The following is a 226456-nucleotide window of genomic DNA, read 5'->3' on the forward strand; positions in this document are numbered from 1 at the left end:
CTTTCCCTCATATTTTACCCACCTATACATGTACATGAACATGTAGATCAGAATAGCTTATTTACTAATTTCTTTAAGAAAAACGTCTCCAAAGGCTGAATGCATGCATATATTGAAAGTGACAGCTTTCAAAGTGTAACATTATGGGCTACATGTACGTGTGTTTTAAGGCAAAGCAATTCAAACGCCAGTTGATCTGTTCATTTTCTTTCATGATCCCTTATTAATACAACAAAAGGCATAACAATCAATAAACAATGAAACAACGTGTCTGTGTACATGTATGTAGCCGTAAGAAGTTGTGAGCACTTCTCACTCCCTATCACCCATAAGTATGTTAACTAATAGCCATGGATAAAATCACTATCTGAAAGACTTGTCCATTTGTTAAAATCTCTGTCAGTTCTCCTAAACGTTGATATTTTCTAATAGCATCGCGTCATTACTCTTTTAATATGATCGAAAAGTCGCAGACGGCAGGTAACTTAAAAAGTGACTGCACGTGCAATACATGTACTTAGTGATCAGTACTTTCGAAATTCACAACTGGTAGATCAAATAAAATCAAACTTGACCGATCAAAACTTTCGTCCATGTTATGCCAATATGGTTAGAACTACATCTGTTCGACTGTCCAACATTTTGGCCACCATTGTAGCCGTATATGACGAAGGATAAACCAGAAAATCGCTAATGTGCTATTAAATAGAATAGATTAATGAATGGTATACAACGGCGAAAGAGAACCGAAAACACGCGGCTCGCGCATTTTCCTGCATTTACTTTCTGTTAGATTACCTTGCATACATGTATATGCACGGAAAGGAAATGTCAGATAATGCAGTTTTGGTATACATGTAAGAACTCTGTTCATTTCGTAAATAAAAATAAATACCTATGGTCCAGACTTCATAGTAATTACATGTAAAGGAGAAAAGAGAAAGAATTTTTTTTTATCAAAACGTACGTGCGCCCTCATCATTGCTCAAAATTAATTGTACCGGGAATTGACTAATCATAGTCATAGAAATTGTGTATTCACATTAGTAATGTCCCCCTTTTTTTTCTATTCACTTAACGACATTCTTCATCAAACTAAATTGACCAATGACAGCGAACTTTATTTAAACGATAGCATCTTTCTATCACAGCCGCACTGTGACTACATATACAGTTATCGTCTGACTGCTTCAATATAGAACAACCAACGCGATTGGCTAATACTTAATTTGTTAGTTCAATCCGTCCTTCAATATATAAAAGGAAAGCTAGGTCCTAATATGTGTTTTTATTTGTTTGAATCCGATTTTCAAGACTGAAATGCCAAATGTTTTTCTCATTACATGAACCCGTCTTAAATCCATTTAGTGGATTGAGATTTCATTTGTCTTTCCTTGTCGTATGAATGAGCATGACAGACTACGAGTCAAGGCGAATCGTATCATTTTTCTAAGTTTCAAGTTGGCCGAGAACTCATGGTAGCGGGAGCGAGTCATACAGAGAAATCGCCCGGGACTAAAGTCAAGCCTAACACACGATGCCAGAGTGTTACTGTCACAGTTTATCATGAAAACAACGTTTATACCATCCGCTCAAAAATCTTTGAGAGTCACCAACGTACCATAAGATACCCGGCCGTGACGCAGACTACATGTACTATCTCTGGACAATGTACATATAGTTGTGCCTCAGATGTCAGTTTCAACACATTTAAACGGTCCTTTTAAGGGCCATCTAGGTATTTCAAAAAGATTCTTAGTTTGATATTTGAAATAGAATTTTAATGAAACAAACAAAACGAAAAAAAGAAAATATTAAAAAAAAACAAAAACAAAAGAAAAAACACACACACATGTGATATAATCCCTTTCCCTCATATTTTACCCACCTATACATGTACATGAACATGTAGATCAGAATAGCTTATTTACTAATTTCTTTAAGAAAAACGTCTCCAAAGGCTGAATGCATGCATATATTGAAAGTGACAGCTTTCAAAGTGTAACATTATGGGCTACATGTACGTGTGTTTTAAGGCAAAGCAATTCAAACGCCAGTTGATCTGTTCATTTTCTTTCATGATCCCTTATTAATACAACAAAAGGCATAACAATCAATAAACAATGAAACAACGTGTCTGTGTACATGTATGTAGCCGTAAGAAGTTGTGAGCACTTCTCACTCCCTATCACCCATAAGTATGTTAACTAATAGCCATGGATAAAATCACTATCTGAAAGACTTGTCCATTTGTTAAAATCTCTGTCAGTTCTCCTAAACGTTGATATTTTCTAATAGCATCGCGTCATTACTCTTTTAATATGATCGAAAAGTCGCAGACGGCAGGTAACTTAAAAAGTGACTGCACGTGCAATACATGTACTTAGTGATCAGTACTTTCGAAATTCACAACTGGTAGATCAAATAAAATCAAACTTGACCGATCAAAACTTTCGTCCATGTTATGCCAATATGGTTAGAACTACATCTGTTCGACTGTCCAACATTTTGGCCACCATTGTAGCCGTATATGACGAAGGATAAACCAGAAAATCGCTAATGTGCTATTAAATAGAATAGATTAATGAATGGTATACAACGGCGAAAGAGAACCGAAAACACGCGGCTCGCGCATTTTCCTGCATTTACTTTCTGTTAGATTACCTTGCATACATGTATATGCACGGAAAGGAAATGTCAGATAATGCAGTTTTGGTATACATGTAAGAACTCTGTTCATTTCGTAAATAAAAATAAATACCTATGGTCCAGACTTCATAGTAATTACATGTAAAGGAGAAAAGAGAAAGAATTTTTTTTTATCAAAACGTACGTGCGCCCTCATCATTGCTCAAAATTAATTGTACCGGGAATTGACTAATCATAGTCATAGAAATTGTGTATTCACATTAGTAATGTCCCCCTTTTTTTTCTATTCACTTAACGACATTCTTCATCAAACTAAATTGACCAATGACAGCGAACTTTATTTAAACGATAGCATCTTTCTATCACAGCCGCACTGTGACTACATATACAGTTATCGTCTGACTGCTTCAATATAGAACAACCAACGCGATTGGCTAATACTTAATTTGTTAGTTCAATCCGTCCTTCAATATATAAAAGGAAAGCTAGGTCCTAATATGTGTTTTTATTTGTTTGAATCCGATTTTCAAGACTGAAATGCCAAATGTTTTTCTCATTACATGAACCCGTCTTAAATCCATTTAGTGGATTGAGATTTCATTTGTCTTTCCTTGTCGTATGAATGAGCATGACAGACTACGAGTCAAGGCGAATCGTATCATTTTTCTAAGTTTCAAGTTGGCCGAGAACTCATGGTAGCGGGAGCGAGTCATACAGAGAAATCGCCCGGGACTAAAGTCAAGCCTAACACACGATGCCAGAGTGTTACTGTCACAGTTTATCATGAAAACAACGTTTATACCATCCGCTCAAAAATCTTTGAGAGTCACCAACGTACCATAAGATACCCGGCCGTGACGCAGACTACATGTACTATCTCTGGACAATGTACATATAGTTGTGCCTCAGATGTCAGTTTCAACACATTTAAACGGTCCTTTTAAGGGCCATCTAGGTATTTCAAAAAGATTCTTAGTTTGATATTTGAAATAGAATTTTAATGAAACAAACAAAACGAAAAAAAGAAAATATTAAAAAAAAACAAAAACAAAAGAAAAAACAAAAAAACACACACACATCTGATATAATCCCTTTCCCTCATATTTTACCCACCTATACATGTACATGAACATGTAGATCAGAATAGCTTATTTACTAATTTCTTTAAGAAAAACGTCTCCAAAGGCTGAATGCATGCATATATTGAAAGTGACAGCTTTCAAAGTGTAACATTATGGGCTACATGTACGTGTGTTTTAAGGCAAAGCAATTCAAACGCCAGTTGATCTGTTCATTTTCTTTCATGATCCCTTATTAATACAACAAAAGGCATAACAATCAATAAACAATGAAACAACGTGTCTGTGTACATGTATGTAGCCGTAAGAAGTTGTGAGCACTTCTCACTCCCTATCACCCATAAGTATGTTAACTAATAGCCATGGATAAAATCACTATCTGAAAGACTTGTCCATTTGTTAAAATCTCTGTCAGTTCTCCTAAACGTTGATATTTTCTAATAGCATCGCGTCATTACTCTTTTAATATGATCGAAAAGTCGCAGACGGCAGGTAACTTAAAAAGTGACTGCACGTGCAATACATGTACTTAGTGATCAGTACTTTCGAAATTCACAACTGGTAGATCAAATAAAATCAAACTTGACCGATCAAAACTTTCGTCCATGTTATGCCAATATGGTTAGAACTACATCTGTTCGACTGTCCAACATTTTGGCCACCATTGTAGCCGTATATGACGAAGGATAAACCAGAAAATCGCTAATGTGCTATTAAATAGAATAGATTAATGAATGGTATACAACGGCGAAAGAGAACCGAAAACACGCGGCTCGCGCATTTTCCTGCATTTACTTTCTGTTAGATTACCTTGCATACATGTATATGCACGGAAAGGAAATGTCAGATAATGCAGTTTTGGTATACATGTAAGAACTCTGTTCATTTCGTAAATAAAAATAAATACCTATGGTCCAGACTTCATAGTAATTACATGTAAAGGAGAAAAGAGAAAGAATTTTTTTTTATCAAAACGTACGTGCGCCCTCATCATTGCTCAAAATTAATTGTACCGGGAATTGACTAATCATAGTCATAGAAATTGTGTATTCACATTAGTAATGTCCCCCTTTTTTTTCTATTCACTTAACGACATTCTTCATCAAACTAAATTGACCAATGACAGCGAACTTTATTTAAACGATAGCATCTTTCTATCACAGCCGCACTGTGACTACATATACAGTTATCGTCTGACTGCTTCAATATAGAACAACCAACGCGATTGGCTAATACTTAATTTGTTAGTTCAATCCGTCCTTCAATATATAAAAGGAAAGCTAGGTCCTAATATGTGTTTTTATTTGTTTGAATCCGATTTTCAAGACTGAAATGCCAAATGTTTTTCTCATTACATGAACCCGTCTTAAATCCATTTAGTGGATTGAGATTTCATTTGTCTTTCCTTGTCGTATGAATGAGCATGACAGACTACGAGTCAAGGCGAATCGTATCATTTTTCTAAGTTTCAAGTTGGCCGAGAACTCATGGTAGCGGGAGCGAGTCATACAGAGAAATCGCCCGGGACTAAAGTCAAGCCTAACACACGATGCCAGAGTGTTACTGTCACAGTTTATCATGAAAACAACGTTTATACCATCCGCTCAAAAATCTTTGAGAGTCACCAACGTACCATAAGATACCCGGCCGTGACGCAGACTACATGTACTATCTCTGGACAATGTACATATAGTTGTGCCTCAGATGTCAGTTTCAACACATTTAAACGGTCCTTTTAAGGGCCATCTAGGTATTTCAAAAAGATTCTTAGTTTGATATTTGAAATAGAATTTTAATGAAACAAACAAAACGAAAAAAAGAAAATATTAAAAAAAAACAAAAACAAAAGAAAAAACACACACACATGTGATATAATCCCTTTCCCTCATATTTTACCCACCTATACATGTACATGAACATGTAGATCAGAATAGCTTATTTACTAATTTCTTTAAGAAAAACGTCTCCAAAGGCTGAATGCATGCATATATTGAAAGTGACAGCTTTCAAAGTGTAACATTATGGGCTACATGTACGTGTGTTTTAAGGCAAAGCAATTCAAACGCCAGTTGATCTGTTCATTTTCTTTCATGATCCCTTATTAATACAACAAAAGGCATAACAATCAATAAACAATGAAACAACGTGTCTGTGTACATGTATGTAGCCGTAAGAAGTTGTGAGCACTTCTCACTCCCTATCACCCATAAGTATGTTAACTAATAGCCATGGATAAAATCACTATCTGAAAGACTTGTCCATTTGTTAAAATCTCTGTCAGTTCTCCTAAACGTTGATATTTTCTAATAGCATCGCGTCATTACTCTTTTAATATGATCGAAAAGTCGCAGACGGCAGGTAACTTAAAAAGTGACTGCACGTGCAATACATGTACTTAGTGATCAGTACTTTCGAAATTCACAACTGGTAGATCAAATAAAATCAAACTTGACCGATCAAAACTTTCGTCCATGTTATGCCAATATGGTTAGAACTACATCTGTTCGACTGTCCAACATTTTGGCCACCATTGTAGCCGTATATGACGAAGGATAAACCAGAAAATCGCTAATGTGCTATTAAATAGAATAGATTAATGAATGGTATACAACGGCGAAAGAGAACCGAAAACACGCGGCTCGCGCATTTTCCTGCATTTACTTTCTGTTAGATTACCTTGCATACATGTATATGCACGGAAAGGAAATGTCAGATAATGCAGTTTTGGTATACATGTAAGAACTCTGTTCATTTCGTAAATAAAAATAAATACCTATGGTCCAGACTTCATAGTAATTACATGTAAAGGAGAAAAGAGAAAGAATTTTTTTTTATCAAAACGTACGTGCGCCCTCATCATTGCTCAAAATTAATTGTACCGGGAATTGACTAATCATAGTCATAGAAATTGTGTATTCACATTAGTAATGTCCCCCTTTTTTTTCTATTCACTTAACGACATTCTTCATCAAACTAAATTGACCAATGACAGCGAACTTTATTTAAACGATAGCATCTTTCTATCACAGCCGCACTGTGACTACATATACAGTTATCGTCTGACTGCTTCAATATAGAACAACCAACGCGATTGGCTAATACTTAATTTGTTAGTTCAATCCGTCCTTCAATATATAAAAGGAAAGCTAGGTCCTAATATGTGTTTTTATTTGTTTGAATCCGATTTTCAAGACTGAAATGCCAAATGTTTTTCTCATTACATGAACCCGTCTTAAATCCATTTAGTGGATTGAGATTTCATTTGTCTTTCCTTGTCGTATGAATGAGCATGACAGACTACGAGTCAAGGCGAATCGTATCATTTTTCTAAGTTTCAAGTTGGCCGAGAACTCATGGTAGCGGGAGCGAGTCATACAGAGAAATCGCCCGGGACTAAAGTCAAGCCTAACACACGATGCCAGAGTGTTACTGTCACAGTTTATCATGAAAACAACGTTTATACCATCCGCTCAAAAATCTTTGAGAGTCACCAACGTACCATAAGATACCCGGCCGTGACGCAGACTACATGTACTATCTCTGGACAATGTACATATAGTTGTGCCTCAGATGTCAGTTTCAACACATTTAAACGGTCCTTTTAAGGGCCATCTAGGTATTTCAAAAAGATTCTTAGTTTGATATTTGAAATAGAATTTTAATGAAACAAACAAAACGAAAAAAAGAAAATATTAAAAAAAAACAAAAACAAAAGAAAAAGAAAAAACACACACACATGTGATATAATCCCTTTCCCTCATATTTTACCCACCTATACATGTACATGAACATGTAGATCAGAATAGCTTATTTACTAATTTCTTTAAGAAAAACGTCTCCAAAGGCTGAATGCATGCATATATTGAAAGTGACAGCTTTCAAAGTGTAACATTATGGGCTACATGTACGTGTGTTTTAAGGCAAAGCAATTCAAACGCCAGTTGATCTGTTCATTTTCTTTCATGATCCCTTATTAATACAACAAAAGGCATAACAATCAATAAACAATGAAACAACGTGTCTGTGTACATGTATGTAGCCGTAAGAAGTTGTGAGCACTTCTCACTCCCTATCACCCATAAGTATGTTAACTAATAGCCATGGATAAAATCACTATCTGAAAGACTTGTCCATTTGTTAAAATCTCTGTCAGTTCTCCTAAACGTTGATATTTTCTAATAGCATCGCGTCATTACTCTTTTAATATGATCGAAAAGTCGCAGACGGCAGGTAACTTAAAAAGTGACTGCACGTGCAATACATGTACTTAGTGATCAGTACTTTCGAAATTCACAACTAGTAGATCAAATAAAATCAAACTTGACCGATCAAAACTTTCGTCCATGTTATGCCAATATGGTTAGAACTACATCTGTTCGACTGTCCAACATTTTGGCCACCATTGTAGCCGTATATGACGAAGGATAAACCAGAAAATCGCTAATGTGCTATTAAATAGAATAGATTAATGAATGGTATACAACGGCGAAAGAGAACCGAAAACACGCGGCTCGCGCATTTTCCTGCATTTACTTTCTGTTAGATTACCTTGCATACATGTATATGCACGGAAAGGAAATGTCAGATAATGCAGTTTTGGTATACATGTAAGAACTCTGTTCATTTCGTAAATAAAAATAAATACCTATGGTCCAGACTTCATAGTAATTACATGTAAAGGAGAAAAGAGAAAGAATTTTTTTTTATCAAAACGTACGTGCGCCCTCATCATTGCTCAAAATTAATTGTACCGGGAATTGACTAATCATAGTCATAGAAATTGTGTATTCACATTAGTAATGTCCCCCTTTTTTTTCTATTCACTTAACGACATTCTTCATCAAACTAAATTGACCAATGACAGCGAACTTTATTTAAACGATAGCATCTTTCTATCACAGCCGCACTGTGACTACATATACAGTTATCGTCTGACTGCTTCAATATAGAACAACCAACGCGATTGGCTAATACTTAATTTGTTAGTTCAATCCGTCCTTCAATATATAAAAGGAAAGCTAGGTCCTAATATGTGTTTTTATTTGTTTGAATCCGATTTTCAAGACTGAAATGCCAAATGTTTTTCTCATTACATGAACCCGTCTTAAATCCATTTAGTGGATTGAGATTTCATTTGTCTTTCCTTGTCGTATGAATGAGCATGACAGACTACGAGTCAAGGCGAATCGTATCATTTTTCTAAGTTTCAAGTTGGCCGAGAACTCATGGTAGCGGGAGCGAGTCATACAGAGAAATCGCCCGGGACTAAAGTCAAGCCTAACACACGATGCCAGAGTGTTACTGTCACAGTTTATCATGAAAACAACGTTTATACCATCCGCTCAAAAATCTTTGAGAGTCACCAACGTACCATAAGATACCCGGCCGTGACGCAGACTACATGTACTATCTCTGGACAATGTACATATAGTTGTGCCTCAGATGTCAGTTTCAACACATTTAAACGGTCCTTTTAAGGGCCATCTAGGTATTTCAAAAAGATTCTTAGTTTGATATTTGAAATAGAATTTTAATGAAACAAACAAAACGAAAAAAAGAAAATATTAAAAAAAAACAAAAACAAAAGAAAAAACACACACACATGTGATATAATCCCTTTCCCTCATATTTTACCCACCTATACATGTACATGAACATGTAGATCAGAATAGCTTATTTACTAATTTCTTTAAGAAAAACGTCTCCAAAGGCTGAATGCATGCATATATTGAAAGTGACAGCTTTCAAAGTGTAACATTATGGGCTACATGTACGTGTGTTTTAAGGCAAAGCAATTCAAACGCCAGTTGATCTGTTCATTTTCTTTCATGATCCCTTATTAATACAACAAAAGGCATAACAATCAATAAACAATGAAACAACGTGTCTGTGTACATGTATGTAGCCGTAAGAAGTTGTGAGCACTTCTCACTCCCTATCACCCATAAGTATGTTAACTAATAGCCATGGATAAAATCACTATCTGAAAGACTTGTCCATTTGTTAAAATCTCTGTCAGTTCTCCTAAACGTTGATATTTTCTAATAGCATCGCGTCATTACTCTTTTAATATGATCGAAAAGTCGCAGACGGCAGGTAACTTAAAAAGTGACTGCACGTGCAATACATGTACTTAGTGATCAGTACTTTCGAAATTCACAACTGGTAGATCAAATAAAATCAAACTTGACCGATCAAAACTTTCGTCCATGTTATGCCAATATGGTTAGAACTACATCTGTTCGACTGTCCAACATTTTGGCCACCATTGTAGCCGTATATGACGAAGGATAAACCAGAAAATCGCTAATGTGCTATTAAATAGAATAGATTAATGAATGGTATACAACGGCGAAAGAGAACCGAAAACACGCGGCTCGCGCATTTTCCTGCATTTACTTTCTGTTAGATTACCTTGCATACATGTATATGCACGGAAAGGAAATGTCAGATAATGCAGTTTTGGTATACATGTAAGAACTCTGTTCATTTCGTAAATAAAAATAAATACCTATGGTCCAGACTTCATAGTAATTACATGTAAAGGAGAAAAGAGAAAGAATTTTTTTTTATCAAAACGTACGTGCGCCCTCATCATTGCTCAAAATTAATTGTACCGGGAATTGACTAATCATAGTCATAGAAATTGTGTATTCACATTAGTAATGTCCCCCTTTTTTTTCTATTCACTTAACGACATTCTTCATCAAACTAAATTGACCAATGACAGCGAACTTTATTTAAACGATAGCATCTTTCTATCACAGCCGCACTGTGACTACATATACAGTTATCGTCTGACTGCTTCAATATAGAACAACCAACGCGATTGGCTAATACTTAATTTGTTAGTTCAATCCGTCCTTCAATATATAAAAGGAAAGCTAGGTCCTAATATGTGTTTTTATTTGTTTGAATCCGATTTTCAAGACTGAAATGCCAAATGTTTTTCTCATTACATGAACCCGTCTTAAATCCATTTAGTGGATTGAGATTTCATTTGTCTTTCCTTGTCGTATGAATGAGCATGACAGACTACGAGTCAAGGCGAATCGTATCATTTTTCTAAGTTTCAAGTTGGCCGAGAACTCATGGTAGCGGGAGCGAGTCATACAGAGAAATCGCCCGGGACTAAAGTCAAGCCTAACACACGATGCCAGAGTGTTACTGTCACAGTTTATCATGAAAACAACGTTTATACCATCCGCTCAAAAATCTTTGAGAGTCACCAACGTACCATAAGATACCCGGCCGTGACGCAGACTACATGTACTATCTCTGGACAATGTACATATAGTTGTGCCTCAGATGTCAGTTTCAACACATTTAAACGGTCCTTTTAAGGGCCATCTAGGTATTTCAAAAAGATTCTTAGTTTGATATTTGAAATAGAATTTTAATGAAACAAACAAAACGAAAAAAAGAAAATATTAAAAAAAAACAAAAACAAAAGAAAAAACACACACACATGTGATATAATCCCTTTCCCTCATATTTTACCCACCTATACATGTACATGAACATGTAGATCAGAATAGCTTATTTACTAATTTCTTTAAGAAAAACGTCTCCAAAGGCTGAATGCATGCATATATTGAAAGTGACAGCTTTCAAAGTGTAACATTATGGGCTACATGTACGTGTGTTTTAAGGCAAAGCAATTCAAACGCCAGTTGATCTGTTCATTTTCTTTCATGATCCCTTATTAATACAACAAAAGGCATAACAATCAATAAACAATGAAACAACGTGTCTGTGTACATGTATGTAGCCGTAAGAAGTTGTGAGCACTTCTCACTCCCTATCACCCATAAGTATGTTAACTAATAGCCATGGATAAAATCACTATCTGAAAGACTTGTCCATTTGTTAAAATCTCTGTCAGTTCTCCTAAACGTTGATATTTTCTAATAGCATCGCGTCATTACTCTTTTAATATGATCGAAAAGTCGCAGACGGCAGGTAACTTAAAAAGTGACTGCACGTGCAATACATGTACTTAGTGATCAGTACTTTCGAAATTCACAACTGGTAGATCAAATAAAATCAAACTTGACCGATCAAAACTTTCGTCCATGTTATGCCAATATGGTTAGAACTACATCTGTTCGACTGTCCAACATTTTGGCCACCATTGTAGCCGTATATGACGAAGGATAAACCAGAAAATCGCTAATGTGCTATTAAATAGAATAGATTAATGAATGGTATACAACGGCGAAAGAGAACCGAAAACACGCGGCTCGCGCATTTTCCTGCATTTACTTTCTGTTAGATTACCTTGCATACATGTATATGCACGGAAAGGAAATGTCAGATAATGCAGTTTTGGTATACATGTAAGAACTCTGTTCATTTCGTAAATAAAAATAAATACCTATGGTCCAGACTTCATAGTAATTACATGTAAAGGAGAAAAGAGAAAGAATTTTTTTTTATCAAAACGTACGTGCGCCCTCATCATTGCTCAAAATTAATTGTACCGGGAATTGACTAATCATAGTCATAGAAATTGTGTATTCACATTAGTAATGTCCCCCTTTTTTTTCTATTCACTTAACGACATTCTTCATCAAACTAAATTGACCAATGACAGCGAACTTTATTTAAACGATAGCATCTTTCTATCACAGCCGCACTGTGACTACATATACAGTTATCGTCTGACTGCTTCAATATAGAACAACCAACGCGATTGGCTAATACTTAATTTGTTAGTTCAATCCGTCCTTCAATATATAAAAGGAAAGCTAGGTCCTAATATGTGTTTTTATTTGTTTGAATCCGATTTTCAAGACTGAAATGCCAAATGTTTTTCTCATTACATGAACCCGTCTTAAATCCATTTAGTGGATTGAGATTTCATTTGTCTTTCCTTGTCGTATGAATGAGCATGACAGACTACGAGTCAAGGCGAATCGTATCATTTTTCTAAGTTTCAAGTTGGCCGAGAACTCATGGTAGCGGGAGCGAGTCATACAGAGAAATCGCCCGGGACTAAAGTCAAGCCTAACACACGATGCCAGAGTGTTACTGTCACAGTTTATCATGAAAACAACGTTTATACCATCCGCTCAAAAATCTTTGAGAGTCACCAACGTACCATAAGATACCCGGCCGTGACGCAGACTACATGTACTATCTCTGGACAATGTACATATAGTTGTGCCTCAGATGTCAGTTTCAACACATTTAAACGGTCCTTTTAAGGGCCATCTAGGTATTTCAAAAAGATTCTTAGTTTGATATTTGAAATAGAATTTTAATGAAACAAACAAAACGAAAAAAAGAAAATATTAAAAAAAAACAAAAACAAAAGAAAAAACACACACACATGTGATATAATCCCTTTCCCTCATATTTTACCCACCTATACATGTACATGAACATGTAGATCAGAATAGCTTATTTACTAATTTCTTTAAGAAAAACGTCTCCAAAGGCTGAATGCATGCATATATTGAAAGTGACAGCTTTCAAAGTGTAACATTATGGGCTACATGTACGTGTGTTTTAAGGCAAAGCAATTCAAACGCCAGTTGATCTGTTCATTTTCTTTCATGATCCCTTATTAATACAACAAAAGGCATAACAATCAATAAACAATGAAACAACGTGTCTGTGTACATGTATGTAGCCGTAAGAAGTTGTGAGCACTTCTCACTCCCTATCACCCATAAGTATGTTAACTAATAGCCATGGATAAAATCACTATCTGAAAGACTTGTCCATTTGTTAAAATCTCTGTCAGTTCTCCTAAACGTTGATATTTTCTAATAGCATCGCGTCATTACTCTTTTAATATGATCGAAAAGTCGCAGACGGCAGGTAACTTAAAAAGTGACTGCACGTGCAATACATGTACTTAGTGATCAGTACTTTCGAAATTCACAACTGGTAGATCAAATAAAATCAAACTTGACCGATCAAAACTTTCGTCCATGTTATGCCAATATGGTTAGAACTACATCTGTTCGACTGTCCAACATTTTGGCCACCATTGTAGCCGTATATGACGAAGGATAAACCAGAAAATCGCTAATGTGCTATTAAATAGAATAGATTAATGAATGGTATACAACGGCGAAAGAGAACCGAAAACACGCGGCTCGCGCATTTTCCTGCATTTACTTTCTGTTAGATTACCTTGCATACATGTATATGCACGGAAAGGAAATGTCAGATAATGCAGTTTTGGTATACATGTAAGAACTCTGTTCATTTCGTAAATAAAAATAAATACCTATGGTCCAGACTTCATAGTAATTACATGTAAAGGAGAAAAGAGAAAGAATTTTTTTTTATCAAAACGTACGTGCGCCCTCATCATTGCTCAAAATTAATTGTACCGGGAATTGACTAATCATAGTCATAGAAATTGTGTATTCACATTAGTAATGTCCCCCTTTTTTTTCTATTCACTTAACGACATTCTTCATCAAACTAAATTGACCAATGACAGCGAACTTTATTTAAACGATAGCATCTTTCTATCACAGCCGCACTGTGACTACATATACAGTTATCGTCTGACTGCTTCAATATAGAACAACCAACGCGATTGGCTAATACTTAATTTGTTAGTTCAATCCGTCCTTCAATATATAAAAGGAAAGCTAGGTCCTAATATGTGTTTTTATTTGTTTGAATCCGATTTTCAAGACTGAAATGCCAAATGTTTTTCTCATTACATGAACCCGTCTTAAATCCATTTAGTGGATTGAGATTTCATTTGTCTTTCCTTGTCGTATGAATGAGCATGACAGACTACGAGTCAAGGCGAATCGTATCATTTTTCTAAGTTTCAAGTTGGCCGAGAACTCATGGTAGCGGGAGCGAGTCATACAGAGAAATCGCCCGGGACTAAAGTCAAGCCTAACACACGATGCCAGAGTGTTACTGTCACAGTTTATCATGAAAACAACGTTTATACCATCCGCTCAAAAATCTTTGAGAGTCACCAACGTACCATAAGATACCCGGCCGTGACGCAGACTACATGTACTATCTCTGGACAATGTACATATAGTTGTGCCTCAGATGTCAGTTTCAACACATTTAAACGGTCCTTTTAAGGGCCATCTAGGTATTTCAAAAAGATTCTTAGTTTGATATTTGAAATAGAATTTTAATGAAACAAACAAAACGAAAAAAAGAAAATATTAAAAAAAAACAAAAACAAAAGAAAAAACACACACACATGTGATATAATCCCTTTCCCTCATATTTTACCCACCTATACATGTACATGAACATGTAGATCAGAATAGCTTATTTACTAATTTCTTTAAGAAAAACGTCTCCAAAGGCTGAATGCATGCATATATTGAAAGTGACAGCTTTCAAAGTGTAACATTATGGGCTACATGTACGTGTGTTTTAAGGCAAAGCAATTCAAACGCCAGTTGATCTGTTCATTTTCTTTCATGATCCCTTATTAATACAACAAAAGGCATAACAATCAATAAACAATGAAACAACGTGTCTGTGTACATGTATGTAGCCGTAAGAAGTTGTGAGCACTTCTCACTCCCTATCACCCATAAGTATGTTAACTAATAGCCATGGATAAAATCACTATCTGAAAGACTTGTCCATTTGTTAAAATCTCTGTCAGTTCTCCTAAACGTTGATATTTTCTAATAGCATCGCGTCATTACTCTTTTAATATGATCGAAAAGTCGCAGACGGCAGGTAACTTAAAAAGTGACTGCACGTGCAATACATGTACTTAGTGATCAGTACTTTCGAAATTCACAACTGGTAGATCAAATAAAATCAAACTTGACCGATCAAAACTTTCGTCCATGTTATGCCAATATGGTTAGAACTACATCTGTTCGACTGTCCAACATTTTGGCCACCATTGTAGCCGTATATGACGAAGGATAAACCAGAAAATCGCTAATGTGCTATTAAATAGAATAGATTAATGAATGGTATACAACGGCGAAAGAGAACCGAAAACACGCGGCTCGCGCATTTTCCTGCATTTACTTTCTGTTAGATTACCTTGCATACATGTATATGCACGGAAAGGAAATGTCAGATAATGCAGTTTTGGTATACATGTAAGAACTCTGTTCATTTCGTAAATAAAAATAAATACCTATGGTCCAGACTTCATAGTAATTACATGTAAAGGAGAAAAGAGAAAGAATTTTTTTTTATCAAAACGTACGTGCGCCCTCATCATTGCTCAAAATTAATTGTACCGGGAATTGACTAATCATAGTCATAGAAATTGTGTATTCACATTAGTAATGTCCCCCTTTTTTTTCTATTCACTTAACGACATTCTTCATCAAACTAAATTGACCAATGACAGCGAACTTTATTTAAACGATAGCATCTTTCTATCACAGCCGCACTGTGACTACATATACAGTTATCGTCTGACTGCTTCAATATAGAACAACCAACGCGATTGGCTAATACTTAATTTGTTAGTTCAATCCGTCCTTCAATATATAAAAGGAAAGCTAGGTCCTAATATGTGTTTTTATTTGTTTGAATCCGATTTTCAAGACTGAAATGCCAAATGTTTTTCTCATTACATGAACCCGTCTTAAATCCATTTAGTGGATTGAGATTTCATTTGTCTTTCCTTGTCGTATGAATGAGCATGACAGACTACGAGTCAAGGCGAATCGTATCATTTTTCTAAGTTTCAAGTTGGCCGAGAACTCATGGTAGCGGGAGCGAGTCATACAGAGAAATCGCCCGGGACTAAAGTCAAGCCTAACACACGATGCCAGAGTGTTACTGTCACAGTTTATCATGAAAACAACGTTTATACCATCCGCTCAAAAATCTTTGAGAGTCACCAACGTACCATAAGATACCCGGCCGTGACGCAGACTACATGTACTATCTCTGGACAATGTACATATAGTTGTGCCTCAGATGTCAGTTTCAACACATTTAAACGGTCCTTTTAAGGGCCATCTAGATATTTCAAAAAGATTCTTAGTTTGATATTTGAAATAGAATTTTAATGTAACAAACAAAACGAAAAAAAGAAAATATTAAAAAAAAACAAAAACAAAAGAAAAAACAAAAAACACACACACATGTGATATAATCCCTTTCCCTCATATTTTACCCACCTATACATGTACATGAACATGTAGATCAGAATAGCTTATTTACTAATTTCTTTAAGAAAAACGTCTCCAAAGGCTGAATGCATGCATATATTGAAAGTGACAGCTTTCAAAGTGTAACATTATGGGCTACATGTACGTGTGTTTTAAGGCAAAGCAATTCAAACGCCAGTTGATCTGTTCATTTTCTTTCATGATCCCTTATTAATACAACAAAAGGCATAACAATCAATAAACAATGAAACAACGTGTCTGTGTACATGTATGTAGCCGTAAGAAGTTGTGAGCACTTCTCACTCCCTATCACCCATAAGTATGTTAACTAATAGCCATGGATAAAATCACTATCTGAAAGACTTGTCCATTTGTTAAAATCTCTGTCAGTTCTCCTAAACGTTGATATTTTCTAATAGCATCGCGTCATTACTCTTTTAATATGATCGAAAAGTCGCAGACGGCAGGTAACTTAAAAAGTGACTGCACGTGCAATACATGTACTTAGTGATCAGTACTTTCGAAATTCACAACTGGTAGATCAAATAAAATCAAACTTGACCGATCAAAACTTTCGTCCATGTTATGCCAATATGGTTAGAACTACATCTGTTCGACTGTCCAACATTTTGGCCACCATTGTAGCCGTATATGACGAAGGATAAACCAGAAAATCGCTAATGTGCTATTAAATAGAATAGATTAATGAATGGTATACAACGGCGAAAGAGAACCGAAAACACGCGGCTCGCGCATTTTCCTGCATTTACTTTCTGTTAGATTACCTTGCATACATGTATATGCACGGAAAGGAAATGTCAGATAATGCAGTTTTGGTATACATGTAAGAACTCTGTTCATTTCGTAAATAAAAATAAATACCTATGGTCCAGACTTCATAGTAATTACATGTAAAGGAGAAAAGAGAAAGAATTTTTTTTTATCAAAACGTACGTGCGCCCTCATCATTGCTCAAAATTAATTGTACCGGGAATTGACTAATCATAGTCATAGAAATTGTGTATTCACATTAGTAATGTCCCCCTTTTTTTTCTATTCACTTAACGACATTCTTCATCAAACTAAATTGACCAATGACAGCGAACTTTATTTAAACGATAGCATCTTTCTATCACAGCCGCACTGTGACTACATATACAGTTATCGTCTGACTGCTTCAATATAGAACAACCAACGCGATTGGCTAATACTTAATTTGTTAGTTCAAGGCGAATCGTATCATTTTTCTAAGTTTCAAGTTGGCCGAGAACTCATGGTAGCGGGAGCGAGTCATACAGAGAAATCGCCCGGGACTAAAGTCAAGCCTAACACACGATGCCAGAGTGTTACTGTCACAGTTTATCATGAAAACAACGTTTATACCATCCGCTCAAAAATCTTTGAGAGTCACCAACGTACCATAAGATACCCGGCCGTGACGCAGACTACATGTACTATCTCTGGACAATGTACATATAGTTGTGCCTCAGATGTCAGTTTCAACACATTTAAACGGTCCTTTTAAGGGCCATCTAGATATTTCAAAAAGATTCTTAGTTTGATATTTGAAATAGAATTTTAATGAAACAAACAAAACGAAAAAAAGAAAATATCAAAAAAAAAACAAAAACAAAAGAAAAAACAAAAAACACACACACATGTGATATAATCCCTTTCCCTCATATTTTACCCACCTATACATGTACATGAACATGTAGATCAGAATAGCTTATTTACTAATTTCTTTAAGAAAAACGTCTCCAAAGGCTGAATGCATGCATATATTGAAAGTGACAGCTTTCAAAGTGTAACATTATGGGCTACATGTACGTGTGTTTTAAGGCAAAGCAATTCAAACGCCAGTTGATCTGTTCATTTTCTTTCATGATCCCTTATTAATACAACAAAAGGCATAACAATCAATAAACAATGAAACAACGTGTCTGTGTACATGTATGTAGCCGTAAGAAGTTGTGAGCACTTCTCACTCCCTATCACCCATAAGTATGTTAACTAATAGCCATGGATAAAATCACTATCTGAAAGACTTGTCCATTTGTTAAAATCTCTGTCAGTTCTCCTAAACGTTGATATTTTCTAATAGCATTGCGTCATTACTCTTTTAATATGATCGAAAAGTCGCAGACGGCAGGTAACTTAAAAAGTGACTGCACGTGCAATACATGTACTTAGTGATCAGTACTTTCGAAATTCACAACTGGTAGATCAAATAAAATCAAACTTGACCGATCAAAACTTTCGTCCATGTTATGCCAATATGGTTAGAACTACATCTGTTCGACTGTCCAACATTTTGGCCACCATTGTAGCCGTATATGACGAAGGATAAACCAGAAAATCGCTAATGTGCTATTAAATAGAATAGATTAATGAATGGTATACAACGGCGAAAGAGAACCGAAAACACGCGGCTCGCGCATTTTCCTGCATTTACTTTCTGTTAGATTACCTTGCATACATGTATATGCACGGAAAGGAAATGTCAGATAATGCAGTTTTGGTATACATGTAAGAACTCTGTTCATTTCGTAAATAAAAATAAATACCTATGGTCCAGACTTCATAGTAATTACATGTAAAGGAGAAAAGAGAAAGAATTTTTTTTTATCAAAACGTACGTGCGCCCTCATCATTGCTCAAAATTAATTGTACCGGGAATTGACTAATCATAGTCATAGAAATTGTGTATTCACATTAGTAATGTCCCCCTTTTTTTTCTATTCACTTAACGACATTCTTCATCAAACTAAATTGACCAATGACAGCGAACTTTATTTAAACGATAGCATCTTTCTATCACAGCCGCACTGTGACTACATATACAGTTATCGTCTGACTGCTTCAATATAGAACAACCAACGCGATTGGCTAATACTTAATTTGTTAGTTCAATCCGTCCTTCAATATATAAAAGGAAAGCTAGGTCCTAATATGTGTTTTTATTTGTTTGAATCCGATTTTCAAGACTGAAATGCCAAATGTTTTTCTCATTACATGAACCCGTCTTAAATCCATTTAGTGGATTGAGATTTCATTTGTCTTTCCTTGTCGTATGAATGAGCATGACAGACTACGAGTCAAGGCGAATCGTATCATTTTTCTAAGTTTCAAGTTGGCCGAGAACTCATGGTAGCGGGAGCGAGTCATACAGAGAAATCGCCCGGGACTAAAGTCAAGCCTAACACACGATGCCAGAGTGTTACTGTCACAGTTTATCATGAAAACAACGTTTATACCATCCGCTCAAAAATCTTTGAGAGTCACCAACGTACCATAAGATACCCGGCCGTGACGCAGACTACATGTACTATCTCTGGACAATGTACATATAGTTGTGCCTCAGATGTCAGTTTCAACACATTTAAACGGTCCTTTTAAGGGCCATCTAGATATTTCAAAAAGATTCTTAGTTTGATATTTGAAATAGAATTTTAATGAAACAAACAAAACGAAAAAAAGAAAATATCAAAAAAAAAACAAAAACAAAAGAAAAAACAAAAAACACACACACATCTGATATAATCCCTTTCCCTCATATTTTACCCACCTATACATGTACATGAACATGTAGATCAGAATAGCTTATTTACTAATTTCTTTAAGAAAAACGTCTCCAAAGGCTGAATGCATGCATATATTGAAAGTGACAGCTTTCAAAGTGTAACATTATGGGCTACATGTACGTGTGTTTTAAGGCAAAGCAATTCAAACGCCAGTTGATCTGTTCATTTTCTTTCATGATCCCTTATTAATACAACAAAAGGCATAACAATCAATAAACAATGAAACAACGTGTCTGTGTACATGTATGTAGCCGTAAGAAGTTGTGAGCACTTCTCACTCCCTATCACCCATAAGTATGTTAACTAATAGCCATGGATAAAATCACTATCTGAAAGACTTGTCCATTTGTTAAAATCTCTGTCAGTTCTCCTAAACGTTGATATTTTCTAATAGCATTGCGTCATTACTCTTTTAATATGATCGAAAAGTCGCAGACGGCAGGTAACTTAAAAAGTGACTGCACGTGCAATACATGTACTTAGTGATCAGTACTTTCGAAATTCACAACTGGTAGATCAAATAAAATCAAACTTGACCGATCAAAACTTTCGTCCATGTTATGCCAATATGGTTAGAACTACATCTGTTCGACTGTCCAACATTTTGGCCACCATTGTAGCCGTATATGACGAAGGATAAACCAGAAAATCGCTAATGTGCTATTAAATAGAATAGATTAATGAATGGTATACAACGGCGAAAGAGAACCGAAAACACGCGGCTCGCGCATTTTCCTGCATTTACTTTCTGTTAGATTACCTTGCATACATGTATATGCACGGAAAGGAAATGTCAGATAATGCAGTTTTGGTATACATGTAAGAACTCTGTTCATTTCGTAAATAAAAATAAATACCTATGGTCCAGACTTCATAGTAATTACATGTAAAGGAGAAAAGAGAAAGAATTTTTTTTTTATCAAAACGTACGTGCGCCCTCATCATTGCTCAAAATTAATTGTACCGGGAATTGACTAATCATAGTCATAGAAATTGTGTATTCACATTAGTAATGTCCCCCTTTTTTTTCTATTCACTTAACGACATTCTTCATCAAACTAAATTGACCAATGACAGCGAACTTTATTTAAACGATAGCATCTTTCTATCACAGCCGCACTGTGACTACATATACAGTTATCGTCTGACTGCTTCAATATAGAACAACCAACGCGATTGGCTAATACTTAATTTGTTAGTTCAATCCGTCCTTCAATATATAAAAGGAAAGCTAGGTCCTAATATGTGTTTTTATTTGTTTGAATCCGATTTTCAAGACTGAAATGCCAAATGTTTTTCTCATTACATGAACCCGTCTTAAATCCATTTAGTGGATTGAGATTTCATTTGTCTTTCCTTGTCGTATGAATGAGCATGACAGACTACGAGTCAAGGCGAATCGTATCATTTTTCTAAGTTTCAAGTTGGCCGAGAACTCATGGTAGCGGGAGCGAGTCATACAGAGAAATCGCCCGGGACTAAAGTCAAGCCTAACACACGATGCCAGAGTGTTACTGTCACAGTTTATCATGAAAACAACGTTTATACCATCCGCTCAAAAATCTTTGAGAGTCACCAACGTACCATAAGATACCCGGCCGTGACGCAGACTACATGTACTATCTCTGGACAATGTACATATAGTTGTGCCTCAGATGTCAGTTTCAACACATTTAAACGGTCCTTTTAAGGGCCATCTAGATATTTCAAAAAGATTCTTAGTTTGATATTTGAAATAGAATTTTAATGAAACAAACAAAACGAAAAAAAGAAAATATCAAAAAAAAAACAAAAACAAAAGAAAAAACAAAAAACACACACACATCTGATATAATCCCTTTCCCTCATATTTTACCCACCTATACATGTACATGAACATGTAGATCAGAATAGCTTATTTACTAATTTCTTTAAGAAAAACGTCTCCAAAGGCTGAATGCATGCATATATTGAAAGTGACAGCTTTCAAAGTGTAACATTATGGGCTACATGTACGTGTGTTTTAAGGCAAAGCAATTCAAACGCCAGTTGATCTGTTCATTTTCTTTCATGATCCCTTATTAATACAACAAAAGGCATAACAATCAATAAACAATGAAACAACGTGTCTGTGTACATGTATGTAGCCGTAAGAAGTTGTGAGCACTTCTCACTCCCTATCACCCATAAGTATGTTAACTAATAGCCATGGATAAAATCACTATCTGAAAGACTTGTCCATTTGTTAAAATCTCTGTCAGTTCTCCTAAACGTTGATATTTTCTAATAGCATTGCGTCATTACTCTTTTAATATGATCGAAAAGTCGCAGACGGCAGGTAACTTAAAAAGTGACTGCACGTGCAATACATGTACTTAGTGATCAGTACTTTCGAAATTCACAACTGGTAGATCAAATAAAATCAAACTTGACCGATCAAAACTTTCGTCCATGTTATGCCAATATGGTTAGAACTACATCTGTTCGACTGTCCAACATTTTGGCCACCATTGTAGCCGTATATGACGAAGGATAAACCAGAAAATCGCTAATGTGCTATTAAATAGAATAGATTAATGAATGGTATACAACGGCGAAAGAGAACCGAAAACACGCGGCTCGCGCATTTTCCTGCATTTACTTTCTGTTAGATTACCTTGCATACATGTATATGCACGGAAAGGAAATGTCAGATAATGCAGTTTTGGTATACATGTAAGAACTCTGTTCATTTCGTAAATAAAAATAAATACCTATGGTCCAGACTTCATAGTAATTACATGTAAAGGAGAAAAGAGAAAGAATTTTTTTTTTATCAAAACGTACGTGCGCCCTCATCATTGCTCAAAATTAATTGTACCGGGAATTGACTAATCATAGTCATAGAAATTGTGTATTCACATTAGTAATGTCCCCCTTTTTTTTCTATTCACTTAACGACATTCTTCATCAAACTAAATTGACCAATGACAGCGAACTTTATTTAAACGATAGCATCTTTCTATCACAGCCGCACTGTGACTACATATACAGTTATCGTCTGACTGCTTCAATATAGAACAACCAACGCGATTGGCTAATACTTAATTTGTTAGTTCAATCCGTCCTTCAATATATAAAAGGAAAGCTAGGTCCTAATATGTGTTTTTATTTGTTTGAATCCGATTTTCAAGACTGAAATGCCAAATGTTTTTCTCATTACATGAACCCGTCTTAAATCCATTTAGTGGATTGAGATTTCATTTGTCTTTCCTTGTCGTATGAATGAGCATGACAGACTACGAGTCAAGGCGAATCGTATCATTTTTCTAAGTTTCAAGTTGGCCGAGAACTCATGGTAGCGGGAGCGAGTCATACAGAGAAATCGCCCGGGACTAAAGTCAAGCCTAACACACGATGCCAGAGTGTTACTGTCACAGTTTATCATGAAAACAACGTTTATACCATCCGCTCAAAAATCTTTGAGAGTCACCAACGTACCATAAGATACCCGGCCGTGACGCAGACTACATGTACTATCTCTGGACAATGTACATATAGTTGTGCCTCAGATGTCAGTTTCAACACATTTAAACGGTCCTTTTAAGGGCCATCTAGATATTTCAAAAAGATTCTTAGTTTGATATTTGAAATAGAATTTTAATGAAACAAACAAAACGAAAAAAAGAAAATATCAAAAAAAAAACAAAAACAAAAGAAAAAACAAAAAACACACACACATGTGATATAATCCCTTTCCCTCATATTTTACCCACCTATACATGTACATGAACATGTAGATCAGAATAGCTTATTTACTAATTTCTTTAAGAAAAACGTCTCCAAAGGCTGAATGCATGCATATATTGAAAGTGACAGCTTTCAAAGTGTAACATTATGGGCTACATGTACGTGTGTTTTAAGGCAAAGCAATTCAAACGCCAGTTGATCTGTTCATTTTCTTTCATGATCCCTTATTAATACAACAAAAGGCATAACAATCAATAAACAATGAAACAACGTGTCTGTGTACATGTATGTAGCCGTAAGAAGTTGTGAGCACTTCTCACTCCCTATCACCCATAAGTATGTTAACTAATAGCCATGGATAAAATCACTATCTGAAAGACTTGTCCATTTGTTAAAATCTCTGTCAGTTCTCCTAAACGTTGATATTTTCTAATAGCATTGCGTCATTACTCTTTTAATATGATCGAAAAGTCGCAGACGGCAGGTAACTTAAAAAGTGACTGCACGTGCAATACATGTACTTAGTGATCAGTACTTTCGAAATTCACAACTGGTAGATCAAATAAAATCAAACTTGACCGATCAAAACTTTCGTCCATGTTATGCCAATATGGTTAGAACTACATCTGTTCGACTGTCCAACATTTTGGCCACCATTGTAGCCGTATATGACGAAGGATAAACCAGAAAATCGCTAATGTGCTATTAAATAGAATAGATTAATGAATGGTATACAACGGCGAAAGAGAACCGAAAACACGCGGCTCGCGCATTTTCCTGCATTTACTTTCTGTTAAATTACCTTGCATACATGTATATGCACGGAAAGGAAATGTCAGATAATGCAGTTTTGGTATACATGTAAGAACTCTGTTCATTTCGTAAATAAAAATAAATACCTATGGTCCAGACTTCATAGTAATTACATGTAAAGGAGAAAAGAGAAAGAATTTTTTTTTTATCAAAACGTACGTGCGCCCTCATCATTGCTCAAAATTAATTGTACCGGGAATTGACTAATCATAGTCATAGAAATTGTGTATTCACATTAGTAATGTCCCCCTTTTTTTTCTATTCACTTAACGACATTCTTCATCAAACTAAATTGACCAATGACAGCGAACTTTATTTAAACGATAGCATCTTTCTATCACAGCCGCACTGTGACTACATATACAGTTATCGTCTGACTGCTTCAATATAGAACAACCAACGCGATTGGCTAATACTTAATTTGTTAGTTCAATCCGTCCTTCAATATATAAAAGGAAAGCTAGGTCCTAATATGTGTTTTTATTTGTTTGAATCCGATTTTCAAGACTGAAATGCCAAATGTTTTTCTCATTACATGAACCCGTCTTAAATCCATTTAGTGGATTGAGATTTCATTTGTCTTTCCTTGTCGTATGAATGAGCATGACAGACTACGAGTCAAGGCGAATCGTATCATTTTTCTAAGTTTCAAGTTGGCCGAGAACTCATGGTAGCGGGAGCGAGTCATACAGAGAAATCGCCCGGGACTAAAGTCAAGCCTAACACACGATGCCAGAGTGTTACTGTCACAGTTTATCATGAAAACAACGTTTATACCATCCGCTCAAAAATCTTTGAGAGTCACCAACGTACCATAAGATACCCGGCCGTGACGCAGACTACATGTACTATCTCTGGACAATGTACATATAGTTGTGCCTCAGATGTCAGTTTCAACACATTTAAACGGTCCTTTTAAGGGCCATCTAGGTATTTCAAAAAGATTCTTAGTTTGATATTTGAAATAGAATTTTAATGAAACAAACAAAACGAAAAAAAGAAAATATTAAAAAAAAACAAAAACAAAAGAAAAAACAAAAAAACACACACACATCTGATATAATCCCTTTCCCTCATATTTTACCCACCTATACATGTACATGAACATGTAGATCAGAATAGCTTATTTACTAATTTCTTTAAGAAAAACGTCTCCAAAGGCTGAATGCATGCATATATTGAAAGTGACAGCTTTCAAAGTGTAACATTATGGGCTACATGTACGTGTGTTTTAAGGCAAAGCAATTCAAACGCCAGTTGATCTGTTCATTTTCTTTCATGATCCCTTATTAATACAACAAAAGGCATAACAATCAATAAACAATGAAACAACGTGTCTGTGTACATGTATGTAGCCGTAAGAAGTTGTGAGCACTTCTCACTCCCTATCACCCATAAGTATGTTAACTAATAGCCATGGATAAAATCACTATCTGAAAGACTTGTCCATTTGTTAAAATCTCTGTCAGTTCTCCTAAACGTTGATATTTTCTAATAGCATCGCGTCATTACTCTTTTAATATGATCGAAAAGTCGCAGACGGCAGGTAACTTAAAAAGTGACTGCACGTGCAATACATGTACTTAGTGATCAGTACTTTCGAAATTCACAACTGGTAGATCAAATAAAATCAAACTTGACCGATCAAAACTTTCGTCCATGTTATGCCAATATGGTTAGAACTACATCTGTTCGACTGTCCAACATTTTGGCCACCATTGTAGCCGTATATGACGAAGGATAAACCAGAAAATCGCTAATGTGCTATTAAATAGAATAGATTAATGAATGGTATACAACGGCGAAAGAGAACCGAAAACACGCGGCTCGCGCATTTTCCTGCATTTACTTTCTGTTAGATTACCTTGCATACATGTATATGCACGGAAAGGAAATGTCAGATAATGCAGTTTTGGTATACATGTAAGAACTCTGTTCATTTCGTAAATAAAAATAAATACCTATGGTCCAGACTTCATAGTAATTACATGTAAAGGAGAAAAGAGAAAGAATTTTTTTTTTATCAAAACGTACGTGCGCCCTCATCATTGCTCAAAATTAATTGTACCGGGAATTGACTAATCATAGTCATAGAAATTGTGTATTCACATTAGTAATGTCCCCCTTTTTTTTCTATTCACTTAACGACATTCTTCATCAAACTAAATTGACCAATGACAGCGAACTTTATTTAAACGATAGCATCTTTCTATCACAGCCGCACTGTGACTACATATACAGTTATCGTCTGACTGCTTCAATATAGAACAACCAACGCGATTGGCTAATACTTAATTTGTTAGTTCAATCCGTCCTTCAATATATAAAAGGAAAGCTAGGTCCTAATATGTGTTTTTATTTGTTTGAATCCGATTTTCAAGACTGAAATGCCAAATGTTTTTCTCATTACATGAACCCGTCTTAAATCCATTTAGTGGATTGAGATTTCATTTGTCTTTCCTTGTCGTATGAATGAGCATGACAGACTACGAGTCAAGGCGAATCGTATCATTTTTCTAAGTTTCAAGTTGGCCGAGAACTCATGGTAGCGGGAGCGAGTCATACAGAGAAATCGCCCGGGACTAAAGTCAAGCCTAACACACGATGCCAGAGTGTTACTGTCACAGTTTATCATGAAAACAACGTTTATACCATCCGCTCAAAAATCTTTGAGAGTCACCAACGTACCATAAGATACCCGGCCGTGACGCAGACTACATGTACTATCTCTGGACAATGTACATATAGTTGTGCCTCAGATGTCAGTTTCAACACATTTAAACGGTCCTTTTAAGGGCCATCTAGATATTTCAAAAAGATTCTTAGTTTGATATTTGAAATAGAATTTTAATGAAACAAACAAAACGAAAAAAAGAAAATATCAAAAAAAAAACAAAAACAAAAGAAAAAACAAAAAACACACACACATGTGATATAATCCCTTTCCCTCATATTTTACCCACCTATACATGTACATGAACATGTAGATCAGAATAGCTTATTTACTAATTTCTTTAAGAAAAACGTCTCCAAAGGCTGAATGCATGCATATATTGAAAGTGACAGCTTTCAAAGTGTAACATTATGGGCTACATGTACGTGTGTTTTAAGGCAAAGCAATTCAAACGCCAGTTGATCTGTTCATTTTCTTTCATGATCCCTTATTAATACAACAAAAGGCATAACAATCAATAAACAATGAAACAACGTGTCTGTGTACATGTATGTAGCCGTAAGAAGTTGTGAGCACTTCTCACTCCCTATCACCCATAAGTATGTTAACTAATAGCCATGGATAAAATCACTATCTGAAAGACTTGTCCATTTGTTAAAATCTCTGTCAGTTCTCCTAAACGTTGATATTTTCTAATAGCATTGCGTCATTACTCTTTTAATATGATCGAAAAGTCGCAGACGGCAGGTAACTTAAAAAGTGACTGCACGTGCAATACATGTACTTAGTGATCAGTACTTTCGAAATTCACAACTGGTAGATCAAATAAAATCAAACTTGACCGATCAAAACTTTCGTCCATGTTATGCCAATATGGTTAGAACTACATCTGTTCGACTGTCCAACATTTTGGCCACCATTGTAGCCGTATATGACGAAGGATAAACCAGAAAATCGCTAATGTGCTATTAAATAGAATAGATTAATGAATGGTATACAACGGCGAAAGAGAACCGAAAACACGCGGCTCGCGCATTTTCCTGCATTTACTTTCTGTTAAATTACCTTGCATACATGTATATGCACGGAAAGGAAATGTCAGATAATGCAGTTTTGGTATACATGTAAGAACTCTGTTCATTTCGTAAATAAAAATAAATACCTATGGTCCAGACTTCATAGTAATTACATGTAAAGGAGAAAAGAGAAAGAATTTTTTTTTTATCAAAACGTACGTGCGCCCTCATCATTGCTCAAAATTAATTGTACCGGGAATTGACTAATCATAGTCATAGAAATTGTGTATTCACATTAGTAATGTCCCCCTTTTTTTTCTATTCACTTAACGACATTCTTCATCAAACTAAATTGACCAATGACAGCGAACTTTATTTAAACGATAGCATCTTTCTATCACAGCCGCACTGTGACTACATATACAGTTATCGTCTGACTGCTTCAATATAGAACAACCAACGCGATTGGCTAATACTTAATTTGTTAGTTCAATCCGTCCTTCAATATATAAAAGGAAAGCTAGGTCCTAATATGTGTTTTTATTTGTTTGAATCCGATTTTCAAGACTGAAATGCCAAATGTTTTTCTCATTACATGAACCCGTCTTAAATCCATTTAGTGGATTGAGATTTCATTTGTCTTTCCTTGTCGTATGAATGAGCATGACAGACTACGAGTCAAGGCGAATCGTATCATTTTTCTAAGTTTCAAGTTGGCCGAGAACTCATGGTAGCGGGAGCGAGTCATACAGAGAAATCGCCCGGGACTAAAGTCAAGCCTAACACACGATGCCAGAGTGTTACTGTCACAGTTTATCATGAAAACAACGTTTATACCATCCGCTCAAAAATCTTTGAGAGTCACCAACGTACCATAAGATACCCGGCCGTGACGCAGACTACATGTACTATCTCTGGACAATGTACATATAGTTGTGCCTCAGATGTCAGTTTCAACACATTTAAACGGTCCTTTTAAGGGCCATCTAGATATTTCAAAAAGATTCTTAGTTTGATATTTGAAATAGAATTTTAATGAAACAAACAAAACGAAAAAAAGAAAATATCAAAAAAAAACAAAAACAAAAGAAAAAACAAAAAACACACACACATGTGATATAATCCCTTTCCCTCATATTTTACCCACCTATACATGTACATGAACATGTAGATCAGAATAGCTTATTTACTAATTTCTTTAAGAAAAACGTCTCCAAAGGCTGAATGCATGCATATATTGAAAGTGACAGCTTTCAAAGTGTAACATTATGGGCTACATGTACGTGTGTTTTAAGGCAAAGCAATTCAAACGCCAGTTGATCTGTTCATTTTCTTTCATGATCCCTTATTAATACAACAAAAGGCATAACAATCAATAAACAATGAAACAACGTGTCTGTGTACATGTATGTAGCCGTAAGAAGTTGTGAGCACTTCTCACTCCCTATCACCCATAAGTATGTTAACTAATAGCCATGGATAAAATCACTATCTGAAAGACTTGTCCATTTGTTAAAATCTCTGTCAGTTCTCCTAAACGTTGATATTTTCTAATAGCATTGCGTCATTACTCTTTTAATATGATCGAAAAGTCGCAGACGGCAGGTAACTTAAAAAGTGACTGCACGTGCAATACATGTACTTAGTGATCAGTACTTTCGAAATTCACAACTGGTAGATCAAATAAAATCAAACTTGACCGATCAAAACTTTCGTCCATGTTATGCCAATATGGTTAGAACTACATCTGTTCGACTGTCCAACATTTTGGCCACCATTGTAGCCGTATATGACGAAGGATAAACCAGAAAATCGCTAATGTGCTATTAAATAGAATAGATTAATGAATGGTATACAACGGCGAAAGAGAACCGAAAACACGCGGCTCGCGCATTTTCCTGCATTTACTTTCTGTTAAATTACCTTGCATACATGTATATGCACGGAAAGGAAATGTCAGATAATGCAGTTTTGGTATACATGTAAGAACTCTGTTCATTTCGTAAATAAAAATAAATACCTATGGTCCAGACTTCATAGTAATTACATGTAAAGGAGAAAAGAGAAAGAATTTTTTTTTTATCAAAACGTACGTGCGCCCTCATCATTGCTCAAAATTAATTGTACCGGGAATTGACTAATCATAGTCATAGAAATTGTGTATTCACATTAGTAATGTCCCCCTTTTTTTTCTATTCACTTAACGACATTCTTCATCAAACTAAATTGACCAATGACAGCGAACTTTATTTAAACGATAGCATCTTTCTATCACAGCCGCACTGTGACTACATATACAGTTATCGTCTGACTGCTTCAATATAGAACAACCAACGCGATTGGCTAATACTTAATTTGTTAGTTCAATCCGTCCTTCAATATATAAAAGGAAAGCTAGGTCCTAATATGTGTTTTTATTTGTTTGAATCCGATTTTCAAGACTGAAATGCCAAATGTTTTTCTCATTACATGAACCCGTCTTAAATCCATTTAGTGGATTGAGATTTCATTTGTCTTTCCTTGTCGTATGAATGAGCATGACAGACTACGAGTCAAGGCGAATCGTATCATTTTTCTAAGTTTCAAGTTGGCCGAGAACTCATGGTAGCGGGAGCGAGTCATACAGAGAAATCGCCCGGGACTAAAGTCAAGCCTAACACACGATGCCAGAGTGTTACTGTCACAGTTTATCATGAAAACAACGTTTATACCATCCGCTCAAAAATCTTTGAGAGTCACCAACGTACCATAAGATACCCGGCCGTGACGCAGACTACATGTACTATCTCTGGACAATGTACATATAGTTGTGCCTCAGATGTCAGTTTCAACACATTTAAACGGTCCTTTTAAGGGCCATCTAGGTATTTCAAAAAGATTCTTAGTTTGATATTTGAAATAGAATTTTAATGAAACAAACAAAACGAAAAAAAGAAAATATTAAAAAAAAAACAAAAACAAAAGAAAAAACAAAAAAACACACACACATCTGATATAATCCCTTTCCCTCATATTTTACCCACCTATACATGTACATGAACATGTAGATCAGAATAGCTTATTTACTAATTTCTTTAAGAAAAACGTCTCCAAAGGCTGAATGCATGCATATATTGAAAGTGACAGCTTTCAAAGTGTAACATTATGGGCTACATGTACGTGTGTTTTAAGGCAAAGCAATTCAAACGCCAGTTGATCTGTTCATTTTCTTTCATGATCCCTTATTAATACAACAAAAGGCATAACAATCAATAAACAATGAAACAACGTGTCTGTGTACATGTATGTAGCCGTAAGAAGTTGTGAGCACTTCTCACTCCCTATCACCCATAAGTATGTTAACTAATAGCCATGGATAAAATCACTATCTGAAAGACTTGTCCATTTGTTAAAATCTCTGTCAGTTCTCCTAAACGTTGATATTTTCTAATAGCATCGCGTCATTACTCTTTTAATATGATCGAAAAATCGCAGACGGCAGGTAACTTAAAAAGTGACTGCACGTGCAATACATGTACTTAGTGATCAGTACTTTCGAAATTCACAACTGGTAGATCAAATAAAATCAAACTTGACCGATCAAAACTTTCGTCCATGTTATGCCAATATGGTTAGAACTACATCTGTTCGACTGTCCAACATTTTGGCCACCATTGTAGCCGTATATGACGAAGGATAAACCAGAAAATCGCTAATGTGCTATTAAATAGAATAGATTAATGAATGGTATACAACGGCGAAAGAGAACCGAAAACACGCGGCTCGCGCATTTTCCTGCATTTACTTTCTGTTAAATTACCTTGCATACATGTATATGCACGGAAAGGAAATGTCAGATAATGCAGTTTTGGTATACATGTAAGAACTCTGTTCATTTCGTAAATAAAAATAAATACCTATGGTCCAGACTTCATAGTAATTACATGTAAAGGAGAAAAGAGAAAGAATTTTTTTTTTATCAAAACGTACGTGCGCCCTCATCATTGCTCAAAATTAATTGTACCGGGAATTGACTAATCATAGTCATAGAAATTGTGTATTCACATTAGTAATGTCCCCCTTTTTTTTCTATTCACTTAACGACATTCTTCATCAAACTAAATTGACCAATGACAGCGAACTTTATTTAAACGATAGCATCTTTCTATCACAGCCGCACTGTGACTACATATACAGTTATCGTCTGACTGCTTCAATATAGAACAACCAACGCGATTGGCTAATACTTAATTTGTTAGTTCAATCCGTCCTTCAATATATAAAAGGAAAGCTAGGTCCTAATATGTGTTTTTATTTGTTTGAATCCGATTTTCAAGACTGAAATGCCAAATGTTTTTCTCATTACATGAACCCGTCTTAAATCCATTTAGTGGATTGAGATTTCATTTGTCTTTCCTTGTCGTATGAATGAGCATGACAGACTACGAGTCAAGGCGAATCGTATCATTTTTCTAAGTTTCAAGTTGGCCGAGAACTCATGGTAGCGGGAGCGAGTCATACAGAGAAATCGCCCGGGACTAAAGTCAAGCCTAACACACGATGCCAGAGTGTTACTGTCACAGTTTATCATGAAAACAACGTTTATACCATCCGCTCAAAAATCTTTGAGAGTCACCAACGTACCATAAGATACCCGGCCGTGACGCAGACTACATGTACTATCTCTGGACAATGTACATATAGTTGTGCCTCAGATGTCAGTTTCAACACATTTAAACGGTCCTTTTAAGGGCCATCTAGGTATTTCAAAAAGATTCTTAGTTTGATATTTGAAATAGAATTTTAATGAAACAAACAAAACGAAAAAAAGAAAATATTAAAAAAAAACAAAAACAAAAGAAAAAACAAAAAAACACACACACATCTGATATAATCCCTTTCCCTCATATTTTACCCACCTATACATGTACATGAACATGTAGATCAGAATAGCTTATTTACTAATTTCTTTAAGAAAAACGTCTCCAAAGGCTGAATGCATGCATATATTGAAAGTGACAGCTTTCAAAGTGTAACATTATGGGCTACATGTACGTGTGTTTTAAGGCAAAGCAATTCAAACGCCAGTTGATCTGTTCATTTTCTTTCATGATCCCTTATTAATACAACAAAAGGCATAACAATCAATAAACAATGAAACAACGTGTCTGTGTACATGTATGTAGCCGTAAGAAGTTGTGAGCACTTCTCACTCCCTATCACCCATAAGTATGTTAACTAATAGCCATGGATAAAATCACTATCTGAAAGACTTGTCCATTTGTTAAAATCTCTGTCAGTTCTCCTAAACGTTGATATTTTCTAATAGCATCGCGTCATTACTCTTTTAATATGATCGAAAAGTCGCAGACGGCAGGTAACTTAAAAAGTGACTGCACGTGCAATACATGTACTTAGTGATCAGTACTTTCGAAATTCACAACTGGTAGATCAAATAAAATCAAACTTGACCGATCAAAACTTTCGTCCATGTTATGCCAATATGGTTAGAACTACATCTGTTCGACTGTCCAACATTTTGGCCACCATTGTAGCCGTATATGACGAAGGATAAACCAGAAAATCGCTAATGTGCTATTAAATAGAATAGATTAATGAATGGTATACAACGGCGAAAGAGAACCGAAAACACGCGGCTCGCGCATTTTCCTGCATTTACTTTCTGTTAGATTACCTTGCATACATGTATATGCACGGAAAGGAAATGTCAGATAATGCAGTTTTGGTATACATGTAAGAACTCTGTTCATTTCGTAAATAAAAATAAATACCTATGGTCCAGACTTCATAGTAATTACATGTTAAGAAGAAAAGAGAAAGAATTTTTTTTATCAAAACGTACGTGCGCCCTCATCATTGCTCAAAATTAATTGTACCGGGAATTGACTAATCATAGTCATAGAAATTGTGTATTCACATTAGTAATGTCCCCCTTTTTTTTCTATTCACTTAACGACATTCTTCATCAAACTAAATTGACCAATGACAGCGAACTTTATTTAAACGATAGCATCTTTCTATCACAGCCGCACTGTGACTATATACACAGTTATCGTCTGACTGCTTCAATATAGAACAACCAACGCGATTGGCTAATACTTAATTTGTTAGTTCAATCCGTCCTTCAATATATAAAAGGAAAGCTAGGTCCTAATATGTGTTTTTATTTGTTTGAATCCGATTTTCAAGACTGAAATGCCAAATGTTTTTCTCATTACATGACCCCGTCTTAAATCCATTTAGTGGATTGAGATTTCATTTGTCTTTCCTTGTCGTATGAATGAGCATGACAGACTACGAGTCAAGGCGAATCGTATCATTTTTCTAAGTTTCAAGTTGGCCGAGAACTCATGGTAGCGGGAGCGAGTCATACAGAGAAATCGCCCGGGACTAAAGTCAAGCCTAACACACGATGCCAGAGTGTTACTGTCACAGTTTATCATGAAAACAACGTTTATACCATCCGCTCAAAAATCTTTGAGAGTCACCAACGTACCATAATTTTAATTTTAAAATTAGAGAATGAATTTGTTGTATTCAATTACGATTTTTTATGATTAGAAAATCATTTTGTAATATTCAAAATGTGACTGATTTTCTAATATTACAAATTCAATTTGTAATATTATAAAATGTGTGATATTTTATAATATTACTAAATCAGGAATTTGTAATATTAGAAAATGAATTTATAGTATTAGAAAAGGAATTTGTAATATTAGAAAAGGAATTTGTAATGTTAGAAGATAAGTGTTTTCTAATATTAAAAAAATATTTGTAATATTAAAATTACAAATTCATTTTCTAACAATTAGATTTCTAATATCACAAAACACTTTTTAATATTAAAAATTAAATTGAATTTCTAATATTAAAAAACGATTTTTTAATAAAAGGAATTGATTTTCTAATATTAGAAAATGGATTTTTCTATTCAGTTGCGATTTTTTAATATTAGAAAATCATTTTCTAATATTAAAAATTCAATATCTAATATTACAAAATGTGTGATATTTTATAATATTACTAAATCAGGAATTTGTAATATTAGAAAATAATTTTTTAATATCACAAAATGAATTTCTAATATTAAAAAATCTTTTCTAATATTAAAACAATTATTTTATAATATTAAAAATTCATTTTCTAATATTACAAAATATTGATTTTTGTCCACTTTGGCTTGCCATAGGAATATAAAATATTAGAAAGTGAATTTTTAATATTACAAAATGAATTTCTAATATTAAAAAATGATTTTGTGACATTAAAAATTCATTTTCTAATATTACAAAATATTGATTTTTGCCCACTTTGGCTTGCCATACATTACACAAGTCATGTACATTTTTTTTCAGGTCGACCAGATTTTGATAAGAACTATTTTACATGCCTGCAGTATACTCTAGTTTACCAATTGGAACTACTCGGCCATTTCCATTACAGGTGAAAAACCACTATTGAAAGTCCCACTATTTTCTGTGTGGAATTAAGCAATTTTCAAGGTCACAATCTTTCTTAAAGTTTGTTAAAATGAACGTTAACAGATTTAATCATAGAGGAGACCTTTCAAAGGAACCTCTCATAAAATTTGCAGCATACCTTTAGTGGCTTCTAAGAAAGAACGGTGACGTGAAAGTAGACTGGTACTAAAATACTTCTTTCCTTTTGGAAATTTGATAAATCAATGGGCTTAAGATCTAGACTCTAAAAAAATATTCTCTACATCAGAGTTCAAAACTGTTGTATTCAGTGTCTACCTGGCATGGTAAGCTTTCAGACGATACCCATTTTGCATGTACTGGCTAAATCACAAAAAATATACAATGCATACTAGGAACTACTTTGTTTTTGACAGAATAGTGGTACTATACCTACACTAAAAAAATTCTTCGGTGTAACTAAGGCTGAGGAGTTCCGATTGCTTTATCTAATTGGATTAAGAGTTACATGTATCGTTCTTTGAATATACCGATTTTGACAAAACGTAAGTCTAATGGTACTTAGCTGCCATTTTATTAACAAATATCAACAAATAATTTAACAAAGATCTTACACTGGTCAAACACTGCTAAAATACATGTTAACACGAATAATATGCTTGTGTTTTATGCAAGCAAGAGAACTGAGAGTTAAGCTTATCTATAAAATATAAATACATGTGTAACGTGTATGAACACGAGGCTTAGAATTATTGTTCATGTATATGTTAAACTAATGAACATATATTAACCTTGACATGATTAAGTTCAGACTCAACATATAGCACAAACGCTAAATTTTAAAAATACGATGCATAAAATGAAAACCACCAACTTTGCAAACAATTAAAATTCGGTACCAAAGTAAACTATGGTCGTTTTCAACCAATATTAAGACCTAAAATTTGCAACAATCACGCTCCATTTACTAAATATTTAATTAACATTTCATTAGAATATATAAAAGTCGCCGGGACAAGGAAAATATTTTTCCTGTGGGAAAAATTCTTGTTTTGAAATTTCTTAACTTTGAGGCTGTTATATATACAAATATACAGAAGTACATACATTTCAGATTAAAAAATCTTACCGACTAGTTGAACATCAGAACATGATATTTACAACAAAAGAGAATTGTGATAACAATAATTTAAAGTGGTTAGTAATACACCCTCCACTGTTGACTATTTAGTCTTTATTTACAATGAGATTATCTGTAAAAGAATCTTAAAAATACATAAATTGTAGCAAGAAATTACAACACAGTTCCAATTGGTAGCGTGATGAAATTTCTCTAAGTTATCTTGTTTGTTTCAATTGAACTTTTCATTCAGACTTTCCACACATTACAGGGCGCATCCAGAGATTTATATAAAAAAAAAAAGCCTGAATCGCTTACCTAGCTCGATAAGCAATATTATACTTTTGTAAAAGCGGCCATGTTTTGTCTTGGATAAAATTCTTAATGCTCATACCTAAGAAACAATCATATCAATTCTATTATAAGCAGTCCAGTACTTTCTAGGGATAAAATTTTCAGGATTTAGCTAAACCTGTCGGTTTTGGAGATATATGCGAAAATTTTCTGTCTAAACCTTCTGTTCTATTTTAGTAACGACCGCCATGTTTTTCCACTGATCAAAAATCCAACAAAAGTTCTGTGCAGAACACCCTAAGGAACACTCATACCAAGTTTGGTTCTAATTTGTCAAGTAGTGTCAGAGAAGAATAGTTTTGAAAAATTGTTGACGACAATGGACGCCAAGTCATGGCAACAGGGGCCGGGTGAGCTAAAAAAAGGCCTTCCAGGTTGTGTCTTGATTTAAAAAAAAATTTAAAAAGGGCTCAAACCCCGCACCCCTGGGTTCGCTTCAGCATTAGACATTTTGTCTGAGGACCAAAGTTAACAATAGTTCTGCTTCAAAACTTAAAAATTTGACCTTTAACACCAAAGCTGCTCTCTTAGATTCAGTTTTGCAAACAACTCATAAATGTGTACAAAAATTGTCATCGTTATCTTCATAACAGTTCGTGTCTGAGTAATCTACGATCTTTAGAATGTCGTTGCGTCCTATTTCCTGCATCATCAGTCGTAGATTGTAAAAATTAAAGCATGGCACTTGTCTTCCTTTGTCCTTTAACAACTTCCAATGGCATAACACAACTCTGGCTGGCCATTCTCTTTGTGTAAAGCAGAAATATTGTATTATTTCAATATCTCTAACAACCAAACCTAAAATATATAATGAAGATCATATTGAAGGGCTAGAACCAAGAAGTCTTTCTAAAAATCAGACAGAAGGGGGTTCATGCATGCTAAAATACACCAAAAGTCAGTTTTATTTCTAATTCAGAAAAGTTACTGAGCACATAACAAGTCTTAGTTTTTCATTTGGTTGTTGCGCATTTGAAATAAAAATCATATACTGTAGATTGTACATGAAATTTGCACTTTCGTTCTTGGTTTGGCTTCAATTGGTTGATTTCAGTGGGAGATGAATGTATGATTTTCTTATTAGTGCAGTTCTGATTGCAGAAAATATTGTTGTTATGTGAAAGTACAGTTGCGATCACTTCTAACATCTCTTCGATCCCGTCATGATTCGCTGTCATAGAACAGTTCTAAACTGTCAGAAACTGTTCTGACATGCGACACACACTGTCAGGGTCTGTCAGGACTTTGGACAAGCTCTGTCATAATCTGTCATGGGTCCTGACACCCTCCTGTCAGGAACTGTTCTAGGTAGAACAGATATGTAGATTAGAAGAGTTCCTGACAGATTCTGACAGTCATTAGCTCGAGAATACTTCTCCGACAGAATTACATACAGTACATGTACGTGATTCCAAAAAAAAGCCGTAGCACCCGAAACCCGATTCGTATGACGGGAAAGAAGTCTTGCTATGTATAAACTTGATTTTTTGTTATTTTTTAACCGACTTTTATGTATGGCATGCAGTACCAACACAAATTATTGCCTACCGTACATGCTACGCCCCTGACTTTAAAGATATTGGACTGAATTCTTTTGGTTGTAGATCTAGACACCGGTATGATACAGAGTACTTATACAATTTTAAACAGTTAATACAGAAATTTTCGGCCTTATGGAACTTTAAAGTGTTCACACTCATACACTTTGAAAGAATATGACATTTATGAAGCATTTTGACTTATGTACATGTATATATACCTTTTTGAAGAATTTTGACTGAAATATATAAGTCGCAATCACCCACTTGGTAGTTATATTACAAAAAAAAATAGCATTTTAGTTAATAATTTTAAAATCTCTTGGCAATTGAAAGTGCTCGTACTCATACATTTTGCAAGAATATGACATTTGCAAAGAATGTTGACTCAAACTAATGTGTCGCAGCCACCACATAATAGTTATATTGAAAATTTGAGCATTTCAGTCATTAATATTAGACCCTCATGGAAATTAAAAGTGCTCGCACTCATACATTTTGCAAGAATATGACATTGAAAAATGTAGCATTTTAGTCATTAATTTTAGACCATCATAGAAATTAAAAGTGTGGGCACTATCATAGAGTGATTTTTATCTATTTTTGTTGAAAAGTATTATTTACAAAAATATACAAAAATCACTCTATGATAATATGAAACGTCCTATATTATTGATCAAGATTTTTGATTGACAACTGACCATTTTCCAAAATTTGTAAAAAATTTGATTTTATTGGTTAATAAATTTTAATTGCTAATCCTGTATAAATAACGATGTTCGCTCGATGCCGCATCATCTGTATGTGTGCATCAGGAACAAATTAAATTATTAAAACTTTATCTTAGTTTTGATATTAATATATTTCAGGTATGTTAAATTACTTACTTTATGTACTTAAACAATTTTATTTTTTTTTTATCTATAGATGCTTCATTTTAAATTTTTAATTATTCTAACATTTATATTTTCAAGAAACATCCCTTTTATTATTTAAGCCGTAACAAAAAAAGCTTCGTATTTTAAAGATCCTGTAGAGTTAATTACGATTATTTTATTTCTTTTTGTTGGTATGTAAATAATTACGATTTGGTTTTGTTTATTGTTTTCAATTTATTCAATTTCATTTTTTTTAATCTTATATCGGAAATCGAAAGACTTATTTTACATAATTAAAGGGAGTTAATTCATGAAGCTTTTTCAGGCCCTGGGACAAAATTGTCAAATGTATTTATGGTAAAATTTACCCAAAACAAAGACAAGAGAATGTCAAATGCTGTAAGGCGTAACTTGAAAATATGTTTTAAGAATGATTAGCTTTCCCTTTCATATTTATACCATTTCTTTCGATTCATTTTCGATGCATTAGGATCCCTTGATAGTGTCCCCACGTAGGCCTTGTGCATGTAAATAGATGTTTTCTGATTTTTGGAGTAAAACATTTAAGTTAAACTTTTAATGACAAAATGTCTCTTCTGAATTAAGTTTTAATACGTTGCATCTGTCTCTTCCCAGATCACACGTTTTCTTATTGAAAGAATTGAATTTATATGTTTTTCTCTTTTTCGAATATTATGATACATTGTAGGTATGTGTTTTATTTTCTCTATTGATTATTCGCATGTGTTGAGAGTGTTCATCTTATTTTAATTCAATTAAGTTCCTATGCATATATTTCATTATGACAGTGTTCATTTTGTCCTTAAGAAAACAATAATTCAATAATTTTATGCTCGAACATAAAGTTCTATCAGTACATGAGACAATTTATAATTCAGTGACACTTTTCATTACATGTTATTTTATATTATATCGATTAGTTATTTACTGGTATGAATTGTTTTTATCTGTTTAATTTGATCATCTGTCATTTCTGTTGTGTGGTCTCATTCATAGAAAGACTCTACCGAGCATCCCCTACTGCTATCTACCCAACAAAGCAGTATAAAAGCACTCATACATATGCTTGAATATGGCAATTTTGAAGAATTTTGTCAGAAATATACGTGTCACAGACACCCACATGATAGTTATATTGAAAAAAAATAGGCATTTTAGTAAATAGTTTTAGACCATTATGAAAATTAAAACTGCTCACACTCATACATTTTGCAGAATTTTTAGAATTTTTACTTAAATAGAGGTGTCACAATCACTTATATGAAACTAACATAATGATTTCTACATTTTCCACATATAAAACCATATAGGTAAATTGGAAGTGTTCACACTCATATTCGTTGATATAAGTGGCATTTTGGAGAATTTTGACCGAAATATTTAGGTATCAGTCACCCATTAACTGCTAAAATTGTCAATTTTAACATTTTGTTAGAATGATTTGTGACCCTTATTTCGTTAAAAGTAGCTTTCACTCAAAAAGTACTCTGTCAGTCTTGAACTTCGTGAGAATTACCAAACATCTGAAAGTTATCGGTTACCATTTTTACACTTAAAACGGAACCAAAGACCTTTAATTTTATATTTAAATAATTTAATTTAATTGATATCACATGTGTATGACAGAATGTAAACAAATTATACATGTAAACAATGTTGATTTTTGAACGATGAGTGACTGGACCGTGATCGACGAAAATTTGAACATGAACGTACAACGATCGAGTGATAGTGGGATAATGATCATGACGAGCTCTCTATATATAATTGGAAATTCAATGTAAATTTGGAAATCAAGATATTTTTCCTAATCGGGTTAGGTTATTTACATTAGTCACACAGTTCATTTATTAATCGCGGACTCCCTGTTCTAAATTACGTCACACAGAATAAAAAAGATTTAGTGTCAGGAACTGTCCAGGGGTATGACAGTTTAGAACAGCTTTTCGTATTTCCTTTGTCACGACCCAGGACAGTTTCTGTCAGGATCTGTCAAGGAATAGAGCAAAATGTGTCCTGACCCAGGTAAGCCTCTGTCAGACCCTGTCAGGATCTGTCAGGATTTCTGTTCTATCTGCTGTCGTAGAACAGAAATCCTGGCAGATTCTAACAGAATTTAAAAGAGGTTAGAAGTGATCGCATCTGTATAGCATATGTTGACTGAAAAAGCATCGTTTGTTTGATGGATGTTTCTTCACCATGAATCACTTTACCATAGGCAGTGTGTGAATTTTATGTGGACCGGTACTTCATGTGTCTTATACATAATCCAATAAGAAATTCAATAATCATTCAAAAGTAACAATTTCTATTTTCACGGACCGTTTTTTGAAAATTCATGCACCCCTATATACACCGCTTTACAATACTACATTAAACAATCAATGATAGGGATTTAACTACTTTCTTCAGGAAATGAGAGTGCTAGTTTTTCTTTTTGTCCCCTATTATAATGTGCTTTGAAAATGTTTTTTTATTGAAAGCAAGAGCACACAATTAGTAAATCTGATAGACCGAATTAACGTCCAATCAGACTGAGTCCATCAATTTGCACAAAAATGTTGCAAACTTCCAGAAATTTACACTAACTTAACCAGCATAGATTTGGAGAACTTTTGACTCCATGAATTGGTGCATAGTATTTAATTACATGTATGCCAATATCCTTGAATGACAAGAGGAAGCTATGATAAATTATTAACAATTAATCTAGACGATTTTCAAAATGTCGGGACATTGTTGGGGTGCTTACAAGAGTTTGTATATGACGATTGGTTTTGAATTCTTGATCAAGGAACAGTCATATAGATGTAGAGATATGCAATCAGATAAACATACATTGTTTTTAAGAGGTGTTCACATATTTTGTAAGTATAAAACGTCTCTTCATACCTAAAATTTCGGCTAAATCTCTCCAGTCCTTCCTCATAAAGGCAGGATGAAGGTCGACACTTAAGTGTATGATAACAGCTAGAAGCTGGGACCAAGACAAATCCAAATCTGGAAGAATTCTCGGACTCTTCTTCTCCATCATAAGCTGGACAGTTATACACAACTGGAAAGAAAGAGGTGTATATCAAAAGTTTGGATGATTTCTATTGTGTCTTTGGTCAAGTTATGTAATAAAATTTAATGTTCTTCTTGTCTGTCTATCAGTAAGTATCGATGTCAGGGGCGGATTCAGGCGGGGGCATGGCAGGTGTGCGCCCCCCCCCTAAAATTTGCAAAGCATGGGTTGTCAGGGGTAGATTTAGGCGGTTTTAGGTTGAAACAGTAATTTCTCGCTAATTTTACCACAAAAGATATCTACATTGCACCCACTCTAGAAGAAAATTTAACCCCAAAAAACCTAAAAAAAATTTTCGGCGAAATTTTAACTGTGCGCAACTTAATCTGAAATCCTGGATCCGCCCCTGGACGTTGAGGGACAATGCCAAGAAATGTTGAAAAGAACAAGTGTTAAACCTTATTAGATAAAAACTCGTTTTAATTGAGTTATAGCTTACAATGAGAAATTGACCTAGGATTATTCAATTATAAACTCAAAAGTTGGTTTTAGTACATCTTTGCCCGTTGAATTGCGTGAGATGAAGTTACAATTAATGAGGTACAATTCTTTTTTTTTAAACTGTCAAGACAACACTTGGACTTATTAAACTTTTTACTCTCTTATTATAGCAGCGAATCTAGATATGGTGTACCAGTTAAATAGGGGTTTCAGGCTAATTGCTCAATAAAATTTACCCCCCAAAAAATGCCCGTAATTAACAAAATGTAAATATTCAAACAAACCCGGAATCCCCTAGGTCCACCACTTGGTTTTTACAACCATATTACGTGTAACAACTTACGTCACCATTCCAGTAGTCTGTCGTACTCAGGCATGGTTTGTTTAATATCTTCCTCGCATAGATCCTATAAAATGAAAAAAATACGCACTTTCACTATTTCTTCAATCTAATTAAATTTCGCTTTCTTTTAACTTTGGTCGTTTCATCGCTTACATGAGCAGACCCATTGTTTCGTATGAAGTTCCATCTTTACAACCAAGATTAAAATTTCACTATGCAAATAATTTGACGTTTTTAGATCTAGTCATTCTGTGAAATAATTACTAACCTTTGGAATGCTTCATCCTCGTCGCATTGCTTGTATTTGTTGTCCCACCAATTTTCATGTTTGCTTACCACCTCGAAGTCAACATCTGGCAGATGTGCCTTCATATGCCTCTGTCGCTGTATGCGTCGTTTCATATCGACCCTCTTTATATTATATTTGATCCATCCAAGGTTTTTGTAATAAATTGTCCTGTAGTCACTATCATCGTAACAGGCATTGTTGCCTTTCTGAGTATCTGAGTTATTGCACGAGTTACTTTGCCATTCGCACTTTGATATTTCCATGATACTTTCCGCTCTTAATAAATGATTCTTAGGTAGTTTTGAAGCACAGCACATAGGTTTTGCCGATACACAACTCTCGCCATCGGGCCATGACCATGTTCCTTCGGTAGCCTCCTTATGTTTAGATGCAATAGAAAGTGACGAGTATGTTGAAAATTTGATTGAATTTCTATGAGGGGCTGGAGGGGGGTTTTCCGTTTCCCACGAATCTTCAACCGGAAATCTATGAGGGGTCGGAGGACTTGAAGGCACAGAGTCGCCATTACTGGTAGATTCCACATCCTTTTCCGTCTCATTGGATCGTGGTGAAACATTGGATGATATGTCTAAGTGGTCGTGGAAGCATGGAGGTGTATCATTTTCGTAACGATGGAAATGAAAAGAATCGTCAGAATTTATTGATCTAAGGTGTAAAATCCAATCTACAACTCGTGGATCTGCTTCGTTGAAATTCATTTCATTTTGGTTCGCAAAGTGAATTTCGTGTAAATTATCACACAATTGTCTTCTAAAATCGTACGCGACATTGCCCGCTGATAATGAGTACCTTAGGTTTATCTGATCCATTTGCTGAGAACCTACAACAGACACACCAAATGTTTTTTTTCCAGCAAAGCTGGGTTCTTGACACCAAGATGAGTGGTGACTATTATACTAGGGCCATAAGAAGGGGATAACTAACTTTCATTCTCAGTGTTTTAGCTATTTTTTTTTTGTTGTTGTTGAAATTCTTATTGTACATTTCGGCGTAATCAAATGGACATGTTTGTTTGTATCCAATCGGTTACTTTTCTAGTGTTTGCATGATAATAATCGATTAGATTTCATGTTTGACATTCTATAAAGATTGGCATCTCAATATTTGATTATGTTAGATTTGTATTTTCAGAACATATCATTTCATTTTTTTCAGTATCAGTAGGAAAAATGTGTGCACATTTGATTCTGAAATTTCTGTAGTTGTTTATAATGCCCCATGGCTTTGACTCCGAAAATATTTATTTATTTATTCCTGTCTGTCCTCTGTACCGCTGTGGAGTTCATGGCTCTTTTGGCCATCTTCTTCCCTAGTTTTTGAGTACAGTTTTGACATTTTGTAGAATATTCATTACACACGTATGGTAGAAATAAGAGTTTCTTTTGTAATATTATTCTTTTTAAGATGTTGAACATATGCGGAACAAAAAAAAACATTCTTAAACAGTCATACTGATATTTGTTTTGTAAAGTGCATGCTTTCAAGCGGAATACATGGACAATACTTTCACTTTAATAACCTCACCCGCTGTTTCACTGGCTTCAGTTATGCTCATGTTGATTATTCCATTACATGGATTGATGAGGAATTCTTGGAATTCTAAGCTTTGAAGTGAATGATAATGTAATACAATGAGTTGGTGATCTAATATGGAAAAGTTTTGTTTTCGTAGTACAACACGAACTGGTTGTTCATTGTTATTGCCTCCTATACTGTACATGAACCACTGCTTAATTGCTGAACCTGAAGAAAAAAAAATGGAAACGTCGGAATAACAAAATACACTCCCAGCCGAAAACGAGAAATTGGTTACCACACCATTAACGTAGGTCCTTGAGACTAGAATTTTTTTTATCACCAAAATACCTTAAAATCATTTTGTTTCCAAATGTGTATTGTAATATGTGTTCTCTGACATGTTTGTCTGAAATTTAATGCTTTCAGTGCTGCATGTATGCCAAGATTGTCCTCTATTTAAAACTAAGATAAAAAAAAAAATCCTGGTCGCAATGGCCCATGAACACTAATTCAGCCAATTAGCTTTTAGAACGTACTAAGCAAAAAAAGTCCCACACAAATTTTAATGCACTTGTGTTACATGAACATGAATGTAACCATAGAAAAAAAAACGCACATCAAAATTGTAAAAGTGAATCTGCGTTAAGCTTAGAATTATACATCCTCTTCGAGTTAAACTTAAGGAAGAAATTCCATAACATTAACATTAAAGCCTATGGGAAGTGGCATTAGTGTTCTGTAACCAGAACGCAAGAGTGGACACACAGGAGCATCAGAATATCATAGTACAAGATATTAAGAACTTATCTTGTACTTCTCCCAAATGCATTTCATACATTTTTTAAAACAAGTTACTCACTTTGTCATATATTAGAAGTTTTGACACTACTTACCGAACTTGTTCTTCAAATTATTTCCAAGTTGTCGAAGAGCACATTTTGTCCCTGGTTTAACCTTTTCAAACAGTTTTATTCTATTTGATCCCTGATACATACAAGGAGTTTGGCCATCTTGGACTTTATAAATCACAATTGTTAGGCATAAAAAGTTCTGTAGATTTTCTTCAGAAATTTTTGGTGCTAAACAAATTAAGCCTTTCTTTGATTTCGGCTCAACGATCCTAAATTCAAGTTCTTCTAGATCAAAGAAACAGAACTCCTCATCTTTGAATGTTCTTGATTGATTACCAACTTTGAAAATATCTACAAAAATTAAATAAAAGATTTTATAGAATTTGCTAGCATTGCTTTTAAACACACTACTGACCACGATTCCTTGTAAACTTCAAAGGAATGTCATCACATTACTTAACATATATGGATGTAACTTGTTTGTTTATTTTTGTGCCAATGTGTTCGTGGGGTCATAATTGTAGTAGTTACGCGTAAGTCTTTGTCAGAATCGGGCAAAATGGAATAATCATGAACATGCATGTCAAAACCCCACCGATCTGAAAATAAAATTCCACTCGGGAATGATTTCTGTATTTGAGAAAACCACTATTTTATTTCCGCATTACTCACCTGGATTTATTCAGAAAATTATCCATACAATGTTAGAAAAATGAGTTTTTTGACAAGAGTTATCTGCCCTTGGAAAGTTTATTTCCATTGCATTTCAAATCAATTATAACTCAATTTACCAAAATGATATGGAAAATCTTTTTTTCCTTTATTCTGATGGTGCAAATAGTCAAATAGCATTTTCAAAATGGCGGTATTTTTTTCACCCACTGCCTGGTTCTTACAGAGACTGACACTTTATACATAAACAACACATGAACAACCTACATTCCATAAGCCAACTATAGTGAAGCCTATGTAAAACGATTTCTAAACAAACCGCGGGAAACCTGTCAAAACCAAACAGTTTTAAATCATTCGTTGTCAGTTTGATTGTATTTTTGAACCTGACTAAACCCTCGTCTAAAATTAACAAATTCTGCAGTTTAAAAGGAAATTAGTTGACATGTTTTACTGTATTTTAAAGTTATTTCTCCGTTATTTTTGTAATTTGCGACTGTACACTCAACATGAACAAGTACACGTATATAGAATGAATTTCTAACGTCAGACGCTGTTTCGGAGTTGGTATGGTTTGTATTGCCTTCCTGGAAGCTTAACACAGATTCATGTATCACTAAATTATAGTAACTGGATTTAATTTAGCTTAGTAAATATTTGTAACAAATACTTACACAATTTCTCCCTCTGATTATCATTGTAGCTCTGCAGTGATACCTTCTCCTTAAATACATAAATAAATGTCTAGCAATTGATGTCTGATAACATTTTTTTATCCTAATGGAATGTTTACATATTTCTTATTTTTGCTAGTTTCACGTAATATCTTTATATCTATAAATAGTGCATGAATAATATTAAGCAAATGTCCCCTTAGCAGTTGGATATTAAAAAAAAATAATTATAAAAAAAGTTTTCCTTTAGAAAAAAAAAGTTGTATGATTAAATACTTGGTATTATTTTCATTGGTCATAACTGTTTAATATCTAAATTAATTCTTTCGTAAATATCTATTAAACCAAAAGATCATCAATCAATCTATTATCAAAACCAATGTGTACGTCACCGCTGATTTCCTAGTTTAGCAATAGCCCGGGGCTCATGGATACAATGCTAGAAATGCAACATTTGAACAAGTAGATAAAATACCAAGCTACAGCCTACTCGCAAATGCTACTTTTTCGCCCTACCCATGAAGTATTTTATCTACTAGTATTTGTGTCTGATTTTTATGTAGAAAAATATCCAGAAAATATCAATCAAATAAAAAAATGAGCTCAACTAGTAAAAAATCGCTTTAAAATGTCATTTCGATTCAGGAAGTGTTTGGTTACATAACTACAGGGTATAATTACTTTCTATTTTCGTAAATTTAAAGTAAGAGTTTTAATAAAAATAATATACGAAAATGGGCTCGAGAAGTAGCTTTCATTCATAATGAACTTTTGAGTAGTATTGGAGGTACATGTATTAATTCTGTTATTAGTATGTTTTATTAAATATTTACTTTTAAAACCCTTACTGGGTATGGATTATAAAATATTGTTACGGCAAAATAAAATATTTTGATAAAACAAGGTTATCCTTTTATCCTTTCCGTGCCTACTTTCACAACAAACGGGAAGACTTATATATCTTATTTCCTATTATACAATCATCACCAAGATGTAATTCTAGTACATAACTTACAAATGTATTGTTATATTTTGTCCACACTTTTTTCCCCCAGAAAATTGCGATGTGTACTAACTGTAGATGAAGTCATTCAAAGAAAACTTTTATACGAAAAACAATTACTATTTTTAAGATAGACGATGCAGTAAAAGTTTGTTTTATTATTATTTTTATCATTTTCTGCATTTCATCATAAAATAATGACAAATAGAGCGCGATTTCAATTTTCGATACAGTTTTCAAATGCCACAAAGTTATCAATTTTGATTTGGCAAATCCGGAAACAGATATATAATTTGTATTTCCATTGAAGAGCATCTTTAAAGTCAAAGGGTAAAAAATCGGCTATATATCGGCCGCGTCAAAGAAACAAAAACAACACAAAACAAGGGCTTTATTCGCGTAGGGTGAGTCCAATGTCTTAAGAACATATCTGGATCCGTTCCCCAAAGCCGAGGATATCATAGGGTATTCCTCATGAAAACAATACAAATTTATGTTTTATTTTATAACGAAAGCTTGAAATGCTCTTGAAAAAAATTCTCATAACCCTAGATTAATGAACTTGAATTAGAGGAAACGATCAATTCAGATATGTAGCCTACTACTTTTAAACTTTAGTAAGCACAATGAGATTTGCCCCTTTTCATAGCTTCTAGGTTAATTTTTGTACTGTATCTTAACTTAAGAGCGAAATTTGCTTTCACATTTATCAAGCTTTCGACTACTTCTATGAGCATGGTAACTTGCATTCGCTACTCATTTACAACTAATAGATATTAGTGCACTTCTTTAACGTCAGACAAAAGCCAAAACTGACAGCGGAAACCAACATTTGCCATTTTTCCGACGCAGTTGGCATAATTTCGCTTTTTACCCTATGACCTTAAGGACGCTCTTCTATCGAAACGCAAGTCACCTGATTGCAATTCTGATCCCGATTGGCCAAATACTGAAAACGTAGTGGCGTTTGAAAAAAAAAACTGTATGGAAAATTGAAATTGCTCACTAGAACAAAATCTTTTTTGAAAGATATTACTTGTTTTCAATGGGCTTGTGAGAATTTGCAGGTCTCGCACTGCTCCTAACGTGCGAGAAGTTGATGGTAATCAATATTATGACTTGGTGCTATTTGTAGAAGTATGGATGAACGGAACTTTTTAAGTATAACCTGCATGCTTCTCGGTAGAACAGTCAAATGACGGTATAACCTGCTAGCACCTCGGGAGACCAGGCTATTGAGTATAACCTACAGAAACCTTGGACGAAGAGGCCAACTTGCAGTTACCTCAGTAGAACAGGACAATAATAGTATAACTAGCAGTTACCTCGGTAGAACAGGTCAATAACAGTATAACTAGCTGTCATCTCGGTAGAACAAGCCAATAACAGTATAACCTAAAGTAACCTTGGTAGAACAAGCCAATAACAGTATAACCTAAAGTAACCTTGGTAGAACAGGCCAATAACAATATAACTGGCAGTCATCTTGGTCGAACAGGTTAATAATAGTATAACATACAGGAATCTTAGTAGACCAGGGCAATAACAGTTTATCCATCAGTAACCTCGATAGAACAGGCCAATAACAGTATAACTTACAGGAATCTTGGTAGACAAGGGCAATAGCAGTATAACCTGCAGTTATATACATCTCGGTAGTACAGGTCAGTAACAGTATAACCTAATGGAAACTTAGTAGATACGATAACGTAACCATGGAGCTTAGTGTAGGGAAGGTTACGTTATCGTTTCTAGAACCTTGGTAGACTAGGTCAATAATAAAAGTATAACCTACAGGAATCTTGTTAGACCAGGTCAGTAATAACAGTATAACCTACAGGAACCTTGATAAACCAGGCCAATAACAGTATAACCTACAATAATCTTGGTAATACAAAACAATAAAAAGATGAATTGCGGGCACATTTACTTCGACTGAATGACAATTGTCCGTCCAATACATGTAAGATGTTAGTTCCATGCCTATCGCACGCTTGATAATTATAGGTAAGACACTTGGTAACTAAATAGGAAATTCCAATTGTATTTAAATTAACATGTACAATTCACACTCGAGACTATTGAACGATTGTATGACGATTGAGCTTTGAAATCTTTTTGTGGACGGCACATATGTCACGGAACAGTAGTTACCAATAACAACTGATTCAAATAGAAGAAATATTATGGGATATCAAAGGTGCTCTTAACGGAATAAAAGATGTCTACGCAATTGGTTTTTATAATAAAGTTACTAAAGGAACATATATTATATGGAGCAAATAACACTGCTACTCCTACAATGTTTGGGATTGAAAGTCCGTCCAAGACCTTACTCCACAAAGACAGATAATATAACCAGTCACACGCCAGTTACATAATTTTTTTTATTTTTATCGAAACTTAAACATCATGTTAATTGAAAATATGCTCAATTTCATTTCTTTGTAAATTGGGAAATTAGGAATAATGGTACAAAACCTTAAATTTGAAATTAAAATAATCAATCTTACAGAGGATAACAAGAATCAGCTCTCTTTTTTAACAATTTTGTCCAACTGCAGGAACGCTCCCTTTTCTTTCTGGATCCGTCACGGTCAACTACACTTTATTTAAAGAACATTTAATTGAGCTATATTAAACAAAGATCTTTTGATATTTAGAATATCATACAATTTTAGATTCAAAGATTACAAGACAAGACAAGACAAGACAACTTTATTGAGGTTACAGACCACCAATTCAACCAATGAGCATTTGGAACGTACGCAAAAATAGTCCTACGCAGAAATTACCCCTGTTCCTCATAGTGCTGTGAAAAAGGTTCTCATCTTATTTAAAAAATTGAAACAGTTTCTGAAAGGAAAAACATTTCTGTACATTTTATAGGTGCATTTTGCTTCTTGTGATGTGAAGCCTAATCTCCATAATGATTTTTAAATATACCCCTATCTTGTGAAAACACTTGGATTTCCCATGCTATTTATAGACCCTTCACTTCCGGTGACCAGTACTGCACTGCAAGTCTGCTAACGGCTAAAAACCACTAATTCCACTTTCCATAGGCTTCTATGCTAATTTCACAATATTCAATGGCTTCTCTGGACTTTACCTTAACTTTAACCTGCAGAGGACTATATATCAGCATGATTCTACATATGTCAGCTCACAATCCTCAGAATGGCATGTGGGGTTAGCAGACTTGCAGTGCAGTACTGGTCACCGGAAGTGAAGGGTCTATAAATAGCATGGGAAATCCCAGTGTTTTCACAAGATAGGGGTATACTTAAAAATCATTATGGAGATTAGGCTTCACATCACAAGAAGCAAAATGCACCTATAAAATGTACAGAAATGTTTTTCCTTTCAGAAACCGTTTAAATTTTTTAAATAAGATGAGAACTTTTTTCACAGCACTATGAGGAACAGGGGTAATTTCTGCGTAGGACTATTTTTGCGTACGTTCCAAATGCTCATTGGTTGAATTGGTGGTCTGTAACCTAAAGAGTCACTTTTTGTCTTAGAAAAAATAAATAACTATACAGGTATCTTCCTACACACATACTGAATGCATTTGCAAAGTTTCAGTGAAATGTAACAAGCACTTTTTTAAATATTTGATTTTTAAATATAGGGTAACCAAGTTGTGCGAGCAAAAAAGTGACAATATTCTACCATACTGAAATGCATTAAATATTTGCAAAGAACTTTTTCTGACTTTTCAAATAAAAAGTATCAATCACAACTTGTTTTTTAACAATATTAATGAAGAAATAGTTTTAAAAGTAATCATTTTCTGAGAAATTGGTCTATTTTTAAAAATTTATTTCTGACATGCCTCCCCCTTTTTCTTGATCACATGTCAAAAATCCTAAATCTTTAAATTTTCACAAAAGGTGATATATTTGGCTTTAAATTTGTAAATACAGTGTTTTCACATTAAAACATGACCAGTAAAGGGCACCTAAAGCAAAAAAAGTACTCAATAATGGATTTTCCATGTTGCCATAGGGGAATGCTGATATGGCCTTAACCGCAGTAATGAAAGTGAGTTTTTCCTCATTTCTAACCTAATTTTTGCTCAAATCTACACAAAACTTGATTTCAAGTGCTTATTACCACCGTATTTAAGTAAATATAGCCCTCAAAATTTAATATTTGATATTTTTACTAAATTTTCTACACTTTTTACAAGATAGGACATAAAAATCAGCCAAAAAGACAAATTTTCCATAATTTGGACCTATAACTTAAAAAAATGCATATTTTGAAGGATTTTTGTAGTGTATTCCTCTCATGGCAAAGTTAACAAGATCTTCAAGTAGTTTAAAGCTATTTCAAGAAACTTTTCATTTTGCCATGGCTTCAACTTAAGGCTAAAAACCACTAATTCCACTTTCCATAGGCTTCTATGCTAATTTCACAATATTCAATGGCTTCTCTGGACTTTACCTTAACTTTAACCTGCAGAGGACTATATATCAGCATGATTCTACATATGTCAGCTCACAATCCTCAGAATGGCATGTGGGGTTAGCAGACTTGCAGTGCAGTACTGGTCACCGGAAGTGAAGGGTCTATAAATAGCATGGGAAATCCCAGTGTTTTCACAAGATAGGGGTATACTTAAAAATCATTATGGAGATTAGGCTTCACATCACAAGAAGCAAAATGCACCTATAAAATGTACAGAAATGTTTTTCCTTTCAGAAACCGTTTAAATTTTTTAAATAAGATGAGAACTTTTTTCACAGCACTATGAGGAACAGGGGTAATTTCTGCGTAGGACTATTTTTGCGTACGTTCCAAATGCTCATTGGTTGAATTGGTGGTCTGTAACCTAAACCCACATGCCATTCTGAGGATTGTGAGCTGACATATGTAGAATCATGCTGATATATAGTCATCTGCAGGTTAAAGTTAAGGTAAAGTCCAGAGAAGCCATTGAATATTGTGAAATTAGCATAGAAGCCTATGGGAAGTGGAATTAGTGGTTTTTAGCCTTGATAACCTCAGACACAAAAGGTGTACAAGTCTTAGAGGACACTATCATATTACACAAATCACACAATAATACATACCATGATTACAAAACATAAAAATAATGCACAACACATTATCAAGATATAAAGTATCTAACGAATGAAAGGTTGGTTTTCACAGCAATTTAGCAAGATTTCTAATAAATGATGCCAAATTAATGTACAGTTCTTTATGACAAAATTCAAGAAGCCTTTTTAATTTATACATCTGCGAATTTATAGTATAGTAATTTGGTAAATATTTATCTCGAATTTCTTTAATCTTTTCATGCTTACACGGAAAGAAATAATGGAATTCATTTCCGATTCCCTGCCCACAAAGATGACATATTCTTTTACCTTTGGTATTTTAGACCATCTACCTGTTACAAATGGTATTTTTAAATTGGAGCATCTCAGTTTGGCGATTTGGTGCCTTTCACCTACTTTAAGTTTTAACAAGTATGATTCCAACTTAAATTTTTTTTGAATTCAAAATAAAATTCGCCTCTTGAAAAGTTATCAGCATTTGAGAATCATGATTGAATGAACTGATCTTTTAACTGTCGTTCAACCAAAAGTGTAATTTCTAACGATTATCTGTATTTTCAAAACCCCATATTTCTGAACCAAATATCAAAATCGGAGATTTACAAGAAGTCGTTATGTAAATATTTGTAGTACACGCATGTAATTATACCTTTTTCAAATGGTCCTTTCGATCACAGTGATAATGTTGCCCGTTATATATATCCTTGGTCAGTCCCATTATGTTAAGTCAAATTCATTGCTGAAAGAGAAATAGAGAGTTAGCATCAATCTACTGGTATTTATCTATATGTTTTTCTTGCGAAGGGTATCATAGATACAATCACGCAAGCAGTTATACATACAAGCCTTAAACGCAGAGTATGACTCTAAACTGTAAGCTCTCAACATGACTATATATACTTACAGTCGCCAGTTTAAGATTTCAAAACATCAAAAATTTGACTAGAAATCAAGTTTAAACTCAAAACTACGAGTTCACGAAATAAGAACTTTGACTTCATAAAACTTATACGCTTCTGTAACTTTCTTATCACTACCAGAAGTATGTACATGTCCATTTTCTTCTCATTGTCAGAATTTTGCCATTATCAACTTTCAAAGAACTTACTGGAGTTTACAACCATTGTCTTTCCAAATAACTAACTTTTTACATTTGTAACTGAGTTTGCCAACATCAACCTATCCGAAGTTGCCTGTAAATAGTTTTTTTATGAACTAATCAGCTTTCAAAGACCTTTTTGGTGGAAATTGGAGACTGTTAAGAAAATGTTAACATGATGATACATGTAAAAAAACGAAATGAGTTTTAAAGATTTGAGTTTCAGAGGTGTTTCAACCAATAAATGCAATGTAGTACATATACTAAAGGTCCGAACACTCGCTAATTTATATGTAAAAACCCGCTGTTGTACTAATTCATGACTCGAATATTTTTCAGGCCCTTTTGTCCTTGCATCTTACAGTGTTTGTTTTATTTCCCATTAATCAAGCTAATTTGTATTGTTTATTTATAACTGTCCATTACCTAATAACAATTTCGAAGTCGATTATTTATCATTCTTCCCTTAATAATTATCTTCAAATAACACCTTCAAAGTAACATCTAATAATAAAAACAATTATAAAATCAAACAAAAACTACTAATAACGTAAATGCAGATGAATTACCTTTATCTGAAGACTTAATATACCTATAATAATGTGCAAAGCCTAGAAAGGGGACATGCAGCGAAAAAATGTACCCACAAAAGAAAAAAGATACATGTACATCATATAAAATATATATGTCATATGATAAGGAGATGGATTAACATAAGCTTAGGTTTGTTTCCTTATGATGTATTGCATCTGTCTTGGTAAGAATCATGCAAAATCTGAAAGATGTGATACACCCCATAAAAGACCACATATTTTTATTTTTGTAATTAAGTTGTTTTATGGGTCTATGCTGTGAAATGTGTAATTATTCATTTAAATCCGCAACTTCGAAAATCAAATAGATTCTATTGTATTTGAGTGTCATTTACAAAGTCATCCCCCTTACTTTTGAATTCTACAGTGCATTCTATATATTTTTTATCTCCTGAGAACACGGGCTCTATGAAAAACTGAATGTTAATTTCTGTTTATTATGACAATTCAAACAAAATATCAAAAATAAAAATATGTAGGCTTTTTACCCATTAATTACATTTTGCATGATTCTTAGCTGGGGTGCTTCTTAATTACAACTGATGTATTTATTGAAATAAAAAAAAAATGTTGTGCGCGCGAAATAATTATTTTGTGTCTACAATATTTTCTTTTTGTGCACAGGTCCGGGTGTTAAAAGAATAGGCATGCAGCAGCGCTAAGCTTGTCGTATAAGGCGACTAAATAGTGCTCAGAAACCTAGCCGGGGGTTAGGCGCTCTGCCCACAGAGCAACTGGGATGTGTGCCCAAGGTGGTGGAATGGGGTACCTCTGGCGTGTTACATGCTGGGGTTGTCAGGCTATAATACGGAAAACCTGACCGCAAACCATAGTGATGCACCGTGTTGGGAAAGGTGCCACGTTCCTCGCACGTTAAAGAACCCTGCTGTGGTATCCGATAGGAGTAGGAACCTTTGCGCTCCGCCACAGGAGGCTAAATTGCCCGACCTTACCCATCCCCCCTTTTTCCAGTGGCAATCAAAATTTGTCTACCCCATTGTACTTGTGTCCCGTCCCTTTTTCTTTTCATCATCATTTCATGTTCATTTTATCATCCACTTCATGTTCATCGTCTGAATATAGCTGAAATATTGCTGCTCGGACGTTAAACCCCAACAAACAAACAAACAAATTTTTGTGCACAAAATAATATTTCTCTCTTTGGAAGTCCCTCTCAGAATCCGTACTATTGTCAATTTTATAGGTATAGAATTGTAAAACCATTCCTTTCCAAGACATTTTATTATCTTACAGTACCTAGTTTGGTTTATGAAAGAGGATTCGTCTTACATGCTTCATGCAATATGAACTGCTATTACATAGTCGATTAATCAAGAGTATTTGTTTAGAAGTAATTCTAACTGGAGACAATATAATATTTTAGGATATATGTATAATATATCGTCTACATTAATTTCAATGAGTTGATAGAATTTCTATTTGAATTGTCTGTCTGTCTGTCTGTCTGTCTGCATTGAAGCAGAATTTTAATTGGACTATATAAACATGACATTGTGCTCTTAACACGTTTATTTATTAATTCAATTCTAATTTTTGTATAATTGTTTTAAAGCATGTAATTTTATAGAGTTTGTAAAACGAATCACTAGAAGCTATTACAGGTTTCAGAAATATTGGGTACTTATACGAAATAATTTATATAAGGCATCAATGATACAGAAATTTTTAGGGACACACTGAAAATTGATATCAACCTCGAGAACTTATTAATCTTTTCAATTGTGATATAAATATACGCATTTTGAATCAATTACAAATCTCGCGTGCTTTTGTAAAGTTTCAGTGACTTTCATTTCTAAAATATTGGACTTCCCCATACCTTACGGATATGCATTCCAATGAACGGTCACTATATGCTGACTTATATTTTTAATGGGTCTCGCATTGAATACAGTACTACAATTTTATCATAAGAATTACGTTTTGAAACTATTGAATTGAAAGAACTTACCAATACAAGAATTGCATGTAATGCGTATTTCCCACAACAAACAAAAAAATCAACGAGGTTCACTCAATACACAGAAATACACAAAATTTACCTGAACAAGGTCAGGTTAAAAATTCATAATTATATACCCGATATACACATCCTGGTTAGGGACTTTAAAAGTCTATCCATGAGTGGATTTACGTCACTTAATGAAGATGGCGTTTTCATAAGTACCACACTTGACAGATTGCACGGCTATATGCATTGTTCAATGCATCCATAAATTAAAAAAGGAGGGTCAACCCAGTAATTTTATAAAAAAAAAAATATTCGATCCAGGCTAAAACTTGTCCACTTTTCAGGGGCGGATTCAATCAGGGGCGTGGCGGTAGTGCCCCCTCAAAAATTTGCAAAGCATGGGTTGTCAGAGGTAGATTTAGGCGGTTTTAGGTTGAAACTTTAATTTCTCGCTAATTTTACCACAAAAGATATCTACATTACACCCACTCTAGAAGAATATTTAAAAAAATTAACCTCAAGAAATTTTAACTATGCGCCCCCCTAATCTGAAATCCTGACTCCGCCCCTCCTTTTATCTCAAGACTTCATCCGAGTTTTAAAAAAGCATAAAAAATAGAGGAAATTACCCTCTCCGGTAAGATAAATTAAGGCACTCTTCGGAGTATATTGCAGCCCCGTCCGTGCGACCGTGTGAGATCCGACAATGTAGTCAAGGACGTTAACTCCCCCTCCCAGTAGTATATATATTGCAGTCAACTTGTTACCAGTTAGACTGGCGTTGAGTTATCATCTCTGACCAATAAACACTGAAAAAATATGTACCCCCTCTAATACTGATGAAGAAAAAATGACCCCCTCCTCTAGTCCTTCAAATAAAGCACGCGCCATTTTTGTAGATATTCTTTACATGAAATCTACTCTTCTTGTTTAAATACCATTTATTCATTGCAACACATTAAATGTTTACGTGTATAGATCCCTTCTTTTCTGCGTGAACGAGTTGTCACAAAAGTTTCATCATCATCATCATCATCATTTGCCGAGGAAATTTTATTTTCATGACATTTTTTTTTTACAAAATCACACATGTTAAGCTTAATATTCATGTAAGATAGAATTTTCCGCAAATGCGCTCCAATCCCCCACTTTGACATGCATGCATGGATACGCAGTGAGTGAAAAGTAGAGGAAGAATGCACTATAGATCAATGCCGTTGCTATTTGGCTATTTATTAGCCAATTTTCTCTTATTTCTCTGTTGAAAAAAGGAAAAAAAACTTTGCTATGGGTGTTCGTTTAACCATTGAATGGATTTGTAGATTGGTGTACCAAATTAAAGAATAAAACATCGCATAATGGCAATATGTATTTTTTTTTATTTATCTACAATGAAAGGAATGTAAATATTTTCAAGCTAAAAGTTAGGTCTTTTTGGACAAATAGCTAAAAAAATCACTTATTAAAGATTTGTCATTGAGTGTTTGTGGAAAGTATTGTATTTATCAATTTGAAAGTGAAATTAATATCTAGTGATAGAGAACAATCTTCTGAATGCAATGACTATTTCCGATAAATGTGCTTTGAATGATAATGAATGTAACAATATATGTCTTGAGAAAGAAATATCAAAGTTTTCATTTTCATAAACTATAGCCCAGTAAGCTAAAATTAAAGAAACTTCTTTAAATGATTTATTTTAATCACATACATGTAACAATGAGTTTGAAATACATGTACTTAATTTACAGTTAGAAGTTGACCAAATTCATTAATTTTCCCTGAAGCAATTACTGATAAATAATTATAAGTAATTATTTCTTTTTACAAGGAGTTAAATATAGAGTGCTATATATAAATACTTGATTGTTACAAGTAAAGCTTTGGCATATATTTTAATGTGAACACACCTTCTCCTGTATTTTCATCAAATTTTATTTAAACTTGTCATAATCAATCTGTATTTTATAAATTAATGTAACTAATTAAAATCCTAAATAATTTGTTTTTCTCCCAGCATGTACAAATCAAATGTAAATCCTATAGGCTTAACCCAGAGGCGGATCCAGACATGCACTTTGAAAAAGGAGGGGTGTCAGCCGGGGTACCTCGGAAAGGTGTGGGGTGCAAGGACATTATTTGCCATTTTTTGGTCAATTTTACGGTATGGTCTAAAATGTGTAACCCGTACCCAACTTTTCCCCGTACCGAAATTCTATTTTGTCAATTTCTTCATTATTACATGATATTTCCAGCTGAAAGTTGGTACATATTTGCAAAATGATATGATGGTTAGGCTAGATTTAATGATTTTTAAAATGTTTGTTGGAAAAGGTGATTTTATTCGATTTTCTCTTTTCAAGAGGTGTAAAATGTGTAACCCGTAATTCCCGTACCCAGAATCAAAGTCCAGTATTTTTGTCACCTGTACAATTTTAATGCAAATATGACATTAGAACAACCTGATATTATCAAAATTTTCATAGACGATAAATTAAAACGGCATCAGACTCTGTTTATGAGACTTTGTTTTACATTCTGCATAAGATAGTATCCATTCTTTGCTGGTACGGGGATTGAAGCTAAGTACGCCACGGAATTCAAATTCAATCACTTTTTTTAAACAAAAACAAGATCAAATCTTTCAAAACTTCCTCCAAAGTCTTATAGTCAAGTTTTAACCTTTTAATGATCGCAGAAAACCGTAAAAATGGATAGGAAAGTGAGAAATATAGTCAATGATTAGTTTAATTTGGTACGGTAACTTCCGGTTACACATTTTAGACCTTAAGAAAACCGATCAAACAAGAAATAATAGAAAAATATACATCCTTTTCTTGATTAGAAATGAATTGAAACGGACTTTCCCCACATCTTATGCAATTTTCAGTTCGTACAATACCGTAAGAATGAATATATTTGGGTACGGGGAAAAGTTGGTACGGGTACGGGTACGGGTACGAGCTACACATTTTAGACCCTACACAATTTTACACATCAAAATGACAAATTTTCCAATAAAAAAGGGGGTACCAATATGCACTCCCTGATAAACCTACTTGTACAGAGATGCATTTTGAATAAAAGTCTTTGGGCTTTGGATTTAGATCAAACAGTTGAAGTTTCTAATATCTTATCTGTTAGTAAATGAACTTGTCTGCTTTTTTGCACCAGTTTGAGGGAATTCTGCAGTAATAATTGGGTATATTCCAATATCAAATATTATTGGCCGAGAATGTCGTGGTGGTGAGGTGCACCCAATTTTAACGGTCAATCACATGACAATGATTTGTTTACATCACATGATCGCTAAGATGGCTGTTGATGTCAATGGAACACCTTTTATTTTCTTTATTATTCTCATAGGGTTTTGTGGTAAGTAAACATTTTTTCATTGTCAAAATGTATGCTGAAACGGTCTTTTATTTATCGATTGGAAACAGATGCATTGCCATGAAACATGACAATTTGAACCAGTTTTGGGGTGTTTTTGTGACAAGGAAACAATTACTGGTCAAGTAGTAGTTCTCGCCGGCTTGTGATCCTCGCTAACTGATTTTTCGTCCTCTCTTGTTAAAAATGTGCTTTAAAAAATGAGCTACCATACAACAATTTTCATTTAGGAATAATATTTTGGTTAACATATTGTCAAGAAGTACTTCTGTCACGAAAACGGCGAGATCTCACTGACCAGTAGTCAAAATAATTATACCCGGTTTGGAGGCAAAATTTTGTATGCTTGGTCGCCTCCTGCAGCAGATTCAAAACATGTCTCAGTATACATCTTGATCAACTGCCCTTACCGGGCCAGGACTTCTTTAAATATTCCACAAGTTTTTTTGTTAAGTGTCCTAATGATTTTGACCATAGAACTACCATAAAACAAATTTTGATATGTGACCAAAGTTCAAATTTTCCCTTACTCATGATCAGTTACTGGGTGAAAGGTCCATTGAAAAAAATGACTCACTCTCAAGGTCTGTTGAAAGCTGACAAAAGTCGGGTATTTAGGTATTGGTCATGTAAATATTAGTGACATGTCAAATCTACATGTAATAATATTTTTGTGGGTCAATTATTGTTCTAAAACTTTAAGAAAAGTATACTTTCATCTCTTTGAAACTCTGATGCTGCAGGGACCATACTTCAATGGCAAGAAAAAAATGAGTTACAGTCTTAGTGTACATTTGTAAAAATATTAGATGATGACATTGATGTCAATTGCAAAGAATGGCTAAGTATTTAGAACGGTTGGTCAGGATTTTTTAAATTTACCTGTGGTTAAAAGAAAATATCATCTAGTATTTTCTTTAGTTTGCCCATGCCAATCAAGTTTTGGTCCAGAAATATGGGATTTGGTACAATAACAACTCAACTTTCACTGGTCTGAATTTTCAGTAAATAACAACAGACTTGGCAATAAACCGATATCAAACACAGCTGACTAAATGCAACAAGACTGAAATAATCATACAATGGTAGTTACATTTGTAGTAACACATACATTTGTACTATCACTTGAAATTTTGCGATGCTGCTCAGATTTGTGAAATTACATGTATTATAAATTTAAAAGGACAAGGTGTATTATACATTTTTATTCATACAGAATTTTTATATACATTAGTACACATGTATATCAATTTATATTGTGCATGAAGTTGAATTACTTAATTTTATTTTTATGCAGGTGTTCTCTCAGAACCCAGTAATTTCCATGGAATTCAGCAAGACTTTAGTTATGTTTCTGTTAGAGAGAAAGCTCACATGTTTTGGTGGCTGCAATACACTCAGTCATCTAAGGGGTACATAGAAGTTCCTCTCATTATGTGGTTACAGGTATATTGTACTAGACAAATAGTTCCGTAGTATTTAAAGTTAACAGTTCTGGTAGTCAGTTATTATAAAATTAAGTCACTATGTGTATTAAAATTTTATTTCATTTGATTATCCATATTTCCATGAGAATATTCACTTTCAGTGTTAGCAAGTTGTATATTTAATATGACTATCCATCTTGAGATGAAAATATGCAACTAATTTTGTGTTATGGATTTGTCTGTCTGTCTGTCTGTCTGTTTTTGTTTAGTCTGCTGTTGATTAGATACATGCATGCTCTTTATGTTAGAACTTTGAAAAATAGAATGTTGACATAGAAAAACAGTGAGCAGTGAGTAGTATGGTACTTGGTTTTTTGCAGATGCATGATGGAATAATTTTAATAATATTTTAACCCCTTAAATTATCTGTGTGCTGCGATATTTTTATCCCGCTGTGCAATATATTAACACCCCTGTTATGATATTTAACCCTCTCAGGGGGGTTAATTTATTGCAGCAAATAACACAAATAACATGACTAAAAAAGTCGCTATATTATTAACTTACAGGGTGGTCCAGGAGGTTCAGGCACAGGATACGGAAATTTTATAGAACTAGGACCTCTAGATGTAGATTTAAAGCCAAGAAATACTACTTGGGTAAGGTAGAAACTCAAAAGAAACTAATCTAGGCTTAAGATACTTGTATTTGCATGCATATTTAAAATTTCTATGGTAAAAATCAGTCAGTTAACTTCCTAAACGAGGGGTAATAACAAAATTACTGAAGTATTAAAATCTAGGCAGTAGTCAAAAGGAAAGTCTATATAACAATGGCAATATCAGGGTAAAAACCAGAAAGTTGGAAACCACTGTAATGGTCCTGACTTGGCTTTTAAAATGAAAAGGGGTAAAACCAGATTTTAAGGCATGCTGATCCTCCTCCTTCCTTTTCAGTTCATTATTTCTGGTATATTTCAACACGAAAGGGCAGCATAAAATTGCTACCAGTCAAAATCGATTAATTCAGTATTCAAAACAGTACAGAAGATATATTAGCATGTGAAAATTAAAAAAAGACCTAAATGCAATAAAAATTATATAAATTCAAACCACAGGTTACAAAATATATCTCGAACTTTTTAGGATGGTATGTCAAGTTCTAAATGAGATAGTGATATACATGTACAAGTAAATACTACAAAAAATTAATTTGACAGTTTAGTGGATGATTATCATTTAATCAAGGCTGACTCTATCCCCTGAAGTTAACTACATTGTGTTTTACTTGCTGTTACTTAGTTGGCAAATCAATGCAACCTATATCCTTTGAGACTGGAATTCATGAATCCAAGATAGATCAGTATTTAAAAAATGAATTTTAACATAAATTGTGAAATTGAAAATAATTCAGGTTATTTGATTATAGCTATCTGTGGCTAGTTTACTGTTTGTTGACAACCCAGTAGGAACAGGATACAGTTATGTAGACAGCAAGGACGCTTATACAACAGATGTTGATATGATAGCGGCAGATATGATGGTTCTACTTACGTCATTCTTTCAAAGTACAAGTGGGAAGGATTTTCAGGTAAATTTAAACTGATAGCAAAGAACATGTACTGTACTTGAATGTTGAAGGTAGTTTTAGAAGCTGACTTAATAAGGGGGAAAAGGGGACAATAGTTCTATCTTCTTTCCTCCTATATTCCCACATCACTTCCCATATTTCAAACTTCTCTCTCTAAATTGGAAGAACTTTTTGACATGCTATATAAATACCGGTATAACGTTAAGTAAGGGTAAGATCTAAGATAGCTAGCCGTCACCACAATTAAGGACACTAAATTACTTTTCATGCATTAGTTCTTATTGAGAAAAGAAACTACTTCTATATTTGTCTTGGCATTGCTATAAAGGCAAACCGAAATACAGTGAAACCTGTCTAAACAAAACCCCTTCTGGACAGTTTAGATAGGTGCAAATTACATTTAAACTTATATGATAGGACTTATTCTTTGCCATTTTAGATATTAATGTCATTTTTATGATCAACTTTTAGGTTTGAATGTCTTTCCTTCAAACTCAAACTACATGTACATTACTGTCAACAAAAATTCTAATTTCTCCACTCTCCACAATGGAGTCACCATTTCAAAAATTGTTTGTTGTTAAAGATTCCTAGTTTAATAACATATCTCAGTTATCGACAGAAAAAAATATTGCAAAGTAATGAAATGGAGCAATTTTATCATAGTTTTTGCTTTGTTGGAGTCATAGTGGAGGACATGAGTGACTCCATTGTGAAGAGTGGAGAAATTAAAATTTGGTTGACTATAGTGCAGTCAAGTACCATTCCATATTAAGTTCAAAATTATGTGGCACATTTTAGGAGTGGATTCCCTTTAATTGTGTGTTTTTGCATTCATTTTTAACAGTTCTTTCAGAGATGTGAAATTTTCCAATTTTGACACTTTTTGTTCAGAGTATTTTTTTTTACTTAAAATGCACTATGTGTAGGGGAGATAACTTATGTCAGATCAGTTATTTGTGCATATTTTTGTTGTTGTGGGAGAGCGTTTGAAAAACACACGTTAATTATTGTGGATTTTTGCGAAGTTTTACATGTTTTTCTAAATAAGACTAATGCCTTTCTGCTCTTCGGGGCAGAAATTAGGAAATAAAAGCTGGTAACACACACTATATTTTTGTTTAATATTTTCTATATGTTCAACTAAAATAAATCCCAAAAGTTTGATATCCCAGCTCAAAATCTCATTCCCATGGGCTACTGGGCAACTGCTAATTTTTATCCCTGCTCTTTTAAGATAATGCTGCAAAGGGAGACAACTCATAGATATTTATTAAGAGAGCACTACAAATTAAATTGACTATAAAAGTTTGTGTTATATCAGATCATTGTTTGCTTTTATTTCAATACTTATATAAGAATATTTAAACAAGCAAATTGAATTACAATTTGGAAACCATCATGTGCCACTCACCCTTATATACATGTACTTGTTAGATTTTTATATGGAACTGTACCGAACTAATGCAATCAAGTTAAGCATTTATAAGCTTCCTTTCCTCTTTGGACTTCTAAATTTTGTTTTAGATATATTGTGATTATTTTAGAAAATGATGAAAGGTTTAGCATGGTCAGCTATGTATATGATTTCCTTTACTTCAATGTTTTGGTTTCAGAATGTGCCATTTTATATATTTTGTGAATCTTATGGTGGGAAAATGACAGCTGCCATCAGTAAAGCTTTGTACCAGGTCAGTGATTAATAAAGAATTATAAGTGAAGAGTTTTCTAAAGAGAACAGAGGCTTGATTTTGATTGAAAAATGTACATACAATGTATGAAGTTTCTGTTGTTAGTACAAGGTAGTACTGTTGTTTTTCCTTCCATGGCTTCTTGTTTCTGATGCCATTGCCATTTTTCAAAAAAATAAATAAAAGAAGGAGGCATATTTTTTGCTTTTTTATTGCCCCAATAAATGATGAGGGTGCTTGTTACATTGTTTATAGTAAACAAAAATATGATAGGATTTTTTTATTTATGATATGGCAATACATAACACTCAAAAGAAGAAACAAGAGATAGCATGACAACTGAGAAATTATTTGAGTTGGCCTAATGACCTCATCATTCTTTTTAGATTAACAAATGAGTAATTAACAGTAAGTTTTGTAGCGTGAGTGACTAAGGTATTAAACATTTACCAAAGAGTGTTTTAGTAGTTACTACTTAAATTATTGAGCCATTAAGACATATAATTCAGTTCAATAAATATGTTGAAATGATTACTCTAGAATAAAACAATTTATTTAGAACTCAAGAACATAACTACCTCAGACATTAATGAATCATATTCAATTATTTTTATATGAAATTATGAATGATAAAGTGAGTGAATGGTGAGTGATTTAGATACAAGTTTAGAACAGTGAGCCCTGAGCAATAGAAATGGAACCATAGGTGGTTGAGTAATGAATCTTACATTGTGAGAGATAATAGAAAGTTCTCTAATACCAAGACACTATGTTTTATGACATTCCTTTATCATGTTTGTAGAGTGTAGCAGCAGGAAAGATAAAAGTCAATTTCAAGGGATTAGCACTTGGTGATTCATGGATATCACCTGTAGACTCTACGTTAGAATGGGCTCCTTACATACTGACTAATGTAAGTTAAAATTGTATAATAAATTTACTTGAAATAATCAGCATACAGATGAAAGTGCATTGCTTGATATGAAACTAATATACAGATAAGGCTTAGAATCACATAAAAATGTGAGGCAGCACCAGTCGAAGTTTTTTGTCAAGTCAGTGCTTTATTATTTTGTTTATACTGCAAACAAATTTTAAAAAACAGTTATATCAAAGAAGTAATGTTTTTGATTTGACTGTTGAAATGCAAAAGTTGTAGTATAAGATAATGCAGTCCCATGATAAAATAACAATATAACTTAGCTTACAATAATTATTTGGATTCTTCTAGAACATAATTTTGATCTTTTAAAAAGAAATACCTAATGTGATGTTCAACATGACAGCCATAACAAAGAAAATATTTTTTTTTGATAGACATCACTGATCATATCATCTAATGATGTTAGACCTGGTACATGAGATTTTTTTTTCTTTTTTTAATAAGCATAATTTAATTATTCAACAAGCTTGTTACAAAGTAAGCTCTAGTGCCCAAGCTAACAGTTATTCTTTTTTTAAGAGTTTGATTTTAAAATGTTCCTAACACCTCATGGTCCAATTTTAGAGTTTGTTTTTGTATTTAAACAAATGGTTATTCTCTGGGAAGCCACCAGTTCCAACCAGGTAATATTGTAATCTAGGAACACAATATGTATATATCGTCTAATTGGGCATACTTCTATTCAAAGTGAGGTCTGCAGATATTAGTGATTTGACTAATAAGCATGATTATCACAGAAGATTTTGAGATTTGTATTATTGAACTTTGCGTCTTTTTGAAACCAACAATTACAATACGATTACAACAGAATTTTTGGTTTGGAATCATAAATTTAATTGAACTCTTAAACTTATTGTGGACATGTAATACAAAGAAAGATAAATCTTGCTTGATGATTTTGTAATGAGATTTACTGAGATTGAACTGACATCAAGTGTAGCGTAGATATGATAAAATGTAGCTGTTTACCATATTGACATTGATCTCAGTGTTTGATCTGGAGTTAAACTAAAAGTGGATGGGGCTAATCATGGGCCCAAATTTTTCCTGTAGAGATATGTGCAAAAAATATTCACTTGTGTTATTTTATAACATGCTAAAATACAAATGTGTCAGCTTATTTATTAAATATATTACTCTCTGTGTAATTTTCAATGTTTAAACATAAATAATTATTAATAAAAAAACAAATTTTTTTATATGGTGTGTGACTACTGTTATCTACAGAAACCAATTATATATTTCTTTTTATAGAGATAAAAAAATGACCATATGAAGCCAAGTATCTTAACTTTAACAGACCTGATGCACTATTAATGTAAAAGATAGGATCTCTGAAAGTATTTACTATTAAGTATTAAGATTAAATGCTGGTGCATTTGTTAGTTTCCACCATATCTGTTCTTTTTTCTAGCAAATAGTACTAACCTCTAATGTTTTACTCCTTGTTTGAATACTGTGAAAGTACTGTTTTCGTGGGTAGGCAAAACCACAAAATTTCTATAGATGTGTATACTGAAAATCTCAAAACCACAAATTCAAGAATTCATGAACTTGTGTCTCTTCCCTAATCCATGAAAATTGGTATCCACAAATTAAAGTACTTTCACAGCACTTCAATAGTTTTATGCCACATTCCCCCTATTTCTTTACTGGCATATTGTTTATGCCTTATTTTTACCCCTTTTTTGATTACGTGAATAATATTAATGCCTTATTTTTCCAGTCTATCATAGATGAGAATGGTTACTACAAGATTAACAAGGAGGCCCAGAAAATGAATGATATGATCAAGAATGGTATGTGGAAACAGGCAACAGATCAGTGGGGTGTCGTACAAGATGTCCTTGAGATGCAGAGTAATGGCGTCAACTTCTATAACATGCTAAACTGGGGTGCTGGTGAACCTGGTGTCCTGAAATCTGATCTTAAAGGTAAGTAGATGTACATTTTTTGGAGTAGGTCCTGAAATTTGTAAAAGGGGAGGAGGTCTGATCTTGAAATCTATAAGGGTTGGGGGTTCCTATCATTTCCTTATTTGTGCCCAAATTAGCACAAAATTAACAATATCTTTCTTCAATGGGAGGAGTTTTAAGCTTGGAACACCCTCTGGATTTGCCGTTATATTTTATGATAGGGCACGAAAGTGAATGGTAGGCCATTGGCTGCTACAAGATGTTCACAGTCATAAACAAAATTAGTTACTAGCAAAGCAAACTAATTATTATTTGCTAGCATGAACATCTAAGAGTCATATTTTCCCTCTATTTCCTATAAACAAGTATTTTAACATATTAAACATTTTTTTTCTCTAATTTTTTTCCCTGTTATTTATTTTTAAATCCATTGTAGAAAAATTCTTTCTACTCATGTACATGATGGGGTTTTCGTAACCTGGTCGTTTTGTATCAGGTCGTTTCGTACCTCAGTTGAGATGTTTTGTACCTAGGTAAATTTCAAAGTGGGATGTTTCGTACGTGGGTTATATCACACAGAGACGTTTAATACCTATTGTTTAACATACAGAATTGTTATTTTTAGAGGATCCTTATAGATTACTACGTTAATGTTCGCTCCTTCACAGTTATTTTCTGTCAAATTATCTCTTACCTTTAAGATTCATCTAAATGATTTGAAAAATATGACCGTAACCAGTGCAGTTTGAAAACTTTTAAAGGTTAGCTGATATATTAAAGCAAAATGCATTTCATGTTTCAGACAATAGAAATTTTTTGTGTATTGTTGCAATTCATTTTTTTTTTTCGAAGTTACAAAAGTGGTCAAAATAAACAAAGTTGTGAAAAATCTGAAAGATATTCACCTCCGGTGTTGTCTTAAACATAAAATGCATTAAGATTTCATATATCTAGGTGCATTTACCCTTTAAAAGTTTTCACCTTGTACTTGCTTACCTGTACTCAAGTTTTTGAGGTGTAAACATAGCTATTTTTTTCATGTGATATTTTTTTTTAATTCGTTTAAAGATGATCTCAGTATTGAAGTAATATTATAAATGTTCAGTCTTATGAATATAAGGTAAATTTGTTTATTGGGACGTGTGTCTTGATTGCTAATTACATCGGGTATTGGTATCAGTTGATTGTTTAATACATTCTATAACTAACAACGGTGAATGATTAATTATCATGTCAATGGTGTCAATATAAACAAATAAACACTATAAAGGTATGCCTCAAGGTATAAATAAAGAACTTAGCAAGGTGAACGAGTGTGGTATAAATTACTGGAGACATTAGAGCTCTTGGCAGAAGCCTAGATATTTTGACAGAGACGGTGTGCACCTCAATGATGATGGACATTTCAAGTTTTTCTGTTCTATATGTATGTGTGTAAATAAACATCTATGAAAATTTTCTGTATATGTGTCATGTAAAATGTTTAAGAAATTTTGTTATATATGTTCAAATGTACTTATAATGATGATTAAATGGTTCAATATATCTAATAAACATGACCATGTCATCACAATCTTGCCTTATGTCGGGAAGAGTTTGCCCAGGTACGAAACATCTCACTATGAAATTTAACCCAGGTACGAAACATTCCACTTTGAAATTTACCCAGGTACGAAACGTCTCAATTGAGGTATGAATCAACTTGGTACGCAACGACCAGGTTACGAAACGTTTAGCATTCGCATGATGTATGGGTGCTCATTTGACAGTTTAATGCAGTGCAATACCAACAATAAGGAATTATTCAATATTTTCAAGTTTGATTCATGGTTGGACATTTGATGATATTTTGCTATCATTGTTCATTCACCTGTGTAGTCATAAGAAGTCACTTTAACACAGATTTCCTTATCATAACTATTTTGTTTATATTGTGCTATAAATAACCAGCACCGTGACATCCTGCAAGACAGCCATTATTAGTAGTTGTAGTTGTTGAATTTCTATTTAAAGAAAAAAGAGAAACAGAATAGTACACTTCTATACAGTCAAATGTGCCTCATATGATTATCTCATAATTCCTGTATGTTAATTTTGGCTCAGAAACATATGATCATCAAATATTGCAAACTGTATATGATTCTCATGTGGCTTATTTAGTTAAGTAGTAAATGCATTTGACTATCACATTTTATACAGTATCAAAAATTGAAGACATTATGATTTCTTAACAGAGCCTTGAAATATTAAAAAAAAAAGTAACTATTTGAATAGCATAAGTATGCATGGTAATCAACTTATTGGGTTAGATTCAATACATATGTATATGTCGTTAACACATTTTAAGCAATATACTGGATAAACACATGTGAATCATACCTGAGAAATATTTTACAGACAGAATGATGCATAGGATGTTAAAACCGTTACATGCAGACAAACTATCAACTTTAATGAATGGCAAAATAAAAAAAATGCTGAAGATTCCAGAGAAAGTGACATGGGGAGGTAGGTTAGAAATATCAGTTACCGTTTAAAAGAGTAATGAAGGGAACCATGGTTATAGCGGTAATCAAAAGAATGTAATCCAGGGACAAAGGAAAACAGACAAACACAACAAAGAACATGAAGTAATTAAAATCATAGATACAAGCTTTGGACCAACAAGATTGAATTTGATGATTTTTAGTTTTTTTAACATACAACAGACATCTATTTCTTTTCGCCGGTTTTTTTTACTGACTTGGGCAGTCTGGATGGTGTTAGGGCAGTCTGGATGGTGTTAGTCTGGATGATGTTAGGACAGTCTGGATGGTGTTAGGGCAGTCTGGATGGTGTTAGGGCAGTCTGGATGGTGTTAGGACAGTCTGGATGGTGTTAGGACAGTCTGGATGGTGTTAGGGCAGTCTGGATGGTGTTAAAAGATCACTGATGCAAATATAGCTGTTGTGTCCACCTTTTAACTTTTATCATCACTTGGCGTCGGTCATTGTCGTCATCTGACAGTAAACTAACTACATGTATTAACCCTCCCGCATTAGGAGGGAGACTCCCACAAAATCAATGGAAAATTTAGAAAGTGTAAGATTTGTTGGAAATTTCTGGTTAAAATTACTATAATTTATGTGAAAAATGCTTTTTTTACTAAAAAATTGTATTAATTTTATGGAAAAATCTCCCACATGAGACAGTGTCGATGGGGGGGAATCTCCCACATGAACTGTATATGGAGAACAGGTATGACCAAGACAAAACAATTAAGACAAAAGTAATAGTGCATGTTGTTCAGTAAGATTATACAATTATTTGTCTTTACTTCTTCAGCCCAGTCTGGTGATGTGTTTATTTATCAAGCAGAAGATTTCATGAAACCAGTTGTTGATACAGGTAAATGTTTTAAAGGTCATTGAAAACCTTTTTATGATCTCAGTAAGTATTTACTATTTTTATGAAGGTTATACCATGGTGCATTTCTTGTGTTTCACCATATCTATTCCCTCTTCTATTTAAAGATAGTTCCTCGGTTCTCAGCACAAAGTTTCTTTGCAAACAACTGTTGATATACCATTTTATTATAGTAGCCAAATTCATTTCTTCTTGTTGAAGCCAGATGATAACTTCAAATGATTTAATACTGAGCCAGATTTTTGATGTGATTGATATTGTTTCCATTTCAGTAAATTACCTGATACAGAATACCAGTTTATCAGTTGTGGTTTACACTGGGCAGCTAGACATCATTGTCCCAACTCCAGGTACAGTAAACTCATATTTTATCATTTTGTTATAAAAATTGAAACTATGCTGAAATGGGTCAATTGAGTAGATACAAAGAGCATACAGTATAAACTCTGTAAAGAAAGTTACAATGTGAAATACTGTGAAAGTACTATTGTTATTTGGGTTCCAATATTCGTGGATTTCATGGGTAAGCCAAACAACGAAATTTGGTTCCTAATGAAAAGGAGAATCCCATGGACATGTATACTGAAAACCTCAAAACCACAAATTCAAGAATCCAGGGACTTGTGTTTCTTTCCAAATCCACGAATATTGGTATCCACAAATTAAAAGTACTTTCACAGTATACCTCTGTTTATTGCCTATAGTGGGCTTTGCAGAATGAAGTTTTAAAATGACTTTCTTTTTTTCAAATGTCAATAAGTGGAAGAACTAGGAACAAAGCTGTCTTCTCAAGTTATTAAAATATTCTAAAATAAAGGAGATGGCTGTGCTGAGAATTTGGTGATGCATATCTAATCACCTGCTTAGAATGAGTGCAACATTTGTTTGTCCTTTATTTTGTGTATATACATGTATATGTATACTTTATTCTGATATCACAGATGCTGAACAAAGGTATACAGAAAAATGTGTTGTTCATCACCAAAAGTTTCTCTACATAATGGGCATATCCTCTGTTCTTGGGGAGTATTTTGCCTACTGCCCCTTCCAATTTGGAGCTTATGGTTCGTTGTTCTAAATCTCAACAGGGTTATAATATCATCTATCATGGAGTGCTTGAAAATAGTGCTCAAAACTGTGTTGTCTTGCATAAGTAATAGTTATGGTTTTTGGCGAATTATTGATGTTTCCTGACCATTTTTGTTTAAATTATCTTCTAATCTTTGTTTTATCTCTGGTTTGATACTGAGTACTGTATTTTGGAAAGTCCATAGATAAGAAAATCCACATTTGCACATCATTTTTAATTCCTCCTATTTGTACAAGTTTTAATTTTTTCCAGGAATAATGTTTAAAATTATTTGATTGTATCATGTTTGTTTACCGTTTTCTTTGATTGTATCCTGTTTGTTTACCGTTTTCTTTGATTTTATCATGTTTGTTTACCGTTTTCTTTGATTTTATGATATTAGGTACTGAGAAGTGGATAACACAGTTAGAAATATATAAAGACTATTATAACACCACTAGACGTCCATTGTATGATCCTTTTACAAAATTTACAACAGCTTTCTACAAAACTGTCAAGAACTTTTCAGTGTACTGGATATTAGATGCTGGTCATATGGTAAGATTTCAGTAACAATTGTTAGGTCTTGTAACAGATTTATTGCTCATTTGATATCAACTTTCAAAAGTCATGAATCTCAACTCTCAAAATAGTAGTGAGTTAAATAGTGAACTCAAGGGAATAGAGTTGGCCTTCCCTTGATTAAAGGAAAATTTCCTGATCAACTTCCTGAGGTAGTTAACTGGACCATTGACAAAAAGATTTTAATTTTCTATTGAACTTTATAGGATAAAATATCTATGAAATGATAGAAAGTTTAAATCAACCTTGTTCATTGTCCAGTTAATTTAATCAGGAAAAATATATAATTAAAATTTGGCCCAACTACAAATAGTCTACCAACAAATAAGAACTTTCTCAGTATTCAGTATAGTTTGGTTAATGTTATCTTGTTTTTGTGGAAGTTGAGATAACTTTTTTTTTATGTATAAAGCTGTTCCAATTTTTGTATACACCGGAGTAGGAACTGAATTACCTATATCAATCAAAACATGCATTTCTGTTAATTTGTATTTATTGCTTACCCGGTGTATCAGGGGAGTGTTAATTGGCTACACAGTCGGCTTTTTGTTTTTTTTTATTCATATTTGTTGTCAATTAGGATGTAAAAAATGAAAACAACTTTCCTGTAAGAATTTAACAACTCATTTTAAGAAGTCTATCAACAAAAATTAGGTTTAGGAATTTTTTTTACCTCTTGTTGAAGGACTTATCAACAAATTGCAGTTTCATTGGATCCTTCTCTGTGATGACAGCTAGAACTATGGTCCTTGTCTGATGGACATTACCAATTTATCATTTATTCACTATTGTTTTAGTCTTGTTCTATGAACTTATTATAAACCTTTTGAAGAGTTGATTAGCTTGCCCATAAAATGTACCACCAACTGATGCTTTATAGTTCTAGTAGATTTCTAATTAGGTCTTAAAGGTAAAACCTTCCATATGTATGTAATTTGTCTCTGACACTAAATGTCAAGGCTAGGTAGTTTCACTTCTGTTTGCCATTCTGTAACAGTTTAGACTTGCAGATACTAAGTTGAGTTAACATCATCATGTGTTACTCTTTAAGTAAATATTGTTTCACACTGAATTTTTACATGAACATTGGCATTTCACAGAATTGTTGCCTTGACGTTCTTAATTTATGATATTCACACTGTTACTAAACCATGGTCCAAGATTAGAGATCTGTTTAATTTACACAGACCATACCTTCTTTTTTTTTGGATTGGATATTTGCCATGGGTCACTTCAACACATATGGTTCAAGATGTCAGAGGTGGACTTTTCATAGCAATATATTCCACTCATTTGTGTTAGCTAAAACATTACATGTTGATCGTTGAAAAATATTCCTGAATATGATTCAATCCATACAATAGGCAATTCATGACTATATTTACTAGTCTTATCCACGCTAAGATCAAACAGGCATTTATTGACTTATCTTGCCTTCTCTACAGTGTTAATACAATGCTTAAAATGAGTTTTTATTTTTTCATGAACATTTAATTTTTCAATTCATTTGTTACTATGATCATACAGAATCTTTAAGTATCTTTTCAACACTAAATTACCTAATTTTCACTTATGTCTACTGGGCCTTTTGGAGGAAGTTCTGGGGATTTTTTGTGCATGGAAGATATGCATAAATCATCTATCTTCTGTTTCTACATCAGACTGTACCATTGTTACCTTAACATTGTATTGCATTCCATAAAATATGCTACTTGTTAAGCCATGAGTTTATTACATGTTTTATCCTGCAATGAGTTCATTAAAGGGCAAAGAACGGTTGTCAAATAATTGTTTGCTTTATTTGTATAGTAGCGAAGAAAGCAATTAAGCTCCGGCCGCCATCACAATCACGCATCCTGTTGAACACAATCCAACAAATCAATAACTTTGTCAAAAGTGAAAGTAGGTCACGGAAGAATTTATTTAACATCAGAAAAACATGTTAAATGACGGAAATTGTTGTTTAATTTTGAATATTTATGTTATGTTTATGACTCGTTTAAAAGTAAAAGTTACAATTTACAATATTTCGTCAAATAATGTCCATCTCTCAGAACTACTTTTTGTCACGGATTTTCATTGAACTGCAAATGCTTGGAGGCCCACGACAGGTTCCTACTTTTGAATTAAATACTCTTAACAACACAAAACCAGCAAAATTGACTTATTGCAAGATAAACACAATATTACTGTATTATAGAAAAAATATAGTAAGTATTTGTATTTCTGCTCAAAAGGGGAGTAACTGCTCTGCAGAGCCTCACATTTACTTCCCCTTCCTTAGCCTCATACAAATACTTTCTATATTTTACTTTTATACTCTAACATTGTATATTTATTTCGTTTTTAGGTACCTCTTGATAATGGAAATGCAGCACTTGAAATGGTTAGAAGAATTACAGGCAGCTAAAGTCATTCCAACATGCTCATAACAAACCAGAATATATGCCCAAAATGGAGTTCCAATTTAACCATACAGAATATTTGTGTTTGATAGCTTTTCACTACTTTGTAATGGTTTTCTATATTTTTAAATGTAATTCTTTTAAAACTTTTCATCCAAATCAGAGCATTTTGAAATTTTGAAGGGAATATCTGAATAAACTTCACATAAAACTTCTCATTTCAAAGTTCACTTACAAGATTCGAAAGTCACAGTTGCAATTGTAAGTGAACTTTGAAATGAGAAGTTTTATGTGAAGTTTAATGAAAATTTTTTCTTGCAGATTTTTCGGTCTTTACTGTTGAATGTTATTTTTGACAGTAAGTTTTACTAAGGAAACGTCTAGTATATTGCTGTCTTTTTCGTGGTTCATGTTATGTAAAGTTATATTGTCTCTTAGTATTGGGCATGTGTTATGTTTTTTTTTTATGAATATACATTATTTATAAAACTGGTGCATTTATATTTTCATTAAAAATCTACACATTTTGTATTGATGTTTTCTAACTGGTCAATTTTTACAGTAATAAAGTTGATCTCTGGGAGTAGAGTTGGACTTTCCTTGATTAAATGATTATTACCTAATGAAATGTTTACGAAATAAATCACAGACACTCCATTTTATCACTGCTTTACCACAGGCTTGCCATTTATGTTGCACTGTTTTAACATGAGTGATAGACGTTAAATAACGACATAAATGGCCGTTGGTAAAACAATGACAAAGGGGAGTGTCCGTGATTCATTTCAATTCTAATAGGACTAGTTTCTTTATATTTTTGAACAAATGCAGCCTATGAGTTGCACAAAATGTTGGTTATGCGTTTATCACTTTTTTACCATGGCTGTGGAATAAAGAGTTTTGAACTACACATATTAGAATATAGGATCAACATGGAGACTTGAACTCTCTATTGTTTCATAGGTATTTATTCAAGATTTGATACAAAAATTCTCTTAATGAACTGTACAGTTAACTAACCTTAGGCATTTCGTCAAATGATTGTCATTAAATTAAGGGAAGACCAACTCCATTTCCTGAAGTTAACTATATTACTTGCTGTAAACTTGATCATGTGATCATGGGCTCAATATACAGTGTCAGAATTGTTGTGCACTCTCATAAACTTCCTTCCCTCAAACTACTCACCTTTTATTAGTATTATTTATTTATCCATAGCTCTCAAAACATTACATGATTGTAAGGGGACATATGATAAGTACATGTGGATATTTGTTCTAAACATAAAATGTAATTAATTGTAGGAACATACAAAACATGTAAAAAAAGATCAAATGAATAGTGTTTTTAGACATTGGCTAACTAAATTTAAATGTTAAATTTGTATGCCCTTCTGAAATTCAGATATGTTTGTGGGATAACTTTGATCTGTTTTCAACAATTCTATAGATAACTATCGGTACCATTACTCATTCTATCTGTAAATGATTCATGAAAAATGGAAACTTTTAAAAATTCTAGAACATTGAATATACTACTGTATATAGATTGAAAGAAGAATGTGTATTAGATTTGGGAACCCCTAAGATATTAGAACTTTCGTGGTATGTTTTGCACAGTGGAAACATTAATCAGCAACCATAAAGAAACTGAAGTATTTTGTTAAATATATTGTAAACTCCCATACCTGTTAACCCTGCTACAAAAGAGGGAAATTCCCACAAAATCCAGAACAAAATTAGAATTTCTCACATTAAAATTTAAGATTATTGGTAGGTTTTTGATTAAAATTACTGCTTTTCTTGAAGATCTAGAGAACTAAACAATTGAATTTTTACATACATAATTTGCTTTTACATCAAAACCTCTCACATGAGACAGTGGCAAAGGGGGATAATCTCCCATTTGAACTGTCCAAAAGTTAACAGGTATGCATTGTAAATGACACATTTCAACTAGCAAAACATTTTGTAAGCCATCACCAAACAATTTGTATATTCTTCAATTGACCATTCAGATACAATAACAGCAAGGAATTTTTTTTCTCTCTGCAGAAATAGAATTTAACAAAGCATTAAAATCTCTAAAAGTTAGTAGACAAAATGACCTCATATCATAGTAACAGAATTCTAAGATTAATAATCAATAAATAATGATAAAAAAATATCACATCTTCAACAGCATACAACATACAGATATAGTTATCAACACACAAAATTACTTGTAGATCCAACAAATACGTAGCAACTTCATCACAATATAAAACATACCTTTAAAACAACAACAATCATGAAAATCATTATCACTATTATGCTAATCATGATTAAAATCTTCCAATAATATTTCTACCTGTATTAATTTCCTCATATAGGAAATAATTGCACTATTAAAACACTAGAATTTGTATCACAATGTCAAGGTACAATTAATGACATTTTGAAAGGAATACATTATAAAATTTTCAGTATGATCTTATTTTGAATCTCTGTTTCCAACAAGCAAATGTCTATTTTGTAAGTACATCTATAATCCTTATTTTCACAAAATGTCTTAGCTTCTTATAATTATACCATGTTATATAGTTTTAAGTTTAACATGCAATTTTACTCTCTTCAAAATGCCTCCCTATCAGGTTTAGGGATGATTCTGTCATATTGTATAACTTAAATATGTTGTACACCCTCATCATAAGGCCTTCCCCTGCTTAATTTCGGGAGATCTTTGATATTGTTTAAGTTAAACTCTTCAGAATAACTCCCCTGTTACTTTTTTGGAGGAGTCTTTGATAGGCGTTCTTTCTTCTTTCTGACAGCACTGATTATTTCAGTAGCTACATTTGTGTAACCTATACTAACACTCACTGCAGCAACATTCCATATTCCCTGGATAAAAGAAAACTAAGTAGTAAATAATTGTTGTGTACAAAATGTTCACTAGACAATAATAGCAGAAAAGTAAATTCCAAAAAAAATCATTAACAATATACTTACATGTAGCCATGTCACCTGCCATGGCTAATGCTAAAAATCAAGTCCTGTAGCTACAATAAAATTAGCCAAATCAAAATGGTTGTGTAGTATGCACAACTACACTTTGTTATAATTCATCAAACCAAATATAAAAAAAATCTGTCCAGCAGTTTCAAAGGCATTGAGTCTACAAGATCTTATGGATGGAAACTTACCATAACCATGTAATCCTATTCCTGGAAAAAAACTCTTTGTCCAATACAAATACATGTAACAATCATTTAAGTATGTAAATACTTACATATTGCAAATATTTTTCTTACATTTTGATAACCTAATAAAATATATGAATTAATAACCTTGCCATGCAATCACTATATTTCAAGGCCTGAAACTTGTCTAAAATTCTAACTCATTTACACAATGAAAAATTTCGTGGATTCTTGAATTCATGGTTTTGAGGTTTTTAGTATACACATCAATGGAAATCTCCTGTTTGATGAGAACTATATTGCGTGGATTTACCTTCCCACGAAAACCACGAAAATTGGTACCCCAGGAACAATAGTACTGTCACAGTAAGCTATTACTAAAACAGCTGTGAGCAATACTCCCTACATTGATACTCCCATTCCTCCATCTGATAAAATGCACCTTTTGACCAAATGGCCTTGAAAATTAAGATTGTTCAAGATCTTGATAAGGACTAACTATTTGCCAAACTTAATCATAAGCATAGAAAGATTTTGATTCTAGTGTACCCACAATCATATAACATATAGACTGAAAATATACATTCCTGTCTTAATTGATAGTACCCTTTACTCATGAATGCTAAAAGAAACCACTAAAACAACAGTTCAAAATCTAAATAGCAGGTGCACATCTTCAACATTCAATAAATCTGTAGCGCAAGTTTCATAAAATTCCATCTAGTGGTGTAGAAGGACTCAGAGTTAAGAAAGGGCAAATAACAAAATATATTAAGTATCAATTATTATCATGATGTGTATAATAACCTGTTTGATGACTTTTCTAATTTCTTCCATGTCCTGTAGAGCCACAAGGTATCCTATCACTTCATCCCATTCCTAATACAGAGAAATTAGAGGATGAAACACTCACTATTTTTACATACTAATTCTAAATACATTAAATCAGTATCAATTTGCTTCAGAAATATCAACTTATCTACAACATCATGTACAAATTTTTATTACGAATCTTACAATTTTGAGTAATTAAGAATTTTTCCATGTTTTGTTCAAGTTTGTTTTCACATTATGCCAGCATTAATAAAATTTATAGTTTAAAATAGTACATATTTTAATATCTTAAGAAAATAAAAAAAAACATTTGATGTCCATGTAATTACATACCAATGCTAAATTTTCCACCTGCAGGAACAATTCTGTCAAAGCTCTAGCTAGAGGAGGGACTAGTGCCTTGGTTTCACAGTGGTCTTTAGTTATACCATTATAAAGGTTCCACAATGGTTTAAGTAGACTCAGATCTATAGATAAACTCTCAGCTGTTGCCCTGTAATTATAATAAGATCGTAAGATTTACTGCCAAAAAATGTAATAATGCATAAACCATAGATAGCTTAGATTACAAGAAATTACCATAGCAACCATCCAACCATCTGTGTACCACACACACACACACACACACACACACACACATACATACATACATATATATATATATATATATATATATATATATATATATATATATATATATATATATATATATATATATATATATATATATATATATATATATATATATATATATATGATATTTCTTAGTTCATTGAATCAGAAACATGCATGTCAAAACCTCACAGATCTGACTATGTAATATTACTCAAGGATACTTCCTCTATTTGAAGAGACCATTATTTGATCTCTGCATCACTGGCTTTGCACAGAAATTTTTCAATAAAATCGTAGAAAAATGAGGTATTTGACAGAGTTATCTTTTCAGTGCATTTCAATAAAATTGTAACTCAATGGTCCAGCATGATATGGAAAATCTCGTTGGTTTTCCTTGATTCTGATGGTGCAAATAGTCAAACTACACTATCAAAATGATGTTTTTTTTTTTATACCATGTTTCACCGACTGCCTGATTTTTAAAGAAACTGACACTTAATTACCATATTTCAGTAATACCCTATTAGTGTTTAAAACAGCATTAATATATATACAATTGTACTGTTATATGTGTAGTTAAAATTTCTATTTTCTACAATTTCAAAAATCTATCAAAATTCTAGTTACTCACAATAAATTTTCACAGAAATAACAACACTTGTTAAAAGTTACACATTTTCACAGAAGTCTATTCTTAGAAAAAAATGTACAATGCATATCCTGCCTAGATATTAATCCATTTCAAGAAACCACAATAAATGGACCATTATTCTTGTTTTTCTTACCTGTGTTGTGTGTGTATAATTTTCAGCATAAGTTGGATAGATTTAAGTCTGTTCTCACCAGTCTGTTTAGTGGCAACATATACAAGTGTATGCCACAATTTGCTCAATGGTAAAAATCTGGAAAAAAAAAGAATTACTCAAATGAAGTAAATACCAAATCTTCTTATACTGAGGGGGACTTCAAGTTTTACATGTAAGTTATCCTTCCAAAAGATTAAGAGCCACCATTAAGAAGTATGGTACATGTGCTTCCACCTTTTGAATGAGTTGTCTTTCTTTATATATCAATATTCATGACATTGGCAGTTAAGCAAATGTTGTGGGCAATCTTGGAAGGATCCTATCTTTAAGTTTGGTTTTCAGTGGTTTGTTTCAATGGATATACATGTAATTACATATTTCCATCTTTGTAATTACATATTTCCATCTTATTGTCATTGACAATGACTTCAAATTTAGAGTTTTGTTCCAACTGCAAGCCAAGGAATACAATTGAATTATTTCTTGTTAAAACTTTACCTTACAAAACACTTACAGAGCAAGTTCAGAAGAAAGTACATTATTCAGTATAGCATATCCTGTTTCAAAGCTATCCCTGGTGAGAATAGACCCTGCGGTCACAGTAAACTTGTATCCCCAGCCTGTAGTGTCTGTTGGTGGTTTCTTCACTTTGATCTCATACCACAGAGTATCACCTGAGGAAGAAATCAAAGAACTGAAAGAGCCGATGGACTATTAAGTTCTCATAAAACAGAATATCACCTGATATCAATAAAATGAGAAAGCTGATGGGGTACTGATTTATCTTAAACTTAAAAAAAGGTAAATTTGTATCCCAGTTTAAATTCAGTATATTTACTGACAGTTTTCAAAGGATAGTACTACCAAAATCCTGACTGTTAAGCTTTCCTAGATATCTCCATAAATTCTGGTGAAACAAAAATAGGAGTATTCTCCAGCTCTACAAAGTTTCCAGTAACAAGTTAACATAAGTTATACATATGACATAATCATTGTTATATTGTAAACCAGAATATAATATGGAATCTTCAGTTGCAAGCTGAAATAGCTCTGTCTAGAAGAATGTGACAGTAATAAACTTTACCTTGTACTTCAAAGTTAGTAAATGCAGAAGATCCACCAGAAAATGACTTAGAATCCTGTTGTAGGTCATCTGATGTAGCAAATGTCAACTGATCCTCATTCTGTCTCAATGTGTACCTGAAAAACAATACATACATGAACAAAATCATTGAAATACCATAAGGGTGCACTATACAGTTAAATTAAGGCGCACTGTTTCGCACACCAAGTTACCCCTGTCAAACTTTGTGAAACTTAAAATTAAAAGTTGAAATTTTCTGGATATATTGTTTAAATGTAGCTAAGCATTTATACATGGTAAACAGGTGAAATTTAAATGAAGAATGGTATCTGGAATGTTTCAGTCCCCTGCCGTATTAGGTTCTCTCCTTAGCATCAGATGGCAGATTTTCAAAATACCTTATTTCACATGAACTTTTGGAACTAAAATTGTGACAGAATGAATCAAAAAGGGTCTTATTGCTATAATCCTTTTTCCACCCAATCCATGCATGCTTTCATCCTGTGGTAGTGTCTAAGTGCCTGATATTTTATAAAATATAGTATTTGGGTTTTAGTTTTGGAAAGGCACCTACACTAAAACTCAGTAATATTTTTTTTCAGTATGTTACCATGGCTACTGGATTATAAAACAATAATCACTAAATTACTTATAAATGACTTGAACCTCCACACACCATGGATTTCAAAAATATGCACTTTTTTAAGACAAAACACTCAAAATTTCTGTGCGGACTGCCTCAAAACAGCTTTGTTTCAACAAAATAAGACCAAATTTTCAGAAATAATCTAACTGTATTGTACTACCTAAAGCTTCCTAGTCAAGGAGTAATTCTATCTGGCAAAAAAATTCTCACCAACCAATTTTTCGTCGTCTCGTGAGGAACAAGTTCATGCCCAAAATTTAAGGAAAAGCATTCAACAGATTGCTGATATATTGCTTTCAAAAATGTGCTATCATACAACAATTTTTATTGAGGAATAAAGTTTTGGTGAGCAAATTGGTGAGAGTAGCTTCTGTCTAGAAAATGGCTAGATCTACTCTCTAACCAGTATGTCTCAAAAGTATACACGAAAGAATTCATACACAAACAAATTCAATCAAATACCATAAAGCTTATTTCAAACAAGACATTAAAAATACCTAAAAGACAGAACGGGAATATTAAAGTGTGCTGAAGAATATCTTTTAAAGTAAAGTAAAGCAACAGTCTGGAGAAAATCTTGCATCATTATCAGTCCTGCTTTGTCTTCACAAAAACATTTTGTGAGGATCATTTAGGAAAATCATTTACACTGGATAAGTTATCAAAACACATATGTTATTCTGATATGACATGCTTCAAAGCTCTTTAGACCACAGCCATGGTAAAAAAATGATAAACACATGACCAACATTTTGAGCTACACATAGGCTGTGTCTATAAAAAAATATGAAGAAACTAATCCTATTAGAATCGAAATTAATCACGAAAACTCAATTTTATCATTGTTTTACCACGGGCTGGCAATTTATGTTATTTACCCCCTCACTATCATTTGGGGTAAAAGAATGAGAAATAAATGGCCAGCTCATGGTAAGACAAAGACAAAATAGTTTTCATGATTTACTTCTTAATCAAGTTTTGAATAACAATATACATGCAGTTACCATAGATTTGAAATAACGAATTCCCTTACTTGCTATCGAATGAGATCTGTAGTTTAGAAGCACCAGGGACCTGTAGTTTCTCCTTCATAGATTTTGGAGCTCCACTCTCCTGTTTATATGTATCCTGGTTCATCTGTTTAGTGACAGCTGACAGGGTGATCTCCTCCATAAACTGGGCTGCTGTGCAGGCTATAGGCACCAAACTATCCTTATCACTGTGTTTAATCACCTTCTGAACAACCTTATAACAGAACAATTAAGTTAATAAGGTTTCTGAGGTATAAATATATAATAATATACCATTCTTTAAATATTCAAAATAGTCATCTAAATGTACCTGTTAACACTCCTACATCAAGGGGTAGACTCAAAATCTATGAAAATTTTAGAACCTTCCACATAAAAATTTAATAATTGTGGGAGATTTTTGGTCAAAATTACTATATGCTCTATGAAATATACTAAAAAAATGATTTTTACATCAAAACTTTGCTTTTACATAAAAATCTCCCACATGAAACTGTATCAACGGAGGAAAATCTCCTACATGAGGTGTTCCAAAGATTAATAGGTATGTGAACATAGAGCACTTATTCTTGCTGAGGTTTACATAAAAAGTATCATCGACTAGTAGCAGCATTTTTAACAGACCAGAATGGTTCATGCCTCATAACAGAGGTTCCTATATAAATGTTGATACTACTGGATGATTAACAAGTAGTCATGTTGTATGCAGTGTGAACATCCAACAATCATAATTGGATCAGACTAAATTTAAGCAGACATAATCTTCAGCTCAAGGGACTAGTGAAAACACTCATCAAATTATTTTCAAGGGTAAGGAAAATACTTACTGATTGGAAAACATCCTTAGTCTCAAATCTATTCAATAAATCTAATATACATGGGATATCATGAACTTGTTTACAGCCCAGTAATTCTGCAGTTATGGCAGGAGCAGATTCAGGCCAATGGGCAAGCAGCTTTCTTAACACCTGACGTGCATACAGTACTGCCATAGCGGTGTTAACTTTGTAGAGATATTCCCTAGAACTTGTCTTTCCTTGTTTTTCTAATTCTTTTTTCAAAAGTTCTGCACTTCTGCTACGTTTCTGTTTCTGAAGGTCATCCTCAAGGTCATTGTCAGGGGTGCTCATTAGTTTAATGTCATCTGTGCTGGATTCCTCTTTTGCTTTATCAGGGATTCTAGAATAAGAAATTTATTTCCATTAACATTAGCTACTAACCCAATTTTTAAAACGTGATATTTTTAAGTGTTTTTTCTTTAAGAAACAAAGCAGGAGGTATAAAAATGATTTGATCTCTTCTTCTGAATTTACAACATAAGAAGCATGGTACATACATATCAAATAATTGATTAAAGATAAATTAAAATTAAACATTTCAAAGGTACATATACTTTCTGTTTATTAGTTCTGACACAAATATATCCACTATGAAACCATATTTTCACTTTTAAAGTGAGGCTCCATTTAATGGCTAGATAGTGCCTTTTGGTTTTATTTGAACAAGCAATTTCTGCTTGGGATGTTTTGTTGTGTACAATGTTATCTTTGTTTATGTAAAAATCACATTATGCAAAAAAAAAAAGGTCATCTGATTTAACCCCTCTTTCATTTTGAAATGCCTGAACCAAGTCAGGACCTCCTGCGGTGATTTTCCAAATGTTTTGCCCTGATATTGCAATTTGTTGATATGGACTTTCCTTTTTGCCTACTGCCTAAATTTTATCCGTTTGTTAACTTCTTATTACCCTTTATTCTTACCTTCCCATTTATATAAAAAAAAACCAATTTGGTTGGTTGTTCTTTAATTGTGTCAGTTTCTAGATCAGACGGATACATTTTTTTCTAACCAACAAGAAAGCACTAAATTTTAACTTACGAAAATTGAGACAATATTAGGTAAGTTCAAGGAGTTTTGTCTGAAAAATATTTAGTAAATTTTACTTAGCTATTTAAACAAAAATTTCACTGACTTGAGGATGACAACTTATTCAATTCTATCTTAGAAGGAGCTTACTTGTTGTTGATCTGTATTTTAGGATGGTAATATATTCCTGTATCTATCAGTTTCTCAGCGTCAGTTGCAGGAACAACTGGTTCTTGTGATGATCCTGCTAGGCGACCTCCCCTATAAGGCAAAACAAATAGAAATCAACCTACTGTACATAGCTTAACTATCAACCTTCACTCAAAACTTAAACTTTCAACTCATAAAAAAGGTATTGAAACCGTCAACTTCTTATTTAGTAAAAGTACATGTACTAATTACTGCAGTAATGTCCAAAATATACTGTAAATATTGAACACTGAACTGAAGTTTCATCAGATATCCAGCTTGAGTAGTAAAAAAGTAACTATATACCTCCAAACTTTAAGTTAAATACTAGAACATCATAACCACATGAAGTTTCATGTGGTGTTGTGCTAGGTATACTGCCATTTATACAGAAACATAATATCGAACATCAACCAAAATTGCTTGCAACATACTGGTACACCCTTTCTACATAAAGCGGCATATAACATATGAAATCAATCGATTTGGAGTTGAAATAATGGCTACAAAAATGAATGGGTGGTATGATACTGAAGTCATCTATAGGTATCAGTAAAGACTAGGACTCACCACTTCAGTGCCATCTTCATTATTTCATCCTTAGTTTGAAGTTTTGAACTTTCCAGGCTGAAAATATGGCAACACTCTTGTTACTATCATTAAAACATTACACAATATTACTTTAATAGGCAGCTGATGTGATCCATTTGTATTTAATAAATAACTTATATTTTAAAAAGTAATAATTGTTGCAAAAATAAAGAATGACCCCAAAAAAGACAAGTCCCTGTAAAATTTTAATGTTCACCAAACTGAATCATATCTACCTGGACTTATCATCATTGTATTTCTTTTAAGTTTTTTTTTTAATAATTATCACTAATTGGCAAAATAAACATTTTTTCATTGTTCTCACTGCCTCAAACATCAGTTTTGAGGGTCTCAACACATCTTGTCATATAGAGCTTACTGTAATATTTTCTGTCTTGACTTAAAAACAGCAGTTTATCTGTACTTAACCCCCCTCCTTGCCCAACATAACCTCTCCCGCCTTTGTTACAAGTTCCTACTTACTTTTCAATCAAAGCTTTGTAACATTCTCCAGTGTTTTTATCATTCATGTCATATATAGCTCTCAGTACATCTACAGGTACTTTACAGTCACTGTGAAAAAACTGTAACAAAAAAATTAAAATGGATATGTCTTAGCTTTCTCATTAAGAGTTAAAAAACTGCACATGATAAAAACAAATTAGGCCAAAATAAATTAATTGCTTGCGTGTTTCCTATTTCAACCACCCACCCCCCCCCAATTTTTTTTTCATCTTAATTCAACAAAAGCATTTTGATGTTTTTTTTTTCATTCTTTGACAACTTATACACTGCACAAACACCAAAAATCCAAGCTGTGTATGTACTTGGTTGTTTTACATACACCTATTAGCTGTATTATCAATGATAACCTAAACCTGAAACAAAGCTAAATTCAAATCAAATTACAATTCAATCAACTTGAGGTAAAGGACACTACAGATACTATAAAGTCAGCCTCATATTAAGACCTACTCTAAGAGATCAAATGGACAGGGAAAACTTATGACCAAATTATACCACAAATGACTTCTCATTCAGTACAGTCAACTTTCCTTTCATTTGTGACAACATCCTTGTGGAGTCCTTGTTCCTCATTTAGTTTTGTTTCAATGTGCATGTTATTTCAGTTATTCACGTTCTTTGTTGCATGTGTTTATTTTCTTTGTTTTATCTTTATGAATCCAGGTTCCTTTGATGTGCCTTTCAAGGACTTCTTACATGACCTGCCTAAAGCTTACCTTAAACATGCATTTAGTGTCATCATCAGCATCAGGGAACATAAGGTTGACATCACCATTATCTGTATCATCAGCAACAGTATCATCATCATCCTCATCATCTGAAGATGATGGAGAAGACAGCGATGATGATGAAGATGACAACAAACTTTCTTTATCATCTGATTTTTTATCGTTAAGCTTTATAATGGATGGTGGTTCTGGGAATGATGGATGACGACCTTTCTTTTTAGTGCTGTTCACACCGTCAGTGTACAGCATCAATGAGAGAACCTAGATACAATAATAAACAATATCTGTAAACTTCGTATTGTATATTCATAATGATTGCATAGTTTGTTATAAAATATAACAAAATGTTGCATGCTATGTGGTGCTAAGAATACCCCCACTGAACCATATCAGTCAAACCCATTACTCGCCTGAATATAGCTGAAATATTGCTGCTCGGGTGTTAAACCCCAATAATCAATCAATCAATCAAACCCTTTACAAGTCATCAAACAAAAGCAATACATTGTATACAAAATCTCTAAGCATTCCCTCCAATAAAAGCAGAGAAATATGTTACCAAAAAAAAGAGTTGATCGGTTAACAGGAAGTAGATGAGTAATATACCTGAAAATGGGAGACAATGTACAAGTTATCACAAAAAAAACCAAATATCTAATCATTCCCTCAAATAGAAGCTGAGAAATCTTCTACAGAAAAAGTGTAACAGACAGACTGACAAATTGACAAGGTAAATTTTACTGTAAGATGGGCCCTTTTTGCTTATGGATATTATTATATTTTCTTCTAAATAGTGTGTATAATCAGGCACAAGATGGAGCACATGGTTAAATGACCCACCCCTTAAAAAAATAAAATGAATAAATCTTAATTTTGCTATGTTAGAAAGTTCAGTTTCTTGACCTGCTCTGGAACTATTATCTCACACATTCCAACTCACACCTAAAGTCTTGACTGCACATACATATTAATTGTAAAGAAAAGTTGACTAAAAAGTTTGAAGTTTAAAAGGCTTTATCTGGAGTTCTAAATCTGGGAAATTGTGTAAATAATTTTTAAGGTATCATTTGGTAAAATGTGTCAAATACATAGACCTTTGATCTTATTATCTGTAAATGGTATTTCCTAACCAAACATTTTATCCATTATACCTATCCTAATGTACTCAGATTTGTTTTAAATTACAGTAAAAGCTGTCCAAACAGAACCCTTATGGATGTTATTGGTTTGGTTTAGTAAATCTTCTATTTACCAAGATTAAAAATTTATTTAAACTGAAATGACAAACTTCAAAAAGTGTCGGGTATAGACAGGATTTTGACAGGTATAGTTCAGGATATGACTTAGATATGTTTCAATGTACCAATATCTACCTGAGATGACCTGTTGAACAAGAAATGTAACACTTTAGTTAACAAAATGACTTTGTACCTTTCATATTGTAGTAATGGGTGCACTTACAAAATCAAAACTCAAAAAGTGAACAAGAGGCTCCCAGGAGCCTGAATTGCTCACCCTCTTGAATTTTGCCTTTCAAAGGCAATAAATTAAACAAGAAGTTGTCAAACAATTTTGACTAAAGAAGTCTTTGGTAGGACGATCACAAGATCTTTCCAACAATTGAAAGTTTCTTTTAATCTATCATAGTTTTCAAGATATTGACTGAAAACTATTAAAAAAAAAGTAATTTTTTCCCCTTTCAAGGGCAATAACTCTTAAAGGAGTCAGAAGATTTTTGTAGTCCTAATAATATGGATCATTTCAGCTATTGAAAGAATTTGGATAAACCTAACGGTTTAGGAGATATATGTGACAAACTACTGTCTGACCCCTATGTTCTATTTTTAGTAATGGTGGAAATGTTTTTCTACGAATCAAAAATCCCCACTTCAGTTCTATGCAGTATACCCCAAGGATAATTCATACTAAGTTTGGTTTCAATTGGTCAAGTAGTGTCAGAGGAGAAGATTATGGAAAGAAATAACATTAAAAATAGCAAAAATCATTGAAAAAGGGCAAGAACTCCAACATGGCTTGACGGATTAAAACCAGAGATAGATCTCATCATGATGAACACTTTCACCCTGTCAGAATTCAGCTACACCTAATGGTTTAGGAGATATATGCGAAAAACTACTGTCTGACCCCTATGCCCTATTTTTAGTAACGACAGCCATGTTTTTTGATGAATCAAAAATCCCCACATCTGTTCTATGCAGGATACCCCAAGGAACATTCATACTAAGTTTGGTTCTAATTAGTCAAGTAGTTTCAGAGGAGAAGAGAATTGTATAATTATTAACAACAACGACGGAAGACGATGAAAATGGATGCCAACTGATGGCAATAGCTCAAAGGCCAGGTGAGCAAAAAAGGGTTTTTTTAAACGTCCTTGACTACACTGTCTGGTTTCGCAAGGACGGAACACTCAAAAGACAAGGAGCTGCTCATCTATATCACTCCATAAACAACAAAATGAGACAACCAGTTACTCTACTACTAAGTCAAAAAAAAAATATTAGTGTTTCAAATTACACCTTGGAAAAATAAGGCAAGTAAGTAGGGAGTATTTTTTTTTTATTTTACTACTTTGTTTAAACTGAGTATATGGGAGAACTGCCCTGACTTTGTCTGTCATCCCCATTTGGCTCAGCCTTGTGCATGTCCGGATGTTAAAAGAATAGGCCTGCAGCAGCGCTGAGCTTGTCGTTAAAGGCAACTAATAGTGCTCAGAACACTAGCCGGGGGCTAGGGCGCTCTGCCCACAGAGCAACTGGGTTGTGTGCCCCAGGTGGTGGAATGGGGTACTCCTGGTGTGTTACATGCTGGGGTTGTCAGGCTACATGGAAAACCTGACCGCAAACCATAGTGGTGCACTGTGTTGGGAAAGATGCCGTATTCCTCGCACGTTTAAGAACCCTACTGTGGTATTCTCTCAGAGTAAGAACCATAGGACTCCGCCACAGGAGGCTAGGTTCCCCAACCCTGCCCATCTCTCCCTGTTTCCAGTGGCAATCAAAATTTGTCGATCCCATTGTCCTGGAGTCCCATCCCATTTTTCATTTCACCATCATTTCATGTTCATTTTATCATCCACTTTATGTTCATCGACTGAATATAGCTGAAATATTGCTGCTTGGGTGTTAAACCCCAACAAACAAACAAACCATTTGGCTCATACCTCCTAAAGGTTAAGGCCATAACCCTTAAACTGAATACCTTTGTGGTATGAAACCTTGTAAAATATCATCAAGCTCAAATTTGTTTGGATCAATTTCTTTCATTTCATTCTATAACAAGTAATTTGATTTCTGATATAATATATTTTACTTACATGTGCTAATAAACTTTATATATGAATGTTTAATAATGAGATTGGATATGCTGAAATGTCAAAGACACAACATCCCTACCAGAATAAAAAAAAATGTCAGTTTAAAGTCAACCATGGGACTTCAATGAATGACTAGGAAACCCTCACACAACAGGACAGGCTACAACAGGCCTCAAAACAACACTATATACAGGAAAGCTAAACAGTTGCCCCTATAGGTAGAACGGTACTATTTCTCATTATTTTAGGTTGGCCTTTTGTGTATCCTACTTAAGTAAATACTTCTGGACACCATGATTGGACAAGTTACGCTGATACACAAAATGTTTTATTAATTCCAGGCTCTAACATCATTACACTTTAAAAAAAAATTGCATCATATTTTTTGAAAACCATTTTATAAAAATAATTTGATTTTTTTTTAAATTATGTGCCATTCGCAGAAAAAGGGGGGAACTTAGACTCCAAACTTCATCTGCTGAATCACATTGTCAGGTTGACCTTGATCACGAAATGCAATATTCATGAAGGTCATAAGTGCATTTCATACTGCTGTCAATAAGACAGTGCTATATGTTTCAAATGCTCAAGTGAGACACATTCAGACCATTCACTATGCGACTTATATGAAAATTACAGAGAGAAGATTCCGAAAATAAAAGACCATCACAAAGCAACCAATACTAACCCACCATTTTTTCAGGCTGAAAAAAAAACCTGAAACTACAGCAAATGCTTTCCAACTCAAAGAAACATGATGATGAAATAACTGACAAAATTAAAGCTGAAGAAAAATAATTGAAGGATGCAATGACAAACTATGTTCATGATTTGCTCCAGAAACTTGACTCAATTTACAAACCTATTGAGGTCAAATTCAGAATGAACTCTCAAACATCCAGATAAGTGAAGAAGTACTGAAAGAAAGAAAAGATGAATTGAGTAATGTTCTTTTATCCTTGAAAGCTTCTGATGTCTTCAAAACAAGCAAAAACAAAGTTACTGAAGACAGATGAAAGTACTTTTACTCCACAGAAAGCTGAAGACGAATGAAAGTACTATTACTACACAGAAAGCTGAAGACAGATGAAAGTACTATTACTACATAGAAAGTAAAAATGGATGAAAGTACTATTACTACACAGAAAGCTGAGTTTATAACTGGTAAAATAGAAGATTTAGACTTCAGAAGAGCTCTTGGTGAATTATATTTAATAATTGTCTACACTTGCTTAATACTTATGAAACTTGGTGAAATTTCCAGTACACAACATGTTGATGACAATTTCAAACTTATTGGAAGATTCACAAGTGAGAAACTTCAGAAAGTAAAGATTGAATATGACAGGATGAGAGTAATAAAGGAAGAAGATATTGAGTTATGTGACATATGGTTATACTTCATGCTGTGAAGTTAAATAACAATGCTGCAAGCTGCTTAGAAAATAGTGTGGACAAACAGACAGGCAGAGAGTGTGATATGGTGGCTATAGGTCCAGGACTTAGTTACTATTTAAATGGTCCTGCATCAGAAATAAAGGGTCTCAGACCTCAGACATGCACTAGTTAATGCTAATTAAACCTCTGCAAGGGAATAGACTGACAGTTTATTTACAGTAAATACATATCTATTTACCTGTTCATATGCCTATTGTATGTGCTATGCTGGTATCTATCCTCATCTAATATATATCATTATCAAGTTTAAATACATATACCTACAACAATCTGAGATTAACTATTGAACAATGAAGTAATTTAAAAGACTTTGAACCATTTATATAAGTAGTAACCAAGGTATTTTATCAAAGTCGAAACACAAAAGAAAAAAAAATGCTGCCTTATACCACTGGGTAAACAGCAGGCAGAGACAATCAGGTAAGACATTTTAATATATAAGTTACTCTACTACTACTGAATATGAAACATTTATTCCCTGATAATAGTAAAAAATTGTCTGGTAAGACTTAAGTCCTTCCATGATGTTAATAATTAGACATGAGGAGCCCACCTGGTTCTTTGTTTTTTCCTTTCAACGGCAATAACTCCTCTAACAAGGGTTCCTCTAACAACTTTAACCAAATTAAGACTTCTGAAGGCTTTATCATAAAGATCCTTTCATCATTTGAAAGTTCCTTTAATTTTATCTACTATAGTTTTTTAAGAAATTGGCTAAAAAATGCCCAAAAAATCTGATTTTTCCCCATTCTAGGACAGTAACTCAACCATGGAGACATTTTACAACTTTCACCCAATCCATACTTTTGTAGGAAAAATTGCCAAAAAAAAAAACCCCTGCCTGTCAAAGGTAATAACTATAACAAGAGGCTCTCAGGAGCCTGAAATGCAAACCTGGTTAAATTTTTGTCTTTCAAGAGCAACAACTCAACAATTAAAAGAAGGCTTCAATTTACACTCAAAGAAGATTTTGGTAGGACTTGTTATAAGGATCATATTATCAATTAAAAGTTTCTTTCTATCTATTAAAGTTTTCAAGATATTGGTTGAAAACTGCTAAAAACTAAAAATTTTTCGGCTTTTAAGAGCAATTACTATTAAAAGAAGTTATCTGACAACTTGGATCTCTACACACTTTGGAAGGGCTTATTATAAAGATCATTTCAGCAATTGAAAGTTTCTTCTATCTATCATAGTTTTCAAGATATTGGCTGAAAACTATAAACAAGAGGCTCCCAGGAGCCTGAATCGCTCAAAGGCAATAAATTAAACAAGAAGTTGTCCAACAATTTTGACTCAAGAAGTCTTTGGTAGGACTACACAAGATCTTTTTAACAATTGAAAGTTTCTTTTAATCTATCATAGTTTTCAAGATATTGACTGAAAATAACTTAAAAAAAAGGAATTTTTTCCCCTTTCAATGGCAATAACTCTTACAAGGTATCTGAAGACTTTTGTAGTCCTAATAATATGGATCATTTCAGCTAATGAAAGAATTTGGATAAACCTAATGGTTTTGGAGATATCTGTGAAAAACTTCTGTCTGACCCCTATAATCTATTTTTAGTAATGGTAGCCATGTTTTTTCTCGACGAATAGAAAATTCCCACATCAGTTCTATGCAGGATACCCCAAGGAACATTCATACCATATTTGGTTCTAATTAGTCATGTAGTTTCAGAGGAGAAGAGTTTTATATATTTGTTAATGACGACGACGGATGCCTTTGGCAAAGTGAGCTAAAAAACATTTTTCACCTTTCAAGGGCAATAACTCTAACAAGAAGACATATGCAACTTTGACCAAAGCAGACATTTTTTAGTCTTATAAAGAAGATCTTTTTGGCAATTAATACAATTTGGTTGAACCTAACAGTTTTGGAGAAATATGCAAAAAACTTCTGTCTGACCCCTATATTCAATTTTTAGTAACAGCAGCCATGTTTTTTGACAGATCAAAAATCCCCACATCAGTTCTATGCAGAGCACTCTAAGGAACATTCATACCAAGTTTGGTCAAGTAGTTTCAGTGGAAAAGATTTTTAAAAGAAATAACATAACAAAACAAAAATTTGACCACAGATAGATCACATCATGCTGAACAATTTTAATGTTAATGTTTAATGCTAAACCTATCGGTTTTGGAGACATATGCAAAAAACTTCTATTTGACCCCTTTGTTATATTTTTAGTAACAGCCGCTATGTTTTTTTAGCAGATCATAAACCCCCACATCAGTTCTATGCAGAATACACTAAAGAACGTTCACACAAAGTTTGGTTCTAATTGGTTCAGTAGTTTCAGAGGAGATGAGTTTTGAATAATTGTTAATGATTGCGGACTACAATGAAGAACACCAAGTGATGGCAATAGCTCACATGGCCTTTGGCCAGGTGACCTAAAAAGAAGTCATCTGACAATTTCAACCCAATTTGCACTTTAATAGATCTTACCGTAAGGATCATTTTATCAATTGAAAAATGATCGTTTTCAAGATATTGGCCAAAATTGCAATATTGTCATATTTTGCATTTCATGGGCAATAATCTAACAAGGAGTCATCCAACAATTTTGACTCATTGGAACATAAGGATCATTTCATCTATTAAAAGTTTTTTTATAAGGATGGTAAGTTTGGTAATAATCCAAAGAGTGGTTTCAGAGGATAAGATTTTAATGAAAAGTTAATGGCCGACAACAGACAATGATTTATGCCAAATGCTGACAAACGCTGACAAAAGCTCACTTGGCCTTTTAGGCCAGGTAAACTAAAAACACTAGAATTCAAGATTCAGTATGGTTTCATCTTAATTTACAAGTAAGCTGGATAAAGATTCTTTATCTACATTCCAATCAACTTTAAATGTAAAAGTAAAATTAAATGCACATTATTCTAAGCATGGAACACAAGTATTGGCAACATCAAAAAGTCAGATGTGAATAAAACTTTTTCAAATCAATATCTTTTTTTTTACAAATTATTTATATACAATAGTAAAGAAGGTCTAAAGAGCAAGTCAATAACTTAGATTGACATACATACTAATACAAATATCTTATGATGAGTTAACATTTTCTAGTAGGTTATATTCATTATCTTTCTATTTTAGTGATCAAAGGTTCATTACTCCTCACAACCTTCTACAATGGCATCACAGACACCTGCAAAGTGTCAATTCTGTGAAGATTCCAAAGATTTACACTGTGAATGTATAAACTGTGACTTATATCTCTGCCAAGGTTGTTCAACAAGAATTCATTCTAAAAATAAATCATCCCAAACACACAAAATCATCAACCTGAAGGATTATGGGAGTGAAGAAACTGCTGAATCACATCGTCAGGTTGTCCTTGATCACATGACTTGCAGTGTACATGAAGGTCAGAAATGTATTTCATACTGCAGTAAATGTGACTTAGCTATATGTTTCACATGCTCAAGAGAGACACATAAAGATCATTCACTGCAGGACTTATACAAAATATATAGGGAGAACATTTCAAAAATGAAAGACTTTCAAAAAACAATCAATAATAACCTACCATTTCTTCAGGCTGAAAAATCTGAACTGCAACAAATGCTCTTGAACACAAAGAAAGATTACAATGAAATCATCGACAAAATTAAAGCTCAAGAAAAATTATTGAAGGATGCAGTGACAAAATATGTACAAGATTTGCTCCAGAAACTTGACTCAATTTACAAACCTACTGAGGTCAAAATACAGAATGAACTCTCCAACATCCAAAAAAGTGAAGATGAACTGAAAGAAAAAAAAGGTGAATTGAGTAAAGTTCTATTATCCTGGAAATCTCCTGATGTCTTCAAAGAAAGCAAATTCTTAAAAGCAGAGTTACCAAAGATGAATGAAAGTACTCTTACTCCACAGAAAGCTGAGTTTATAACTGGTAAAATAGAAGATTTAGACATAGGAAGAGTTTTTGGGGAGTTATATATAATTGATGCCTTACAACTGCTTAATACTTTTGATACAAATTTGGTGACTGTTTCCTGTATACAGCATGTTGATGACAATATTAAACTTACTGGAAGCTACACAAATAATAAACCTGAAAATTGACAGGATGACCGTAATAAAGGAAGAAGATATCAAGGTATTTGCCAGGATGGACAATAAAGATGTTCTTATATCATCAGATGATACTAAACTTAGACTATATACAACAGAAGGAACAATCAAATCATACAAAGATTTCTCTCCATTAGAGACAGGAGCCGTACATGTCAATTATCATAAAGAAATTATGGTAGGACTGACCGAATCAGGATCTATTGATATTAAACCAAACAGCATCAGAAAAGTTGTTGTCCTGAATCAGACTGGGAAGATAATCACTACATATGAAAATGACAGAGACAATCACAGACTATTTACATGGCCATGGAGAATTACAACCGGTAATGACAATATCTATATTACTGACCTACTGCACCATAATTATGAGGGTAGGATGGTGGTGGTAGATTATAGGGGTCAGGTCAAATGGATCTATACAGGTAGGGCTAAACAGACATCTGGTAATGATAAGTTTTACCCCCGAGATATGACAGTAACTACCAGTGGTTTGATTCTTATTAATGACTGTGACAACTATTGTTTACATGTATTAAATCAGACAGGGGGTTTGGTCTACTGTCATCAGATCAGTGATTTAGGTATAAAGCTTCCACTCAGTCTATCCTTTGATGTTGGTGGGTTTCTGTGGCTTGGTTGTTCTACATTTGCAAATGAGCAAAGAGCAAATATATACAAAAGAAATTTGATTGAAAAGCATGCTGTCTTTCTATATAATTATAATATTTCTATTTAGTCCCATGAAACAGGAGGCTGAACATTGAAGCTCTGTCCCAAATAAATAGCTGATGCATTGAAAAATCTTTGTGGACAGGTAATTGATCCTTTATAACCAGTGTGTGCATATAAATAACATTGACTGACAGGAACAGACAGATAAATAGAAATAGCAAACATTATGACCTTAGACTTAGTACATGTATTACAGAGCATTTTAGAATAATATCATTATCCATATGCTTTTACTTGAGCTTTACAGTTAAATTTTATGAAATCAATAATAATCCTAATTCGTGCATATCTACAAAACTATTAATGTTTATATTTCCTATAAAACTTCATAAAAAGTAAAGCGATTTTTCAGTACTTACACTTACAAGATACATGGACAGATGATAGGACAGACTTTGTTTAAGAAGGATTGAAAATAGATATTTTAATTTTTTTTTTAAATTTATGTGCTAAAGTAGGTACAGTAAAAATAGGATCTATTGATTTGTAGAATAGAGAACATTCACATAGTCATGTTCAAATCAACATACATGGTGTAAATAGATTTTCCCTGCAGTTCAATGTAATTATGAATAGATCAGTGTAATTTTATAATCACATTTATTTTATATACAGTCTTTTTATACCCTACCCATTCCTTATTTTATCATGTGTTTATTGCAGGTAGAACAATGTCAGCAAGATGTTCTTCCTTTGTTCATTTCACTTTTAATGTATTCTCTTTAACTGCTGGACGAATTTTTAAGAAACTTGAAATGAATGATTAAACAGTCTCTGTTCACCTCAGTCTAATTCAAATTAATCCCTTTGATTTTTATTTAATTTACAAAAAGAAAAAAAATTAAAAATGCAAAAATTAAAAAAATAATAGAAGTCTATATTAAAGCAGTGTATACAGATATATTTTTAACTCTCAGTAAAGATTGAAGCTCAGTCAGAACTCTTTAAAAATCTAAACTCACTAGGGAAAAAGAACAAACCCTACTTCATTAATGACAATAGAAAGGCATTTACAAAACAAGAGGATCGCTCACCTTGTTTAATTTTTGTCTTTTAATGGCAATTAATTTAACAAGACCTAGTCTATCAACTTTGATTCAAGAAGATTTTGGTAGGACTTATAATAAGAATCATATCAGCAGATATGATTGTTCCAAATGTTAAAAGTTTTAAATAGCACTTCACATAAGAATTATGCAAAATGTGATTCATGATTGGAAAGCCTAAATATTTTTATTTTTGATATTTTGTTTAAAATGTCACAGTAAACAGATAGTAACATGTGGTTTTTCATAAATCCCTTGTTCATGGGAGATAAAAATTATATAGAATGTACAGTATAATTCAAGATTAAAGGAGATAACTCTATAATGACACTAAAATTCAATTGAAACTATTGGATTTTCCATATGGATTATCTCCTAAGAGCAGACAGATTGGAATGAATAATTATACATTTCATTATGAAGACCTATAAAGCAACTTAATAATAAAAATATGTAGCCTTTTTTTTTTAGGTGTATCATATTTTACAGAATTTGCAGGATTCTTATAAAGACTTCTACTTAATATAATTAACCATGCAGATGAAGGAGGAGATGTGTAATGAACCCTGTTAACAGATCCAAAACATCTTTGTTTTGTGGGTAATTTAAAAACTGAATATCACCAAAAAATATCAAAGTATAAATAATAGGACAATTCAAATACATGTACATCAAAATCCAAATACATGACATAAATGTGAAAACAGAAACAATATACATAAAACTGAAGATGAGAAAAGTAAGACATCACACAAAAAACTAAAGCAAGAGCAATATGACCTTCACAAATAATACTGTAAACAGTAAACATATTGATTTTCACGGTTGCTAGTTATTGCGGATTCTGTCAAGTATTTGCTGGTATCAATTTTCATGGGTTCAAAAAAATGATTAGCATTGAATAATCCAAAATTAATTTGGCGGGTACTAACTTTTGCAATTTTCTGTCCCGTGAAAATAGCAAAAATTAATACGTTAACAGTATGTGAGTGATATTAAGTGCCCTGGAAGGGTGATATATCCTGCTCTGCCAGCAGCACCCACCACATTGCAAGTGAATTAAATACATGTACAGTAATGGTCTGATACACTCTGTAAAGGCAAAGATACAAATAGGTCACACCAATAGCAATGGAGCAACTCCATGTGCAATTCACACCTTGGAGACATTAGTTTTAAAAAGTTTCATGATGTAAATAATATAAAAATAACTTCCCCACTCGCCAGCCAGCTTGACTAACATTGACCATACTATAACCAGATTTTCACATGTAAAAAATCAGCCGAAAATCACCCAGAATAGATAAAAAAATCACCTTAATACAATGGACAATTCAACCCTTAATACGTTGAACGGTATATCTTGAACATTAATAAATCATGCAAAAACCAACAACCCACTACCAAAGAAGTAATTATCTTATGGTATATGAAGGCAATTTCATATTCACTTTTATGGTTGGTTGAAACGTATTTTAAATTAGGCTGACAGGAAAAGTTTCTGTGGACAGTGGGGTCTCCCAAAACAGTACTTTTAATGACCCCATGTAATTTTTACTGGAACAACCTTAACATAATATCATGAACTTCAAGATATTTAATGGAAATGAAATGTATCTCTACACATCCTTAATGCCCTTACATGATGACAGTATCTTTTAAAGCACACATTGGACAAAATGCATTTGCACCGTTATAAGTCATATGAACTACCTTACCTGAAGTATCGTAATAATGGGTAAATGGAAAGTACTCCATTATAAAATATTGTTGTAACATGGGGGAGTCAGGAAAATTAAAAAAAAATGATGTCAGAGAGTTTGAGAAATGGGTATGATACATGTTCAGTGATATGTACTGATTGCAGGAATCTTTGTAAAGTGAAAAAATCCATAAATCCATATTACCCAAGGTCAGAAGTTTATCACCTGAAATTTCCAGCTGTTCTTGGACAATATGCCTCTTGGACATTTTCCCTATACATGTATGTCTGCTTCAATATTCATCAATTTTATCAATACAACCTACCTCCAGGTCTTTAATTAACCATTGCTGGCTGAAATCAGTTCCTTTACTGGACAAAAACACAAGACACTGGATAAAACTGGCTTCAAACAGCTCTGTGGTATAAAATGTCTCTCCTAACTTTTTCAAATTGTTGCTAAGGACTTTTAAACTAAGTGACAAAACCCAAACAGCTTCAACAGAAATATCTTCATCAGTCTTGATCTTTGCTGCAATGTTTTGAACAGTCTTAGTAAAAACGCTGAAATGATCTGTATCCCAAACTTCAGTCACCATGCTTAGACAGTCTATATATTTGTCATTTATCTAAAAAAAAAATAAACCACTCATTAGGGTTATACAATAGGAAGTACATCTTAAAAACAATATACTTAACAACTTCTGTTGTTTCATGTATTACAAAACACTACACATACAGAGGGAAATTTGTTCTTTATTGACTGATTGATTGATTGTTGTTTAACACCCAAGCAGAAATATTTCAAGTATATCCAGGTGATGAACATGAAATGGATGATAAAATGAACATGAAATGATGAAATGAAAAATGGGATGGGACACAAGGATAATAAGGTTGACGAGTTTCCATTGCCACTGGAAATTGGGAGAATATTGTTCAATTTGCATTGATGATTTCATTTCGATAGTGAGTTTTTGGATTAACATATTACAGTCACATGAAAGTAGCATAATTCAAATTAACAAAATGAATTACAGGCACAGTATCTAGAGAGTTCAAATCAGACATCTTTTAAGTGTGAAAGCTTCGATAATAATATTTCCCATTCCAATTTTCATTTATAATACATAGTGTGTGCATATTTAATGTGAATAGAATGTGTGTTACATGTGAACTTGATGAAGAGAATAGAATGTGTTACATATTTACATAGTTAAGCTGGAAAGAATTTTTTAAGAAAAATGTTTCAGTATTTACAGTATGGCGTTTCCTGGTTTTAATGTCTATAACTAGTGTCTGGTATTTGTCAGGAAAATGTTTGAGTACTACTCCTGTCTGCTCAGATCCCAGGTTAACAAAATGGACCAATGTTCCTATAGTTAAAACCTGTAAGGAGAAATTACATGTAATGGCAAAATATTTAAAACATTCTACATGTTACTCACAGTCAGAGCTATCAGAAGTTATAACATGAGAAAATGCAAGTGAAGATTTTTTTCCACTGTCATAATGTGGTCTAATCATTGAAAAAAGTTCTATGCTAAAATATTAACATTATTTCCTCAACCTCTGAAAGGTCATACTATTTTTCATCAGCGTATGGTACACTAAATTTGACATCAATTCAATATCAAGTGAGATAACAGACCTGGCAAAACCATTTTTAAACCTGTCGGATATTTGGTACGGCAACCTAACAAAATGTGCTTGCCTGAACAATTATCTGCCAGACCGAAAAAAAAAAACCAATTCAAATTTACCTTGATTCGGATGCCACCTTTTAACCGAAAGTTCTGGTTGAGACATGTTTAATAAAAAAAAAACGTACCAGACATCTTGTCCGAAAATCACGCAAATTTTACCGGATCAGCAGCTAAAAGTACCAGCCATGTCCGACGAATTTCGCAATGACTGAGATAATAGCAAATAATGAACGAAGTTAAGATTGATAAGTGAATACATATGTTACTTTAAAGATTTTTAAATGTCTATTTTATCAATTGTTACATAAGAAGGGGATAACTCCATTTTATTTGAAGATTTGTAAATACCAATCATAAAATATCAAAGTCAAATACATCTTTGTCACTACTTGTCTGGAATAGTTCTTCATGTAGTAGATGTTTACAACTTTACAAAAATTATCATTGTTTATCCAAAACCAACCTCTGGAAATCCTGCCATTACAAACAGGGCAAATATAGACTGGAGATCTGGTTTATCTGTCATAGAAAGGACACAGTCGGTCAAGTGCTGATGTATGACCATCTTCCAATCTGATGATATGTATAGACTTTGAAGTATCCTAGCCACAGAACAGGCCCACTCTAGTCCCCATCTACAAAGATATCAAGTGAAAAATTGTTAGAACTTATCGTAAGAGTAATCAAGGGAACCAAGATTATAGCGGTAATCAAAAGAATGTAATCCAGGGACAAAGACCAGACATGGAAAACAGACATACACAACAAAGAACATAAAGAAAAACACGTCCACCACACTGGACAAATATGTTGTCCATTAAAAATTCCAGCATTTTGTAAACATCTTCCTCTGCATATTAGGAAGATGATTTGGAATTATTTCTCACAAAGTATGAGGAATCTCTACCAAGAACTACATATTTGTATCAAGGTGTACCATCTTTTTTGGAAAAACAACGATGCATAATGTTTTTAAGTCAGGATTTTAACTGAGTATGGGGAATAGAAGTATACAGTGTTGAAAAATCATAGGTTTCAATGCTATTATATTCAGACAATAGTCTTGAACTGATTGTCTCCAAAAGATCTTTCAAATTTTTTAGGATCCACATTGAATTAATACCACTACGGGAGTAACAAGTATCGTTGTAGGACTGTAGACCCTCTTTGACAGTTGTGAGCATAGAATTTAAAAGTTTTGAAAGAGGTTTGGTGGTACATTTTGCAGATCCAGCTATGAAACGTTGTTTGTATGGATTCTTGAGGAGTTTAGGAATCCAGTACATAGACGGTAAATCACAATCATCGTCCTTGGTAGAGAGACCACAAGAGGATAGCACAGATTTATGGTTTTCCACAATCTCTTCTTTGGAGAGTATGGTAGCAGTATAGGTCTTATCACTGCTATTATTTTCTACGTCTACCTCTGATAATAAACATTGGATGTAAAAGGTTTTGCAAGAACAGTCAGGTGGTTTAGCCTTGAAGTCCTCAATCTCGAGGTTCTGCAATAGCCTTTTATAATTGAAAATTTTGGATGCAATGGGTGAAGTATAGGAATATGAAATAAATTGTAATTTTAGAATGTATTGTAATTTTTGAGTAAGTGAATCACTGAATGTATTTCCAGTGGTTACTGTACATAACCATGGATTGATTTACAAGTAACAAATGAAATAAAATATCACTTCCTCCGAAGTATAATATTATTATAGTAACAGGAGGACTGAATTTATACATGACCAACTAAAAATGAATGGCATCCCCATGCTATAGGATGAGTGACCTTTGACATAAGACCATGAAAACTGATAGGGTTCTTTCTAAGTTTGGTTAAAAATCACATTTTAGAGTTACATAAGGGTGTTACAGACAGACAAACGGACAGTAACATTCCTTGTGTGACAGCAAACATTACTGTGGTATTTTTAAATAATTTTAAAAATTAAATGTCACCCCTCCCCTCCCCACCCACTGATATTCATGAAAAATGCTTTGAGAACCCAGAATCTATGAACAAGACCTTCATACAATGGAATCCGTATAACAAAGTACATGTATTGTATAAGGCAACATTACAAAAATAAGACAATCTTACTTTTCTAGACAGTTAGCACCAAATGAGAAGAGATATTTGATAGATTTCTGTCCCTCTACTTCACTGGTCCAATCCTTACTGATTACTGCTTCATCTGATACCTTCAAAAATCAAAATACTAGATTAAAATCTGTAAAATTAGTCAAGCATTCATTTTTTTTACTGGTTATTTTTGTTGTCTTTAAAAATAGCAACTTCTGGTCAAATTACAGCAGAACAGAAACTCTGTATACAAATTTACACAGAAATCTTACGAGTATACGTCTAGTACAATATACTAACACTAACTTTCTCATTTGCAGATTGAAGAATTCTTTATTAAATGAATAATCATTGTATATCTTACATTGTCAATGGCAAAAACCTATTCTATAAAAGTATACATCAATTTGGACAGACAACCACTAATACATTACCTTAGGTGAAGATTTCTTCAGTAAAGGACCTAGTAAACCCATTGCTAGATGTTGAGTGTTCACCTCATGTCCACTTTCTCCCCTAAAAACATTAAAAATACAGGAAAAAGTTAGGGCATAAAATGAAATCACTTTAAATATATAACTAATGTTATTTTCTTGGATTGATATTTTTCATGATTAAAATAAATGAAAGTTTTTATATCCATTTGTTTGACCGCAAAGTTGCCAGAGAATCAATATTTTAATAAGTCCAAGCAATGGAAATAGTTGTGTACTGAAATAATTTTTAGACATCACAAAATATCCTGGATTTTATTAAAAGATGAAAAATTTCACACTACAGAATGGACTGTAACTAAATAGGTCATTTTAGAAACTCTATTAGATTTCGGGGTTGATATTGTTCCTGTATTGTTATGATGTAATTTACCAGTACACTGCAACAGAGCAACATAGTATACAAGGAGAGGAACTGAATTTCTGAATTAGTACATTGTCTATCATACTTACTTGGCAATCTTAAATAGGAGCTGTATGAACTCAACAGTTGAGAAGTTAAAGGTCACTCCTGTTAGAGAACTCTACAAACAAAAATAATGAACTATGTAAAACAATCAGCCTTTTTATGAAAAAATGCAATATGAGGGCTGGAAAAGAGGGAATGATCAATAAAAATTAAATAAATTTAAGGTCACTTTAGTTAGACAACTTCATAAAATAAAATTCATTCTAGTGAGTGGGCATGCACAATTAAAGTTCATAACACAAAAAACATTTCATTCTTTAATTTAGATTTTTTTGCACCTCTGTAATATTCTAAGGGATATACATGTACATGCAAAATAAATAAGACAAAGTAGAAAAAAAAAGTTAAACTAATAGTTTCAGAATGCAATATATATATAAGATACATTTATTTATTTTATATGAAAAACATAATGATGATCACAACCAACTCATCAACAAAAACAAAAGATTTAAAGCCAATATTATGAAAGTAAAACAATTGAAAGTTTAATTTGATAGTCTTTGTGTTTTGCATATAAGAACTGAACAAAAATCTGATCTTTTAAAGAGGCACTTTACTCTTTTATATACCTTAGTGTCCTGTGGGATCATTGCTCCAAGAAGTCCCATAACTCTCTCCTGAGAATGTATAGCAAAGGCCTCTTCTTGTCTCTGTCCTAGCGATCTTCCTTCCTGTAATACATCCTTACTGCCATCTGTAAAACATACAAACTAATAGCAAATAACCCATGTCTTGATATGAACTAAAACACAAACTGAAAACTTTTAAATAAGACAGATGTGCAAGTTGAAAATCAATATGCTCTAAATTCTGTTAGCAGTAAAAATTTAAGATAAAAGGACACAATTTTGACTGAATACATTTACACAAAAAATGGAACACTTTTGACAAAAAGTATTTCAAGCACCAAATATTTCCCAAATGTCCCATTGTTTAAGACATGTTTTACCTATTTCAGTCTCTAAATAACATAAGAAATCAAAGGAGCCATTCAGAAAGAGTTTTGCTTCCGAGATGCAAACTTGTAAAACCCTGAAGTTAAATAAACTACGTTGCATGCAACCAAAAAATGTTATGAGTGCATCTACCTTACTTTCCTACCAAGTTTCATCAAAATCCATAGAGTGGCTGCGGAGTTTGAGTTGTAATAAGAAAAAAATTCAATTATCTCCCTTTGCATGGATCAAAATATCAAAAAAAGTATGCATGATGCCTAGCCTTTACATATCATTTCATCCAAACATTGGTTCCTGTAAAAGTCTGTAAATCTATAGTTAGAAAAAGAAAGGATAAATTAATGAAATAAAGGGCAAGTAAAAAATTGTATGCCATGAAACAATGTGTTAAGGCACATCCTAAAAGATGATTATTTACCTTCTGCATCATCTGGTACTTGTTGTAGACAGTGAGTAACAGCATCTATACACTGACTCTGTAACTGTGCTGCCAGTTTGATGTAATCAGGGTCAGGATAATGATTATTATTGTGGATTATGTCCCCTGTTGCTAAGGCTTGGACAGTAAATAGCAACCATACATGCTGATGGATGTACGCCTGGATCATGGAATCAGAGCTCTGTGAAGTTTTCACTGTAATATGATATGACAATAAAATGTTTGTTGCTAAAATCAGTCTCTAAAATTGATCTACACCAAGTCAAAGCAATGCCACAATGAGGCTAAAACGCACAAAATTGAGTTAAACTTGACTATGTATGGTGTTCTTCACTCACAATAAGTGAAAAGCAAATTCACAAAAACATAAATTTGTGATACAGGTAACCAAAAAATAAATTTTCATTAATTTCAATCAAGTTCTTCCAGAATTTTGCATTTCTTTTCAAGTTAAAATCAAACCTGGCTAAAAATATGCAAATTTGATTTAGATTTTCTATTCTAAGCTATTTATATATATCAAGAAAATCAAACTCACATTTTATTAAAGGATACTTTGTTACATCATGTTCAGCATTATGTCTGTAAAAAATAATAAAAGAAATTATAGGTAGGAATACCATAGGAAAACTTGATGTTACTACATATCATATTAAACTGAATTACAAATGAAAAGTCCACTCCAGCAAACATTACAACCTAAAGTCCACTCCAGCAAACATAATAACCAAAAGTCCACTCCAGCAAACATTATAACCTAAGTCCACTCCAGCAAACATTATAACCTAAAGTCCACTCCAGCAAACATTATAACCTAAAGTCCACTCCAGCAAACATAATAACCAAAAGTCCACTCCAGCAAACATTATAACCTAAAGTCCACTCCAGCAAACATTATAACCTAAAGTCCACTCCAGCAAACATTATAACCTAAGTCCACTCCAGCAAACATTATAACCATAAGTCCACTCCAGCAAACATTATAACCTAAGTCCACTCCAGCAAACATTATAACCTAAAGTCCACTCCAGCAAACATTATAACCTAAAGTCCACTCCAGCAAACATAATAACCAAAAGTCCACTCCAGCAAACATTATAACCTAAGTCCACTCCAGCAAACATTATAACCATAAGTCCACTCCAGCAAACATTATAACCTAAGTCCACTCCAGCAAACATTATAACCTAAAGTCCACTCCAGCAAACATTATAACCTAAAGTCCACTCCAGCAAACATAATAACCAAAAGTCCACTCCAGCAAACATTATAACCTAAGTCCACTCCAGCAAACATTATAACCTAAAGTCCACTCCAGCAAACATTATAACCATAAGTCCACTCCAGCAAACATTATAACCTAAGTCCACTCCAGCAAACATTATAACCTAAAGTCCACTCCAGCAAACATTATAACCTAAAGTCCACTCCAGTAACCAAAAGTCCACTCCAGCAAACATTATAACCTAAAGTCCACTCCAGCAAACATTATAACCATAAGTCCACTCCAGCAAACATTATAACCTAAGTCCACTCCAGCAAACATTATAACCAAAAGTCCACTCCAGCAAACATTATAACCAAAAGTCCACTCCAGCAAACATTATAACCTAAAGTCCACTCCAGCAAACGTTATAACCAAAAGTCCACTCCAGCAAACATTATAACCAAAAGTCCACTCCAGCAATTATTAGAGAAAAGAAACTATTCACTGTACTTCTGTTATCAGGAAAGATATTGAAGGATTTATGAATAGGTCTTAATCATCAACAGCCAATCCAACATAGCAAATAATTTTCATGGGGATCTATTATTGCTTATTTTTGTGCATAAACTGGAATCTAAATCTAAATTTTACAGAAACTTACCCATAAGATAAAGGTAAAAATTTATTCAAATGATTAAATCTGAAGACCATGAAGAAAATATTTCCTATACTTTTTATTTAAAAACCTTACAATTAAAAGAAGTCAGCTTTATGCTAGTACTTACTCCCGTGGGAATGAGCCCTTATTGTGACAGCCAATACACAAATCAAAATCGTCACACTGGTTACAATGTATCCTGGTTCCCACTATAAAGGCTTGACATGTATTACATTTATATCTACAAAGATGATGAACAGATTTTAGAATAAGATAATTGATCTTTCTCCTTTCAAAGTTTATTATAACAAATGTGGGGTAAAGAAAATTGCATTACTTCATTATTTTTATAATGAGAATAAGTAATCCATTAGTCATTTTATTCAAACTGATTTTTTTAAGTAAGCATTTTTTTAATATAGCCACTTTTATAAAGGTTAGAAAATAAAGATATTTTTCTAACTTTCAGTTTACGAGATCAACCTGAAATCCAGCAAATAATATATACACTACACAATTTTAAATGCTTGAAAGCTGACAAAATGTATAAGCAGTAGCATGGCAAATTGTGCCATTAAGTTAGATATCTCCTTTAAAGGTTTAGAAATTTTAGGACATACATGACCATGAAGGCAGAACAGAATCAAACTTACACAAGATGTACAAAATCATGGTCATCAGCATGTTCTCCCTCTGGCTTTACCCCTCCAGCAAAACATGTGGCACAAAGATCCATATCACTACATTGTAAACATCTGTATCTCCTTCCTGGGAGAGTTACACCACAGCCATCACAGGTAATCTCTACTTCCAGTAAATCACAGAAACGAGCCACAAACATTTGTACCAACTGGTAAAGAAAGGAGAATTAAGCTTAGATTAGAAATTGGGGCTTTTATTTCAGCTACTGTTCATTTGGAAATCACTGAAAAGATTTCATTGATCTGAAGAATGTCACTTGTACGTGATCCCAATCCTTATAACTTGTAGTATATATAGATACTGAATATATTTGAAATTGGGTTTCCTCAATATTACTAAATTAGAATCCTATGTTGGTGTAAATTGGCAAAATTTCAATAATGAATGCATGCAGTACTGTGAATGTACTTTTATTCATGGGTATTAATAGATTACTGATACATCATTGATTTGTAGATTCTTAAATTTGTTGTTTACATATTCCATATTAAAAATAAATGGAAAATATGTATTTCGTCAGGAATTAAACTTCATAACTTGAGTCAACTACAAGAAAATTGGTACCGCACGAATATAAGTTGTTTTACCGTATTCCCCCAAAACATTATACAGTGACCATAATCCTCTGATTGTAATAAAATTTGGTGATTTTCTTAGCAATACATGGAGTGGTAAAGCATTATGGTTTGGTAAAAACATTAAAGACTGCAAACAGAAGTGTTGATCTAATGATATGGACATCATAAAACCTGTTACAATAACTATCATATCTATATCATACTTGTAAAAAAAACAGTGATGTAAACATTACCAACAATTCGAACTTTAAAGTAACATAAGTTGAAGAGTTTTTATTGGTCAATTCCTTTTTCAGAATAAATTATTTATGTTTTTGGAAATATTGAAACCACTAGGAATGTCACTTACCCTCTTCTGTTCTTTATACTTAGGATCATCGACTTTGTTTGATTCATACCAATCTTCAAAGCCAGAGGAGCACTCTTCATACCATTTTATAAACTTCTCATACTCCTTCAGCTGGCTGTCTTCATCCTGATTGTCTACCATACAATCTCTGGTCTTTACAGTTTCTAAAGGATTGTAAATATGAAATATGATCGATTTTTCATTAATTAACAATATCAATATTTTGTACATACCATACTAAACAACTACGCCAAACAACATGAAATGGCTACACCCTTGATTAAAATGTTTCATAACGCTTAAAGAAAATATTGAGTGAATAATGAAAAGAACCGTCCATGAAGACAAATATTACAGATGTACCAAAAGATTCCAAAATTTCATTTTTAAGTAATTGTACAAGTTGGTGAGTAGATGGATGGAAGGAAGGATGGCCCTATGTATAAATACACATAAAATTGACCAATATCAGGTATATCTACATGTATGGAGGTGCTTCTTCATACGCAGTCGTCTTCAATTAGATAAAATGTTAACTGAAATGATTTCCATTAAAAATTGATGTAAAATTTATAACTACATGTACTACTGTATTGAGACGCAACAATTATGTCTGATAAAATAAGATTGAAAATAACTCAAGTTCTTGTGCTAGGTATTCCATCAAGAATGCCACAAAAATTGATAACCACATATGCCCCATTTCTATAAGGCCACATACTTTATTTAAAATCAATTCATCCATTGGGAGTTTAAATGTTTGTCAAAATTAAGATGGACAGATTGACAGATAGATGGACAGGCCATATACCACCCACTTATTGAGTAAGATAAGAGAATCCAGAAAATATGATGTTATACAGGATGCTAGATTATATGTTAGTCTATGTTCATACCTACCTTTTGCAACATCTAAGTATAGAGATGGTAATTTGGCTTCTGTTACAAAGGTAAGATCATAGGGCTGAAATATGACAAAAGTTACATTGTACAGTGTACACATTGTCAAATTGAAGAATATTTCAATGTACACAAAGACATTTACTTACATGGTACACAAAAATACTTATCTTAATTTTTCCAAAATTAAATATATGTGCTATCTGATAGAAAGTCAGTACAAGGAAAAGATTTAAAACTATTTAAGTAGCATTCCAGCAAAGAATCACGCAAAAAGTGATACATGGATGAAAAGCCTACATATTTTTATTTTTGATACTTTGTTGTCAACAGAAATTAACATTTGGTTTTTTGTATAAACCGTGTTCAAAGGAGATAAAAATTGTATAGAATGGACTGTAAAATTCGAGATTAAGGGAGATAACTCTGTAAATGACACTCAAATACAATAAATCTATTGGATTTTCAATGTTGATTATCTCCTAAGAGCAGGCAGATTTGAATGAATAATTACACATTTCATGGTATAGACCCATAAAACAACTAAATTACAAAAATAAAAATATGTAGCCTTTTTTCAGGTGTATCACATTTTTCAGATTTCGCTTGATTCTTACAAAGATAGCTACTTAAAAACCTAAAACTGAAATTGGCATAAAACAGACCATGATTTTAAAAAGTCAATAATAAATGGAAATAGACAAAACTGGATGTAAACATACAGTAAAAACAGAAATTTATCAATAAAATCATAATAAGAAAAATCGGAAGAAAATCACACCTGGATAAAACTATATTATCATATTACATAGTGCCAGGTCAAAACTTCAAGACTCTTTTTATCATGTAATACATCAGAGAAGATGTAAATACCAACCTGCCATTCAATGTCTAACAGATGTAGTAAACAGGCTTGTATATATTCATATGCTGGGATCATCCTCCTACAAAAAGATCAAAGTGTTCACAGGTTAGCATGATTGATTTTCTTGTTTGAGCAGGCATGGGATAAAAAGATGACCAGTTATAATCTATCTATTGATATTGTTGATGTTAGTGTTCATCTGAAGTAAAATTTTGGTAATAATTACTCACTTTAAAGCCAAGAGACATTGGTTAGCCAGTATAAACTAAGAAAAACATCATACAAAAAGCAGATTTTACCATTTTTATATGGGATATTAGTTTAACCTGTACCAAGTTTCCCTCTTTTTGACTACAGCCTAGAATTTGTCTATGAGGTTGGTAATTTTGTTATTATCCTTTATTCAATTAAATTTTGACTTAATATTCGGCATACTTCCAAGAATTAAAAGAAAAGAAGCAGAAAAAAACCTGGACAGTTATGCCAAATTGACCAGTGCATAATGCTAGCTTTTTATACCAGAATATCTTGATTAGTAAATACACAGCAAAATAAACCAGTCATAAAATTAACAATATATAATTTTAAGTGGATGAATTAAGCTACATTTATTTCATGTAAGCAAGTTTTGGCTGTTTTAAGCTTTAGACTTACTTATCCAACTGGTATTTATGGAGCTGGTGGAAGGGTTCTGAGAGTCTTCTAATCAGCTGATAGTATGCCTGCCTGACTCTTGCTTCCTGTTGAAGTCCACACCCATCCAAACCATCGGCATAGTGTTTGGCAAAGCCATCCTGATAGGACAGCAGTTCTTGGAAAAATAATACAACAGGTATCTGAAATGGACGGTTTGCAAATAAATCTCCCAAAAAACATGTACTGTAAAAAATCTTATTTCACAGTGCATTTTTTTCATGATGATGAAATAAATCAGCAAAAAAAAACTCTACATATCACTGAACTTATATATCTACTTAATATTAACTAATTAATTTGCCATAAAAATGTGAAATAAATCATTTAAAAAAAATACTGTTAACATATTAATTTTTGTGGTGGTCAGAAAGCTGTGAAAAATAGTACCCGCAAAATGGATTTTAACACCATAAAGCACATTTTTGTAACCATGAAAATTGATACATGCAAATATGTTCATTTGACAGAATTTGCCAAAATTAGCAATAGCGAAAATCAATGCATTTACAATATATTTAGATAACCTGATAAATGCCATCTGATGAAGCTAAACTGTGTATCTTGAGAAACTCTGCAGTAAAGGCGTAGACATCAGACACTGCCTTAGCATGGTTCAGTCTTTCTTGTATCATCTTATTTACCCTGCAGATAGAAGGATACAATCTGGAACTTCACATTTGTTTCCTTATTCAAGGTACATGATTTCTTTTTGTCTCAGACTACCATAGTGATACTTTTAAATGACACTTTTATGTCAGTTTGTCAGTGACATCCTATGGAATCATTAATAAACAAAGAAAGCACTGCTAGTTCTCCACTACAATCTTAGTCTCTGTTCATATCTATCTATTCTGTGTAATAAAGAGACAAAAAAGGTACGTTTTATCAGAAAGTGTATGGCCACCTTACTGCTATGTAGTCTTCAAAAAGTATAGCAGTGATCTCCCCAGGGTCATACAGCATCACATTGCCCTGATGCAAAATTATTATCGGGATTCTATCCAAAAAGAACTTCATATAGGGTTCAATACAAATGTGATGCTATAATTTTTAGATGCAAGATGCTGTATTGAAATTCAGGGGTTACCAGGATGATATCTGTAAATCTTAAGGAAAACGCTGGTATATTGTAATATAAAGGGTCACTACTGACCTTTCTGTTGTCCATGCTGGGTCTTGTACAAACTCTAGAACAAGTCTGAAGGAAGGATATTTGTCTGAAACATCGGACTACAAGTACAAAATATGAAATATTCAGACAGTATAGGCATATAGATTAATCATGCACATTTGATTTCAAATAAGCTTTGAATGATACTAATTCATACAAAAATTACTGTGATGTAAGCAATTGACAGATAGAACAAAAATATTACAAAAGCAACAAAAAGGTTGTTATACTCTTGCTCTGACCTCAACCTTTGACCTATTGGTATTTGACTTTGAAAATCAATGGGATTCTACATTTTCTACAGGTATGAAAGAAACAGTCACCTATTTAACGAATTGGTTAAATAGAACAATGATTGATCTGTAACAGATAGACGACTGATGATTGGTCACAATTATATTTATATGGACCAGGTACTGTAACCATGATACCAACCTTGACCTTGTCTGATTTTTTGTTTGACAATTTCTTCAGTTGTTTTGCAGCTTTTGATCTCATCTTGAAATATAAATTCATTCATAAGTTAAAATGACTGCATTTTTTTCATTTTTAGGCTTTGGAAAGACAGTAGTTTGTTTATTCTAAAATTGTGCTTAATGTGATAACAAAGAACTTAAATCATGTAAAAAAGAAACGGTAAAAGAAGAGAAGAATACAACACAATGAAAGACAAATCTAAAAATACTAAAATTAAATCACCACTTTTGATTTCAGAAAGGAAATTTGGGCAATAGAAATTATTCGGGAAGAATCTTTTTGCACCAATTACATATATTCAGAGGTACCATTTGTAACATATACATTATTGAAATTGTTTTAATTATGCCAGAATGGGAACAGTCTATCTGTACACTTGTTGCAACCATATACACCTAGAGTTTATTCAAGTATGTATGGTATACAGTAGTTGTCAGAAGAAACTAAATTAAATATTACAGAATTTAAATAATTGGAAGGTTAGATGGATGTATAAAACAAGTACCGTAAATAAAGCTGCCCTGCTACAGTATATATTGAAGTGAAGTACCAAGAGGATCTCAGAAACATATACACAAGACCGATGTAATGAAATAAGAGCACCACAAATACGAGAAGCATGAAGGGTAATAACAATCTGATAAACTAAGGCAACAGTCAAAAAGAACAATGTGAAAGTATTATTGTTCATGGTGTACCAATTTTTGTGGATTTTGTGGGTTTGGTAAACCATGAAATTTTGTTCCCAATAAAAAGAAAGTTTTCCAATCGTTTGTATGATAGAGTTGTCAAATCCAGGAACTGATCATTTTCCTCTATATCACAAAAATTTGTACCCATGAATAAAAGTACTTTCACAGTAGTAAAAAAATTACAAAAGTCTGTATGATAAATGGCAATATCAAGGGAAAAAAATGGAAAGTTGGAAACCACCATAATGGTTCTGACTTTAATTGGTAAAAGAAAAGATATCTTGTAGGTCATCATAGATCATATGTTCTGAGTTGGTCAAAATGCTCTATTTTATATCATTACACATTACTCATTTCAGAAAAAAAAGAAGTGTATTAATATATAGATACTTTACAAAAAATTTCTCAACACCCTGAATCTTTAATTTCCATTTTAATCTTACCTCATTTTTCAGCTGTACTTTTGTCAAGCCAGCAAACTTTAGAAGGTAGAGTGCTTTGTCTTTACATATCATGGCTATAAAATAATTGTAAGTAAAATCAATCATTTTCTTAAAAAAATAAATGATGTTCTGTAGTACTATCATGAATACATATTAACAATACATGTAGGTAAAATATCATTAACAATCATAGATAATGTTACATGTATATGGTTTTCCAATAAAAGAGAAACTTTCAACCCCCACCCCCTGCAATACCGAGGTGAAGTTGTGTATGTTGTCATGCAAGGTATATCCCCACTCATACAAGAAGTTGATATCAAACAGTATCAAAAATCTTAAAAACACTTACAACATAAACCCCACCTGTATATAACGTCACACTGTATTTGAAATCAATACAAAAATAACTGCATCAAAATTGGGAATGACGGACAAGGTGATTCCAATATACTACCCCTTTTTGAGCGGGGGTATAACAATACTGCATTTATTGTGGAAACTAAATAAATCTACCTGGATCATCAGTCTCCTCTTTATCAGATACTGCTATTTTCTGTTTCATCTGTAGCTACATTGTATAAAACAACAAATGTTTTCAACATTGTCAAATTATACATATCATACAGGTCATATATGTGAAACTGTAGTTTCATTTTTTTTCTCAAAAGAATAAGTTATTTTTACCCTACCAGTGCACCTGGTCCATGCTCCCATTTTTTAGTGGAGTTTGAGTTGCTCATTTACTTTTGTTACTTTGCATGTATTATTTTAGTTACTTTATGTTCTTTGTTGTATTTGTATGTTTTCCATGTCTGGTATTTGTTCCTGGATTACATTCTTTTGATTTCTGCTAGAATCTTGGTTCCCTTGATTACTCTAACCAGAGTCTCATCTCACAGGTAGAATATGTTGTTAAAGTGATAAAGTCTGGTGCTACGAGGATGATGATTTATACTTTTCTCTTTTGAACACATTTATCTTTTTTTAAAACATCATTAGGCTACAATACTAATTAATTGGAAATTTTTACTAGATTTTTAAATTACACATTTAAGCAAACGTGACAAAGTAAAGTGCTCAAGAGATGAGTTTTACTTCCTCTCTCCAAAAATATGTAACTTGGTCTTTCTTAGAAAACCAAAAGGCCACAATGTGTATACACTATTTTTTTTAAATTACACAAAAAGTTGATAGTAATACATTAGATTGTAGTAAGTCATACTCATTTTAATTATAAATAGTTTAGTGGTTATCTCATGGTCATTTTTACTTCTTGTTTGATAGAAAATATGAATAATCATCAAATGCCTTATGTAAAGACGAAACTTCATTCAAATTACTACCTCTCCTTATGTGTAACCTGTACATACCAACTGCATTCTGATAGAGTCAGCTGTGTTAAAGGCAAGGAACAGACCGTCAGACACACAGGTTTCTCCTATGGACACAGCTGTAAAAATTACATTTTAGATGACAATTTATAATATATAATTCAATATTTCTTTTTAGATGACAATTTTTAATATATAATTCAAGTCAAATGCACAATAATCTTGAATTGTAATTTCTATAAGGCTTCAAAAACACAACAAAATAACAACACCTAATACATATGATATACTGGCCTTGCACATGTAATGTGAAAGTACTTTAATTCGTGGAATACCAATTTTTGTGGATTAGGGAAGAAACACAATGTCATGGATTCTTGAATTTGTGGTTTTGAGGTTTTCAGTATACACATCAATGGAAATTTCCTTTTCGTTGGGAACCTAATTTCATGGTTTGGCCTTCCTACGAAAATTGGTACCCTATGAACAATAGTACTTTTACAGTGTGTATTTTTTTTTTCCCAGTTCAAGTATTTTATACTTCACATGTAACCATTACTACATGTAACTGTACAAGTCTTTTTTCTACAAATAAAGCTACATTCATAGCAGCTGAAAAAATTTGGGATCTTTCTCTTCTTATTTTATCCTAAAAAATAATCTTTATAATTAAACAGTAGGAAATATTTTCATGAGAAATGACCACAGATAATATACATACATGCAATTAACAATGACATGTATGATCTACAAATGAAATACCTACTTATAAATTTCTGTAAATCCTCCCTTAGTTGTTGTGTATGCCAGATAAGAGCAGCAAAGACAGCAATGACTGCATCTTCAATAGTTTCACCACCAACCTGGAGACCTTTCTGTTGTTCTCGACATCTACAATGTACATGTATAATCATATTGACAAAGCTATGTATATACACATTTCTTTTTTTAATTTCACACATTCAAATTTAATGAGAGCATACATGTAATTTCATGGCTATATGAATTCAAAACTGACAGTTCTACAATTGGGAGGGCTCAATTAGATTTGATGTCCAAGATATTTTTAAAAATGATTGACTTCAGCTTAAAAGCAAACTAAGTTTGGATTAAATAAGTTCTGAATATATATACCTCTAAATTTAATACTATACATTTATCTCTTAAACTTCAAACTTGATGACATTCTTTTTCTTTTTATAAAATGTATGAATTCACCTTTCTAAAAGTCTTTTTGGAGCTCCCTCTTTCTTCTCTATAACTTCTAATAGAAAATCTAAAACACTACCAGCTGACTCAGCTTGCTGCAAATGGAGACAAAAAATAGTTTAATAAATATCATACTGTTTATTCTACAGCAAAATCAAGTCAAGTTATATTCTTACAATTTTTTTAAAACTTTTTTCTGATTAATTAAGTGCCGTTGTTTTTAATTCATGGTACATTGCTTTCCTTCTATAACACCAACTATGTTACACAATTTAATGTGAAGAATTTGTATATTTATCATACAGAAATTTTCTTATATATGTAAATAATATCTTACATATTTCCCAGAGAGGGAGTGTTGTAATTTTCCTATCATATAACCTCCCCTAAACAATGTAGTCCACAGTTCACTACGTAGCACATCCTGTTCAGCAGCATCTTCTGGTATTACAGTCAATGTTTTAACTGCCTCTGTAAAGTTTCGGAGAAAAGATGAACAATAAGTTTCTACTAACTGGTTTTAACATACATGTAGATGTAATGTACCATAAGTCTCAAAGTCTAGAGAATGATGAAACATTACTGTAACTCTACTTATCTAATGTCTATCTATTTTCATGAATTTTCGCGATCAGTTATTATCAGTAATCTGATATTTCCTTCGATCTTGTTGACAGATATTTCTCCTCCTATCATGCATGACAAAATAACCGTCAAAACATTCTGGGTGATTTTGATGTGAGAACTCACACATCATCAGATCTTCTTTGGAAATTGGAAAGAACAGTGTGTAGCTACTAAAAAAGTTGTCCAAAAGCTAAATACACATTAAAAAGATAAAAAATGCAATAATTGGATTACAGAATATCAGAATAATAGATACTTTCGATCTTGATATTGACAATATCATGTGGAACATTGTGGAATATCTCAACTCACTCATGAACAATGGCGGATCCAGGAGGGGTTGCAGGGGATTGGGAACCCCCCTTTTTATTGGAAATTTGTCATTTTCATGTATAAAATTGACAAAAAATGGCAAATAATGTCATAGCACCAAGGGTCCGGAAATTTTGAAAGCCCATGCCTTTAATATCAAACTTCAGCAGACCTTTGTGTCAGTCATTTACATGCTCAGATAGAAAATAAACTTAAAAAAAACTTTTTTATGTAGTTATTTTAAGACAAATATTGGAATTTGTGTTATTTCATCACATATTTTGTCTTTTACAAAATATCAGAACAAGTGAACGAGTTCAGTTTCTCTCAGCCTTTTTCATCACATCAGCAAACAGCCGAAAACTTCCAAGTGATGAAAAAAATGTTGACTAAATCATTTTGTATATTGATTTAAATGGTCAGTTGACTTCTGTGTTAAAAAGATTCAATGGATCAATTAATAATTATCAACTACGACTGATTCGTAGTTTCAGTACCATGTGCTTTCGTTACCTCTGAAAGATTGGCCGGAAAATGAAAAATCTTTTTCCTTTTCATAATAAATCAAGTAATAAATGCATGGAAATTCTCCGAGTCACTTTAATTAATTCGTATACGCAATGGGGCTGCACATGTACCGTTAATTCAATTATGCAATCAACTAATCAGTTACAGGTAAATCACAGTCACAGGTGGCTGCACATCGGCTAAAATTGACACACATCTGTCAATCAGTTTCCAATTAACAATTGGGAGACCGTAAGACAGGATGTTTATACACTAATAAAACCATGCAGACTGTAATTTATAATTTTTTTATGTCCGATATTGGAAAATGGTCATTGGTCATTTGCAAAATTTTTTACTGTTTCCGGAAAAATGTCTGAAAACCACCAATAACAAAACTAAGTACAATTAGGTTCTGGCATTTCATATCTCTGAACAACAATGCACTATCTTCTTTATTGTTTATGTTCAATTCTACTCTTATTTGGGCTAAAAAAAAATCAACTCCCATGAGTTAAGTCAATCCTAATTTCAGAACTTTAGAAATCATTACCTAATTATCAAATATTGTTTGGTGGATTTACAAGATTTAACAACATATTATTATGCTGTGTGTATTTTTTAGGAAAATTATGTTATGTGGATGTATCTGTTTCTAAACAACATAAATAATACATGTAAATTAATTTGGTGAGTTTTTCACGTGCATGAATCACTTCCTGTCTGATATTTTTAAAGACTGCTACTTTAATGGTAAACTCTTTTGTTTATGAATATTTTTCATGTCTAAATGTGCCCTTCTACTGAAATCTTTATCTGTTGTATATGCTAGAAAGCTGTGAAATTAAAAGGCAATTAACATACGAGGGTTAGCATTGAGTGTAGCACCACATAGTCTTCCCATCATCTTAGTTAAGCTGAGTTGTAGGTCAAAAGGCCATGACAATGGTACATCAGGGCTACCTCTGGCTGTTACCTAAAAGTTAGATGAAGTTAAAATATAAATGTTCACATATCATGTCAAACATACAAGTATTACATTTTTCCTTTAAATCCTACACACCATGCTAAAGGGCTGGATCCTTCCATATTCTCTCAACTGTAAGCATCTTATCATCTATTTTCATTCATAAACATGTAACTATTATATAGGTAGCAGTGTTTTATCGAATGTTTCAAGTCTATTAAATTTCAATAATTCACACTGTGAAACAAATTCAGTAATTTCACTCTTGGATGTACTCCAGCCAAAATGTCACAATTTTGATATCAATCCGCCAATCAGAGAATTTAAGATTCATGTAGAAAATACAGATAAATTATGAAGAAAATCTCTATAATAAAATAGAATAATCAATTGGTTACTGTGAATGACCACAACATCAGTCGTGCCAAGAATGTGTGAAGATTTAATTTGTGCGCGGAACAAGTTCCCCACACTGGTTAAATCTAGGCTTCCTTCGGCACTCGTGATAATATTTTGGTTATTCAGGCTTACCAATTAATTATCCTATTAATATTTTAAATTTACTTCATATATACAGACATATAAAAGTTTATTTGGGAATTCTGGGATTTTAATTTTAATTAATCATTACTTTCCATTTGCACTACAGAACATTACTCATGAAAAGATGCAGGTTTGATATTGCCTTCACTATTACATGTAACTCACCTTAAACTTGTAACCCCAGTCTGTATTGCTGTTATCAGAGTGGAACAGGAAGTGGACATGAGGCCCTGTAAACTGTACTTGGATAGGCCATTTGTTGGTTCCGACTCTCTGATCAAACTTCATCTGACATCCAGCAGCATCAGTGAACATTAAGTAATCATATCTACAGAAAGATATAATTTGTTTACAAACAGTAACAGTGTTAATGTCAAACTGCTTTTGTCGTTGGGTAAGCAGAGATGAAAGTGAAGACAACATTTAGTTCATCATGTTAGAGATTTATCCTTAGTTTGAGGACATTTTTCCAAGAAGATGGTGAGAGAGAAGGGACAAAATGTTTCTGTTGACACACAACAAAAAAACTGACAATAAAAAAACAGTATAGCCATATGTAACTGTGTTAGTGGTCTTAAAAACCCTGATTTACTTAAGTTAAGACCTAGAAGTTATTGCATGTGAATATCCAGTTCAAGAAATATATATGTATACACATGTAGTTACATTCTGATTAAGAATTAAGCAACAGAAATACTATTTCCCTCTGCATAGAGGTTTTACCTCCTTTAACATCAGATGAAAATAACCAGATAAAACTATTCAGATTATTGGTTTCTTTTTTGGAAGAGACTAATTTGTGAACTGTCTGTTTACTAAGGGCTATTTTTACCTTCTTTCTGTTTCACATCTTGGGTCAAAATCAATGATGAATCTGTTTGCACCAGGACAACTGAATACCTGTAATATATTTTAAATATGAGTTGCACACATTGTTGTGTTAGACATATCCCCACTCATAAAGGAAGCTAATATCATAGAGCAACCACAATCATTTACAATGCCTGCCCATCTGTATGAAGCCACGCATTAAATTTGAAATCAATCCATTGATTAGGATGAAATTCACATAGATGGACAGAATGACAGAGGGACGAGGTGATTCCAATATACCATCCATTTGCTAAGTGTGGGTATAACAGATACCAGTTTAGATAATAATATTAAATTGGAAAATACTAACACTCCAAGTAATTTAGTTTACAAGTCAACAAATGTAAAAAGAAACATTTAGTCTCAGTAAGACCAGATTCTCATACAAGTTAGGGTGTTCATTTTATACATGTATATAAGAATAAGCTTGATGTACATACACAGGCTTCAGTTTTAATGATCAAAAGCTTTTGTACTGAAATCTATTAGTTAAGAAGGGTAAACAAGTTCTATGTGATATCCACTAACCTGTGTTTCATGTTCATTGTTATGGTAGCTGTGAGAAGATTCTACATCCCATGTCCTCAGAACAATATCATCTGTTTGTACAGTAGACCAATGATCACTCTGAATCTACAACAAGTAAATAATGTTTTAATGGCATCAATTCAAAGATACTTTAAAGTAAACAATGCTTCCAACAATCCTATAAACAGGATTAAATTTTTTATTCAACTTGCAACTTATTTCTATCACTGATTTTCAAATTTGAAAATTTCAAATGAAATTTATGTGAAGGCTAGATTCACATGAATTAAGAGTGACTTAAAATCACAAAATGTATTAACTCAATTCAGGCAAAAATCTATTGAAAAAGTTCTATGTGTGTGTAGATTCTTATCCAAATTATCTTGGTAATACAAAGAAGTGGGGAATCTGTAAAAGACCATGGAGAAAATTCCCATGTAGTTGTGAATCTTACATAATACTACTTACATTAGGGAATATATCTGGGAGTTTCTTTGACAGATCATTGAGATCCAGGATCAGATGTTGGAAGCTGTGTATCAGTACAACTCTGGCTGTAGAACCACAATAATCACAGATATGTGTCAACATGATAACCTAGAATAAAATATTGTGATGAGTAAAAACACTCCAACAAAATCATTAAGTTTAAACAACCACAGGTGAATATTTATCAAAAAAGCATTCAACTACTGTGGAAAATTTGTGTAAGTCCCATAACTCCAATCAAATTGGCTTGCCCTGATGATCAGGTATGCCATTAAAATCACCCTATACTATTTAGGCATGATGTAACCATTGTGTAGAGGAGCTGCACCAACCAAGCAACTGTGACAGACCTTTATGCAATTGTATGGAACAAAAAATAGCTTCCATGCCTGAACAATTACCTAAATGAGTATAACAATATCTATGCAATAATAAAAAAAATATATGATTTTAAGCATTACCTGAGCAATTTGTGCTAAAATAAAGACAGTTGATAATACTCTTTTGTTGATATATTGAGGATGTCTCAATCAACCAGAATATGCTAGACTTACTAGAACACCCCCCTTTTTGCCTGCTTTAAAGTTGAAACAACAGCTTCTGAAGTACGTACATCATCAACAGAATTATTTTGAGCCATTCATGTTTCAGACCCCCTACATAAAGGTATATAGAACATTTTTCCCTCCCTTATATTACACAAATTTTTTCATTGAACTTACCAACTGTCTAATTATATTTCCTAAGAAAGAAGCCTTGGGTATGTTGAAAAACTCCATCTGAAATACATAATATTGTAAAAATCAATAGACTAAAAACCTAAAGAAATAACTTTGTTTTGAATGGGATTCAAGACAAACTGCACACTAATCTAAAAATACAGTTAAAATCTAGCTATTACACGTATGTCAATGGGAAATCAGTTGACCCCATATTCATGCTCCAATGCTGTTCCATTTAAAAGTACATGTACTTTATTATGAATGATGTACAATTCTAAATAATTTGATTTGATTGGAAAAAAGCTTTCTGATTGGTTGGTTCTCTTTGAGCAAACCAGGTTATTTTGTATAACTTGGCTTGGTACTATGATATCATTTAAGTTGATTGGTCTGCACTATGTGTTTCAAATAATCAAAAACAAAATGAATTTTTGATACAAATCAATTATAAATATTGGGATTTTAAGTTTATAAGTGTAAACTGCAGCAAAACAGGTTCAAAACTTAGAATTATACCTTATATGGAAGTAAAATGAGAGAAACTTTTCTCATAAACCACACCAGTACTCACCAATTTTTCCTTGCTCTGCTTATGTAATAATTTACAAGCAGTTGTTCCTTTCTTGGCAACTGACATGGCATCTACAAAAATATACAGAATATGATAGTAAGAATAGAACCATAGAATATACAAAACTTAACACTGTACATAATTCTTCTCAACATATACTCAATTTTCTTTGTTTTTTTTTTTGGGGGGGGGGGTTTACAAGGATAAAAGAAGTGTTCCAATGTCCCCCCGTGAAAAAAAGTGCGGAAAACATTATTTTCATTGAAATTTAATCTGTAATTCTTCAAAATAAGGCCACATTCCAAAAATAAACTTATTTGATAAAAGAATTACAAAACTAGATATGACAGGAGCCCCCGCATCATTTGTTAGTAACGTTTTTTTTTTTATATAGTATATCAAATGTGTCTGTAAGACACTAATGATGGCCCCGCTCGCTAGATTTGCCAAATTAGGAACTTTTTTTTTTTGTATAAAGACATGGTTTGCACATTCAGAAATCCTTTCAAGACTTGCGATACTCATGCTCTTTTGTTTCAGTTCAATCCTTACAAGACTTGCAGACAAACTTTACCAGTACCGTAACTCGAAAAATTTGGGGATCAATTTGGGGCTCAGAAATTCCTAAATATATGCATATCTACATATTGTATCCTGGCCACATAGTGTCATGAAATTCTGTTTGGTAGTGTCAGACTAGTTGCGATGTGAAAAAAAAGGACTGATGGACAGACTGACGGACACACAAAAAATGTTAATACCCCCAATAACAAATCCCTAACTTTGTTGCTAGGGATATATTTCTGACAAAAACTACAAAGTCCAACTATCACCCAGTTCCATAATATTTCATGAAATATCCTATGACCTTGCACACCATCACTGTGTGTAGAAACATCCTGCAAAAAAATATTTTAGATGAGGAGATAGCCATACAAGCCATATAGTCCTATTTCTGATGAAAATGATTAAGTCTAACTTCCACCAATTTCCGAAATATTTCGCAAAAATCAAGATCCTATGACCTTGCACACCATCATTATGTGTAGAAACATCCTGCAAAAATATTTTAGATGTAGTTCAAAAATTGTACGAGGAGATAGCCAGACAAGCCATGATCTATATATTTCTAAGTAAAATGACTAAGTGTAACTATCACCAATTTCAGTAATATTTCATGAAAATCAAAATCCTTTGGCCTTGCACACCTTCATCATGTGTAGAAACAGACAAGGGTAAATTAATATGCTCCCCACCCCCCCACAGATTGTCGCGGGGGCACAAAAAAAATGTGGAAAATGCAGACGGACAGACATACAGACACCCGGCATTTCCAAGTCCCCTCGTGACACGTCGTGGGGGAAAAAACAGGGAAGAGGAAATATATAAAGTAAAATAATGAATGGTAAAAGTGAAATGAAGGCTTAAGAAATCTGAAGTATGTTCAATACTCCGAGTAAATCTTTTGTGTTTTTTGTTTCAATCAGTAAACAGTGCAAGTAACATGTAATGACATCAATTATTTTCTCCTGATTACTATTCAATACATATTACAACAATTGTCAGAATTCATTTTTCATAACACAACAGAGAATTACCATTTATTAACATTACCTTCATATCTAACATTATTCATATGATTGATTGATTGATTGTTGGGGTTTAACGTCCGAGCAGCAATATTTCAGCTATATTCAGACGATGAACATGAAACGGATGATAAAATGAACATGAAATGATGATGAAATGAAAAACGGGATGGGACATAAGGACAGTGGGGTCGACAAATTTTGATTGCCACTAGAAAAAGGGGGGATGGGTAAAGCCGGGCAATTTAGCCTCCTGTGGCGGAGCGCAAAGGTTCCTACTCTTGTCGAATACCACAGCAGGGTTCTTTAACGTGCGAGGAACGTGGCATCTTTCCCAACACGGTGCACCACTATGGTTTGCGGTCAGGTTTTCCGTATTATAGCCTGACAACCCCAGCATGTAACATGCCGGGGGTACCCCAGTGCACCACCTGAGGCACACATCCCAGTTGCTATGTGGGCAGAGCACCTAGCCCCCGGCTAGGTTTCTGAGCACTATTTAGTCGCCTTTTACGACAAGCTTAGCGCTGCTGCAGGCCTATTCTTTTGACACCCTGACCTGCACGGGGCAACATTATTCATAAAACATACATGTATGATGTTTATAAAAGGATATAAACAAGGATTGTCTCTCTTTGAACACAAAAGTATGTCCCTAGATCATGTCAGTAAATAGTAACTCTCTATCAGGTACATCAATACATTGATACATTTGCAGTAAAAAAAGTAATCCCATGTGAAAATTTGGATAAGATGTCTTACTATGTAATTTAAATCCAAACAAAAGAAAAAACAAATACTGAGAAAGTATTTTAATTCGTTGGATACCAATTTTCAAGGATTCTTGAATTCATGGTTTCAAACTTTTCAGTATACACATAAATGGGAATCTCCTTTCGTTGGGAACTAAATTTCGTGATTTTGCTTACCCATGAAACCACGAAAACTGGTATTCCATGAACAATAGTACTTTCACAGTATGTCCAAGTTTCCAATAGTTAACCATCATATTTTATATGCCAATAAAACAGAAAGTTTTTAATGGTTCGACAGGACACACAACTCAATCAACCACAAAGACCCATGTTTTGTATGGGAGTCTGAAAACCATACTCTTAAATTTACAGAGTCTTATGATGAGATTTCCAAGCCTAATACAATGTAGGCAGTTTAAAATTAGATCATGTCAGTACAGTGAAATATGTCTAAACTGAACCTCTTCTCGACTTTAAAGTTCATTCTGTTTAGAAAGGTTTCTTTACTATTCTACATTTAGCTCAGACAGATTTCACTGTATAGTCAAGTACTCACATTGGTAAGTAATCTCAATCACTTTCTCTTTTTCCACATCACTCCGATTTTCTTCCTCCAACATATGAGACCAGCACCATGCCAACAGGCTTGTCTGAAGTGAACAAACTAACTCCAGCAGATGTACAACTTGTTCATGACACTCCCCTGTCTCTAAAGTGTTCGTAAATTCATGATATGTCACAGACAGCATGGTTTCCATTATATCTAGAACAGCTTGAGAATTAAAATCCTGAAAAAGATAATAAATATATAAATCAACGCCATTTACCTTTTTAGGTTTAGGCCAAATAAAATTAAATAGTAGATTTTCAACCCCCGAAAAGATATACTAATATAAAAAATTGGACGACAATTTCAAAATCAGTATTTTTCTGTGCCAGTTTTTAGTATTGAGGTTCTACAACACACAATCTTTCATTTCCGGCTAAAATGATGTTTCTTCTCTGAAACTGATGTGGCTATGGATTTAGAACATATCTATACTTCAAATAGCTAAAATTAGGCTAGTAAATATCCGTCAAGAAATAAAAAATAGTCATCCCGTCTGCCCCATATTTTGATGAAAATCTACCATTTAAGATGACTTGGCCTTAAAGTGACTCCTTGTGTTATCAATAAATCTACAAAGAGTTTACATCACCTGTTCATATATCAGTAAAAAAAATCATTAGTTAATGAAAAATACTAATTTTTCCACAAAAAATGATTCCCTCCTCAATACTTTCATCTAAAAATATAATTAATTACTATAAACTTAAACCAATAATTCTGGTAGTGAACAGAACATTACAGAACATCAAACATGAAAATTTCTTTTGAATTCTCAAAAATGAAGACAAGAAATTGAACAAAAAACAGAACTTCAGTTAAACATGACGATGCTTTTAGACCTACCTCTTTAACAGAACCAGGCAGCTCCAACAAACCGCTAGGATCTACAGAACTGAAGAATCTACAAAGGGACTGGAATACCAACATCACAGAGGGGGACTTGGATAAATTCTGAAATAAATAAATAAGATCATTATCATACATACATAAAAAAGAAAACACTTTACAAAGATACCTCAAATAATTCAAACAATTCCTTGATAAACAATATATTTTAAACATTGTAATAAACTGGCCCAAGTACCATAAAACCTGACAAAAATACTAAAGTCAAAGAATATTCTAAACTTTCATGTTATTGCTAATCAAAGTTTTCAAAACTGATGATGTCACAAACAGTTATGAATTTTCTCAGACTTAAGTCATATTTCTTGTTGCGCTGGAACCTTAACAAATGAAACTCAAACAAAATACAAGTAATACATTTAAGAGTGAGCCCTTATTCCACCAGCTTAAAAATCATATTACATTCATCAAAGTATACCTCAACATGATGCATCATAGAGAACAGCTGCTTTCTTCTGGCATCTTTGTCAGGGAAAAACATGGCAGCACCTGATGGAACATAAATTATACAGGTCAGTTATTTGTAAGGTTTACTAGACTTGGCCTCAAAACATCCACATTTACTTATCAATGAATGCAAAAATGGTTATACCTTGGTAAACAAGAAATACTCTGACATTCCAACTTCAAATGTAGTTATACATGTATTTTAATGTAAACGTAAATAAAGTGTGGACAGATGAACAGACAGACAGGCAAACAGGGGGATTTCTCACTAGCCCAAAATTTTCTTTGTAGTGGGTAAAGTAACCGATAATGGCAAAATAAACACAACTTAAGTCCAAAAAATTAGATTCTCTAGATAGACATATACCAAGATTCAATTGCTTGATTCTTCTTTATATTCAGAAATAATTATATTATATAGATAGCAATGTTTTATCAAATGTTCCTAGTGTAATAAATTTCGATAATTCATACTGTGAAATAAATTCAGTAATTTCACTTTTTGCTTTTAATGTCACAACTTGGATATCAATCTGCCAATCATAGAATTTAAAATTCATATTAAAAATATTGATATATTATGAAGAAAATCTATATAATTAATAGGATAATCAATTGGTTGCCGTGCATAACCAACATATTATCAATCGTGCCAAGAGCGCTTCATGATTTAACTAATGTGCGGAACAAGTTCTGCACACTCATTATATCTAGGCGTTCTTCTGCACTCCTGATAATATTTTGGTTATTCACTCTTTCCAATTCATTATCCTATTATTCTTTCATTTTATACTCATAAATGGTACCACAAAAATGAAAATGAAACCACAGCATATCTATTTCTGCTACAATTTCTTGCTATTCACATGAATTAAGGGTATTTAAAGGTACTTGACTGTTCTATCGCACATTACTCAATACTAATTATGAAAACTATACTTCATCACACTGGGTAAATACAGTACTTTACATTCTCCACAACCTGACCTCAGTGACTCATGTTACAAATGTACTTTTTACCTTCAACAATCAGCTGTTTACATAGACTGTACTTTTTACTAGCCTTCTCATCTGGGGTGTTGTCTATGACTTTACAGAAATGCTGAAACATCTCTTCTGCACATTTCTATAAGCAAAACATAAAGAAATAGCTCTAGAAATGCAAACGGAAAACACAGCCCCCTATTTCAGTTATTTGAATCCATAACTCAAACATGAACATGCGTACCTAGAAAAAAAGAGCGCTTCATTTCAAGAAGACATATTATAAATGAACTGTTATCACAGAGATATGTCTTACCTATATCTGATAATTCAATTTGATAAATAAAAGCCTTTTCTTTTTCAGTCTGAAGCAGAAGACATGGGCAAGAGAAAAACTAATTTTTTACCATATCTGGAGCAAACTACAAAGTTCTAAGAAAATTTACTTTCAACTCTCCACCTTCAGCAGACTTCACAGTTTTGAAACAATTAAGATTTCTTTTTTTCACTCTTGAGAAGATCTTACACATACATACAAAAAACAAATTACCTTTTTCTCCCATTCTGGAGCAGACGACAAAAGTAAAGGCAATTTACCTTTTTCTCCCTGCCTGGAGCAGACAACAAAAGTGTAAGACAATTTACCTTTTTCTCTCCCTCTGGTGCAGTTGACACAGGTAAAAGACAATACATTAGCTGTAACATTGACACAGCACAGTTCTGCCATTTTTCTTGCTCACTGAAATTTATTTGTAAAAAATATATGAATATATAGACAAAGAACAACAACTACACTATACCTGAAGCATGAACAAGGCTAAAAAATATAACCATTCTTTGTCACTGAATATGAAAAAAATATGTTGCATATTATGTCATGCTAAGAATACCCCTTGCCATGTAAAAATTCAGCCTAAAAACTAAAAGATTCTGAAATATATATCTATAATTCTGATTGTAACTTTGAGCTTTGACTACGAGAATTAAAAGCTTTCTAAATTCTCTAAAGTACGAAGTACATTGATAAATACACAAACAAATGACACCTTTAAAACATCCCTATTACATGTTTTTGTAGTGGAAAATAAACCAACTTACTTATCTCTAAACGATGTATACAATTCCCATAAAATATCAATGGGTGTTTCGGTAAACTCTATGTAGTCTGACTTTCCAGAGGCTTTAATCTGAAACAACAGAACAAGACTAAATGTAGCAATGCACAGCATTTTGGTGTTTTTACACTAAAAACAAGGCATTTTTCTCTATGTGAATGTTTATCAAGGTTTTACCATGTGACTATCTACATATATTTAGATTGTACATATGCAAAGGATTTCCAGGAACGAGTTTCTTTCTCTCTTACTGAATTTTTAATAGTATTTACCCATTTTAAAACTAATACAAATGAAGAAATATGCATTTTAATGATTTGCCAATATCTTTAAAATAAGTAAGGCCAATTCAAACAATTTCTTGAACCTTGGGCCCTCACTTGACTTTTCTGGTGGTGCCACAATATGCCTTTTTATCACAAAATAAATTAAATAAGAACAAGAGTACCCATTTATTTTTGGCTGAAGGTACCAAATAAACAAATAGCACTTTTACAAAACATGTTTATTTTACCTGATCCTGGGCAAGGTCAACAATGAACTCAGGACATGTTATATAATCTCCAAGCTGTTGGAGAGACTTTACCTGATCCTGGGCAAGGTCAACAATAAACTCAAGGACATGTTGTATAATCTCCAAGCTGTTACAGTTGGTCTTCTTCTCTGGGTTGGGAGGATGCTTTATCTATATTAGAAATATAATTTTAATATGACATGCTTCAGGGCTCTTTACTCCATCACCACGGTAAAAAAGTGATAAACACATGACCAACATTTTATGCAAAACATAGGCTGCATCTATTCAAAAATAAGAAAAAACTAGTCCTGCTAGAATGAAAATAAATCCTGGTAACTCCATTATATCATTGTTTTACCACAGGCTGGCCATTTGTCTTTATTTAATCCCTTGTTATTGCATAGTGTAAAACATGTGACATAAATGGCCATCCTGTGGTACAACAATAATAAAATTGAGTTTCCATGATTTATTTCTTAAACGAAGTTCATCATTCATCTACTAATAAAACTCCAAATATATTAAACAAAACATGTACATGTATGTATTGAAAGCTTATTCTTTTTCTAATCTAATCAGAATAATATTTGATATGCAAGTCACCCATTAAATGTATTCAAAGATTTAAAAAATTAATCTAACAAAATTGTATCACATTAGTCCAACTTCATAATGTCAAGAGGTATATTTTCATATATTTTATGACTAATAGTGTCCCCATTTAATTTTAATGGCACTAAGACTAACATTTCTTTTAAAAAATTCTGCTATCTTATTAAATGAATAATGTAAACAGGAAGTTTTTACAGTAATTTTATTTCTGCTAATTTCCAGTAAGACTTGTAAAAAGAAAATTAAACACTCATTAATATTTTCTTCAACGAACATTATGATACAATTTTAGGAACAATCATAAATTTGAAAGTGCATTAAAACAGATTTCAATATTGCAGAAACCATGAAAAACAGATGGCAGAGATATTTCCTGGTTCGCAGTATGTAACAACTTATGTACAGATTCAACCAAAATGTAAGGAGGTAGACCTAGGGTAAGGGACATAACTCATAAAATCAATGATATGTTTGTATCATATTCAATTTCACCAAAGCCTTTCAAGCTTTCATTTGAAACAGAATGAAATAAATCCAAGTTACTTTGATGCTTACATGAGATTGATGTAAAATGCTGACAACAAACATTCCACTGATTTGTAAGAGTTGTGTCCCTTATTTTAGGCCTGCCTCCTTAAGCAGAGGAGTACAAGTCCATATTTGGTAAGTCAACTCATAGATAGTGTAAATGCATTGAGTATGTCATGTAAGAAATTTAGACCAATAACAGAAATGAAAGAGGCTATGAAAGTTGAGAAAACACTGTAGTCGGCGTCACATAAATAACATACTGTTAAAATTTGAATGAAAATATTTTCTACGACTTTATTGACACCTACCGTCGTTTAAATTGTCTTAAATGACTTGCTCATTCGTTTAGCCAAACGGCTTCTCCCTAAACACTGAATCGTTAAATTCCGGTCAGATTTTAATTCTAGGTGCCAATATTTACATTGTAAAAAGTCGGCCATGTTTACAGTGATCGGGTTGCTAGGAGATGTTGTTTACGTTTAAATGGTTTGTCCAAAAACCGAAGAACCCAGAATGCACTTCGGCATTATTTTGGATATCTCGGATTTATTTTACGCGAACAACGTACAATACCGAGAAGTTGATCAAGCAGACGATTGTCACCGGAGTTCGACAGGAACTTACGAACTTCGTTTGTAAACAAATCGTCCCGTAAAAACCAACATGGCGGATATTAGTATGGGATTTTCCCGTAAGGATTTGTTACGCATGATTTAAGCTATTAAGCGACTTGTTTTTGAGAAGCTGTTTGGCTAAACGAATGAGCAAGTCATTTAAGACAATTTAAACGACGGTTGGTGTCAATAAAGTCGTAGAAAATATTTTTATTCAAATTTTAACAGTAGGTTATTTATGTGACTCCGAGTATAAAAAGATCAAAGATTGTTTAGAAAGTTGACAAAAAGTTTCTACCTACATGTATTGCCACAAAACTTGAAAAAAAATATTTAAGTCTGAAAATATTATTCACTGGATATGACAACATGAAACTCCATACTTTGATTGGAGTACCTATGGAAGTTAAGAATGATCTCAGACTTAAGTATTATTTCAAGATTTTTATGCAGGGGCCAGAATACTTTTACTTACAGTAATCTGATCATCTACTAGAACTGGTTTCCTAGAAAAGCCATAAAATCTGATTCCTGCCACTGATATCTTGGTTTCTTTCTCCTGTCTCGGTTCTAAGAACTTGACCAATATGTACTATAACATAGAAATGTAAAAGGTTAAAATATTTCCACAACTAGAAATCATATAAAACCAAATTATAAATCTTACAAAATAAATTGTACATGATGGTGTACCATGTTGCAGAAACAATCAAAGCTATGAAGCAAAACATACACGTATCACAGAAATAAGGCAAAATCCCATAGTCCAATATTAATTAAAGATGGAAACTGAAAGTTTGAAGTTTATAAACTGTATTCTGCTACATGTATACCAACATTAATTTTTAACTTACATGGCCAACAGGATGCCAGCTTACAGGGATATCTATTTCATTGCTGTAAGAAAAATACAAAAAAACTTTCATTTAAAAACTTACGAAAAAGTGATGCATTTCAGTAAGAGCTTCTTTTCAATTTTTCCCCCAAAATACTACTACTTAAAAATAAATATGTTTTAGACCACTCATGAGGCAAACATTAATGAATTATTTGTTTGCCTTTTCAACTTGTTGAGAATGGCTTGATGTAAGTAGATGTGATTTCTTATATTTGTCTTTTTTAGGTCATAGATTTTAACTCCTACAACCTGCAAATCATTCCACCACAGTGATTAAAGAGTACAAAAAACACATTTAACTTGGTGTTGATACAGATTTGATTTTAGAGTAAAGAGATGTTTTCCATGGTGTTGGGAAAACACTTTTTATTTTTTGTCTCATTTCAACCTACTACTTACCAATCATCCTCGAATGTAAAGTAAGCCACTGGATTATCAGGCATGCCTGCAACTCCTGCTCCTCTGTAAACACAAGACAAAAATAAACAAAGAAAAAACTTAAAACAACTTTAAAATCAACATTTACTGATTGCTGCATAAAACATTACATGGGCTTTTAAGTCCCACAAATTCAAATAAAAACTGAAAACAAACAAAAGAAAATCAAACCTGGGCTATAATTCATCAAGACAAAACATTTTAAGCATTTGTATTTGATGGAAATTAAATAAATTAGAAAAAAGATTAAAATATTATGATTATAAATCACACTGCCCCAAAGATCATCCAGCTATTTCACAGACATACATATTTTATTAAGTAATAAAACTAGCAAATTTCTATTTTTCTAATTTCATGTATATAGTACATGATATCAGTATATATCAGTAATGAGTGGTTTAATATATTAATCCACTTGCAATGGTAAAATTAAGAATTTTCAACATGAGAGCTTTAGCGAGCATGTTAAAATCTTAATTTTACCATAGAGTGTGTGGAGAAATAGTATATATCAAGAATAGGCTTAAGAAGAAACTTAGGAGATGAAAAATGGCGGGAAACCTAACACAGAAATTAATTACCACCCACTGGTTAAAATGTCACATGCATTTTTAACCACCAGCTTAAAATAGAAGAAATAAGACTTGAACAGCCAAATAAGTCCAATGTATAATACCTGACGCTAACACTGAAATCATATTCTATCTTGGCCCAGTTATCATAACTTTCAAATCTCTTCACATGCTCCTCCAAAGTGAATTTTTCATTGCTACAAAAATCAGAAAGAAACAGAATTTATGGATGAATATCAGTATAGAGTTAATTCTGATGATTATAAAGAACAAAATCCTGACCAGGATCAACTCAAGGGTTTTAGCCATATGCTGTTATTTTTTTCTAAGTAAAATCTTTAATATGATGATTTTTTTTTCAACTGTATACAACACAGAAAGAGTAGATGAAAATTGGACATCAGACCATGATAAATTAGAGTCTATTGACTTCAAAAAGAGTAAAAACAGCATGAAAGTATCAAATCTTTAAACATAGAAACAGGGGGAGGTAATATTATTATCATAATATGTTAATTACTGCACAGTTTAAACAAAGTCATTTATATTAACATATAAATACCCAATAATTGATAAAAATTACCTATCTCTGTATACAAATACAAGACCTCTTCTCACTCCTTTACTTCCTTGGGCATTCTACAAAATGCAAACGGGTATAAAAATATTAAGTGCAATTATTAAACTGTTTTTACATTCCCAGAGCTGTACAGTACATGTAAGATTTATGCCTTTTAAATTCTTGCATCAAAATTAAGAAACTTTGTAACATTTATATAAGTATGCTGTTCTGTTTGCTATATCCATATATAAAAATGATTTTTTGTGCATACCATAGACAAAGTAGGATCTAGATATTTCAATAGTGTACCAAACTCTTCTATGTTTCATCATTTCAAATATACATGATCTTTTTTTTTCAGTGCATTCAAATAATATCCTATCAATAAATTCAGTTTTTTTGTAGACTGAAAATATTTTAGATTTGTTCTCTAACAGGGTATTTCAAATTTTCATATCATGTCATTTCCAAATCAATGGAAAACAACTAAAATTAGAAATTAAGTAGCTGTCTTTGTAAGAATCATGCAAAATCTAAAAAATGTGACACATTCTAAAAAAGGCTACATATTTTTATTTTTGTAATTAAGTTATTTTATGGGTCTATATTATGAAATATGTAATTATTTATTTAAATCTGCCTGCTCTTAGGAGGAATCAACATTGAAAATCCAGTAGATTCTATTGTATTTGAGCGTCATTTACAGGGTTATCTCCCTTAATTTGAAAAGTGCATTCTATACAATTTTTATCTCCTAAGAGCACAGGTTATATGAAAATCCACATGTTAATTTCTGTTTACTATGACATTTCAAACAAAATATCAAAAATAAAAATATGTAGGCTTTTTGCCCATGAATCATATTTTGCATGATTCTTAGCTGGAGTGCTACTTAAAAATAAGAAGAAACTAGCTACCTTCAACCTTATCCTGGTCAGCTGTATAAACTCTGTACTCTTGAATATAATATTACACTTTGTTTTTCCATCCTCTGTAGTATAGAATGCTAAAATAGAAAACAATATTGATTATGTTTTAATATTAACAGCAAATTTAACTGCTGATTATTCGGGAGCCGAGGGGATTATGTCCTAGATCCTGACTATTCGAGAGCTGGGGGGATTATGTCCTAGATCCTGACTATTTGGGTGCCGGGGGGATTATGTCCTAGATCTGACTATTCGGGAGCCGGGGGGCTTATGTCCAGCAGGGCTTATGTCCTAGACCCTGACTATTCATATATATAAACATAATAGGTGAGAAAATGTACCTGTTTTTGGCATTTACCTAATTTCTGATAGATTGATTGAATGTTGGGGTTTAATGCCTGAACAGCAATATTTCTGCTATATTCAGGCGATGAACATGAAATGGATGATAAAATGAACATGAATGATGAAGAAATGAAACAAGGGATGGGACGCAAGGATAATAGGGTCAACAAATTTCGAATGCCACTAGAAAAAGGGGGATGGGTAGGGTCGGGCAATTTAGCCTCCTGTGGCGGAACGCAAAGGTTCCTACTCCTATCGAATACCACAGCAAGGTTCTTTAACGTGCAAAGGAATGTGGCATCTTTCCCAACATGGTGCGCAACTATGGTTTGCGGTCAGGTTTTCCATATTATAGCCTGACAACCCCAGCATGTAACACGCCAGGGGTACCCCATTCCCCCATTCCACCACCTGGGGCACACAACCCAGTTGCTCTGTGGGCAGAGCGCCTGGCCCCCAGCTAGGTTCCTGAGCACTATTAGTCGCCTTTTACGACAAGCTTAGCGCTGCTGCAGGCCTATTCTTTTAACACCCGGACCTGCATGGGTGTCTAATTTCTATGAATTAAATTTCGAGATGTAGAATTCAAATAAAGAGGGTATAATAACACAGCCTACATACATTATAAATGTAGTTAAATCCGAGAAATAAGATGTAAATTAAACATTTTCACCCTCAGATGCACCTCTGCAACGTAATATATTTTTACCCTACAATGATATCAAAAGAAGAGGGTGGATAATCTTATCATGAAATATGTACTCAATTCTAGAACTTAATAAATAGCATGGTCTCCTTGACATTTTCCTTGATACCATTGGTTTGCTTTTGAAAATATATTCACTTTTGAAAAGGATTTTTTATAAATGCATTAGTTTTTACTGCCAATTTTGCAAAGATTAAATTTCATAAGTTAAAATGGCTTCCATTTATACTATTGTCTTCAATACCTACTGCAGAAAAGGGAAAATTAGGTTCCCTCATAAAAATCTACATCAATACTATTTACCTTGACCAGGAAGTGAAGTCCAGGTATGACTCAGCAGGTTTTCTACCATAGAATTATCATCAGCTTTACCACCATCAGTACCACAGATTGTCACAGGTAACTGATGACCTGAAACATTATTACTTTGGTTTGGTGATTTACATGTAAAGTAATGTAATAAACTTAAAATTATTACTTGTTACTGCTGACCTGAAATAATGTGATAAGGCCACTGAAAATATTTCTTGGTTCACATTCTCTTATCTATATTCAAGTTGCCTTATCAATAAAATGCTTTTTAAAATCATTTTCATTGAATGTTTTTAAGATTAAACAGTAAATGCATATCCATTATGGAAAAATCATAAAAGACAACATTTCCTGGATACTATCTTTCAGGCATGATACATGTATGTAAGGTTGCCAGGGGTACTATAAACATAATAATTTTCATAAGTTAGGATTGCTTTGAATCTTGACAAATGTATGTATACTAGTATTCATTTTGCAAATTTGAGAAGGACAAGTTGTTATATTTTGTGTTTAATTGTTTTTTATTCTATTTTTCATGTATTTCTGTCCAACACACCATAACCAAAATCAGTTAACTGAAAAATTCTCCATTTACAGAAACATGACTAACCAGATTTTTCCCAGCATGCATCTCTCGACTGTAACATCCTTTGCAACAATGCACAACATGGTAATGTGGTTTCCGGATTTTCTGGAAAAAAATTACATCAATCTTCCATTTTTAAAAGAAAGATCGCTTACTTTAGATGAAAAACACACAACAAAAAATTTATAAAAAATATTTAACTGAGCAGGTTCATCCCTCATGTTTATATATTCTTAACAGTACTAAAAAATAATTTTATAGTCGAAAGTATTCATGTATTTAAAAACAATTTTATTTTAAGCTGTAAGTTACCTTTTTACAAATGATATGATTAAAACCCTTACAGTGCTGAAAGGAACCTATTAAACCTATAAAAGACGATTTAATCAATACCTTACTTGCACAAAAGCAAAATTAAGAACATGTCTAACTTACATCCAAATGAGGTATTTTAGACACCTGTTAAACATATGCCTGACAAACACAATTAGAAGTGCAACTCAGACATATGGCTACTGACATACATGTATATCTAAGGTATGGTTGAGATACATTTGATGGATCTCAAATTTTGCATGTGTTGGCAATAATTTATTTTCATAATGGCTGCTACAAATGTAACCTGAAGAACAATAATATCCAAGCTATAGGGATTGAACTACAAACCTTGTAATAGCTTAAGTGTTTTAAGAATTCCATTAATATTGCCTCTAGCTAAATTGAAGGACAGCAGCATATGTAATCCCTCTGGTATTACTTCATTTCCATGTCTAAGGTCAAAAATAAAAAAAAGGTACAAGAAAATCATTCTACAAGTTATGTATACACAAATTGATAAGTGAAGTTCTATTTTTCTCCAAATATTTATATCATTATTATACTGTGAAAAGTGCATTTAAACAGATATAAACTGACTTTAAGAAGTGTCTGGTTTAGACAGGTTTTTATTCTACAGTGTTCTATATAAAAGGTTTCAGTGTATTACAGTGTGTGATTATACTTACAAGGCTATATCTGTGACAAACTTTTCTATCTCCTGTAAGACATACTTAGATAAAAACTTGGGCCTATCTGAGCTGGCAGGACATAGTGACAGTGGTGGGATATTCTCTAATGCTTTCCTGTTAATGGAATAAAGAGACAAAATGTTATTCTGATGAACAATTATTACAAGTGATTAAAGCATTTGAAAAGCAAATGACTGAAGTTTCTTAACCCAGCATCACACAATTTCATACAAATTTTGCTTCATAATTCTATTTAGGTTGAAATGTTTTTTTTCAAAAAGAATGATTAAATTCTTGGTGAGTGTGATAAAATCTTACATGAGTCCCCATCAAATATCTGGGATTTCTTCCACGAGTGTTGAGAAATTCAGTCTTTGGCACATATGTAGCAGTGGAACAAGTAAAAAGACAACAAATTTCTCTCTCTTTAAGGATGGATGTAAGTAGCCATTTCTCCCTTAAATTGCATGATGTCATCAGAGCGTTTGTCTTGAATGAAATATACAATGAGTGGAGATGAAAGTGCATGACCTTGACTTACCTGCTATGTTCTATATGTAATACTATAGGCCTAAATTGAGGAGTAATGTCATGGTGACTGTAGTTACCAAGACCTGTATATACCACAAAGTAGCAGGACTTACCTAGTATGTTCCAATACTGTAGGTCTGAGTTGAGGGTTGAGGGCTTAGTGTCATAGTGACTGAAGTTGTCAGGACCTGTGTATACCACACAACATGTCCACTTACCTGGTATGTTCCAATACTGTAGGTCTGAGTTGAGGGTTGAGGGCTTAGTGTCATAGTGACTGAAGTTGTCAGGACCTGTGTATACCACACAACATGTCCACTTACCTGGTATGTTCCAATACTGTAGGTCTGAGTTGAGGGTTGAGGGCTTAGTGTCATAGTGACTGAAGTTGTCAGGACCTGTGTATACCACACAACATGTCCACTTACCTGGTATGTTCCAATACTGTAGGTCTGAGTTGAGGGTTGAGGGGTAGTGTCATAGTGACTGTAGTTGCCAGGACCTGTATATACCACACAGCTGCTGCATCACCTACACTAATACCTACTTCCTTCATCACTCTATAATTAATCAATGTTTCATAAATAGTGTAAATCAACAGTTGTATAACTAAGAATATGTATACTTGCTGCTTTAGACCAAAATAAAAGCAGTGCATAAAATCTGTTAACACAAAAATATATATCTTCAGAAATGATGACCTTTACCTCTTATCAGAAGACCCAAAAATTAAAAAGGAATCATACTCAGTTTAAAGCTTTCACCTGTCTAAGAGTAATAAAAAAACCAAGATTCTAGTGGAAATCAAAAGAATGTAATCCAGGGACAAAGACCAGACATGGAAAACAGACACACAACAAAGAACATAAATTAACCATTAATACATGTACATACAAAGTAACGAAAGTAAATAAACAACTGGGAGCATGCACCAGGTGCACCGGTAGAGTGTGTCCTCTGCTTTTCTAGAAGCTCCCGCCAAGTTGCTCATAAAATGTCTAATCCAGGGTAGATGGAATACTATGACACGTTGAACAAATCAGTGTTCATGGTGCAGATGAAAACACCATAAGATTCCATGAATTCATGATGACAACCATAAAACTTCTGTAGTGATGACTTCAAACTTGTAGCAACATAACCCTGTTCCAGAAGCCTAATTGTAAGAAGTCTAAGGCTATACAAAAAATCTGCGTAGTTACAGCAAGTTATGGCATAACATATGAGTTGTGATATGAAAACTCCATACGCAGGTGCTGAAGGGATGCTGCCACAAATGAAAGGAAAGTTGACAAAATGGAATGAAAAGTCATAGCATTTGTTGTATAGTTTGGTCAATAGTTTTCCTTTATCATCGATCTCTAAGTGTTGGTCAAGATATGAGACTGCCTACACAGTATCTGTAGTATCCTTTATCTCAAGTTCTTTGGATAGATGCAAAGTATCAAATCCCAGAAAAAAGAAATTACAAACTTCACTCAAATCCATCCAGGCAAATTTATGTTATGTGGTGGAAAAATTTGTCTTCATGTAAAAAGTAACTGTGTCAGTAACATTGATCTTTTTAAAAAATGGAAGACAATCCAAGAAGAAGCTGATTTTAATTAAATGCATGTATACATAATTTTAAAGACTAGCTTTTTATGTCCCTGCTTTCCAGGATTTGATGTCTTGGTCTGATCCCACAATATGACATCTGTCTCTATATGAACCATATATCCTGACACTTACTTATAACCAACTGTCTTTAGACCATGGATTCTTGTATCACAGCCATCATTCCTACATCTCTTAATATTGATCTGTATTACTGTGAAAATAAATTAAAACATTTTCCTATTTATGTTTTCCCTCAATTACTCATATCATACATGTACCATTTTTTGGTCGTTGGCCTACATGTAGTATGCTAGAAGTTTATTTCAGCAGTATTAATTTTGTGATCCATTGACAAGTAGTCTCATAATCTTCTGTAACTTTAATATTCACAACAGCTATATTTCTGGTTAGAGCCCTAACCATGAAACTAGTGAAAATGAAGTTTCTGATATAAGCCAAAATTAATAAAATTGGCATCACAATTTCTCAGTTCTTGGCAGGTATTTCTAGAAAAGCAGACGACACTTACCCTAATGGTGCACCTGGTCAATGCTCCCAGTTTTTCATGGAGTCTCAGTTGCTCATTTACTTTTGTTACTTTGTATGTATTATTTTAGTTACTTTATGTTCTTTGTTGTGTTTGTCTGTTTTCCATGTTGGGTTTTGTCCCTGGATTACATTCTATTGATTTCCGCTAGAATCTTGGATCCCTTACAATTACAATACATGTACCTCTCATATATACATATATTGGAAATTTAAGTATAAGTGTTTGTAAGAATCAGGCAAAATGGGAAAAATCAGAAACATGCTTGTCGAAACCCCACTGATCTGACAATGTAATATCACTGAAGGATACTTTCTCTATTTGAAAAGACCATTATTTAATCTCTGCTTCACTGGCTTTGCTCAGAAAATTTTCAATAGAATGTTAGAAAAATGAGGTTTTTGACAGAGTTATCTGCCCTTGAAATGTTCATTTTCAGTGCATTTCAATAAAATTATAACTCAATGTACCAGCATTATATAGAAAATATTGTCTTTTTTCCTTGACTCTGATGGTGCAAATAGTCAAATTACACTATCAAAATGATGGGCTTTTTCATACCATGTTCACCCAATGCCTGATTCTTACAGACTGACACTTAATGGCTATATCTGACTGTCAAAGTTATACAATGCTTCTTTACAAACATTCTATTTTTTTCATACATAATAAGACAAAAAAATAACATCTAATAGCAGACATACTCACTGGGATAATATGTTTTACAATTCTTCAACAGAACAACATCTCCAGTAACATGGCTAAAATAACAAAATCAAACTTCAAGAAAGTATATAGCAAAATAGATCAAGACTTTTTTGTGCTGTGAAGTAGTAGGAAAGGTTATACTGTAAAGTTTTTTTTATTGCCAGATTTCAACCAATCAAAACATCTGAAAGAATCTACTTCTAGTATTACCACTTCCAAAATTCCCTCCATTGTCTATGACAGTAATGACCATAACCTGACTATGGAAAACAACAATAGTAGCATGTAGCAGCTTTAGAGTTAATTCCTTCTTTCTTTTAATACTGAAGTAATAAGAACAATTTCAGTAAAAGAACAAAGTCTTTTAAAAAGTGTTCAAGCCATTTGAGTAAACCAGTATAAATCATTTCAATTAAAGAATCTATCTAAAATTGAATAGATAAGTTCCTTTTAGAATTTTTAAAACCTTCTCAATATTCCCCATACCTAGGTATTCTTATTTCTCTAAGCTGTCGAAGACTTCTGAAGTTTTTACCACCTGTAACATGGATCAGCTCAGGCATGTAACTGGAGTCAGATGATGCTACAGCTATAGTTAAGGTCTTAATTACTACATTTGATTTCATGTGCAATCTGAAAAAATATCCATATAATCAAAATGCAATCCAAGACACATTTAAGTTCATCAGATTATATTTGCCTTTTTAAAACATCCAAAAACTGTTAAATAATACTATCTTTAAAAAAAATGTTATAAATATGGCAAGATATCAAAAAAGAAAATTTCAAGAATATTTAAATGGTGTAATCCATTTTATAAATATTTCCCTAAGTATAGGTTAGAACATTGAACCTTTGAGCCAAATAAATATGTGAGCATTCAACTGTAACTTTAAATTATTATCAGCATAGGTCAAATTGTAAACACAATGTACAATTGGAAATGTGACCATGCAAAGGCATTTTATCAGGGTTAATTGGTTAGTACTGTTAACCAACTAATTCTCACGGACAGTTAATTTTTTGCTTATTTGCAGGCAAGAAAAACATAGAAATGAATCACTTCACTGTCCATTCATTATGGACTACATATAAGACAAATTATAAGTCAAAAAAATAAATTGCAATGAAACTGACTTGATATCCTGAAATGTGAAAAAAAATATCAACATAAACAAGTTGGTTTAAAATATACTATGAACTACTGACAGGATCACTTAACAGGACTATGGCTGCCTTCGGAAAAATTCAGATATATTTTGTGCCTCACTGGGTTTATTGTCAAAAGAATAGAACAGATCTTTTGCCAAATGAGCAAATGGTGCAAGCACAAGGAAGCCCTGTTTATAGGCATAGGAACTACGTCAATATAATAAAAACATACATGTATGTGGACAACCAGACTTTTTCCATGTCCAAACCAATGAGAAAATCAAATTAAACAAACCTAATCCAGTGGGACCTAGCTGTTCCATCTGACTGCCAGTAAGTGTTAGGATCACCATTTGTCAACCTAAAACCACAAAAATAGAAACTAATTTAGGCCAATAATATATAATTTCTTGACTCTTTTGAAGGTTTCTCATTACCCATATTTTCCCATATAGCTGTATGATTAAGTACATAAAAATGCAGTTTTCCCAACATTGGATTTAATGAAAAATGGCATAAAAACTAAGAATGACTTTACTTTCAAGTTAAATGTTTGCATCTTTAAATTTAAACCCTCCATACAGTATATACATGTAAATGTTTCACAACAAACCTGTATGCCTCAAATGAGTTGGAGGACACCTCAATATTACAAACCTGTATGCCTTTGATGAGTTGGAGGAAACCTCAATATTACAAACCTGTATGCCTCTAATGAGTTGGAGGACACCTCGATATTACAAACCTGTATGCCTCTGATGAGTTAGAGGACACATCAATATTACAGACCTGTATGCCTCTATTGAGTTGGTAGACATATCGATACTACGAACCTGTATGCCTCTAATGGGTTGGAGGACACCTTGATATTACAAACCTGTATGCCTCTGATGAGTTAGAGGAAACCTCAATATTACAAACCTGTATGCCTCTGATGAGTTAGAGGACACCTCAATATTATGATGACATGGTGTAATAGTCCTCAGTTCCTCACCGTTACCTAACAAACCACCCTGACTGTATGTTGGTCCTACAATGTTACATCAAAATACTCTCTTCATAACTCAAGTTATTAAATATTAATTGTGATATATTAAAAAAACATACAAATGGACTTGAAAACTGTGGGAAAAAAAATTGGGCATCTAATGGGAAATTAAATACCCTGCCACGTTGCAAAACATTTTTTTATTTGGGGGGGGGGGGTTGGGCAGGGGGAGTAAAAACAACTTAAAATGGCCAAAACTTTTGTGTAAATAATGCAATTAAACTGAAATTGAAACCTGATCTGTATTATATGATACACAATAGCTATAAAGCTAAAGTTTATAATAAGATGCTTCAATAACTTGTCAGGGGATGGACAGACAAAAACTTCAGAGTATTTCACATACCTCACTACGTCAAGTGGCAGGGCTTATAATCTAGTGAACGTGGTCATTTGACAAAATGTTGTAAAATTAGCATCTTAACAGTTATTGTTCTTGGGTTTTTTGTGTAGCTGTTTTGAAACATAGTTTGGTAAAATTGTTCATGACTTTCCATTTGTATTTACCTGTTTCTTTAATATTCTTAAACACATTTTTTAAGACAGATGCTCTCATGTTGGCTGTATTGTTGAATCCATTCAGTAACGGGAATGGTAGAAAGGAACTTGGACATCTGTTCCGCAGTAAATACTGGAATGGAAATTCAAACAAAGATTAATTTATTATTTTGGGAGGGAAAGGAGATCATTCTTTTTATATGTATTCAGGCACTTATTTATGAATTGTGTAATTTGATGCATCTGCTCACAATCATACAAATATTTTGAGTGTTACTTGCAGAATAACTTTTAGCAGTTATAAACGTTCACAGAAAAGGAGCAAAAACATCAGGTAATGACAAAAAACACCTATAGTGTAGGTGTTATGCAGGTCCATGTATGTGAATTGCATACAGAACTTAAAAAAATAATCTGAAAAAATTATCTGAACATGTACATTATTGCTCTAACTTAAGCCAATTCCTAAAATTTTATGGAGAAAAACAATCATAAAATCAGGAACTATCATGTCCATTAATTACAGAGTTTTTCACATTTTGGTCATAATGTAAGACAATTTTTTTGCGATACACATTGATTTGAGAAAAAGTCTGCTTTCAGTAATCATGGTGATGCAAATTATTCAATAATGGGAGTTCAAATTGTATGAGAAACAGCTACTGTGAAAGTACTTAAATTTGTAGATACCAATTTTCGTGAATTAGGGAAGAAACACAAGTTCGTGGATTCTTGAATTCATGGTTTTGAAGTTTTCAGTTTACACATCTATGGAAATCTACTATTTATTGGAAACCAAATTTCGTGGTTTGGCCTAACCATGAAAACTACAAAAATTGGAACTCAACAAACAATAGTATATTCACAATATTTAAGATTTTCCATTGAGAATTTCTACAATTACATGTATAACTCCACCATACCATGTTATTATTCAGCACCTTTGTCTATCTTACCTTGAGAATTTTTTCTGCATGTTGTTTCACAGCATTTTTATCACCAGCATACACATCAACAAACCCTGTCAATTGAAAATGTCAAATTAGCAAAATAAATTCTGGGGAAGCTCAATCAATGATACCCCAGCTTGCAACAAGCAAACCACCTAAATTTGACTATCTCTTTTTCAAAGCATCCAGCAATAGTAATCCTTCATATAAATCTTCATGTTATATGTTATGTATTTATACTAAGTTTAATCAAAATCCATTGAATAGTTTTAGAATTTGCATTTAAAAGATACATGGATGGAAAACAGACTAACAGTGAGACAGACAATATGATACCTATATGTATATACCCCAATACTTTGTAAAAAAGAAAAGGTTGTCAGAAATGAAATATCAATGTTTTAACCAAATAAGTCATTATTCTGTTCAGTGGAGAAGCTAATCAAATGAAGATACTATATAATAATTACTAAATTTGCCATATCAACACCAGTGTTTGTTTGTAAATATAAATACATTGAAAAAAGATAAAAAAATATGAAGTTTCCATTAGTTTCCTAGACAGTCATATAAGATCAAAGCTACAAGAAAATTGAAAGTCACAAAACACAGACACTTCCATAGTAATCAAACTCTAATATTTGTGTCAGAACCAAAGACCAAATATACATGACGAAAAAGATATTTACATTTAATGCTTGGAGTAAAGAAATTCTCTTAATTCATCAAGCAGAAGTCATAATTAAGTTTATCACGGAAAATACTTTTTTTAAGTTCAGATTTATTCAAATGTTATTTTTTTTAAACTTTAGACTTTTAATTTTGATTTAAATTTGAAAATATTTTTTCAGGAATCATAAGAATATGGGTCCTTTACCTCCCTATGAGAGTAAGAACTTACCAGGTGTGAGTGAGCAAGCCTGCATCATACGGATACTTCTGCCTAGTTCTCCTTGTAAACTGGCACCAGTCATTGATTTGACAGTTTCTATCATGGAAGATACTTCCACGACACCACTACCATCTGTATCAAACTGCTGGAAAGTCTACAAAAATAAACTGATCTAGAAATTCATCCTTTTAATTTTGGGGTTAAGGATGTCCATCAAATTTAGCATTTAACACACTCTCAAAAGTGTATTCTATTATAAATGAATTTATTTGTGTCAATTTTTATTTGTGTTTTTTAGTGAAAATAATTAGGTTTACAGTACTAATTCTATATGTCCTTAAAAAAAGGAAACTAGAATATTACATACACTATATTACTTATCTCTATTATGTGTAATGAAATAAAAAAAATACTCTCACAAAAATAGTTAAAAATAGACCAAGAATTTCAGTTAATTTGATGGTTTGAATTTTTAGATTTATGTTTGTGCAGTCAAACCCATTTTAGTGACTACCTGTATTCAGGAAATCCTGTTTAAGTGACCACCTGAATTCAGGATATCCTTACTTTGTGACCACCTGTATTCAGGAAATCCTGACTTAGTGACCACCAGTATTCAGGAAATCTTTTCTAAGTGACCACAAGTATTCAGGAAATCCTGACTAAGTGACCATCTGTATTCAGGAAATCCTGTCTTAAGTGACCACCTGTATTCAGGAAATCCTGACTTATGCACCACCAGTATTCAGGGAATCTTGTCTTAGTGACCACAAGTATTCAGGAAATCCTGACTTAGTGACCACCCATATTCAGGAAATCCTGTCTTAAGTAACCATCAGTATTCAGGAAATCCTGACTTATGACCACCTGTATTCAGGAAATCCTGTCCTAAAATACTATGATTAAAATATCCTGATATAGTGCATTCTATTTAAAATCAACCTATACATAAAGATCACCTGTCTTATGTGACCATCTTTTGCTCTCCTTTGGAAGGTCACTCAAGACAGCTTGGACTGTATATGAGTAGCATACATTATAGTATTATATATATCTTAATTCCTTCCTACTCAGAGTATTCCTTTATTAATACAGATGTACTGTATTGGTTGTAACTTCACTTAATCAAAGCATTTTATTTGTTGACAGTTTTATTTCTACATTTATCCTATTTCTGTCAATATCACTATTAAGTCCATTTAGCTATGTCATACTTCTTAATAATTTAATTTGAGTTGTAACAAGCTTTCTGATTGGTTGGTTCTCTTTGAGGAAACCAGGTTATTTTGTATAACCTTGCTTGATACTATGACATCATTTTTTTTCAAATTGGTCTGCACTCTGCGATTGAAATAATCCCAAACAAAATAATGTTTTGAATTATTAATCAGTTCTTAATATTTGGACTGTCACACATTAGAAATTAAATTATAATGAATGTTTCTACATTTTGAACAGGTTATACTCAATAACCTGGTTTGGGCCAGTTTACACTTTTTATAAACTGCTGCAAACAAGGTTGCTTCTTACAAACTGTTAAAAAATTAAAAACATTCCTTGTAATTTAAATGAATATTTAATATAAATGCATATATACAATAACCTTAATAGCATCATCCCTTGAAACTCCTTTTGAAGTTAACCAATCACAAAACTGGCCTATAGAAACTGTCTCCTATTGGAAAAGAAAGAAAAAAATCATAAATACAACATCAGAAGCTAATGACTGATCTGAACTGGTATTTCAGCAGAGTTTTGTTAATGGGTATCATTCATATGAATAAAGCTTGCAGCAGAGTTTTGTTAATGGGTATAACTCATATGAATAAAACTTGCTAAAACACAATTAAATTCAAATAAATTTTATCGAATCATATCTTAGTTGTGGCCTCATTACATTGAAATAGGTTGCAAATTTGAAGTTTGTTAGTTGCATAATATTATAGCAGCATATATTAATTGTGTTTTTCTCTTACACAAAATTATTAAGCACATTTTAAATCAACACAAAAAAACACATGATTTACACACCATTTACAAAAGATTTTTGAATAAACTAACAAGCTACATGAAAATAAAATGTCAATCTGTGGCACTTTTGGATGTGTAAAGGTGAATCATTAATGAAACATTCTTTCATACCGTTTGACTTATTACTTGGTTTTCAAAGGAATCCTTATATGGGGCGACTATTTCTCTGTACCTGTGTATATTGTTGTTTTGGGTGTCAGTGTTTCTTTATCATTCAAGGAATGAGCCTTGAACTGACATTTTTCATCCTAGTGGGTTGTTGTCTCTGTGACATGGTGGCCATTTCCATTCTAATTATAATATACAACATTGATTTTGTCATTAAGATTTCTTGTTTCATACAACCTATACCTCTTGTTTATTTTCTTTGTCATCTAACCATCTTAGAAGTTGTGTTCTGTACTGCTGTAGTACATTCTCTGTTATTTCTTCTCTGGAAAAAGTGAACCAGTATATACAATGAAACCCATATAAACTGAATTCCTTTTGGACTCAAAATTGGCTTGGTTTAGAAAGGAGTTTGGTTTACCCATGTTTTACTACATTAAAATTGATACAAAGGGAATTCAAGAAGTATCTGGTTTAGACAGGTTTTTGGATTATTCAGGGTTTGGTTAAGACAGGTTTCAATGTGTAATCCACATATCTACATCTACATGTATGTAACAATACTATTCACTAACAAATGATCTGTGTTGCTTTGATGCAACAAAATAGAAGACAAAATAAAAACAAAACAGGATTCACACTGTAATATACATGTATATAGAAATTCACCTTTAGGCAAAAATAAAAAGATATCCTAGATTCTTATCCCCTTCCAACCCTATTTCTTTACCCTTCCCAAAATATTTTATTTTGATTTTTTTCCCAATTTTGGTCAATTTCTTTAAAATTGACAGCATTTTCCACTTAAATTACCGTAATAAAATATAAAAAATAAAATTTGCTAACCCCTAGTTTTGAAAAAATGTTGGATGAGAATCTATGATGTTTTTTCATGATGGTCTTATGTGGAAATTGAGTTAATTCCAACTACCTGTACATGTAATGCCTATGAAACTTGTTTAAATTGTTGACAATTTATCAAGAAAACTGCACACAGCCATGTATTAACAATGTATAAAAAACATGTCATACTGCAGCTGGGAACAATACAGAAAAAATCTTGACTTATAGTGTACACAAAGGACTTCGTAAACTTTGAAGTGTTTATGGCCCCCTAGTAGTCTGAATTTCTTAACATGGTATCAACTCCTTAATGTAGTTACTAACTTGAATTTCGATACTAGATTTCTAAGAGCCGTGTGGTCAAAGAGTTCATTCAAGTCTCTTACTGCTGGAGTCTCCTTTTCACCTAAAAATAAATAAATTAGACATAATATGTATTCATATGTTTTGTTTATACATTATTACAAATGGTAATATTTTTTTTTGTTGATAAATTGATTTATTGATATTAGTTTAACATCCATTGACAGACATTTCATGTATTTCAGGACTAGAACAGATGGCTTCCTGCACTGGATTTTTAATGTACTTGCTCACAAAAGCACCAATCAACAAGCAGGTATATTACATTGTACCATTATTCTGACACTGAGCCAACCAGTTGTCACTCTATTTCTATATGTGGAGTGCTAGGTGGAGCAAGGAAGACCAATTTTCAAATCACTGGTATGACTTGATTGAATATCCAAGCAACAACATTCTGCAACACAGGTGAAAACTTTACAATGAGACCACCAAGGCAGTTATATACTAATGATCTGGCATGTTGTACATAGTCATTTGATTCCATTTTGTCTAGATTGATAGTTTACTTCTGGGAGAAACTTTCTACTCTCGTCCAGTGTTATTCACCCCTGATGAAGGCTGTAAAGCGTAAAATTTGGATCTCACTTCCTTTTATCACATTTTATTTGTATTAATGTTCCACTTTTACCTTTTAAAAGTGACCACTTTTTACTTCTTTATTTTCACAGTATTAACAAGTACATACCAGAATCTTCTGTGTCAGAATTTTCATCCATCTGCAAGAAAGAAATTAAACAAAATTTAAAATCAGAAAGTCTTTAACAGTAATAAATTTAAAAATTACTCCACGTCCATGGCAATGCATGAAAAAAAGTTAACAAAGTAGCAAAGAGTGCATGCTTCATGTACATATAGTCACCAAGGTCAAATCTGTTCTTCAGAGGTTGTCTCCCTTCTTTCACCTTAATCAGGTGATCTGACTCCCCTTTAAAAATATGAATTTCAGGTGTCAAGCAATTGATATCCCATATTCATATTTACATGTTGCAAAATTACACAACCAAAATAAATGAGCTCACTATAAGGTTAATTAACAACTTAATTCACTAAAGTAACTCACAGACAATGAGTTTTAATTTGTCCAACCACAGGTTCTGTTTTATACACATTCCAATTCTGATAAAGATGTTTCAAAATACAGGCAAAATTAACATGAATTTATCTACATGTACATTTCTAGGTATACCCCATTCATTCAATATAAGTGAACACTGGACAGGTCAAAGAAATGATGTTGATACTGGACAGCAACCAAAATTACTTACAATGTATGCCTTCTCTATAAAAACCCCCATATATTATATAATCTATAATTCATAATAAAGAAAGTTGAATGTTGTTTTCCAAACATTAGTTGCATTGTTGAAAATCTATATAATAAATAAGGTAATCAACTGGTTATCGTGAATAACCAAAATATAATCACTTGTGCCAAGAATGCATTAAGATTTAACTAGTGTGCTGAACAAGTTCCGCACACTTGTCAAATCTAGGCATTATTCAGCACTTATTACCATATTTTGTAACTTTGGAAGTCCGAATGGCATCTGTCTGAAAAAGTTAAACGTGAAGACTGACCTCTCCCTCTCAAAAACAAATTGGTGAAGTGATCACAAACAGGGAGAAGTATTAGGCCTTGGGGTAGAAAATAAAAGCCATTCTTAGAAAACAGTCTTACATGTAGTTCTAGATGGTCCCAGAACTGAAACACATTTAAAACAAAGTGATTGATGTCAAGTCAGTATGTGTTCCAAATGCCTTCATTGCCAAAAAATAAGTTTGTCATCGTCATCTGAAACCAAAAGTAGAAAACCAGCCAAAACAATGAATGGACAACTGACTTACATGTAATATGGTGCATACACAAAAGGAACATTTTCAATCAGACTATTAGAGTGCAACTGAAACGAAGAGGTTCCCAGGAGCAAGAATCACTCAGCAGGTTCAAGTTTGCCTTTCAAGGCCAATTACTCTTAACAAGGAGTTGTATGACTATTTTGACTTAAAAGAAGACTTAGGTAGGACATATCATAAGGATCATTTCATCAATTGAAAGTTTCTTCCTTTCTATTATAGTTTTCAAAATATTAACTGAAAACTGCTAAAAATATAATTTTTCACCTTTCAAGGGCAATAAATCTAATAAGAAGTCATCCAACATCTTTGATCCAAACAGACTTTTATATGACTTATCTTATTGTTCATTTCAGCAATTGAAAGTTTCCTTCTATCTACCATAGTTTTCAAGATAAAACTGTAAAAAAAATTGTCATGTTTCGTCTATCAAGGGCAATAACTCTTACAAGGCCATTAGACATCTGTGATACAATGCAGACTTTGGAGGTATACATAATGTATGAGAAAAACTTCTGTCTATGATTAGGAGAGCTAAAAATGTCAATTTTAAAATCATTCATTCTGAAGTACAGGTAAAAAATTTATAAAATCTCCTGATCTGATTTTTAGGGTTTTTCACATGTATGGGAATCAAAATAAGCTCTACATCTAAATACTGTAAAAGAAACTAGAAGCTGTGTCATACAGATTTCCTAATCAGGAGTTTAAATTTACTTTAAAGAGAAAAAGATCCTGAACTTTTTGCATTCTAAAGGAAAGGTCATCTTGAAGAGTAAGTCAAAGGTCTTTAATAAGAGAAATGTAAAGTCAGGTAGGTCTTGGACCTAGGTAATTGAAATGTAATGGCCCTGTAGTAGAAAACTTTGGAGGTCTTGCACCTTGGACCGGTGCTTGTTTGAATCCCCTGCTAATTTTTACTAGAATAATTGAGTGTCAAACTACCAAATCTGGAGAACACATTCAACATTACAAAAACAAGAGGTAGATCAACAGGCAATAAGCCAAGGCCAATTACTAGTGACAAGTTTTTATTTTATATTCCTTTGATATGACAGCAAAGCTGGAAAATTTCAATGTAGAGAAGTGAAATTTGATTTACACCTACAGCAGCTGAAAAAAGTTTTTTTCATGTAATATGACCTAACCTATAATTGGAAAATTTGCAAATTGGCAAAGCATAAAATCAAATTATCACTTTAAATGACATGCTATTGACTATTGTACATGTACATTTTTGTACATGTAGTCTATGTAGTTGCTTTGAAACATGAATTGCTCAGAAGTGACACATTTCAGAAATGACATACATGTATGCATTTAGGAAGTCATATATGTAGTTTAACTTTAAATACAGATGCACAGAGTGTATTAAAGGAAGTCAAGCATACCCTGATGGTCAAGTCAGCAGCGATATTATGAAAAAAATCAAATGCTATTTGCACACTAACTGCTCTATAAAGCATAAAACTTTCTTGCACACATTCACAATCACCAGTAAGCACTTAAAATCGTGGGACCGATGTCAGCGCTGCCTACGTTTTTGTGCAATGTCACATACACCATATAATGAATACAAAAATAATAAAATAAGGCTGAATTAAATGTTTGTTTGTTGTTCGTTGGGGTTTAACGTCCGATCTGCAATATTTCAGCTATATTCAGACGATGAACATGAAATTGATGATAAAATGAAAATGAAATGATGATGAAATGAAAAAGGGATGGGACAAAAGGACAATGGGGACGACAAATTTTGATTGCCAGTGGAAATAGGGAGAGGTGGGTAGGGTCAGGCAATTTAGCCTCCTTTGGCTGAGCCCTACGGTTCCTACTCCGGGAGAATACCACAGTAGGGTTCTTTAACATGCGAGGAACGTGGCATCTTTCCCAACACGGTGCACCACTATGGTTTGCGGCCAGGTTTTCCATATTATAGCCTGACAACCCCAGCATGTAACATGCCAGGGGTACCCCATTCCACCATCTGGGGCACACATCCCAGTTGCTCTGCGGGCAGAGCGCCCTAGTCCCCGGCTAGGGTTCTGAGCACTATTTAGTCGCCTTTTACGACAAGCTTAGCGCTGCTGCAGGCCTATTCTTTTAACACATGGACCTGCACAGGGCGGCTGAATTAAAAGAAAATTTGTTAAAAGCTAAGGAAAAATCACCTGATAAAGATGCTTTCCGAAAACTTTATTGATAAAAAATTGTTTATAAAAAAGGAGAGTAAAAATACTCAAAATACATTGATCTTTAATTTGAGAAAATTAACAATTGAAATTATTGTTTTAATCACACCTACAAACAATTTAATGGAGCATGCGCAGAATCATCAGATATTTCTCAGGTTGACATAACAAGGTCAAGGTTTAGTAAACCATAGAAAACAAACTATCATCACTGTTTCACAGATTTGTGGAACAATGCACATGAAAGTACCATGTCTCAGCTTTAGTTTGGCGAACTAAATATAAAATTCTTGATCTGTAACTATAGTATTTAGCATAAAAGTCCTAACTGCATGGTCACTCTGTCCAGCTCTGTACATTTATTAAGAAAAGATTGCCAAGAGGATAATGACAACTGTAGAGCCAGGGCGGTGACTAGGGGACATTACATGTGCATATACATGTAAGTAAAGTGCAAATGATCATTTGGAGAATTTTTTTAGGACATTACATGTACATATACATGTAAGTCGAGCGTAAATGATCATTTGGAGAAATGTTATAAAGTATTAAGAACACCGGGTATAGTTAAAATTACAATTCGACAATTCAATGTGTAAGTGAAAAATTTTATATGGCAAGGGGGGTTGAAGGGTCTCAATAATACCACAGACAATTACACAATTGAATTGGCGATCTTCCTTACTTTAGCGTCACCAAAATCTTCAGAGTCACTGTTGCTTCCTGTATTTCCCATCCCTAAATATAAACGTCATTTCAATAACAGAAGATAACTTTCTTTTCCAAATTTTCTCAACCAGGGTCACAGGAAGTTGAGGGACGGTAACTCTGATAGTTGATCTTAACAATCGGAACTACTCGATCATTTCCGTTCATAATATGAACGTTTCCCTGTGTAACGAGAAAGTATAGTGAGAATTTCCGATTGTGTGAGGAAAAAATGTTAAGAGTAATTTTGACTGGAAATAATTGCGCAGGTTTAAGTCTGTTACTCGTATGGACACAAAGACTATGAAATTCCTTGTTTGTAAAACAAGCAAAACCAAAAAATGCATTGATATTCTTGTTCATTACCAGGGACTTAATATATAATTCCACTCACTGTCATAACGTATTAATTTTGAAACATCATGATAACCAAGAATGCTAGTCACACACGGGCAGTGAACTTCCAAGAAGTCTATTTTCCAGGAAAAGGAAAGTCTTTGTCTACTTGAAATATCTAAAAATAGCATATGTAATGGCATAGACCTGTAATTAAATTTAATTATAGGAGAGTTCTTCGTGATGTCACCATTTACCTGTGATTCGGTTTTAGTTGGCAAAAAAATCTATTCAGTGGTATGGGGCATCAACTTTAAACAAGGAGTTAAACATATTTAACTCTTTGCTTTAAATCATCATGTTTTTCATTTTTTTAAGATAATTGAAAAATTCTTATGATTTCCAAAATTGCAAGCAAAATTCTTTTTATCCCTGGAATTTTTAAATAAATATTCAGCAATTAGACTATATGTGCTGAGGTTTACATATAAATATCACTACAAATTTATTTTTCAAGTAAAAGAGTTATAAATTCACATACAAAATATGAATTATTTTACATAAATGAAACATTTTACTGAAAATTGGGATTCTAGTCACGAAATTGTCAATTGTTTATTTGCCGGCCAATTTGACACTTAATGCTATGCAAATTAGTGAATATGACATCACTAATGAGATTGGCGAACTATCAGTCTCTGGTAGTGGATATCCAGATAATCTGTTATAAAAACTCAATATGAGGGGATTGTAGTAGTCGGTCCAGATACTCGGTATAAGTCAATATGTTTTAATATACGTAAAATTGTTGTGGGCTATATCTAATATAAAATTCAATTTAAATATTTTAAAATTGATCATATACTCGACCCCCCACACAGTCATTCTAGTTGAAAATATAGACACTTCGCATGTAAAGGTATCTTCAGGGCCTTGATTAGTATAACAATATGTCACAGTCTGGATGCCTCCTCCGTCTATATACCGGGTAAACTTAAAGTTTGAACACTCTATATTTGCAACGCGAAAGAAAAAAATGATTAAAAAATCAGTTATATAAATAAAAAGGGACCAAATTAAAATTAAGAAAGTTACAATGAAAATATTGAGGAAGGGAATAAACTAAAAATACAAAAATATCATAAAAATGTCAATTTTTAAGTAGGCTTATTAATTAGCCTACTAAGTAGGCTTATTAATTATCAGTAATTGCCCCGGGGAAAATTAGTGATACTGGGCAACTTCTAACCCTTAATTAGCAATTTTAAACTCATTGTTATGCAATAAAATTGAGAGAGGTTCCTTTTATCTTTTTAATTGTAGCAAATTAAAAAAGTTAAACAACCATTCAGGCACATTTTTATTCGTCTTTTGTCTAAAATAAAAATAATAAATTCCGTGTATTTTCAGTGGTTAAAAAAATAATATGACTATTGTTACCCCTATCCAGCCTTCATCTTTAATTAGGCATGTACTTATTCATCGAAATCCATCCAGCTTTTTTTTTACAAACAATTGGAGAAAATCGGGCAATCAAAAGCCAGACAGCAGAAGCATATAAATGTTTTATTACAAGTGACTTGATATAATAGAAAGGTCGAAGTTCAATGTTCCAAATTTGACAAACTTTAGCTTCTATTTTATTGAAATACTTGTGTTTTTAAAGGCATTATCTGCTTAATGTAAAATTGATCGACCGTAGATAGTAAGGTCGATCTCCTTTTGTGCCAAAAAGGGATGATATTGCGCTTTTTTATTTTTCAAATTCGTAGTTAAAAAACAAGAATCCTTTTGCACCAAAGCACTTAAGGTTAATTTGCAATTATCTTAATATTATTATAATGATACTATATATGATAAATTGCTCGTTGTAATTGGCATGAAAGACCCCGTAACCGTTGTTAGTTCGGCGAACAGTGGAAAGAACTGTCCAAACTGATGGCAGAAACATAACAGAATCGCCAGTATATGTTGTCAAGAGGTTATCTGAAAACTGCTTAAATGCACAGTTCATGGTATATTTGGTACGAGGTCTTCTGTAAAATAATCACAAACATCACAAATCAGGTTTAAGAAAAGCTAAACCAAACATTTGCTGCAGGAGCTCACTATCCTTACGCTTATATTCCTGGGAAAGTCCAAGAATCTGAATCTTGCGTCACCAAGAAACGACACGACAAAATCTGGATGTCTTTGAAATATATGGTGTCGCTACCGTTAAAGATATTTTACAGGTAAACTGACACGTGGAATTGGTAGTCTTTTTTGACGAAATTCAACTACGGGGAAAACTAATTTTGGCCCAATTTAACTACAATGCCCGACAATAGAAATTATCGTTACGATTATAACGATTATAACTATACAAGTAACGTTTTGGTTGACACAATGTTTATGAATGTATCATGTACATATAACAATCGTCTTATTCGAACTCATAATCTTCGTATGATTAAATATTCAAATCGATACCTACCAATAAACGTTACCATGGCGACAAATTTAAGTGTTACTTACTTGCATGCAATAATACCAACTTCTTTCGTAATAATCACTTGTATCAAGTTAATTACAGATTAATTATTCATGAAAATTTCGCTAGAATACAAAAATCTCGTCAAGATCATACGAAGGTGTTTTTTACCATTCTCCGGAGGACCATATGTGCCAAAAGTCTTAATTAAGTTATTGTTTTTGGTCAGAGTTGATTTCGTAAATAATGAATTATATCTTAGGTAGCTACCCGTTTTTATAATATCTTTTGGGGTGAAAAGATGTCTTTTTGTATTTGACTTGGCATGAGGCTAAGTAACATGAAAATACGACAATGTTTTGGGGTGACTATAATTCTTCTGGGTAAGTTTCATTTTTTTTCAATATTTGTAATTTATACACACAGCTTTCAATTTGCTGTTATTTGTATGAAATGAAACCATTCCTGGAAAGTGTGAACACAGTTGATTACAAAATATCTATAATGATAAAAAATGAACAGAAAAAAACAGAGTGCTACCGAACTGAACAAGGAAAGAAAATTAGCGTCATTCGTATATTTACATTTTGAAAAGAATGAAATGTTAAATAGGATTAAACTGAGTTATACAGCTATAGCCCCATTTAAAATGGTCTTGAGTTAGTTATTTACTCTCGCTCTTTTATGTTAAGTTGTTAATAAAAAGAAACTATTCATCTGGGTTTTCTTTCCTTTTCAGGATTTGCTGCCAAAGTACTTGGTGTTCGATTTCAATACTATGAACACGATGATTTGGACTTTCAACGTGATATAAGTTTGTCAGGTTCCCATGCAATTATTGGAGACTTCCCACACTGGTGTTTGGGGAACATACAAAAATGTATGGATGGATTCTCAATCAAAACTTCCATCAAAATGTTACATAAAAATGTAGACACTTCAGAAGTATTCATATTCTCAAATGGAGGCGGTTCTTTCTCGTCAGAAGGATTTTACTTATTCAAAAAGCTCGGGGATCAATACGAGGCTGGCGTTACCAAAAGCAACCAGAAATGGCGGGTAAATTTCAGATTAATTCCCGACCAACTCGTTAATTTTTTAATGACTTGGAATGAAACCAGTGGACTTAGAGTGTATGTGGACGAACTTGAATACAAACAAGATCTGCCTGAATCGTATGAATATGACGGTGATTTGTTTGACACCTATAGTCATTTCCTTATTGGTAACAATATGTATGGTGAACCTCTTCAAGAAAACCTCTTTGAAATTGAAGAAATTGAGTTCTATGATAAAATTATTGACAACAAGATGGGTAAGCATCATTAAATTAAAAAAAAACTCTACAAACAAAACATAACGTTAACGGTTTTGTATATTATTTTGCTACGTTGACCCTATAAAAGTTTTAATTGGAAGGGATCTGTTGAGATGATTTCTCCAGCATAATAAATAAGTAATGATACACAAAATAGCATGAGTGACGCTCAGAAAAGAAAATCAAAGACTGAAGTGTTCAAAGTCGCTAATCGTTAAATGTTCTATGCCACTGATTTTGGCTTCCTTTCAACATCCGAAATGGCACGATTGCGATATGCAATAAAATCGGGTGACTTCCGCTAGAATCTTGGTTCCCTTGACATGATTACTCTTTCATAACCGTGATGTCCCTAATGTTTTTCAATCAAAACAACTGATTATCATGAAGTGCGGGTAATGTTTTCGTTCCACAAGTTTAGCGATCTTTGGGTCGCTTGTGATATTGGCCAGGGAACCAGATTAGGAAACAGATGAAACAACTGACAATGACTATAAATATATATCGGGTCCCTGATAATGTATATGACTTATATAGTCAGTTGTAACGAGCACTTGTGTCTGAATCGGAAACTGGGTAATGTTCAATGCTAACCGGTCATTTCATCTTTAAAATGTAATATAAACTTTCCGTTCTCATAAAAAAAACATAGAGCACATGTGCATGATATTTAAGAGGTACATGTTGATCTCGTATGAAGCTAGAACAATGAAGCTATAACGATAAACACAGCACCGATCAGCAGCATAATGTGGAGTAGTAATATATAATTTTGCAAATCATATGCGAATGTAAAGTTTTGAAATTAAGAACGCAAGAAGTTGCAGCAGTGTGGTGGACGCATTTTTTCAACAAACGGTCGGCATTCTAATGGGAACAAATTGTGCTCCTCTACTTGCTGACCTATGCCTTCACTTTTATGAGGCTGACTTTATAGCTGATCTGATCCGAAAGAAAGGATATCGTTTAGCTAGATCCTTTAATCTCAGTTTCCGCTATATAGATGACGTATTATCATTAAACAATCCTAATTTCGGGGATTTGATACATCGCATCTACCCCAAAGAACTTGAGATAAAGGATACCACAGACACTGTGAGGTCAGCCTCATATCTTGACCTACAGTTAGAAATCGATGGTAAAGGAAAACTATTGACCCAACTTAAAGACAAACGTGATGACTTTTCATTCAGAATTGTCAAATTTCCTTTCATCTGTGGAAACATCCCTTCAGCACCTGCGTATGGAGTGTTCATATCACAGCTCATACGTTATGCCAGAGCTTACCGAAACTACGCGGACTTTTTATATCGCGCTAGAATTCTAAAAAATAGGCTTCTGGAACAGGGTTATGTTGCTACAAGATTGAAGTCATCACTACATAAGTTTTGTGGTCGTCATCATGGACCGCTAAGGTGTATCCATCTGCACCATGAAAACTGATTTGTTCAACGTGTCATAGTTTTCCTTTCCTCTTTCGTCTACCCCGGACTTGACTTTTAATGAGCAACTCGGCGGGTGTTTCTAGAAAATCAGAGGACGCTTACCCTACCGGTGCACCTGGTCCACGCTCCCAGTTTTTGGTGGAGTCCGAGTTGCTCATTTGCTTTTGTTACTTTGTATGTATGATTTTAGTTACTTTATGTTCATTGTTGTGTATGTCTGTTTTCCATGTCTGGTCTTTGTCCCTGGATTACATTCTTTTGATTACCGCTATAACCTTGGTTCCCATGATTACTCCCTTCGCAACTTAAGGTTTTTGTGAATTGCTTAACCTCTGTGCATTCACGCACTTGGAATATAGAACAAAGGATGCCTCTAGAAAAAATATCTTTAATAGATTTTACAATCATGACAATAAACACGTCTTCCCTACATCTATTGAAAATAGCTCAACCAAGAACTGTTATAAAACACTACAAACCACGTCTTTTTATGTACATAATAAATAGATATAATACATTAAATAGAATTTTACAAAATACACGTTTTCGATTGAAACCATAATGTCCATTTCCGGTAAAAGAGATAGTTGCGTTCTAAGAATATTTTTGGTAGACTTCAATAATGTTTGTATATGTCCAATCCCCTTTTCTTTTCATCTTAGCAAAATATATTAATTTAATATTAAACTGACGTTCACACACTTCAAGTACATTAAGTTATAACTGCTTTAAATACTTCCCAGTTCTCACACTACTTGCAAAAGCTCTTTTATTTTTGTGTTACTAGATTTTGCCTACTTCTTGTTACGTGCAAAAGTTTTTTTCCTATAGGTAAAGCCGTTAATCGTCTTGGGTGCGTGGACAACATTCCAGCTAACGCCATGGTTTTACCTTTAAACAGTTCAGACACTAGCAATATGGTTCAACAATGTAGACTAATGTGTAGCCAATCTTTTGACGCAAGGATAACGTTGTTGAGAGATTCCATGTGTTACTGTGCAAACATCAATGACCTGGACATTTTAACCACGAGTCATTCTACATGCAATGGCGACCAGCTGAATGCATACCGTTCAACGTTTCTAACTAAACGAAATCCCTACACAATTGATGTTAAAGTCCATCGACAATCGAACAGACTATATGTAAAACCGCTCGAATCAGTGCGAATAGAGATATTATCAAATCTACCTCACTTCGTCAGTTTCAGTGTTGACATGGGCGACGGGATAAAAATAACCACTTTTGAAAGGGAAGTGTACCATTACTGGTATCAAGCTGGTAACTTTTCAATAGTTATTACTGCCAAATTAGGCTCTATAGATGTCTCAGGTAACAAAACATTTTTGGTCGAGGATGTAGACGAAGGCATTGCTCCTGAAATGGTTCACATTGCAGGATTCCATGCTACGCACAACCAGAAAGGAATGTTTGATATATACTTTGCCAGTAACTTTTCTACAGTCTGCACGGTAGATTTTGGGGATACTACAACCAAAGTCGAAGTTCGATCAGGATCAGGAAACATGTTTGTATCACTGCACAGATTGGAACACAGTTTTAGGCTAATCGGTCACTACAACCCAAGTGTAACCTGCCAAAATAATTACGGTGATAAAACATCGAATACTATGTTTACTTCAAAAACATTTGACATCTTATTTGACTATGTCACCATCGATAATGAGTTCAGAACTCAGTACGCACAGGGATTTCCATACCTCGATACTTCAGACATTTCAAGAAATACGAAAGACTCGCTTCCCTTCAAAGACAACAATGGTCTCATTTCATTTCCATTACAGCGTCCTTTTGAAAATCTTTTATCATTTAACATCGGAGATGAATCTGTCCAAAAGCGAATCTTCTATGTCCAGTCAAATCTCACTGAAGCTGAAATAAGAATAGACAATTTGGCAGACGCCTGGATGCTAACAACAAACATCACCGTAATCATACCACCAGGATATCAAACTTTTGTAAATTGTACATTTGGTTTATCTGTCGATGAAATGTTTTACGTGTACGCGTCAGATTATGCAGTGGTTGTCGAGTTCTTGTTTAATTACACCAGCATCGGCTATTATGATGTTGTGGTGAATACCTTTAATGACATCAGCGAGACTTCAATTTCTGACCTCATTTCAGTGGAGGTCCCCATCGACACAATCGAAATCACAACAAGTAATATTATTGACAAGACTGATCCAGTCGTTTTGAGTATCAGTTTAAATATGGACAATGATGGTCCACAAAAAGTAAGATTTGATATCGACCATGGAGACGGTCACATTCGTACTCATCACTATTTCAGCTCCACAAAATTGTTCACGTCTTACCAAAACTCCCATATATACGCAGATTGGGGTATGTATAGAATATGTGTTACAGCTATGAATGAAATAAGTAATATAACCGCGTGTACAAGGGTCCAAGTAGGTCAAAACATGACATACAATGACATCCAGACAGACACCGACGCTCGAGTTTCGACTAGCAATTACGCGAGCGTAATTTTGACTAGTACGTCAGGTTCAGATAGGACCTATATTGTTAACTTCGGAGATGGTCATCCTTTTACGTTTACCGACCGGGAGTTGGACGAAGGAGAAGTTGTAAGTCATGACAGTATAATTGATGATGGTAACACGACTCATGAAGGATCTCCATTACAAAGAAATGCTTCAAACGCACTATCTACGACTGGAAATGTGTTGCTCATGACTACAGAACCAACTTCTAGGTCTCAGCAAAGTACTGGAGATCACATGCCCAAGTCCATCGCCAACAGGACATCAGACGAAACAATAGAAGTTTACCATATCTATGAACGACCTGGGCAATATCGAGTATCGATGACTGTACAGAACGAATTCTCAGAACAAACAAAAGACCTTTGTCCAACGATAATTGTCGATGATACGGATGTAGAAAACTGCGAAAAGCCCGATGTATGGTTCGATGGTATCGATATATCGCAACCTTATGAGCGAATAAGATCTAAGCAGATAGACATTATCGTTAACGCTTCGTCGTCTTGTAGCGACGTCTTTATGTACTCATGGAAAATGACTCGGTTACTTAACGGTTACTACAAGACATTTAGTAGCATTTGTGAAACAGATGGTAGCAACGGCATTTTAACAATTCCTGAAGTCTTTCTCGGTTTCGGTAACTATAAGATAACAATTACGGTTGCTCCAGTTGGCTACCCGCTTGCTGCAACCTCCAAAGTCATAAATTTGAAGATAATACCTTCCCCACCAGTAGCCTACATAGCAGGAGATGACGAAATGTGGTTCTTAACATTTGGTACCACCACTATAGACTTTCAGCAATCAAGAGATCCCGATTTAATATTAAACAAAAGAAAAGGGATCGAGTACGACCTTTTCTGCATGCCAGAAAATGCATTTTCTACGATAGAAGACGACGATTTGAACACATTAAGGGGGAAATCTATGTACATTATAGAAGACACCTTGTTTGGAGGAAAAACAAAGAACCCTGCAAGGTTCTATGACTACGCAACATGCTTGGATCCAGAGAGCTTAACGAATGCAACCGCAGACATCACTTTGTCTGGAGGACTGTTCAATATGCCTTCAAGATTTTTCTCGTCAGAATTTCCCAAAAAGACTTTTGTCTTGTACGTTACCAAAGATGGGCGTACCACAAAAGCACACAGGACCATTGAGTTGCGAGTGTCCAATTCTACGGACGCATTCAGTGAATTAGACGCATTGCTGGCGAAGAAAGACGTAGCAGGGGTGTTGGCTGCCGTAAATATTCTTTCATCGGGAGTTGATGGTGGGGTAAGTTTTTTTTTCATTTATTGAATGTAGGAAATATTTTTCATGTTATTCAAAATATCTTACATTCATGAACTTTTCTAGAGAATTGCAGACAATGAGACCCAGCAACAAAATAATAACTGTGACAAAACACAACAAACTATAGTTTACTTTTTCGAATGGTCTTTACATTGTCTGAATAAAAGCGATTCCATTGGTTTTGTAAATTTTGGTGATACAACTGTAATTGCAATTAAATTTCTTAACACATTTATCTAAATCGTATTTCAATAATTAACCATGACACTACCAACCGCTATATTGAAATCACTATGTTTCTTTTTAACAAGATACGAATTAAAACAAATACAAACCATAGATGTTAGTTTTTGATATTTTGCAGAGCAATAGTACCGCTGCTCAAGAGGAAGCGGAACAGGTGGGTATGCACGTAATGACAAGAGAACACTTTATCTTCTAGAATGCTCCATAGTATACTAAAATTGACAAATTCGATAATTAACAAAAACGCCGCCGCTTTTTTTGAGGCGGTATAATTAAAAGCGTAATCGCTACGGATCAATATCATAAAGAATATGAGAGAATGGTAATAAAAAAAAATTGGGTATTAAAATGACACATTATCCATTGTTCTGTATTTTTAAAGCTGTTTAAGGATAAAAAATTATGTAAGAAATAAAGGGTGTATATACAATATTTCAAAATTATGTTTTTCACTTAATTACTCCGTGACATAAAACAAAAGTAAACTATGTACAATAAATAATATTTATGATTGATAATACGAATAGGACGATGAGAAAACAGTTCAACTGGTATGATATATTAATTTTTAAGGAAAACATATATATTTACGCCAATTGTACATAGTAATTTTCTAAACTGCACCTTTGACGTTTTCTGAAAAAAAAAGGTTGGCTGAAAATTGTGGCGGATAGAACATTTAGGTGCGAACATCATGCTTATTAACGACAGAGTAAAATAATGATATAGGCCAAAAGGGAACTATGATATGTTATGGTATTTTTTATTAGATGAAAGAGGCTCTGGTTAACTATGTCGAGGCTGTGTCAGACAAAGTACAGAATGTTGGACAGTGTAAAATGGCAGCTTCAGCAGTTACGTCGTTAACTGAAGGGGAAATTAGCATGAAAACTAGGGTAGGCTTGAGCCATGTTTATTTTGAATGGAAAGTTTCATGTACCAAAATTTTTAACATGACGATTTTCTAGGTCTTTAGTTTATATCGACATTTGATATATCTCTGTCCGTAAGCTATGAATACACAGTTTACAACAAAACCAAACAAAACGAAATTCTGATTTTACTGAGATAAAGAGATAATTGGATCTACAATATATTTTCTTTCTTTTTTCTCCATTTTTTGGGTATATAAGCTTACGTTTCTGTAATGACTATATTTACTTGTATATTTGACTGTTTTGTAGTCTAAAGGATGCGGCGCTATTGCCAAGACCTCAGCCAGTATGTCGTCCAAGTTTGCTGACGAACCAATGTCCACTTTGACAAATGTAGCCGAAGGTACTTTTATTACCAGTTTCCAGTTTTTTTTGAAAATTAGAGAATGACAATTCTTAGATTATTCGAATTATTTGTATTATAAATTACTTATTTAGCCTTTATATGTGCTCAAACATTTGATTTTTCATAGCACAATAATAGAGAATAATCATCGTGCACTTAAAGTATGTTAGCTATCATTAATATTTTACAGTTGGACTTAAAGGGATTAGCAATGTGCTTCCGAAGCAAACAGAAGAAAAGAATGAGAAAACGACGAAACGAACCAAGAGGCAGCTGGAAAAAGAAAATTTGGACGTTAAGGTAAGTTACAGTGATGGATTTGGTTAAGTTCGTGTACGCTCAATGCCGAAAAGATGGTTTTCTTTTTCATTCCATGTGACCTTAATAATTTTTATGGAAATTTTGTCCTAACCGTACGCCTAGTAAATGTTAAAATTTTCATAGATCCTTTTTGCTTTCTGTGGCTACATGTTAATTTTTTTTAATAATTATACTGCCTTTGCTTTTAAAAACAATCCTTTTTAAATTGCATGAATACACTCTACCTTAATTGGTATTAATTACAAAAAGCAACTCGAATCCTAAATAGTACTGACATAGGCATTTTGTGTCTCAGGTGGATCACTGTAAAGTAGAAACAGAGGTACCACAAAAGGAGACTGATGAAACAGAGGTAGAAGAGGAGTTTGATGACTATAACTCCCTCATAAAAAGGAACGACCTCCTGGACTCAGATGAGCTCGTCTTTTTCTACAACTGTCTCTATAGCTTTCCAAAAGCTTTCCGCGGGGCTGTTCGTAAATACGGAAAGATAATGTGGTTCCCAATGTCAATTTTAGATGTAGAAAATGATGATATTTTTAGCAAGTATGCTGTTGAATGGGAGCCTTTTGATGTTGATGAGTTCATTAATGACTATTGTCGACTTGAAAAGCGACGGTTAGATCGTGAAAGACTTGAAGCTGTAAGTTATAACAATATAAAAAGAAAAAAATGCATGGGTCAGTGTGCTCCTTTTTGAGATATAAGCATTTGAAATTTTGGCGGGAAACGGATTTCTCTTGAATTTTTTGTTTTCTGTAAGTAAGTTTCATCTATGAAAAACTCGCTAAAACAAGGAATTTATGAAAACTTCTCAAATAACATTTCAAGGTGTGTTTAATGAAATTATAAAAAGAAAATTGGGGGTCACTGGGCAAAATATTTTAATGCTATGAAATGGATAAAACCAGAGGAGTCCGAAAATCTGACAAAATCGCTGAACATGAGAAGCGAACATCCTTAAGTTATGTTCATACCTTTGCCATGACTTATTTACTTGAATTAACCCCTTTCATCATTTGCAGGGCTTGTCTTTGAAGGTTTTCCATTTTCTTCGGTCAACGGCGAGCTTGTCTTTCTGATCCCATGTCTTGCCATGTTTTTTTTTCTTCTCTTCTGTCGATATTCTCCAGGGCTCGTTTTCGTTGTCCTTGTGGATTCCATCTCAAGAACTGGTTTACAGTGGGGCCTTCTTAGAGTATGCCATATGAAGGCTCACTTTCTCATTTTGATTTGTAATTCTATGGGAAACTGGTCTGCCCTTTGCCATAATTGTTCATTAGTCACTTTATCCTGCCGTTTTTAACTGCTCACTCATTTTTGATCAGCCAAAACAAAAGATCCAGACAAAATGTAGATTTAACTCAAGAAAAATGCCCGCGGAAATCTTAAATATTGGTTCAAACTATAAAATAACCTGAAACTGACGCAAAAATGGTCTTGATTCCTGCTTCCAGCAAAAACCATAGGGTAGGTAGGTATGGAATTATTTAATTTTCCAAAAAACATTTTACATTAAGTTAATGAGAAAACAATTTAGACTTTAATGGTGCTTGAGCCAAAATGCCCATAAAATGTTTAGGGTAGGCACAAAAAAAAATGGATAGGTACATTTGGTAGGGTAGCAGAAAACAGACATATTATTTTGTTTTGCCTAAGTAGCAACTTTGTAAGTGTGTTTATGTTTACATAAGCGATTATCATCTTACTACGATTTGAAAAAAGCTTTATCTTGAACCAATTCAAATATATATAAATAGGACGAAAGTGTAGCTATGGCCAGTATGAACGCAATAGGAGATGTTTCCAACTTAATGCTTGGAAAAATGGAGGCAACAAGGCGACGACGGAAACGTCGGGAGGCGATAGGGAATGGTACTATCATTCCAGACCCAGATGAGGAAGAAGATGAAGGAGAGGACGTCGACCAAAGCCTCACGATAGAGGCAGATAATGTAGCAGTACAGATGCAAAACATTGATCCAGACGCTGACGGTAATAAGTTCTATATACCGTACAGCCGGATAATTTTTGCGGAGTGCTAATTTTGGCGTATTTAAGCGGTCTCTCTATAAACGCCAAAATGAATTTTGCGAAATATTTACTCTGAACTTAAGCATAAAATGCACTATTTAGCATCCGCGAAATTATAAGCGGTACAATTTTTCGTGTATTTATTTGCTTCCAAATCCGTCAAATTTTACACCCGCTAAAAATAACCGCCATTTCGTCGGTATTATTTATTGCTAAAAACTTATAATCTTATAAGTGTTTAGATGTTTTTCTTTGCATCGATTACATGTAATATGACAATCTATCAAACCGATGAAAAGTTTGTGATTTAATCTAACTTTGAATAACGTTGTTGGCAAATTCCAGTAAACCATATTACTAAAAAGTTAGTTTTTAAACCATACGTTTTACAGGCGAGCAAGCGATGGGTACGGATGCCGGTGGTGCCAAACTTGACTCCAGTTTATTTGGTACTATGGGAGCAGAGGACGGATGTAGTGTTGGTGCCACGGTAAGATTTAAGGACAAACAATTTTCTTTAATAAAATAATTGTAAACGTAGTTTAAGTATATAATTGAATAAAAAAATGATGAGAGTACATTTCAAGTTTCAGAGCATTATTACAATTTTTTAAAAATTTTGTTCCAACTTTTTTAAAGCAAGTCCTGATCTTTACGTGGAGCATCATAAGGAACACGAAGATTTAGGTATTATGAATGAATCACTGAAAATTCTGTTTCGTAAACTGCAGGTTACTGTCAACCAAGATAATCCTTTTACGTTTGGTAATGGTACAGACTCTAAAGTAGGAACCAGAGTTGTTTCTATAGACCTTAGCAATCCTTGTACTGGCCAGAAAGCATTGGTCCAGAATACAACAAAACCTATTGTTGTCGAAATGGATGGTACGTTCAAATAGATACATTTTTTTCACATATTAAATGCATTTTTAATTTGGGTTAGTTGATTTTATTTTTATATTTAACAAATTAGTAACTCCTCGCATTGGTTTGTTTTTACATACCATGTAATACAACATGATCACCTAAATGTGTTGTTTTTTCTTTCAGTGTGACGAATCATCGTTATTAGCAACATACATACATGTACGATGTTTATCATTCAATATTGTTCTATTGGTACCAATAATTTGTGATTTAAAAAAAAAGACATTTTTTTAAATAACACATTGACTAACTCTTTAGTTATCTGTTGTTTAGTCTCATACTGTTGTGTCTCGTTTTTTATTATAGTCTTTGGATTCACTTGTAAATTTTCAAATAGTATGATATCGGTCTTTGTAGGAAATCCCGACAAAATTGACTGTCCCATGGAATTCATACTTTGCCTGTCTCGAAAAACATCCGGAGAAGACCCGAGGGAATATAACTACCACCCGGTTCTGGTTGAGACCAATGATTCTACTATCCATTTCACTATATGGCCCGATAGGGAAGGTGATCGATTCCAAGTCTTCATAAAATACGAAGACTATCCGAATGCCACGTGGTACGACCATACGGCCATTATTCCACACGATTCAGACGCGTTTAGTCACATCAACGCGAACGACTATCCCGAGAAGAGACGGTATCTGCAGCACACATATTTCCCGCCGCAACACCTGACTAAGTTAAATGGCACTTACAGAATTGCTATAAAGCTCTATGGTACTAAAATAGATATTTTTATTTTATCATTTAGATGTATTTTATATTTGAAATATAATAAATAGCGACAAAAATACCAAACATAAAACAGGACAATTAAAAGAATCCGAAGCCAAAAGCATGACCAAAAACGTGGAAGCAAGTAACTGAGACGATTTACATACATAATTTATACTGCATAATAAAATATCATGACATATCAAAACTCAAGATAAAACATGACAAAAATTCGAGCACTTGCAATATGAACTCCTAAAATAAAATCTCATTAATTTTTCGTTTTCTACTGAATTTTGAACAATAGGAAGTTGCCTTTTGTAATAAAATAAGTAAGAAGTATTCATTTGCATTCCACCACTCATGTCAAGCTCATATCAACGTATTTATTAAATGTTTTATTCACCAAACTATTTCAATATATGTGCAGTAATACTGAAGCATACATTAGAAAAGACATTTTTTGTCTTGTTTTTTTTTAGAGAAAACTAATGTAAATTTTGACGAAACAAAGGTGTGTTTGAATTATTCTACACAACTTATGATATCAGGATGCAAGTTCTGGAATGAGGAGGAACAGATGTACAAATCTGATGGACTATTGGTAGCTATTTCATTTATAAAGTCTTTTACATTAATAACACAATTTATACCTAAGAATGAAAAACTTAGTTCAAGATCAACTGGCTTCAATGGACTTCGTTGTTCTTTGAATCGAGAGTCACATGACACCATATAAAAAACAAAATACAGATCGGTCTGTTTCAGGTTTGCATATTGAGGTAACTTAATTAAACAAAGAATTATATATATAGATCAAATTACTGTATGTTTGGTTCATTGTTTTGTTATTTGTAATAAAACATACGAAAATATGAATACAGGACAGAGGAACAGGACGAATTCCTCAGTCTGACAGAGATAAAGAGGACTTGAGGTCCATTGACTTTACACTTATGCATTGCTTTTGAAAATTCTTGTGACTGACAAGTGCATCAATCACAGAACCAATTTTTTTTTTGGGGGGGGGGGATCCAGACACTTTGAAAAGGAGGGGCGCCAGTCGGGGTTCCTCAAAAAGGGGGCGGTAGGACATTACCTTTTTTGTCAATTTTACACATAAAATTGACAAATTTTCGAATGAAAAAGAGAGGTGTCAACCCCTGGATCCACTATCACTGAATTCACTGAATTTGTTTTTTTATTTATACCATTTTCAAATACCAATTATTTGACACATGCAATCCAAAATTAGAACCACAAGTAAAACAATACCAGCCTGACATTATCATGTAACTGTAGAAAAGTATTCCTTAGTTTAAGTTGTGTTCTGTGTCAAATTTTGATTATTAATCTATAGGTATCTAATGACACAACAATTTGGAAGACAATATGTTTATCTACACATTTGACGTCATTCGGCGGAGATTTTGCTGTACCACCGAACACCATAGATTTTAGCAATGTTTGGGCTAAATTTGACCCTGTCAGTAATCCCGCTGTATTCTCAACAGTGATTGCTCTTATTGGAATATACGTTATATTGGTGATATGGGCGAGACGAATGGACAAAAAGGATCTCCTGAAGGTAAGACGCCTACAGTACGTTTACGTATGACTTTAATTTTACACTGTCTACAAACACACGTGAAAACATCACAGGTGTATACTCCGCATTCTCATGTTAGAACCAGATATATTGTAGTTTCCTTTTTAGATTAGACATAGTCATGTACATGTATAAATATATTGCGATATTCTTACCTTCCCAGTGGGGTGCTACTCCTTTAGAAGACAACCTACCGACGGACAACTACCATTACCAGATAACTGTACAGACAGGCATGAGGAAAAAAGCCGGTACCACCTCTAAAATTAGTTTTGTATTGTCTGGTGAAAGTAATGACTCTGGAGCTAGGAGGCTGTACGATGGTCACAGGAAGGTAGGTCGTTCTAAAAGTCATCTCAACATATTACTATACCATGGCATTGTTTATATTTATTATTCATATTATGAAGTGGCAATTTTTTTTAATTTTCTTGTTGTAACTTCTATCTAATGAAAACTTGTGACTATCATGTTTTTAATATCACACTGGAACACCTAGTCTACATGGTTATTTCAGACAAAATACTTCAAAGTTCTTGAATAATTTGAATTGTTACTTTTTTAACAGTTTTTTAAAACATACAAAATGACCATTTCAGGTTCAATTTTAACTACATATATGATTTGTTATGACCGAATTTATTCACTTTTCACAGACATTAAATGAAGGCAGTATCCTGAACTACATTTTGAGTGTTGAGCAATGTTTGGGACCATTGTCCTTCCTGAGAATTTGGCATGACAACAGCGGCAAAGGAAAATGGAAGTCCTGGTTCCTAGACCAAATACAGATATCGGACCTTCAAACTGGGGAGAGGTAAAAAAAATCGAATATTTTAATAATATACATCTAGGTACATTTCCCTTTTAATGTTTGTGCGAGTAGAACACCCTGATTTAAAAATGATGTTTTAATAAACAGCCTTCATATAAAATGTATTTCAATTGAATGTCTATAACTCATTAAGTATTCGACATAGTCAAAAAAATTTTCCACGCTTCTTGTGTTTCTCCATTTTAGATACTTCTTTCTCTGTGACCGCTGGCTTGCTGTTGAAGAGGGAGACGGTATGATAGATCGAATTATCCCCGTAGCTGGACGGGAAGATTTGGCGGCATTCAAGCATCTGTTTACGTCATCTATCAGGAAAAAGCTCACCAGTGACCACTTATGGTTCTCTGTGTTTTCACGTCCAACTAGAAGCAGTTTCACCCGTGTACAACGAATTTCTTGTTGTATGTCCCTTCTATTCATGACTATGATCACCAATGCCATGTGGTTTAAATCTGACGAACGTGAGGGCCAGACCAATGCTTTACAAATCGGACCCGTATCGTTCACCCTACAACAGGTACTTAGATTATTTAGTAAGATATATACATAACCCCATCTTTTATTGATGAGGAATTATTGTTACATAACTTAATCTCTAACATTAAATTTACAAAACCATCTTTAGGTTTGGTATAAGGATTCTTGTATATCGCTTTAAAGTAATATTGGAACAATGTGCGACTTAATTTAACACCGAAAAACAGGAAGAGGTGGCGGTGGTGTAGTGTGCTTTAGGTCTGGTTTTATGTGGTCGGCTTATTATGTACCTTTTGGACGAACACAGTGAAGAGTTTATCAGTGTTCAGTAGATATTTTATACAGCAAGATTCCAACTCTGAATTCCTTTTCTGAAAGAGAAAATCGTTTATTAGTTTGGGGATGGACGGCGGGGACAGATAATTTTTAGATTCGGAGATGGTGTTCCAGGTTTCGAAATAAAGGTCAAGTTCGATTATTACAAATATCCTTTTTGTCGTTTCGGAGTTGCAGCCCCTTTTATTGCAAAAAGGGACTCGGAACCTTCAATGCGGGAAAATCAGGTTTGCTATAAATTTGACAACCTTTGTTTTCACATATATACAAAATTGTGATTTTTGTGTGTGCAAAACTAGCATTATATAATGAAAAGATACTTGATTACACAGGCTTTCTATATGTTTTATGTTTTAAATTATTAGGTGTTTGTCAGCTTTGCAAGTACAATGCTAGTATTCCCAGTTAACTTCATCATCATCACATTCTTCCGACGATGTCGTCCAAAGAAGAACGCTGTCGTACAGATGCACCAACAAGCACCAAAGAAAGGAAAATGGAAGAATGTCACTAGCTCATCCCAAATATGGGGCAATGCTCCCAAGAGAAGCAAATGGAGGAAGTTCACAGACGCTCTGAATAACATTACGAACTTCCATCAAAAATCAAAATACGGAGCAGACGATATTGACCCTGACGAGGAAGACAAACCTAAACCAAAAATTGTTGGTTTACCCGAAGAAAAACAAGCTAAAAAGAAGAAGAAGCCGGGAACATTTCCTCACTGGTGTATTTATATTGCTTATGTCTGTAAGTTTCAGGTTTTAACAAATATGATTTATTTGTTTTGTGGATCACAATGGCATAAGCATTTAACGCCTTTCTTCCAAGTCATACAATCATATGATTTATTTATATGGTGTCCATTCTTTTATTTTATAACCATTTTTAGATTGCTCAACTGGATCAAATGGGATAGGACACAAGTGAGTCAAACTTATAAAGTCTTATCCCATTATTTTGTACTATGTCTTCAAGTCACTATGAAGCGATATTGTAAGACAGGTATCCCGGAAACTAACCATATCTTTTAACCAACACTTTTTTAAAAACTGTAAACAGCTACAAAATGCAACAACAAAAATAGCAGAAAAAAAAGGAATGGTCCATTGCGTCTTAAAATATTTTATATATTCAATGAAGTCTAGTAAAACAAGGTACTAAGTATTTTCCTGGATTAGGACTGAACTATTTTATGTTGTGTTATTTTCCCCTTTGAATCAATATTCATGCTGTTCGAAATTGATGTAACTGTCTAGAACAATGATTGTTTGTATATTTCCAGTGACAGTATTGAGTATAATTGTACCCGGATTCTTCACCATCTTATACAGTATGGAATGGGGACCTGAGAAGGCGAACGAATGGTTGACAACATTCCTGATGTCTTTCTTTCAATCAGTTATTGTTGTACAACCAATTAAGGTAAAGGCACATGATATCGGGGTGGGGGGGGGGAAGGTTATGTTGCTACTAGATCAAGTCATCACTACAGAAGTTTTATGGTCGTCGTCATGAACTCGGGGATCGTTACGGTTAATCGGTCTGCACCATGAAAACTGATTTTGTTCAACGTGTCATAGTTTTCCTTTCTTCTTTCGTCTACCCCGGACTTGACTTTTTATGAGCAACTCGACAGATGTTTCTAGAAAAGCTTTGGACGCTTACCCTACCGGTCCATGCTCCCAGTTTTTAGTGGAGTCCGAGTTGCTTATTTACTTTTGTTACTTTGTGTTTATTATTTTAGTTAGTTTATGTTCTTTGTTGTGTTTTTCTGTTTTCCATGTCTGGTCTTTGTCCATGTATTACATTCTTTTGATTTCCGCTAGAATCTTGGTTTCCTTGATTACTCTATCAGAATGTGAAAATTAATTATGTTACGAAAGTTGGTGGAATACGAAAGGAATAATTATGTTGGAAGCACACCTATACATATTGCTATACTGTCTGTTAATTCATTTGAAATAAGTTTTTATTGGGGTCTAATTAAACATTGGTCAAGATTAGATCTTATGTAAAAAGTGTTAAATTATACTAGAGAATGAGAATCTCATAACGGTAATCTATACGAAATTAGTCTATGACCTTAGAATAACTAAGGGTCAGTCGGAGAAGAAATGTTCTTCTGTGCATATATGGAAATTGTAATATGGGACAAATCGCACCACGGACAAGTCGTCACAAGTTTACTAAGACCTAGCATAGTTCCCAACTGAAAGTGCATGTTTTGACAAGGCATCCCTTGCCTATAACTTGTTTCACCTACAGTTTATAAATCAATGGAAATTTATACAATATCTATTAACATGATTGCCTTTTATACTATGGTCTCTTTTTGTTTCTGAGACACTTTTAAATCAGTTTTTTATTTTGAATGATGTTCAATTCATTTACAGGTGATGTGTTTGGTAGCTTTTATTGCATGTGTTCTGAAGAAACCTGACATAGATGAGGAAGATGGTGCCAGCGAAGATATAAACAATGTTATCGCTGCTCACGACGAGGAAATGTTGAATAAAGGACACGAAGAATTGGATGGTAAGATATCAATCATTATATTTTCTTGTTTCGATAGGTATTTGGTTCTTTTAAGACACATACAATTTGTTTTTTCTTTTATTATAACTATAGTTTTTTTCCGCTTTTGCACTTATTGCAATTTTACGCAGGATATTGTAGAATATATGGCGTGCAGTAAGAACGTTTTACAAAATAAGCTGTAGGTTGTTGGAACCTCCACATACAATGTTTAACATTCTATAATTTAATTTGACAGAGTTTGAATTGTCTCAATTATTGTTGGTTCATGTCAGCCACTGTTCTGTGTTTTTTTTAATTATTTCCTTATCGTGTTTGTTTCTTAATTTTGAGTATTTGATATGTCTATTATTGGGTTTTAATTTGCTTGGCCGTTGGTGATTTCTCTTTGGGTTCACATCCGAATAAGATTTGAAGTTAGATTTTGATACTGTGTATTAAGGTATGTCGAAGAAAGCTATGAATATTTTTATTGTTATGCTTCCTTTTATCTAAAACTGTAAAACAATTGTTGCACTTACTAAGCCACACTTATCAAAACATGAGCGAAAATCATAACAACCCTCAATTCTACGGATGCAATTAGACCAGATCCGTTAGTCCAAAGTTTCTTCAGTCCGTTTATTCACATTTCATTATTTATAAAAACTCCCGAATGAAAAGACCCATGAATGAACTTTTTGCATTATAAAACTCATCGAAAAAGTGTTCTGAAGTATGACCTGCAGTTTGAATCCAGACATGGTCTCCTTTGTTAACATTGCACAAAATAACTCTTGTCACAGAGTTCCGTTCACTGGCAGGTAATACTATATTCAATCGTGCCTTGATGTTGTTTTGAACTCTAAGTTCTGTATACACCTGTTTTGAATTATAGGTCATAATTGTCCACGAAAACATATAAATCCCAGACAACGGAGCAATAAATATTCCATCTCCTGAATTAAAGTTTTTCCCATCATCAATCAGGACACTATCAAACTTGACGATTGAATACACCTGTAGTGTTATATCTCCAGATAGCTCTACATAGAACATAGGCCTCCTTTTCTTTTTATTGTTGTCTGCAAAACAAGATAAAATAGAACAAGCAGTCAACAAAATGAAAGTCAAACTTAGTTGAACGAAATGGTATCAGCCGTAGATTTGTTCAGTATATGTGTTAAATATCCAGAGAGCTTTGCTATTATTTGGCGTCCGTCGTCGTTAATCTTTTTTTTTTAAATCTTCTCCTTCTTGATACTGATGGACCAAATACAACCAAACTGGGTATGAATGGTCCTGAGGGTGGTATTCTGCGTAAAACTCACATGGGAATTGTTGATCCGTCGAAAAACATGGCCACCGTTACTAGAAATGGACCAAAGGGGTCTCCAAAACTGATAGGTTTAGCTAAATTTTGACAAGGATAAAATGTTCAACATGATGAGATCTATCGGTGGTTACATTTTCATGTAAATCTTTTAAAATGTTTTTCTTCGGCATCTATTGCTATTTTAATGATTTTACTATTGAGAAAAAATCTCAATAGAAACTACTGAACATAATTTAATGAAAAATGATATGATCGTCCCTAAGGAACTTTTGTATAAGAAAAAAAAATATGGCCAATAAAAATAAATCATAATCTAAAGCACAACCTCAGTTAAAATATTATGCATTCAACAGTTATTTAAAACTTATCTTGGCTTATGCTTCTTAAAGTACAGACGTACAATTATTAATGTGAATTCAAAATACCCCCCTCAAAGAAACAAAAAACTTAAGCAAACAGACAAATAAAAAAAACAAAAACCTTGTTTTTTTAGTTATTAAATCAATTATTTTAACAACCGAATATGACCTATCTGAACAATCATCACTGGTACTTTGATCAAACCTAGAACAAGGTGTAAAGTTGAACTGTCTAATTTTAAAAAAAGAAATAAAATGTAAAATGTAAATGAGTTACAATGGCAATTTAAAATGACTGTCATTAATCATTAGGGTAACACAATTTAAATAATACATAATAAATTCAATTCAATATTTTATTAATTGAATTGAATTGAATTGAATTTAAATTGACTGTCATTAATCATTAGGGTAACCTAATTTAAATAATTCATAATAAATTCAATTCAATATTTTATTAATTGAATTGAATTGAATTGAATTTAAATTGACTGTCATTAATCATTAGGGTAACACAATTTAAATAATTCATAATAAATCAATTATTTGGCTTTTATGACATTATGGGCTTGATATGTGAAGCCAGTGAGACCACGAAAGGTGTTAACACAGTTTTCTCTGAGTTATTGAACTTTTACCCAATTCATATTTACTTATAAGATTAAAAAAAAAATATCATTCTTTAAAACTGAACTGAAATTTTACACACAGATGAATGTTCTAACGTACCTATATTCATTGCTGTGAGATTGTCTGTAAGGTTCTGAAGGCGGACTTCATATTGGACTATGGTATTTTCCAGCGTTTGCAATTGACTTTCAATGTCGGTGTTATTTTGGATAGATTTAGTTTGCAGTGAACCAAAACCGAAAACAACGACACAACTACACCATATTTCAAATTTCATTGTTTCCAAAAGCACGCAACTTTTCTACTAGAACAGAATTTTATGTGAAACAATCCTATTTATATGGTTTGCTTGTATTGAAAGGAAACGTCATATTAATGTCATGTTTGACAATCTGACAGATGTAAGTGCTGTAACAATTAGCCGCGAACTTCTACTTGACCTAACTAAAATTATTCAATATACTAGCATATTAATTATGTAATGAAATAATTGTTTTAATAAGGATGTTGCCATACGTGGAGTGTTTGCAGTTATAATAATGCTGAAACACAACAAATCCCCGATTGATTTTCCTCTCTGCCTCATTCGAACATGACAAATATTTCCAGCTGTACTTCTGATAAGAAAGAAAATCATGTTATATACATGCACGTGTTTCGTTTCGTATTCTCAAGTTACTTCATTTGAAAATATCCACGCTAGTTTTCTTATAATCTAGAGCTAGATTCTTTCCAAAGTATTGTCGATTTTATGGAATCTTGCCTTTTTGAAAATATTAAAACACTTCTTGAACACGCTCTCGTTTACACAAAAAAAAACAACTCCAGTCTGTTATTTGAATACCCATAAAAGGAAGAAAAGAACAGCTCACTAAAGATAGTATTATCTGAACGCATAATTCATTGTATTCATTAATTTGTATCTTTCAATAGCTATTGTTGAGAAGAGGAAGAGGGCCAATGAGGAATGTCAACCTATTGATATGGAAACACTCAATAAAACAAGAGAGGCTCGAATGATGGAGATAAAGATGGAAACAGTCGTCCGAGAAATAGCTATTTATTTGTTATTTGTTTTGATTTTGTTTTTCCTATCATACCAACAAAGGGACTCCTTTTCGTTCCGAATGGCATCAAATTTGAAGAACCTGTACGACAATGGGTTTTCTAGTGTAAGTTCATTTGTGATTCTTTTTGTCGAAAATGGCTGAGATACATTATAAGTGGTGCTTTTCTTAAAATGACTTTTATGCTTCATTTGCTTTGTTTTTGAAACTATGTAAATATCAAAATAACTGGTACACTGGTAAACAATCTTTGTTACTATGATTTTATACACCCCAAAGAACTTGAGATAAAGGACACTATGAAGTCAGTCTCATACAATGACCTACTCTTAAGAGACTGGTGGAAAATGAAAACTCTTGACAGAACAATAAGACAAATGCGACGCCTTCTCATTTTATGTTGTCGACTTTTCTTTCATATGTTATAAAAAAGGAAAGATATGGTGAAACGCAACAAATACACCATCTTAAAACCCTATAAGAATAGTAAATACTTCAAGAGATCACCAATAGGTCTTCAGTAAGTGCAAACACACCTCCAGGTAAGCTCTGAAAGGCCCGACAACAAAAGCAATAGTCTATGGTAAAAGAACGATGACACTCCTTTAAAATAAATTAAAGAGTTAATAACGATTCATTAATGACCAACATTGACATTAGGGCGAAATCATCCATTTCTAAGCAAGTATGATGGTGCTTGCAGAACATCCGTTCTACACCTACATGTACGTATGGAGTATCACAAACCATACATTATGCCAGAGCTTGCCGAAACTACGCGGATTTTTTGTAATGTGCTAGATTTCTTACACTTAGGCTTCTGGGAGAAGGTTATGTTGCTACAAGATTAAGGTCATCACTACGAAAGTTTGTGGTCGTTATGGTGTATCCATCTGCACAATAGAACCAATCTGTTTCCGGTGTCATTATTCATTTACCCCGGATGTGCCTTTAATAAGCACTTCGGTGGGTGTTTCTTGAAAAGCAGATTACGCTTACCCTACCGGTGCACTTGGTCCATACTCCCAGGTTTTTGGTGGCCTCCGAGTTGCTTATTTACTTCTGATTCTTTGTACCTGGTATTTTGTTTTTTCATGTTCTTTGTTGTGTGTAAGTCTGTTTCCCCCGTGTAGTTTTCCTCCCTGAAATTTAATCTTTTGTTTCCACTCGAATCTGTGTTTCCTATGGTATTCTTGTGGAAAAACTACTTTAATTGCACACGTCGATAAAAATAATTATATGCAATTACTATTACTTCAAGAATGATAAATATATACATATTTGTACAATTAACAGATTACAACAACAGAGCAGTACTGGAAATGGGTGGAAGCCAAACTGATACCAGCAATGTATGCCACACATTACGACAATGGTACAGAGATCAAGAAGTGGTGGGATAAGCGTTGTACAGCAGATTTAGCATCACGACGTGTTGGAATACCCAGATTACGACAGCTTAGAGTCAAGCCTGGTATTTCATAAGTTTTGTGATACGTTAAAAATGCTCCTTTCAATTTTGTTCATTTTATCATATATCATTTCGAAATTGTATTCTTACAACAAGCACAGAGTTACTTATTTTTTCTATCAATACTACTTGAAAAAAGTTCTTACAAGTTTCTTTATATAGGTTTACTTCTTAACATAAAAGTGGTAGGATTTGTACTTTTCAGACACATGTACCGTGAATAAACGTCTCAAGACTCTGATAAATCACTGCCGAGACGAGTACGGTTGGACAGACGACGACGCCAAAGACTATTTCCCCGGATGGAAAAAACCCGGCGACGAAAGTAATTATACTTCCAGTATGTTGGAAGGCGTAAAATCACCATGGATTTACCAAAATTCGTTCGAACTCGCCAATGCTCCATATGTTGGAACGATCTCGACTTATAAGGGTGGTGGATACGTAGCCCAGTTTAAACTAAATGTAGACAGAACAAAGGAGATGATTGCTGACTTAAGGAAAAACATTTGGATAGATATACATACCAGAGGTCTCTTCCTGGAGTTTACTGTTTATAACCCGAATGTGAACTTGTTTGGATCCATGACCATGCTGGTGGAATTCATGCAGTCTGGTGGAGCAGTAACAAGAACAGAGTTCAAGGTAATGTTGTCTTTGTTACTGCATTGGCCATCGTTAAAAAATGAATTTTAAAATTCCATTTTTGATGAAGAAAATGTAATATATTTTATATCAGCTATTGCTTTGAAATTTATTTCTATAATTTCTAACAAAAAATAAATGATCGTACAAATTACTTGAATAGAAATAAGTATCCTTCATTTTGTTTTTTAATTACATTTCTTAATTGCAGGTTTTCCGCCTCCTCAGCTATATTGGTGGAATGGGAATCTTGGTTATCATCTTTGAAGTTTTATATTCCTGCTTCACTTTGTACTTTTTTGTACGTTTTGTCAAAAAGTTAAAGAAAGAGGGAAAGAAATACTTTAAATCCTTCTGGAACAAACTGGAATTTGTTTTGATGGTGTTTTGTGTGACTGTTATTGCTATGTATGCACTGAAGCATATCCTTACCAGTGTTGCGATGGATGCTTTGAAAGACAGAGAAAGAGGTAGGCTTACGTAAGAAATGTCTTCTTCGGTTATATGTTTTCATAGAATTTAATGCTCCGTGTCTTTACTAGTATTGCTGATGACTGGTCCTTACACAGAATCACAAATAAATGGTAAAGTTTGCATAACATTAAATGTTTTTTGCTTAAAATGAAGTCTTAAATTTCAATTAATTTTTTTTTCGTGGATAATTGAACACATGTTTTGCACGTTTTACGCACTGGTAAAATTTGTAACGCGAGGTCTATGTAATCTGCTTTTTATTTTTTGAAAAACATATGGTTCACTCCCTCTTAATAACTATTATCTTTAATGAAATAATCTAAATGCACATTCATAATTACATTGTTACGCTTCGTATTAATCTATAACTACTGCATGAATAGATATAACGATACATCTTTCTATTTATTTCAGCCGGGAACGTAAACTTTAATTCTTTGGCACAATATGATGAACTATACAGCTACATGGTTGGCATAGTGGTATTTTTAGCCACCATTCAGTTTCTAAAACTGCTCCAGTTCAACAAGAAGATGAACATGCTTGGTGACACTGTCAGTCTGGCAGCAAAGGATCTAAAAGTATTTTCTTTTGCATTTATCGTCTATTTCCTTGCGTTTACAATGTTCGGTTTTCTATTGTTTGGAACGACTTTGTATCCGTTTTCCGGGTTCATTACAGCAGCCGAGTCAATGTTTGCATTCACCCTGGGTAGTTTTGATTTTGCAGCAATGGAAGCCTCCCAAAAAATACTTGGTCCGATATTCTTTTTCTTGTTCATATTCATCGTATACGTTGGTCTGATGAGTATCTTCCTGACAATCATCGCTGATGCATTTAACACAGTCAAAGAAAACGTTGCTACCCAAACTAACGACTATGAAATTGTTGACTTTATATGGAAGAAAATTAAAGGTGTTATTGGCTAGCGTTAAATCAACATGTGTATTTAGACCATGGAGAACGGAATGATGGAAGCGTAACTATAAATGTTTAAGTAAATTTAATGTTTAATCACGGAATTTAGACAACAAATCAAATTTTGATTTGATACAGTTCACAAAAACTGTTCATAATCGTTTGTTTGTCACAAGTCGTATATCAATAATATCGGCATCAATAAGTTCTCAGAAAACAAATACAAAAAGCTGTGATAATTGTTTAACTAATTAATATTTATTTGTTTGTTATTAATGTTTATGTTGTATTATGTATTAAAATTGCGCAGTAAAATTGTTAAATACATATGTTAAAGGTTCAACTAAACGGAAGGTATGTGGTCACTCAGTCTCAATTTGATTTGATGGACTTATCTCTTCTATACTTCCATTTCAATATAAGGTATTTCTGCTATTTGTATAATAGAAATAGTCTGAATGCTGTTCATGGTAATGTCATGTCATCTAAATTTGGTGCTGTATGTCCCTCCTGATACTGAACCACAAAACAAAATATACAATTTACATTTAAAAACTTTACATGCAACATCAATATTTATAACGAGCTAAACATATCAGCAAGACTTAAAAGATATAGTAGCTAGTATAATGTAGCATTTCCAGTTATAAACGAGGAAAGAACGATTTTTATGGTTGCAAAATTGGTATAAATTCGCACGATTGGACACAATACCAATTTATATTTAAGGAATGATTGGGATATTTTTTTGTGTGTGTGAAGAAATGACTAACCACTTTTCGCACACTAAATATCAATTGCGAACCTATGAGATGATAAAATGATTTTTATCAAAATAGGAAACGCATAACCTATTAAATTATATTACCTTCATATGTAAACATAGTATAAAAAATCATGGCAGTAATAAAATACTATCGTCCCAGTGATCTTTATTTAGTTCAACAAAATATAAGTAAATAAACAAAACAATGAATCTATTTTAACCAACAAGTACCATAAATGATTATAATTAATCCGATTACTGGCATAGTTTAAACCATTGTTACGAACCCTGAATACACCAACTTTCATACTTATTGGAATACAATGACTTGGAAAGACTAATTTATACTCAAAATATACGTATTTCCAACGTACATCTCAAAGCTATACCAACATCGACTACCATTTTCTCACCATTTAAAATGTTGGAAACATTCAGTTTTTATTCGAAATACATGCTGTAAATTAGCATTGAATAAGCAAATCTAATAACGACAGGAATTTTAAAACATGCATAGTATCGTTCGCCATTAAAATTTACAATAACCAATCAATTTTACTACATCCTATTTCGCTTTTCATTTGAAAGGATGGAACTGATCTATACTTATTAGCACTTCGAAGTACTAGGGGCATACCACTTCTGAGCCTTAAACACTGGATGTTGCATAGCGCTTCCAGGATTAAAAGTGAGGGGCTTTTTAGAAGAACCCACAAAAAGACGGGAAAATACTGGCGACTGCAATCCGCTACTCTCGCCGTACGGTGTTACGTCAGAACCCGTACAAACAGCAGCCAAGTTGTCAAGACGAACAAATATGTCCTCTAACTTATTATCCAAGTTTTCCATCGACTGTCCCATTTCTTTTATATCATCGTCACCTAAAATAAAACAAAAAAAATATTTTAGTTGTTCGAATTGTCTGGTATGTTCTATATTTTACTGTACCGACACTAAACTATCAACTTCTCTTATAAGAACGTAACAACATTCAACAAGATACCGGACTCGTTGGGAGACCTGGGATTTATCTGTTTCAACATTTATACTAAGTCCGCATTAATATGACTTTTAACAAAATATACGTGATGTGTTTACCTATGACCGTGACTAACAACACTAACTCGAACAGAAATATGAATTGTGGGCTTCTAACCTAATGCCCCTCATAGAAAAAACGCACAGAAAAATCAAAAATACAAAATACACCATGGCCAAATTATACACAATTTTCAAAAAAATACTATTGGAATATATTCTGATGAATTTTCATGCAATTTAGCGAATTTTAACTGAAACCTTGCATTAAATACTTCATTCAAAATAAAGTAAAATGTGGCTTTGCATTCTAAAGATCAATATCCATACATTTAGCAGTAAAGTGGTTTGTGCACAATGAAATGTTTTGGCTATGAATAGCAATCGCATGCTACCCCCCCCCCCCCAAGCGTGGTTTACAATATATCAATACAGTTACTACGTACGCAAAGACGTAAAATGTATTTACCTTTTATAAAGCAAAACACTTTTCATATATATCTATATATAAACGTCCCAGAATGTGACGAGACTATTCGCTACACTGCTCCATCGGATCAAATTGATAAAGGGAAGATAATATAAACTTATAGAAGGGTCTGAAAATTCCCAACGATGTCAGAACTGTCGTATTTGCGACAAAATTTTTGGTCGTACCCTCCGCGGGACTCGAACTCGTATCGCTGTGACATCTATGGCAACAACGCCTGTATCAAGTCCAGCGCCCTAGACCACTCGACCAGCTAGGCTACAAAAATATAGCTTTTGCTGACCGGGTCATTCCTCCTCGTAGGATTAATCTAGGGCTGTAACTTAGTACACGATGTATGGTAGTGCGGGAGAGTTCATCTAGGTATTATTATGTAGGATAGAGGATCAAACTAATGATGCATGTCACAACAAATCGGGTCAAATTGATACAGGGCAAATGGAGCAGTGTAGCGAATAGAGTCGTCACATTGAAACGATATGAATATTATTGAAGTTAATACTTACTTAGGAAATATTTCAATTTTATATCTTGTAATATTCTATTGAAGTTAATTCCAGTCCATGCCACAAAACGACTCCACATAAACGACACTAGCTCATATTCGTTGCTTTGTTTTGAAACATCATTCTTGATAACTGCTATTGACTCATTAAGGATGGCAACAAAAATATTTATCAGTAAAAACATTACAGTAAAGAAAAAAGCGAAGAAAAACAACGGACCAAACACCCTGTTTGCACCTTCCAGAGAACGGTAGTCGTATTTGCCAAGAGCAAATGTGAGTAATGTTTCCATTGCATGTAAGATAGTTCTGTATGTTGACAAATTTGGTCCAAACATTAAGTATCCCCACATTGCATAAGCAAGCATGAACATAAATAGAGCAAAAGAGAATGCTGACAACTCATTGGCAGAATTTCGGATAACTCCAGCAATCATCGACATTCTTCGATTAAACCGGAACATGTGTAATAGCTTTATGATACAAACGAATATAGTGCAGGCAATGAGATAACCGAAAATTTCGTCCCACATTGCAAGTCGTTGAAAGTTGTAGTACTTATCTGAAAAAGAAAAAAAATATATATATACTTTTACAGGAAAACATTGTTTTTATCAACTATTATTCATACAGTGCTTTTTTACATAGTGTATCTCTTAAGTAGTAATATGTGACCCCATACATGTATGTACTCATTCTAATATTGTACAAGCATTCGTAGATCACATCATTGTAAATTTTTATTATATCAAATGGAGTTCAATGTCTAAGTGCTAAAATCTGTCAGACTGAGGAATAGCTGAAAAATAATGAATCATGCTAAAAAAAACACGCGACTTTGACAATGCAGGCATATTGTTTATGATCTTATGACAGTTCGTTTATCTTAGAAGTTTATGAGAATGTAGAAATGGGACTGTAAAGTTACAATACAATCAAACCCCAAATTAATGCCATTTCTGCATTTTAGAGAACATTCGGAATAAGATTTCAAGAGAAGAATCGTGTTTTTTTTTCCAATATGAATCACCCACTTTCTGATTCTTTAAGAAAATAGTACATAAAATGATTTTAAAGTCACTAGATACAAAACAGACATTACAATGCAAGAGAGGGGTTGGTCCTAAAAACCACAATACAAAAGATTTTTTTAAATATACTTACTAGTCACGAAAAGTAAGGAAGTTTCAACATGTAAGCTTGTGTTTTTTGTGAAATACACCACATAAGCATTAAATTAATTACCTCTTAATTTCTTGACAGTCCGCAATGCCAGAGTTGCTATCGCATGTCTGATCATGTACATAACTATACTGACAATAGCCAGACAAAGGTTAGAAAATTCCAGAAAGTTCCAAAAACTTTTAAAATACTGCCTGCCTTCAATTTTGATTCGCCTTATTTCCCTCACAAGGTAATAAACAACGAATATTACTGCTAGAATTTCACACGCCAACACAAAAATCCCGTATCCGCCAATATAGGAAAACAATCGGAACGTCTTTAAGAAGAACTCCGGAACAATCTCACCTGTTGTGCTCTGCTCGAATGATATGAAAATGTTTGAGAACATATTAACATTCGGGTTGTAGATTGAAAATTCGATAAAGAAACCTCTAGTGTATCTATCAAACCAGTCATATTTCTCAAGATCCTCAATTCTCTTCTGCACTCTCTTTAGATTTCCTATTAAATCTGCTACATATCCGCCACCAGAATAAGTGCCATAGGTCCCTGTAAAGGGAACTCCGTCATTTTCTAAAAGAGTCCTGTACTTCCAGGGATAGTTTGGGATTCTTTCAATTGATGCTTTATTTGACACATGTTTCCAACCCTCACCGTAGGTTTCTTTATCTTCTAAGTTTGGTGACCAATCAAGACTGCAATTACGGATGACTGTACGAACACGGAACGGAACTTTACACATCTCTGAAAATTTATATCATCAAAATATTATATCTGAATAATATCTACATTGTTCTTCTTGACTACAATGGAAATTCGCCAAATATTGAAAATAACTTCTCTCGTTGTATACTGTGAGAATAAGGAGATTATCACCGAAAACGAAAGAGAAATGCACCTTTGTTAACATTATTGTCAAATGTTTTGGTTTTCATTTCTTGGCATTTAAGAAATACATTTTGAAACTAAAGGATTTTTGATATTGAAATTTAAGTTGTGAAATGTATCTTTTAATGTTTCGTTCTCACCTGGTTTAACTCGTTCTTGTCTGATTCTGACAGGGCCTACTCTATATGAGGTAAATGTGGAAACAATTCTATCACCAAGTGAACCCAACAGATCCCCATTCCAGTGTGTGTCTACGTAGAGATTGGGTACAAGTTCTACATTGATCCAGCGCCATACATCTTTAGGTTCATGTATCTGTGGAACAAATTTATAAATCCATTTTAATCAGAATAACAAAAAATATTTTCAATTTTGTGAACCAAGTAATCGTTTTTCAAAAAAAAACATCATGATTGAAACTTTTACCCATATTTAAAATATGAAAGTTTAATGAGTTACTTATATCCACAAAAAGTATTCCTACATTAATGAAAGCCACTGTACATTTCCTATAAATGACACATACAATGCAGGAACATGGTTTATAAAAGTAGCCACTAACCTTAGTGAAATTGTTTTCTACAGTAAGCATTTTCATGATGGCGTCTTTAACATTGAATGATCTTGTGTCTCTGTTTTGATTTGCAACCAGAACAATAAGTGTAATGAACAGAAAATAGAAAATTATTTCCTTCAAAATCGAATGCATTTTCATTTCTTTTAGTCTGACGTCTCTTGCTTTAGCAACTTCTAGAGGATCAGGCGGCTCAACTTGCAGAGTACTTCGCAATTCTAAAAATAAAGCAAACGAAAATATTAGAATATCAAATCTATGTGTGATAATGATTTTTTTCTCCGACAACTGTTATGTGCACTAAACTTTGAAAAATTAATTAAATAAGAAAAAGTCTTTTTTTTTAACTCAATATCTCATGATTAAGTTAAACCTCAACTTACAAACGACACTCAATATTAGACATTGCTATATAACATATATAAATGTTTAAGTTAGTAGACCTAAGATACCCCCACCAACATTTTCTCCATTATTCAATTTTCTTAAAAATTTGTACATGATATTACACTAACTGTGGTACTGCCAAATTTTTAATAAAATGCACGCGCAGATTATGAACAATGAGGACTAAAATATTGCTATTTTAGAAATCTGAATCAGTAGCCAAAATATATCATATCTGGTATTCTAGAAATTATAAGATTTAACATGAAATTTTTATTCTATCTATTTTGTGGAAGCGATGCTAGGCTTTTAATTTGCCAAAATAACAAAAAAGGTAAATTTTAGCTATCTGCTTATAAAAAAACTGCCATTTGCAAAAAAGTCCATGAATCAATTTTCGTTGTAATGATCGTAGGGTAAGGTATAGAAATAAAAAAAAAATTATGGCTAAAATCATGTTTCTATTCAATAAGGGTACCAAATATCAAATTTTGATGACTTTTAATTGATGACAGAACATTTCTGGGTGCAGCATGAGTCAATTACTGTTGCAAAATAATGTCACACAAATATTCATATTTCTGCACGAAAGGAAAATCTTATATGATAAACATAGTTCAATGCTGAACAAAGCAACAAAACGAAAACCAAAAGCTTGAAGTCTTATAAGGAATTATAAAAGAAGTATATTTTCTTAACTCTAAATTGTTAAGGAGTTATAAAACTGGCAAGACTATTGGTTAATCGCACTATCTCATGAAAGGAAACATTTTCATATTTCTATTTGAATATTTTATTTAAAGGAATCTTGATTTTCAATAGAAGGGATAATTTCAAACACTTCTCCACCTAATACAAATATATTCCCTATTGTACCTATTTAAAACATTTAATCAATAATTCAAAAGACACATTTGTTGGGGCTACATCTTTACTCTAGAAGTTGAACAGTTTCTTGGAGTTACTTCCCTTTAACATCAGTATCACTTAGATGCTTGCATATTAGAAGTCATTCAAACGCTTCAGTGACTAAAATCCTTTTTATCTGGATAATCTTCCTCACCCCAGGTCAACTACCTTAAACAGTCTTATCCAAACGTTTAGAGAACAGAATACTTGTGTATAATTAATAAAAATCACATCCATCTCGTTTCGTGCCTAATACCACATGTATTTGTAAGTGATAACCTCTACTGGGTTTAGCGTGGATCAGCTCTTCATCGTCTTTTGGTTTATTTGAAGTTTCGTCGTCAAAATCTGTTTCTTCCTCAATATCAGGTTTCCGTAGCAACACAGCAAGGACAACTGCTATGATGATTATCTATATAAAAAGACGGGTTTCAACATGTATTCTCTTAACCTTTAGTTAAGTATTACATTGTATTCAAACATTTTAATATTGAAATGTATATATAGCATAAACCTAAACTCCATTGTACACCTTTCAAACCACCTTCCAATTCCTACGAACCATTTTAATAAACAAGTGTTCTACTGTTCTAGCTTTTGAATGTTACTAGACATTAATACTAATTATGAAACACCTGTTACGATCATTGAATGATTTACATATAGACTTAGTAAGTGGCTTAGTATCAATCACGGCGGAGAAATAAAAACTTAAAAAACGTCTCTTTAAAAAACTGATTTTAAACCAATTTCATATCATCTAAAAATATAAACTTTAGGATAATACAAATGTATTTACCTTAGTAGGTTGTATGACTGTTACTGATTCAAATATAGAAAGAATCATAGATGTAAGCCAGTTTAACGATTTCTCTCGCCCCCATTCCATACTGTATAGAAATGTAAAGAACCCTGAAACTCCGACGGAAAGGAATACTAAAAACCATCCTATATAAACAAAACAATGAGGGAATTTAAATTTTGATTTCTTTTTAGTTTTCTTTTGATTAAATGTAGTCTCTCCTGTTGTTTCAAATTCGTTTTCAGTTTTCTTTTTCTCATGATCCAATTCAAGGTCTGCTACATCGTTGATGGTCAGATCATCAGCTTTAGTTAGACCCGGTTTTAGTCTTATTTCAGACAATGTTCTAACTGGTTTGACATTTCCCATAAAAGCGTTAGAGACTCTTGCCTCCTTCGGTCTTGATTTTCGGAATATAAGATCAATCAAAATGTTAATTGGTAAAACTATCATGCTAGAAACAAAGCTTATATATAATCCATGTAGGGTAAACTCTAACGGTCCAATTCTAAAAGCCTCCACATTTTTTACATTTTGATCAGCTTCGTAAAACATGGCATTTGCGATCATAGTTGTAAATACTAATGATAGAATACATGAAAGACGTTGTGACCGGGTGAAGTTGCTCCTCTGTGGTCGTGAAAATATAGACACCCATAAGTGGGAGTCACTAAAACTTCTTTTTGTTTTTGTCATAAATAGATTTTGGAAGCTGACTAGGTCTTGGGCACCAGCAACTGGAATGAGACGATCTATCATACCATCATCTTCCTCCACTGCAAACCATTTATTACACAGAAAGAAAAACCTTGAAAAGAAAAGAATGATTTTTTAGCATCAAAGTGGAAGTCGGATGAAGACTTACAACTTATTTACAACTGAAACAACAGAATGATAAGTTGTAATTGACATGATAAGCATTCAATTATCAAAGCAAGACAGTTGTATACTGGGAAATGACTGACATGAGTTAAATTTTAAAACTTAAAATTAACACTTAAAAATTAATGGTGTATCCAGGGGATTCTGTGGATGGGAAAACCCACTTTATAGAAATATTTTGCTAATTTCGTGCAAAAATGGCAATAATCGGCAAATAATAGTGTGGAGCCCAACTTTTTTTGAAACCACTGTGGAGCCCAACTTTTTCAAAATCTTTGGATTCGCCACCGAAAAACGTCATTTTGCTCGAAGGATTTTATAACAGATAAGAATTTTTTTTATATAGTACATACGTTTCCCTGGTCTGTAGGTCTGTTACAATTATTTTACTGAGATACCATCCTTGACTTCTCCCTTTCCCGGAATTGTCATGCCATATTCTAATGAATGTCAATGGCCCTAACCATTCTTTGACGCTCATTATATAGTGGTTTATACTGCCTCTTGACAAAGTCTACACCAAAGATATGTAACAATGTTGAGATCCGGTTTGACAGTTTAAATTGTATCCATGCGATATTAAACATTTTAAAGTTTGTTAATTGAAAAAAAAGTATTTTCAATTTTAAAACTGTGCCTATTGGTGATGAATTCGTAATTATTCTAAGAGTGCAAAATACGCCCTTGTTGAATCAATATATAATGTCGTCATAGATAAATACAGAAATGTTTTTGATCTCTAAAAAATCCATACCTTCATTTGCTTCTCATCTTCAAGTTGTCTTGGCCCAGTATCTTTGAAATCTCCCGCCAAAACAAAATTAACACGAGACCTTGTTCCCGCCCCTCTTCTCATGCCTGTACATATTGTTATCTGGTAACAATATGTTTCTTGTGATATGTTGTCCATCAATGGCGATACTCCCCACTATAAAATATTTAATTAATGAAAAGTTAAAAACTAAATCCTTAAATATACAAGAATATCGTTTAGCTAGATCCTTTAATCTTAGTTTCCGCTATATAGATGAAGTATTATCTTTAAACAATCCTAAATTCGGGGATTTGATACATCGCATCTACCCCAAAGAACTTGAGATAAAGGATACTTCAGGCACTGTGAAGTCAGACTCATACCTTGACCTACACTTAGAAATCGATGGTAAAGGAAAACTATTGACAAAACCTTACGACAAAGGTGATGACTTTTCATTCAAAATTGTCAACTTTCCTTTCATCTGTGGCAACATCCCTTTCAGCACCTGCGTATGTGTTCATATCACAACTCACAAGTTATGCCAGATCTTGCCGAAACTACGCAGAATTTTTGTATCGCGCTAGAATTCTAACAAATAGGCTTCTGGAGCTGGGTTATGTTGCTACAAGATTGAAGTCATCACTACAGAAGTTTTATGGTCGTCATCATGAACTCGTAGATCGTTATGGTATATCCACCTGCACCATGAAAACTGATTTATTCAACGGGTCATGGTTTTCCTTTCCTCGTTCGTCTACCACGGACTTGACTTTTTATGAGCAATTCGGTGAGTGTTTCTAGAAAAGCAGAGGACGCTTACCCTCCCGGTGCACGTGGTCCATGCTCCCAGTTTTTTAGTCCGAGTTGCTCATTTGCTTTTGTTACTTTGTATGTACGATTTTAGTTACTTTATGTTCTTTGTTGTGTATGTCTTTTTTCCATGTCTAGTCTTTGTCCCTGGATTACATTCTTTTGATTTCCGCTATAACCTATAAAGTGCAGAGTGTAATATGACCTCAAATATCAAGTCAATGTAGTACGACAGTTCAGATTCTGTAAATTTGACAAAAAGATTTGAAGTAAAAGTTTAAAGTTTCATTGAAAACAATATCAAATACCTTAACAATGTCCTTTTTATCCTGATATCGTGTCCAAATTAATCCAATAAAATATAAAAATATGAATCCACTCAATGTTGCAAGGACAGCCCAATTATCTTTTATCTTTTGACCCATGTCGTCGAATACAGAGTTGAAATCTATGGCATTCGGGGGCACAAAGAAATCAACGCCAAACGATGTCAGATGGTTACACAGACATTTGGTGTAATTAGTGGTTGACAGTGGACTGATCTAAAACAGAAGTTTGATGCTGAAATAATAGCTTTATGAAAACAAAACTAGATAACATTGACTTTATTTAAATTATTTTTTCCTGTCAATAATATTTGCGCGGAACCCACTTGTTTTACTATCATTCTTTGAAGTACATATTAATTAAGTGCATCTTATACTTTATTTGATGTTTACGTTTCGATTAGAAAATTATTCACACCAACTCTCTTGAAAAGATTTATGTAAAAATCTATAAAATCGGATACGAGGTGATTCATGCATGCCAAATCTACATTTCTTTAATCTCTAACAAAGAACCAGTAAAAGACCACTGAGTCTTATTTCGTCATTAAGTTGCAGCCCTGTTGAGATAAAAAAAAATACACTGTATATAGATTGTTCGTGAAATATCGATACTTTGCAAGAGTTATCGTTCTTGGTTTGATTGGTTTATCTTGAAAATTACCTTTTCGCCAAAATAGAGATCTGTTTGTAGAAAGGAATAAAGTAAAGTTATTGTGAAGGTAGACCAACAATAGCGGTTGTTCTGTTTCTACACCACGGATCACCTCTAGCATTAGCAGCGTCTGAATTATATATAGATTGATACTTGAAGTATTATTTTTTTTTACATTTTAAACTTACAGAGCATCCATCTGATGCCCATTTATCTTCAGTCACGTCCCAATAGTAACACCCAGTCGTGAGAAAGCTTAGGGTGTAGTTAATTGTTACTGGTTCTTCGGGTTCCAACAGATAATCATAATAATCTTCGTATACGTCAATTTCAGTTTCATTTACTAGAACGAAAGGAGCAGAGGTTGAAATTAAGCGATTTATAAACTTTTTATAAATAAGTTTTTACAACAATATTATAACAAGACATCATTCAAAAAACTGTACGGCCATTTCAATGATATTATCGACCAATACCGTGTTTTAATCATTATACAGGTTTGGTTGATTTGTGGTTGTTTTACATTTCGTACTATAACAAGAAATAACTAAATTGACGGGAGTTTTCTAGAAAAAAAAACGATGGACGCTTATCATACAAGTGCAACAAGGTTATACTCCAATTTTATTTGGGTGAAAGGAAGTCCATATTATAGCAACATTTTTCTATTTTGTTGAGTATGTTATTGTGTTTGTTGTTTTTTTTCCTATTCGTTCTATTACTAATTATCTTTTTTCATTGCGTTTTCCCCTAATACCCTAGTTAATGCTAAGTAGGAGTTTAAAATGAATACTTTAGAAACAGTGTTCAATTTTGAAAACAAACTTACAATTCTTTGATGTTCAAATTTGTTCAATATAATTATTCCACACATTACAAAGAAAAACTAATATCATGTTATGTTTTAATACAATTCAATCCACATCCGAATCCGTATTGATAAAAAATGAAAGTATAAACATAATAAATATAAATGTCAGTTTTATTGTATCTCTGTTTAAGACTAGAAAAAGTTGTGAGCTTGACTCACTATATAAATACATTAATTCCCCCATTCAATAACATGCACTTTCTGACCGCCAAATCGATTTGGATCACAATTTAAAAAAAAAGGTGCACAATCGGTTCATCAAATTCCACCAAGTGGTTTTGGATGAGTTTAGGATAAGAGGTGGAAATCTCCACTGTACTCATACTTAAAATGTGATAACGAAGTCTATGTTTTGATAATATGAGATCTTAAAATTGATTTGAATCAAATATTAAAAAAAATGCACACTTATCATATGGAATAAAGAGTATGTAAGAGTTTCTTTAAATTCCATTAAATGGCGTAAGAGGAGATAACAATAGAGATGGATAACCTCGCGGTCCAAGGGTACCGCTTCGTGACACAAAAGGAATGAAGTACGGGCAACCATATCATTTTACATCCCAGGTGCACGTAAAACGTGACTACAGTGTTATTATGCAAAGGCACTAAACAGTCAACTAAAGTGACACAGCATACCTTCCGTTCGTATACCAATGTAATATTGTCCTGGACCATGCCGTCGTATATAATCTTGTCCAAGAAATACTCTGTGCGTCATTTCCTCTCGTAAATCATAGTTTCCAACCTCGACATCAGCACTATGTGGTATAGTTGTATTCCAGTCATAATCAATGACCGATGGGAAATCACCATATTTCACAAAGACCTCCAGTTTTCGTTGCAAATCAAAAGGGTTGATTAAGATGATAAGAATACTGTCATTGTTTCTTACTTTAAACGAATGAAAAGTCAATGTATCCGAATTGTCTATGACAAGATTATGAGTTTGTTTGGACAACATGATCGAATCTATTTCTATATCTATTGCTATATCTTCTGTCAAGTTTGCAACAGCTATTTGTTTCCCTTCGTCACCGTATATGTCCATTGTAAGAATTGGACTATTTATAAACTTTGCTGATGAATCCCAAACGTATGGATTTGTTTGTGAGCTAAGAATCTACAATTTAAAACAAAAAAAGTTACGGTAAAGTATTTCAATCCCTTTTACAACATCACTCAGACAACGATGCATGTTATGGCAAGTCAATATATACAAAAATATTCTACAGAGGAAAAAAAATGATACTTCAATTTGCATTAATTGACTAAAGATTTACTTTTTATATTGCTATATCTATAGAAAATTTCGCCTTACTTATGTACATTGTTTTTGTACTTACAAACCATTTATACAATTATTCATGACCACAACTTTTACTTTGCAACAAAGAATTTATTACAATTTATGAAAAATACTACTAATTTGATTTTAAATAAATATTTCAGATAAACCTTTAAATCAACAACTGAGGCATTCTGCATAGTTTGTAGCAATGATTCTGATGATGGCATTTGGAATGACCCTCCGACCCCATTAACTACAGAACTGTTTATCTTGGAAACTGAGCTTCTTTGAGCCAGAACCGTCAGTAGTGGTGACTGTAAAATGACTGGTGGTTCGTCTGGTGCCTGGTTCTTTATGACCGATTGGTAAATAGTCTCTGCCACACTCAATACTTTCGATGCCAATTCTTTCACCTGTCAGAATATCATCATTAATTTGACTACTTTAAACGTATTATTTTTCAAGGATTCCGTCAAGTGAGAATGTATGAAGGGAAGAATATTGGCGATTTTGAAAAACATAAAGGATTTTTCAAGGGATTACCAATTCCTTTTGCGGGCCCTATTTTCAGCGCTTGTTTTCACCAAAATGCGTGTCTAACTTTTACATCACATTACGTTTTTTTCCAAAATAAATATGTTTTAAAATTGTCAAAAGTATATTTTATCTATTTAAAAAAAAGCTTTAAACTTGATACATATAAAGCTAAATCGGTTAAATATACCACAGAAAATGTACAAAAACACTTCATGATATATAACCCAAAGCGCACCACAGTTTTCTTATCAACAGCTACGACTGAGTCGGTAGTTATTCGACCGGATGCAGTTGTTTGGAGAGAGGGCGGCGTTATGGTTGTAGTTGTCTGTTCTATCCCATTTGATTCAAGCATATTCTGCTCTATAAAATTTGCAATCTCGTCACCAGTCGCTGCAAATACTACACTTCCTAATGTAGCAATTATATCTGAAATCATAACAATTATGAAGGAAGTGCAGCACTGTAGGTTGAAAAATTATAACAGTACAGGAGCCGGTTTGATAAAAAAACTCAAATTGAGATTTTTCTCAATCCGTCATCATCTCAAATTGTGACCAATCTGACAGAATAAAATTGAAAATTTGAGTAAAAACTCAAGAATTAGACAAAAATCGCCTTTTTAAGTTTTTATTTAAACCCAGTACAGATCTGACTACAACGACTTTTAGTATTCTAAAACAGTATTTAAAATCGCCGTTTTAAGTTTTTATTTAAACCCAGTACAGATCTGATTACAACGACGTTTAGTATTCTAAAACAGTATTTAAAATCGCCGTTTTAAGTTTTTATTAAAACCCAGTACAGATCTGATTACAACGACTTTTATTCTAAAACAGTATTTCTATATCTAATAATAGTTTTGTTTATAAGTTTCTCACCCATGATAATATCGACTGGTCGGGTGGTTCAAGAAAACAGAGGGCGCTTGTCAAGTCGTTAAATTTATTCCGTGTTACTAGTTTGGATGATGACTAAGTTGTGCATTTACTTTAATTTTTTGTGTTTCATTTAATGTCGATATGTTGTCACTGTTTTCATCTACTTTATTTGCTTAAATTCTGATTTTATTTATTTGTTTGTTTGTTGTTGTGTTTTTTTGCTTTGCTCTTAACTTTCTTATTTGTATATTTTTTTAACCGTGAGCTATGATATAGAGTATAAAATGCCGATTTAAAGTGCCGATGCGTAAAGTGTTCCAACCTTCTGCTGCGCTGTACTTCTGACTTTGAGATTCTGTTCTCGATGTGTCAACCATGTCTTGAAAGTTATTTGCCATTTTCTCCATAGCATTGACTGCAACTGTCTGGAAGACATGGAATAATTTTATTGTATATCAGTTCATGGGTTGTCCATTAAAAATTGCAATCTCGAAGATGAACATTTATATTTCTGAACCTTTGTTATTTAATTGCCTAAGATAATTTTGAGCATAGACTTGTACAATATACACATGCATTACTTGGAAACAAGGTAATACGGCTTAAACAGATTAGTTTTATACACTTGACATTTACCTGAGATTCTCCAGACAATTCAGAACTTTCATGTGTAATTACTCTGAATGCCATAGCGGTTTGCTGTAGAGAATCTAAAGTTGGTGTTTCTGTCTCTGCAGACAAAGTTTTGATGACAGCAGTCCGCAGCTACAAATAGAAATTATTTAGTTTTCTAAATAGAATACCAAGTCGTAATAATATTTTTAAATAAATATTGTTCACGTGGTTGTGAATAAAACGTATAGGTTCACAACTTAAGCCTGGAGTAATATATTCTTCAGTTAAACGTGCAAAAAAGTATGAATTTTCTAAATCTACAATAATTTCACTAAGATATCAAGATTCAGAACAAACAAAACAAAATATATTAATTTTACCTCAACTCGAAGTTCTCTTGCAGCAGCTTCTTCCTCTTTACGAAGCTTTTCTGCTTCTTCAGGATCCAGTGTACTTCCAGGGTTTATGGAGGTATCTGGGGAATAAGTTGTTGTCAAGTTAAAAATAGAGCTACTTGTTGTTGGGTCAGTTTTAGATGGTGTTGTATTTGGAGCCGTTATCATTTGTAGAAGAGACGCCCTTGATATCCCGATCTGGACTGGCGAATAGTTGATAAGAGAAGCCACAGCTACTACTAGTTGTGTAGCTTCCTGTGCTTTACCAGAGGATAGAAGTGAGTCTAACTCATTGGAATCCCCGGATGTTAACGTCAAGAGGTCTGATACATCATCCACCACTGGTTCATTTACCTAAATATTAAAGAAGTATTTCTGAACTTTTATTAAAAATGCTGAATATTGTTTATGTTTCATATCTGATCGATATGAAAATGTATTATCAAACTACTATGTAATATACCCAGGATTCAAAATTTTGTCAGATGTAAGAAATTTGCAGTATGTAGGAAAAAAACTCTTAATTTTTCCCAAAATACAGTTTGTGATAAAGACTAAAAACAAAACAAAAAATACAAACAAACATCCATGAAATTGTGTTTTCGACAATTTTCCTCTAGATTGAGAAGCACCGTTAGAAATATAACAATGTGTGAGTTAAGAAAAAATATCTTCTAGAAGCGCAATATTGTTCATATGGTGCTTTAAGGTAAAGAAAGTAAACCATGAACAGTTAACATTGTGTAGCTTATTAAGACACTTTTGTCATGTAGTATTCGTAGCCCAACTGCCTTGAAAGACGCACTCTGCATTCACTGTTAAAGGAAAAGGTTTATAGTTAGAGCCTGACCCTGGCATGGTCTTATCTTTTGTGTTTGTATTTGTTTTAGAATGTTATTTCAAGAATTAAATTTCCTTCTCAATAAGCGATAAGTTTCTCATAAGACAGACCGTATTGTATTATATTCACGTTTCCGTGAAACCACTCTAAACTGTGAAGTCAGCCTCATATCTTGACCTACACTTAGAAATCGATGGTAAAGGAAAACTATTGACCAAACTTTACGACAAACGTGATGACTTTTCATTCAGAATTGTCAACTTTCCTTTTATGGCCGTTATCATGAACTCGTGGATCGTTATGGTGTATCCATCAGCACCATGAAAACTGATTTACTCGACGGGTCATAGTTTTCCTTCCCTCGTTTGTCTACCCCGGACTTGACTTTTTATGAGCAACTCGGCGGGTGTTTCTAGAAAAGCAGAGGACGATTACCCTACCGGTGCACCTGGTCCATTCTCCCAGTTTTTTTAGTGGAGTCGGAGTTGCTCATTTACTTTTGTTACTTTGTATGTATGATTTTAGTTACTTTATGTTCTTTGTTGTGTATGTCTGTTTTCCCTGTCTGGTCTTTGTCCCTGGATTACATTCTTTTGATTACCACTATAACCTTGGTTCCCTTGATTACTCTTAAACATATCTCTGGACTAACTGGCTTCCTGTGTAAACATATCTCTGGATAAATTGGTCTCCCGTGTAAACCAAACATCTTCTGAAATCCTATTATATCGGTTTTCATGAGTTTTTAACTTAACAGAATAAATATTCCGTTTCATAGGGGAATCGGTTTAGACAGGTTTCAATGTATTAATGTGGTGTTTTCGAATCAGCTAAATATAATCGACTCGTGACGTATTTAAATGGCCTATTTATTGGGAGTACTCTTCTATGAACAAAACACCGCGAAAATTGAATTGAATTTAATTTTTATGGAAGCATAGAAATATTCGTAAATATAAGTGACTAAACTCATTATTTGTCAAAATGGTATGTATTTTTTAATTTTAGCAATCGTTTTGTTCTTACCTTCACTTTCAAATACGTTTCAACATATTCACCAATTGGATTTGAAATTCGAACCACAACGTCATGCATGAAGTCATACTCTTCTGGTCCAAGAGAAAATTTGCTCTTTGGTGTAAAGGGATCCTTCCCATAGTACAATAGTTGAGTATCATAAGATCCCCGAGGTCGTGACCAAAACCGGTAAAGTAAACCTCGCCCAAGACTGTCCTCTTCTCCTGGATTTAACCAGCCGTTACATCGGATTTCAAATTCAGTTTCAAGCGCAAAACCTGAATTTTATCAAATTACGTCGTTGCAAAGCAAGTAATAAATAAACAAAAGTAAAGAATCAAAAACTATTTGACAAATTCTAAAAAGCTTTATTTACGTTGAGGACATACACAAATTCGATTACGCACGTACATCTGCAGTATAAGAAAAGTTGAACAATTCACTCAACTTTTACTTCCTGATTTAACAGAAGTTGAACTGTGAGGCGTTCGTTTTCTAAATTTTACTACTACTAATACAAATCTCTTTCAAAACCTCGTCGAAAGATAAGACTTCAGAAAAGCGATAAAGACCAGTTGTTCAACCAATAACATATGCAATCGAAGACACGTTTTTGTAATAAGAAAGTTTTGGTCTGTTGAATCTGATACCTTATCAATGACCTGTACATTTAGAAATGGCTTATCAATAACAATTACAGAGATAATAAATATACCTGAGGGTGGATCAATCATGCATGTCCCGCCGTAAGGAGGAAGGTTAGTTATAAACTCATACTCTGTAAAACTTGGAGCATAACCATACACCTTTCCATCTACACGCATTCTGTAGATTCGACCTCCTATTAAGGAACGACTTTTTATCAATATTGATTGCGACTTGGTTCCTGAAAAAAGTCATAATGAATTTTTTGATAAAGAAATTTTGGAAATCTTTTCAATTATCGTATACCTGGTAAAATTTGGTACTTTGAAAAGTCGCCATTTATCTTGAGGGACTTCATATAAACATGATTTGAAATAATATTTTTGTTTTTTATTTTAATGTTGCGGTTTCATTGGAACTGCGAAATTTCGCGAAAATTGTATTTGCCGCAACAAAATCCGGTTATAAGGAATATTTTACTTTGACTAGCCTTTCATTTTTTATTCTCCTCTTACAACATAAGTAGTATATCTTGAACATAAAATGTGTGCAGTTTTATAATTTTATCTATTGGTTGGTAGTTCAGTCAATTTACTTTACTTTTCTCACTCAAAAAAAAAATATAAAAAAATAACAGCAACAAAACGTTGTACTGGGTTTTAGCGGAATCAATGGTGCTGTAAGGTAATAATACTTTCCAAATAGGATATGTTTTATAAACAAACACCGTAAATAATCTTTTAATTCGTTCAAGTAATAATGTCAATTAATGTCAAACGTACCTGTTGATGTATGAAGTTCAAGATTTTCAACCCTACTAAATTTGTCTGTGGTTTCGTTCCTTAAAGAGAGAACCCATGTATATTCTTCTTTGTCATAGTATGTACATTCCACACATCTAACCGACAGGGTAAAATCACTTGACGGGTTCATCTTTGATTTACAATTAACATGGCAGCTGTAAAACAATAATTTTTTAATCAAGTGGACGTCTGTTTTTAGTTTTTTAGGGTGTGAACCACAATGCGTTGTCGAACTCAAAGAGCTGAAAAACACCTTGGTATATCTGAACGATATGATACTAAGAAACTAAGTCATGATGTGTAAATAAAATATTTCTCATGCCTAAGATTTTGTCTTGCACTTTATTCTGAATATTTCTAAAATTGTTTTCTGCAAAACTTTGTAATTATTATCATGAAGTCGAGTTTTTAAATTAATTTTGATACCAATTGACAAATATTCATTTGGCTAATCAGAAATAAGGAAACTTACTTTATAGTAAGAGTCGGAGGATCACCCTCAACTATATAGACTACTTGTCTATATGTACTGGATCTTGAATCTTTGATCACTTCAAGTTCGAACACATTTTCTGATTGTGGCTCAAAGTAAAGAGTAGAAACCTGAAACAGTGGAGTATTCATAGGTAAAATACCAATGCCAGTCCCAAAACATCCATCCTGACGTGTCATATTAATGTAAGTACTCCATTCTGGAATGTCGATGTCTGGCATTGTCGAGTCATACTTCTCTGATGCTTGTCTACAACGCCATATGAATAACATCCCTGTTTTGTTATTTCTATTGTCGATATCTGGATCGTAGGTATCGTCTGCAGCATTCATTATCAAAATATTGTTATAACCAACCACACGTGCATTCCCTCCATTTATTTTCACATGTAAGGGTGTTGGAGTAATATTCAAATATGTAAAATCTTCAGACGACAATCCATATATTTCGGTCATTGATACGTTAAGGCTAATCCTATAATGGCCATTTTCAAAAGAACGTGGTGGAAATAATAAGTTAAAATGATCAAGTTTAACATTATTCCTTAAAACATACTCCTGAAACGTATAGTCTTGGTATGTGTCTCCTTGTGAAATCTTATAAATATTCCATCGATAACTAACGTTTTGAGACACTTTACAATTGACTTCAGCATAACTTTGTAAGTTAATCCATTCCGATTTTTGAATCTTTTCAGGTTCATCGATACTGAGACCACCACCAACGATGTGCACAACTGGATAGAAACAACTGATACCACTGATTATTGCGACACTCGATAAACTTTTCGATGAAATTTCATTACTACCAACTACGTTAACAGTATAGGTTGCATTTACTCGATACATGTGGGTATGAATCAAGGTTGGGGACAATTGCCAATTAATATACCTATAATTCATCGATTCAGCGGTTTTTTGACAATTATCCTCACCATAAATGGTCAGTGCTGACCCGTCACCAACATCCCAAATGTAACATGATGTCGTCCCTGGCTGACTAAGTTGTAGACTGAATGTGATCTTTTCAAAAGCGTTAGTTGGTCCATTATTTGTTAAAGTTGACATTAGTACAGTCTGGTACAAACGAATAACAAATGAATTAACAACAAAAGAAAGCTGATTACTTGCATTTACAATAACAGTATACTCCCCGTCTAGTTTGTACTTATAAGAAATAGTTGCCTCAGCCGTCGTCAAAGTATCTCCGTTTCCGAAATCCCAAGCATAATTGATATTGTTACCACTTACAACAGTTGTATCAAATGTAATATCCCTTTCAGTAGGGTATATGTTTGCATCGTCACCATAACCGTAACTTACATCTGAGCTATGGTCAGATAAATAGAAATACCTCACTACTTTTAACCCTTCAAGTCTTTCTAGAACCCAGATAGACTTAGCATCACTTAAAGACGACAAGGCATTATTGACATTAAAACGTATATTGTATTGTCCCTTCTGAACAAACGTATGTGCCTTAGAAATTTGATGATTGTCTAACATTTTGTCAATCAGATTGCCTTGTTCCGAAATGCCATCGTTAAAATTAATCGTATAACTGACTTTGGTTCCACTTTCAATTGTAAACACAAAGTCTATAGTGCCACCGGTTGACACAAAGTCGTGATCTGCACTTATTGATATTCCTGATATTGTTTGTTGAAGCGAAGTCGAGGTTGAGAAGGTCAAAACACTTAACTTATTGGTACATTGAATGTCTATTTGAACTCCTCCAATATAGTTCTGGTTTACCCAAGTAGCACTGATATATTCAATTTTTCCAATTGTCATTTGAGCAATATAAAAATTATGTATGCTAAGATTTGAAATTGTCGTGGAACAGTTTAGGTGCGATGGTGCATCGATTGAATTCAAGTACTGAATTTTCATTGGTATTTCACCAGGTGGATTTGAAATTACGTGAGCGGTCGACACTACCAGTCCCTGAATTAGGTTTTCGACAAATATTTCCTTATCCAGAAATACAATTTGAGAAGAAATGCTGTTTGAAGCTATTATACTTATATTGTATATTCCAACATTAGTAACTCGTAATGAATGAAAATGCGTAGTTGGACCGCGGAAGCTGTTAGCAATAGACGTGTTTACGAAATCGATGTTATTCAATTTGATATTCAACAAAAGGTTGGAACCATTTTCTGTCTGAATATTTAAAGTGACCTCATCGTTAGGTTTAACTGCATAATTGCTTGCCCAAACATCTAAGCCAGTTATTGTCTCTTCTGTCATAACTTCTCCCGCTATATACTGATTACTCACAAAATTTGAAATATTTACCTTTATCTCAAATGTACCTACTGGATAGTAATGATACAGTGTTAACCAGCTAGTGTCATTCATAGTTGGAAGAAATTTATACAAGGACGTCCCATCACCGAATTGCATATCAATATGTACATTGCTATAATTATGCACTGCTAGTATATCAAACTTAATATTACCAGAATAGTTATGATCAAGGACAGTTTTCTTCAAGCTGCAATTTCCAATAACGCCCTGAACTTTGATATCAGTGTCTGTGACAATATAACTTATGTCGTTTGAAGCATTTACAGTTATTGTATAGTTGCCTTCGTTGTTGTATCTGTAAAACACAACAAAGAATAAATGCAAGACAAAACTCTGGTGTTGTGTGCAATTTCAAATGATAATGAGCAATTACTTAATTAGTTTAAGCAGGTGCATTATATCGAACCGCAGCAATTTGTACGTTTGAAGGCAATGAATCTTTATTTAACGTTTTCATGTTGGTTCCATATAATTTTAAAAAAATGAAATAAATCATATTTCCTGGTAACTGTTTCTCAGCCCCATTTTCCCCTGTTGAACCCTAGAAAATGTGAAATAATCGAATATCATTACAGCACTAGTTTACTTGTCATACTTAAAATGTATTTATTGGAACATACATGTGTGAAAACGTCACAGGTAATATAAACGACAACATGTGTGGATCATTGACAGTCTCCACTGACCCATCTCCGTAATCGATAGTGTAGGTTACATGTGAGCCTGTCTGTAGGGCAATGGTTAACTCAACTGTTTCTAATTCTTTGTAGAAAGTCTTATCAGTCTGTAAAGTGGCAATACCGACAGGATCCATATTTTCAGCATCAATCGCTGTTAAAAATGCAAAAATGTATACCATTTTTAAGTAATAAATTTTTTTGAAACTTGAAATATTATGAGTAAGCTCTGAAAAAATACCCCTCACTTCAAGTGAATTATATCATATTTGATCCTTAAGTTGGATTATTACCCTTCCCTGAACTGACATTAGTTATCTTTCTTCATGAAAATCTCTATATGATGACAATTTGTTCTATATATTTAATCAAATTTCATTGGGTGGTTAAAGTAGAGAAAAAAAACTAAATTACACTACGTAAAAGGTGAAGTATGCAGTCATTATTGATATTATTTTATTTCATTAAAAATATTCTTTTCTCATAATTTTCATAATGTTTTTTTTTAAATTACCTGTACAAGAACGGCCAGGACGTTTTGGATTCAATGAAATGTCGAGATAGCCACTCATACAAGTACAGTTGTAATAACCCTCCAAATTAGTGCATTCCGCTTTAACATTGCAGTCATTCCATAGTGAATTCTCACATTCATTTATATCTAAAAAATGAAACGTTTTGAATATTTACATAGATTCGGTTCCATTTATTTACAAATAGCATTAAAGTTTCATATTATATATTGCATTACGATAATTCGTTTAATGTATAATGTGGTATATAAACAAACCGTTAAAAGTATACTTTACATTTGTTTCCATTTAATCACGGGAACTCACAAGTCTTTCAACCTTTCCCCACTGACCAGTAATCATTTTTGAAAATAAATCAACATTTTTTGTATGTACAAATCATTTTGTTTACCAGAGTTCAAAACAAGGGGAGTAATTAAGTTAACTATTCAATTAAAATGGGCAATAACCCAATTTAGAAAAAAAAATGTTGAATGGTGAAAAAGCATTGTTAAAGACGCAATTTCTGATACAATACGAAAGAATAACACTATATTTGGTAAGAGCTTTACTAAGTCTGCTTTTCTTGTTTTAAGCTGTGTATACAGCATTTCAATGTGCTTTTAAGTCGTTACATGAAGAACTTAATTGTATTAACTGCGTTTTGACCAATTACTCATCAAGGCTGTATCATAACGGATGATGATAATTTGACCAATTACTCATCAAGGCTATATCATAACGGACGATGATAATTTGACCAATTACTCATCAAGGCTATATCATAACAAAAGATGATAATTTGCAGTTTAGTATTAAATTTTATGAGAAAAAGCTTCACAAGTCCGATTTATTGAGAATTCATCAACCATTTAGTACCAACGAATTCTTTTTTAGTATTGAAGATTAAAAAATATACGTATGTTTTCTTATTGTCAGCAGGAGTACTTTTGATTAGTAAAATATGAAGAAAAAAACATGTCATGAACAGTAATAAGATCTGATTACCATAGGTATGTATGCCTACCTTGAACTGTAAGATTATCGGCAGACAACTCAATACCATACTGTAGAAATGTTTCTTCGTTTTCCATCATAACATTATACAAGTCTATAGCCGTGGCGTTTGTTGACAGATTATAATAGAGGTAAAGGTTGACTACAATACTACCAGGAGATATTGTGTGGATGGAGAGACCATTGTACGTATCAGCGAGGTACGATTTATCCATTGTAACGTGAAGCTAAAGAAGAAAGAAGAACTAATAGTTATTTTAAAATATGCCAAGAGGTTCCATTAAAAAGGGACAAAAATGCATTCGATGATCATATAAACATTAAAATTAGAGGTCAATGATATAAATGAAGTTCTGTCGTATTTGTATTGTTCAAAGTCTTTTTAAAATATCTAGCTGAAAACAAGTCCCATAAAAGCTAGGTAAATGCAGTAAACTACATATTAAATTGAACATAATCATGATCGTAAATTCAGTGCAGTTACTATAAAAACATACTGAATATCGTAATTGGTTCAGTAGATTACTAAATTCGTTTGAGTCCTCATTCTGGTAATCTGAGGTAAACACAGCTTCACTGTCATTAAGCTTCAATATCTTTATAGACATTTCAAATTTTACTGCATCTACAATTGATCAGAAATATTGATATGATATACTGCATTCACTATCGGCAGTACTAGTATTGTGTGACTTAAAATAAGTTGATGCTTTGATCATTATACAGTACTATGTAATTTTTCAAGTTGACAAGTTTTATATAAAAGTCATCTATCTTCTTAACGCATTTAACAAGACTCAGTATAATGTAAATCTCCACCGGGGGCTTATTTTGGTGTATATTAGCTATCTAAAAAAGCCACAATCGGCTTCAGTGCACCAATTACCATACAACTAAATGGGGAAGACTTAAACTTTTCGCATACCCTTTTTACGCAAAATCGCTATAGTTTACATCCGCCAAAATAACCTGCAATACGATATTAAGTTACCTTCGCAGGTAAAACCGTCCTTTTGGTAAAAGCCATCATGACATACACAGTAATATCTGCCATCTGTGTTGCTACAATTAGAGTATTGTGAACAGGGACTACTGGAACATTCATTTATATCTGTAAATACAACGATAATCCAACAACAAGATCGTAACCACAGCAAGTTTTATTTCTAAAATAAACATTATAGAAGAATAAAATACATGCATCAATGCTTCAAGCTTAAATAAAAAAAAAATGAAAAAAATAACAAGGTAAATATTTACCTTTGCACTCATTGCTGACTTTTTCGAATCCCGTCAGGCAAATGCAAGTGTAACTTCCAACTGTATTCAAACATTGAGCATTGGTCATACAAGGAGAAGATAAACATTCGTTTATATCTATAAAAAAATAGCAGTATAAACAACATTGTATGTGTTTATGTGATGAAAAGCAACATTACACCAATTTTTAACTTTACTGTAGATGTTACTGCAAATTTTTTTTAATCATACATTTTACATTTAAGCCAGCCTGAAAAACTTAAGGTACAATTAAATGTAAATACAAATCGTTTTAAGGAAAAACTAAAAAGGTATACCACGTTTATATGTCAATAATTTATCACAAATGATGTTTTAAATTTTACACTGTCAATTCTTACCTTCGCATTTATTATTCAGCATTTGAAAGCCTTCATTACACGTGCACTTATAGCTGCCATCTGTATTTGTACATATGGATTTTGACGGGCACAAACCATACAAACATTCATTTGTGTCTGCGAATATAATAAATTATGTTTGTTTTACCTGTTTGTGGACAGGAAAAATACAAGAGATATGATAATTTTATACGATAAAATCCGAAAACACAATCATATATACTGCAAGAGTAATCAAGGGAAACAAGGTTATAGCGGTAATCAAAAGAATGTAATCCAGGGACAAAGACCTGACATGGAAAAGAGACATACTCAACAGAGAACATAAAGTAACTAAAATCATACATACAAAGTAACAAAAGGAAATGAGCAACTCGGACTCCACTAAAAACTGAGAGCATGGACCAGGTGCACCGGTAGGGTAAGCGTCTTCTGCTTTTCTGAAACACCCACCGAGTTGCTCATAAAACGTCAAGTCCGGTTAGACGAAAGAGGAAAGGAAAACTGACACGTTGAACAAATCAGTTTGTATGGCGCAAATGGATACACCGTAACGATTCATGAGTTCATGATGACGACCATAAAACTTTTGTAGTGATGACTTCAATCTTGTAGCAACATAACCCTGCTCCAGAAGCCTATTTGTTAGAATTCTAGCGCGGTACAAAAAGTCTGCATAGTCTCGGCAAGCTCTGGCATAACGTATGAGTTGTGATATGAACACTCCATACACAGGCGCTGAAGGAATGTTGCCACAGATGAAAGGAAAGTTGACAATTTTGAATGAAAAGTCATCATGTTTGTCGTAAAGTTTGGTCACTAGTTTTTCTTTACCATCGATTTCTAAGTGTAGGTCATGATATGAGGCTGACTTCACAGTGTCTGTAGTATCCATTATCTCAAGTTCTTTGGGGTAGATGCAATATATCAAATCCCCAAAATTAGGATTGTGCAAATTTTGTTATGCTGTACTCTTATCAAAATCATTAGAATCAAAGACTAATGAGGGTTCAAGGGGTGGGTGGGTAGCCTCCTTTGGCTCGAAAAGTTTGGTTGATTATTAGTATATTGAAAAAAATACATTGATTTTTATTTTGGAGCCGCCCCTTCAAGGCCAGTCAGTTTTTTCGGAATGTTTTAACCTGCCAATCCTTTAGACAATAAAATTATTATAGGCAAGTAAATTAAGGCTAACAACAAATTACCGAACACTAGTCCAATTCATAATCAAGTCAAGTCCAAAATAAATCTGGCAAAATAGATATTACACCACCGGGGCTGCTGGTACCCCTATAGTCCTGAATTGGTGCAGGAACTTCAAACGAAATGGTGAGTTAAATCTAGATTTTACAGCGCACTAAAGATCATTATGATTTAATTTATTTTTATATAGTATTGATCTATATTTAAATTAAGGATTTCTTAAATTAAAAGCAACTGTGTTAACAATGCGATCTACTTGAAAAAAAGAGTACATCATTCTATGCCGTAAGGACAATCTGAGATTTCTTTTGAATTCTGAACTGAGTTAAAATAGTATCACAAAAGTATACCTATACAGTCCGACCCAGTAAATGTATATCCTGTCCAGCAACTACACTTGTAGCTACCATCTGTATTTGTACAGTTTGAATGTACTGGGCAGGAAGAACCAGATATACATTCATCTACATCTAAAGGAAAAAAATATTTATTAGAAAATTTTACATTAATATTGAATTGTTCACCAATATTGAAATCAGATTTGCGTTTTTGAGTTAAAGATAAAATAAAATAAATGTGTGTCTTTCTTCTTGTTCCTCGGTCAACAAAATGTATTTTCCCTAGTATCTTACCTTTGCAACTGTTGTTACTCAATTCAAAACCATCACGACATAAACAACTGTAAGATCCCTTAGAATTATGACAGTCAGAATTCACAGGACAAGGACTGTTGTAGCATTCATTGATGTCTGAAAGGCATAAAAGGCGTATGTCATCATACAATTGTTTTATTTACTGATGTTCCATAATGGGAGTCCATAGGCAGTCGACATCTAATCCTGTGCATTGACTGTCTTATAAAACCCATATTGGGTATGACAATACAACCAATACACCCTATGGGTAATTAAATTCCTTAAAGATAAACGTAGAAAACCATGCCTCATCATTTAAACAAACCCGAAAGATAACATAGTTAAGTTTTACGAAAAAAAGTGACTTGTTCATTTTCAAATAGATACAGCTTGTTGATATATGTGTTTTATAAGATATATCAAGAATCTATCAATGCTAAGAGTGTACGACCGAGATCTTTAACGAGGACCAGCAGACTTTGAGAACATGGAAATCTTATATGGTAATGTTTGAAATTTTTTTTAAAGATTTAGTGTGTCACAAACTGGCATACTTTTGGTGAGACAAATGACAAGTGACGAAAAATATTTATACCCTTTCCTACAAAATGAGAAAATGTTACCTTCACATACACCTCCTGCTTTGACAAATCCTTCATTACAGATACAGGAGTAGCTACCTTCGGTGTTATTACAGAAGGAATCTTCAGGACATACGCTTTCAATACATTCATCAACATCTAAAACATTATACAATATTATAATATCTAAGTGAAGCAAAATTATGGTATCGAAGATGGAAATTCATGGGCAAAGCAAACCGCTCCAAAAGACATTAACTAAAACAAATACTAACAATAAAAAAGACAACAAAAATAAGTAAATCTCTCTTTAAAAATCAGGCGACATGTGTATAAGGTGTGGCACATGAAGAAAAAAATGCAGATAATTTATTTCAACATCCAATTATTTTTACCTCATAACATCCATAATTTACCATCAAAGTGTATGAACAATATATCATTTTAAGATATTGACAGGTCAAATTTACTTTACATGCACTACATTATAATGGCGGGAAAATTTTACATGAACCGCATCAAAAGATCCAAAGATGAAGTGAACGATCAATGCATGAAAATAGTCTCCAACTTTTCAATATTTTTTTTAATTTTTAACGATGCAAAACATTCTGTACATTCGTTAAGTTAAAGGATATTATTAAACCTTTAAATCATTGTTACATTTATAAACATTTCGCTGTTACGCCAGGTAGGAGTGTTTTGCATATATATGCTTCAAAGAGTAATCAAGGGAACCAATGTTATAGCGGTAATCAAAAGAATGTAATCAAGGTACAAAGACCAGATATGGAAAACAGACATACACAACAAAGAACATAAAGTAACTAAAATCATACATACAAAGTAACAAAAGCAAATGAACAACTCGGACTCCACTTAAAAACTGGTAGCATGGACCAGGTGCATCGGTGGGGTAAGCGTCCTCTGCTTTTCTAGAAACACCCGCCGAGTTGCTCATAAAAAATCAAGTCCGGGGTAGACGAAAGAGGAAAGGAAAACTATGACACGTTGAACAAATCAGTTTTCAATACTGACGATACATTTAGTTTAATGCTTAAGCCGGAAGGGTATATTCTATCGAATATGAAGCAAATATTCTGATATGAAGTCAATTATATTTCAAAATTCAATTATATTTAAGGTAACAAGAAAACATTAGAACGTGTACGAATCATGCACGCTTGAGAGTAATCAATGGAACCAAGATTCTAGCGGAAATCAAACGAATGTAATCCAGGGACAAAGACCAGACATGAAAAACAGACACATCAAAGAGCATTATGCAAATAAAACAATACATACAAAGTAACAAAAGCAAATGAGCTAAAAATTGGGAGCATGGACCAGATGCACAGGTAGGGTCATTTATCATTGTTCGTTAAGAATATATACTTACCACGACATTGGTTGTTAATTAAAGTGTATCCTTGTTGACAAACACAGTAAAAACCACCATCAATGTTGATGCATGTAGAATGTAAACCACAAGTCGACTTATCACTACATTCATCAATATCTATAACAAAAAATAAATCTAGAGAAATGAATTAAATTCATTTACATTTTAAGGTAAAGTTCAATCATTTAATATATATCTTATTATATAAAATATATGTTTGGTAAATATTTAAGCTCGATGTATCATATATAACAACAACATATAAGACATTCAGAACTGTCAATTGAATAATACCAAGGCATTCAATGTGTGTTTACATATCAATTAATCCGTACAAATGTTTCAAATTGTAAAGAAATGTTTTTAAAAAATTATGACAAATATTATTACCCAAACCATACAATGTATTTTGTTTGGTTTAAAATGAGTACAGAGATTAGCAGTCGCCCATATTTTAAAATGAGCACAGAGATTAGCAGTCATACTTATCTTAAAATAAGCACAGAGATAAGCAGTCATCTACATCTATATTTTAATTGATGAAGTACTGTGATGTCCTCACCTAAGCATAATCCAGCGTGTTCATAGAATCCATTCAAACATGTACAAGTGAAACTGCCAATGGTGTTGTTACAGATGGAATGACTTGAACATGCAAAATCTAAACACTCGTTAACATCTAAAATCAAATAATTATACATTAGATATAACTTTTTTTAAACTTAAATAAAGTAGATTATGAACTTTGCTTTTGGTATCAATGCCTCTCGTTAGGTACATCTAAATAAAATCAAACATTAAAACAAGTCACCACTGCTGCTTTCATACTTATCCTTGTCATATAAAGAGTAATGAAATAATATGACATGCGAACTGTAAATTTATATTTCTTACCTTCACAGAATCCGTCTCCATTTTTATCATAGCCAGTATTACACTTGCATTTATAGCTCCCAACAGTGTTTGCACAACTGGAATCATTTACACATATTCCACTGGTTAGGCATTCGTCGATATCTACAAAAATATCAGATAAAAGGAAATATAAACATTAACAAATATTCTGAATTAAAATAAAAAAAAAAACATATATCTTTAAAAATCGTTCGATTTATTGTATTGATATCTAGAAAAATATCACGTGATAATAAAGAAGAGTATTCACATAAGATAATTAATAAGTTAATCTCTAATCTCTAATCAATAGTACTAGAACAAAATACATTCGAATAAGATAATAAAAAACTCATTTTACCTTTGCACAAACTCGACTCTTCATAAAATCCTTCTCGACATTGGCAGGTATAACTTCCAACTGTATTGTTACAGATGGAATAGGGCGGACATGGGTATTCGTCACATTCGTCAATGTCTACAAAAATGTTATAATGTAAAAATACCAAATAATATTCAAATGGGTAAATTGAAAATTGAAATAAGTAAGCTGCTTATTTTGAGCTGCAAAGACCAACTTTAAATAAAATTTCAAAAGCAGATTTTTTTCTAATTTAAACGCTTCTCTTCTGCATTTTACTGATGAACAGTTGATCATTTTATACGTATTTCAGAATCCGTACAGTTGTATTTTAAACATGGAATCCAATATATAAACTTGATAATAACTTACCACTGCATTCGTTTTGTTCCATGATATATCCTTGATGACAATTACATTTATAGCCTGATAATGAGTTTGTACAATTACTGTTTACTGGGCATGGCGCTGACAAGCAATGGTCAACTAAAAAAGAGACATAATGATATAATAAATATTAAGTTATAGTTGGTATTACAAAACAAAAGCTTGGACTAAGAAACCCATAAGATGTCTATATCTTATATATATTGATTAAGCAGTTTTCCACAAGTAAAGCAATCTAAGATTTTTGTAGTAATTTAAAATCATTACATCTTTGTATATGGAAGAGATTGTCTATTTTGTTAATCATCATTAATTTATGATTCATTTTGAAATATCATTGAGCTGATGAATACGTTTCTTCTTATTCATCAGGTACTTCGCAAAATAATTTATAAATCAAGTAGGTAAGTGTTCATATAAAAAAACACATTAAAGTCGTGTTTTGACTTGGTTTACACTTGGTTAGCTTAGACAATTAATTTTAAAAAGTGATATATCAATGATGAAAAATTGATATCTTTGCTATTCATATAAATAAATAGAAATAAAAACCTTGTTCTGTCGTCGGTAGATCGGTTGTTGTAATGTCGGTTGCAATATCAACTTCAACAGTAGTTCCTTCTTTAAGGCCTAAAACAAATCATTTAATAAAATAAAACGAAGCAGGAATAGTATTTACTGTCTCACTTAAGTACAGAAGTCAAAACAGATCATTAAACTTTAACTTTAAAGGTTGCTTCCATCAAATTAAGTATTCATAAACTCAACATATGCTTGCAAATACACGAAAAAAAATACCAGTATACACACACAAAATATATATACTTACCAATAAATGATGTAAACTCATCCTTTATAACATATCCTGGGTTGTCCATAGAGTAATATGCCTGATTCAGTTTATTCTTCATTGTTACAGCATCATATACCCCATCAATTACAGTTACTTCAAACATAACAACAACACTACCGGGTCTAAAAACCAAACGTATACAAGTGATATCTCAATAATTGCATTTAGTTATTTATGATTTTTAAGAGTTTTGATGTCTACGTTTTGTAAACATTTCAGGAATGTTTCTAATTTTGAACAGGTCATACGGAATAACCTTGTTGGTGGAAGTTAACACTCATTGCGGTTTATATGTGTAAACTGCCGCAAAGCAGGTGCACTGTATCATACAACCTATTAAAAATAGAAATATTCCTTATGATGATTTTTTCAAGATTCAATAGAATTAATTTGTAATCAAGACATTGTTTATTTTTACATTATTTGAAGTACAGAGTGGTCCAGATGACTTTAAAATCAATGTCATACCAGGTCATATAAAGAAATTTGGTTGGCTAAAAAGGAGACAGCCAATCAGAAAGCTTGCTACAAATTAAATCAGATTATATAAATATGATGAGAGCAAATTCAGACACCTTTTTGTTCAATGGAAAAAAATGAGCAATAGTGATAATTCTTTTACAAATTTTGATCATAAATACATCACTATATCGCTGTATAAAAAAGGCATTACTATTCAAATGTTTTAACAAATGTTTGAGTTACACGACAGTAAAGAATGAATAGGCACACTAAAGGCCAATCAGTTTTTACAATTTTTCAGTTGATTGCATTTAATTTTAAACAAGAGAAAATATTTAGATTTTCAAATATACTGTGAGTACTTACTGGAAGCCAACGATGACAATGTCATCTATTGATAAATCCGATTTGGCTAAAATGCTCAGGAGCTGCAAGAAGAATACATTACGAGATAAAATTACATTCATTTGGTACTTGAATGTAAATATTTATTTATGTTTGTTTCTATACATGTTACTGTGTAAAGAAAGCGGTCTTTAATGTGAAGTATTTTACGCAACAAGAAAAAATATGTATTTACCGTCCCATTTTATCTAAATTGCGAGAGAATCACTTATTTGATTAGTTAAAATAAATAGAAAATATTGTTTCACGATTTAAAGCCTTAAACATCGAATGTAAAGAACAAAATTATAACAGAGTGCATTATCGAAATGAATGGGTTAGCGTACTCACAAACTGTTTCATCTGGGCTGCCATATTCTGAAAGGCCTGTGATTGGGGATCGTTCAAATCGTCGTTCCAGTTTTGATCCGTGACAATTTGACCCTGATAATCAGTTGTTGAATGATGTGATGCTTTAGTTGATATACCATTTCCCTGTCCAGAATCATCGGTCACAAATACGTCATTTTTCTTGGTTATTTGATCTTGATTTTCATTCCCACTATCTATAGTGGTAATTTCGTTTATGCCAAGAGAGGCATAAAACGTAGTTGATTCTCCTATTAAATGTTCAGTACTGCCTTGTTGTTTGGTGAACTTCGTCGTAATCATATTATTTTCTGTTGAAAAGAAATCATCATCATTAGGTAGATGGGTACTTGAAATCTTCATGGTAGTAAATTTATCTCTTGTCAATTGGTCGCTTGTATGTTCCACATATTTATTGCTTGACATTTCTTGTGGAGGTTTCGTTGTTTCAGTTTTTATAGTTGTGATACTTGTATCGACATTGTGTGTAGGATTAGTCGTTAGATAGTCGGTATTTAAGTAGGGGAATGCAGTTGATACATCATTCCTATCATTTTGATTATCTAAGGAACTTGTTGTTATTGCTCTTATATTCGTAGTTGTTTCTTCTATAGAACTTGTATTTATTTCTCCTATGGAACTTGTAGTTGTTTTTCCTATGGAACTTGTAGATGTTTCTCTTACGGGACTTGAAGCTGTTTCTCCTATGGAACTGGTGGTTGTTTCTGCTACGATACTCGTAATTATTTCTCCTATAGAACTGGCAGTTGTTTCTGCTACGGAATTAGTAGGTGTTTCTCCTATGGAACTGGCAGTTGTTTCTGCTAGGGAATTAGTAGGTGTTTCTCCTATGGAACTGGCAGTTGTTTCTCCTACGGAACTGGTCGAAGTTTCTCTTACATAATTTGAAGTTGTTTCTCCTTTAGAACTTGTAGCTGTTTCTCCTATGGAACTTGTAGTTGTTTCTCCTATGAAATTTATTGTCGTTGTTTCATTCATGGAACTTGTACTGGTTTCTTCTATGATATTTGTAAATACATCTATGGAACTTGTTTCTCCTATAGAAGTTTTGCCAGTTAACTCCACCGAAGATGTTCTTAGAGTACTTGTTATTCCTGTTTCACTTGTTGTTTTGGTTATAGAGCTGGGTGTTGATGCGTCAAGTTCTGTCGTTTTAAAAGGTGTTTGAGAACCACTCGAACTTAAAGTAACGTCTGTTTCTTTTTCAGAAGTGGAATCGCTAGTCAACAAGGTCGACTGGCTTGAAAAAGAGGCTGTGACAGATTGTGTATTGTTTGCGTCATAAATATGAGCCTTCGGTGTACCAATAGAAGAAGAAATAGAACTTAAATTAGTGGAAATTCCAGATGCATCTCCTGTGAGTGAGATTCGATTGGTTGTTATTTCCTTTTCTGTAAAGGTATTGTCAGTCATCATTGACAAATTTTCAGTTTTCTTAGTCTTAGTGTAGTCGGTTGAAGAAAAAACTGATGAGTCAATATCAGACGTTGTCGTACTCATAGTGTCGGATGTTTTGGAGTTAACTGAGTCGGAACTCATGTTGGTAGTAGATAAAACACCTGCGGTCACAGAACCAGTAGCTATCGCATGATATGTTCTGCTAGATATGTTTTCTGGAATGGGTGAAACCGTCCTTGTTAATGCATTATTTGTGCTTATATCCGTCGCCGATTCCGTTACTCTCTTTGATAAAGTTGCAATTTCAGTACTAGATGTTTGCTTGTCTAGTAACGTATTTGAGTTTAAGTCCGTAATATTTCCCGAATCTGTTGTAATAGTGTTTTCTTCTGTCGACTTAATTGTAATTGTACTCATGATAGTTGACGAACGTACATTATCAGACACTAAATTACTGTTCAAGTCATTGTCACTAGCAGATGGTTTAAATGATGAAACATAATGTTTTGTTGTTCCATCGATATCTGACGACACTTCTGTATCACCGGAAGTACTTCTACTTAATTCCCGATTTACGGAGGTCATTTCAGTTGCATATTTAGAAAATGTTGTATAACCATCATTGCTCACAGTATCATCTACACCAGAAGACATAATATTATTTGCTGCCGTAGACGTTTCAGTTGTTTCAGATTTAGCTGCTGGAGTGCTGCGAAAAGACATTGTTTTCTCTACAGCAACGGTGCTTTTATCCTCTGTTATATCAGAAGTAACTTTAGTTCTATCACCAACATGTTCATATGTAGTTTTATCGTCTTCAGTACTATCATCGTATGAGGTTGAAGCAACTTCGATCGAGAAAGACGAACTGCTGTCATGAACAGCTGTTGATGTTAAAAATGTACTATTGATTGACGAGTATACAATATGGGAAGATGTGTCTGTGTTTTTGGAAGTTGTAGTGCTTTTGGGTGCACTGTTTTCTGGTGACAATGTTGTAGCTTCTTTGTTTTCACCAAATGTAGGAACAGATGTTATTTGTCTTCCATTAGTAGACGATAAATGGTTATCTGTCGTCTTATAATTTGAATTTGACGTGATGTCACCAGCTTTTGTTTGTGTAAGTTCGTGTAAACTAGTTCTAATATCTTTTTCTGTAGTATGCCCCTCGGTAAGAGTGAGATCTACCGATGATGATTCAGTTATTTTCGGTATTGTCATAGATGTGAATTCTCCACTTGAACTAGAGATGAATTCATTTTTAGTGAGAGATAAAGGTGAAGTTTCTTGATTCGTTGTTGAGAACTGTGCGGTAAGGAGCAAAGAATTGGAAACAATGTCGACGGTAGTATCCCCGGAAGTCTGTATTGAATCCTCGCTAGTTGAAAACTTGTTATTTAAATGGGTTTCGTCAGATACTAGGCCGTTGTTTGGTTTGGTATTGATATCAGTAGTAAGGACAGGAGAACTAGACAGTTTCGTAGGTAAATTTGTAGTAATAGAGTGGTTTAGTAAGGTATCAGTGTTTACTTTTGAAGAGTGTTGTTCTGATGTCGTTGTCAGATCTGTTTTGCTGACCGAAGAAAGAAATGAAACTTTATCAAAACTAGAGACGGTTGTTTCAGCGTTCGTTTTAACGGAAACAATGCTACCTGTACTGATTGGTGTGTCAGACCCAGATGATTCTACTTCCGTTGTGATTCTCGTCGAATGAATGAAATCTATCTCCTTGGTATTGTCAGCTAAAGGTTCAGTTGATGTTGCAAGGCTGTTTGTCTTACCTGTTGATTTAGATTCTGATATCGTATTAGCATCTGAAATTGGACTTCTTTCAGATAACATGGATGTAACAATATCTGTAGCACTTTTGGATATCAAATTGTCAGTTATCGAAGTAACTGTGGAAATAGACGCTGGATCAGCATTCCAATTTTGTGATGTAGGTGGTGTTTTTTCTAGTGAGGATACTTGAAATGAAGAAATGTCTGCTAAAACAGTGTTACTTTTGCCTGATGTATGGTCAGTTATGGACGTTACTTCACTATAATCAGAATCAACTGAAGATGACTCACTAGTGGAAGAAGACATATATGTGTCTGCTAGCGATGTTACAATTTCCGTGTCTGTAAATTTATTTTCTGATGTTGATTTACTTTTAGAAGGTGTTCGCGTCATATCGGTCATATGTTCATTGATTTGACTTGATGAAATCGTACTTTTGAACAAATTATCTTCATTTGTAAATTTTGTACTTGATGTTGACGTGATACTGCTCAATTTTGTCACTGGTAATTGTGTATTCGATACAGCTTTGTCTTCGCCTGATGATGAACTTTGTGTTTGTACTAAAGGCGTCCATACATTAGATATTAATATTTTACCCTCAGAAACATCCTCGGGGTTGGCCGTTGATAGACTACCTTCATCTGATGTAATATTTATTTCACCAGTCGTGCTTTTTATGTTTGTTGTTGTGTCTTTGTTATTTGGTAGAATTGATTCGGTTTCCTGTATTGTGCTGGAAATCTCGTTTAAGTTCTCATTAGGCGATGTCATGATATTTTTTGAAGTGATGGAACTCGTTCGGATGTATATAGCAGACGTTCTGCCTGTTGATTTACTTGTTGGATCCGTTGTTATGATGGTACTTGTTTCAGAATTTGAACTTTCACTATCTCCTTTGTGTGACGAAACGGTAACTTTTGTAGCTTCAGATAAATTTTCAGTCGATTTCTTCGATATTGTCTCGGATAATGAGCTACCAGGTGTTGTTGAATCTTTATGTTCGGCAGTCTTATCGGTTGTTTGCACGACAGTAAAGAAAGAAGATACAACATTAACAGATGATTTATCAGATGTTAATAGACCATTAAGTGTTGATTTCTCTTCATTAGAAGCAGTCAATTTTCTAGTTAAGTGTGTTGTACTATCGGATTTCAACTCTGAACTTTTCAAATCAGGTTTTGTTGATTTATCGTTATGCCCCATAGATGTCGTACTTGGTTTAGTTTCTGCGTGATCTGCACTTGAAGTGAAAGTGCTAGCTGGCGCATATTGGATGTGTGTAGTGCCTATGCCATGTGTAGTATCTATACCATGTGTATAATCGGCCTCCTCTGGGGTTATTTTTTCTGATGTATGTGTATGTTCATTATTAATTGTTGCTCCGGTCGTATTATTTTCTGTTGGTTCTGAAAAAAAGAAAAAGAAATATTAAAAAATACCAATAAAAAGGAAATGGAATAAAAGGTCTGGTGAATAATAGTATGGAGTTGTATTTTTACTTTTTTACAACTGTTTGAAGTCCGGTACAGCGATTCCTAAATTTATTCTTTCGATGCAAATACAATTGTTTTAAACACAATGAAACATTTGATATATTATCCAGGTGTTGAATGAAAACGGTTAGACCTAACAAATTAATGACGTTGTTTTTCCTCTCCAGATATGAAGAAGATAATTTAAAGATACTTCAGTAATGTACCTGCATCGCTCGATACATAGTCAGACCTGATGGTTGTCGTGGATGTTATAGTTTCTATTTTGGTATTTGCGGAACCTGTTGATTTACTGTCTTCGCTCATATCATTGGATGAAGAACCAATAGTTGTTAGGTCATTCCTATTCAACACAGTACTTTCTATGCTTCCTTTTGAATTTTCTTTAGTGCGTGTAACTACAACAGTAGTAGTTCCCGTAATTGAGGCAGTGTCTGCGCTTGCATAGTCAACAGAAGTAGAACGAATAGTACTCGCATTGTAAGTTGTAGTCTCTACATCTACATAATTTTGTGACGTTTGGACGCTCGCGTCGGCCGTGTTTGTGTGTGTTGCCGATAAAACTGTATTGGTTTCATCTTCTGAATACATTTCATTGGAAGCAGAAGTTAAACTCGGGATTGTTTCTTTGTCAGAAGGAAGCGAAGTCGCTGTTACAGAGGGAAGATGTTCCACCGAAGTTTTAAATGTTGTGTCTTTTAAAGTAATTCCGACTCTTACTGAATTTGTCGATTCAGTATTTGCATAGGTTTGTTGAACGGGTGAAGTAGTTGGCACTTCGATAATTGATGACGTTGTTTTAGATGATGACAGTGCATTCGTCGTTGTTGCAGCAAATACTCCATTTGTGGCAGTTAACTTTTTAGGAAGATGTGTCGAACTTTCAGTTTCTGATTTGGAACTCATCGAATCCGTCATTGATGCGTCCTCACTAAGCAGAGCTTTTGTTTTGGTTCCAGCGTGATCAATATCATTTATAGTGGCCGTAGTGTCTATACGAGATGTACTAGAATAAGTCTTTCCTGATGATATCAATTCCGAGGTTTGCATATTTTCGTTATCATTTGTTGTTTTTTCTGTTGTATGAGTTGCAGAGGAATCTGCAATAGACACAAACAATTTAAAATATATGTTGAAAAAAAAACAAAATAGAGTAAACGTCAATAGTGAATCTATACGTTATTATGTTACTGGGCATTTTATTTTGTGACTTTGTGGGTGCATGTGTTCAAGACTAATTGAATTGAAATAAAATACATATTGATTAAATCAAATTTTATTTACATTAAATAGTATTTCATTTGTTATCCATGAATCAAATTAATTGGGAGTCAATAATGTTGTATATCTCATTCAGATGTGAAAAAGATATAAATTGTTAGTACAGTTATGTACCTGCATCGCTCGATGCATGATCAGACCTGATGGCAGTTGAATATGATTCTGTCTTGGTATTTGTTGAACTAATAATGTCTCCACTAGTTTCATGCATTTTGGTACCAGTAGTATCTAAATTATTATCGTTCAATATTTGGCTAGTTGTTTTTTCCTGACCGGACGGTTGTGTAGTTGTTTCATCTACTTTTCTATATGTTTTAGTGCTAAATGTTGTGCTTCTATGCTGTGTTGTTTGTTTATTATCCCTCTTTTCTGTACGAAAACCTGTAGATATTGTATCCTCATAAGTATAAGGCTCTTTAGTATTAGTTTTTGAAGACAAACCCGTGTTTGTTTGAAGTACATTATGGTCTGTCCTAGACGTACTGTCGTCTTTAAATATTGTCACCTTTTCAGATGGCGTGGACACTGAATGATTGAATTCATCAACCGACGATTGTTGTGATGTCCACATACCCAATGTAGGGGTTGTAGTTTGGGCTTGGTCATATGAGAAACGTTGTTGTCTTGTTGAAGAGTCATTAGGCTTACTGGTAATTATTAAATCAACAGGAAGGGGCCAAGACGCTGTTTCTTCTGCATCAGAATCAGGTGTACTTTTATGGACGTTTACATCGTTTGTCTCGATTGAAATGGTTCCGGGCTCTACAGTATTTTTTAACATACCTGTGGTATGGTCTTCAGATGTAATATGTATACTTTTAGTTGATATTTTGGCTAGCTCTTTTGTCGCTGAACTCTTTGTAGTTGTCTGGAATTCAGATGGCATGGATTCTTTCGTGTGAGGCATTTGTTCCTTTATATCAACATTTGCTTTTGTCGTTGTCTGCTGAAGCATTTCATTGTTGGTTGTTTCCTCATCTAAATTGCCGACTGAAGTATCAGTAGACAAAAATGTATCCGATGTAACAAAACCTTCACTTAAGGGCATCCGTGTTGTTAAATGGTTTGAATGAAGATCCTCAACAGCGACAGGAGAGCTAGCAATATTATCGTATGAAGTACTTCCGGGGTTATTTGTTTGAACTATTACACCAATACTTGAGCTGGTCGATTTACTCTCTATTTCGCTATGAATGCCTGTACTATATTTTGTTATAAATGTTGTATCAAATTCGGAATTATATTTTTCAGTTGTAATGTCTATCTCGTTGCTGCTTATATCTTCAGTAAGTGACTTTGCAGTTGATATTGGTTGAGTATCTGAATTGCCATCGTTTGTTACATCATGACTGATAACAGAAGTTGAAGGTAAAGTTGAAATGTCTTGTGTAGTTTCCTTGAAGCTGTAAGGTGTTGAAATACCATTTAGGGCTGTTGTTAGGTCGTTTAGACTTGTTTTGATATCAGATTGTAATGCCACAGTATTCTCTGACGAAAATTTATATGTCTCACTAACGGTTGAATATGTGTCATATCCATCAGTAGTGCCTGCATCTAGAAAAGGTGAACGACTGCTAATTTCTGAAATTAGACGCAGTTGCATTAAACAGATTAACTTCAATGATTACCTTATCAGTAAATTAAGTGAAAATAAAATGTGAGTAAAATTATTATTCTTTGTATTGGTTAGATCCCATATTTTAGGGTGTTTACTCGGAATTCACTTTTAATTTAATAACTTAATAACAACCCATCATAAGTTCATCTCCGAGTTTTTTTTTGGTGTATTGAATGGAATGGGGGTATCTGGGTTACAAGATAATAATATATGATATGCTGTAAACGTATTAATTTTCGCGGTGGACAGAAAACTGCGAAAAATTGTACCCGCAGAATGGATTTTTTTAACATTATATAATGCTAATTATTTTTTCAAACTGCCAAAATTAATAGTTTATAGCATATAAAAAAACCTACCATTATAATAAGAGTTTTCACTGATTGACATTTTCTTGTATCAACATCAGTAAATATCTAACATAACAAAAACCGAATCAATTGCATCAATATATGTTTGGTATACTTCCATGATTAATCGAACTTGTTGTGGATCCCCGCCGATTGCATAATATATAACACGGCGTGGAAAAGTCTCGAAATAAAAACGAGTGATGTAGATTTGATATGATGACCCGTTCATTGATTGGTAATGAAATGAAATATCAGCTGATTGCAGATATAGATAATTGAAGAGTACTTCAAAATCATTTTTAACAAAAAGGTTATTAGAAATAATCAAGGGAAAATGAATAGATTTAATAATGAAATTGAATAATAAAAAAAAACAGATATCGAAGACTTATCTATCTTATTATGATGAAGTGATCTTCTTGAGTAAAATCACTTTATTCAGAGCAAAGCAATATCGTTTTACCTTTACTGCCGGTGTGCTACCTAGTAGCCATTTATGACAAGAACGCTGTAGTAGTAATAACAATTATTGAATATAACGTACCGTCACTAAAAATCGTTTGTAATTCCGACATGTGTCCATTCGTTGTTGTACTTAGAGGCACTTTTTCTGACGGTGACTTAAATTGGTGTGTTGTAGAATTTGCGTCTCTTGCAGATGTAAATGAAGTAATGCCAGTAACACCATTTGTTTCAAACATTGAAGAGTGTTTTGCCTCCACTGTATTCTGCTGAGTTATTGTCCTGCTGGGGTTTCCAGGTGAAGAGCCTTCTTCTGTATTCTGCTGAGTCATTGTCTCATTTGAACTGGAAGCTGAAGAACGTTCTTGACCTTGTTGAGTCACTGACCCACCGGTACTAGCAGGTGAAGAACGTTCTTTTGGATCCTGCTGAGTCATTGACTCGCTTGTTCTCGCTCGTGAAGAAAGTTCTGAAATCTGTTCAGTCACTGACACGCTGGAACGTGGATCTGAAAAAAGTTCTACATCCTGCTGAGTCCTTAAATCACCGGAAATTGCAGGTGAAGAACGTTCTGGATTCTGCTCAGTCACTGAATCGGTGGAAAACGCAGATGAAGAATGTCCGTTCGTGTTCTTTTGAGTCATTGGATTGCTGGTACTCGCAGATGCAGAGCGTTCTTCTATATTCTCTTGAGTCATTGATTGGCTTGTACTCGCAGCTATAGAACGTTCTGGAGTCGTCATACTGCTGGCAATTGGAGATGGGGAACGTTCCTCGGTGTTCTGCTGAGTCGTTGACTCGCTGATACTTCCTTGTGATGAATTATCTGGATCACGTTGTGTCAATGAATTGCTGGAAATGGCAGGTAAGGAAAGTTCTTTTATATTTTGTTGAGTAACTGACTCGCTTAAACTTGAAGTTGGAAACTGATCTTGATCCTGCTGATTCATTAAATCGCTGAAACTAGTAACTGAAGAAAGTTCTGGATTATGTGGAGTCATTGACTCGCTGGAACTCGCATTTGAAGAGTTTTCTGGGACCTGTTGAGTCAATGAATCGCTGATACCAGCAGATAAAGAACGATCTTCTGGATTTTTCTGAGTCATTGAATCGCTGGTATTCGCTAGTGAAGAACGTTCATGATCCTGTTGAATCGTCGAACCGCTATAAATTCCAGGTGGAATACGTTCTTCAGTATTCTGAGGAGTCACTGACTTGCTGGAACTCGCAGATGAAAAACGTTCTGAATCCTGACTATTAATTGACTGGCTGGATCTCGTAGCTGAAGTAAGTTCTGGATCCTGTTGAGTCATCGACCTGCTGGAACTCGCAGTTGAAGAATATGGAGAACGTTCTTCTGTATTCTGCTGAGTCATTGATTCGCTAGTGCTCGAATGTGAAGAACGCTCTGGATTCTGTTGAATCATTGATTCGCTGGAACTAGCAGGGGAAGAAGGTGTTTTGTTCTCCTGAGTCACTGAATCGCTGAAACTGGCAGGTTTAGAACGTTCTTTTGTAGTCTGCAGAGTCACTGACTCGCTGGTACTAGCAGATAAAGCATGCTCTTCTAGATTCTTCTGAGTCATTGAATTGCTGGAACTCGCTAGAGAAGAACGTACATGATTTTGTTGAATCGTCAAACCGCTGAAAATTGCAAGTGAAGAACGTTCTTTGGACACTTTGAGCTGAGTCGTTGACCCGCTTGTACCCGCAGCTGAAGAACGTTCTGTGTCCTGTTGAGTAACTGACTTGCTGGTACTCGCAGTTGAAAAATGTCCTGGATCCTCTTGATTATTTGAATTGCTGGAACTCGTAGCTGAAGAAACTTCTTGATCTTGTTTATTAACTGATTCACTGGTACTCGCAGTTGAAAAACGATCTGGATGTATAACTTTAGTAAGTTCTGGATCCTGTTGAGTCATTAACGCGCTGGAACTCGCAGTGGAAGTACTTTCTTCTGCATTCTGCTCAGTCACTGATTGACTGGTGCTTGGTGGTGAGGAACGCTCTTGATTCTGTTGAGTCTTTGATTCGCTGGAACTAGCAAGGGAAGAAGTTGTTTTTTTATGAGTTACTGACTCGCTGGAACTGGCAGTTGAAGAAACTTCAAATTCCTGTTGAGTCATTAAACTAGAACTCGCAGGTGAAGAACGGTCTTCTGTACTGAACTTCGAGTTATTTTCTTTATCCTGGTCTATTGTTGAAACTCTCGTTAAAAAAGAATATGTAGATTCTTTTTCAAATAAAGTTCCTTTGTTCAGGCCAGCAGTTTTT

The 226456-nt window shown here is 33.4% G+C and overlaps 6 protein-coding genes and 1 pseudogene across 9 annotated transcripts; 3 read left to right on the top strand and 4 right to left on the bottom strand.

Annotated features, from left to right (window-relative positions):
* Positions 1-36620: 36620 nt before the first annotated feature.
* On the bottom strand, positions 36621-57899 carry LOC148620237 (uncharacterized). The gene is made up of 9 exons (XM_088580950.1): positions 57592-57899; positions 54577-54666; positions 47853-47901; positions 46549-46857; positions 45662-45880; positions 44096-44957; positions 43828-43891; positions 42869-43031; positions 36621-38337 (listed from the first exon to the last, which is right to left on the bottom strand). Exons 2-9 carry the CDS (start codon positions 54643-54645, stop codon positions 38090-38092), a joined length of 1983 nt encoding a protein of 660 aa, XP_088437076.1. The 5' UTR covers positions 54646-54666; positions 57592-57899; the 3' UTR covers positions 36621-38089.
* Positions 57900-60813: 2914 nt separating this feature from the next.
* Positions 60814-76541, top strand: LOC148620238 (retinoid-inducible serine carboxypeptidase-like). The gene is made up of 12 exons (XM_088580957.1): positions 60814-60966; positions 62282-62430; positions 62981-63070; positions 63840-64001; positions 65618-65692; positions 66495-66605; positions 68362-68569; positions 70949-71059; positions 71876-71938; positions 72229-72306; positions 73429-73583; positions 75958-76541. The coding sequence occupies exons 1-12, from the start codon at positions 60870-60872 to the stop codon at positions 76015-76017; spliced, it is 1359 nt and encodes a 452-aa protein (XP_088437083.1). The 5' UTR covers positions 60814-60869; the 3' UTR covers positions 76018-76541.
* A 423-nt stretch (positions 76542-76964) lies between these two features.
* LOC148620239 (zinc finger ZZ-type and EF-hand domain-containing protein 1-like) lies at positions 76965-155241 on the bottom strand. 2 transcript variants are annotated; one of them, XM_088580955.1, is made up of 74 exons: positions 155089-155241; positions 151043-151073; positions 150316-150397; positions 149392-149473; positions 148613-148684; positions 147019-147163; positions 146124-146188; positions 145177-145300; positions 144543-144651; positions 143917-143982; positions 142956-143102; positions 142470-142522; positions 141347-141425; positions 140044-140175; positions 139082-139198; positions 138744-138847; positions 138102-138182; positions 137480-137587; positions 136114-136202; positions 135218-135273; positions 134739-134831; positions 134021-134083; positions 133578-133620; positions 133199-133315; positions 131036-131134; positions 130433-130521; positions 129980-130073; positions 129371-129476; positions 128322-128392; positions 127841-127948; positions 126944-127175; positions 124044-124114; positions 123473-123529; positions 122730-122858; positions 122262-122366; positions 121693-121760; positions 121026-121188; positions 120215-120326; positions 118242-118375; positions 117914-117999; positions 117462-117586; positions 116735-116814; positions 115878-115932; positions 115362-115435; positions 114185-114247; positions 113732-113808; positions 113103-113220; positions 112537-112718; positions 111895-111961; positions 111018-111081; positions 110118-110281; positions 109142-109338; positions 108616-108729; positions 107162-107205; positions 106603-106818; positions 105798-105922; positions 105210-105280; positions 104697-104778; positions 104281-104381; positions 102646-102817; positions 101737-101865; positions 100803-101105; positions 88097-88369; positions 87339-87439; positions 86835-86891; positions 86226-86336; positions 85037-85388; positions 84212-84423; positions 82533-82648; positions 81963-82122; positions 81428-81544; positions 80361-80520; positions 80001-80072; positions 76965-78894 (listed from the first exon to the last, which is right to left on the bottom strand). In XM_088580955.1, exons 1-74 carry the CDS (start codon positions 155137-155139, stop codon positions 78775-78777), a joined length of 8307 nt encoding a protein of 2768 aa, XP_088437081.1. In that variant the 5' UTR covers positions 155140-155241; the 3' UTR covers positions 76965-78774. The 2 variants fall into 2 exon arrangements, with proteins under 2 accessions (XP_088437081.1, XP_088437082.1); XM_088580956.1 differs by lacking the exons at positions 140044-140175; positions 141347-141425; positions 142470-142522; ... (9 more) ...; positions 151043-151073; positions 155089-155241 and adding an exon at positions 139834-139910.
* LOC148620240 (uncharacterized) lies at positions 93185-99224 on the top strand (annotated as a pseudogene). The gene is made up of 2 exons (XR_015921751.1): positions 93185-93320; positions 96010-99224. The product of XR_015921751.1 is annotated as an uncharacterized LOC148620240 (transcript).
* Positions 155237-183075, top strand: LOC148620241 (uncharacterized). Of its 2 annotated transcripts, none has more exons than XM_088580954.1 (25): positions 155237-157681; positions 158660-159235; positions 161515-164498; positions 164881-164916; positions 165533-165658; positions 165947-166040; positions 166234-166343; positions 166660-167007; positions 168125-168359; positions 168791-168888; positions 169130-169283; positions 169683-170048; positions 170528-170649; positions 171406-171633; positions 171818-171988; positions 172311-172471; positions 172676-173006; positions 173668-174052; positions 174588-174727; positions 175699-175840; positions 179078-179316; positions 180508-180685; positions 180888-181327; positions 181539-181797; positions 182216-183075. In XM_088580954.1, the coding sequence occupies exons 2-25, from the start codon at positions 158803-158805 to the stop codon at positions 182728-182730; spliced, it is 8295 nt and encodes a 2764-aa protein (XP_088437080.1). In that variant the 5' UTR covers positions 155237-157681; positions 158660-158802; the 3' UTR covers positions 182731-183075. The 2 variants fall into 2 exon arrangements, with proteins under 2 accessions (XP_088437080.1, XP_088437079.1); XM_088580953.1 differs by lacking the exon at positions 155237-157681 and adding an exon at positions 157700-158303.
* On the bottom strand, positions 176294-178467 carry LOC148620242 (uncharacterized). The gene is made up of 2 exons (XM_088580958.1): positions 178244-178467; positions 176294-176904 (listed from the first exon to the last, which is right to left on the bottom strand). The coding sequence occupies exons 1-2, from the start codon at positions 178419-178421 to the stop codon at positions 176480-176482; spliced, it is 603 nt and encodes a 200-aa protein (XP_088437084.1). The 5' UTR covers positions 178422-178467; the 3' UTR covers positions 176294-176479.
* A 564-nt stretch (positions 183076-183639) lies between the features above and the next one.
* LOC148620243 (uncharacterized) lies at positions 183640-225470 on the bottom strand. Its single transcript, XM_088580952.1, has 43 exons — positions 224265-225470; positions 221864-223330; positions 220675-221568; positions 215754-220381; positions 215385-215446; positions 214533-214678; positions 214256-214333; positions 213689-213802; positions 213317-213433; positions 212956-213078; positions 212624-212740; positions 212059-212178; positions 210702-210818; positions 210076-210192; positions 209794-209913; positions 208241-208357; positions 207861-207977; positions 207592-207711; positions 207098-207225; positions 206611-206827; positions 205586-205732; positions 205015-205225; positions 202062-204689; positions 201569-201744; positions 200857-201027; positions 200151-200419; positions 198269-198637; positions 197910-198038; positions 197596-197698; positions 196628-196821; positions 196023-196268; positions 195204-195687; positions 193882-194036; positions 193021-193254; positions 191900-192073; positions 191499-191659; positions 190261-191071; positions 189741-189873; positions 188154-188383; positions 187732-187906; positions 186764-187447; positions 185520-186080; positions 183640-184366 (listed from the first exon to the last, which is right to left on the bottom strand). Exons 1-43 carry the CDS (start codon positions 225286-225288, stop codon positions 184095-184097), a joined length of 18660 nt encoding a protein of 6219 aa, XP_088437078.1. The 5' UTR covers positions 225289-225470; the 3' UTR covers positions 183640-184094.
* Between the last annotated feature and the right edge of the window lie 986 nt (positions 225471-226456).

This window comes from Perna viridis, chromosome 4 (assembly GCF_037379345.1).
Source record: "Perna viridis isolate PV_CMFRI_1.1 ecotype Kerala chromosome 4, ASM3737934v1, whole genome shotgun sequence".
In the NCBI taxonomy this organism is placed as follows: domain Eukaryota; kingdom Metazoa; phylum Mollusca; class Bivalvia; order Mytilida; family Mytilidae; genus Perna; species Perna viridis.

Coding starts and splice junctions, on each gene's coding strand:
- LOC148620237 (XM_088580950.1), bottom strand. CDS start 54,645: ATGGGACTGACCAAGGATATATATAACGGGCAACATTATCACTGTGAT. Junction 45,881..46,548: donor TAATTTGAAGAACAAGTTCG/GTAAGTAGTGTC, acceptor TTTTTTCTTCAG/GTTCAGCAATTAAGCAGTGG. Junction 38,338..42,868: donor AGATTTAGCCGAAATTTTAG/GTATGAAGAGAC, acceptor TATATATTTTAG/GTTTGGTTGTTAGAGATATT.
- LOC148620238 (XM_088580957.1), top strand. CDS start 60,870: ATGACAATGATTTGTTTACATCACATGATCGCTAAGATGGCTGTTGAT. Junction 68,570..70,948: donor CCTGAAATCTGATCTTAAAG/GTAAGTAGATGT, acceptor AATATTTTACAG/ACAGAATGATGCATAGGATG. Junction 71,939..72,228: donor GAAACCAGTTGTTGATACAG/GTAAATGTTTTA, acceptor TTTCCATTTCAG/TAAATTACCTGATACAGAAT.
- LOC148620239 (XM_088580955.1), bottom strand. CDS start 155,139: ATGGGAAATACAGGAAGCAACAGTGACTCTGAAGATTTTGGTGACGCT. Junction 134,832..135,217: donor GTATTTGTATACAGAGATAG/GTAATTTTTATC, acceptor TGATTTTTGTAG/CAATGAAAAATTCACTTTGG. Junction 86,892..87,338: donor TACAAAGCTTTGATTGAAAA/GTAAGTAGGAAC, acceptor CCATATTTTCAG/CCTGGAAAGTTCAAAACTTC.
- LOC148620241 (XM_088580953.1), top strand. CDS start 158,246: ATGAGGCTAAGTAACATGAAAATACGACAATGTTTTGGGGTGACTATA. Junction 166,041..166,233: donor TTTGACAAATGTAGCCGAAG/GTACTTTTATTA, acceptor AATATTTTACAG/TTGGACTTAAAGGGATTAGC. Junction 173,007..173,667: donor TATCGTTCACCCTACAACAG/GTACTTAGATTA, acceptor TTAAATTATTAG/GTGTTTGTCAGCTTTGCAAG.
- LOC148620242 (XM_088580958.1), bottom strand. CDS start 178,421: ATGAAATTTGAAATATGGTGTAGTTGTGTCGTTGTTTTCGGTTTTGGT. Junction 176,905..178,243: donor TCTCACAGCAATGAATATAG/GTACGTTAGAAC, acceptor CTTGTTTTGCAG/ACAACAATAAAAAGAAAAGG.
- LOC148620243 (XM_088580952.1), bottom strand. CDS start 225,288: ATGACTCAGAAAAATCCAGAAGATCGTTCTTTATCTGCTGGTATCAGC. Junction 200,420..200,856: donor CATGATTGATCCACCCTCAG/GTATATTTATTA, acceptor GATAAAATTCAG/GTTTTGCGCTTGAAACTGAA. Junction 198,039..198,268: donor CAAGAGAACTTCGAGTTGAG/GTAAAATTAATA, acceptor TTCTATTTGTAG/CTGCGGACTGCTGTCATCAA.